Genomic DNA, 288358 nt, shown 5'->3' on the forward strand with positions numbered 1-288358 from the left:
AAAAATAAAGGGCGTATTTGCGCGCAATGCCGCATTAAAATCTAAGGCAAATTCAAAGATAAGTCCGTCTTTAACAATATCATTACTGTTAGATATAAAGTGTTCTTCGTAAATTGTAATATTTTGCATGAAGAAATTTATAAAGACGCCTTTTAGCTCCAGTATAAGAAATGTAGAGTCTCTTACCTTACCGACCCAATTTACTACCCAATGGGATCTAAAGGGTAGGTAGTAGTGTCGTAACTAGTTGTCTATGAGCCCAGTGCGAACTTCTATAACTGCGCCCATCCATGACCTAAAACTTGGTTTTGGTCTGGACATAATTGCGCTTCTCCAGGGTCTATGCCCTACGTATAGGTTACGATGGCATCGCCTTAGTTACGCCGCTGTCGGGCAGTGGATTCTCATATTGACTGACTCGAAATTGTTGACCTGTGCTGAAATTAAAACTGTGGCTTTACAAGGGTGGTGGTAGGATATATTTTATATCCGCCGGATAGCGACCACCGTACACCAGGTGTTAAAACCCGCCGTAGTGGCCCGCGTAAGTGTGTCGCGTTACGGGATCAGTCTGTGTATACTCGGTTCCAACAGGCCGACATAATTGTCGTGACTGCTAAGAGGTAAACATCACTCGTCAGTCGACATTATATTAGACTCCAATCCATTTACCATCAGCTGCAATGGGGTCCCTTTGCAGATAAAAAAGTAGTGTTATAAGAAATTCATACTTCGAATTAAATATTTACTTGATAAGAATAGTCAATTTAAATCATACGTCCAAAAATAGCATCATGCTAAGCTCCTCCGCGTTAAGTCTTAACGCATAAAGATAACAGGGCAAACAACCCCCATCCCCACGGACGGTGCTATTAATTAATATCAAAAACGAGTACTCGCCGACACTCGCAACTCTTAATTGTAGTTCATAAGCAACATTTATATTCTCGCTTTGTTCATTTACTTATAAATGTGTCTCGGGAGGTTCGCGTTTTTGTTTTTGGAGTGGAGGTTAGTTCTCTATAAGCATTTTTTTCATATGTTAAGAATAATATGAATATTGGCTGAATAGAATAATTAAGCTGCATGAGACCACATGTGGTTGGTTACTAATGAGAACAGACGAATGTCTTATACGTAAATAAGCGTAAGAAAAAAATTTTCGACTGCTCAACTGGATAGTCCAATACACCATTATGTAGAGTTTTCGAGAACCCACCCAATTACATTTGATTTTCATTATATTAACTGACAACGTGATACAATGTATATTTTATATTTGAAAATCTCCAAAAATCAACAAACATACATCAGGCTTTTATACTTGAAGGGGTAGACAGAGGTGCAACAAGGGCACTTATTTTCGCCGTGTGTATTCCGTTCCATGATGCGATTGGCAACGAAAACAAATTCCCGACTCCAGGCTGATACTGAGAAAAAGATCCTATATCTGCTCATTACGAAATTCGAACCCTTGACCTTGGACGGGTAGTAAAAAACGGCATTAAAAATAGTTCTAAAGAATTACTTTGCCAAGTTAGTTCTACGATAGCAGATCAACATAACTGTGACGAAAGTCGAGTGACTTAACATCTTCACAGTTGATTTCAAGTCAATGCATTGATATTTGCAATGGTAAAATAGAAAGAAATATTTATAAGGGATTGTGTTTAAAATTGAATTATTCTTTCTTCTTACAATAATTTTTCTCCTCATAACATTGAATTACCGGTATAGCTTCTAATAAGAATGAGTTATTTCAATCACAATGTTAGCAGCTCTATTCCAACTTACCCGTTATGTTTGACCCACTTAGCGAAGTCTTTGGTCGTCGTTACAGTGATTTAGGACTGTTTTCCTAAATGGATATGTTCATGATTTGTTGCTCTAACAAAGCGCCCTTAGAAAAACACGTCACTGTGACTAAGGTCAACAATGTTTTTAGTAAGAGGTCAAGTGTCGTTTCTGTTCTTTTATCGATTTTTCTAGCTATGTTGAGTAGCTATTAGATTGGCTTACGAGAGCCCAATCATTTCTTTATACATTTGATATTATAAAACAAAGTCCCCCCCCGCTTCTGTCTGTCTTAACGCAATAAACTCAAAAACCACTGAACGGATTTTGATGAAAATTGGCATGGAGAATGTTTATCCCGGAAGAACTTGACGCATATGAAGCTGCGAGCAAAAGCTAGTTTATAACATAATCAATACAATAATACACTTATGGTTCATATTCCTGCAAACAAACATTTCATACTTGCTTCATCGGCCTAAAACATTGCCAGAATCTTGGAACATCTAAAACAATTCGACTTTAAAACCAATTAGATTTTTTTTCCTGGCAAATAAATCTAGCTTTCGCTGATCTCCGAGGCGAATCTTAAGATGGATGTTGAAAAAATAAATGCACGGATATATTGGCTCCGAGGCAAGGGCGAGTTTGGAATTGAAACAAAATTCCGTATAGTTATTTTTTATTTTTTGTAGAGTCAGCTTATAAAGGCTTTCTTAACAAACATTTTAATCCATGACTGCTTTATCATAATTAATGATTTTATCTCTCAAATATTCTGATTTGATTATGATAAGGTTGCGTGATGCGGTATGACATTAGGAAGTAAAAACCAAATTAGTGATTAATTATCACTTGTATTGATAACATCTATGTATTGGGAAAGAAATTATTATTAAAGTATTTAGTAGTAAATATAACACATTAAATTATAGCGATTACTGAATAACAAACACTGGTTTTAGAAAGAGATAATTAGTTCATTTGGATTTTGTGGAACGTCATCTCTCACTTACACTTGTCAGTATTATTTATTATTCTCATCTGCTTTTGACTGCCACAGTGGTGTAGTTGTACTTGCGCGGTACGGCAGCGTTCTGAGGTCCTGGTTTCAAATCCCGGGTCAGGCAAAGTGATATTTGGGTTTTTCTGCTCAGCATCAGCCCCGGGTCTGGAATTTGTGCCCGATACGGCGACAGGCTCGGCCTTTACCACATCAGGGGACGGAACACATTTGGTGAAAAGTGAGTGCTCTGGTTGCGCCTCTGTACACTCCTTCAGGGAGAAATACGACATGTGTATTTGATTTTTGTTTTGATTATTACCACATGTATTTGGAAGAGATGGTTTTCAAAAGAAATACACATTGTCAACCTTAACTTTAGTCAGTTAAGATTTCTATTGTTTTATTTCCAATAATCGTTCTAACTGTATTTGTATCAACACAGTGATTATTACCAGTAACTGTTGTCAGTTTATCGATATATTTCCCAACACAAAACCTTTTAAACATTCTTGGCTACCACAAGGTTTCGAGATACTTTACCAACGAAAGTTTCTGTAAAATGTAACTCTCAAGCTGGTGGGAACTTCGCGAAACACTTTTGCCACTTTATTATTTATTACTAGCTTTCACCCGCGACTTTATTCGCTGCGATGACAAATATTGTTCAAGTGGTTCCCACTCTGGCGCGAAGTGTTCTGTTATAAATGTGAATTCTTGAAGCTCGAACCTTTCCTGTTTTGTAGTGATTTTATGTATAATTAATGCTAGATTTGTATAAATTATACAATGTTATTGTTACATTTTACAACATACAGCGATATTTCAATAGAAATATTTAAGTACATTCTATATTGGTATTATATGTAGCCGCTCAAAATACCTTTAATAGCACATTAATTCACAATTATATTTTTAAAATTGCATGTATATGCGCAACACGCTAGGTCCACTTTCCTCTACCTGGTAGACCATTAAGACAATCCAAGACAGAATAGGTTGGCGCAGACATATTAGGAACTGACTGCATATAAAGTGGGAATGAGCAAAGAAAAAGAAGAAGAATGCATATGTACAACTAGTGCAACTATTACTACTACTGTCTGTAGTAATGAAGTCCAAATGAAGCTAGAAGTAGACCAATTTTAAACATAATTCTATGTCATGCTTTGTAAACTGAACAAGCACAAGCAGATAAAACAAAGGACCCCTAAAATAATATGCAATTCGACGTTCCGTGATGTTGCAATCCCACAATAATAAGATCCCTTTTAATCTTCGGGCCGCGGCCATAGCTCCGCGCTCGCCGGCCGGAGCGAGAGCTGACGCCGGCGTCTTCGATGGGACGAAGGGATGTGCCTTTTTCGGAGTTTATCGTTAAGGTAATTATTTTACGTAAGTTTCTGATTGCAAAAAAAATGCGGTTAATGGAATTTGTTCTCGGTATGCTCGATTGGATTAGAAAGAAAGATCATTCGGTGCTATAAGACGGATATAAGCCTAGCGAAATGTTACATTAATTACGTTTCTGTCTAATCTATTATTGATAAAGGTAATTATTATTCTTGCAAGACTTAAATGATCAATAAATTATTGCATACTGATAAATAGGCTTACCAAAATACAATTGATTTATTTTTCTAAACAAGGATTTACGAAGTCTTGAAAGTAGGAAGAAACTTTTCGAATTTTCTTAAAACTTATTTTATATAATGCTTTTATGATAAGGTCAGGAGTTATAATTCATCATATGAATCGACACTCTTGTGTTATAAAATCCCTTCAGAACCGCACGTCACACTGAAGTTTAACTTTCAAGCCATGACCTAGGGCAAAGAACGTAAATAATTTTCATATGAAGCCAAGTTGACCAGCCCCACCGGCCCCCACACTTTGTATTCAACGCAATGTTTAAAGTTTGAATCAGAAGTAATGAACGTACGACTTCGGCACGTAAAAATGTACTTAAGCCGTAAATATCAATATATGCTAACAGTATTTAAATTGAAATGCAAAGTGAGTGTACTAAACAAACATAAATTGGTGTAAATCGTGTATATGGGTAATTTCTTCCTTGTACAACAGTGGTGGGGAATTAAAAACATTGAAATGGTAGCATTTTTGCTACATAGAAGTTAATTAGCTTGATATTTATCTTTTCGATTGTCCATTTATAAATAAACATTGTTAATCAGTGTTTTAATCATTCACTTTAATTCCCAATGATTAGATAAACAAGACAATCGCTTGATCTTTAGCGTGAAGACCGTCCATATATTGGTGCAATGTTATCCGAACTTTGCATTATAAACCACTGAATGGATATTGAGCTCAGTACCTAAAGATATTTTGTATAGTCTCATAATGCCCAGTAAGTATATTGGCTGTAATATCTTAGAGGTTGATAATGCTGCTTGCCGGCAGAAATAGATATTATGGTAATATTTACCCAATCGAATCCTCGCATACAAAAGACCAATGAATTAATAAATTAGATAATAATCTATCGATAAGTTTATCGACGTTGCTCATCACTAGCGGGTAACCGAGATCGATGATGGAACACCTGTTAAAGGCCCATTTTGGCGGATTCTTATTGACTTATTTGCAGCGGGAGCAAACGTCGGAACCCGTTTAAAAGTTCGCCGTGTCGTGTGAGCTTTCCAAGTTCGTAGTGTTGGAAATTTATCGCATGGGGTTTATTACTATCTATGGATGAGTTAGTGATTGTTATGAAAAGAAATAGAGCGATTAACAGAAATGAATTGACGTAATAAGTTATGATAACAAAAGCGAGTAAATGGTGTAATTAGTTTACAACTATCTTTATTTGCATCACAATGTAGGTGTGAATCGTGATATGTTGGATTCGATACTTTTATTGGCAAAATAAATTTTAATATGATTTTATTTTTTTAAATTGATAGGGATCAAAGTGAATGGGGATGGCTTACATTATTTTTAAAACTTAGCTGAATATAATAGTTAGTATACAATATAATATTGATAATAATATTTTCGCCCAGTCATGACTTAAGGGACTTGCACTTTTAATTTCAAAAAAAATAAACAAGCGATAAAAAATTAAATCTTTAATATCGACATAAAAACACAGAAAGACAAAAAGGAAAGAAAAAGAAGAGTATTTTAACACTCCATGTCTATAAAATTAAACATTCAATAATTCAAAAAGAGAGAAAAAGTTACATGACATAAACAATGTTACAATATGGTAATTCAGAAACAAAATTCAGTTTCCTGAGTCTTAACAAGGCTCTTTATAGACATTACACTAGTTTGAGTCTCCGTTAGGTTGATGATAATTTAAAACATCAACAAGGATGCGGCGGCAAAGTTTCTCCGATCCGTTTCAAGTAACAACTAAATAGTTTGCTGGAACTTTGTCAAACTGTGGTTCAAGTTAATTTCAGTGCTCCTAGAAAATAGTGCATAGTTTGGATTATGAGTAATAAAGGGTATGAAACTTAGATTGGATAATATAGACGAAAACAAAATGAACGAAGAATAATGGAATTCATAATGTTGGAGGCTTTGAGAAGAAATAGTTTGATGTGACTTTCATTATGTACATGACATTTATTTATTATAGCCAGTATAACTCCTGGATATAATACGAATTAATATTTCATATCTCAGGATAGCGAGCGCAGTAGAATACTAAACAATACTTTGTTATTTAAGGTGTTGGATGGTGTTTCTTCTGTTTATGGGCGGTCGTATCACTTATCATCAGGCGAATGGGAAGCTCGTGTTGTCATTCAAAACAATAAAAAAATGTTTAAAACGATTAAACACAGTAGGCCACGTAAGTGTAATGCGGTCTAGTATCAGCCTGTGTTCCGGTTTTGATCAGGCCAGCATAATTGTGGCAACTGTCGAGAGAAAAGCACTTCCCATCAATCAGTACTCACTCTATTAAGAAAAACATTCGAAGGAACTAATTTTGTATCGCAACGGATAGAATAGCAAGAATTATTCATAGCAGCTTGTTCAGACGAGGTCTTAGATCTACCGGTGCGACTTATCAGTGTCATAGAAAGTCGTTCGGTGACGTTTACAAGAGATAATATCATATTTTTGCGATTAATGGGAAATAAAAAATTCCATAAATAACGGCGATAGCCTAGTTGGTTGTGGAACGGACTGCCGAGACAAATGACAGACAAAGTCCGCAGGTTCAAATCCCAAGGGCAAACACCTCTGACTTTTCTAAAAAAAATAATATGTTTGTATTCCTTTAACGGTGAAGGAAAACATCGTGAGGATACCTGCATACCTGAGAAATTCACTATTAGATATTTTCGAGGGTGTGTGAAGTCTACCAACCCGCACTGTGCCAGCGTGGACTAAGCCTAGTCCCTCTCATTAGTAGAGGAGGCCCGTGCTCAACAGTGGGACAGTATATAATACAGGGCTGATATTATTATTTATTATAAGAAAATCCACGCCGGAGACGCGAAGAGCGATTGAGCCCCGCGACGATAATATGTGGTAGTCCTCATGTGGTCCTTCGAGCCGGATAAGTATAGCCGGTCCATAACCTAGATAAGTTTTTTTTAACAGTGAATGATGACAAGTGCCTGCCGATCGTCTCATGGACAGCGATACGACCGCCCATATACAGTAACAACATAACACAGAACTATGAATTACATACTGCGTGGCACTCCACTGCGCTCGTCACTTAGACATAAGATGTTAAGTCTCATAATGTCCAGTAATTACGCTACAATGTCCTTCAAACCGAAACACAACAGTCCATGCACACTGGTGCTTGACCGCTAATGAACATTGCGGTAATAAAATCCGTGTAGGTAAAATTCCAAAATTTGTGTACCAATCAACTGTTCAGGACCAACAGGTTTTATTCCACACTAATATCTACTTAAACATAAAGCTTTTATCTCAGTGCGGGGTAACGCCAAACCCCTCAGTAGTTAATGGCATTCCCTCCCGGATAAATTGGGTTAAAAAACACCAGTGTCAGAGAGTGTATAAGTCGTAAGAGTGTAGAGAATGTATCACAAAAACAGCTAGGGGTTTAGTAACATAAACAAATCTTTGTTTCATAATATTGAACGAGATAAGATTTTGTTTCGCGACAAAGAAAATGCGCATGTTTTTAATTTAAAATTTGTAATGTGTAGTCTAAGAGCGTTTGTTTGCTGAACTCTCCCCTTTATAATAAACATGGAGCTAACTTTATATGTTGATAGTTGGCATCTAAAAGTTTGCTACTTGAAGACTTTTCGCTACATACATTTATACGCTCGCGTGCTTTTATTTTTAACATACCGAAGTCTTGGTTTAGTTTGGCTGTATATATTGTGAATGGAATGGTTGCTTTTATAGAGTGTGTTGTACGTTTGTCGTGAGAGTGGTTCGTGTCTGAGTGATGGTGGGTGGTGAGTGTTGTGAGATGTGATGACAGTAATTTGTGGGTGTGGTGATTAGCTCCACAGGTGCGGAGGCGGTGCGAGCGGCGCCTCGCCGTCTGCCCGGACAAAGGTTTGTTTCCCAACTCGACTCCTGGACAATTTCGGCCCAGTGACCGAGTGTGCGATCGACCGGCGCATGCGCGCGACGCCCGCCGCCGCCGCCAGTCGTCGCCTCCGCCGCGGCCGAACCGCGCGCCTCCGTTCCACTCGGCGACCGCCCGCGCCTGCCACACCAACGCCGCGTGCAATACATATATAACACCACTAATGCAATTTGTTTACAACATTACACGTGCTGTAATGGCGGATGGTAGGGTCACGTGATTCAGTAACATCGAACCAACATCGACGTGTTCTCGGTACGTACTGTTTTTGTATTTTGTACACGCGTCGTGTGACGTGAGCGTAGCAATAGTTCACCAAATATAAGGATGACAGGGATGTGGCGGTGTGCCTGCCATGCCTTGCTTCACGTGTCCAATGTTGTTCTCGACGTTATGTTGACGATCCATCACTTAATGTGATTTGCAAATTCGCTAACTTAGTGAGAATATTTAATTTCTCTATAACGATTTTCAGGTCTGTAATACCTACCTAGTTAGACGACAGTTTGATTTATTTAACTTAGCTATGCTATTTGACTCAAAACGGTTTACGTACACTCGTATTTTTATAAATTGTACACCTAATTCTATGTAAGAGATTTCTAATCTGCCTGAAAAATAACAGGCACTCATTTCGTGTGTGAGCTAATATCATTTAAATATCGAACGGGCCTTAAGCCAAAGGGCACATTATGTGAAAGTTCTTTATTTAAAATTATTTACTTTTTTTAATATTTTTCTTTTTATATGTCAATTAATTTAAATTTCGAATATTCTAAAATTCAGTCAGTGTCTTTTTTGAACACCAAATAACATATGGCGTATTTTGAATGAAAAACATATATTGTAGTCACATGTTCTTAAGTATTATAAAAACCACCGTCCGAAGTATAAGTAGACATCGACATGCGGGATCGGTGGCGTCTGCGATCCGCTTTTCCGTCCGACTTGATGAATGTCTGGCAAAACGTTGGAGGTTTTATTCCTTTTCTTTCCCCCAATTACTTTTAAACTCGAATAAATGTTATTAATGGTACAAGTTTTGAATGTATGTGTATTTGTCACTTTATATCTCTTTTTTATGAGTTTAACATGGATATGAGATTAATACAATGTTTATCATCCAAACTTGGAGGTATTAATTTACGTGTAACTTGCAACACTGTAATTATAAAAAACGGGTACAAAATTCTCGCTTTAATTCATATTTAATTAATACTTATTAGGATACAAACGAAAATTATGTTTAAATTGTTAGAACTAGATTTTTTATATTAACTCATAGGTTCGTAATACTTTTAATATAAGAAGTGATAATGATTCTATAGTTAACATTAGACAAGACATTTAATACCTAAGTTTTGTAAATACAGTATTTTAAACTGTAAAATTTTAAATTAAATATTATCACACTAAGAAAATTTTCAGGAAATAATTATGGAAGCATTTGAGGAAATAAAATCTGGCGTCCGACCGTCAGATTATACTATCAAAGCTAATTAACTAAAGTCTAAAACAATTACATGTGTTTTCCCAGAAGTTATCTAAATAGATAATTTTTATCATCGATGAATATAATTCTTTATACATTAAATTGGCACAAGGCTTTAATATCAAAGCCTTACGTGCTAGTCAACAAAATAATTAATTAATCCTAAGTTATATGGGAATTAACAAACAAATAGATAACATCATATGTCGCCTATCCAATTTGTTTTTAAGTTAATTTAAGTTATCGAAAAGTCCATTACAGAAGGTATTATTTAAAAAGGTTTTATTTTGAGTCGAATATGTTCTAAAACTAAATTATAACGAACATAAAATATTACCTCAGTCTCTCATGTTCATGTTGTAGATAAAATTGTCTAGTCAAACTGTTTGCAAAATATCCTTTGCTAGATGTAGTGCGCCTGTGTGAAAACCTTTTCCGATATTAAAGTATCTCACTAATGTTTCAGGATAAAAAAATAAACTATATATGATCTAAGTTTTGTTCAATATCTTCAGCGGTTCCTAAATTTCAGGCGAAAGGGGCCGTATTTCGTCTTTTTACAATAACGGACGTTCTAACCGAAGGATAACTTTGGTTGCCCGATAGGTTAAAAAAAGGGTATTTTCCTCTTTCCTAAAGTATTTTTTGACTCTATTACCTATACGACTATCAAAGTTGTCTTTTGATTAGTAAGCCCATAATTGCAAAAATACGGATATCCGTAGTCGGATTAAGGCCCTAATAAACAACCAAACATCATCATAAACTCACAATTATATCAGCAAGACATAAAAGTAATATTGTTCATACGACCACGTTAAAAAATAGTTGCCGATATAGAATCCGTCCCCAAGCTAATGTCAATTGAATCCGTGGCACTCCTTTAGTATAAATGTGACCAAACCATTTCAATCGACAGTTCTGTGGACTTTTTATTAACATTTAAATTTCAACAATGTTTTTCAAAACGCTACTTTATAAACATATGTTGAATATAGGTAGGAAAATGTTGATTGCTATTTTTTAGAGTTTTTAGTAGCTTTGTACAATATTAGCCTTAACTATTACGTCTAATACCTTTAGGCTTTTAATACTGTGATCAAAAAGGAATATCTCTACTGATCTACAAAGTGTCTGGTTTGAAGCTTCGCTGATAATTTTATCCTTAAATTTTGTTGTACAAACTTAATAATTTGAAGTTAACAGAATTATAACAAAGGATTATAAATCCATGGCAACGGCGTTTTTACGAAAAAAACTTATTTAAAGATAAATTTTTGAAGTTAAAATAGAACCTTGGTGATCTACGGACGTTCGGAACTTTTTTAATTTTATCAAAAAGTCAAGAATAAATTGTCTGTGAAGGCCGTTGGTAATTTGTTTTCGTAACAAGACAATAAAAACGGCTCGATGGCGTTTGACATATAAAATAAATAGTGCCTTCTCTAGTTCCTTTGCAGTTTTTAGATTATTTTGTAATCTTTGTGCTTAATGCTTTATTTACCGCTCAAGAGTCATATACAATATTATATCTATAAAAAAATTACCGTAACTTTTACTACTTTTAACTTTGACATCAAAATCATCGCCTGTCAACGAAAGAGCCACAATCTAAAAATTGAATTAAATTAGTTTTACTGTAAAAGAAAAATAAAGCATAGGTTTTTAAAATAATATTAGAAACACAATAGTTCGAATTAAAATACTTATGTACAATATAAATTTAGCAAACATACATGTTTATAATTACATAGGTGTCGGAGAAGGAACCCTTTCAAAAGAGGCGTGAAATAGGATTATTTTCTTATTTTATTCACAACGTGTCGGTTTTCATCGCTAAATAACATTATACTACAGTTAGCACATTGCATTCCAGAGATAATATCAATCGACAGATTTTTAATGTTATAATCATAATTATTTTAATATTGGCTCATGTGAGAGCACAATACGTGTCATCTGTCTTCTAGTAGCGCCAGCGTATCGAAAGTTGTTAAATGAGCCCTAAATATGTTGGTGGTAGGATATTTTACACGGGTTGTGACCACTGTACAGAAGGTGTAAAACTCAAAACCAAATATTTTTTTATTTTTTTTAGCTAATAAGTTCTGTAAAATTAATCCTTGAATTATTAGTACGAAGATGGTACGTATTGTAAAATACAAGCTCTCAAACAACTTGCATGTTTTGTTTCTCGAATCGAAAAATTTGCAAAATCTGCCTTTTCCTTGAGACCAATGAAGTAGGTACTTTATATTTATGTTTAAAAAGTATGCTAATTTTATAAAAATTAACACAAAATAACATCTGAAATGGCACGTCAAAAAGCGAAGTTTTAAGTGGCCCACGTATGTGTGTAGCATTTTAAAATCAGACGGTCTAAATCCAACACAGGAATTCGATTCGTAAAATGAGTTGCCCTGGTTTAGTATATTTGACCGTATAGTGACAGACTTGTTTGACCACCCAGGGGAATTAACCCCGGCAATATATAGCAAGCCAGTTTCGTTTTGTAATTTTGATGTTCAATTGTGCTATAAAGTTCAGTTGAGTCTATTAAAAAGTCGTGAAAAGGTATATTTTTTCCTTTCTCTTTCCCAAATGCATAATAATAAATTTCTGATTGTAATATAAAATATTGTGGATAATTCACTGATGATTTTCATAAGCGGCAGTCAAAGCCACCAGGTGGCTCACTTGCCTATGTGTTAAAAAACGTAAATTTTCAAACAAATGTAAAATAAACGTACACAATATTTGTTATCAAATCATGCCATAATCTGCGTTATCTATATTTACGCGCAGTATCTGATAAGGAGTTTTTTAATTTGTTGCGTTTGCGTCAATACACCTCAGCTGTTGTACCATCTTATTAACACGATAAGTGGACTGAGGCGTGCCATTATAGTATTTTTTTGATTGAATGTGATACCAAGCTGAACGATATTTATATCTGCCAGGATAGCGACTAGTACGCAAGCTGTAAAACATGCCATAGTGGCCCACGTTCCGGGATCAGCCTGTGTATTTTCGGTTCCAAATAACCGGTATAATTGTATCGACCGGTATAGTTGTATTGCATGTCCGGTACAATAGCGCTCTGAGGTCCTGGGTTCAAATCCCGGGTCGGGCAAAGTGATATTTGGGTTTTTCTGCTCAGTATCAGCCCGGAGTCTGGAATTTGTGCCCAACATGGCGATAGGCTCGCCCCCTATCACATCATGGGACGGAACATACTTGGCGAAAAGTGAGTGCCCTAGTTGCGCCTCTGCATTCGGGGATAAAATGCGTGATGTTATGTATGTATCGACTGGCGAGGGTAATCATCTTATGTCAGTCGACATTTTGTTTGGTATTCCACTGCGCTCGCCATCCTGATACATGAGATGTTAAGTCTTATTATGTCCAGTAGTTACACTGGCTACAATGTCCAAATCGGAACTTGTGTACCGGTTTGGAAAACATTGTTAAGAGCACTGTTGTCAGTGATTACACACTGCTGCTTGTCGGCAGAAATAGACATTCCAGTGGTACCTACCCAGGCGGACTCTCACACATGAGAGACCTACCACTAGTAGTGCCGAAGCGTTCATACAACTCGATTCCTACCGGCTTCCCTTTTAGGTTTATTTACGTTTGTCTTAGTTTTTATTTTCTGTTAAATTGGCCGCCATATGTTATCTAAGGCATTTTTGCCTCGGGTTACCTTTTGAAAATTTCACCCTCCGCCACTGACCACTAGTAAATATTTTTCAACATAATACGGTGATATCTTTCCTTATCAGGTAAAAACATCTAACAATCTGAATCAATAAACGTCCTGGATGATGGTCCGTTAACCTGACCGCTCCCCTCGAGAATCGAACCTACGTCACAAATACATTTCGCGTGTCGCATGTTTGTGTTGCGGGAGAATTGTTTACTTAACTAAAAGATTTCGGCTCTGTTTGTAGTTGTCTAGGAAGGTTGAGGGATTTCCGATAGACAATGCCTTTATGATTTCTGGTTTTTACATTCAGTGTTATGAAGGCCGCCATTATAAAACAACTATTTATAAAACATTGTTAGTGATTTGACTAATCAGTCTTACTGGATAAACACTGTTTTTTTTTATAAGATTCTCAGCAGTTTTAAATCAAATTAAATCAAGTTTTTATTGTGTGGCATTATTTACAGTAGTTGGTAATTATATATATTTAGTAGTATTAAAGTATTATTCTTTAGTACCACAAAAATCGACACTACACGGGCGTACACTATTTTATATGGTAACATGTTATAAAAAACATTGTTAGCTAATATGTATCTGTTATAAATTATTGAAATTATAGCCATTATAATAAAGAAATTTTAATGTCACAACACAATATATTCGTTGTGATGATAATTATTATATTTTGTAAAATTGTCAGCAAGAAATACGATAATTATGTACTATTAATAAATAAACTATGCAATTGTTTTAATTGTATTAAGTTTAGTTTTGTAAAGTCATATGGTAACATTTTTATATATTTTTGCAGCCATACAAAGGACGATATTATGCAGTAGGGCGGTTTAAAGTTTTTGAATCTATCTATCCTAATTAGGTGTGAATACGCAGAGTTTCTAGTTAGTTTTATAATTCCTAATAACAATATTGCACGCTGTATATCATAAATAGACAGAGCAATACCATGACCAGATTATTTAAATTGAGAGCACCTAATTTATTATATCAGTAGCTAATACCACTTGTTTAATTATATACTGTTCCATAGCTGGATACGGGGCCTTGTACTAACTGATTTAGGCTTCGGTTAGCAATTGCCAGTACATAGGTTCCTAATGATGTTTCTCTTTACCATTAGAGCAAATTATATTGAAGAATTAATGGTACAATTAGTAATTATTTTAAATTAATTACTTACAAGAGACTACTTAAATTAATATCACCAATAATTTAATTAACATATTTATGAATTCTCGTTGAGAAGAGCTATAAAAGTTGTCCGTGGATATTTTGTGCCTAATGTACGCACAAGGCCGTCTTTATTTCGTGTAATCTATTGTTTACTTCGACATCAAACGAGATGCTGAGATCTTGTAAATGTTTGTACACAAACGCATGTGTTCATACACTAATGATTTGGATGTTGCTAGAAGTTGCTATGGAGCTAAGATTTCCATTCGTTTGTGAAATCATGTTAAAGCATCGGTATATATGTACTACGTACCAGATTTGGCGTTCCGAACATTCACTGTGTTCAACTGAATTGAAATGCAATCCATTCAAACTGACTTTAGTATGGTCAATATTGACAGTTTGTGTTTATGTACGGAGTGGCGCTCATGATAAGAAGTCGATTCTAAGTGTAAACCTGGATTTGAATAAAAAATATTAGTCAAATAAGTAAAATTATTTGTTGTTCAAGTGAATAAAGGTTTTAACAATGACGTTTTGGCTGCCATTTTAGTTCAGATTTTGAACAAATAGTTTATATGGACGTCCGTGTCTATATACGTCAATGTGTTAAGGTGATATTGGGAGAGCTCTATTTATAAGGTTATTAAGGGCCTTTGTCGTCTATTTTGACTTAACAGACTGTCTTTTGGACAGTAATACGTAGCGTGCTCATTTTTTTTTCAGCGTATACGATAATAGTATTATGTTAGATCTCTCTTTGTTTATATAATCTTATCTTATCATACTTCCTACTAATATAATATTAATATTGTAAACGAGAGTGTTTGATTGTTTAGATATTTGCTATATGCAAACGCAGAAACTGCCAAACAGATTTGGATGAAATTTGGCACTCTCATAGACCTTGTCCTATTTTACACTTAATACATAGGCTACCTTTATTCCGGTAACTTAATCATATAGGAAATAATTGTTTTATGGCGCCGGCGTCAAATAAAGTGATTTAAAAACTTTTGTACAGACGTTTAACTCGGGCGACGCCGCGAATAACATCTAGTAATATTGGTAAAATAGGTAAGAGTACAGAACTCTTGATATGTGAGTCGGGCTCACACTTACTAACTTTTTTACCATTTTCAAAAAAAGGAAAGCACCTCGAAAGGAATGCAGCCCCAAATAAAGTTTGTAAACAGTATTTCGTTGTAAAGTAGTTGTATCTCATGAGAAATGATTTATTAAAATGTGTAGGCAATAGTTGTTGTTATAATTAATCTCTTATTCACCCTAAACAGAAAATATTTCTATAATATTTAAATGAATATAAATTAAAAAAAATATTTTTAATACTTCAAATCTCAGTTTGTATTTCATGTTTAATATATAGGTAGTAAACATAATAAGTGATTCATGTTTTATGAAACGCACCCTTATTTTCAAAGTAATAGAAAAGTGGGTCTCATTTCAACATGGTTTATCATATTACTTTATAAATTAACGGTTCAAGCTTCAAGCTGTGTTATGAGAAAAAAAAGGCGCACTCCACGTTTAATATTACCTAATATAAAGGTTAAACTCATAAAGCATCTAGTGATACTATCTACTCTTTCGCAGTAGAGAGTAAAAAAATACAAGTAGTTTTTAAATTTTAAGGCGATACCTCAAGGTCCATTTTCATACATTTTGTTTCACCTTTAATCTGGGTAACTAAACAAGTATTGGCAAGTAAAGAATTTAAATTCACGTCTAGTTAGTGATTAGTTCTCGCAGTTGAAAGAAAAACGTAAAAATAATTAATAATCATGGATATTTCGGCCTTTAAAATTTAATATGACGAAATTTTAAAGGCCGAAATATCCATGATTATTAATTATTTTTACGTTTTTCTTTCAACTACGAGAACTAATCACTAACTAGACGTGAATTTAAATTCTTTACTTGCCAATACTTGTTTAGTTACCCAGATTAAAGGTGAAACAAAATGTATGAAAATGGACCTTGAGGTATCGCCTTAATGAATACCGAAAATTATTTTGGACAACTAATACAGAATTGTAAAATAAAACGCAAAATTGTTGATTGTTTTATTATAGTTTTATTTATTATTAAAAGCTTCTCTCGTAACCTTTTTTAGAAACGCAGACGACTTTTCTCTAGTATTATAGGTATTTGACCTCGTCATAAAGTCTTTATTCCTTTACTAGGCTTCTTGAACAAAAAAAATAAATAATAAAAATTTAATGAAAGCCACGCGTAGCCTGCGTAGACGTATACAATGCTACGTGGATTCACAGTGCTACGCAGCACGAACTACGTCGTAGCGAGAGCTACTACGCGCTTTTCTCAATTAACGTAATTTGTCTATTTTATAAACTAAGGTAGGTTCGTGACTGCGTTCATGCGAACTGTTAATGTATAGTCATTTAGTTTCCAAAGGACTTAATGGGTTCATTCTGAAGGTTTTACGTGATTCCAGTTGCACATGTGTTGGTTATATTTAACTTTTCTTTTGATTATTCTGTTGTGAGACTTTTCTGTAATTTAGGTCAATTTATTTAAGGCAAATGAATAAATAAAATAAAATACTGTGTTAGTATTGTTGAGCAAGTTGATAGATAGAAGCAGGATGAAAATTAAAATCTTTATTCCACTTTTTAGTGCTATGAGGCTGAAATTAACAAAAAAAAGTAATTATATAATTATAATTTTAATTTATATATTTCTGATTGAATTATATAATAAAAACATTTTGTTACGCCCACGTTCTCTTATAACCAAATATTCATAACGAGAAGCACTATCATGTCAAAATAACATATTTAATTATTGAAACGTCATCACGTTAAAAAAAGAGAAAACAGATAAAAAATACTTGTACGTTTGCAGCGCTGATGGGCCCATTGCGTGCTTTGGAGCATTCGCACATGCCGTTCTAGGAAGCCAACAATACCTTGATTTGTTCTGGAAAATGATAAAAGTGCTAAATTCGCTAGATGTACTTCTTTGTGGGTATGTGCGCCCTATCGACGAATATCCCGGTAATAACAGGTTTTCGACTTTGGTTTGTGCTGTTTGTAATTTGGTTTTCAATTTTTTTATGACGCACCAGTAGCGAAGGGTGAAATTTATCGAAAGGGAACTCAACTTATACGTACTAATAATATGCATAAATGAGGTTTGCAAACTTTTCTAATTATAAATAGATTTTACATCGATTACAAAAGAGAAGCCGGTAGGAATCGGGTTGTATGAACCCTTCGATTGCGCCGCACAATGTTTTACAAATTTTAGGCTGTATATCAAAGGGGGATAACTTCCTCCCATAGGTACATTGCATCATATGAAAGGAGAAAAAATATCCCTACTTCACCTTACCCGAACTCTATTTCTATGTAACAGATTAGAAATTAAAAAAAATAATATACACAGGACCTCACTAGCTAAGTGACCTAAACAGCCAAATGTCTAGTATTTAAATTCCCCAGTAACCCCTTACATTACATTGACCTTCATATTTATATTAGGGGACCTTTGCAAAAACTGTCCCATTTTAGGTTATTGTGCGGGCGAAATGGAACAGAACAGTTTGGGTATATGATTGCACCGGGAAGCGGAAACGTGTATTCGCCCCCGACGGGCTGGCCACCGTTTACTGGCAGTTAAGGCTTAGTTTAAATGTTTTAACATTCGTGACATCATTAAAATAATTTAGGTTGAAGAAGAGAAATTGTTTGTGGCATGGTAGTTATGCTTACAAAGTAAGTTTTTAACGTGTAAGTGCAGTGTAGTTTATGTAAATATTATATTATTAGTGGCCCACGTAAGTGTGTCGCGTTCCGGGATCAGCCTGTGTATATCCGGTTCAGGCCGGCATAATTGCGTCAACTGTCGAGGGGTAATCATCTCTCGTCAGTAGACATTCGATTGATTACCATCTAATTACTATCAGGGGCAGTGGAGCCATATTGATGTGCCCGTATAAAAAAACATAATATAGTACAATAAGATTTTAGACATTGATGTTAAGAATTACACCGTCCTGATTACTAGTCGTATATCGGTTGGCATAAAATACGATGATTCGGAACTAGTTTTTTTATACACATTGTGTGTTTTTACACAGTGACAAAAGGTGAGATTTTTCAAAAGGGAACCCGAACTAACACATAGATACAAATATGCATATAGTTCTAATGATAATTAGATTCTAAATAAAGAGAAGCCGATAGGAATCGGGTTATGTGGACCCTTAGCAGCTAAAAATAACCCTGGAGAAATAGGTATCGAATATATCTGACTTGTACTTAACTATATACACTCCACTCGAAGTAAGGTACTCCACCGACGATCCATAAACACAACTATAATTACGTCAATCCATTAAAATATTTTCCACGATTATTGAAACACCCTATATAGGTCATCGATATTAGTTTTTCGAACATCGATTTATCTATATTAATGAATACAATCCATCATATTCTAGAGTTAAATGGAACGCGGGAAGTAGGTGATCCGCTTCGAGCATCAGTCTGTCGTGAAAGCTCTAAAGAACCCGTCGCGAAGCTTTCGAGTGCGCTTTTCCGAGCTTTTTTATCTTTATTAGTCTTGGACTTCATTTTACAGATTCGGATTTTCTGTTACGGAGTTTCGCCGTATACAGGGTGTGTTATATAGGGGTGAAATAGAAACTTGAAAGATGCATATTACAATGTTAATACTGGCTTTCGAAATAATAATATAATTGTCTTCTAAATGCCTGATTTATATATTTATCAGATATAGAATTAATGTCAAATAATAAGTGTAGTTAACTAATTCGGGTGTATTCGTTACATATAATTATTTGCTCATAGTTTAAATGAGGCCTGAAACCATATTTGAAATAAGAATTGTATATACTGTTATTTAAGAGAATATCAAATAAACATTGTGAATATTAAAAACAATGCCATCGCCGAAAACGCAATCGTGCGGTTAATAAAACTCAATTTCCTTTATTTCAAATGAAAAATAAACGGTGTGCGCACTTGAAACAACGCCAGCGTAACATGAGCCGTGAGGGTGTTGTGTTATCAAATGAATAAGGGGCAAGTGAAAGTGGTGTGTTGGCCTCGTCCGAAATAGGTATTTTGCGTGTTAAATTTTATAGTTAAGTACGGTTAGTTTTAAACGTAAGTTATAACAAGTTTTCACGTGGCTTGCGGTTTGGTGTGTTTGGTTCGCACTGGAAGGATCTTAATTTGAATCCCGAAGTGATAATGATAACGGAAAGTGTTTCAGATCGTGAGGTATTTTAGCTCACTTGGTAATAAGAACGCATGAGGTTAATGATAGGTTTTTGAATCTATCATGGAAATTCTTTTTCGTGATTAATATTGTAACTTGTTCATCGCCTTTAAGGCCTTAAAAATGGAGGATATTAAAATTACCTATAGGTATATTTTCTATATCTTATAATCATTGATCAAATATGGTCCACATAGCCCGATTCCTGTCGGCTTCCCTTTCTAGTTCATGTGAAATCTAATTATCATGAGAACGATTTGCAAACCGCGTTTGTGCGTATTTCGTATCTGATTCCCTTTCAGAAAATTTCACCCTTCGCCACTGGACTCTACGATTTTCATCACTATACTATACTATTCAGATAATGACTACCGACCCCGCGGTCTCATACCTCGCGTGTTACTAAGCTACCAGCGCCTAATAACTCAACTAATATACGAATGATACATTCCTCGAAGTATTTACGTTGATAATTAAACGATTGAAATCGCAATTACCTTTTTAATATTGATACATTTAATAGTAGCTTGCGCCTGCAACTCCACATGCGGATTTTCTTGGATGTAATTATATCAAAATTATATATACCTTATGCGTGATAGTTGGCTTTCGTTTGTGAATAAAAAAGAAAGTTTAGTATTTTTTTATACGTGCACAGCAACGTTTATTTATTTATTTATTATTTATTATTTATTATTTATTATTTATTATTTATTATTTATTATTTATTATTTATTATTTATTATTTATTATTTATTATTTATTATTTATTATTTATTATTTATTATTTATTATTTATTATTTATTATTTATTATTTATTATTTATTATTTATTATTTATTATTTATTATTTATTATTTATTATTTATTATTTATTATTTATTATTTATTTATTATTTATTATACACAGGAACATCAACAGTTTACACATACAATTAATATTAGTTCAGTTTTCTTAGTATAGTATTGTTCCTATGTGCTTACCAAATAAAGATGTACCAACATTCTCAAATACACTTATTACGAACAGACATAATAGTATGACACTGAAAAATTTCTGCTTATGTAATCAAGGTAATATAGTTAACTAATTTAAAAATTAATATAATCTATAAAAGAAACAACATATATAAGCAACATATATAAGCAATTAAACGTTACCGAGAGATGATTATCCCTCGACAGTCGACACAATTATGCCGGTCTGTTGGAATCGAATATATACGGGCTGATCCCAGAACGCGACACACTTACGTGGGCCACTACGGTGGGTTTTAACACCTTGTGTACGGTGGTCGTTATCCGGGCGGATATAAAATATATCCTACCACTAACAATTTAATTCTAGAGATTATTTCTTACACATAAATGTTAAGTATATCCTTCTCGTTAAAATTTAATAAATACGTAACACATTTTATACAAATTATTTTTCTCCATTCCTTGTCTATATGAAATTTTATGCCAAATCTCACACTTTAGTGCGCAATGTGCTAAAAAGGGCTACAAAGCATTACGTTGGTATTAATATAAGAATTATTATTTACCAAATATGTCGTAAAAATCTTTAAGAAAGAAAGAAAGAAAGAAACAATTATTCGCACAATATATTGGGACGTAAACATTAATATCAAGGTACAAAAAAAATAAAAAACAAAAATATTTTTTTAAGAAACTTTGTTATCCTTATCTCTTTACAACGCAAGATATTTACTATCAGCTCCAGTGACTGCCATAAAACCCATTGCTCTCAACCATGATACCGTCTCACAATCAGCATCACTTGTAATAATTAACATGTAACAAATTTAGGTATACATCCAGTGGCCGACCACCTATTCACTAAGCCTCACATTTCGCATAATGCAACAGCCACACTAATGTAATTGGTAGCTTTTTACCTTACCCCTTTTAAAACGAGAGGAACTATTGAGGTTGTGAGTGGAGAACGCTCAAAGAATATTTTTTTCGTTGAATGCAATTCTATATGAATGCTAAAATGTGTTTCATTATGCTATTTACATGTTCGTGACTTTAAAATTGGTTTTGTTGTATGTGGTCCCTAATGGGTTGTGATTGTGTTAATTTAATTTGGGATTGTTTCTTTGGTCTCCTGACAGTGACAGTGACAGTGGTGACGGGTTCATACCCAATTCCTGTCCGCTTTCCTTTCAGATTTTTGTAAAATCTAATTATCAAAGGAACGATTTCATGTTATTAGTACTTATATATTGTGTCGGGTTCCCTTTTGGAAAATATCACCCTTCGCCGCTGGTGTATGGCTTGAATGTCTAACACTGGTCAGTCTAAGGTTCAAATAAATTGCACGGTGAAAATTAGTATTTTTTGATAGAAGATTCGACAGGTCCTTTTGGAAATGTTTAGGGAAGCCTAAGTTGAGCAGTTCATGTGGTTGAATGATGATTGAAATATTGGTCCGGGTTATTTAGACTGGCTATGTTGCCCGATCTACAATAATGAAGAAATGTAGTAGGTAATATTGATTTTAAAGAGCTGAATCTGAAAAAGTCTGGAATGTTGTGGGCGAAATTATTCTTCCAAAGTTTGTTTTTGTCCGTCCCTATTTCGGACACGTGAATTCTTTGGATTTAAGTGATCCACACCAAAATTACAAATAATCATGAAACTGGCAGCTATTAAAAAAAAAGTTGGATTATTGTGTCTATTATCATATTCTTGCAATACCGCCATTCATCTTAAGAAATCGGAAGGTACATTCTTACAATCCAATCCTACATTTCGTAAGGTTTTGATCTGTAAATACCTCACGAACAAGAGTGCTTGAGTATCGAACGTTGAAATTACCTGACCTACAATGCCTCGTACAATGTTGTGTAACGATCCCTTAACTTGTTGCAAATGTTTCACAACGGTGAAAATATTTTCTGTAACTACATTTTGGTAACATTCTTGTTTGAAGTTTTTAGGATATATAAGTGGCATACGACTACATAATTTCGCCGGCATAAGGTAGTTTTTTGAATAAATTGTAACGTCGATTGTTGTTTCGAAGATTGATAATATGCAAACAAATTGGCACATAAAATATTACGAACAACTTTTATTCTGAGGTATAGGCATAATTATGAGATATAGATCAGATTATTTTATTGTATGCGAATATGATTTTAAATTTTCGATATAATAAATGCTCTAGTACATTATGTAATATTGCATAATTATCATTAAATAAGTTGTAATTTTGGCAGTATAATTTTACCAATAGTTGTGCGGCTGTGCATTTATATTCAAGAAAAGAAAGAAACACGCCTGTCGGAAGCATTCCGTGTACAAATTTAAAACATACTTTGTGTTTAATTTTTTCATACGTAATTTATTTAAAACATTTTTGCAGAAATAGTCTTTAGAAGCGTTTTAAATTACCGGACAGGAAAATTATATTGAACTAAATTTTAATTCTGTGCCATTAGTAAACACCATAATGAACATATTGCAGCGTGATGTAATAACAATATCAGCCCTGAATTATATACTGTCACACCGTATGGATCTCCTCTACTTCTGAGAGGGATTAGGCCTTAGTTCATCACGCTAGCCTAGTGCAGTTAGGTGGACTTCACACACCCACAAAATTCCTGTAGAGAACTTCTCAGATATGTAGGTTTCTTCACGATATTTCCTTCATCGTTAAAGTAAGCGATAATTCACGAAGAATACACACATAATTTTAGAAAAGTCAAGGGTCTGCCCTTGAGTTTTGAACTAAGCTATCGTCGCTCTTAAGCGGCGATAGCCTAGTTGGGTGTGGAACGGACTGCCGAGACGAATGTCTGCAGGTTCAAATCCCAAGGGCACACACCTCTGACTTTTCTAAAAAAAAAATTATGTGTGTATTCTTTGTGAATTTATCGTTCGCTTTAACGGTGAAGGAAAACATCGTGAGGAAACCTGCACATCTGAGAAGTTCTCTATAGGAATTTTAAAGGTGTGTGAAGTCTACCAATCCGCACTAGGCCAGCGTGGTGGACTAAGGCCTAATCCCTCTCAGTAGTAGAGGAGGCCCGAGCTCAGCAGTGAGCAAGTATATAATACAGGGCTGATATTATTATTATATTATCGTCGCTCTTAAATTTAAGGTCGCGAGGTCATGTATATAAGTCAAATCCCGCTTATTGGATTCCGTTAACAGCCAGTGACAATGATCAAGAATACTCGTCTCATCATTGAGTTAATAAAAAGTAGCCGTTTCCCGAATTCGTATGTACAACACTTCTTCTGTAACTTAATTGTGAAGGCTCGTGTCTAAGGTCCTTGGGAGCGGCAGATTCGGCACGTTTCCGAGCTGCAATAATTGGGGCGTCCTTAAGGCATTATTCGGTCGAAATCGTTGCTAGGCAACGCTTGTACCTAAATAAATCTGATTTGTTCCTGCGAGGAATAGTGATTAATGTATGTGATGTTTATATAACTAGAGGACTAGATAACGTCGGTTTATTGCAAGAACTCATTAACTGATAAATACACAAGTATGAATTAAGCTAGTTTTCGTTTTAGATATAACTATGTTAAAAAAAGTAAAACACTATAAATTATTTACACTATTCATATTCTTGAATATATTTATTCTTAAAATCAAGTGAGTATGTTAAATATTATATTATGTTCAGGGCATTATAAACTATACTTGATGATTTTTTGCCATTAATGAGTTCTTGTAGTAAACCGATGATGAGTGCGTTAATCTGGTCATTCACTTGCTTCTTTTATACAAATTGAAACGGTAATGACAATAATATTGATATATTTAAGTAGTCTTTTTTTGTTAGGGCTGTATTGATAAAATAATTTACTCATTTCAGCCCGGAGTCTGAAATTTGTGCCCGATATGGCGATAGGCTTACCCGCTATCATGTGATGGGATACAGACAGCTAAATATGGGTGCACTAGCACCTCTGCATACCCCTTTGGGGATAAAAGGCGTGTATGTGAATATTGATATATCAGTTCAACAAGCTTGTAGTACCAGTACTACGTAACAATACTTGTTATTTAGTAATCATGATTGTTGTTAGGTTTAATGACTTATAACCATAGGCGGCGGTGTAAGAATTTATTGATTAGCAATTTTTTTATACCGTTGACTATCGCGTCATATTAAATTCAATGCTGACGATGTAATGTCGTCACAGTTATGCCGGCCTGCTTAATTGCTAAACATACAATATACATTTTATATAATTCTTGTTAGTTCTCTTTCAAATAAATACCTAGTATATCACTATGTTATATACACGAGTTTTTGTCTAAAAAAGTTTTAGTTTTTCAGTATCATCGGGTGGCCGGAGTGTTTTTACGTGCCGGGGTAAAATTAAGCATTAAATGCACGTGTTTTATGGCTTTCTCCCGGTCTCCCGGGGAAAATTTAAGCAGAATTATTTTAAAACATGCATTTACAGGTTGAATACTAATTTTATTGCTTGTTGCCATTTTGAACACGGGACGGTCACTGTTTTGGATGTGAAGGATATTTGTTAAAGATTTTATTTAATGAATATCAATGCGCCTCATGGGTAGGCAGGAATCGAACTGATGTGTATTGTGTCCGTTAAGTTTATCGGTATATTGGATATTAATTCATTTCGTGCAATATTTTCCCAGTAAAGTAGTAGGTGAAAGAATATGTGGGTCTGATGGTAAATGACATTGTGAGCACTAGTGACGAAAGATGGGATTTTCTGAAAGGAATCCGACACGATTTATAGGTATTGTAATATGCATAAATAGCGTCTAGAAATCGTTCTAATCATAATTAGAAAAAGTGCTAGAAAGTGCCTAGAACATCGTTCTTAGTTGTAGTAAACTTAAAACCTAAAAAAATAAGTTTGAATTATTTCACTTATTAGTCTTATAGATTACATTGTAATTTGCAAGAACCTGATTCTTACAGCAAAGGAGAAAAACAAATAGATTTAACATAAATTACAAAAGGAAAGTCGACAGGAATCTGTATATATGGACCCTTTACCATTGGTGAATATGGACAGACCAAAGGGAATCAGGTGATCACCATATATGACCAATTTACCCCCCACAAAAACCAAACGAACAAACTACTTCCGTATGATAACTTGACCATGTTTTTCCATCAACAGAAACGTTAACCATACTTGTAACGCGTATCGTGCGGCAGATTGTTACTAACTTAGATTGCTTACGCATAACTTAGAGGCTTCTAATATAATGGATGTGCTCGCCCGGCCCCGACCTCAAGCCGCCATAACAAAGTTACGTGTAGAATGTCGGATCCGATCGGGTTTGTGATGTGAGGTTTTTTAAACAAGATAAAAAAATTGCTTTTATTGATCAAGCGATGTTTATGAAGAAGTGAAATTAGGTAATTTATTTATTAAACACAAAACAGATTATACAGGTACACATTGTAAACAGAACTGCTTAAAGTTTTTTAATATAATTGTAACCATAATTTGTGTTCTGGAATTAATATTAAGAATTAATATTAAGTATTAAAAAACAAGGGTAAAATTATCTAATCGTAACTATTAAAGCTAACTTCAATAGGTGGTACCATTATTATATTATTGTTAGTCCGTTATAATTATCTAACAATTATTTAGCATATACTGCCTTGGTGGCGTAGTTGTACTGCATGCGCGGTACGGCAGCGCTCTGATGTCCTGGGTTCGAATCCCGGGTCGGGCTAATTGGGATATTTGGGTTTTTCTGCTCAATATCAACCCGGAGTCTGGAATTTGTGCCCGATATGGCGATAGGTTCGCCCCCTATCACATCCTGGGACGAAACACACTTGGCGAAAAGTGGGTGCCCTGGTTGCACCTCTGCATACCCCTTCGGGGATAAATGCGTGATGGTCTGTGTGTATTTAGAATATAATTAAATACATTTCAGTATCCGCATCCGAAATTTGAAAATCTGACATTGCTACTGTTCGTCAACAGTCGTGTTACCTAAAAACATATGAATGTCTCCCTTTTCTAGCTATTTAACTGTAGCGAAGGATCCATATAACATTATTTTTGGCGGTTTCCCTTTCTTACTTTATGTAAAGTATAATTATCATTAGAACGATTTGCAAACTGCATTAATGTATATTTGTGATTATACGTTGCGTTGGGTTTCCTTTCTGAAAATTTCACCTTTCGCTACTACTATTTAGGTACATAAATCATTGTTTTAAACAATTTCACTATCACAAAAAATAATCTTTACAATCTCGTAATATTCTCACGTTTGACTGATGTCCTGACGCTCTGCTCGCGTTAGCTTGTGCTCCCACGAAAGTATCGGAACATTAGCAACGTTTTGATAAATGGCGGTCGGATATCGGAGGAAATAAGATATACGCCCACATGCATGCCAATGAGCCTCGACGGGCGTATTTTGTCACAGCGCTGCCTGCATTACTTGCACAAATACTAACGGCCACCATCTTTCAGTGAACGTTTTATTTCTTCTAGGTACCTATATTATAAAGCGCGCGATTGCTTCGGTGGTGCAGTTGTAATTGTACATAGTTCGAGTACGACAACCGCACTGAGTTCCTGGGTTCGAATCTCGTATCGAGACAAAATAATTGTGACTGGGTTTGTCTATCTTAAAAATTACGTAATCACAGCTCGGAGTCAGGAAGATAGCGGTGTGATTCTGTGCCTCGGAAAGCACGTAAATCCGTTGGTTTTGCGCCTGATCTCGCTCCGGCATGTCGGATTGCCGTCTCTCCTGATCATAAGAGTAAAGGAACAGAGAGTGCACCTGTGTATTGCACATACTTGTGCACTATAATGCCTTCTACGGACTTGGCTCAGCTCCGTTGAGACTGGCTGCCGTAGCCAAAATACGGTTAGGAAGGAATCATTATATAGCAATGGGACTATTCTGTTCTTGAAGCTACCTCATATGACTACAACGCGGTCAGATATCGAGCCTAAGAGTTGGTGCATTTCTCGCCTCGATTATGCTGGTCTTACTGGAAGTACATCAGCTGATTCAACTTGGCTTACCACAATAGCGTACTAAGGCGTACCCTGCTTGCCCTTTCGAGCATAAAACGCGTGCCTGTGTGTGTGTGTAAGTGACTCTTCGCCACGGTTATCTACCTTCTGATATATACATGTCAAATTAAGAACAATGTCCGTATTTTCGAAGTCAATAGAAGAAATCCTAACAAACTACCACATTCATTTTCTAGACAATCGGAAAGTACATTATATATAGAGCTAGACTAGTTTTAGGTCATTAGCAAGGGCTAATTCATTAGAACGGATTCCTTTGATAAGATAGCGCTAGTGGGCGGCATCGTACCACTGATAGTGGATGGTGAGTGGTGACGTATACGGTTGATTCGTTTCTTTACTATCTCTTTTTAGCGTACCCAGTCGTGAATTCCTGGATTCGATTCTTGGCTCGGCCACTTATTTGGCCAAGGTTTTGATTAATGCAGAATAAAACTTATTCAACCCAGTTTAGAATTTATATTCATCTAGTTTTTGCTCGCAGCTTCACTTGTGTGAAAGAGTTTTCGGAATAGAATGTAACCAAATTTTATTGAAATCTGTTCCTATTGGTCATACCGTGACGTTATATAGGATATAGCATTCTTTGATAAATGGGCTATATAACACTTAAATAAGTTTTTAATTCCAACCAGTAGCAATTCCTGAGATTAGCATGTTCAAACAAACAAACTCTTCAGCTTTATATAGTAGTATAGCTTTTACGAAGATTCTCTAAAATAAAGGACCTTAATCTTAAATTAATAGATGTACATATGTAAAAAGGGAAATGAGACGAATTGAGAACCTCTTGCTTAGGTCAGAATTAATACGCTACTTAACTAGTTGCGCATTTGCCCACCCTTTTAGCATCAACGTGATCATATCAAATTTAACAACTGAAATTTCGATCCAAGATTTAAATCCCCAAAGCCATAGTTTCGTTAAACAAATACAAGTTGCAAAATAGAGAAATTTAACTGAAAACTTATTTGGTACCAAGACAGCTTCCCGATTTATATACTTGGAAAGTGTTTGCCTTTGTAAAAGTTCGCCCGTAGATTGCATCTCGAGCCAAATTGATCTCCGGTGCCCGCTCGCCTCTTATTCATCATGTACGGAGGTGTACGAAACTTTTTAATAGTCTGTTTAATAGAATTGAGTATATGCTAAGTAATGGTTGTTTATTGATATTAGAAGACATATGCATCAGTTGCAGGACATGACCTATTCTAAGTTAGTTTAGATTAGCTGGCATAGCTGAGATATTTTTTATACTCGTATGTAGACTACAAACTATAAACTATATTTATAACTATGTGTAATTTTATGCTGAAGTAAACTGACTTACTGTAGTCCATGATTTGCTAGTGGCGTTATTGTGTTTTCTTACTTTTAAAATGAAACTGTTTTTCGGATTTTATCACGGTTTCTTATATTATAATTTTCTCCCGTTGTTTCGAAGGCTGCAGACTTTATGGTCACAGGGCGGCTTCAAGTGTTGGTCGTCCGAAAAGCCAAAGTAACAATATCTACCTACATTTTACGATTATACAATATTTTTTTTTTGTTGACGGTTTTTCTAACTTTATTATTTTGAATTCGTGTTAGATGTTAGTGTAGTGGAAGAATAAGATCTGTGATTTTTACATGTATTTTGTTCTACAGATCAACCACTACATATTCTATAGGTTTTTCTGTCCAGTGAATTTTGTACAGTGGAATTGCACTCTAGGCATTGGAATGCCATTCCAGTCCAATTCCAGGTGGACCTATAGTATTACTGTCTCGCGCCAAATCGCTAATTTACTCGCCGTATCACAATGTAGTCTTTATGATGTTGAAGTTAATCGACTCAGATATAGGTCAAGTTAAGAATATAGAAGTGTTGCCAAAAATTGTGGAAATAACAATTAAATATTATTATCTACGCGAGTTTATAACCCGTTGGAAGATTATAACTTCATTTACAGACGTCATAAGTTCAGACTTTTATACCTAAAAGTAAAATAAACCTTATTTCTCGATGTGATGAATGAATCAGTCCCCCCTGTGACCACGAAGGCTACAAAGTCTTCGAAACGCCGGAGGAAAATTAAAATATAAGAACCGCGATAAAATCCGAAAAATAGTTTAATTTTAATGTCTGACATTCGCGTAAACATAAGAAATCATTAAATGAGTCTGTTTCACAATATTCAAGTAAATGTTAACCACCTAGTAAAGTGTAAGACAGTTAATGCTGAAGATACTCTTGTTATTTATTTGGGAGCTCGACATTTTTAATTAGGTGGGTATTATATTCGACGATTAGCGTTCACTCAACATTGTAAAATAGGCCCTAAAAAAGACAAATATATTCGCATTTTACGTGTGTTTTTTTAAGTGGAATATTTATGTTTGTTAACCTGTTTCACAGGCTATTTACGCTGTGTGTATGTAAGACGGATATAAACTTTTTTATAATGATTCGGCGAAATGGCCCCACTACATCTGACGGTAAGTGGAGTTCAATAGGATGTCGACTGACGAAAGATAATTACGTCACGACAGTCGACACAATTATACCGGCCGTTGGAACCGGATATACACAGGCTGATCCCGGAACGCGACACACTTACGTGGGCCACTATGGCGGGGTTACACCTTGTGCACAGTGGTCGCCATCGGGGCGGATATAAAATATATCCTACCACCACAAAAATCATCATCAATCATTCTTACATTAATTGTTTTTTAGAGGCATTGTCTTCCGTCTTCCTTTTAATTTCCTTTATTGTCTTAACCATTCCAGTTTGGTGACATAAGCAGATTTTACTGAGAATTTACTGTATTTAAAGTATTGAGAGTATCAAGCCGTTCACGCTTTCGGCATCCCGCGTCGAAATGTCACTATATATCAATATACCGCCCTAGTATCTCGGGAGTAGACAGTACATAGTATTGAGTGTATTACAATGTCGAAGAAATGTGAATTACTTTTAAATAAATAGACTGCAAAACGTTATTGTTCGGCTTTTATTTCCAGTTGAAAGTATGTTTTAGATAATTGATAATTTGATTTTTTCGAATTGCTGGTGGTAGGATATTTTATCCTGAATGGCGAGCACTATAGTACATAAGGTGTAAAACCCGCCATAGTGGCTCAGGTTGCATTCCGGGATCAGCCTACATATATTCATTTTCAAACAGGCCTACATGATTGTGTCGATTGGCGAAGGAGGAAAACTTACCATCAGGTGCTGGGTCACTTTGCTGAGGCCGTATAAAAGAAAAGACTAGATGAACAAGTCGCTCACTTACATCAGTCAACTGCTATCAAATAGTTGTAACATCAGTTAGAACATAGAATTATGGATCTCTATATTGAATTGAAGTCGTCACCTATAGCCATTACAAAGTATTATCAATACCTTAATCACCTACATATGTAGTATTATTTTGCGAAATCTGTGAGCCTTACCATATTAGGTTCAATTTAGGCGATTTAGGGAAACTCGGATGCACCAGTTGCGTCTTTACCTACGTTTTTGGCTACGTCAGCTTATATTTACTTTATGTGTATTCCTAAACTTAACGTCGGTTTACGTTTCACGCTTAATTTTTACGAGTATTTCTCGTAAAATCGAAGTGTTTCGCTTTATTAACGTTTTATGGAGGTTTTATTTAACTTTTGTTTTATTGATTGGGTTGTATTCAGTCGTAACGTAGGATAGGAGTTGGGCAAGTGGAAGAAGAATCTTTGAAGCTCAATTCAGTATAAATTTTATTACTTAAGACCTTTAATTCAATGAGTTAAAAATGGGACATTTTCGACTAGCATTAAAAAAATATTTTTAAATTCACGATCGAATTAATTTACATACATTGTAACATGACCGAATTTCATTTATAAAGGTGAAAATATGCTGTTCCTTCAACCAATGCCACCCCCTTTTACGAGCAGTCGTAAACCGGGCTCGTCGGCGGGCTTCTATTTTTGAACGTTATATAACCGTACGCCACGCATCGGGACTCCTTTGTTAGAAGTCTAGACATTGTCCAAAAATGGGTCCAAAATGTCTAGTACCTCATGTTTAGGAGTGTATTGTAGCTGACTGGATAAGACTGTATTAAAAATCTCCCATTTCTTCTTTATACGACTCCCCGGCCATGTCGGATTGCGATCTCACCAGACTATGAGAGTGAAAGAACAGAGAGTGTGCCTATGTATTGTGCACTTCTCTGCGTACCTGGCTGATCGCCGAGGCCGAAATTTGGCTAGGAGACATTCATTCATTCATACGTGGGCAACCTTTGTTTGAAGACGTACTTCGAGGATAACCAAAGACGATAGGCATAATTCTGGCAATAAGCCACGCAACGTCTCATTAGTTGATAATATCTATACTACATTGTGTTTAACATCAGTTATTCTTTACATAGGCTAGCTAACGAACAAGTGCAATGGATGTGTGGAGGGGTGAAAGAGGAGTTGGATCCCCGGGAATCTGTTTCGTGCGAGATAAAAAAAATACCACCAAAACTTCTATAATGTATCATAGATCTAGAATGTAGACCTCGGCCATTACCTGTTGTTCAAAGACAACACCTGTCAAATTGATTCAAGTCATGTTTGCACAATAAATTATGATTAAAAGGTTTTTTTGTGAGGCTTCGTGCGCTATCTGCGGAGTGCTTTCTGGTGTAAGCAGGAAGCGACGATAATGCGCTGTTACCTTACAAAGGATAATTCAATGGATGTTTCATAATAATGATAAATTGAAACGGTTTAGTTGAGTATTTTTTCAAAATTTTTAGGCGATTACTTGAGATATTCTGGGTAATATGGTTTTCGTGATGTGTAGCTATTATTGGGGGAATATTATCGATTTGACCAGCAATTTAACTAATGCTGGTGGTGGGATATATTTCATATCCGCTCGGATAGCGATCACCGTATATAAGGTTTTAAAACCGGTATAGTGGTCTACATAAATGTGACGCGTTCCGGGATAGCTGATTTCAACGGGCCGGCATAATTGTGTCGACTACCGCGGGGTAATCATCTCTAGTCAGTCGACGTACTATTGGACCCCACTCTACTTAGCATCAGGTAAATGGGGATCAATTTCCCGGGTCAGTGTTAAAATTATTGGTCGGTATTTTATTATTGTTCCAACGATATTTATTATAATGACAAATGATATTAAACTCACCAGATAGCAACTTAGGAAACATAGCTTAGTGTTCGGAGCATGAAAGATGCAAATAGATTTTAAATTACAATTTCATGGGTTGGAGTATTCTCAAGTTAAATGCGTCTAAACACTAAAACAGTGCGGGAAGTATCAATTTACTAAATCGCGGTGTCCCGATGAAAAACTTGGTGCCGCTCATTGATGCGAGCGGCGCGGTTACCGATCATATTTGACCCACAAAGCATCCAGGTCGCGCCCGTGATCTTTATCGAGCTTTAAATCTCTGTTTACTTTCAATATTCCATAATTGTTTCGGTGGCGTACTTCAATAAGTACAATATTCCATGCACATTCCATAACTGTCTGATCTGTCTGGTTGTGTAGTTGTATTATTACCATACGACTGCAGTGCTGAGGTCTCGGGTACGATCCGCGAGTCGAGAAAAGTAATTTTGGGTTTTTCTAATCAGTATCAGCCTGGAGTTTAGAATTTGTGTCCGATATGGCGATAGGCTCGCCCGCTGTCACATCATGGGACGGAATACGCACGACGAAAAGTGAGTGTACTAGTTCCGCCTTTACCTATCTCTTCGGGGATGAAATGGCGTAAATGTGTGTGTGTATTCCATGACGTTGAGTAGGTCACTTTAACCGGGCCCACAATAAAAAAAGTTTGATATATGTACCTAGGTAGACTATATAATATAAAAAAATATTAATATCAGTCCTGCATTATATACTGTCCCACTGGTAGGCACGGGCGTCCTCTACTACTGAAGGTTTAGGCTTTAGTCCAGGTAGACTATATAGTCTCAATAAATAAAAATAGGTCTTTAACGCGTATATATATATTTTTTATTATTTCGTGCTCGCTTCAGGGAACATTCATACCCCAATTATAAGTTAGAGTTCTTCATACATATTCAAGTCTATTATCTCGCATTGGACAAACCATAACTTACCCCTAGAATAAATAAATACAAAGCTCATTTTAAATAAAGACCTTTAAGAATTTGTTTTTATGATCGACAGCAGAAATATACAAAACGTTTTGCAGACTTGCGTATTGACCATTAGTCACTCAAACAAATGACTTAAAACCACACACCGGCACTGGCAACGTGTTCCTTAAGAGCACTTCATGAGATTAAATAGATATGATAAATCCACCTTTTTAGGTAATCAAGCTGGATTCGTTCGAGAGCATAAATTTTTCATATTTTTAGTGCTTGTTTGTAGCGTAGAATAAATGAGATTTTGAAATGGTATTTACATATTTTTGTATTATAGCTTTTGCTCCCGGTTTTTTTTGGTCGGATGGGTAATCTTACGCAGATCATACTGAACTCACGTTAAGGAGATACGAAGCGACTCAATCAACAATTTTGAAAAGTCAGAGATGAGTGCTTTGAGGCCTGCAAAGTCGGCACTAGGGTATTCCCTTTTTAGTTATTTGATACAGTAGAGCTACGGCCATGGCTTTTTGTATATTCTTTATTCATTCTCCCGACAAGGCTGTTGCCTATTAACACATTCTTGTCCATTAAATATTTATAAAATATTATAATGAGATACAGAGTCCGCCATCTTGTTAAATCACGCAGAAAATTCCATTCGTCAGAACATTTCGAGTTGATTAAACTAGTGTTTGCATCAAATTTGTCTTGGTAGAAGAATACTTTTTGCTGTAGAAGTGTTATGAATTTTAAATATATTTTTTTCTTGCTTTTATATAACACGGTTATTAGAATTTACAAATATAATTAATTTACCAGACGTAGATTATATGCTGAAGAAGAATTCAAAGTTAGAAGTTAGAATCAATCTTAATATTGTATTTCCTTTGGCGTAATTCAAATCCTCCAATGCTTGAAAAAGTATATATCTCCGATGACAAATAAGAATAGAATAGGCGTGGCAAGACGTAGAAATAATGTCTAGTAATTACATTTGCTTTCGTGTCCTTCAAACTGCTCTTATATAAAGTTCAAACGCCTGATCAAAAGTCTCTCTCTAGCTACTAACACGTGCCCAGCTGTCCTCACTTCAAACTAAACGATTCTAAATTATGTACAACACGTTCTTTACTCAATACCGGCTCGTAAACGCACTTTGATCTTTCACGTAACGCTTTCAAATGAAACGGGATCTTGTAAAAGGATTTTATTAAAATTGGATGAAAGGTAAACCTATGAGGGGATTTGATGGGATTTCTTTTAGGTAATGACTAGTAATGAGAATTGGAGAGAGAAAGTTTGGGTAGAATAGAACACAAACAGTGTTCGAGAAACGTTTTGAAGGGTACTGTAGCCCGTGTATTACTGGGCATTGCCTCGGTCGCGTGAGTTATATTGCGAGCGCGGTACGTCCTGCTCTGAGGTTCCGGGTTCGTATCCTGATTTGGCGAAAGTGATATTGGGTGTTTGATCAGAGGCAGTTAGAAATCTGGATTTTTTTCTCGACATGGCGATAGGTTCATTGAATCGAACGATCATGGCTAAAAACTGGGCTTGGTTGCACCTTTACACCCTCTCGAACACAAAGACGTGATGCAAACTGGCAATCCATTGTCTCTGCCTACCTTCATGGGACAGAGGCGTGATACTAAGTATGTAAAACACAAAATATTCCTGTGATTGTGAAGGTAGTCTTGACAGTGAATGAATATATTCTAAAAACAAAGGAAATATGCACAAAAATACCGAACATAAACCATGATCCGGGTTTAAAATATATCCCGATTCCCACCGACCGGATTCCCGATATCAGTCCCAGACAAGTGAAAAACGATAAAATCGCTTACTCAAGCCACGAATCTAAGGAAAGTCGGTCGTGATGCTAATCCAGCGACTTTTTGCCGGACTCCTTTGTTTGGATTTATTAACGCAGGACGGGCGGTGTCATAGGCGAAATTAATTATCCCTTCCGACGCCATTACGAATATTTTGTGTTAAAATGGAGTTTCATTTTAGGTGCGAATTTAGGTTGTAATATTTGGTAGGTTTAATGTTTTATTGTGCAGCATAGAATGAAAAATAAACCATAAAATGACTGTTATCGAAAGCAGAAGCTGTCTCGCTTGCACGCACACATTATAATACGGTGACGTCATTAAAGTTCGAAAGCATTTCCTTACGTTTAAATTACTTTTTCCGCCACATTTGGAGTTCTAACATGTATTTTCAACGCAATTTTTTTTTTAATTTATTGCTCAAAACTTAAAATACCAAATGCTGACATTATTTTAAAGGCAATTTTTTTATCGAATTTTTGCATTGCCACAAAACAAAAAACGATCGACAACAGATAAACATCTTCAGACGATCGGCACAGTTATGCCGGCCTGTCTAATTGATATTTATGCAATATCATTTGAAATCCCTTTTTTAAAAGTTAGTATATTATAAATGCTTCTACGAATTCAAAAGGCGTGCAAACACTATGGCCGCCCACAAAACTTACTCAATTCGCGTTAGTTTAACTTCTAAATTTGACGTCAAAAGTGGTAAACTAAATAAATTGCAAAGTGCTCTCTCGTGGTGTTATTGTTAATATCTGGGTCGTTAAATACAGTAATATTTGAGTAATTTTGGGTAACTGAACTCTCTACTTAAAGATCAGCTTTGCTGTTAAGTTTATCAAATATTTTGTGAGTTATTTTTACTTTTCTATAGTATTCTAGATATAATATGTTATTAATTAAAATAATAATATCAATAATAATATCAATTTATACAGCATAACATCGCGTCTTTAACTCCAAAAAGGTAAATAAGTGTGGCCTGTGCTATAATGTGATAGGGGGAGTCTATCTCCATATCTGGAATAAATTCCGGACTCCAAGCTAGAAGAAGGAGAAAAACCCAATATCACTTTGGACAATTATAATTTGGATAATTTTAACCCAATATCACAGGACCTACCGCTGTTGTACCGCGCACGCGATACAATTACGTCAACGAGACAGTCATTTTATGACTTAAATAATTCATTTTATTCATCGACATATAAATAATTTCACTTATATTATTAGTGTTACTTTGGAAGTGTTATTTGTCTCTATATATACATACTGTATATCAGTGGTGAAAGGTGAAATTTTCCGAAAGAGAACCCGATACAACATATAGGTTTTAATGTGCATGAATGCGGTTTGCAAATCGTTCTCTCTCTCTTCAATCAGCCTCTCATTACTGAGGATCGTGAACCCGTCTAAGGTCATTCAATAATCTTCTCCACAAGCCGCGTCTTTCTGCTTGGTGCACCGCTACGCTCATTGGCATATTTAGGGAGTTGGCGACCTGGTCCCACCAGCGCTTCTAATCATACTCATATTTTACACAAAGGGAAGTAGGTAAGAATCGGGTTATATGTCACTGCTATTGTATACTCCACCTATAAAAAAATGTTTTCTAACAATTTCAACCATCTTTACAACTTCACAATGCGATTATGTTGTGAATCACAACTATCTGACTCTATAAAACACCTAATATTTAAATAAAAAAGGTATTGTCCACGTCCTACGGATATTTCGTGAATATAATTCGGTTTGGACTCCGGTCCGGAGGTCACACGTAAGTTCATACATTGTAATGGCCATCGGCAGCTGTGCTTGTTTACCTAAATATCCTGAGATCGGGGTTTTTATCGCTTCTCAAGTAGTATTCCTTTTAGGTATTTGTCGGTTAGGGTTTGATTTTAGTAATATTAGTTACGATAGGAAATTTTATCTTTATTTTTGGATAGGATTAGGTAAGCGATAGCCTCGTTGGTCGTGGAATGGACTGCTGAGACAAATGTCCTCAGGTTCAAAACCCAAGAGCACACACTTTTGACATTGCTAAAATTATGTGTGTATTCTTTGAGAATTATCGCTTGCTTTAATAGTGAAGGAAAACATTGCGAGGCAATCTGCATACCTGAGAAATGCTTTATAGGAATTTTTAAGGTGTGTGAAGTCAACAATCCGCACTAGATTATCGTGGTGGACTAAGTCCTAATCCCTCTCAGTAGTAGAGGCCTTGTCCATCACTGGGACAATATATTATACAGGAATATTATACGGAGAGCAAATACCACATCTAGTAGTAATTTTGACTAATAGTTACTAGTAATACTATCAGTATTAAGAACTGCGCGGAAATGAAAGCGCTCGTCACCAAGAGATATTGTATATACGGAACCAATTAATATATTACTGTTCTCTATATGCTCATACTTTTTGCCTGCTAGAGCAAACATATAAACCTCAACAGCCATGAAAAATTATCTAACGATCGCAAAAGTACGTTTTTTGTTGTTATAAAGTTAAAATCGTCCCACCCGCCGCCTGTAATCTGTTGAGACATCCCAAGTAAATAATGCCGGTATGCAAATTAAATTCGCAATAAATTATTCGTTTGTTAAAAAACCTCGCAAACGTCGGGGCTTCACGGCCATTTGTAGCCGACCCAACAAATAGATGGGACCTCCTTTGTTAAGATTACTAATTTTCGTCTAATTCAGGTTTGTGCCGGTTTTTTTCACCGTATTTACATTATGTAAACCCGAATGTGTTGGATAAACTCGGATCCCTTATTTAGTGTTGGGATTTTGTTGCGAATAATTGTTTGGCTTCACGAATTAAATGAGAATAAATTACGGTTTCGTTTTGCAATTTTTGCGAATTTTTATATTGTTATGTTTGTCAATGTAGACTTTTAATCTGCATTAAAAATCCTTTTTCATTTAAAACAAAATTTTTAATAAGTTGTGTGACAAAATTAGTTACTTCATTAACCTCAATGGGGACATATAAATTAAATAAAATAGTTATTATTTATTAAATAGCAATAATTCCGACGCTAATTCGAATTCTTCACCACTTACCAGTATAATTGAAAGAATAAAATTAAAAAATACCGTCAACCCTAACAACCGTATCACAAGCGAAGCCCGTAAGCTAGGGTTGGCAGAGAAAACATTTATTTAGCTAAGACAAGCCGTGATTAATACGGCACACCTGCGGGTTATCGCGGCATCGCTAACGGCCCACTTTGAACGGTTATCGCGATTTCCCGAGGGATTCCGGCCCAGATTGGGCTTTCGTGAACGGGTTAGGTTGGCATTTTTTCGGGGTGTTGAGTGTGTGAGTTTAAAAGTGTTGTCATGATTTATGTGTTGTATGAGTTATGGTGGATTTTGTAAACAGATATGATACGCGAGTAAGTGATTTAATTTTGATAGTGTATTTTATAAATTGTGGTTGTTGTTCATTACATAAAATGTGCCTTTTCATGTCGGATATTAGTTGTATTTGTATATTTTTTTAGAGGCACTATTTGTTTAATATACATAGACATGAATATCGGACATTTTATCCATAAAAGTACATTGATTTTCAAATCCAAACTCCCTCTCCAGCAAAATATGAAAAAATAGAAAGTGTAAAGCCGAGATAAGACATTCTTTAAAGCAAAAATATGTTTTTATAGCCTAACATTCCCGAAAGTGCAGCACATCTCCACTCACTAGATCATCTCAGTCACGGAATTCTGTTATAAAATAAATTTAAAATAAACGACGCAGCACGGGGGGTGCAGGCGCCCACAAACAGGGTTGGCACCTGTTAATTTTTGCTATTGGTTAAATGTTTTTTTAAGTACTATTTCAAAGCATTAATTAGGAGAGATAGGGTTAGGTTTCCGGTGACTTGAATTCCCATGGAGATCTAGTTTGTAAATCAAAGAAGTCATTATTTATTCTTGATAACAATTATTAATAAAACTGGCTGAAAGTAGGGCAAACTGAAAAAGATAATAAAAGAATATAATATATATTCTAACGCTTAGAATTTAAAGAGTATACTCTCCGGAATATTTTTCGCGGTGGTGGCAACCCTGCGGGACGTGACATGCGCCGGCGTTATCGAGATGTAGCACGGAAAGTGCCAAGACATTTGTGATTCGGACAACAAAAACATTTTGTGTTGTAAAAACAAAATAAAAGTATAAAGTGCAGTTTTTGGCAGTGCCGCTGTGATTGTGATCTTTGAAGGGACTGTTTACTACGTGCTTGAGATATTTTTAAACTCTAAACTTGAGCGTTATTCGACTTTCTCATAGGTTTCTTTTACCCGACTAGAGCGAGGAAGGGTTAGGAATTTAACATCCTATGTACTCATTTTATGTTTCACTTTAGAGCTGCTCCTAGTGAACCGACTTTGACAAATGAAGTGTCTATTGAGTATTTGTTAAATAATATCAAGTCTTCTGCCTTGTGTGTCATTTTTATATGTAAATTGATGAGCAAAAAAGAACAATATTGTATTTTTTATTTTTTTATATTTGCTTTTTTCATGACCTTGCGTCGATGAGCCTTTGCTGACTTTTTAAAGAGTGAAAATAGATTTGAATGTGGTGTGGGAGTGCTTAATTTGTTGTGTTTCATTGCCCGCAAATTAAATACGAAAGTTGAAAATGTTTGGATGTCTCTTAGAAGCAAACTCAAAAGCAGCTGAACGAAGGTAGACGAAGTTTGCCACTTTTAATGTCGGTAAATTTTTTCCATAAGATTTTAATAAATGGCGCTGCATCGCATACGTGTCGTTATGGATCGATACTATTATTTAGGCATTTTAGTAGAAAGGTTTTAACACAAGCGAAGTTGCGAGTAACATCTAGTCACTCAATAAACCTATCATCACACGCTAGTGGTCCACTCGGGTCCCAATCCTTCCAACCATACCTGTACCACAATTCCAGGATCATATTATCCAACTTCTCACAATGGAATAATTAAAACAATGCAATTGTATTTTGAATGGCGAAATAAAACAATACAGTTTTGTCCTTTTATTCTAAAGTCGAGTGACGGCTGGCTGTTATGGCGGATTCCTTGGCTCGCCATGGAAGGGGAGAAGGGCTTCCTAATTGTTATTCTAATTTAGTACACTAGATATAAGTTGGAGTGCGATTGGTATTTCGCGATTGAGAATAATTAACTTGCTTGAATTAATTATATGGATAGACGACGAAAATCTGGAGAGACTTGTCATCATTGGCAATACCGAAAGCAAACGTTCCCGAGGCCGAGCACCAACCCGATGGACAGACCAGATCAAAGACTCGTCTAGACTCGACCAGATCAAAGTTCCATGAACTAGTTGAAGATGCATTGAACAGAAAGTGATGGAGACACATAATCCGCTCTAAATGCGATACAACCAGTGATGACCACGATCCTCAGTCATGAGGGACCGGCTACAGAGAGAGAGAGAGAGAGAGAGAGAGAGAGAATTAATTAGTCTAATATTGGTTGATTCATGAATTTAAACTTTATAAGTTAAATTAGTGAGGGTACTAATTACTTGGGATTTAACATAGCCCACAAGTCTCCTCTACTTACTTTTAAAAAATTCTGGTCAGAGAAACAAATTTTCACACCCAGCCTTATATACTCAATGGAGGAAGAATTGCTTTTCTATTATTGGCTATGATAGGCAATATTCGTTAGTTATCTTGAGGTGGCCCGCTTGACCATTTTCCGCTGCCTTAAAAGTAATTTTTAATTACACACACACATCACGCCGTTATCCTCCAAGAGGTGTAGTGCATCCAGGGCACCTACTTGCCGCCAATTGTGTTCCGTCCCGTGATGTTATAGGGGGTGTCTACCGCCACACCGGGCACAAATCCCTGACTCCGGACTGATAGTGAGCCGAAAACCTAAACATTATTATTGCCGATTCAAACCCAAGACTTCACAGCATCGTAGCTTGTACGTAATACAACTACGCCACCAAAACAGTCTTTATTAGATTTTTAATCATTCAATTAGATTTTTTAAAATAAGAATATAAGTTCCGTTTATACGTAAGTATCTATGGTATATCGGTTAGTGCATTTCCATGCCAGGCGTTTAGAAAAAAATATATCTAGTTTACTATAAATGAACACGCGCACCATCAGGCGACCTACTCTCATCATTAAGCGTAAAAAGTTGTAACTCTACCTTTTGTCATCAAACTTCAGTCCAGTAAAGTTCCTGCACAAGTGGTCCGGCCAGTATCCGCCATCGAGTTGGGAGTTTGAACGCTTCCGCTTCCTGCCCTCTCCAGCTTTTCATTTTCATGTGTTGTTTCTGATTTTTAGTTGTCGTTTTACTTTACAAGCATGTGTAAAATAAAGTATTTACTACGTCTATTAATTATGTAGGCGAGTTCTATATTGTTTTGAGCAACTGATGAGCTCGATTAGGCTTGATTCCGCCTACCAACTCTTTATTAGGGCTGGGAAATATCACGTATTTATCTTAAATAGATATATAATATTTATCTTATATGATAGCACATAGCTTGCAGATTTGATGGCCGTTGGGGCGGAAAAGTTCTGGAGTGGCGACCACGTACCGGGAGACGCATCATAGGCCCACACGAGATGGACCGACGATCTGGTGAGGGTCGCCGGAGTCCGATGGATGAGGGCGGCCCAGAACCGGTTCTGTGGCGCTCAATGGGGGAGGCTTATGTCCAGCAGTGGACGATTCCCTGCTAAAATGATGATGATGATGAAGATCTTAAATATTTATATCAAATACTTAATAAATAATAAAGATTAAAATCGAAAGATAAATAATAAAGATTATACACTTAACTTTGAAAAAGAGTTATGAACCCGAAATCGTCTTGGCAGTCCGTTTTATCCGAACTAGGCTTCATTTGTAGTATATTACAATTTATTTATTAATCTCCACAAACGAGCTGATGGCTGCCATATATTCAGCATTATCGCAGCACATTTTACGACGCGTTATAACCCATAAATATGTCTGCGGACCTTAGTTTATAATTTATGCGAGGTCCCGGCCCCAAGGGATGGTGTAAGGCTCGGTTTGTAATTAAAGCACCTTGCTTGTTAGCCTTTACTGGTTAGTTTTCGATTGGTGTCCTGTTTGGTGGGTAATTTTCCTACTTTTGATTTTGATTTATTTTGTTCACGCCTTAGTCTCAAGTAGTTAGAGGTAACTAGGGCACTCAGCTTATTCCGCAATTATATCGGTTTGAAACGATTCCGACTAAATCTGGTTTTACGCGAAATATACCGATATATCGGTTATAATTTTGATTCTAGTCGACTCTAGTAGGTTTTGAAGAAAAGCTTTAATTTAAATTTTTTGTTAGTATCGAATTTCGCAATTAGTTTCCATTCTTATGTATACATTTAGAGATAATTTTTCATGTTTTTTTGTCTGTATAACTATTGTTAAATATTCTGTGGTACGAAGTTAATAACAGACGTCGTCCATTACTCAATAATCATGGTATCATACTGACTGACTCTAGAATGCAACTATATACTATCGCTTCCACACAGCTTATTATCCAATATCAGCATAATCATGTACACTGAACCCACTTTAGCATCTAAAAGCCCTGTAGAGACGTATTATTCACGCGTTCTGAATGCTGTCAATATTGTGGTAAAGTATCACCGAGAGCCGCTTGGGAAATTCCACTTCGTACACGCTTTTCGCCTGCTAACGTACTGGTACTCTACGTCGTTTTATTGTTTCCAAAATACTATACGAGAGGTTGAGACACTGAGGTGTGACGCTGTTAACTTGTTGCCGGGAAACACTAGTGTGGCCTTGCACTACGTACCTATATCCGATGTTAAGTAATCCCTTGTAATATATTAGTAGGGTCCTTTAAAGGTGAGCATGATAGTGTTTGCGCTATGCTCTTTTTCGGCAGATATTAAAATTTCTGGTATCTACTGAGCTACTCAGATGAATCCTCTCATACGAGATGCCATCTTAGGCATTGAATCTATGACTGGTACATTCTACCCGTTATCTCAGAAGTAAACTGATAAGAAAACATGTTTTAAATAATTTCAAATTTATCTCAAACATGCAGTTAAAATTTACAACAGTTTAAATATCACAAAGTTAAGTTAAAAACGCGACCACCGAAATCCGAGAGCGGCCATACGTTCAGCTACACGCATCGACCACACGTTCCCGGGAATCCGGGACACCGTGAAAGTCCGGAAGTTTGAGGAATCCCAACAATTTCGGCTGTAGACGAGGCATCCGCGGGCCCGCGCTCGGTTTTATTGCTTTTCTCCGAGCATTTGTCGCACAAAGGGAACCTTTTCTTTGCTCGCTTTCTTTTAAAAGTAAATTCGATGGATTCGACGTTTAATATGTACTGATGTGCGCATTCTTACGTCAGTCTTCGATGTGATTTCGTTTAAATTCCGACTTAGGTTTAAGGTTTTGTTTGTAATAGGTATGCGATATGTAACAACAAGAGAACGAATTAGCGTGTCATTTTTCGATCATGACCATTTACAATGTCAGAAAAATGTTATTGTGCTGACACAATAACATGATTATGTTAGGTATGTCATGAGTTTTTAGCTATTATTTTGGTCAAATTCAATTCCATACACTTATAAAAATTTTAAACAATTCGGCTATGGAATCCCGTCCTTACAAACTGTGAAAAATATCTAAAAACTAACCAACCTTCTCAAAGCTATCTAGAAATAATAATCACTAACAACTTATTCACACTCTTACAAAAAACAAAACGCATTATAAAGACAACAGCACGCCGTAATTAATTCCCATATCGGGCTGAAACCCGGTCGGGCGCTTGTTGGCACCGCCCGGCTCATTCAAACTGTATATATGCGTTATTATTTTCACAACTTCGAGTCCATACTACTTTTGCGATATTTAAAATATCCTGTTTGCTTAGAATATGGCAAAGTACAAGACACGACTCCGTGTCTATTGTGATTGGTTGAGAGACTAACACGTGACTCACGCATCGGGCTCTCGACCAATCACAAACACCAAAATTAAACATCAACTTACGAGTCGTATTTTTGACGTGTAAGAAGGTTGGTTCTTTAGAGGCAATGTTTAAGGTAAATAAATTAATAATAATAATAATAAAGGGTGCAAATATGATCACAGTTGTTGTGAAAAGGGAAATAATAAGTTTTGTAAGGTTAAATAATAATGAAGCCTTGGCCTGACATCTATTTACTGAATTAATTGAGATAAAGCGAAGGTGTGGCCTGGATTACCGACATATCGCGATAATTTAACAATTAAATCTACTTAATTAAATTATAAGACTGATAGTCAACGCACAGGTTTATAAGATACCTAGATATCTGCAATTTTTTACAAAACTTATTTAAAAAGATGACCACCAACAATTGTTGTGCGAATTAATTATCTAAGCAGGCTTATTACATTGTAAATTAAAATACACATTTCTAACAGCTGTATAGTTCTTTGAACTTTACCAAAGGCTACAACTTCGCAAAATAACTGATCTGCCAATCTGTCCGATAGATTTGTTTACTGTATCTAACTCTGACGGCCGGCCGCAGGTCACGTACTTCGCTCTGGCAAAAATTTATACACAGCACACAATTTAATTTCACATCCAATCCGCTAAAATATTATTCATTTCTCATCCCACTTATCTTTATTGAGTTATCTTGTAAATGGAACAGTTTTAGATTTTGTTCAGTTTAAAAGAATGTGATGGATTTCGTAACTTGCTGAACTTGGATACTTATTATAGGTATCTTATAAATGCATTAAACATTTATATGGGGGACATTTAAACATTCCTTTACTAAGTTTTTAGTTTGAATGCAATTCGGGACAGGTCCTTAATAAAATATATTTGTAACTGGTGGTAAGTCTCTAATATGTGATATTGCGCCTGGGTAGGTATCACCGCAATGTCTATTTTTGCTGCTATGCAGCAGTGTGTAGTCACCATAGTGTTCCGGTTTGAAAGAAATTGTAGTCAGTGTAACTACTGGATGTAATAAGACTTAACATCCCATGTCTCGGGAGAGCGAGCGCAGTGGAATATCAAACTTGATAATATACTTTGATATTCAAGGTGTTGGATGGTGTTTCTACTGTTTATGGGCGATCGCTAACCATCAGGTGAAGCTTGTGCTCGTCTCGTCATTCAGATCCATATTTTTATGTCGCATATAAAAAATAAGCTACCTTTCATACCAAATGTGGTAGGCAAGTCTGCGTCTAGAAGGAACACACTTCGCCGATGTAACGTTTGTATTACGATGTGATAAGAAGCAGCGCATCTGTATACAAGACACAAATCCTAATCCCAGTCAATTTCCTCGCATTTTTTAATCTTTATCAGTTGGAGTTATTTTGGCTGCATATTTGTTTTTTTTTTTAAATGTATGTTGTCAATGTAATTGTAACTTTTGGACTATCAAAACCACAGTCTGGCCGTAAGAATTAAGATTGAATATGAATAGTCTTCACCGTTAAGGAAACCTGCATACCTGAGAAATTCTCTATTAGGAATTTTCGTGGGCGTGTGAAGTCTACCAATCCACACTAGGCCAGCGCGGTGGACTAAGGCCTAATCCCTCTCAGTAGTAGAAGAGGCCCGTGCTCAGCAGTGGGACAGTATATAATACAGGGCTGATATTATATTATTATTATTATTATCTTTTTTTATTTAAACATTCTCGAAGTATTGAGGATACTTCGGTGGTACGATACAACCCACGGGCCTAGGCCAAGTGTGCTGTATGTTCTGGTATTGTTTGGGTGGCGGAATCTTCTTGTAAGAATTTCCTAACTATACGACATGTATTTAATATTGCGGCTTTCTGCATTGTGCATTGCATTGATTTATTATGATTGATTTATTACGTTAAGAGAGTGTAACAAGTATTTTGGTATGACGCCTGTGCTAGAGAGCACCAACGGCACGATGTAAACTCTATCCATTTTCCAGATTCTATGAACTTCTTCTTTCAGCTCTGTATATTTGTGTATTTTTTCTGTTATAGTCTTTTGTATGTTAAGAGTATTTGGTACTGCTATGTCTATTATATATATTTCTTTCTTAACTTTATCTATGAGTGTGATGTCAGGTCTGTTATTATGTATAAGTTTTGTCTGTCAATATAGCGCGATCAAAGTACATCCTGTAGTTGGTATTCTCCAGCACTGGTTTTGGTGTGTATTGATAGTATGGCATAAGTTTATTAGGTATTAGTTTGTGTTTTATTGCAAGTTTTTGGTGTATAATGTGAACTACTTGGTTGTGTCGGTGGGTATAATCAGTTTGTGTTAGGGTCGGACAAGCACCAGTAATGTGTTGAATCGTTTCAGGGTGACGGTGACACTTCCTACATTTATCATTATGGATGTTTGGGTCTTTCATGATATATTTTTTATAGTTTTTGGTATTAATTACTTGGTCTTGAATCGCAATAATGAAACCTTCCGTTTCTGGGAATAAAGACCCTAACTTCAACCACTTATTTGAGGCATCCATGTCATTATAAGTCTGTTCCAGGTCGTGCAAGTGTCTACCATGTAACTCCTTCCTACGCCAAGTATTTAATTTTTCCGATTCTGGATTGATTGGTAAGCTATTTTGTATGTCCCTATTATTTAAGTTCAATGGTGTGAAATTTTTATCCGATTCTATTTTAGCTAAGTGAATATTACTATTTTCAGATTTATTGTAAAAAAACTGTCGGAGGTTATTTACCTGACTTTCCCATAATACTATCAGATCTATGAGTCCCCTCCCGCCTTTTGGCCTTTTTACTGTCATCCTCTCAATTGCAGACTTTGGGTGTAAATTATTATATTTTGTGAGTGTTGTTCTAGTTTTAATTTCTAACTGATTAATGTCTGTTCGGGACCATTTGATTACTCCAAAAGAGTATGTTAGGATCGGTATAGCATAAGTGTTTATCGCTTTAAATAGGTTTTTGGAAAATAGAGGTCTTTTACAAATTAAATTAAGTCTACGTTTATATTCATCTGTTAGTTTCTTTTTTATTAAGGTGTGATTTATAGTACTAGATTGGTGAATGCCTAAATATTTATATGTTTCGTCCGCTTCCATAAGGGTAAAATTAGTTTCTTCAATATTTATTATTATTATTATTATTATTATTATGAATAGTCTTCGAAACATGGGACTGCAGATTAGAAATCGCAACAAAATCAACGAATTAAGTTTTACTCGAATGTAACATTCGCGTTAAGAATTATTTCGTTAATTTGTTTGTAAGTTTTATTAAAATGAAATACAGGTCGTACACACAGTACATTCCAGTTTTTAATGTATATCGTACAGTCTAATGAATTACTAAAACTGAAATTTCTATTTACATATTCATAGCGTTAATAAAAAGGAACGACTTCATAATTGACCGGCACAAATTTTTATATGGTGAGGGGAATGCCAAGTCTTGTGTCGCTAACAAAGTTTATTTTGTAGCATTATATCTGGGATTAGGGATGAAATTAAAAAAATCCTTAAATATTGTGTTAGTTAAGTTTGTAGGCTCTTATCACACTGGGGGATTGGGAGCGAAATGTTAGCGAGGCTAAGGCACTGCGAGCTCGCCCCGAACTGACGAACGGAGTGCAATACTGTTTTATATTTAAGGGTGATTTTGTTACTGTAAATGACAGAGAAATTTTCAAAAAGGGAACCCAATACATTCTTTATCAATCTATATATCAGATTGATAAATTAATCCCTATTTCCCTTGGTCACGCCATCACGCGTGAACGGCTGGACCTATTTTACTATTTTTTTGTTGTGTTTGTTATTGTCAGGAGAAGGTCTTATGAAGGAAAAAAATCAAAAAATTGCGTGGAAAACTAGAAAATTTAAGAAAAGTTATCGACAATATTAATTTTACATAACTGTCAGTGGTTTGAAATAACTGTCAGCGATCGAGAGAATTCGCGCGTGCATACACAGTTAAGACGGGACATCTGTCGGATCAGCTAGTGTACTTATAAAATAAATAATAGGCATATATGCGGTCTGCAAATCATTCTAATGATAATTAGATTCTACGTAAATTGTATATAAAGGGAAGCGGACAGGAATCGGGTTGTACTACGCTCAGGACTTTTAGTATCCTACGCTTAAATGGTCTCTGGCATATCCAGTTACACACATTGCTACGAAACTTGTTTGTTACTTGTTTTCGGCCCCTGGGGCCTTATTCTCTATCCCGCACGTTATTTTAACAGTGTGTAACAAGCACGGAACACAACGTATCATGTTTAGGACTATAGAAATTTGGCTTACAGAATACCATTCCACGCACATTTCTCGAAGATAACATGACACGGCCGCGTTACGGGTTTACACTATCATACAGAATAAGGGCCCAGTGCCATATTTGATGTAAGGAAAATTTCTTTATAATACAAAACTACCCTCTCTGTTAATATGCCCGGTTTAACGACAATAATTCAGTTTAGTTTAGTATAAGTTAAACATAATTTCTGATGTAAGTGAATACAATTATTTTTGAGATATAAATAACTTTAACTATAATATACGCAAAAATGATCCAGCCCACAAAATGACACTTTTGAAATAATTAAGTTGAAATCGTATTTTTGCTCATTGTTATTTGACTTTATATTTTGTTAATAAAAAGTTCAAATTAACATATTTTGACTAAGATGTTTTTACTAATGGAAAATAGACCTTATAGACTAGAACTAATTTGGCATACTCGGCTCATTTTCGACCATGCTGTGGGTTGGAGCCATATGATGTCGGGTTGTATTTTCAAAAAAATCACCCGCAGCTCCACACCGTCACGTGACGCCTCTGCTTACATTTATGAACAATATAAATATCTCATACATCTGTACTAGTTTGTTATCAGTGAATTCCCTTATCTTATCATATGAGTCACGGTTAATGATACAATTACACTAGTTTAATCAGTATTTGGTAGTTTTCCTAACTGTATGTAATATGTGTTTAATTTCTTTTAAATTTGAATATAAGTGGTTATTCTAAAGGCAATTGTAAGCTGGTAGATCTATACTTATATTATAAAGTTGAAGAGTTTGTGCGTTTTAACGCGCTAATCTTAGTATACAAAACCACTTTTGTTTTTTTTTCACTAATAGGAAGCTGCACTCCTGCTATGGGATATTATCTCCGGAAATACATTTTACGCGGGTGGAACCGCAGGCAAAAGCTAGTGATATTATAATGCTAGTAGAAGCATATTTATATCCGCTCAGATAGCGACCACCGCACACAAGGTGTTAAGCCCATCATATTGGCCTATTTATGTGTCGTGTTCCCCGGAGCGAACTCCGATAAAATCTGTATAATAATTTTATTACAATGTCAAATATTCGCGTAAACACAAAAAAATATTATAAAAGGAACATTAGTTAAAACCAATTCATTTATTCATTATAATTAATGATTATAATATATTTTAATTCCGCACAACTGCGCAATTCCAAAAATCATGAAATAATTTAATGATTTTTTTTTTCTATATACTATTCATTAATTGTTCTTAGATATAGTCAGCGAAATTAACAGATCAATAAAATAAATAACAGAACATAAAACAATAGCACTACAAACAAAATCTTTGAAACACAATGAACATGCAAAGGATTTTTTACACTCTTGGCATTTATATACAAGAGACCAGTTCGTAATTTAAGTCGAAGTTACATAAAGAGAGTATTTCGCATGCGAGCGGCAGGTTCTTGCTATGCAATAATCTATTGTCTAGTTAGATAAATGGTGCGACTGTCGCTCCCCAAAGCAAGTATCGCTCCATAAACTCTCCTTGACAACTGTGTGCGTAAAAAATCTTACGTTGCAGATCTGCCGACCCCTTCGAAGATAGAGGCGTGATGTGTGTATATTTTTTATATGGAATCTCGTTATATAACAAAAAATGCTGTTGCATTAATTACACAACCCATCCCCCCTGTAATAGCGCAAATACATTAAAAAGATAAATGACTTGTCAGATATTACTTGATAATCAATAGATTGAGTTGTTGTTCTTTAATAATCACACATTAAATCTGTCATAATGAGACAAAATTATTGTTATCTTTACAGTTCTTAATAAGGTCTTGATTTCTGCGGAAACCACACGTCTTATCAGTGCAAGGTGAATGATAAGACAAAGAATTTCAAAATAAATCGTATTATAAATGGCGCCATGTTTGTGTATGTGTGTGTGTGCGCGTTTGTGTTTCCTATTATTAACGTAATATTTCGTATTATAAGATGATAGGCATACGTAGTGGAATGAGAGACGAGGGTCGCAGGTTCAAATCCATCCAAGGTCCAGTGAGCACACCACTGACTTTTCTTAGTTACGCGTATATGTCAATTATTAGATCGTTTTAACGTAATAGGATAATAATCTGAGGGAATATATATATGTTAAAATTCTCCATAAGGATTACGAAGGTATGTGAAGTCTGCCAACCCGCACTAGGCCAGTGTAGTGGACTAATTCCTCTCAGTAGTATAGAACGTCCGTACGCAATAGATCAGTATTCAATACAAGGCTTGTATTATTAATATAACAGCAAAGTAGAGACCTCGCTTATATCGGCCGAACAAAAAGAAATATAGGGACCCCAGTAAAAGAACATATAGCTGACGTAAAACACTGACGCTCTACGAAGTCTGAATTTACTGAACACTCGAAAGTAGGCTCCAATCATTATCTTATCAATAATTATCTGCGACTAGACGAGCCCTAAATTCTTGTTAAAGAACACCGAATCCTACCTAGAATGATTCGCGAGACTATTTAAATTAAAATATTCAAATTTCATATTAATGTTAATTCAGGCCAAGTTTTATCCGTGTGCTAAATTTCATAAAAATCCATACGGTTGTTTCTGCGTTTACTTCTAATAAACATCCAAATATTTTTAGAAACTTTCGTCTTTGTAGTATGCGTAATAATGTTTAAGAATGACTTAATGCAGAGGTATTCTCTAACCTTTGAATGACAATTTTTAATACATTGTAAAGTTTCAGTACCTATACGTGACTATCCCGTCCTCACACCCACTACTACACCTCCTGTTAGCCAAGATCAGCCGGTGGTATTTTATGACACTGAGCGGTGAAGCTTGCCTAGTCTCTGACAAGACTAATCAGTTTAACCCGCAACTAAATTAATCAAATACAAGGATTAGGAGTTGGAAATATATTTTCTACTTCTCCACTGTAAACTTATTTGTCGATAATAGTCACACCATTTACAAAAAATGTGTATTTATTTTTAAGTAATTTTTTTACTCAACTTAAGCATTTTTCTTAAATTTAATAAGCAGTTCTTATAATGTAGAATGTATGTAGTGGTTTTTTTTTGATAATTTTTATTGTTTCGTTTTGTTTTATTTTGTCTATTTGTTTTTTTCACTCAAGCGTCTTGGAGCATTTCCACTGTAACCTTTTGTGATACTTAATTTATTAAAAAACTGGGAGACAAAATTATGAACTACAAAAAATATTTTAGTAACGTACAGCCTTGCTACTTAACTTTCTCCATTGCGTGTGTACAAGTGATGTTTATATATAAACTGTTTTTTATGCAAATAGTAGTCTTCTGACGTGTGACGCTTATCGTCGCGTTATCGAAATTAATATGCGCTACGAAATATTTCATTAACATATTTAGCCAGCATCTGAATATTTAAAATACGGGTGTATTTTTACGAGAGTATGAAAGGCCAACGTAAATCTTCTTGGTCATGGTCAAAAGTCTTCAAAACGGGAGAAAATAATAATATGACAACCACTATGAAATCCATAAAAATTAAAATAAAACTATTATTTTAATTTTCTAACGTTGGCGTAAACATAGGAAATCATTATGTAAATCTTCTTGATTGATAATCTATGTTTTATAAATCAACTACTACTAATTACTATAAAAAAAATAAAAGTAACTAATTGATCGAATTTATATTGGACCTCTACTTTATTTTGATGCAATGTAAAATAAACATTATAATCAGAGTATTATAATTCCTTTTATTCAGACACAACTTCACGAACTTCCAAACCTGCTGAATAGATTTTGATACTTATAAACAGTTAAAGGACTTCTTAGTAAATAACTTTGAGTTCAATTTACACGAACAGGACTTCAACAGGGTTGGATCCAAAAATTAAAAGATAATACGAGAGACTTCAACCTCCAAAATATTGAAATTTGGACTTTAGCATTAATTATTGTTTTGAAGAACCAACTCCTTGTCCTGTCACAGCGCCAAACATCAGCCATCGGTGTTGCTATTACGCAAATTGAATTCTACAGTGCCATTCAATACGTTATAATTAAATGGTAAACGATCGATTTAACCGCTGATATGTTTACTAGCGATTAGCAGATTAATTCCGTTGTGTTCGACAGTTTATGCAAATTATATGGTTGGATTAGAATTTTGATTATTATGCTATAATGTGTTTTATGTGTGTCATGATTTGGTTGTTAATTTAATTGATGGGAAGAAATATTTAGGTAATTTATTGCAATTTATGAAATTATTAATATAATTAAATAACATTTCTCATCTATTTCTCCTTATCAATGTTGTGTAGCAACTTCTCCCATTGTAGAATATATGGCAACGTATCATAGGATACCATTATGGGAATATAAGGCCATTATTAATTGCCATTGCATCCACAATTCTTTTTATTATATACTCAGATGGTGCTGACGATTCGCTATCAGGTGATCATCGTAATCGTTTACATGGGTACTAATTGTTATGAAAACATTACTGCTATCGAGGATGAGGTAAAAAAGTCTCACTACACTTGATCGTAATTGAAGAGATACCCAAAAACATGTCGACCGGGATGAGATAAAAATGTCCGGAAAATCGGTACAGTTATGTCGGTCTGCTTAATTGCTTCTTCACGTTTGACGGACCACAAGTTGTAGCAAGGAGGCAATACGTATGTTGACAAATTGTTCTACAGCTTAGTTATTACAAATAACTCTTTCCTTACAAATATTTCCGACGTAAACCCACACCTGGTTCCGTCTGCAAACATAAATTAAACGGAGTCCATCAAAAGAACCTAAAAGGGCCCAATATGTACCACAATCACCGGTTGGTCATAAATACAGCCGGTAATATGGAATGTGCGTTCCAATCACGTACAGCCAACAAAACAGTTGTTTAATATGCATTTTATTATACGGCCCGCCGCTATGAAATCTTACCACGCGTGCTGAGAAAATTTCAAAGTACGGACAGAAAAAAATTGAGATGTTTTCGTTTTGAAAATTATTGGATGGAAGCAGTGTCCTTGTGAAATATTGTTAATTACTTACTGTTTAATTTCTTTTAGTAAATTACAAACTGATAGCTTAAATGTTGAATAGTTTTGTACATTGGTACCCTTTACTTACATTTTTAAATTAGAAATGTTATAGTTGTTTATAATTAAAAAAAAACATAATTGTTCTTACCTCGTAATTTTGTAATAAAATTAGAAGATACGAAAATGTTTTTTTTTTCAGGTTAGTTAAACAAATTTTAGAACAACATATTAGAGTTAACAAAATTATGAAACAAATAATCTCTTCGAGGAAACATTTTCTTAAACCATAATTTGCGGACGGTACAGAGACAACGTAGCCCGTAGGCCACAAGTCGCGAGGCCTACGGGCTACGGCGCTACGGTGCTACGGGCACGGCGTGCAATTTTTATGAGAGCGGAGCGCGCGAGCCCCCACGCGGGTTATTTGTTCTTTCTACTCGCCGCCTTTGTCGTTAGCGCCGCCGCTTGTTCCACACCCCGACATACAGACGGCTATTTTGGGAAGAAAAGAATTTTCGGGTGACTAATTTGGGCCAGTTTCTTCGCTAAGTGACTGGGGCTAAGTTGTGTATATTTTTATCGGATTTTTATAAGTAAACAAAAAATATATTTTTACATGGAATATAAAAAAGCATGTTCATATTTTGGAATCGGTTTGGCGTTGACAAGTTTATGTATTTCTTCAAAGATTTTGAACTACGATATAATTTTTAGAATTATGCTATATATAGTAACATATTTTTGTCTGTCTGTGAAGACTGAATAAAGGCCACCAACCACATACCTAGTCGTTAGTTCATATTGACTCTACCGTCTTCCAATCAACACACGTGCTAATAAAATGTTTCATTGTTCCAGAGTCATCATCATTGAGTCGGTTGGGGAAGTGAGAGGATGCGGGGGCGTTGGTAGGAGGGCCCGTCGACAGACAGCCAGGGTGGCGGGGTACGCGAGGCACGCCGTGTACGCGGGCGGCGCGAGCGCATACCACGCGCGCACGCCCGCAGTACCGCTCAACGCAAGTAAGTCATCTATTATATTTATATATTTTTTATAGTAGATTAAGGTGTTGTATATTGGAAATCCGCCAGTCAATTTTCCATGTTATTTCAGGTTTAAAAACGATTTTATTCTTTTTTAAGTTTGTAAGAAATAAAACAAATGTTATTATACACACAATAACATATCACATATGTGATAAATAGAATAATACAGATGCAAAAAAAAGCAATAAAATTCACTAAAGATATAAGACGACAGATAAAAAAAATATCTATTGGTAAAAATCTTTCATTATAATGTAAAGATTATGTTATTAGCCATTATAGAAAGCATTTGTTTGGTTAAGTCAAATATAAAACTATATTTTAATGGTAGTCAATTTTGTGCCCTTGCATTCCATACGTGACCACTATCTAAAACGACACATAGCAGCATAACAGAATTATGCTGTCGTATTGCCAACTTTGATAGAGAACGTGTTATCAATTAATTCGCTACTATTCCAACCGAAATGGCTCCATCTGGCTTAACTTAGATGACTATGGGGCGTGGGCGCGTGCAAACAACTGGAAACAGAATGTGTGCAAGAGCGCATACGGATATTGTGATAGAATTATTTTATATAACGAAATAACGAGAATGTGTCCTTAAAATATGTACCCTTATTTACTGGTGGTAGGTCTCTAATATGTGAGAGTCCGCCTGGGTACGTACCACCGTAATGTCTATTTCTGTGCGTGTATGGTTACTGGACATAATAAAACTTAACATCTAATGTCTTAGGATGGCGAGCGCAGTGGAATACTAAACAATACTTTGTAATTCTTAGTATTGGATGGTGTTTCTACTGTTTATGGGCGGTCGTATGACCTACCATCAGTCGAACGGCATGCTCGTCTCTTCATACAAAGAAATAAAAATAAACCCTAACATGGCTGGTGAAGTATGGGTGTTGAATACCTCTGCTTACACTCCGAGAGGCTGTGTTCTTCTAGGAAGAGCTTGTGCTTTTGGAAGCAGATGGGCAGGTAGTATTTTATTTGGAACATCACGCACAACTGCCCGATTTTCGGGCTAGGCACAGTAGAAGGAGCCTCTCAACAGACATAATAAATACCTCTACTTACCTCTGGAATTAAAATACATGATTCTTTGCTATGTGAGAGCGTGCCAAGAGATATTTTATATCCGCCTGTATAATAACCACCATATACAAGGTGTTAAAACCCGAAACAGTGGCGCACGCAAGTGTGACGCGTTCTGGGTGTATATTAGATTGCAATAGGCCGGCATAATTATATCGACTGTTGAGGGATAATCATCTCTCACAATCGACATTCTAATGAATCCCACTCCACTTACCATCAGGTGCAGTGGGATCAATATTCCGTGCCCGTAATAAAAAAACATTTCAACAAACAAACTCTTCTACCGATTCAGTGTAATTAACGTGGCCCACTGAGCGTCTAGATTTGTGGGTCACATTTTAAACTGCGAAAGGTATGAGCAAATATTAAAGTAATAACTTAAAAAGCTTTGGGATGGGCGGGGTCATGTGATGGACATTACTGAAGTGGGTGTGGGAACGTAAACGGGTGTGGGTTCATATCCGAGTCTCATCATTCTTCTGAACGGCCTGGTTCTTAAATCCAGACAATTAAGACAGGCGGTGCAGTGAGTTTTTTTTAAGTATCAGTTTGATATCATTTTTATTACAGAATTGCTAGCGAATGCTATCAAAAGCTAGAACATAATAGAATATTTAGAACCGATTTTTCAACCGAATGTTATATAAAAATATTCATAGGCTAAAATATGTTATAAAGAGATGGAGAAAGACACCCGCATGAATAAAACAGGGTAATTGTTGGACATGTTTTATATTCATTTAGTTCTAATTGATGTTTACTTATACTGCCGTTATAAAGAAAAAAGAACATTCTAGATGAAATTGTATGTAAGATTCATATTTTTAACTGATTACTAATATGTATTTAACTCAATATTGAAAAACAAATTGGATACCTGCGCCTTTACCATACTGACGAGAGTATATTTGAGGATTGAAAATTCATCCCTTATGTTCGTAACTTTGTCACGGAGAATGAAAGTATTTCCAATATTTCTATACATCGAATGCGTTCATTTTACAACAGGTGGGTTATTTCGAAGTTATGCTTAAAATAATTCGATAGTTTATTTGCGTTAAATATATATTACAGCTGTTAATATAATTTTATTTGTAGGTAAAATGATTCATTAATTTAATTAATTAATTTATCTACTATTTCATTTTTGAACTATCATTACACAACCAATTCGTTTAATGGTTTTTATATTCGCTTTTTACCAGATTATTTTCTTAACAAGACAAAATTACAGAGAAAGTATAATAAATAATATTAATATCAGCCGTGTATTGTATACTGTCCCTCTGGTGGGCACGGGCCTACTGTACTACTGAGAGGGATTAGGTCTTTCCTACACTAACAAAACAAGCGATAGTTCACAATACACACATTACACATAACTTTAGAAAAGTCAGAGGTGCGTGCCTTTTCGTTTTCAACCTGTGGACATTCGTCTTGGCAGTTCTTTGCACTCCAAACTAGGCTACCGCCGCTATAAACAGGGAAACTATAGCCTGGACTAATATCGGTAAACGAGAGATGTAGAGTCCTTAAATGGTCGCCAGGGTTATGCCGGCCACCTCTTTGACACGTGAAAGTATGGCCTTTATCTAGTCAGGTGCGAAATATATCCTGTATCTTCCCACCAAGCTATCTAACTGGCGATTTAGTATAAAGGTTTAACAGAAGTGATTCTCGTTACGCGCGTTCTGCTCGCGAATAACACGCTGATTTAATATATCAAATTCTTAACGTAATTACAGGTAAACAAAACCTGTTTACTTATTCCGTTAATTTGAATTCGATAGAGTTTCAAATGATATGGCATGATTGTGATCTCTCTTGAAAAATACTTAATCTTTAATTTCGGTTAATTAGCTTTTTCCAGGCGGATTTTTAGGATTGTTTTATATTTATTTATTTTACAACATTTCTTTATTGATCTATTTCGATACAAATCAGTTAGGATTCGCACTAAGGTTGAAAATTGTGACGCGCACCTTATAAGTGAACGCAGCAAAAAACAATCAATTAACAGACTCTGGTTTAAAATGTAATGAAAAAACATAAATTTTAAGCATAATTAAATATTCTACTTATTTTTTCAATGCTTACAAAAGTATCACAACGGATGTTCGATATTGGTTCCATTTCACATGAAACTAGTCAGAGTTATTAGGTCTTACGTATAACATGTTGGTGCACTTTCTTAATTAAGCGATTCAGTGTTTTCCTTCGTCAAACGGTTTGACAATTACAAATGACGTAACCTGGAATCCTACATATGCTTTGAAGGCGAGATCGAACCTCTCAGTGTACTGTCAGGCTATCCCCAATAGAACAATGTTAGTAAAATATCTAATTCCACACGAGAGGGGCTCGCAATAAAGCACATTCCCCAATACAATGAGCGGAGTGCTCTAAACGCTGTCACATAAGATATGTAGCCGGTTGTTACGGGCCTCTGTTTGTTTTAGACTATTTGGCTAGTTCCCGACTCTAGTATATGGCTATATTGTGAGGTCTGGATAGAGGCGACTTACATTATATCTTCGCATAGTTGGTATTTTTCGGTATTATGTCCCATGGTGTGCTATCGCCATTACATTGATTTCGAGACTTTTTTTTTTTGTAAAATAACAGAAATGCGTGCCAGTATTCTTTTTGTATTTTGAACTAGGATCTCACTGGGTTTACAGTCAATTAAACGATGTTAAATATATTTTAAACTAGCTTCCGCTCGCAGCTTCGCCCGCGTGAATTTCGGACTTCAAAAATGGAGCCGGTCGCGAACGTTCGAGAATGTTCGTTTTACGAAGCTACTCGCTAGGTGATTCGCTAGCCTCTAGGTGCCAAGCAAGCCGCCTGCCTGTGCGTTCGCGACCTTATATATATACAAAAATAATCCTTATAGCATGATTCAGTATTCACGCATGATGGCTTATTATTAGCGTATTTCATGTATAACTTTGGTGTTTCTATACCGATTTCTATGATTCTTTTTATGGAATATTTAATAATGTTAACTTTTTTAATTAGGGATGACTGAGAGTGTTATAAACGTAAGAGTAGACAAATATAATGAGAAAGCTTCGAACTGCTAAGCTATCGGGAGTTACACGTGTTATTGTGAGTCAACCATAAAAGATAGACATATGCTGTCGTGGGATATTTTTTACATAATTTTAAGGAAAACATTTCCGTCATACATGATTTCTGTGTAGCTTTAACCATTAAGGTTGCACACGCGACGGAAGCTTAAAAAATGGAGTAACTTCTCCCGTTTTCCCAACATTTCCCTTCACTGCTCTGCTCCTATTAATTGTAGCGTGATGAAAAGTATACTATAACCAGCACAGGAGTATGACAAATAATTGTACCAAGTTTCGTTAAAATCCGTCGAGTAGTTTTTGTTTCTATAACGGTTATACAGACAGACAGACAGACAGACAGACAAAAATTTTACTAATTGCATTTTTGGCATCAGTATCGATCCCTAATCACCCCCTGATAGTTATTTTGGAAATATATTTCATGTACAGAATTGACCTCTCTACAGATTTATTATAAGTATAGATATAGATATATAGATATAGATAAAACGATGTTAAAGGTATTCTAAGTTAATTTAATGCTCTACATTTAGAATTATCTACGCGAAAACATAACATGTATTTTGTATCCGATGAGGAAGAGATCGTATGCACGGTATAGGCCTGAGTTTTACCAAGAGTCTCGTGACTTTCAATAAGGTTTGTCGTTGCTCGCTGTTGTATCACATTGTATTTCCTACTAGTGGCGAAAGGTGAAATTTTCCCAAAGGGAACCAGACTTAACATATAAGTACTAATATGCATAAATGCGGTTTGCAAATCGATCTAATGATAATTAGATTCTACATAAATTATACATAAAGAGAAGTCGATAGGAATCGGGTTATATGAACTTCGTTACTTCTTCCACCCTTGCAATATTCCTACTCTCTGCTATTTAATTATTTTAATTACGGGTTTAATATACTATGCAGAAACCCGTCAAGCTTCAGGGTTCGATTTTATAAAACGTTCCGTCTAACAGGAGTTGCAGTTAGCAGGATAATCTATACTTCGCTACGTCTAACGACAACCGAGTAATAAAAACACTACACAAAACAGTGCAACTGATTAATATTCCGCCATTCTTATTCTTAGCGTAATTTCTGGGTGTTTGCAACTGTCTTCATATTTTTAGTTGCACAGTCGTAGCATTGTTCCCTCCGTTAGTAATTAGGTCACGAGTTTTGGACCACATTCACATTGTGATCCGATGACGTTTGTATCAGCATTAGTTTGCTTTCTCTCTGCTACATTTTAGGTTTATCGAGGACGATAACGTTTAGCGTTGTAAATTGTAATGGTATTTGCGTTTGCCTCTCTATCTACAAGTTTATTGAGTATTTAGTATGTTTGTTAAGTATAGTTGAAATGTTAGGTTGATGAAATGTTGATTAGTTTGTAATTAGTTCAAGAGCAATAGAAATGAAAATTTGGAAAATATAGAAATTTAAAATCGCTGTATTTTTTTTAATTATGGTGATTGGAATTTTTTGTAGGGTGCTGGCTATAGGGGCGAGCTATTTAGATGTAGGTAATATAACCTCCCAAATCTTATTTAATATACCTTCAAAAATTCTTATAAACAGATTTAATAAAGAGGAAATAAACTTACACACTTCTCAAAATTATTCGTTTCTAATAAAATTACGGTGAAGTACCTCCACACCCAATAATATTTTTCAAGCATACTTGTATTATAGAAAACAAAAATAATCCTTAAAAACCTAAATAAAAGGCAAAAACTATTTTTAGATTTTTTTATAAATTGATTTATGTAGGAACGTCTCAGATAGTAAAAAGGCAACACGTTGCGTAAGTAAAGTTTTTAGGTGGGTGGTTATGATCGATGTACGTGGCGATTAGGGGCGGTTTATTAAGGGCAGTGATGTTGAAGAAATCGGCTCTGTATCGGCTTAATGTGTTTTGATATACTGACGCTTTTATACCGAAAGTAGTTTAGGACAGTTTGGATTATGATTAACGTCACGTAACTTCTATAACATTGACGCATATTCTATAGACATGAACGTCCATGTATTTGTTCAAAATCTGAACTAAAATGGCAACCAAAACGTCCTGTTATAACCTATTTATTCACTTGAACAACAAATAATTTTATCTATTTGACCAAGATGTGAATATTTTTTTATTCACATTCAGATTTACACTTAGACTCGAGTTTCTTATGTTATGAGCGCCGTACACAACCACAAGCTGTCTATATTGATCATACTAAAGTCAGTTTGAATGGATTGCAGTTCAATTCAGTTGAACACAGTTTATATTCGGACCGCCAAATCTAGTACGTAGTACATATATATCTATGTATATAGATTAATTTAGGTTTACTAAACACGGTTTAGGAAAAGGTTGTACAAGTTTTGTTTGTATAACGCTATGTAGCGGTAAATAAAGGCTGAGGTATAAAAAATGAGACTTTACTGTCTGAAAAAGGATGCCTTGGCAATAAGTCCGCCGATATCCATTTGTATATAGAGTGCAAAATAAATAAAAAAGGAGAAGGCCTAGTGTGTAACGATCAGTGGTGGCATATAACCTTTGATGTTTTGATGTTTAGGTTCTAGGCAGCGTCTAGGCGGGCCCTGTGCTTAGGGGCACGGTGAACTGCTTCGACTCGCCCTGAGGTAGCAACGCCCCAGTAAATATAATAAGAAATTTGTCTAATGATTTATGTTTACGCGAATGTTAGACATTAAAATAAAACTATTTTGCGGACTTTACCGCGGTTTTTATATTAAAGTTTTCTCTCAACATTTCGAAGACTTTGCACCCTTCGTGGTCCGCCCCGTGAACGCGTTAAATCCGCAAAATAGTTTTATTTTAATTGATTACTTTATTTCGGAACAGGAATTGCGGTTTGAACCACGATCAAAACCGAGTAAACTTTTCAAACAATATATTTTAATAACCTCTAAACGTTTGCACCTAGTTATTATGTAACGTTAAGTTGCAGCGAGGGACATAATAACAGCCTATTACCTCGCCAAACAAAGAAATATAAATTTGATTATCGCCTACTGCTCATGCACTTACAATGAATAACTAAAATGGACTGTTTGGCTAAAATTAAGAGTTTGGGGTTTCTGAATTTCATAACGTAAAACCGTAATTTTGATCTTTGACTGATCGTATTGTTGAAGGAGTTTCCGTTTCTTTTTCACAGCGATAATACGTTTCGAAGCAATGATAGATATATAACGATTCAAAGGAGTTTGTTAAACAATATTTGAATAAAGAAAATTTTGAGTTCGATTTTGGTAACTTTTTTATTGTGTTCCATATTCAAAATGCAAGCGATTTTTTTTATCGGAAGATGACTATATTGATCGTGAAGTATGCAATCAAAGAGAAAAGTTTGCTAGAATTATGCAGTGCCAGGCAGTAAAAGTTCTTAATGGTTTTGCTGTTACCCAGGACAATCGAAGCGCTCACAATTCAGAGTATTTAATTTGTGAATCGTGAGGTTCTGGACTCGGTTGTCGAATCAAATTATTTATTCGTAGGTGTTGAAACATATTTTATAATAGATGACATAACTAAGCTTATTTCTCTACATTTACGTATATAAATCTAGTTTTTTATATCAAGAGATTATCAAACCAATTTATAATGTAAAATAATTTCTATTATTATATATTTAAGGCTCCAAAAATACACTAATAAAGTAAACGCATTTATAAATTAGGATTTTTAGTTCTATTCTCTGGATAGTCAATCAAAACATACAAACTTAAAAAAAGAAGCGGCGATAGCCTAGTTGGGTGTGGAACGGACTGCCAAGACGAATGTCCGCAGGTTCAAATACCAAGGGCACATACCTCTGACTTTTCTAAAAAAAAACATGTGTGTATTCTTTGTGAATTTATTGTTTTTCTTTAACGGTCAAGGAAAACATCGTGAGGAAACCTGCACATCTGAGAAGTTTTCTATTAGAAATTTTCGAGGATGTGTGAAGTCTACCAAACCGCACTAGACTAGCGTGGTGGACTAAGGCCTAATCCCTCTTAGTAGTAGAGGAGGCCCGTGCTTAGCAGTGGGCAAGTATATAATACAGGGCTGATATTATTAAACATAAAAAAGCAGGACTCCACCTATGGACACGCTAGTAAATACTTTTCCATTAGAGTAAACACCTTCCTGGCCCTTCACAAGGAGTAGAGTTCATATTCATTAATATGATACACGCTTTGCTTAGAGGGAAGTAGAAAATTAATATTTGATGCGAGCTAAGACAGATTAGTGTAGTCAAAAGTTTTTCTAGCTTCTGTTGATCCTAGCTTGCTGGAGTTTCAGAAGTGTTGCGAGTGCGAGACGGTTTCTACTCTATAGAGAGTGGATATGCTTCCTAGTTTGTCCTAGTCATGGTTGGGACATGGAATATATTTTAAGCCCTTTGTTTTTTTATATGATTCTTGATTCCTTCCTAACCGAATTTAGGAAACGGCGGCCAATCTCAATGGAGATCAGGCAAATACGCACGAGATTTTATATTGCACAAGTGTGTGTGCAATACACAGGTGCACTCTCTGTTCCTTCACACTGTTAGTCCGGTAAGACGGCAATCCGACATCATCGTAGAGAGATCAGGAACAGTTCCAATGGCTTTACGTGCTATCCGAGGCACACCGCCAGCTCCTTGACTCCGAGCTGTGACTGAATAATTTTTAAGAAAAAAAAAGCCCAATCAATTATTTTGGCTCGACCCGGTATTCGAACCTAGTACCGCAGCGTGGTAGTCGCACTCGTACCGTGTACAATTACGAGGCAGTCGTAAAATGCATTACATCTTACATCGTTGTTTATATCACGTGTACCGCCACAGTAAATCATTCCTCGTTTATACAGGGTAGTCTCTACCCCTAACAGAATAAAGGCTCTCAAAGCTAATTCCTCTAAAAATATCCTCAACAGAAATTCAGGTGCCTAATCCGACTCTTCCACATTTGGTTCACGTTCGACGGCACTCGTTAAATCGTCCGCCGTCGCCGTAAGGTTGTTAGTGCAGGCGTCGGTCCGGAATAATTCAATTACCATGCTACAGCTCAAATGTTATGCAATGATGCAACTGGGCTAACTTTAAAAAACGGAATTCGAAGATGTGCGGTTAAAACGGGTGGTATGGCGATTTTTTATGGCGTAGGACCGGTTTAAAGAATGCAACTTATTTGCGCTCTCAAGTATAGCTAAGACGCTGTCAAACCTAGGCATAAGATAGTAGTTAATAAATAAACCAATTTTAATATTCACTAGCTTTTGCCCGCGGCTCCGCCCGCGTTATAAAGTTTTTCAGGCTAAAGTTTTCCGTTATAAAAGTAGTAGTTTCCCGGGAGCCTATGTTCTTCCCAGGGTCTCAAACTGTCTCCATACCAAATTTCATCTTAATACGTTGGGTAGTTTTTGAGTTTAACACGTTCAGACAGATGCAGCGGAGGACTTTGTTTTATAATATATTTTTTAGAACTTTTTAAGAGGAACAATCCCGTCATACATCATTGTTGCATAACTTTAACCGTTTACGCAGCGCACGCAACGGAAGCTCTCAAAACTAGTAATTTTTCCTCGATTTGCAACATGTTTCATTACTGTTCCGCTCCTATTGGTCATAGCGTGATGATATATAGCCTATAGCACTCCAGGAACAAAGGGCTATCCAACACAAAAAGATTTTTTCAGTTCAAACCAGTAGTTCCTGAGATTAGCCATTACTGCTTCGCTCCTATTGATCATAGCGTGATGATATATAGCCTATAGCGCTCCACAAATAAAGGGCTATCCAACACAAAACGAATTTTTCAGTTGAAACCGGTAGTTCCTGAGATGAGACATTACTGCTCCGCTCCTATTGGCCATAGCGTGATGATATATAACTTTGAGCACTCCACAAACAAAGGACTATTCAACACAAAAAGAATTTTTCAGTTTGAATCGGTAGTTTCTGAGATTAGCCATTACTGCTCCGCTCCCTATTGGGTATAGCGTGATGATATATAGCCTATAGCACTCCACGAACAAAAGGCTATCCAACGCAAAAATAATTTTTCTGTTGGGACCGGTAGTTCCTGAGTTTAGCCATTACTGCTCCGCTCCTATTGGGTATAGCGTGATGATATATAGCCTATAGCACTCCACAAACAAAGGGCTATCCAACACAAAAAGAATTTTTCACTTCGAACCGGTAGTTCCTGAGATAAGACAATACTGCTCCGCTCCTATTAGGTATAGCGTGATGATATATAGCCTATGGCACTCCACGAACAAAGGGCTATCCAACACAAAAAGAATTTTTCAGTTCGAACCGGTAGTTCCTGAGATAAGACATTACTGCTCCGCTCCTATTGGGTATAGCGTGATGATATATAGCCTATGGCACTCCACGAACAAAGGGCTATCCAACACAAAAAGAATTTTTCAGTTCGAACCGGTAGTTTCTGAGATAAGACATTACTGCTCCGCTCCTATTGGGTATAGCGTGATGATATATAGCCTATAGCACTCCACGAACAAAGGGCTATCCAACGCAAAAAGAATTTTTCAGTTTGGACCGGCAGTTCCTGAGATTAGCGCGTTCAAACAAACAATCAAAAAAAAAAAAAAAAACTCTTCAGCTTTATATAATAGTATAGATTTAATTTGTAACGGATTTTGTTTATGTGGCAGCGTCAACTCATTTGGGAATAAGTTCTTTTGACAGCTTGAGCTTGATTTATTTAATAGTTAAATACCTTATAATCTACTTAGTCCATTGAAAAGTTACATTTGGGGTTGCGTTTTTTAGAGGACGCAATTTTATTTTTTTGAAGTGTAGGGGGGGTCATTGTAAAGCTAAAACCAAGTTTATGGGGTCGCCACCCTTGTCCCACGGCCGCCATCTTGAAAATAGGGGTTGAAATGGTTTTAACGATGTATCTCTTAAACTATTTATCTGACAAAAAATATGTATCAACATTTTTTGTCGCAAATTAAATTCTCTACAACTTTGGTCCAGTAACTTTTTGTCGTAGAACTATAAATAAAAAAGTTATAAGCGAAAATGTTAAGAAATTCAATGTTAAGCAATGTCCATTGCAACGTCATCAGAACGTGTGTTTATAAGGTTCATAATACTTTTTTTGTACTCTCATTAATACCCAAATACCCAAGGGACCATTAGGGAACAAAAGAACATCTGCCTGCTATTACCCCCCCTACACTTCAAAAAAATAAAATTGCGTCCTCTAAAAAACGCAAGGTAAGGCCTAAAAAATGTAACATTTCAATGGACTAACTTCTAATTTCACGGTTTATTATTTCGGCCCAAGTCTAGTAAAGTCATATTGACAGGTAAAACTGAAGGTGTATATAAGATTCATTATAGTATAACTTCCTTTTGATGATCTACAAAACATATTCCGTTAATCTAGCTCCTTTACTTGTTATACTCTTTTTTTAAGCAATGTTGAATCACCGTACCTGAGTATAGCAGTTATTACAATCCAAACCCTTTCATTAAAACGGATTGGTCCCTGCCCAACAGTGGGCATGATAGAGATATTTAACTTTGATACATATATTTAGATTTTCTGATTTGTAACACGACATGAAATTACGAAGGGTTTAATATGCATGGTTTTCTTGATAAAATCGTCATATCGTTTGAATCGACACATTCATATTTCAAAACTAATTATAATCGCATCATGGAAATCAAATCAACAGGTTTTTTTAATCGATCATGCATTAATAGCGCACTCGACCAAACAGCTAGCTTTGATTCACCGAATGAAACGCAAAAACGTTTTTGTAAAAGATAAAATCATAAAATATCATAAGGAAACCATAAAAAGTTATAAAAACATTATTCTCCCGAAATTTATTCAATGACTCCTTTGTTTTTGCCATTTCTCCCCTCGTCTCGGCTTGGGAATTCAAACGGCGCTCAGATCTTGTCTATATCTAACTTATCGGTTTTATGGTAATGAAATCGTATAAATCTTTTTTATCACCTCTTGAGGTCCGGAGATAGACCACGAACTGCTTACGTACACGACATTATAAAACCCTAACTAGAAATGTCGAAGTATTAATTTATGACCTTCTTCTGATATTATATTAACATAATAACCGCTGTAATTAAAATTATTGATTGCATTCATAAAGAAAACCCTCGCTTTGCTCTTTCAACTGTAATAATTTACAGAAGCTTAATGAAATAAACCTTCGTAATGAATACCTCTTCGGTCATAATTAATAATAGCGCCATCTATTTTTAAAGAGCGCCGCAACACGGAACCGAACTGTTTTGCCTGCACGGCGGGTCTGCGCATGCGTACATGCATTCGAGGCCACGGTCACAACTACAATCGTATTTGATTACGCACACACTAGCGCCGCAGTTGTCAACCGGGCTAAACGTGTGTTTGTGGTTCGTGTAAATAATGCGATAATTATCGTGTATTAGAGTGTTTTACGCGGATTGTGCCAAATATAAGGTGAGTATTATTTCTTTCCTATTTATTTACACACATTTGAAAGTATGAAGCTGTTGGTTTCGACTGAGAATCTTATAACCTTTCCGAATTGATTAGTTTGCGCATGTCTGAATTTATTGCAGACTTTTATCGTTTTTATTGTCAATAAATTCACTAAACTTTGTTCTTTATCCAGTCATGTAACACATGATAAAATAATATTTAAACTATTAGTATTTCATAATATTAAACAGCATGACAAGATGCATAATTTGGCATAATATAACAACATCCGATATGGTCTAGTGGCTAGGATACCTGGCTCTCACCCAGGAGGCTCGGGTTCGATTCCCGGTATCGGAATCTCTTTTTTATTTTTTTTAAACGATTCCTTTTTCTTTTCAGATAGAAAAATGAATATCAAAGCGGCGCTGGGTATTACGATGGTCTTCGTTGGATGTTGTTCCAACGTAGTGTTTTTAGAATTAGTAGTGAAGGAAGACCCGGGCGCGGGAAATTTGGCGACGTTCCTGCAATTCTTATTCATAGCAACGATTGGCTTCTGTACGGTCGGTAAATTCGGTACCGCCAAGCGAAACATACCTTTCAAACAATATCTTCTACTAGTCGGGTTTTTCTGGACAAGCAGCGTGGCCAACAATTATGCCTTCGACTTCAATATCTCCATGCCTTTACACATGATCTTCAGAGCCGGTTCATTGATGGCGAACATGGCTATGGGTGTCTGGATCCTTAAGAAATCCTACCCACCCTTGAAATACTTGGCTGTGTTCATGATATCAGCCGGCATTGCTATTTGCACTATTCAATCGAGCGGTGACGTCAAGGCTCCGAGAGAGACTCACGAAGATGCTGCAGAGGAAGAAAGGCTTAAGTTCATCGATTGGCTGTGGTGGTGTCTTGGCATTGCTATCCTCACCTTCGCCCTCTTCGTGTCGGCCAGGATGGGGATATTCCAAGAGTCATTGTATTCGAAGCATGGGAAGCATCCTTGGGAAGCTCTGTACTACACCCACTTAATGCCTTTGATATTTTGGCTGCCGACGACTACAAACTTGGTTGGCCATGTAAAGTTGGCAACGGAGACGCCATTGGTGGAGTTTTTGGGCTTTGCTATCCCAAAACAAGTCCTATTTCTGACTCTCTATGTCCTAACCCAGGGTCTGTGCATCAGCGCTGTTTACGTCTTGACTACGGAATGCGCCTCCCTCACAGTTACTCTTACTGTTACTCTGAGGAAGTTCGTCTCCTTACTATTCTCGATTATGTATTTTAGGAATCCGTTTACCCTCGGCCATTGGATCGGGACCCTGCTGGTCTTTGTAGGGACCCTGATATTCACAGAGCTACTGCAGAAGTCTGTAGCATTGTTCATTCCCAAGAAGGATAAGAAAAAGGTGCAATAATAGGATTGTTAGGGTTTTACAGTGCAAATGGATTGTATAGTGCTGATGTATTTCAAGTTTCTGTGACGACTTTCCTAGTGCTTGAATCAGATATTAAGTCATATTTCATGAGAATAATATGAAATCCGTTAAGAAAATAAAACTGTTACCACGGCAAATGTGTAACGTATGCATATAATTGGTCAAGTTGATGACCTGAGGTTTGAAGTCCAGAACCAGGTCGTGACTGCAAGAAATTTAGTAATATGCTATGTTATATAACTTAACATGTCAATAAACTTTATAGAATATACGTAAACACAAGATGAATAATTTAACAATTTAAAAATACTAATAGAAACTGCTTCGAACACTATGAAGGTCATATTGGGAGGAAAGTGCGATGTGAACGTCAATATAGAAATTGTATTCCTAAAAGCTCAACCTTATTTATTACCTTTTATTGGAATATTTTAGACATATCTTCACATAAAAAACTCAATATTATTTACCTTATCAATTGTGTTTCAAAAACTACTACAAGACTACCATACAACTATATTTAGAAAACAATTAAAAATGTCCAAATATACTAGCATAATAGTTGCCATAAGTTGGTACGTAAAAATGTAAACCATGGAAGAATTTTTTTATATGTTTAGCGAATAAGAGTATAAACAATTTAGGAAAAAAATGTACGAGGCCATCTTGATTGAAGGTTGAAAGGTTTTTTACTGGTAGAGGAAGACTTAAGCCCATGCCATTTGTAAAGGCAGGCAAAGTCTTTTATAGTGAATTCAGAATTGGAATGCAGACTTTTTTTAATTTACACCTTTACTTGCATCCAATACAATTTAATGTAAATCAATTTTTTTTATTCCTCGACATGTCGACCTGATTCTGCGAAGAGGTTATAAAATGTCGTTAATGACAAGTGTGCAAGTATACCCATATATTTATAATGGTCTTAGTAATATTGTATTTTGTGATATAAATTGTTTTGCGTGCTAATTTTGCCTATTCATGATGATGAAGTGTTTAGTTATCTAACTGATATTGCCAATTGCTCGCGTGAACGACGTATCTCCATTCAAAGTAATACATGATTGTCTTGTTATAATTTGCTAGATTTAGCTCGTAAGTATCTCAATGATATGATTCCTCATGAAATTTTGATAGGTTCGGCAAAGATTATATTATCGATTCTAGATTGTATAACATTACAAATTATTTACAATTAATGACTAAGAGTGTGCTATTGGTTTATGGTACTATTTTTTATTTATGTTTGTGTTATATTTATACTTATATTACCTAGTAGGATAATAATAAATTAAAATGATTTAAATATTGTAATTAATTTTATTGTTGTAGCTGATGTTATTAGCTATTTATAATTGAAGACCTTTTTAATATGTTTATAGCGAAATCTTTCGCTAGCATGAGATTAGCTAATTTATTAATATTTATGATACGTGTGCTTGTCCTAATTTTGAGTACAAATTCAATTTGAGTCTCTATCGGTCATGTCAGGAAACTGGGTGATTTCCATCAAGATTCAGCTGTTTTCTTTATAACTTTCGAGTTATGAAGGATGTTGCTGTTTTAATATTTATGCTCTTTCCCAGTATCTGATGTAGAGTGTTGCCAAAACGCTAGTTGGCGGTGTGTGGCATATAACTTGTGCTAACGTCGTGTACCGACGTCAGGTCGACGTGGAGCGGCGTTTTTGACGTGCGTGATAGTGATTTGTTCTTCTTTATTATTTATTTTAGAAACCAATATCTTCATGTAGAAGAACAGTAACTGTGACAGCTCTTATGGCTTTTGTTTTTTCCTTCTTCAGCGTTTATAAGACTTCTGATATGGCTAACTTTTGTACTTTAGCTGTTTTTTTAGGTTTCTTGAATAAACTGTCGGTCAGTGGTTGATTTGGATTTTCTTAAATAAATTCTATGGATTGTTTTTTTCAATTCACGGTCTTGTTACGCGATAAATTTTATCAAATATGTTAAGAGCGCGCAGAAAAGTTAATGCCAAACCATTGCTGATTAACTCGTTAACGTCAGTAAGGATCATTCACTAAAATCATTATCACTATTCGTCGCTTATCTTTTGCCTATCATCCTTCCGTAATGTTCGTTTAGTTGAAGTTTTTTGTGATGTTCATTGCATAGACGATTGAGTACATGTAACAATGTAATCTTATGTCTAGTACACACAAGTATGCAAATCAACTGCTTGTGTGTGTGAAGTCAATGATGTCAATTTACAGTTATTTTTCATACATCTAACGGTCTTTAATGTGAATTGTTTTATGACTAATAGTAATGCTTTCATCGATATATATGTATTACTTACTAGATTTGGCGTTCCGAACATTCACTGTTTTTAACTGAATTGAACTGCAATCCATTCAAACTGACTTTAGTATGATCAATATTGACAGCTTGTGGTTGTGTACGGTGTGGCGCTCATGATATAAAAACTCGAGTTTAAGTGTAAACCTGGATTTGAAAAAAAATATAAGTCAAAAAAGGGAAATTATTTGTTGTTCAAGTCAATAAATAGGTTATAACAGTGACGTTTTGGTTGCCATTTTAGTTCAGATTTTGAACAAATAGTTTATATGGACATACGTGTTATAGAATATACGTAAATGAATGCTTCGATTTCTTTCAAATTATAATGCAAATTTTGATAAATCTGTAACATATTTAAAATAATGTGATATCTTATTTGCTAGATACTTTGATAATCAGTTTTAATTTTGCATTGTAAGCTGTACTAATGGACCGACATTAGGTTTAATATCCATATTAATGGTTGATTAGTCTGAATTAATTTATATATGTGCTATGTCATAATCTGGCGCATTAGTATGATCATATTATGGTATTAATTTCGTTCTATTTGAATACCGTTTGTTAATTATCTGATTTGGGTTTTAAAATATAATTTATACTAAAATCAATGGTGTATTAAATTGACTCGTTGGATTCCATTCTTCGACCAAGGAATTATACTATTTGTTTCTCGGATATAAAGGCTTGGTAAATTTGACTTGCTGTTCATATTATTGTAGTTTCTTAGGTTTTTCTTATTCATCACGAAGTTTTCCTTCACCTTCAATGCAAATGATATTAATATAATAAACTTACTATGAAAAACCACACATTTCCTGTATCGAACATTGATATTTTGGTATCGGCAAGTCTGTTTAATTATTGCTAGTGGGTCATAAATTTCCTCTGGTTTTCTTTGAATGCAATTTAATCATTCTGTTGCTTTGAAGTACATATGGATAAATTTAAGAATAGGTAACAATAATATTATCACTAATTATTGTCATATACGAAACATTATCAAATGATATCAATGTACGGAAGTTATAAAACATCGAGATCATTTGTATGTAACAAAGATTTTATGTAAATGATCAGCTGTTATAAATTATTGTTGTCAAGCAGTAATATGCAATTGGCCTTTTCGAAACATAGAATCTTTAGTTTGCATTAAGAACGCATGACAATGCTATAAAGATATTTGTAATTTAAACTTCTGAATATTATTGTGTATGGGAAGTCCTTGGAGGTTATATTTGCATAAGCACCTAATTTTTGATAAACTTTAAATAATATTTAACAAATAACTAATAGAAGTCGTTAGCCGCTAATATGTATGTGCTATTAATAAGAACATGTCGCTTTCGGCCTCAGCTGTTTTTGTGCGTTAGCCAATAAGAATTGTCAAAGTGACATTTGGTATTCCGAATTTGAATGTCTTAAAATATGATTGACAGTTTTTTTTTAATTCTCGAATTATCGAGTTAATGGAAGTAAGCACATAGGTTTTACACATGTGATTGTTTTAATTTTCAATTAATAAATAATGTGATAGAGTTGTGTATTATGTCAGAAACGCCGTGTCATATTTTGTCGTATATTTTGTTGCGGTGGCTTGTTCAATGCATTTTTACTTTATATAGTTTTAAGTACAAAATGATTGTTGTGGAATAAAATAACGTCCTTTTCCTTATAACTTGTTTTTTTTACCCTTACATGACTGTCATAAATAATGAAATTTTACATTCGGAAATATATCCATATGTTTATAATAATAAATTTCTGTAAAGAGTGTCAACTACTGGAGACTACATTTTACACCGAACCATTAAGCAAATATAGTATGTAAATTAAAAAAAAAAATCGATCAGGAATTAGACCCGCGACTTTAACGGCTCATTACCATCTACAATCATGACTAATTTACTAAAATGAACGAAATAAATATGGACACCTTATTACCATTAAAATATAATACATTGCGCAAGTATTCAACCTACATACATCTTTAACGCCTATGAAGGTCAGCCACCCGACCTACTGGCTAACCTAAATACTAGTTATAATTAACTGAGTTGTAGGGTTAAACACTGCCCAAAAAAGTGCTTTTATTGCTTCGTGCATATCCCGGTTTGGGTACGCTATGGCTAAGTAGGTAATGAGCGGTTGGTTATTGATGTTATGTAAGCAATGTTATTGTTTAACACCCAAAATGCTAGAGATATAGTGCTTGCCGATTTTAAAGGGATAGGAATTGGTCAAGCACTGAGGAGTTTTTAGTTTTGTTAGTAGGATATAATTTATATTCGCTCCGATAGTGACCGCCGTATACAAGATGTTAAAACCCGCCATAGTGACCCACGTGAGTGTCGCGTTCCGTAATCAGCCTGTGATGCGGTTTCAACAGGTCGGTATAACTGTGTCGACTGCCGAGGGGTAATCATATCTCGTCTGTCATTCTAATGGACCCCACTCTACTTACCATTACGTGCAGTAGGGTCACTTTGTATGAAACAAAAGTAAAATTACGGAGTTAATAAAATTGAACAGCAAAACTGTCACTACGCCGGTTTTCGGTTTGACGAATCGGTCCGGTCAAGCAACTAGAATAATAGTCGCCAAGTTGTACATGACAAAGCCCTTTAAATAAGGTTTAAAAAAGCAAATCTAAAATGACAATATCAGCCCTGTACCTACTGTATATTTTTACCGTAAATACTATAAGGGCATTTATATAGAATTAAAACTCTAACACAAATTGCCTTCAAAAACTACTAAAAAACAAAAAATAACAACATTACCTAAGTATAATATATTGGTTAGCAAGTTTTGAGTCGGTGCAGGAACAAGACAGCAATATTCGCAATTTAGTTTACTTAGTGACACAATTATTCTGGTTATGTAAACTTAATCATCAAATTACTGACCCAAAATGAAACATATCTATGGGACAAATTTGGAAGTTCATTCTTAAAAGAAAAATCCAAACCGCTTAATAAATGAAACCTTTGGCGTAAATTGAGAACCCCCCTTTTTATAAGCAGTTTAAAAACGCATGTTGCGAGCTGCTTTATCAAACAACCACCCATCTCTATCATTAGTAATCGACTTTAAAGTTGAATTCAGAATACAAATTAATAAAAATAATTAATCAATAGCGAAGAAGTAATAAAATAAGCCGACAAATTGTAGCGGCTATCGATTACTTTAGAGTCGTGCAATATTTAGTATTATAAAATATATTTGTTTTAATGACGGGTATGAAGTCGACGATTAAATTTATTTTAACTCTTTATCGAACACTGACTTGCAGAAAAAAAATATAGCTAGTTACTGAGTCATTGTGGATGTTCTAAGTGGCAGCGTCATGCAAACAAGTAGATTAGATCATATGGTAGACCGGCTTAGGGCGTGTTTCATTACCATCTCATTAGAGTCATTATGGGTGCGTTGTTTCAGATTTTGATCTATATTGTTGAAAAATCGTAGTTTTGTAAAAGATTATTGGTTTGTTGTTTTGTAATTTGTAATAGACTATGTGATAATTTTTAAAATTAATTACATTTTATATATTTTTTTGTAGAATTTGTGACCGTTACGTAAAATATTGTTAAAATGCGGATATGAATAAGCTCGGCGAAGTATGAGTGCACTAGTTACATCTCTGCCTACACCGATAATAAAAAGCGTGAGGTTAGTTTATGTAATGTTAAATTGCTCGTGCAATTATTGAAGGAACTTTTCGGTTGGGTTAGTTGTAGACACAAACGTACCGCCATAAAAAATAAAATATATACTTTTTTAGAAATTCATATTTCCAATTCTAATTCTCAAATTACTGTACTCTGGCGTTAACTCTATAGGATTTAATTAAAGTCCGAGACGTAAAAAAATACTAAGTGCAAGAAAAAATACGTCTAGTGCATATTACATCAGATTTGCTCGACAAATAAAAATAAAAATAGTCTGCTTTTAGACAGCCTCATCATAAATTCGTAAAGGGCAACGTTTTTGCATTAAATCCAAGCCAATGTCAACACGATGCACCATTCCTAACATAAAGCAAAAAGCGCTCCAAAAACTCAAGATAGCCTTAAAAATGTGTCGTGTTATTCGCTAACCGCCGTGCGGGCCGAAATTAGCGTCCGCTCGGCCGAAAGCTTGGCTTGCGAATTTCCTCCCTCGTGTGCGGGCTGCCTTAAAAACACTTCAACTTAAATACAAGTTCAGCTAAACTCAACCTTATCCCCTTCAGATAAGGTTCATATTAGTTTTACAAATGCTATTGTAAAAATTTCCAGTGGCCATAACGTACGGCGACGGAATTTCAAAAAGCCGCTTCATTGCGTCCAAATGCATCATGAGTTTACCTTTTAATGTTACTTACTGTTGTATAAATAAGGTTCATTGCTGCACATTTCGCGGCAGGTGTAAAGTTGTAATGCAGTTGGCTGATGACTGCCGAAATTGTATGGAATTCTCGACTCGACAGTACACTGCTTATGATTTCGTAAGCTATTGTCCGCGACTGTACTCGGGTCGCTCGAGAAGCTTTTGGGACAAAGCTTGGCTGAAAAGTTTCAGAATTGAATGTAAATTGAAGCGTGTGGGCGGGGCGTGGTACTTACTATTTAAAGCAGAACAGAATCTTGTAACCTTTACCTTGCTTTTATTACGGCATAATATATCGCACTAATAAAATCTATGACTTTTTTGCATTGTTGGGTTAGTAAATATTTTAACTCTGAAAACAGCACGGCTTGTGAGCCTTTATTGCCATGACACAATCACGCTATAGTTATGATGAAATTTAGTCTATAGAAAAATAAATGTGTTTGTATGTTTCCTATGACTTCGAAATAGTTGGAGCGATTTTAGGTTTAATTATACGGGTGCGATAAAGTGAAGTGGAGTGGGGTTCAACAAAATGTCGACTGACGAGAGACGATTACCCCTCGACAGTCGACACAATTATGCCGGCCTGATGGAACGAGATACACGGGCTGATCCCGACGACACTTACATGGGCCACTATGTTTTTCTTTGTACGGTGGTCGCTATCCGGGCGGATATAAAATATATCCTATCACCAGCAAAGTTAATCTTCATATTAATCCAGCGCGTGATCCTGTGGAGTTTTGTGTCGATCGGACCATCTGAAGTAACCTGGCTATAGATTGCGGATTATAAACATTAGACCTGTTGCGTTTTGTATCACGCAGATGTTACAGTTTGCATCATAAAAGTTATTTTATCTCGCTGCAGAAACTATAAAATAACTACACTAGACTTAATGTTGAATTCAGTGTAGTCTAAATTCAAAAGTCCAGTGATGGTAAGCGATACGCCCATAAACAGTAGACAACATACAGAATTTGAACGTGTCTAACGAGAAATAATTGCTTCTCTGAATAGTCGCTAAAATTACGCCGGCCTATCGTATTGGATATAAAGGAAATGAATCAAGAATTAACTATTCATACTATAGAACTCATTTAGATATAATCTCAGTATTTCTAACCTGTCAACGAACCAACACTAACTTATTTAAGAGGTATTTTATAATTAGCTGAAACAATTTCCTCACATACCCTCCTCGGGAGGGAGTGATTGTCCCTCCGTTAGATTTAAGCGTCGGTAAATTCGCGCCGAGCGTCGTGAAATTTACTATCGCTATACATTCCGCACCTCTGTGGCGTAGGGCTGAAATCTTGTCACAGGTATTCAACAATTTTTTTAGGTTATAAAATTTATGTGTTATTTTGGTTTTAGAAGTTTGTTAGTGAAGGGTTTACTAGTATTTTGATGTTAATTAATAATCGAACATTAGTCTCGTTTTAAATATTTTGGCAAAAGTTTAATAGATTTTTTTTCAGAGACTGTTTTTTATGTAAATATTTCTGAGTTTATGAAATGTTTTAGGAATTAATTTACTCTGGATGTGAATTTTCATATCTGAAATACAAAAACTGTCTAATCATTAAAGTTAAGTGACGTCTCTGCATGCGGTTGTAAGCGTTATAAAATGTTTGCTCCTGTTTTTTAGGTTATAATTTTTGTTATTTTGATGTCATTGTTTTAGAAGTTTTTTAGTGAAAGGTTCAGTTTTGATGGAATGCCTACTTTAAAATTTATGTATGAACCTATATATTTAATCTTGTAATATCTAGGTGGTAGTTATGGGGCATACCAGAGATTAACCATTTGACTCAGTACTTAGACTGTGTTTTGACATTGAATTATACTATCGCTTATGGAGTAGACAATTATCTACCTTTTGCATAATAACCTATGGTACAATAGAGTGCGTACATATTGCCATCAGACACGAATTCAATCCCCGAATTTTTAAACCTTAAAGTCTAACCCAGATCCCAGGTTCACAGCTACTAGCCACTAGACCAGCGCGGCAATAACACACTACTTATTGATAATTTATCAACATTTGAAGGCGCAGGCACTACTAGTTCGTGTCATTTGGCAAAGGAATTCAATAAAGCTACGTGCTCGCGTCGTAAAAGATTTAACCAAATGTCCATTAATACCCTTAATGGCGGTCTATTAAACTAACTGGTGCGTTACGGAAGAAAAATGCGAATAGAGTTGACATGTTTTCCTCAATGTGAAGCTGTAGAGGACCTTAGGTATTTCCTCATTAGGTAAATATTTGGTAGAGATTTTATGATTAATAAAGACTAAAATCCTTTGACTGATATTGAATTTATTATTTAATTTCTTCTCTAAAACAGTTTTAAAAGTCTATAAAATATTATGACGTAAATATTTTTTTGGAGTTAAAAATTCTACTATCTCAATCAGTTTCGATGGTGATTTATTTATAAATCGAATGTTGTTTCGTTTTTTTTAATTTGCAAACCGAACAATAAATATAAAAAAAATTAGAGAGATAAGCCAAATTGTACATTAAATAATTCCTATAATTCGTTGTGATAACCCTACGTTCGACTCCCGCGGGAGCGGAATGGGAGCGACGTCAGCTCGGTTATCGGAAATCATTCGCTCGCAGTATCCATACATCGTTTATAACAACTACTTGAATACAAATTGAAGAGGCAGAATAACTGCACGCCTTTGTCATGATTTACAAATTTATGTCTTCTTATTGAAAACTATTATAGAGATATAGGTTCTGGATTTGATTGTTAAACTCTTTCAGCACACTTCTGAGATGTAGGGTTTATGTCCTAGGGCGCTTCCTTGAACCATCAAACTCTGACTTCTCAAAATTAGCTCTATAATACTTTATATGAATATACAAGGGTATTTTAACATTACATTACTAAATAAAACCACAAATTCGTCTTTAATTCTGCTAACATTATGCCAAAAATCATCCATGATTGACAAATACTTATGCCAAATATTTCGGTTTTAATGTTCTGACTTTATGATCATTTTGTTGTTAAGTACTAATGAGGTGTGTGTAAGTATGATGTTGCCGCTTCGACAAATTACATTCGTGTGGTAGTAGTGGCCTTGAGGGAAGTAAAATTAAAATTACTTCTTATTAATTTTGTTCGAAACAAACTTTTTTATTTTATCTCTACGGATGTAATAAATAATGCCAACGATTTGTTTTTAAGAAAACAAGAATATAATATTATCAATGCAATGTCAAAAGGACTCAGTTTATATATAAATAGGATTCTTTTTCCTATTCAGAGATAGGCAGAGGTGTTATACCCTCATCCGCTATTTAAGTTACGTGTGAAGGTCTGTGTCCAAAATTGGGGCAATTTATTACAGGGTTTAAAATGTTGTTAATTATTAAAAACCTGAAAGACTAGAACGTGTGACCGCGGATGCAATTTCCGCACCAAGACCCATGTTTGTGAGATCCGTTAATATTTGTTTCAAGTTCGTTGTGTTGAGAGTTTCTCGTAGATCCCGATATTTTTCTAATTAATTTTCTCCAGATTCTCCAGTCTAGCACTACCGGAAGATCCGATTTTCCTCCTTGAATAGTATTCCTTTCTATTCTACCGGTTACTGTACAAACACAAATAGCTGAATCAAATTTAAAACTTCAAATCCTGTATTTTGCCCCATTTTTCTAAAACAATGTAAACGATTTTTAATTTATTTCGAAAAAATAAGGATACATTACAAGCAATTTGATTATTAATGTATTTTCTTCAACAGAATGCAATAGTATAACGTATTCTTTTTGTTCTAGATGGGGAACCAATCAAATTACCGGAAAATCTGGAGAGCCTGCCGCGCGCCGAGCACTTCGCAGCGCAACGCCACCGATGGAACACCAACGAGGTACGCTTGCTTTGTTTGTTAAATAATGTGTATCGATGACTCGTAATTTGGAAGTTTTATGATCAGAATTATGCAAGATTATTCCTGTTATTTTAGTTGGCAGATCTTTTTAATAGTGTACTATTACGTAACAAATAATATGTAAAAAGCAGTTGGTTTAAAATGAGGCTGAAATTATTTTGGATGTATTTTGGGAGAGAGTATAGTAATAGACTATATTATAAATACACAAATGCATTCATGTGATAAAGAGTTATAATACTTATGATTATGACTTGAGAGCACAATATTGAGTACAATGATACTAAACATGTACTCTAAACGAGGATTCATGTCGCCGCATGTACTAATAATTAACTTAGTTTGTAAATTAAACCTAATGACACGACAATAGGATCTGGTTAACAAGTTAGGTGAAACCAAGTGTATTTTATGAATTATAATTACATAAAACAATTAATATAGCAAAGGAACTCTAGTGCTAGGGACTAAATGTTATACAAAGAGAATAGGTAAGTCAACAACATGTCCAATAGGTGTGATAAACTTCGGAGTCGAAGGTAACCGACTGTCTTTCTTTAAAATCACATGACACTTAATGCCAAATATTGTATCACTTTTATATTTCTGTAGATCAGTGGTGAAAGGTTAAATGTTTCTAAAGGTAATTCAAAGTAAAAAAATGCATTAATTTACATTCTCGCGATCAATTTAACAAAAAACAAAAACGGAAATAAACCTACAAAGAAGGTAGGAATCGGGCTGTATAGACGCTTCGCCATGCTGTAGATTAATATAAAAAAGATTTATAAAAATTCTATGGGACCAATGTGGAGAGATATTCTTTCGAATAAAAAAAGAATTTTTCAAATCGGTTCATAAACGAGCGAGTTCTGAGGTAACATACAAAAAAAAAACATTCACGTCGAATTGATAACCTCCACCTTTTTTTGAAGTCGGTTAAAAATATGCACCAAAATGCATTTCTTATTCAACCTGTTTCACATAAAACATTTATAACCTTATATTGATATTTTATACTAGGAAACGAGAGTGTTTTTGTACCAACGGCCTCGCCCCATGATGAATTCTCTTTGCTTAGCTCAACGTTTACTTACCTCGACACTTAACACGACATCGTTTGTAACGTTAAATATGTGTTTAATTTTGATAATTTCAAGTTTTTGTTCGTATTAAATGTACTTTTCCATCGATTTGTTTGTTTAAGCAAATTAGGTTTCAGATTGAGAATGGTTTGCGCTATATCATAGATGACGTTTGCAATGTTTTAAGTCGACTTTGGTGGTTTTACTAATATTTATTCGAGGTATATTTTGTTTTGTTTCTGGTGGTTTGAGTGTAAATTAGTGAAGCCAGTATTATTATTTGTTTTTTTTTTTTTTATATGGTTATACATTCCAGGCATTATGAATTTTTAAATAGCAACGTTAGTCCTATAATAATGGATCTTATAACTTGCACAACAAAGATTGAATTACAACGACTATTACAACTTGTATATTTACCGAAACAACTTGATGGAATTTTTAAAAGATATCTTTCTCACTAATATGTTTTCCTTTATTAATAAAGGGAACTATATACATTTTGGTTTGGTAACCTTATCAGACCCTACGTTGACATCCTGTGACCTTTAATATTGGGAACACACGCTAAACAAACACGTTTTACATGCGGATAAGAATTAAACTAAAATGAATGAATAATTATCTTTGACCTTGGAGTAACAGAAACATAATAATCACGAGTATATACTCTTATAAAATTTCAGTTTTTGGTCATTAAGTTATAGAGTAGTATAATTGAGGAACTCTAAGAACATCTACTTCTTTATATCACCGCAATGTTTTTTTCTGCCACCAAGCAGCAGTGTGTAGTCACTGTTGTGTTCCGGTTTGAAGGACATTGTAGCCAGTGTAACTACTGGAGATAATTGGAGTTAACATCTCATGTCTCAGGATGGCGAGCGCAGTGGAATACCAAACAATATATTAATTACAAAAAACGTAATAATTTGATAATTAGCAAATAGCGTAAGAATTACAGCTTAGATAGCCTCAAACACGAGATACTAGCCACCTAATACGTCTTTATAAACTCTAGGCACTAAAAATCCAGGTACTAACAGCCTAGGTTTTATCATGACCATTTCGGACATAGTCCCCTACGCGAGGACAATGTATTAGCGTTAATTAATAAGGCGGCCGACGGTCTACCGGCGAATAAATCCCCAAGCTAATTCATGTATAATGCAAACATTAGGCGAACGTCTCATATCTTGGTGTTATTTAGCCTACTTACTGGCGTGGACTAACTACCATATACTTATACATATATTTATTACACACATGTAATACGCTCATACATAATTATTGTGTTAATCATTATGATTATTACTGCTCGCGGCTCTGCGTCAAATACTTTTCCTAGAAATCCTGTGGTGAGATTTTTTAGGTTGAGAGTAGTCACACCTATGACTTTTACTCCCGAAGAGGTAGGCAGAGGTGCAACTGCGCACTTTTTGCCGTGGGTTTTCTGTCCCATGATATGATAGGGGGCGAGATTATTGCCATATCGGGTACGAAGTCCATACTCCGGGCTGATACTGAGTAAAAAAACCCGGTATAACTTTGCCGGACCCAGCGATCCAACTCGGATCCTTAGTGATGCAGTTGTACCGCAAAAAAATAGTCTATTTTAATTAGAAACTTATTTCTATCTATACCTATTCAAATTTGGTCCAAAAATCTAAATAGCAGATTCATTTTTATTCCAACAAACATTAAAATATCGTCAAAGTAAATCATTAGTAAAAATAACATATTTTATTTTATCGATGACAAGACGAGCAAGCAGCTCTCCTGGTAAATGGAGTATCTAAATAGTAGCTCAACTAGCAAACACATTAAATTACAAAGCATGGGACATGTAAGGCTGACTGGTAGAGAATGCATCTGGCATTAAGTCCGCCTTTACATGTTTTGTATTAAGTGCAATAAATAAATAAATAAGGCACTTGTAATTTAACAAAGACATTAAACAGTATAGTTAGCTATAGACCGGACATCAGTTCCAAATTTGTTCCAAAAGTTATTAGCAATTGGTAGTAAGTCGGTCTTCTATTTGAAATGTTCGGATGACTACATAATGAAACATATTTACGAAAAGTATTCTAATATACGTATTAAAAAAGTGCAAATCACGACATGGAAATAACATGAAGTATTTTACATTATGTTTTGCTATTTCACGGTAGATTAGTAACCATCACATATGCGCAAATTTTTTCTATGGTAATTTTTGCAATGTCCACTCTATTCTACTAGAACTTGATGTAATTTCTGAGTTGTATGTATGTACATACATATTACATAAGCATGTTAAAGTTACGGATATTTCATTTTATACATTCTTAATATTTTATAAGTTATGGTGTAACTTTTATTATTTTTATAGCACTAAGAATAACTATTTACATTCTTTTGTGTGTGAAGCGTAAAATTATTAATCCACATGATACATTTTACAGTTTAAAATGAATTATTAGATGAACTGACAGCAATGGCGTGGAATAATAGAAGGCTGTGAAACAACGGCCTTTAAGTTAAAATTTTATGCAGTTTTGACATGTACATGACTCAAATTAATGTCGTTTTTATGTGACAAAAGTAAGTTTATTCTGTAGACCGTACTTAAACTATAAAAAATACGTAAGACTTGCATAGATTTTTATAGAAATGTTTTTGTAGACTTTATTTAATCTTTAGTATAGTGTTAGGATATTTATATTCGCTCGGATAGCGATCAGCGTTTATAAGATTTAAAACCCGCCATAGTGGCCCACGTAAGTGTGTCGCGTTACGGGATTCCCGTGTATATTTGGATTATAACAGGCCGGCATAATTGTGTCGACTGGTGAGGGATAATCCCTTGTCAGGTGACACTTTATCTGGAGCACACTCCGCTTACGAGGTGCAGTAGTGTAATATTGTCATAAAAAAAACTCTCATGTGCCAAACCTGGGCCGGATTAGACAAGGGCCCACAGTGATGTCCGACTTGGAATTCGAATCTAGGACGTATCACATATATACTGTCAATGAAATCATCACGCCTGATATAAATAAGTTGTAGTCCAAATATAGTGTTTTGAAGCATGTGTAAATGTGTACTTTATGCCATTTAACTTAAGAGCGTTTAACACATGTACTGGAGCGATACAGTGCGACAATATTTAACAGTATTCATTGTGTTTTAATAACATATCTGATAACCTTGACATAATTTTTTGAATTGTAATATTAATAGCCATGGTTATACGATTTGAATATAATATTTCGTACAAAATTTTTACTTACATTGATTTTTTTATTTACTTAGGTATTGCATAATAATTTGATTTTTGACATAAGAATAGTGATGTCACTGTATACTATTTTCTCGAAAATTCTTTGCCTTCGATAATTATCATAAATTTTTTGATTGGCAAAGGATTAATTGTAGTTGTTAGAATATATTTCACTATTTATTATTGTCAGTTGAAGTCTAATGGACAATAAAGGTAGCCGGTAAAAGATGTACTGGCGGTATTTTATATTCGCCCGGATATCATACACAAGGTGTTAAAACCCGACATAGTGGTTTACGTAAGTGTGTCGCGCTCGGGGATCAGTCGAGCAGGCCGGCATAATTGTGTCTGGCGAGGGATAATCTTGTCGGACGACAATATCTGAATCTCATCTCCACTCACCACTAGGTTCAAAGGCGTATTTTTTCCGCGCACATAAAAAAAACATAGGGATAATACCAACGTCGCATAAGTAAAAGTCACAACCTTGCTTGATGTTAATTTTAGACAAAACTAACTAGGGACGCATAGAGCTACGAATAACTGACACTATTAAAAAGAAAAAAATTGTAACTTTGTTTTTATCTGTTTCTTTTTTCTTTTTATTGTCTGATTTGTGTTCATTATTATTTATTTATTTATACTTCCAGTTTGCAAACCAAACGGACATCCATGCCATACTTGGGCTTCTCATTGAAAACCAGCGTTGTATTGCAGTAGCATTAAGTTTAATGAGTAGCCCATTGTTGGTACATTAGTTTAATTGTATGTATAAAAAATACGTTATTACTTATAAATAAAATAAAATCTTTTATTTATCACGTAGGCGAACATAGTAACACTTATGGTAACTCAAGGTACATGAGAATATTTAATTATTACTCAAATTAACTCGCTTATATAATTGCCTTTTGTGACAATAATAAAACTCTTTCTTTTCTATCTAACTATTACTGTCGAAAGATTGGACATTAGGGCAGGTCAACCACCAGTTTATGACGTCATGAATGAATGAGATCTGTTTAACGTTGAGTGTTACCGCACCACTAGATTACCTAGGCTAATGAAACGCGCGCTGTAAATTAGACCGCGGGTGTGTTGCCATTCTTTATTAATTCGGGGATTTGAAATACTAGATTTAGACAATATCATTTAGAATTCATAAGAATGTGTAAAATCTGCAGAGATTTTACACATTCTTATGAATTCTATTAATAGACCAAGCTAATCACAAGATTAGCTTGATCTATTAATTGAAAAAATCTATGGAATTATATCGTTAATAATAATGTCATCCCTGTAATATGTATATACTGTCCCACTGCGGAGCACGGGTTTCGTCTACTAATGAAAGGGGCAAAAGTGTAACCCTTAGCCCACCAATCCAGCCTAATACTGATTTGCAGACTTCACATACTTTCGGAATATTTATAGATAACTTTTCAGGTTTGCTGGTTTTCTCACCATGCAATATAATAGCATTATAGATATCATCATTCCATCACACCCAGAATGTTCTCAAAGAACGGGAGATTCCGTCAAATTTTAGGCCTGGCAACACTAGCAGTGAACCAGCGTGTTATTATGTTAATGAGAACATGAACACGAGCGTCCTGTATTTACGACTACTGACTTCAGCTTCCAGTGTGCGAATTAGCGCTAAATAACTTGTGTGGTTCTGTAGGTGATTTACACCGTGTTTAGCTTCGATTTGGTGCATTTAAGAGTTATGTAGGATTCTTGTGTGTTTGTACGATTTGTCTGTTTATAAAAAGGGAGTAACTTCTACAGCTAACCTGGAAGGGTCACCAAGTAAAGAATGAATTCATGAGACGAGCTGATAGGATAGAGGTTCGTGTTAAACTCTTCATTGATGAATTGTATTATAGCTTACAGTTGTTTATATAGCACAGTAATGTTTTACTGAATCCAAATTATACTGTGGGATTTTTACCTGCATCTATCTGAGTCTCCCAGTTTGCTATGGAGGGAAGTGGACAATTAGTATTTCCAACCTCTTCCTATCTTTCTATTTGTCTGATTTCGTTGTGGGACAAAGATTGATTAGTGTTCCATAAGACTCGCAAGCTTCACCGCTATGTCATATAATGCGTGTCATTGCTGGTCCAGGCTTACAGGAGTTATAGTGGAGGGTGTGAAGGCGGGAAGCCTTTGCAGTTATCCCACTCTAATGTTCAGTTGAGGCAATTCTATCTTTCACGTATATTACTACAGTTTTGAATTAGTATTTATAACCGGTCACTTACCTAACCTGAATCTTCTCCAGGTGATCCAATCTTCAATCATTGCCAGATCTGAGAACCCAGAACCTCTGGGACCACAGCTTATAACCACTAAACAATACCCTGTCGTATCCCTTTACCACGTTCTGTTATACAAAGATTCAATACGTCTATAAACTGCGTAACACGAAGTCGAATACGCAGCGATCATCACGCGACGTTGTAATCACTTCTTTTATGGGTTTTATTGGTTCCCATGAGTTTCGAATTTGTGTAGTTTTGTCAGGAATGTGTTTATTATGTTGGCATTATGGAGTTCGCATGTATGTATTATAAGCGATGGTTATTTTTGGTTTTAAATATTGAGGGGTGTGTAGGTTATTGTTTTTATACGTGCTCAGGAAACTGCCCAATATATCTGATTGTAAGTAGAGTAGGGTCCAATAGAATCTCGAGTAACGAGAGGTGATTACCCCTCGGCAGTCGACACAATTATGCCGTCCTAATGGAACCGGATATACACAGGCTGATCCCGGAACACGACACACTAACGTGGGCCACTATGGCGGGTTTTAACACCTTGTTTGTGGTGGTCGCTAACCGGGCGGATATATAATATATCCTACCACTTTGAATGAATTTCATACATAAATTTATTATGATATCAAACAATCAGTGGCGTGACTATTTTCAAAAGTAATTGCATGTCTTTCTATTATTACATATTATCGAAGCTGTAAAAAAACATGAATGTTATATATATTTTTATATGTTTAGTAACAAAAGTAAATCTATCCTATATACAACGCTGAAGAGTTTGTTTGATTACGTTAATTTTTATTAATATCATCATTTCACAAATAGGAAGCTGCATTATTCCTGAGTGCTATAGGCTCCTTTTTATCTCGGAAAAATATAAAGGAACTTTTATCCCGGAAAACTTAACACGCGGGCGGAACTGGGAGCAAAAGCTAGTATGATATGATACTATGCAATTGTCGTTTTACAAAACTAGTTTGAATGAAACTTCCCTGCAGTCAACTACGTGTAATTCCTTCATTCCTTTTACTTAACTCCACAACAAAAGGTAATATAACCTACAAGATTCCAGAAAACTATGTAATAAAAGAAATTCTTCCCAAGAAATAGACACTTAATTATATCTCCGTCAGATGTGGCCATTTCGTATGGGAAAAATGATTTTCTTGTAATAAGGAAAATAAAGAATACACATGTACGGTTCATTAACGTTGGGATTGAACTATGAACAAGGTTAAACAAAATGTTTTGTTCTTTTTGGGAAGTACCTTGGGGCATTGAGAATACTTTGACTTGTGTGATATAACTCTGTGTTTTAGCATTGTTTTTTGCCTTTGTGATGTGATTAGACTGGAATAAAATCCACTGTACTGTTGCGAGGGACTTTCCGGGTCGATGAAATCTTTCGATAAATTTTGATTCTCGTGATGTAAAAAGTTTGATTGAGTTCCATGTAAAGTTCCATGAATTTATATTATAATATTCCGCATTTTGTCACCAATAATTTAATAATAATTTAAAGTATTGGTCGAGAAACACTTGACGGTTAGTTTTATAACATATTTTGTGATTAATTTATTTCCTGCATTATTTTGTTCTTACATTTAAACTCTAAATTATTCCAAGACTACAGTAAATAATTTAAAAACGTTGGAATATTTTCACCAAATCAAATTAGAAATCAATGATTACTCTGAATTTTTAGGGGAAAATCAAGTTTCAAGGTTGAGGAGAGTAAATGTCCTCGGTAAATATTTTTATTAAATGACCTTCATTAAGACCTTGAATGATTTTTCAATACAAATTGTACTGGGATATCATTTTATTCTCAACATATTTTCTAACCAAGCGACAGGGTAAATATGGAAAATGGCGGTCTTGATTAATGCGAGGCTCTTAGTGGTTGATCTTTGACATTTTTATGTTGGCATTTTTATGCAATTGGCGTAGGAAACTAGTTTTTCCTTTGTACTCCTTGCTAGCGCCAGGACCTGTCCGTTTACTATTCGTTACCGCATAAGGCTTTGGGTGGACATAGTATTTGCCACTAAATTAATGAAATTAATGAACGATTTTACTCAATATTTCTGGGTAAAATTACCCTGAGATATTCTTTACTTTGATAAGTTAAATTTGAGGTTAATTATAGCGATTGTTTCTTTATGTCTTTATAATTAGGGTCTGTTTCTTCATAGAAAATACTATTCGTCACATTACTGTATAAGCCGAATAAATACAAAAGTCACACTCCAATCTATACTGCCAAATAAATAAGTACTATCTAAATTAGCTGTTTAATACGATAAATGTCAAATAAAATTATTTGAAACTTGTGAAATAGTTCCTTCGTCTATTATAGTAACTTTACCGTCCATAAGAATAATATACCAAAATAATATAAATAACGTTATAATGTAACAGTTACGCAACAACACGCTATTCCCATAACGTTATTGGATAACGCTTGACGTATAGCGTGCTATGTATCAATTAATCGTTATTCGGCGCGCGCCAAAACAAATCCTACATGTTTGGGTATTAATGGCGGCTGTCACACGGCCGATCTCGGCGGATTGATGTGAAGCTGTCATCGGTGGGTTGGCGGATTCTATCGTGAGTGAAATATTTTTATTAAAAACATTCCGGAACGTGTAAATCTGGTTTAGTTTAAAATTATGTATTACGAGCTTTTATTTTATTTAGCAAGCCATCAGTATAAATTACAGTAATGTTTTCTTACAAACTCACAAATAAAAAGGTACAATGTAATCATACAAACCAAAGGCATGCATGACACTTATAAATAATATTATTACAATATAATTGCTACATTTAAACGAGGGTCGGATACAGCATAAAAATCATCAATCAGCTAAAAGCACAAAAATCTATCATAGTATTTAGTATAAGATTAAATTTCGTTCTTTGAAATTAAGTAAGGAGGAACCAATTGTATGGTAAAAGATGGCTGCAAAGTTGTCAGTTGTTATTTGTGGCATCGCCCATTTAAGCCTTTCCCGCTCAAAAGTAGAAACAATTTACGATGCCAGCGTCATCTATTAAAAGTTGATTAAAATAATCCATTTGTTAATTTGTAAACAAATTACCAGTATAAGAGTAGTCTGTGTGCTAATCCAGGACATGGTTATGCGTACGTGAAACTAGGCACAGTTGAGCGCCACATGCTACGATATTGACGCGCCTCTTTCCCTTCTTCCACATTCATTAATCTCTTCACAAATTTTTTATTAATTATTTCATGCAGTGACCAAGCTCGCTTGATAGTCAGCGATAGTTCATAAATAGTAGCAATATTACTCGAAGTTTGCTAGTTAGTGTAGCGGTGCTCAAGTACGTGGCTCAGTAGTGCGCTAAACGATTATAGATAGTAGCCATAAAGCCTAATTATATTGGAGACAACCATGGGCGCCGAAAAGGGGGTGCAAGTAGGTGCACATGCACCCCCCTGCCTAGAAATAAATCCTAAAAATATGTCTCTGAATAAATCTGCAACAATGGGAACTATGGAATAGAAAGGTTTTTTTATGATAAAAATTTCAAAAACCCGCATGATTTGAATGCTATTATGTAGCGTGGTGCGAAGGTGCAGATTCACCTCCCTACAACTGACCTTGGCGCCTGACATGGATACAACATATATAAAAGTGAAATTTGATAACAGTGCTTGCATCATATTTATTAATGGGAGATATGCAGGTCATTTTGATGTTGCGTTAATACTTGTCTTTTTGAAAACGATAATAGCACAAGTTATACTAACCGGAGATGTAACATAACAAGTGTAAGTTACAAACAAAATAAGTATTAATAAAGTCATTTTAATTTTACATGCCCTAAGGGTACTGCTACACGAAGAAAATTTGTCGGAGCGGCAACGTTATAGTTTAGGTCATATATACACTCACATACGCCATATTTGCACTAAAGTACTAAATTATAGAAAAACACGAAAACAAAACCAACATTAGGTGATTTTTTTTTGCCAAATGATAGCAGAAGTCAAGACGAATATGTGGTTTTATTTAGCAACGCAATATAAAAATAACCCTGTAGGCGAAGCCTGACAAATTCCCGCATCCTGGACATTTATCAGCTAGTCCAAAGTATGCTTTAGATAAAAATCTGCGGACTACAATATACCTTCTCCTATTTATACTTTCTATGCTAATACAATATTTTAGAATAAATGTTTCCAAGATTCGGTACATTTTCAATCTGAATACATTCAAGATGTATATGTATATACAATCGATACTCGGGTTTGCTTAACACAGATTGCTCTCAGCAATATTCTTGTGTTTTCCTTATTCATTACATTTGCCATTCCGTTTCGTACTAAGTAATGAAATTTAATTTATGAAATAATAACAATATAACACGTTTTCCGCATTTTAAACTTCGGTTTATTTATGCGAGTTAATGAATTGATAGATTTGTTTATTTGTAAAAAAAAATGTATATGTAAGCTCACTTTTATATTCTAATGGGACAGGTAGAGATACCCAGCGTGGTACTTCTTAGACTAAGGCCTAATCGCTCTCAGTAGTAGAGGAGGCCCGTGCCCAGCAGTGGGACATTATATTATAATACAGGGCTGATATTAAAGTGAGAGCCACTTTTGCGTTTTAAGGTCTTTATGATTTCCTCATGCAGTGGTTTAGTTTTTCTGTGTATCGAAGACTATTTTACAATTTTATATCATGTACGGAGTTAGAGATTTTCTCTAGAGGGGGCAGCACTAGTGGGAAAAAACCTGGTCAAATTTCAATGAAACGCTCGTACGCGAGGCCTTTTTGACTGCGAGGTTTTTTCTAGGCTGGGCAAAGACATTTCAAGGGTATACGCGGCCCACTCTGCCCCCCCTGCTCTCACTAGTTGTCTTCATATACACAATTATTATCATTAAAGTTCTTTCTACGTAGCATACCTCGCGGAGCGGCGAGCATAACAAATAATTCATAACAGAGTTCCATACAGTAATGAGTGTTTAGCTCATTATTAGGCGCTCATTACTCACGTGATCCTCGCTGGTGTTTAACGAAGCTCTTCGCTATTGTAAGCTGGTGACCTATAAACGTGCAGAACAACAGTAACATTGTGACAGCTTGTATCTAACATTTTGTAAAGATATACCTGTAGTTTTTTTTATGCGGCAAAGTGACCCCACTGATAGTAAGTGGAGTGGGGTCCAATGGAATGTCGACTGTCGAAAGATGATTAACCTTCGATAGTCGATACAATTATGCCGGCCCGTTGGAATCGGATATACGCAGGCTGATCCCGGAACGCGACATACTTACGTGGGCCACTATGGCGGGTTTTAACACCTTGTGTGTGGTGGTCGCTATCCGGGCGGATATAAAATGTATCCTACCATCAGCGTACCTGAAGTGGTGTCTAGAATTTTTTTTTCGTTGTTGTTAAAAAAAATTGAGGGTAAAAAAAAGACTACCTTTTATAATTGTGGAGCATCGGAGTAGAATAGCTGTCACTTTCTTACTTCTTACTAAGATTATAAATGCGAAAGTTTGTGAAATTATTTGTATTTTGTGACTCATCCTATATCGTTAGTATAAATAAAATTTAAACTATAAATATTATTATTATACTAATTCAAAAACTATTGTTAGAAAAGAAAACATCAGTTTTATTTGAAATTACTTTTTTTAATTTTGTATTATTCTCGTCGTTTTTAAAAGGAGGAGGTATGCAGCCATACAGCCTAGTCCGCCGTTTCTTAACCACGTCCAAAAACTTTATTAAAATTCAAAGAGCGAAGCCATGTCTGTAATTTTTTAAATTACTTAAAAAATATTTGTCAATCGGTCATTTCACTTCCTGGCATCTAGTCTTTTAAGCCATTCAATTGCACACATGGAACATCTAGTAATGGTCTCCGGACGTCTCCAATTTATTTGTACCTTATGTCTGAGGTCGATTCTCAGTTCAACGCTCTTGACTGATTTAAAACTTTATTGCATAAGTTTTGATTGTGAATGAAGTTTTATTATATTTTTCCGTCTGTGTGAGTGTAAGTTGACCACTTAAGTTGAACTCAGTGTTTAAGGAGAATATTTTGCTGCTATATCTACACTTAATCAAATGAATTTTATAACCTGACCAGGAAAATATAATATCTGCTCTAGGGTCGTCACTACTGCTTTTCCGTTTAAAAATTAAAGTTGTCAGTATAGGCAATTAGTATATCTGTATTTTAACAGAATATGGCAAGGTTTACTTTTCTGTTTAGGTTATACATATTTAATTTAATGAAAAAAGAACAAAACAAATGAATGACGATATGTGTTTTTTTATATGCTATCAAGTGACTGTCATAAGATATCGAGTTATTAAGAACACTCAGGACATAAAGTATATGTGATTGAATTGGATGCATCACTACGAAACACTAGATGTGAACTATCACAAATTGTACAGAAACCACTTTTCTCCAAACTGCGATACAACATTGCAAAAATAGTGGCCCACGTAAGTGTGTCGCGGTCCGGGATCAGCCTGTGCATATATGGTTAAAAATGCCGGCATAATTGTGTCGACTGCCGCGGGGTAATCATCTCTCGTCAGTCGACATTCTATTGGACTCCACCTACCATAAAAAACAACTATCAGGTACAGTGAGGTCATTTTGTCTAGACCGTATAAAAATAGGTGAAATTCTTGTATTTATTCAAACCATTTGTGCCGAGATAGAAAGTAGAATAACCAAAAGTTATTTTAACAGAAAATTAATAATAATAATATAATAATAATATCAGCCCTGTATTATATACTTGCCCACTGCTGAGCACGGGCCTCCTCTACTACTGAGAGGGAATAGGCCTTAGTCCACCACGTTGGCTTAGTGCGGATTGGTAGACTTCACACACCTTCGGAATTCCTATAGAGAACTTCTCAGATGTGCAGGTTTCCCCACGATGTTTTCCTTCACCGTTAAAGCGAACGATAAATTCACAAAGAATACATACATGATTTTTTAGAAAAGTCAGAGGTGTGTGCCCTTTGGATTTGAACCTCCGCACATTCTTCTTGGCAGTCCGTTCCACACCCAACTAGGCTATCGCCGCTTATAATAATTCAAAATTAATTTTCGCAGCTGTTACAGAACTAATTGTCCGTGTTAACTAACTGCCCTTTGAAATCTGTGACACTAGGATTACACTGACAGAACAAGATTTTCAAATAGGTACGCAGCAGTCCCAACATAACATTGGCATAATGTACAATTGCCTTAATAAAAAAAGGTACTTTGAGCTTGAATGTGGGCAGTATAAATAGTTTTTTGTCGGTTCCTGTATCGGAAGAGGGGCTTTATTAAAAAAATATTTTGAAATCATCAAAAGTTAGAAGGCACGGGTAAAAGTGAACGTACGGAGCGACATAGTCGTGAAATAACGACCAGGCGCCTTAAATAAAGATAAAAAAAAAGGTTCGCAGGGTAGTTTATATGTATGATAATTATTATTATGTAATTACCAATGATTACTACTTATGTTAAGAACACACTCACGCCTTTTATACCCGGAGGGGTAACAGAGGTGCAAATGGTGCACTCACTTTCTATCGTGTGCATTACTATGATGGGAGGCGAGCCTATCGCCATATCGAGCACAAATTCTAGACTTTGGGCTGATACTGAGTAGAAAACCAATATTACTTTGCTCGATGGAAACCACAACGCAAGCAGTATTGGAGGCAATAATTGAAGTTATTCATGTTAGGTAGTGATTAAATACGTGTTATATTTTATTTGGAACATAAATTAATAAATATTTTATAAATATATGCTATTTGTTTAACCATCTACTAATATAAACTAAGTTTAAAAAATCTATAATTAATTTTATATGTTTGGAATATTTTTATATTTTAACACGAATTTCAACCTTTTTTGGAGATTTGATAATAAGCTGAAATAGGGTCCAATCCTTACCAATGCCTTCATTTCTCGATCTGCTGTGGCAAATACAAGTTACAAAAAACTGAATAAGATCTGTAAAAGTTTACCTCAGATCTCGAAACTATGTAATTGTCGTCTCTATATAATTTTATCGGTATTCCATTTAATTCGTTCCCGAGTTCAAAAAGTACGACCTTCTCAATTTTAATGTTTCTATTTTTGTAACAGTAAATAGCCAACGCATGATGGCCGAAATCACGTGACAATGCGGTGGTTTAACGGTCGACATCTAACCGAGCGCACCGCACATTCGTAACAATAAAATATTGTGAACAACATCGTTAGGTTAAATTACTGTTTGCACTGTTGTCTGCGGGCGGTTTTATTTGGAGGTTGGTTGAGAGTATTTAGATTGGTGTTTATTATTTTATTTTACACAAAATAGGTTACAATAATAATACATACTTAATGCTACAAATGAGTTTTTTTAACATAATTACTACCCAAAACTTTGTTTTACAATAAACTTATACAATTCCGAGTGGTAAAACTAAGTACTAATGATGAAGAAAAAAAAATTGACAATTATATATTTTCGGTGACGGTTGGCTACTTATGTTTTTATATTGTTGAATGAATACCAATAAACATATAATTTCGTATGTAAAAATATTTTAATTGACACATTTAGGGCTGATTGTAATCAGATAACATTTAATGATGAATTAATTTATAATCCGGTAAATTATAAAAAGAGGTTGAACAATTTTATTTATACAACTGTCTTTTTAATTTGTTCGTATTGTACTATAGCATATGAATCAGCTTATCCGATATTAAAAGAATTCCAACCTTAAAAAACTAGAAGGAAACCAAGGTAAGAAGTATTTATGTGTCAATTTAGCAAGCAGCTATATTGAGTACATGCACATAGAGCTCTTAGAAGTTAATAATATTATGTTTTAAATAAAATTTGTCTTAAATACAACACTGACATAGTCTCAAGTCACTCAAAATTGCTTAAATAAAAAAAAAAGATGTTCCAGTAACCCGAGGTATTCACCTAAACTCCCTTGTAAATAGTAATAACACAAAACAACGACTATTATACCGTCCACTCTACGAAAACATTTAAAAACGTAACAATATGAAAACGGAACGACAAATTGTATTTCTCCATATTTCCAGCGAGTGTCCAACGTAACTCGGCTAATATTGAGCCGACCTTTCGCTGGGAGTCGGCGACGCTCTGGGGGGGAAATAAACCATTGTTATTGGGGTTCCGTGGCGGTTGGACCATTTGCAAAGTCGGAATGGTAACGAAAGTAATTTGGTACGAAAATTCTGATTTTTTTATGACTATGGTGTAATATATTGTGAGGAAAGGACTACTTTGATCATCATCTTCAGCCATTGGTAGTCTACTGCTGAATAAAGGTCTCCCTTAAAAATTCTAATCATTATTATTATTTTATTGTATTACAGTTTATTATACTCCAGAGACATAAATCATGGAACAAGAATACAGAAAAAAGTACAAATGGCGTTTTTATCGCACGAGGCAATTTCTTACAAAAAACTATGGGAATCATCATCATCATTCTAACGGAGGAGATGTGATATTGTAGATCTTAAAGAAAAATAGTGGGGGTTAGGGACAGTACGGTGTTTGTCGTCCAATAATCTCACTCGTCATTATAAATACATGTTCACAACCTTGTATAACCATGATTATAAAACTTTGTAAACTATTCATAGAAGCATTAGTAAGACTTTCAAAAATAGTATGAAATATGTGTGAATAGTATCGCCATTCTACGGAACCCCACACTCATCCCAAGATTCGTGCAAGTCTCAATTTTTCTGACTTTTTTCATTCATGGCTCATTAGACACGATGCTTTCGATGCTCGAGAGCTTTCCGTCAAAAGGCATCGTTTGTCGCGCCAAAACAGGCTTTATTGTGAGAACGGTACGGTTGATAATATATACCTACGATATAGTACAGTCGATAGCAAAAATTGGGACACATTTTCATCCGGCATATAGAGCGTAATGTTTTTATTTTTTGGTACAGTTACGTACGAAAATATTCCGCTTTCACTTCGTGGGTTGATGAATAAATGAAGGTAACATTTACATTCGAATGTTTTTGTAATAAATCGTGGTAATAAATACTTGTTGTTGCACGTGGGTTCGTTTACGTGGAACGGTGTTCAGGGACTTACACTTTACAGGCGCTTCTCTTGCGTTGGCTCTATACTTAGGTTGCTGGTTGTTTTGCATATTTATTTACTTCTAGCTAGAGAATACTTTTTATGATATAAACCTTCTTTATTCGGACTTTAATGGTGGCAACTTAGGCACGTGTTTATATCTGATAGTATAACAAAACTTCTACTAATACTAGAAGTAATATTACTCTCAGATCTTTTCATAGAAAAAAACATTATCGATTAATAAAAAGTCGGTATAAATACAACCCAACCATGCGAGTTAAAGAGGTTTAGTGTCAAAAAAGCCGCCATTCTAACACGGCTTAACATTGACTGCCGTTTGGCAACTCACGAGAACACGTCAGAGGCATTGAGCGGCTAATTTGGCGTGTTATCGAGGTCACGGATCCAGTATGAATGGGCCAACTAGACCGGGGTAACCACTGTCTTATAAAAACAATAACTTATAGCTTTTTTCGGTTCACGTGGTCGTTCTGGTTTATGAGTGGGATATGACAGGTCACTTTTGGCAGATCTGTCTGGAATTTTTTTAGGGGAGACCTATGATCAGCAGTGGACGTCATGTGATATGGGTGGCACAATTTGTTTAGATATTCTTCTAGTTCAATTACCGGATATTATATCTGATAAAAAGTGTCTATTACACCAAGCTCGTAAACGATATATGATTGTTAATTGACGAATTACTAAAATGTTTCAAGGAGAGTAGTATAGTGGCGCCATCTAATTCTTAGCTGAGAGCAGTTTTTGGGCAGTAATAGTGTCCGAGACAGTTCCACGCAACTATCTTAGTGCAACAAAGTACCCTGGGCCGTCCCGCAGCCACCGCGGGTTTTAGTTGGTATTCCGGTGTAGCGTGTACAATGTACCATAGGGTTAGGGACTCGGTTCAATGCTCGCTCAGATGATGTTATACTCCAGAGTGTCGACATTTAGCAGTAAAACTGGTGAAACCAATATAACCGTTCCAATTCCTCAGTGGTGGTAGCAGTAAGGGTGTTTTTTATCCGAGAAAAAAAGTAGTACAGTGTATCTACAGGCAATCAACTTATCGTTAAATGTAATAAAATATTCATATAATAAATATTACCAAGCCACCATACAAATTAAGTCGTTGGAGAAAATATGTCGAAAGCAGAAACTTTTGTAACGTCAAGGCGATTTCTTAGGGTTTAAAGTTAAAGATAACAACGAAGATAACGCTAATAACTGTTCCAGGAACAAAACGAAACGACCGGCGCGCTGAACTTTAACTTCACAGGTCGGGGTTAATAAAACTGTAAAATTGGGCCTTTACAAAAACTAACATGAATTTAATTTGTCTTACTTATTGTATGTTCAATATTAAGTCTGTTTTGATGTTTGTTAAATATATTTTTTTTGAGTTTGCACTGGCACATAGATAAACTGTATTAATCCTGTATTAATGTACGCGAATGTTAGACATTGCAATAAGGTAACCGGTAAGCAACGGCTTGGTAGGTAATGGCTTAGCTGTACTTTTGGCATTGCAATGCATGAGCGGCAGATGCTTACCATCAGGCGGACTGTTCACTTCTAAGCCTACCAAGACAATAAAAAATCGGTTTATATCTATTCTATTTGTATTACAATACACCTGTAATACCTACCTAGTAATTAGTATGCAATAAATGACGCAAAATATAAGTAATGTGAGAATGGAATAACATATTATGCACAAAAGATCTAAGATATCTACTTCGTGAAAAACATGTTTGTTTCACAAGTAGATTAATCTAATCTACGTGGGATCTGATTCCCATTTATTTTCCCAGAATAGAATCGAATATCTATGAAAACGTATCACGCGTTCACTTCTGTAGGCGAGTGCAACTACTATAGGGTCGGATTGGGTTAGTATAGATTTGTAAAATGTAGGTAGATATTGTAACTCTGACTTTGCGGATGAACAACACCTCAATCCCCCCGTGACCATGAAGGCTGCAAAATCTTCGAAACGTCGGGAAGAAAGTAAAATATTAAAACCACGATAAAATTCGTAAAATAGTTTAATTTAAACATAGTGTCCAATTAAACTATTTGCTGAGATGCTTTGGTTAGTTGAGACATAGAGTCATAACCTAAAAAAACATTGGTTAGGCTCCAAAGGATCCTCTGATCTCAAAAGTCACGCTTCTGTACACTCGCCAGGGGAACTCAAAGCAGTCCTTAATAATGGTCTAATACTAGATTAAACTCCTTTATTCTTATTCCTTGTCTTTAAGGTGGGCAGGTATGGTCACTTAACAAGGGTACTACCTCGTTACTGCTGCCAAAGTTATAAAATAAATTCGCGAAAGGCAAATATGCATATATTACGCAGATAGCAAGCTACCAAAAAAACAATCAAAGAGACAATCACAAAATACTACAGAAGTTACGTACAGTTTCCACATAGACTCGAATATAGAGTATGATAATCACAAAATATTTAAGAAGTTTCCGCATTCGCTAGAGAACAGAATAGGCTCCAAAGCCGTCCAATTACGTCTAGTATTCAGGCCATCTGATAACAGTTTCGGCAATGGTTTAATGTGCTTTGTGCAGGCGATCCACTTGTTATGGTGCCGCGAGAACTATTTGTCATTTGAAGTGAAGGCGGTTATGGTGTCTTATTGAATAGTGCTGTTATGTTAGGACTAGAGATATCGTGTCTTCCTTCCTGGGTTTAAGGCCTATGGAGATAATACTGATGTTTGGATTGTATATGTCTTATTTATTGGTCTATTATTCAGTGTAATTACTTTGAAAACATTTTAAAATGAAATCCGATATGTATACGCTTATACATAATATATAAATAGACTATAACATCCGTAGTAGAAGAGATCCATACCCAGTAGCGGTACTCAATACAAAGCTGATTTTATTATAATAACATTATATTGTATTGCAAAAAAGCGGCGATAGCCTAGTTGGGTGTGGAACGGACTGCCAAGACGAATGTCCGCTGATATTATATTTTATAAATGTATTTTAAAATATATAAAAAGATTAAAAGCGCAAGTGAGGAAATTAAATAATTCGTGCTACCAGGGGCATGATTCTCTACGACAATGTCGAACTTGTAACACGGCGTGTTTCGTTAACTTCGTGTTATGACTGTGTAAGAGTATTCTGGATGCTAATTTGACATTTCATGAACATGATGAGGTGTGACACATCCGCCTTACGGGCATGTTACGAATTGTCAAAATAACGTGCGGCAATCCAGCGCGTCTATGCGCGTTTAGACAAATTAATTATTTAGATACAACGACTGTATAATTTCTATTGACGATAGTATCCTCTTTACATCGTGAAAACTCAAATATAATATTCTACCTTATCAGAAACAAAAACAAACATAAATCCTAAATGATCGAATTAATATTCAAACCTATGTTTTTGTATCTTGATAGTCAAATTTGTGTTATGGGCTCAGCGGTGAAAAATAAGCTACTTTACTACTGGCAACCCGACTTTTGACAACAATTGAGGTCAATCAAGTTTATTTTTATTACTTCGATGTAATATTTCTATTAGTAAATAGATAGGCCAAACAAATATAAAACACTAATGAAGGTATCTTTTTAAACAATGTTTTCTTAATTATGTACATTACAATTAATACTATGTAGTTTCTTTGTGGTGAAAGTTTTGTACCTATAAAGCTTGATAACAATAAAGATTATTGAAGAAATTTTTACTAGTTATACATTATTGTTGTTATAAGTAATTGGTAGAGGTCTTAATCGAGGGCTTAGCCAGCTTTAAATTAAATATCAAAATCTTCAAAATGTGAATATCGATCCAGGGAAACAAAGCAAAAATTTCATGTAGGTAATCCCAATCATTTTATACAATTATATACAAAAGTATGTAATCATGTTGAATCTAAAATTGTTTGTACAAACACTTTCTTTTTTATTTTAGGAGACCAAAGGCATCTTACATTGAATACTAATGTTAACAAAACTGATAATATCAAATGTAATAATTAAATAATTTCTTTTACAGGATAGTGAATGTAATGCAAGATATTCCAAATAAATAATAGTAAAATATACTCAGTTTTAACAACACATTATTTTTGTGTTATTTTTTATTTGTTGTTCAGTCTTAGATAACATAATATAAGTAAAATTTCTATACATGAGTTTGAATGTTTGTTAATTAATCAGTTTTACCTTAATAACTAAACGAATGTGTATGAAATATGGTACTCAGACAGTGAGCTGTGGATTGAATAGAGTACTTTTTATTCCAAAAAGATTAATGCCGGTTGAGCGGCAAATAGAAGTTACTAGGTAATAGAGCTATAAATTTTTAAAAACAACGTTTAATAGGCAATATACACTTATTTTAATTATTGGTGGTAAGTCTGTTATATGTGAGTGTCTGTCTTGATAGTTATAAGGTGTCTACGGCAATGTCTATTTCTATAGCCAAGTTAAACTGTGTCCATGCACTGATGTGTACCAGTTTAGAGGAAATTGTAACTAGCGTAATTACTTTATAAGACCTAAAATCTTTGTCTCATTCTGAAAACCTACTGTAGAACGTCACATAGTGCTTTACAATTCAAAGTTCCGGATGGCATTGTAACTGTTTATGGGCGGTCATATCGCTTATCATCAGGTAAACGGCATCCTCGTCACATTATTTAACTAAATAAAAAAAAAGAATTTGAGTTAATGCCTTGTCGATTTTGCAACAAATTTTATAATGGAAGGTCCGTAGAATTCCTATTAATATACGTTGTTAGCGCTAATTTAACATAAACTGCATAAGCACAACAGCAATTACTATTATTCATATAACAGCATTCGTGTAAAATCTTCAGTAGCATTCAATATATCAATTCAATTCAATTTTTAAAATGTGGCTTTAGTAAACAAATCAAGTAAATAAGTCTATGACATTGACATTTGACAATAATTTTGAAGTTATATTTTTTCGTTTGAAAACAATCACAATCTACAGAAATTTCTTTAAATTATTTTTATATTCCTTTCATGTTTCTTACATTTAAGTATATACAAAAATGGTATTAAATAAAGTTTGGCAGTGATTTATTCGAGTTACATCATTTAATATCACGAATACAAACAAAAAAAAGCCTTTTCAAAAAAACCGATACTTGCCGATTCGAGGGGATGAAAGATTTCTGAACGCATTAACACATCGTAATATAAAAAATATTAAGCATAGACAATCTATCGTATGGCATACACAATACCTATTTATCAATTACACATCGTGGCGCGTGTATGAAACGCGTTTGTGTTTAGAGCTTGTTTTGACAACACGCGTTTACGGTGTGTTATCGCGAGTAGCATAGGGAATCAACCTACAGGAAGTGTTCAGGTAACACGCATTACGCTCCAAAATCAAAGTGATCTTAATGCTTAACATGCCTTTATCTTCAACCTATTCGCAAGACACCAATGCAATTACGAATATAAAACCTTCCTTATCACAATTTCTACAGCTTACACACGCAACATCAAACCGTGTAGATGCAAATCCTGGCAATAACTTTACTTTTTCATTACACAGCCTACACCCTAAGATCAAAGCGTGATGCTTACAACTTCTATATTGGAACTGCCACGTGCCCTATACCTTCTTTAATGTTACAAGAAGTCGTTAGCAGACCAATTTGAGCAATCTGTGTTTCCAATAGGTATCGCTTTAGGTCCCGATTCTTACAGAATTAGATTGTTTTAGTATTATTTGGAAGTTTGTTGTTGTTTGCGTTAGTGGTGTTTTTGTGTTTGTTTTATTTAAAAGGCAGGTTAGCAAGTGACGATGGTAAGTGATAGCCTTAATGAAGAATTGGGATTTAGAAAATGGGGATTTTGGTTTAGGGAAAGTCTAATGATTTTTTACGTTTACGCGAATATTAGGCATAAATAAAGCTAGTTTTCTGTTTTTGTTGCGGTTTATATGTTTTGATTTTCTACCGACGTTTCGAAGACTTTGCAGCCTTCATGGTCATGGGACGGACTGAGGTGTTGGTCGTTCGAAAAGTTAGTCACATTATCTGCCTACATTTTATAATTTTACAAAATATTTAACACCGTTCATTTGCCTGGCCCATAAGGAAACTGGACGAAATATGAGGCATTTCTAATTTCAAATGTCACTAACATGTTCTCAGAGCACGAATGGCCGCGTTATCACGTTATCTCTCTTGTACGCATGCATTGAAAGGCCAGTGACGTCATTGAGTATTCTATTATTTGAAATATTTTCCCCCTAACAGACTTGAAACGCTGTAAAAAAATCTGCATCAGAATTTGCGCAGTTTTTTTAATATAAATATTGGGTAACTCTGTTTATACACTCCTTTAATAAAAATATGCTTATCATGAGGGAAATGCTTACCATAGAAATATACGCACACGTTATGGTAACCATAAAAATCCCCGTAACAGAAACAATATCGTCCCATTACAAAAATATAAAGCCCCAAACTGAGTTTGATGTTGCCCTACCGCTTCCGTATTACAGCGGGATAAATAAACAAACGAAAGGGTCTTGCGACCCCGCGCGGGGTCACAATGTTTGGGACACCTATTAAGGTCAAGAGTAGGGTTGTCAGGTGAGAGGGTTGTAAGATATGAGCTTTATGTTCTATTGTTGAGTTTGGCGTGAATTTTTCCTACGTAGCGTGTAGCAAAGTGTATGGGAATTTGAAATGTTGATTTTTAGACCTTTGGAAATTGTTTATAGAGTACGTCGATGTCTATACAGATTACAGACCCAATAATATTGATAATAGTAATTTATCCCGAGTAATTAATATTAAAAATGCTGTCTTGGTGGCGTAGTTGTGTTACGATTGCATTGCTTAGGTCTCGGTTTCCTGGTCGGACAAAGTGATAATGGGTTTTTCTACTCAGTATCAGGTCGGAGTCTGGAATTTGTACCCGATATAGCGATAGCCTTAAGCACATCATAGGACGGAATATACATGGCGGAAAGTGAGTGCGCCATTTGTGCCTTTGCCTCCTTCTTGAGGATAAAAGGCGTGAGTATAAGAGTGCGTGTAAAAAGCTAAAAAATATTTTTGGATAAACTTTCCACAATTTCTATTTAGGAAATTCACATTTCCTATAGGAATTTCGAAGGTGTGTGAAGTCTACCAATCCGCACTAGGCCAGCGTGGTGGACTAAGGCCTAATCCCTCTCAGTTGTAGAGGAGGCCCGTGCTCAGCAGTGGGCAAGTATATAATACAGGGCTGATATTATTATTTCCACAATTGAAGATTTTTCCATTTGTCGTATACTACTTTATTTTACTTTTGTTACTTTGCCTGTTGCTTAAAAATGTATGTAACTAAACAATAGTGCCAACCCTAGCCAAGGTGCTGAGGTCCGTTGCTGACTGTATATATGAGCCTAAAGTCATTTGATTTGGAGGTTAATTTATGTATTGTCAGGGATCGTCGTTTTATCGCCTGTAAACGAGGTGTTTTGATAAATATGTATGTGGGATTGGTGATTTGGTTGTTTTTGTTGTATTACGTGGGATTTATGGGTCATTATGTATTGGGGTTATTTTATGTCTCACTATCTTGAAAGTAAGCCGTTATTTTTTGTATGTACGGGCGGTATAATAGCCCAGCGGGTGAGCAAGCTAAATGTCAGTGGACAGGGCACATAGTTCGCAGAACTGACGGCAGATAGGGCAAAAATGTTCTCGAGTGAAAACTACGTATCAGCAAGCGCAGCGTTGGACGTTCACCTTGTAAGATGGAAAGATCACTTGATAACGGTCGCAGGAACATGTTGGATGCAGGCCGCTTTCCACAGGGCCGTCTGGAAATCTTTAGGGGAGGTCTATGTTCAGTAGTGGATTTTATGTGGCTGATGATGATGACAATGACGGGCGGTATATTATAAAATTTATTTAATACGGTAGGCAATACACAACCTTATTTCTTAATTACTCTCCACACTCCTCATCGGATTACATACCTTTCATTATTGCTGATTTTTTCAAAATATTCTATAATTTCTAAACATCTATTACTTTTAATACGGTAGGCAATACACAACTTTATTTCTTAATTACTCTCCACACTCCTCATCGGATTATATACCTTTCATTAATGATGAATTCTTTAATATATTCAATAATTCCTGTCATCTAATACTGCCGTATAAGAGTCAGCCTTACAATAAAATTACTTATAGAAAATGTACAAATGGTAGGTCTGTTTCTACAAATTGAGTTCTTTCTTTCTCCTGTGCAGGAATATACCCTATCAACTATAGCTCTGGTCACAAAGTTTTCTTCTGTCTTCAAGCGCGGCATATTTGACATTCCAATAAAAATATTTCAACGTTTTCCCCAGTGCGGAATTTAGTTTATATTTTTAATTGCACATACTTTTAAATTAGCTTGTAAGTGTCATGAATATAATAACATCTAATTTATTGGAGTTGGTTATCTGATACTTGAGCTATACACGCGAGTGGTAATAATGAAAATATCCAAATCTAGACTAAAACGCCAGCCTAAATGAGTTAAATGTAGTGTTTTCGAGGAATAAATTTTGGCGTGACTGCATTTATTTTTCAGTAGAAGTCTAGGAATCAAGTCTTGCTAAATTAAGTTGTGAGGTTTCTAGTATGAGTGAGTCCATCTGGATATATACTGCATTGTCTATTTTTCTCGTTTAGCATTCGTGTCCAAGCATTGTTGTGCACAACTTTGAAGAATATCATAGCCATAATTTCTAGGCAATAAGATACAAATTACATCTTCTATCTCACGTTTACGAGGAAAGTGTGGTGCAACTCAGTGCATATGAAAGTAACTTAATAATAAATGCGAATGTTTGTGAAATTGTTTGGATGTTTGTTAGAAGTAAACGCAGAAACAGCCGAACGAATTTGGAAGAAATTTGGCGTACGGGCCGACGTATGTCTAGATTGATATACAGGCTAATTTTATCCCGGTAATTTGCTTCCATGGGGAATAATAGAGTTTTTCACTTGATTTCTGGAATTCACCAATAGATGGCGCTGACGCCATTAAAATTTTTAGGGACTTTTATAGCGGGAAAAACTATTTTACCCAGCTGAAACCGCTTGGAACACCTCGTCATAAATACAAAAGTTTGGAAGGATGTTTGTCATTTAATCACGACAACGGTTGAACGGATCTGGATGTAGTTTGAAACAGAGATTGATTATAATTTGGAATATCATCATTTAACATTCAGGTCCTATGTCCACTAGACAGGGCACGGTATCCAAATTGACACTAAATCCCACACGGTCTTGAGATGTCTGATTTAGCTCCAAGTGGAATATGTATGATACTTTTTATCTCAGGAAAATATATAGAACTTTTATCTCAGAAAATCTTTGCCACGCAGGCAGATCCGCGAGCATAAGCTAGTAATTATAAGTACCTACTCAGAATACACCGTCTTCGAGTAAGTGACGTAAACAACCAAATTCACGATCAAATACATTTACAATAGGTTCGTGGGCGCCACCTGCGTGACCCTTTCCGTAAGCCTTTTTTCATCGAGCACCTGCAACACGTAAATATATGAGACTACGTTTCGTTTCGAAAGAATTTTGTTTGTTTTTTTTTATTGTTTATAATAATAATAATAATAATAATATCAGCCCTGTATTATATACTTGCCCACTGCTGAGCACGGGCCTCCTCTACTACTGAGAGGGATTAGGCCTTAGTCCACCACGCTGGCCTAGTGCGGATTGGTAGACTTCACACACCTTCGAAATTCCTATAGAGAACTTCTCAGATGTGCAGGTTTCCTCACGATGTTTTCCTTCACCGTTAAAGCAAGCGATAATTCACAAAGAATTGTTTATGCTAACGTCTAATGGCGTTGATTTTTGTATCAATCGATGGGGACTTAGCCATGAACGTCATAAATATAGCGATATTTAGGACGTTCTTCATATAACTGGTGTTACTGTGTTTTTGCGGTCGTTTCGCTTACCATTAGATGAATGGCAAGCTTGTCATTCAAAGCCATAAAAATATATAAGACGTTCGAAGATGATATTATATAGCTATTCTAGTCTTGGAAATCCTAGTGGAGTTTTTTATTACGTATAACTTGACCAAGAAAATAAAAAAACCTAACCATATAATTAAATATGGCACTAATTTCTTATACTGACTACCAGAAGTTTAAAAAGAAAAAGCAAAATCAGGTTTTAATTTTAATTTTTTTTATTGCCTATAGCATTTATGACAATATTTCTACGCCTTGTCTATTCTAATAATGGACATTACATTGTTACAAGTGAGGCCTCCAATATCACTAATAAAAAATAATCAGCATGAGGTAGAACTAAAGAATGTTTTGTTACCTTATGACGTCAAATGATTTTTGTTTTGATCTGATAATAGGGTGGATTATTGATTAAAAATTTTAGGCTTATGTATTTATAATTTTTTTAAATTAACAGGCCGATGTTTCTGCGTTATACATATTGATGAAAAACGAATATGGCAGTGTTTATTCAAGCCACAGATGTCAAAACAACAGTTTTAAATATTTTTTTCTGTCTGTCTACCTGTCTGTAAGTTTTTATTTATTTATTATTATATGCATGCATTATTACATACATTACCTACGCACAAAACTACTGTATGGAATTGAATGCAGTTTTCACGGATTTTATTAGAACAATAGAAGCAATAACATCATTTTTTGAATTTTTGTGTATCTGTCCATATGTTTGTACATGTATCAATTAAAAACTATATCATGCAATTTAATACAGTTTTCATTGATGTATTGCTAGAGATCTTACTCAAAGAATAGGTTTCATTTTACCAAATATAAAACGGGACTTTTGCCAAAGCCAGTGATATATATTTTACAAACTTAAAGTGCAAAATGAGTAACCTTTTTATTCTCTACTAGAGAGTAATTTTCCGTTTATATTGTAACATTGTAACATACATAGACTTTATCTAAATTAAAAAATCCAACAGCACACCAATTATTTTCAAGAGAAGTCACGAAAACAATATTTTGAATTTTATATTTCACCTATCCACGTCAACAATTCGTTGGATTTATAATATTTAAAATCGCATGTCCGAAGCGAGCCGCCGCGAAATGCGAATTTTCAAATAACTGTACTTAAACGGTTATTATTATAACGAGGTTTTAGGAATGGCCCGCATTTGGGTGATTTATGCGGGGCCCCAGCCCGTTCGGGCGTTTTGTTTGTTATGCCGATGTGCCCGGAAATGGTTTGAAAAGTATATTTGCGAGTACATTTGATTTATATTTCGTTTTTGCTATTTGGTTTGATAATGTATGCTTTGTTCGCATGATAAAACTAAGCGTTATCGGTTATGGTGTAATTCAAGTAAGAAATCGGTCTAAATTCAGAATAATAAATTTACGGAATTTCTTCTTTATAAAATTTTCTATATTTATTACTAACTATGATAGGCAATATTTGCTTTTTTTAAGTTAATAAAGAAATAAAAACATTTTTTAGTATCATTAGGGGAGATTAATAAACGAACGTAACTTAATTCTGTATTCATGAAATTACCTTAAGCTCCTTTTTTCTACGTTTTCTCAATTTAATAACTAGCAAGTTTTCATAATCATAAATAAGTACCTCCACATTCAGCCGAGTACGCCCCCGCCTAGACCTAAGAAAGGCGGTTACATCGGCGTTTTATTTACCAGACCAACTCATTATTAATATACAGAAATTTGCATAAAATGGGGGTAGTCAAAATGTGCCAGCCGGCTTGTTTACGAGTTAGAATACCACAAAACGTTACGTTCTAATTGTGTTTTATTTCGCGTTTTATTGCCAGCTGGGTTCGCTAGCACCGCCTTGTGTTGGTTCGGGGCGAGGGATGGAACGCGTTGCGAAATTTACTTCAATTGAGAGAGATATTTTGAGAGGTTATGTTTGATGATTAGGTTATTGTCACGTGGTTTATAAAGTACGAAGCCAGTACTGCTTATTATGAGACTTGATATTATTAGATGATCGTCTTGCTGTACCCTGGTGTATTCTTTGACGTTGGATTACGTTTCTACAGTTTTAGGACCGTGATGTTTAGTATTAGATGTGCGAGTCGCTTGTCTTGTTTTCTTTGTACGGAAAATTGACGCTATTGAACTTGACAAGCTGAGTGTGGTACAGGGTGTCGACTAACCAGAGATGATTATCCTTCGCCTGTGTAATGTGTATATCCGGTTCCAACAGGCCGGAAAAATTATGTCGATTGTCGCGGGGTAATCATCTCTCGTCCATCGACATTCTATTGGAGTCCACTCCACTTAATAATGTGTAGTGAGGTTATTTGCTGGACCCATAACAAAAAAAAAATAAAAAAATTCGCCTATGCTTCTTCCGTGACACTTTCCTAGTTCTTTCTACATACTCTTAATGTTTTAATGTGTATTTTTTGTCGAGTGTACGTTAATTGCTTGCTTAATTACCCAAGTGTCCTGTTTCGCAGCACCCTGTATATCTTTCTTATTATCATTAATGATGTAATTAATGTGAAATGAGTGTTTAGTTAATGTGTTTTAGTGACTTTGCAGAGTATTTTAACACCAGAAAATGGTATAAGAAGTAATGGCAGCAAAAAAAATTATACGTGTCTAAAAATTATAGGTTAGGGTCAGGTTTTAAATTAATTTCTTTTGATGATAAGGTAAAGAATATAATTTGTGCCGATTATATTATTGTAGTAATAAAAGTCACAGGAGATCACTGCATGCGGACCGCATCCAATAGGTCGATCTGGAAACCTATGGGGGAGGTCCTAGTTCAGCAGTGGACATCCTGCGGCTAATGATGATATTCTAATAGTAATATACATTGTGAAACTTCATAACCACGGCTTATTCTAATGAGCCGCTTTCCACGGTAATTAGTGTATATCAAAATCGGCCGGCACAATCTCGTCTACCGTCGAGAGATGCAAGGCCTGTTCGTCATTATACCATGTTATTATTGCAATTTCATGATGTATTTAACATGCCGCTCGCTTGATTGTAAACTAAATGTACAATTGATGAACAATAGCAAAACCATACAGAACTTTGAATTACAAACTGCGTGCCACTCCACTGCACTCGTCACTGAGACATAAGATGTTAATTCTCATAATGGCCAGTAATTACGCGTATATCATTCCAACTGGAATACACTGTATGTACTTGGCTGCTTGGTCCAGTATTGCCTATCCTGGAACATGATAGTGTATGCATACTGCTGCTTGGTCATTGTCTTCTCAGGATAAAAACGCGATAAAATTCCACCCAGTTTCGGCAAACACGCTCACCAGATGATCGTGGCGATCTCGTTGTCCGCGCGTGTTTAAGTGTTAGTTAGAAACTCGAGAGCCTTAACTACGAGGTGTTTGGCTCGGACCTTGATGACGCTTGGCGGCTAGCTAAGGCTTTTCGGTGGCGGCGGCCTTTGAGCCATTCAAACACTTGGTTTGGAGTACGTGTTACTGAATAGACCGGAAACTCGACGGACAAAAGTGAACTAGGCGGGTGATACAGCGAGGAGGTTAGATATTGTTACATACTGTGGCAAATATGAAGCGGTGATAGCCTAGTTGTGGAACGGACTGCCGAGATGAATGTTGGCAAATTTAAATCCCAAGGGCGCACCACTCTGACTTATTTTTAATTATGTGTGTCGCTTGCTTTAACGACGAAGGAAAATATCACAAGGAAACCCGCAAACCTGAGTGTTTGAATTCTACCAATCTGCACTAGGCCAGCGTGGTGGACCAAAGCCTAATCCCTTTCAGTAGTAGAGGAGGCCGTGTCCAACAGTAGGACAGTATATATAATATAGGATAGATATTATTATTATAGGAGAATGATGCTACTGGAACTCATTCGATTTATAGCAAGAAGATTGGTCAATTGGTCACTTGACGGCGAGTGACTTCCAAGGTCTATAAATATACAGTATAAACTGGTTATAATAATATCGGTTAAAATGACTAAATAGTAAAGTCTCAGCAAATACTTACATGTATATAAAAAGAGTAGTTTATAACGACTGTCCGATAGAGCGTCCAGTTTAGCTACCTGATTGTGACATCGCAGGCGCGTAAAGCGGTCCTAATTAAAGAGATTTTCTTTTATATTATAATCCCATACTTAATACCTATATATTGTATGCACCAAATGTTGACAATAATCCTTTTTTTCCTTAGCTTAGGTGCTTCCATGGATATCATTATAACTGGTTTTACTTTATTATTTTTTACGAACACAATACGGTTAGAAATGTCAATGTAACTACGATTGAAACAGATTCATAAATCTTGCGTCTCTACAGAAAAAAGCTACAAAATATAGATTGACGTCATACAAGCTACGCTCGTAGCAGTCTACGGTATTGGCTACGATCGGCGTAGCATGATCTCTGTAGATAGGAACTGATTGCCCATACTTCTTTACTTTGTTTATGTCTACAGACTTTTTTTCCAAAGAAGTAAACAGTACTGAATATAATTTTCGCGTAATTATAAGTTATATTTAGCAAGTTGCGTGTTAGAGCGTTGTGTCTATAAATAGTGATCAGTAGATATAAAGTGATCCATTTGCTTCTGCTATAATCATGTTATTTAAAAGCGAAAGAAATCTACCAGAATTGGGCTAAGTGCAATCTATAGTCTTTGTCCACCCCTACGGGAAATAATATGCATGTAGAAACAAAAGTAACTTGCTTAGTTGCCATTTCTTTGTTAACAAAACACTAACTTTTCTCACAAACTCAAGAAGATTAAAAGTTGCAAAGGTCAATAGTTACTCCGACAGATATAAAAACAAGTTTACGTGGATGTTGTGACGTCATAACATATCATTTAAGCCTTGACTAGACAGCCTTCTTCATTAAGTATCAGTTTTGTATGGAACTAAATTGTAACCATTGACCTATATTCTATAGCCACGAACATCCATGTAAACTATTTGATTAAAATCTGAACTAAAATGGCAACCAAAACGTCACTGTGATAACCTATTTATTCACTTGAACAACAAATAATTTTATTTATTTGACTAATATTTTTTATTCAAATCCATGTTTACACTTAGACTTAAGTTCTTATATCATGAGCTCCACTCCGTACACAACCACAAGCTGTCAATATTGGCCATACTAAAGTCAATTTGAATGGATTGCAGTTAAATTTCAGTTGAACAAAGTGAATGTTCGGAACACCAAATCTAGTACGTAGTACATATATATTGTTGAATGTAACTGTAAATTTAAATTAACTTTATTGACGCTAACAATAGAGCAATTGAGTTTTTTTTGTTTAAACTGTTACTATAAGGGTTAGAGCTTTCATTTCCTAAGTTGTTTTAAAGCGAGCTGGTGTATATGTTATCGAAATTTTATGGAAAACTTGAACCGTGATTTTTTATACAATTGTTTTAGACAATTCTCATTAAAAATATTGTCCTATTGCATGTCTTGCCGTCCGTCCGTTTTTTATGTTTTGTTGCAATATGTATAGAACTCAGATATAGTTATATTACCTGATTCATTCTATATTCCGAAATATTAAATCTCCCGTATGTAATTTAAGAAAAATTATGTAAAAAATAATACTTCTATTAGCAACAGGACTCCATCTTCCAAATTTCAGCATATGTCCGTTATTTCTAACACTGCAAGAAACCAACTCTGAAAGGTGAACCCAACTTATAAAAACAACTTAAGCAGATAACAATGTCATCGCGCGTGTTACAGAAGTTGTGACGTCACAGTCTCTCGGCAAAGTTGGAGATAGCGTCTGTATAGATTTTATTATCTTGTTAACTTTGTAGGTTGTTGATTTATGTTAACTACTTGCTTGACGTTTGATTATGTGGTTTATTTATAGATAGAGTCTTGGTGTGGGTAGTTTTTTTACACGGGCAGTCATTCCACTGCACCTGATGGTAAATGGACTGGTGTCCAATATAATGTCGACTGACGAGAGATGATGATATTTTTTATAAATTACATCAAAATAAATTTTACTGAATGCATATGCATATCAGCCAATTGTCAACACGCAATGTTTTTTTAGATTTAAGGATATGTATGCTGTTAGTCCACCTTATTAAATAAATACTGACATAAATAAAGTTCGAAATAAAGTGTTCAAGTGCGACCGTCGATATATCATCCTTAACATATCATTTTTTTTATTATTATTTGTAATTTGAAGTACGTAAATTGTGTTTGTTTATGTTGCGACTGTGACTCATAAATAATGTTTCTTTCTTCTTTCTTTCTTACTTAATAGTTCAAAGGACCGTTAGTCCATTCAAGATGTTTTGTTTAAGAACCAGAGTCACTTTTTACGACGTCCCAATAGATCCCGTTCTACGGATAACTGATAAATGAGATCCTGAATAGCGCCGGGGGAATTGTCGATAGAAATTTGTTTCGCCAATTTATAGTTGCTTTTCGTCTAAAAAGAAACTCGCAAATATATTTTTGCTCATGTTTATTGCAGAGCGAGGCAAAGGTTTCTGTTACCTTTGAGAAAAATAGTCGAATTTAAATATTATTTATTGGAGATAGGCTTGCCTTTTAAGTCAAGAGGTGAATTAGTTTCTGTTGGTGATAGGATATATTTTATATCCGCCCGGATAGCGACCACTGCACACAAGGTATTAAAACCCGACATAATGACTCACATAAGTGTCCCGTTTCGGGATCAGCCTGTGTATATCCGGTTCCAACAGGCCGGCATAATTGTGTCGACTGCCGAGGGATAATCATCTCGTCAGTCGACATTATTGGAGCCCACTTACCATCAGGTGCAGTGGAGTCACTACCTACCTCGTTTTGCATAAATACGTCAATTTATCTCACAATATATTTTATAAACGCATCAAATCAATGAGCTTCATACGAAGTAAGATATGTACAGAGTTTGGGTCATGCAACAGCTATCTACGAACTAACTCAAAGGAAGTTAAGTGCGACGCTGAACTGGAAAGATGCACGAGAAGATACATTGTCTCAAGCCGAGTTGTACTTCAGTTGCATTGTACTCAGCGTTTGTGGAACATTGTACTATAAAGTAACATTTTTTTTTTATTTTTCTCGAAACTACCTCACTCACACCCGGAGTGACGACTGTCGTGTAATGCTACAAATTTAAATCGGAATTCTGGTGGTGTTGCTAATGTGATGGCATTCCGAGGGATCACAAGGCCAGCAACTTGATGGTCACCTCATATCAATACGTAGTATAAAACAAAGTCGCTTTCTCTGTCCCTATGTCCCTTTGTATGCTTAAATCTTTAAAACTGCGCAACTGATTTTGATGCGTTTTTTTAATAGATAGAGTGATTCAAGACGAAGGTTTATATGTATAACAACATCCATTAAATAGTGGAGAAATACTGTTATTTTGTTATGTTATACCCGTGCGAAGCCAGAGCGGGCCGCTATATTTTTATATACAACGTTCACAGTTTTTCTGTAGTGTATTTAGTATCAGCATTGCACCCGTGCGAAGCCGGGGCGGCTCGCTAGTTTTTGTATAAACTCAAATTAAAAATCTAGCGATAGTATAGTTGTATTATAGTACGACTGTAGTGCTGAGGTCTCAGGTTCGACTACCGGGTCGGGCATTGGTTTTGGGTTTTTAGACCAGTATCAACGCGGAGTCTTGAATGTGTGCTCGATATGGCGATAGCCTCGGCCTCCATAATGTCATGGGATAGAATACAGATGCCGGAAAGTGGGTGCACCGGACGCGCATCCACCTACTCCTTCAGGGATATTGGGATAAAAGATGCGAGAGAGTGTGTGTGTATATAAAAAACTCACAAAATAATATTGGGTTTCGAGGAGGTCAACGTACGATGGACTATTGTCCAGTGGCGAAGGGTGAAAATTTTCAAAAGGGAACCCGAGGATATATTTTTGCCTACAATTGACATATAATCCGTTGTTCACAATAAATTAAAATCATTAAAATATTATACTTAATATTTTCCTTAACATAAACATTAAGTATAAGTCTAGTCTCTAAATTTCCAAAATAATCACATATTTTGAACATAGGTACCTAAAAGAGTCCAACAAGAATTAATAACGCACACTATACACAAACAGTAATTATACATTCTAAATTGACGTATTGATTAAATTGAATAAGTATAAGACGACTTGTTTGAATATTCTATTATTATTCTAGTTATATTATTATGTTTTTCTTATTATTTTTGACTAATTTGCAAAAGGTAACCCGGTAGGAATCGGCTTGTATGGACGCTTCGCCACTGCTATTGTCAATGAGGCGATTTTCGGTGATGGAACACATTACAAATTTCCACTTATATCTCAAGTAAAGTCTTTGAGTGGTTTCACAAATTTCCAATTCGTGGTTTTCTATTATAGTTTGTTTTTGTAAGGGGTAGTTCATATGAAGATCTAGTTCGGCGCTATATTTTTGTCGGACAGCCTAAATTACTTGTCATCTTATCTCTTAGGATGGAAAACATAGTTAAACGCTATGTAGTCAAATCTATATAGTGTGCTATTTATAAAGTATTCGCAGTTACCATCAGGTTAGTGGGTTAGTTTCATCATTATTTAAATGTATAAAAATAATAATAAACTATAAATACAATATACAGCCTTTATCATCACTTGACTGTCTCCTAACGACTACCGGCAGCACTTTGATAGCGAATTAAATAGAGATAAAAAAAGTCCGTTTTTGTAAAGCATATTTTGTTAGTCCGGACAATCCATGTTTCGCAGCATTCTTATATTTGTCGCGTGCGATTTTACAACGCAGTGTGCACTCACCCTAATAGTTCATGCGGTCTGACGTCTGGAACATTTTGCATCTGAACGTTTAAATAAACCGTATAAAATAAATTGAAGTATGTAACGGACCGTGTAAGTAATGTCAGTTTTTTCGTCAGTTCGTGTTGGATGGGTTTTTTAGCCACCGTCTGAGATTGAACTTGAATTTGAGATTTAAATGAATGTTATTCTTTAAATGTTTTGTACTTTACTGGTCAGCTTGAATATATTATTGTCTTCTCTTCTTCTGGTCCTAAGTCCCCATGGCGGGGCAGAGGGTAGACACAAAGTTACGCCTTTCTTGTCGGTCTTGCGCCTTCCGCTTAACTTCACTTCAGGTGAAACCGATGCTCTTGGCTTCTGCCACAATCGAGCGCCGCCAGGTTTGCTTAGGCCGGCCACGCTTTCGAGGGCCTTGGGGATTCCAATCCAAGGCTTGCCTTGGTATGTGATCTGAATCCCTACGCAAAGTATGACCGATCCAGCTCCACTTGCGACGTCGGATACATTAATTAATTAATTAATTAATACCAGCCCTGTATTATATACTTGCCCACTGCTGAGCACGGGCCTCCTCTACTACTGAGAGGGATTAGGATTAGTTGGGTGTGGAACGGACTGCCAAGACGAATGTCCGCAGGTTAAAATTCCAAGGGCACACACCTCTGACTTTTCCAAAATCATGTGTGTATTCTTTGTGAATATATCGTTCGCTTTAACGGTGAAGGAAAACATCGTGAGGAAACCTGCGCAGCTGAAAAGTTCTCTATGGGAATTACGAATGTGTGTGAAGTCTACCAATCCGCACTAGGCCAGCGTCGTGGACTAAGGGCTAATCCTTCTCATTAGTAGAGGAGGCCCGTGTCCAGCAGTGGGACAGTACATAATACAGGGCTGATATTATTATTATTATTATTATAGACATTAAAATTAAACTATTTTTCAGATTTTATCGCGGTTTAATTATAGCCCGAAAAAAGACCGACTATTAGACCTCAAGACACTGTGAGCTCATTCTGCGCAGATCGGAGCACCAACAGCTAAAAATTCAAAAAGTTATATAATTGTAAAATGTAGGTAGATATTGTAACTTTGACTTTACGGATGACCAACACCTCAGTCCCCCCGGGACTACGAAGGCTGCAAAGTCTTAGAAACGTCGGGAGAAAATTTAAATATTTAAACCGTGATAAAATCAGAAAAATAGTTCAATTTTAAAGATTTTAGTAAGTACATAAATCCTAAGAAATAAAACGAAGAACTTCGAATAATGATACAACAATAATTAACAAAGCAACCTGTATCGATAATTGTATAAATATTAACAGGTAAAGTGGGGATGTAGAAATAATCTTTGAAACTACTCAAATCATTCAGTAATAGAAAACTACATTGACCCTGAGCGCCATAGTTTTTTTTTACCTGATAACGGAGCATAACACAGACAAAGTCACGAGCAAAACCTAAATTACAATGATTCAACAAAAACACACAGCAATTCAACAGTAAACAAAGTTACAAGCTGTGTCGACGCACATCGATACATTATTTATCGATAAAGGACATCACTCGTCGTCCAATTCCCGTAATGCGCTCGTCGCAGCCTCTTTACAGTCGAAGCGACAGCCTATGTTTTACTACTTCTAACTTAATCTTGCGTTGAAATTGATTAAATTATTACATATTTATGCTCTCGTGGTGAGTAATTGTGCTTTTATTTGTCAGTTTCCGGAGATTGCCGAAGTTTTCCGAAGGTTTTCTCGAGGGGGTAGTTTGGTTGTTGATAGTATTCTCAGAATGTAGGGCATTTTGTTGACGTGTTCCAAATTCGAATAAAGTATAGAATAAAAGAGGTTTTATTCAGAACTAGTCTTTACCTAGGAGTCTATCACTTAAAAACTTTCGACTTGTTCAAACACTTATCTATTTTATTAGTATACGTATGAAAACATCTGTTATACAATGCTTTGTCTTGCTTCCTTTGCATTAATTAATGAAAAGATAAAACACTATATATATAAATACAACGATTCATTTCTAAGCCTTGGAGTCCATATAAAAAATGGTTGTATATTGGTTGGATATAGGTCATCAAATCGCAAATTCACTGGCAAATCCTTTTGATATAAAGCCGTCATACATTATTCATTTAGTTTAGTTTCATATTTGACATTTCAAAATCAACAAATCCACAATAAATTTAAATTGATACACTGACCGCTGGCAGCTGATATGTTTATTCATGTAATACAAACAAACTGACACATATTTATTATGTTAAGAATACTGAGGATTTATGAGTTTCGCGACAATATGTTATCTGTACAAAAAGATTCGGAGTGAAACGTTTTATTGAGTGGATTCCGTACGTTTGACATTGCATTTGTTGATTTCATTTATTGAACCAAAAATATGCATTTAATAAAATAAGATAACAAAGCGGCGATAGCCTAGTTGGGAATAGAATGGACTACCGAGACGAATGTCTGCAGGCTCAAATCCCACACACGTCTGACTTTTCTAAAGTTTCACTTGTTTTAACCGTGAATAAAGGCCTTAGGACACCTGCATACCTGAGAAGTTCGCTATAGGAATTTGAAGGTGTGTGAAGTCTACCAATCCGCACTAGGCCAGCGTGGTGTACTAAGGCCTAATCCTTCTCAGTAGTAGAGAAGGTCCGTGCCCAGCAGTGGGACAGTATAGGTATAATACAGGGCTGATATTATTATTATATAAAAATCTTAGTGACATATTTGCGTATTTAACTATGCATAGTTTATAACTGTTATATATTATGTAGCTTTAATTATTTTTTTGAGTATTTGTAATCTTTGTATTTCTAACAAATCTACGGTTGATATAGTAGCAATACCTACACATAAATTACAATAAATTGTATGACACTATAAATAGGTTTGTCACCTTTTAAATAAATAAAATTTGGCTCATACGGACTATGATTATTTTAATAAACAATTAAAATAGTAGTTATACAGGAACATTTTGACATTTAATTTCTAGTCGTCGAGATTCTATTAGGTTCTTTTGCGGAACTCTAAAAACTCGCGGCGGCCAGTCCGTCGCATGTGTCGGGCGACGTAGTTTTTATTAATGTTTACAAGCTATTTATTATGCTGTCCGTACATTCGAGGAGTGCGTAGCTTCATATAGCTTACGTAACTATAAGTAGTTTGAATATTAGGTGATTTGTTTTGCTTACCGTTTTCCTGTCATAATCGTTTCCGATTAAAAAAAAATATTACTGCTATTTAGTTAGGATTGTCTATTTGAGAGCCAAATTTCATTTAAATCTATTCAGCAATTTCTTTATATCCTTTTAGAGGTACATAACATCTAAGTTACTTCTCAAACTTTCAACTCTATAATGTTAGTAACTTTTGTAATTTTAACATTAGTAAGATTACAACCATTCAAGAGTCCGCCATCGAGGCAATTCTTATGCATCTCAACACCGAATGCACGCCCATGCACGGGGAGACATTTGTCGTGGCCCTAGACACACAGTTAAGTGTGTATACCTCATGGTTGCCAATTCACATTGAGGCCTATGAGGGTTCGCAAACATTTCCTGGCCTTCTTTTCTTCTTCGGCAGTAGGTCTTTCGTATGTGATGGACTTTATAGATGTATTATTGATTTATTTCTGCTGCCAAGCTGCATCCTGTAAGGACTATTGTGTACCGGTTTAAAGGACATGGTAGCCAGTGTTATAAATGGCCTTAATACTGGACTTAATCCAGTCCATCCAGCAGTGGCGAAGGGTGAAATTTTTCAAAAGGTAACCCGGTGTGAAAAAATTTGCGTCACTTAAGATATCGGGAGCAATTTATGGGAAAACAAAAACTAAGACAACGAATTAGTCTTGATTCGAAATCGACTAACGTTGACATACCTACTAAATTACCTATTATGCGTAAATAATTGAAACATTTATAAAATCGAACAATAAATGTAGATAATTCTCCTTCCATTAATCACAATATAAGTACTTACCTATTAATTTGTTATAACAGCAACATAAATAAGTATTAAAATTATAACCACACTACCTCCAAATAAGTATCTGTATTTTTTTTTTCAAAATAAAACTTTAAATGTAATTACCCCATATAGAAATAGGTATCACGATCGCCAAACAGACCAACAGTTTAAAGGTACTTACATGATAAACGTATATAATTATCAATTTAAATAATCAAGAAAGGTTAATTTGTTAACTTTTGCTTGTATCGTTTTAAATTCAGTAAAATATAATAAGTAAGTATTTATTTTCTTCTAACACACATTTTGTGTCTAAAATCAAAAAATTTTAGATCTACTTTTAATATTTAACCATCTAAATACTAATATGTGAAATTACAGACTAATAATATACTTACGTAAAGGTAGACATTAAACTGATCACATGTAGTTAATTCCATTATAATACACATTTACTTGTAGTTTCTAAATAAACAAAGCGCTGGTAACTAAATATCACAAAACTATCAAAAAATAAAATGAATATGACAATTTACAAACACCGCAACTTGGTAGCATAATAAATTATGACGTTTAATGGACGTAAAAGTGACAACTATACAAAGTCGGTTAACGTGAAGCCGAAAATGCTCGGGTTCCCTTTGCCCATATCTTCCGCGCGATTCCGACAAACACTGGCATAGAAATTCATACAAAGTGCTGCCATCTATATTAAAAACATACTACGACATTAAGCCGCTTGACAGCGGGTTACCTTAGGCCAGTGGCGTCACAATTTCACTTTGGTAACGGAATTTCTGGGGAACTAAATACAAGGTGCGCCATCTAACGTTATTTAAAATAGGTAATCGATTTCGATTAAATTAACAAACAACGGGCTATTCGTCGATAGATGTCATTATTAAGTGATCATTAATTAATAAGTTGAGCTATTATAATTATTGTTCACTGTCTGGTATGTTGTAAATTTATATTTGCCTATTAAATATTTTTTTAGTATCACCGAAAACCTAAAAGGGAAGCCGGTGGGAATCGGCTTGTATGGACGCTTCGCCACTGCCATCCAGTCAAGTTCTATGAGCGTAGTACAGCAATACTAAGTCGAGTCTTTGCTGGTGGTAGGATATATTTTATATCCGCATGGATAGCGACTACCGCACACAAGGTGTCAAAACCCGCCATAGTAGCCCATGGTTATGGTTATGGTTATGGGCTCCTTTTCCCGCACTTAGCCCGTAAAAAAGTCGGGCCATTGTGCGTGACATAGTAGCCCATGTAAGTGTGTCGCGTTCCGGGATCAGCCTGTTATATCCGGTTCCAACAGTCCAGCTTCATTGTGTCGACTGTCGATAGGTATTCATTCCTCGTCAGTCAACATTTTATTGGACCCCACTGCATATACTATCAGGTGCAGTGGGGACTAAAAAACCTGTGCCTACCATGGTAATAGACTCGTCACTACATGGCACATAAACTAGACGAACTATCCATTAGTGTCTCTGCTTACCCTCCTCCGTATAAAGCTATGTTCAAAAACATTATTCACAAACTTACATAAGTCTGTGTGTCACATAAGAATATTTATAAGTGTTGAGTTAATGCATCTCGCAGTGTTGAGAGAGTCAAATAAATCTCTCAGCACAAAGCGGTGCGAAGTGTAATCCTTAACAACGCCCGTGCGAGCGAGGTAATTGTATTTTGTTGTAATTTGGTGTTTAAATAATTAGCTTCTAGACTTCGCTGCTGTAAGACTTTATTTTGTTTGAACTACAATATATTATTTATATAAATTTATCAAAATTAAATTTGCTAAGAAAAAGAAATTAAATTCCTTATGTCATCCCGTATTATATGATAAACTATTAACTTCATAATTATTAGGAATGGTTTTTTATAGAGTTTAAACCCTATCCGTCTTATTACAAAAAGCGAAATAAACCTTAGCTTAAACCTGTACTAACAAAACCAGGCTTATCTGAGAAACCATGGTTTAAATTTGTCCGTATTACAAAACTCATAAAAACCGTAGACTTCTTAGTACTGCCATCTGAACTATGGCCTATATATAAACCACAGACAAATACAAACAACATTCGTTCAATACGATATCATTCAATCGCAACGTTCCATATACACAAAAATGAAAACGTTTTCAAACAATGTTAATGATTAAATAATGTTTAGGAGTATTAAAAATATTAAGACGTGGTTATTTTGCTCCAAGATAAATAATAGTTGTAACTTCGATTGCACTTTTTTTTAGGTTTCAAGTTTTGACTAATGTTGTATTAGCTGGTAATACATCTAAATGCGTGTTACGAAACGTAAGCTTCTCGCGCGTTATATGAAACCATAACAATAAACAAAACTATTGCGGTAACTTTTGCAAATAGCTTTAGAATTTATTATCAGTGTATTATTATATAGAATAATTGACTATTTGTACTATTGTGATGGATAACCGAAAGAAAAAAAGATCTGAAAATTGGAGTACTGAGGAAAAAGTAAGTAAACAAAAAATCCGTCATATAGTTTTTAATTTGTTAAATATAATAGATGGATTTCAAGCTAAACGACATTTAAAATGTTATAGGATGTACTTCGCGAATTAATTGCACAATCACGCCATATTATAGAGAACAAAAATACAAAAGCTTCTTCCAACAAGAAAAAGACTGAAGAATGGAAAAACATAGCACAGAGGTATTTCGTTTTTTTTATAATTATAATATTATTATAATCAGTTATTACCAAGCAAATTAACAAAGTTTGTTAAATATTTTCAGGATCAATGTACTCATGGGAAAGAATAGGTCTGATGGTGATGTTAAATTAGCGTGGAAAAGAATGAAGCTTGCTGCTAAAGCTAATTCGTCCACCCATAGAAATCACCAAATGCAGACAGGGGGTGGTGAAAAGCCTAAGTCACCTTCGCAAGAAGATCTAGCGATTATGGCTATTGCTCCACATGATTTTATTATGGAATTCAATAACTATGACAGTGATGCTAACAAAACAGCTGTTAGCACAATTGATTTTTATTTATTATTGTAAAATACTGCTTAAATTAATATAAAAATAATAATTTAACAATATAATGAATATTTTTAGGTTCAATTACAACCCCTAGAAGTTAAGGAAGTAATAGCTGGATCTAGTAGTGCTTTTACTCCCTCAAACATGCCCCTTGAATACAATGATGTGGTAGAAGTGATAATGGACCAAGGTAAAAATTATATTTAATTAAAATCTTCTTTAATATATTATATATTGTAACCTGTAATCATATTACGAATATATAAAGGAAAATAAAAGTACGCATATAAAACATGAAAATGAGACTTTATTTTAGTCTATATTAATACAACTAAAATACTTTCAGATGCCCCAAATGAAAATGTGACGACTGCCGTTACTACTGACGAAAAAAAAAACAACATTCATAATAAAAGGGCCCTCAAAATATGTAAGCAAGATTACCTTAAGTTTATATTAATCTTATTATTTACTAAGAACAAATTAGGAATAAAGGATAAATATTTGATTTTTCAGAAAAGTAGCAACACAAGAAAAAATATTAGAGAGTAACACTCAATTTAAAAAAAAACAACTGGAAATGCTAGCAGAAGAACATGAATACAACATTAAAATTGCAAAATTAAAAATAAAAAAACTAGAGCTAGAAATAGAATTATTAGAAAATACGAAGAAATCTAGTACAGAGTAATATTAAATGGTAAATGTAACATATGAATAATAATATACCACTATTATATAAGTTTTCAATGCTATGATTATATAAGTGTCACAGTAATACACATATTAGTTATGTCTAATATCATTTTTCTTTTTCAGGTATAAAAAATATAATTTCAAGCTTATTACAAAAATATATTATTTTAATTAAAAGTGTCTTTCAATAAATTGCCTTCTTCTAATATTTCCGCGAACATTATTTTCTGCGGCCAAAATAACTGCGTGAGATTGCCTGTTAACTTCGTCTTCGAGACCACTAGAAAACACATCTTCCTTCATATCAATTGCGATGTTGTGCAAAACAGCACATGCTACAATAGTTTTTCTTGCAGTTTCAATGTCACAGTAAAGGCCTCTTAATAAACAACGGAACCACTGCTTCCACAACCCAAAACATCTCTCCACTGCATTTCTGGTGTTAATGTGAGCACTATTGTACCGTTCTTCTTGGGGTGTTGACGTATTCAGTAAGGGAGTAAACAAATACGGTGTACATGCATACCCACTGTCTCCAAGCAAAATGCCTGATAAGGCACCAGCCTCAAATCTCTGCTTTAGTCGACTTTCTCTAAAAATTCGAGAGTCATGGACACTGCCATGCCACCTAGCAACAATATCTATTATTTTTAAATTTGCATCGCAGACTACCTGGAACAATAGTTGATTATTTTAGTATCTAACACATACATATGAATTGACTATACATATTATCATTTCATATTATAGAGCATAGTCACATTTAAATTATAGTTTTCCACTGTATCCCTGCAAAGCATAAATAATAACAATCTGACCTAGAATTTTTATTATTTATTGTATAATAGTCACACTAAACAAAGACATTCTATCCCTAGTATAAGGTTGTAAAGTCAAATGTACTTTAGGGATGGGTCTGCATACAAGTTATTGTTTATTTTAGAAGAAAAATATGAATATAAAATCAGAATACCTGGACATTAATAGATGAAAATCCTTTGCGATTGATATATATTTGACCACCATCTTCACATAATTTTTTTACCCTTATGTAAGTACAGTCAATTGCACCAATTACTGAAGGAAAATTTGCAATTCTATGGAATTTTCGCATTGCTTCCTCTTGTTCTGCCAATGTAGCAGGCATTTTTATAAATCAATGCGATATTCCGGCTATGGCTCCTGCTATTTTTTTGCATATTTTACTTATAAAGGGCTGTGAGACTCCATGCAAATCGGCTGTATCATCTTGGATCTATATTAAAAAAAATACAAAATATTGATTTGGAACTTGGGTATAATTTTTTATAAACGATTATGAGTGTGTTGTTAAATGCAAATATAAGCTTTGTTCATGACTTACCTCATGTCGAGCCCAGCTTCGCAATGCGCAAACCACTTGGATTTCGGGAGACACCGGGCATTCACGGGTGTCTCGAGTTTGGGTCCTTTAATAAATCTACTATTTTCATTGCAAAAGATTTAGTAAATCTATATTTTTGCCTGAAATCTTCATCAGATAAATCAATGAAGGGATTGACTCGAACACGATTTCTATTAGGTCGGCGTGGCGTTTCCAGTAGCTCAACGGCTTCAATATCCTCAATATCGACTGAATCTACCATGTTCATATCCATTTTCGTGTAAAAAAATAACACAAGACAACGAAACAGACGCTAATTTAAGAGATAATCTGACACAATCTGACAAATGATTTGAAATTTGATTTGACATTTACGATTTAGACCATCATCAAACCAGGGGCGCCGAGGTTTAGCATTAGACCATCAAATAGTCCATGGTTTATCGTTAAACCACTTTTTGTAATACCATTTTTATATAAACCGTACTTTGTATAGGTTTAAACCAAAGTTTTTAGTTAAACCTCGTTCTGTAATAAGACGGTATGAGTTTGGAATAACCCAAAAGAAAAATATATTACATATAGTGCTATTAACTATGGTCCAAATTGGCGATATGACATCACAGAGTATAATAATATATAATATAAGCTACTTCCTAACATAATCATTAATGTTCATCTATTTCTTGAAAATCTACATGTAGCGCCTTGCTATTTTGATTTTGCTCGTTAAGTAAAATATACCTAATTCGAATCTGTCTTGATTTATGAACATAATGAAATAACACTAATTTGGTTACTGAATACGTGACTGCGTGCCTACAGTCTGGTATCCATGCTGTGTTATTATGTTATTTGACCGACTTTGCTAATCTAAAGGCAATTTCGTAAATGTTATTTCTGAAGGAATATGTTCCACTGTTTTACGTAGCTTCAGAATGAATTAAATAACAGGCTACGTGTGCCAGATTTTATCATAATGATAATTTTCTATAGAAAGACGTGTAACTATTTTTATCCTATTGTAAATATATAATTGACAAATTTTGTTTAAAGTGAATATTGTATTTTTATGTTTTGTCCTTAATGCCAATAGATTAAGTTAAATGTCAACTTATATTATCACAATAAATGGCTAAAAATAGAATAAAATCTGAAATGCTGCTGTGAAATGAAAGCGCTATGTCGCGTCTACCCACACGTAGTCTCTATTAATTTATTAAATACATTATCTACGTCCTAAGCGGTAATAGTCTAGTTGGGAGCAGAATTGCAGTGACGATAGTCTGCAGGTTCAAAACCCAAGGGCACATACCTCTGACTTTTTTAAAGTTATGTGTGTATTCTTTGTGAATTATCGCTTGTTTTAACGGTGAAGAAAAACATCGTGAGGAAACCCGCATACCTGAGAAGATTTCTATAATAATTTTGAGGCATGTGAAGACTGCAAATCCGCATTAGTCCAGCGTGTTGTAAAAAGGTGTAATCCCTCTCAGTAGTAGAGGAGGGCTGTGCCCAGTAGTGAGCAGTATATTTACAAGGCTTATATTATTATTATATTATAGAACGTTAGTGCGGTTCCAGTATAAAACAGATTAAGAAGAATCTTTTCAAAATATTTAACTTCAACAACAAATTTATTGATTGAAAACAATCTACGAGCGAGTCTTGAAAACAATAAGTCCTACTGATACGAGTAAAATGAAATAAACTATCACAACTTCTTAGCTTCGTCAGATCTTTACGATCCTTTGAGGGTAGTTTGACCCTCAAGTACACAAAAACATTACCCTTCTTCCGCAGTCGGGTAAAGCACGCGTCATCGCCGCGTCGCCCTAAACTTCACAATAAAGATTACTTACATCAAAAATCCCATCAGCCCGAGTGGATGTTAAACCGCGTATAAACAATGTGCCATTAAAATTACATTAATCACAACTTCTGGGACGTTAAGTGTGGCAAGTTTCTAAGGCCTCGAGGATCCGTTAGGCTTTATTGTTGGCTTTTGATTTTAGTTTAGGATCTGTTAAGGCATTGTGGCTGTTGAAGTCATCTGTTTTGTTGCTATTTTGGGCGGGTGTATTACTGACTGGGTTTTGCTCGTGGCTCCGTGGCACGTGAAAAAGATATTTCCGGATAATATTATTATTTTCACGAGATGAAATGAAGTCTATATTTTAAGATAGACTTTTAGCCATACATCAGTGGAAACAGCACACAATTCCGTGCAGTAGTTTTTGCGTGATGTGTGTACAAACATAGAGACAGACAAAAAATCTTAAAACTGTTTCGGTAGCTATTGCTCTAATAAAGACCCGTCATAATAATATTTGTTGAATGAATATATTGTATAGACATCGGTCTTTTAATATTTTATTATATGTAAAGTTGCCGTGTTTTGTATATTTTGTATGGACCATGGTACTTTAGTTTTATTGGGTTATATGTGATGTTTACGACATAGGCTTGCATAGAGTTAGTAGTTAATTTATTTTAAATAATCTCTAACGGCTATAAACACTCACAATATCAGAAGATTAGGGATGCGTTTGTCGTCTTTGAAGGAAAGGAATAAGAGCGAAGGAAGGAAGCAAGGGAATTATTTGGATCTCAGGAATCTTCGCAATTTACCATACGTAATGTTTGTTTATGTTGTTTTTCTGTGATATTGTACTACTCTGGCTGATTCTGCTTTAGTAGCAGCTGAGTATTGTGAAATTGTCTGCATTTAAAATACTGCAAGTTCAGGCATTTCTAAAAGGCGTATCCAGTTTCCAAGGTACATACCGATCGAAGTCGGAATATCTTTATCAGTCCAAACTTCGTGCGATTGATATTCTCAGCAAACAATTCCAATTTCAAATATTTGAGGGGATCTTAGAAACTAAGTTCGTCTTAGCGGTTCAAGTGTAGTGTATTTATATCTATTGTAAAAATGTTTCAGAACAATTTTGGTTACAAATTTATTGAGAGATTTTTTTTGTTATTTATATTAATTTTATTGTTTTTATTGGATAACTAGTCGACCCGACAGACGTTGTCCCGTCTTAACTATGAATTTGCAGCGCGCATTCCGTCAATCGCTGACAGTTATTTCAAACAAATGACAGTTATATAAAATTAATATTTTCGTTAAGTTTTCTTAAATTTTAAATTTTTCCGCGCATTTCTTGAAATTTTTTCTTTCATAAGAACCTTCTCCTGACAATAACAAACACAAAAAAAAAGAGAAATCGGTCGAACCGTTCACGCGTGATGGCGTGACCAAGGGAAATAGGGATTCATCTTTATATATAAGTATAGATATTATAATTATTGGGAATTTTGTCTAATAATTTCACTTCCTTTAGGTGGAAACTATTTACAACATAATAAATAGGATCTGCCTAAATATTTTATTTACATAACAATATATATAGGTGGATATATTTATACCACATTAATTATAAATTGAACACAAATATCAAACCACGATCTTTAATCTCTACGAACGCCATATCGCCTGAATGCGTACGAACAAACCAATAAATCCGACTCAAAATTATCGCACAAGATTGATTCGTACGTTTGATAAAACGTAAACACGCGGTCGTATCACGGCGGGTGTTGATTGATTGTGCAGATTTACTGGAGGGGGGCGGGGAGGGGTTAGTAGGGGCGCAACTCTAAGGCGTATTTCAGAGGTTCTTTGACTTAGAAAATTTTGATGGAGTGCGATTTTAAATGTTTAAGTTTGTGGTGGATATATCCGTATTTTATTGTCTGTTTAAGCTATGTGTAGCTTGCGACTTTTTTGCATATAATTAAATTTTGCATATTAAAACGAGCCTTTAGCATTAAGGGTTGTTAATTCTTAAATTATTATATACTAAGATCGCTCGTGGTTCCACTCGCAAATACGTTTCTCGGAATAAAAGTCTAAATTTTCGTGATAAAAACTAACCTATTGCGGCGGTTGTGGACCTGCCCATTGACATGTGACAATGACAATTCATTGCAACGATGATGCTCATTGGTAGTTCTAATTGCGAGGGCGTTAATCATTCACATTATAACCACAGACTATTTAGAAAGACAATAGTAACGTTGACAGAGTATATATATTAGTATAATTGGTAACGTTACACTATACAGGACGTGGTCTATTTATGTGCAAAATCTATCAGGCAATCGGGCAAAGTGACATTTGGGTTTTTCTGCTTATCATCAGCCTGAAGTCTGGAATTTGTGTCCGATATGGCGATAGGCTCGCTCCCTATCACATCATGAGACGAAACACACTTAGCGAAAAGTGGGTGCTCTGGTTACGCCTCTGCATACCCCTTTGGAGATAAATGTGTGATGTGTGTGTGTATAGTGGAAGGTGAAATTTTCCGAAAGGGAAACCGACGTACGTAGTACTATTATGCGTATATATAGTCTGCAAATCGTTTTAATAATGAGATTCTACATATAGGAAAGCCGGTGGGAATCGAGTTATATGGACCTTTCGCCACTGCTAGGATATATATATTTTTATTGCTATGAATGACGAGACGAGCTTGCCGTTCGCCTGATAGTAAGCGGTACAACCGCCCATGAACAGAAGAAACACCATCCAACACCTTTAATTACAAATTATTGACACATGAGGTGTAAGGTCTTATTATGTCCAGTAGTTACAGCAGCTTGGCGACAGAAATAGAATATGTCATTGCCATACATATTTTTGTTTCCTATTAGCATTACAGAATTTAGAAAGGCGTCTTGGCAAAAGCCCGTAATGGCTCAGTTAAAGTGCGTACATATCAACCCATCGCGTAAACAATTCCCAACATTCAAAAGCTCCGCGATCCGGCGAGCTTTCGGCCGCATTAATCAACTGCACAGCCTCCGAGCAAGTTCAACTGCCTCGAGTAATGTGAATTTATTTGGCGCAATATGTTTCAATCTGTGTATTTCTACATATTGGGAGTGTTGGTATGGTTTTGATGATCTAATTTTGAGGATTGTATATTATTAATATATAGGTATAAGACTATCCTTCTAATTAATATAAGTCGAATATTTAAATAAAAGTTAACAAAAATGTTTGTACGTGTTTTTGTTGGAACGTTTTATCATCAGCCATAGGATGTCTACTGCTGTTAATGTGATGTAAATAAAAGATTTTTTGTATGTGATCAATTTTTTCAAAATCTATTGAACAATTCTTATGATATTTGATATGGAGATAGAGATCTGGGAAGGTTATAGGCTACTTTTTATCCCGAGAAATATATAGCAGAACTTTTATCCCGGAAAACTTCTTCATGCAAACGAAGCTGCGAGCAAAAGCTAGTTTAACATAATAGAGAGAAAACATACCAAGGCAGATTAAAATAAACATAAACTATGATTCTTTACAATTCCACGCACGGAACACTTCAAACGAACAAGAAAATAAAACACAAAAATTATGTCGACATTTCACCAATTCACAAAAAAATACTTTAGCAAATCGCAATGACAATTTGTAATGTAAAAAAAACTGCTACAAAACAATGTCGGCATGCGGCCGAGGGTTAATTTCCGCCGCGTTGCCATGACAACGGCTCCAATGGCGCCGCTTCCTTTTTTGCTCATTCGCATTTAATTGCATTTGCTATCTGAGTATTAGTTTTTGTTATAATGCCGTTTCTATTGTGATTTGTCGTGCATTAAATTGTAGTGCAATAAATTTCCACCTTAGAATTGTTTAAGCGATTTTGGGCCCAATTCCCATGTCAGTAACAATTTGTAAGGGTTTGTTTTAGGAATTGCCCGGATTAATTCCCCAGTGTTGACGTAGAGAAGGCGACCGGTACCTAGTAAAACTGCAAAATCTAGCGACTATGGCATTTTTAGCTGGAATAATTTTTTAGCACCCTTTTTTGCGATATTCTTTGCTATGTTTTTCTTCTGAGGAACAACTTCTTCGCTCCATTCTACGTTTAAGTAGGATGTATATTTATCCAGCTTTTCTCTGTGGTTTTGCCCGCGTGATATAGGTTTTCTGGGATAAATATTATCTGGTGTTAAAGTAGCATATAGCACTTAAGATTAACATAGCTTTAATCTTCATATTAGTAAAAGAATTTTAAAATCAGTTCAGTAGTTACAGAGATTAGCTCGTACAATCTTTTCCTATTTCTAATTAGTTTAGTAACTATTATCAATATTAATATAATAGTATATAATATTCGCATTATTTCGGAGCTATCCTAACTACAAACGCATTTAACACACTTTTAATATGTAAACATTGTCATTTATTTACCTCACCATCACCACACATACCAAATAGTGGCGAAGGGTTCACAGAACACGATTTCTAGATTCCCTGTATGTAGAGTTTATGTAGAATCTAATTATTACTAAAACAATTTGCACATCGCTTTCATGCATTAGTACCTATATGTCGTGTCGGACTCTCTTTCGGCAAATTTCGCCTTTCACCAACAACTAAGCCCAGTTTTATGAAGTTGTTTAACACAAGGAGGTAGTAACGCGCCGCCCTTCGCTGCCGCCTTCATAATTAATCTATTTATTAATCGATACAGTTAATGCACTTTTTTACCTGCTTTTTGATTGAGTGGTTTTCAAAAAACGTGGGGGCTATGTTTAGCTTGAAGTCACGCGTAAGGAGTTTCGCTGGTTAACATTTCGAGGAGCAATTTACTTTGTTATACTTTATAAATGGTGAGTTGGTGAGATTTTAGGTGGAAACGAATCGAAAATGTACGTGCAAGTTATTAAAATTGAAAGTATGATTGTTTGAATTCCTAACCGCATTTCGGTCACGGCGGCCAATCTCAACACAGATCAGCCAAATACGAACTACATAAAGTGCACAACTATATGCAATATATAGGTGCACTCTCTGTTCCTTCACTCTCATAGTCCGGTGAGACGGCAATCAGACATGACCGGAGAAAGATCAGGCGATGGATGGCAATGGCTTTACGGATTACACAACATTGTTATATTGAATAAAATGTTGCGTGTCAAATGTTTCCGTAAAAATACCATGTTCTAATCATTTAAGAAGAAAATTCGTAATGTTTAATAAAAATAAACGTTGCAAACATCCCGTTTATAACAATAAAAGTAAAGATATTAAGGAAAAATCTTTTCTTTTAAAATAAAAGCGTGACATTAATTCTGCTTGTTAGACTTTTAAAAGATTAAATCAATGGAATTAGCAGGACGGGGATGCTGTTAAGGAAAATTCTTTTCTAAAGAGCTCCCGGCAGCGATTAAAGTGGCCAGGGACGGATGCAGGATTAAATTATGTGGGGAATTTTATTTAATATAATTATAATGGCATTAATAGAGTGGGTGTACATGTCTTTATTTTGTGTTGACGGCGTTATTATAAACAATTATGTATGTGATGTATTTGTTGAATTGATTACGGATTGAATTGAGGATATAAAAATACTTAGTAATTGAAAAAAAAAATATATAATTAATAGACAAATAATATTGAATTGTATGTTTTGCCCGTGGCTTTGGCCGTCTTTTTATAGGTCAATGTTACTAATTAATGTCTAAGCATAGCGCCAAACTTATAAAAGAGTCATATCATGGAAATTAGGGACAACATACCCGAAAAAAGCATAAAAAAATCAAATTAGCCTGCGATCTCTAGCTTCAAGTACGCACTACTCGATAAAAATTAGCAACATGTAACAAAAACCGCCACATAGGAATACATTTTATCAGCAAACAATCATGGGGGTCGACCCCCCGGCCCTGTAAAATCGATAGCTTGTAATCGTGTACCGCTTCGTATTCCGTAATATCCGATTTGCCGCCGGCTCGCGTGCTTGCAACGGCGATCATATTACTGAACTGGTCAATGTTTGCTTTTAAAAGTTGTTAAGAAAGTAATCGTTTAGAAGGTAGGTTAGTTGTTAGAGTCTGCCTAGCAACGAAAGGTAAATACATTCATTTTAACCAAATTACCAATAGACTGTCTCGGTGGCGTACTTGTAGTGCGCAGTACGACAGCGGTCTGAGGTCGTGGGTTCGAATTCCGGGTTGGGCAATGTGATAATTGGGTTTTTCTGTCCAGTATCAACCCGGAGTTTGGAAATTTGTGCCCGATATGGCGATAGGTTCGCTTATTACGTCACGGGACGAACACACTTGGTGAAAAGTGGGTGCCCTGGTTGCGTTTCTGCATTCCCCCTCGGGAATTAATACGTGATGTGTGTGTCTACTAATGTAACTCATTCAATTCCTTAAAGATTCATAACTCTTACACCTCGCATATTGTTCACTTGTAGAACCTGTATTCCAGTCTACAGCGCTATTCCCTTGGAAATATAATTATCTTATAGTGTTTTATTTAATATTTTATTCCAATAAAAACTCAGCTGTGTACCTTTGTTTGTGAATTGTTAATGTATTGGTCAGAGGATGTGTAAAAATGTATTTAACTATAAAGCTCTTGATGATTATTGTTTATGGTCAGTTACATCGTATACCTTCTACCAGTCACCTGTTTATTTATTTAATAACGTTAAGACGCCAAACAGATTATGATCAAAATTAAAGTTAATTATAAAATATACAAGCATAAAAAAGAGATTGTATTCCTAAACATTGCGCCCTTATACTAGTTAATTACTTAAAGTGCGGACTAAAATAAATTAAGACTATTGAGTTTATCATATTAGTACAAACGTAACCTTTTGGAACTAAACGTACTCGGCGGTGTAGGCGATTCTTTTCTGTATTTTAGACTCTTAAACGAGGTCAGCTTTCTAAACCTTTCGTCTCCGTTTAAAAACCTCTAGCGGTTTCATGTACAAATATTCTTTTATAGTTAATTACAGAGCTTTTATAACACTAAAATACATTGGTGAAATTAACAATAGTTTGTAACGAGTCCGGGATGGCATTTAGTGCTCCTATGTTGTACTATATTTTTAGGGTTCAGTACTCGGAGGGTGTCAGAAGTGAAAAACTAGATTAACGTCAACTCTCTGATGTTAATGGATTATTTTAAATGTTATAACGTAAAATTTTTTTATTAATTTACTAGGTATTGCTTGCGACACTACCCGAGTTAATGATCTTAGAATAAAAACGATATTGATAATTATGATCTAGATATGTGGCACATTTCACCTCTCCAGCGGTATTTGCGTTCTTATATCGACCTTTCATTTTTCATTCATTCATAACTAAAAAAGTAAACTATTTTTCGGATATTATCGCGGTTTTTATATTTAAATTGCTTGTAAACATCTAAAAAAAAATTTAAAAGTTGTGTAATTGTGAAATGTAGGTAGATATTATAACTTTGAGGATGAACAACACCTCAGTTCACCCAATGACCACGAAGGCTGCAGTCTCCGAAACATCGGGAGCAATTCAAAATGTAAAAATCGCGTTAAAATAGGAAAAATAGTTTAATTTTAACATCTAAAATTCGCGCAAACATAAGAAATAATTGACTAAAAGTCTTTAAAGTAATAATAATTTACATAAACATTGCTGCAGAACCCTCGCCGCGTCTATGTAACTTGTCAGTTTTTTTGTGTCGACTTGTAGCGCGTGCCAAATGCTCACCATGTGTATGCTCTCAATCAATCCGTCATCTATCGACTGGACGTGTCAATGTTGGGGAAATGGGTCAGCAGATATGGACACGCGGATATTACAAAGCATCACGCTTTACTCCCTTTACAGGGGTAGGCAGAGGTAATAATCCGCATTCCGTTTGCTACCTTAAGTGATGTTACTAGAGGTATGACATATCCACTATGTCAATCAGCTATATCAGTTCTTTGAAAGGATGGGGTTATTGCTATTAACCGCGTACAATTATAGATTCTGATGTTGAGCAGAATAATCAAATATCAGTTTGCTCGAGTCGGGAATCGAAGTCGAGACTTATTATTATTAGCGAATTTAACTAAGTGGATGTAGTCATGAAATATATCTTAATATAAATAAACTAATCCTCTCATGATTTATTTAAGTTTCTAGGTGATAGAGTTAATATTGACGGAATGTAAATAATAAATAACAAGTTCAAATAATGATTTAATTTAATTTCAATTTAAAGATACCATAAAAATAAATATAGTAGTGCAATATGAATAATACTCTTAGATCGATAACATTATGTAAAACAATTTATAATTTACAATTTTTTGTCCAACTTTAACTCAAACCGATTTAACTAAGTTACTTAACCTCTTACGGCGTCTGTAAAAGCCCCCTTAACCGGAAAACTTTCAAGATACCTGCCTGAACTAAGATAACGAGCAAACTAAATTCCCTCTCTAATTAGTGGGGATTCCATTATTCAGGGATAATTGTGAGTGTGGTGGTTTGTTCTCATGGAAAAGTATAAATACGAGTTATGGCTACATTTAGATAAAGTGTCAATTATTTTATTCAGACTGTAGATGTAGGTATTTATCGCGATAATTTCATTATTGAGTTTGGCATTTGATATTTGATTTTAATTCAATATTTTACTAATATTTATTTCTATAAAGTTAAGGAAGCCTTTTATTTCTTGCACATTTTAAAAAATACATTTGTCAAATTCTTATACCTAAATTACAAGTACATTTTGATTTATTAATAAAGTTTTAAATTTAAAATTTATATTTATTCATTTCTACAATGTTTGTTAACACCTGTCTTACATAACTTTTCAAATTATAAGATATTAAATAAAAAATGGTTGATAGATGTTATTCGCGGCACCGCCAGTGTGGTACAACGTTTTGCAATTAAAAAAAAACATACGATTCACAGGCAACGGTAGTAACAAACATCCAGCCTTAAATGTATGAATGTATTCAATTGTATGGGATTTAAAAAAAATGTTACAATAGTATAATTTTGCTAATATAAGGCATTATTCGAAACGTGACTATGTAGAACAAAATTTAATATTAACTCTTGGTCTCTCGTGGCTCGCCGGCGAGCCAAGACAGCTACATGACATTTGCGTGTGTCACGGGATTATAACCTTATATACTACATAATAAGGTTATTTTTCCGTCACACGCGTAGCTGTTTGACAAGTCATGACGGGTTAACAGAGCAAAATTAGTAGATAGTATGAATTCGAACCCCGTCTCTAGTAATAATAAGCTATGAAACATAACGTTATTTTATACTCGCATAAAACCGGCGTCTCGATCGATACGTTGTAAAATATAACGACTAAATATTTTCATGCCTCGTATTTTTTTATTTTACTTGTTTAGTTAATATCAACATTTTGGATTATGTGTATTTTGAGAGGTAATTACTTGTTTTCTAAGGTTATAGAAAGGTAAATGCCATTTCCAACAGGTTAGTCTGGAAATTTTAAGGGGATATCTGTGTTCAGCAGTGAAATAAAATAAACACATCGCGCATTTCGGGATAAAATGCGTGAGTATATGTGTGTATACATCACGCCTTAATCCCCCTAGGACTTTTTTTTAGTATCATTAGGAAACCTGCGAACGGGATACAGGTTACCCCCGGCTTAACGAGTGCAGGGCCCTGGAGAAAAATTGGGAGGAGATAGTTGAGAAGGAAGTGTGGGGGAAGGAGAAGGAACCCTCTCAAGAAGAGAGGAGGGATGATGAGGAAATGTTCGCGAGCCGTATATAGGATGAGTGTGAATTAGCAACCATGAGGTATACACACATAACTGCGCCTAGGGCTGCGACAAATGCCTTACCTTGTATGGGCGTGCATTTGGTCTAACGACCGAGCGTACACGAATTACCCCGGGAGGCAGAGGTGTAATCATAGCACCCGCTTTATGCCATTAATATCCCTATGTATGGGCTATGCTATTATCAGATCGGATACAAAGTAAACTCCAGGCCGAGGCTGTCATATTCAGCTCACATCTTGTAGTTAATGATATTATGACTAGAACTATTGCAAATCACGTTCCCCACCTCATTATCATCAACAAACCTCCATCAGGAACTCCACGAAAATTATCCCCTAAAAATACATTCAGTGAGTACGCAAATGTTTACAATTAAGCCAAGTTACGGCGGGCTGTGACGTCACTCGTCGAGTCTTTATGACGTCATTAGTGTTACATCTGATGGGGCTTTTAAAGTTATAGCAGTAAAGGGCGGAATGAACTCCTTGGCCCTGGCGTCTGTAGCGTTCCAGTGATGAGGTTATGGTGATAAGCGATAGCGGAAATTTAAAGACTTTTTAAAATAATATATTTTAGTGCAGAAATGTGAAATTGATTGAAATCTCTGGATTGACCGCGAAGTGGTCCAATTAGGCTGAAATTTGAACACAACGCTCATTTAATTGATTTATTTCTGAGAGCGATTTGATTATAATTGTGTTGTGTCGCTGTTTGTTATAATTTTTATGCTGTACTTTTTTAATATGAAAACAAGGTATAAAATTGTATTGAGGGATATTGTTTAACTATTTATTATATTTATAGTTGTTGCTTTTATGGAGAGTTGAAGACTTATTATACTAAGTACATTCTTAATTATTTTTTATGTTTACGTGAATATAAGATATTGAAATAAAATTATTTTTCCGATTTTATCACGGTTTTTTACATTATTATTTTCTCCCGTGACTATGAAGTTTGCGAAGTCTACGAAATGTCAGTGGAAAATTATGATATAAAAATAGTTATATTTCAATACATTATTATTTTTTTTAATAAACTCAATAATAAAACCGCCTTCTTGGTTAACAAGTGTTCACTCCAAGCGGTTATTACTGAGGGAAAGTGAATCCCTCCGGGCGAGAATTCTAATGACTGCCGCCTAATTTTCATTTATTAAAATTTACGACAAAAAATTTGTTTTTATATCATTCCGCTTGATGCCCGCCATTGCTTTGTGACTGTCGCTTTGATATTATAATTTCTGTTTTTGTTTTTTGGATTCGTGAATAATTAATTGGGCTTGTTAATAATATTTATGTCGCTTTGATGTTTTTGTTAGACGGTTAACACAGTTAAAAGTTTAATTTTGAACTCTATATTCACGTTTAGATTTATGTGGGACTTGTAGAGAGATTTCTTGGCCGGCGAAAATGTATGAGGAGAACTATGCATGCGGAATGGGTAAGATCGTATGTGGCGCTTGATAGTCTCTGCTTATCTCTGTAGGATAAGGGCGTGAGTGTAGGGATTTGTTGTCATAAATGGATAACGTCGGTGAGCTGGTCGCAAAAAGTAAGTTTTTGCTTGATTTATAGACCGATAGCTTTTCTGTCGTCTCTTTCGGGGATCTAGTCACGGGAAAATAGGCAGAAAATCGCATTATGTATTGATCGACCTGGGATTCGAATCGAGAACTTCCCGGTCAATAAACGAAGTCGTAAATCATTAAAAAAAAGAATAATCACATTATAAAATAATACCAACTCTCTATTTTGTACTGACCACTGCTTATCATTTGTCTCTTCTGATATTGAGAGGTTTTAGGCCTTAGTCCACCTAGCCTAATGTGAGTTGGCAGACTTAACATACTTTTGATATTCTTATGGAGAATTTTCAGCTATGTACATTTTTATATACAAATATGACAAGGTGCTTTTCTGGTTTTAAGTAGCCCTTGTGTTAACCAAGTTTATCATCATACCTATTATAATTCACGTCCATACATTTTGTGTTAACTTAAATGTTTAAACCTTCACACGGATTGTCCATGAAAATATGAAACTTACTTTGGACGCGCCATTTTTGCTTCTTTGTTTTAACGTGAGTACAAAAAATAAGTTCCATATTTAAAATATGGTGAAGTTTTTAATATTCTTGGTAAAACTATTAAGTAGAACTGGAAAATAAGATTGTCCCAAAATTTTGTCAGTAGAGCACCGTCCCACTGTCTGCGATTTGTAAGATATTTTTTACAAACTTTTTTCACAGTCACTATAATATTAATAGTATAATAAAATATACATAGTATTCGAACACCCCCAATTTAGGGCGAAACAGACGTTTTCCACACGTAAACGGCACTTCCTTAACTAATTCAAGCTACTTTCGTATGCCATGCCGGGTTGGGATTATGTGGTCCGCAATAAATCTATGGATAAGGGTCGGGACCATTGCGAGCGATCGATTCATAAAGTTCATTGGTTTATTTAGTTGGAAATCTGACTTGATTTTTGTTTTGGATTTATTTTAATATTTTTTTAAAGTCTTTTTTTAATAGTGATGAGACTTATTTTGTCAATTTTTGTTTTTAATTGGTTGCTGATTTATCGCTTTATGGTAAGTACCTCACACCCTTCGCGTTCCTTAGATTTCCATTTCGCCCCTTTAAAACTGGCACCCACGATTAATTTAGCAATATTTGTACTTACAGTGATATTTCTTAACATAAGTAACTTAATAGGTAATTTAACTATTTTGTTTTATAAATAGTTTCTCAGTTGTATCGGTGGCCCAACGTCACGTAAGTTTAATAACTTATTATAAATCCTAGAGCCGTAGTTTTAGCCTTTCTACAATTATTAATGCGAATAGAAAACAAAAAAATATAGCAATGACGTATCCAAAAGATAAGTTGGTCGCTAGGATATATCATTGCCATACATATTTCTGTTTTTTTTTAGCGTAAGTGATTGTAAAAAGGCGTCTTGGTTACTTCCCCTGTGCTATAAAACGCAACGTAGCTCGCTTACAATAGAACAGTACTCTAACGTAGTAATGTTTATAAAAACGTTTGTGTACGTGAACTTCGGTGTGCCGTCATTAAATAAGGCCAGATGTACACTAGCGCTATTGATTTCATGTTTAGGCTCCGTTCACACTACACATTAAATCTATTTTAACAGGTAAAGTTAAACATTAGGCACTTCCCCAAAATCGACGCTGGAATCTTGTGTGGTAGTCGCTGGTGGAAGGATACTGTACCCGCACGGAGAGGAACCACTGTACACATAGTGTAAACCTGCTATAGTGTCTGAGCTATATATATGGTCCCTATTCTATTTATCGTCAGCAGTGGTATTACTTTTCGAGGCCAGTAAAAAAATGAAACATATTTATTTCACACTAGTTGACCCGACAGACGTTGTCCCGTCTTAACTATGTATGCACGCGCGCATTCTGTCGATCGCTGACAATTATTTCAAACAAATGACAGTTATATAAAATTAATATTTTCGTTAAGTTTTCTTAAATTTTCTAATTTTCTGCGCTTTTTTTTGAATTTTTTCTTTCATAAGAACCTTTTCTTGACAATAACAAACACAACAAAAAAAATTGTGAAATCGGTCCAGCCGTTCACGCGTGATGGCGTGACCAAGGGAAATAGGGATTCATTTTTATATATATAGATTAAATAATAAATAGGACTGGTAGAATAAAAATCTGCAGTGTGAACGATGCCTTATTTTGATTTCGGCTGTACATCGGAATATTTTATCCGTTAATACGGGCTTTGTCCTTTAAGCATATGGAGGGGATAATTCTTTTTTTATGTTGAAACGGGATTGCGGGTCGACTTGTTTTTTTTAATAATATAAGGACGTCGTTTTTTGGAATTCGTAATTGAGTTTAGTTATATTTTAGTATTGTTACAACTTTTGCTTTTTGTTGTGAATTGGTTTGGGATAAACAAATTAGTCGGTGTAACTACTGGACATAAAACTTAACACATCATGTCTCAGGATGGTGAGCGCAGTGAAATACCAAACAATACTTTGTAATTCAAGTTGTTGGATGGTGTTTCTACCGTTTATCGACCTATTGGTCGTATCGGTTGCCATCAGGCGAACGGAAAGCTCGTCTAGTCATTCAAAGAATTAAAAAAAAATCGAATTCAAAGTTTATTGCATCCTAAAATGATTTTATACAAAAATATTGCATTTTAATACATATAGCACAAACGTGGACCCCATCGGGTACGGCAAAATAAAAAAAAGGTAGAAACTATATAATTACTGCTTATGATAATTATAATTGTCAGGCTTAAAAACCTTTACAAGAATTAAATATTTAATGTATTTAAATTTCAATAATTTTATTAGTGTTCAACGTCCCCAAAATATTCAGCAATGTATTAAAATAAAACTTACATATCGGTGAGAAAGACATTTATTTCTTTGAATTTGAAATCTTATGTATATTGGTAAGCGAATCTTGACATCGCCATTCAATTATTTATAGTTTTTATACAACACCATCTATTGGCATATCTATGACAATATTTATTTATAATTTAAATTAATACAGCATTGAACATACCGCCCACCATGGACATATCATAATATGTCCATAAATAACAAGATTTTACATTAATTATAATCGCCCACCATCGCAATGCAGTGAATCAAATATTAATTATCTGATTCCAAAAAGAGAAAGAACAAAAACATAGTATAACAAATTTCTCTGAAAGTTAACAGGATATTATAACATCAAATAATATTTACTTAATAACTTACTACTATAAAGTAATTATACAGGTCTATAATGACGACACCGACAATATAATTAATTTAGCTACAGGTCCTTTAATTTTATTATTGTTACATCTTAAAACGTTTTTCTAATGATACAAGTCGCTTATAAGCCTCTTTATATGAATAACAATTTGTGTATTTACCGATCTGATCTAAAAGGCAAGCGAACAATATAGCGACCAAACTCATCACGTTTAGTTGATGATATGAACAAATCTTCACATTTTTGTTCTTCGGGAGTGAGCTGCTTGTATTCACAATTATAGTTAGGTTCAGCTTCAATCTCCCAGAATTTTTAATTAGTTCGTTATCACTTACTTGTGTTGTATGTAAGTTGACTATTACATTATGACATGCTTGATTTGATTCGCTATGGTTGACATTAATGAGCTGACCAGATAAGACACAATCAAGCTTGATATTTTGCGCGATAAGAGAGCTTGATTGGTCTTGACAATTCCTTCCAACAATATCTGGCTATATACTTCTGCTCCCAAAGGAAGATCTATCTTATTTGGAATATCAAATGACGAATCTCCTAAAACCATAGACGAATTATTCAATAAAACTTGAGCCTTTACCTTGCAATCTGGTAAAAGTGAGCTTAGTTTCTTAAGTACATAAGCTTTGACAGTTAAGACAAAACTAGGGTCTACACGTGATTGAATATTATAAACAAAAACCATCGATCTGCAAGTGATCGAGGCACTGGGATCACCGCCTAGACCTGAAATTCAATTTTCACTTTGCTCCTTCCTCAAACTTAATAATTGGACTGCGGACTCGGTTATAAACGACGCTTGAGAACCTTGATCTAATAAAGGTTTTAAAACCATGGCAGTCCTATTTCTTGAATCCACTGAAACTAAAGTAGTAGGTAATAACACTTGATTCTGATTGTTTGAGAAACAACTTACAACATTTGTGGACTTTCTCACTGATGATGTTGTGTAGGAACCGGTGTTACATTTTCTAGAATATTTTTATCATCATGACTACCTTTGCTGAATTGGGAACATTCTTAAAATGAAGAAGTGTGTGATGCTTCCTTATTGAACCTGAAAACTTCACTTTCTCTTTCTAGACCACGTCAGTGAGGACTAGAAAGATGTTCGGCACAGGTGATGGAGGACTGCGGCTTGTACTCCACGTTACGTAAGAGCTGCCGCGTCCTGTCTTCTCGCTGAAGATGTTCTTATTCACCCGGCTGCAGACTGCACCCTTAGTTGAAGACTTTTATTCTTCCCTTGTGTGCAGTCCGTGGCTTCCGCTTTTCAGTATCTTTTTTTTCATTTAATTGAACCTGAAAAACTTCACTTTCTCTTCCTAGACCACGTTAGTGAGGACTAGATAGATGATCGGCACAGGTGATGGAGGACTTCGGCTAGTACTCCACGCGTTACGACGTATGAGCTGCCGCGTCCTGTCTTCTCGCTGAAGATGTTCTTATTCACCCGGCTGCAGACTGCACCCTTAGTTGAAGACTTTATTCTTCCCTTGTGTGCAGTCCGTGGCTTCCGCTTTTCAGGCTCTGGACGTATCCCGATCCGGCTCGAAGGACCATTTTGTTCAACGTCCCCAAAATATTCAGCAATGTATTAAAATAAAACTTACATATCGGTGAGAAAGACATTTATTTCTTTGAATTTGAAATCTTATGTATATTGGTAAGCGAATCTTGACATCGCCATTCAATTATTTATAGTTTTTATACAACACCATCTATTGGCATATCTATGACAATATTTATTTATAATTTAAATTAATACAGCATTGAACAATTAGAAATAAATATCAAAAAATGAATGTTTCAATGAGGTTACTAATTAAGTATTTAGTATCTTACAATTGTTTACTTTTATTATTTACCTTTAATCATTAAGCTCGAATTTCACTTATACACAATGTATGAAGTGAAGAGCAATAAAACAATATAAAATAATAATATCAGCCCTGTATTATATACTGTCCCGTTGCTGGGCGCGAGTCTCCTCTACTACTGAGACGGATACGGCCTTAGTCTACCACACTGGCCTGGCACGGGTAGGCAGACTTCACACACCTTCAAAGTTCCTCAAAAAAAACCTATTGTTAGGTATTGAAGTGATTTTGATTAAACTAAAAAGAACTATCACTGACTACGGAAATACCTTCACTAATATTTCACCAACCAACCGACTTATAAGACTTGTCAATTAACTGCCTCGGTCTGTCAGACGCTCAGTGTTTTTACAGCAAATAATATCACAAATACCCTCACAATTTTTATTTATCCCAACAATATATACTGTCATATTTGTTATACAAATGTTAGTTTCTATACATACTATTGGCCTCAATATTCCGCTATTTATAAAGCCTACGAACGATACAGCGTGTTTAACTTATATAATGTGCTGTGTAACCGCATTTTGACGTGATAACGTCTCACTTTGAAGGTCTGTTTGGAAAAGTTATTGATATTGTCCCGTTTCCACGTTTCAGTCAATTTATAAATTCTATATCGCTAGTTTTGTAAAACAATTGGTTGTGGGAATTGTTTTTGTGCGTGTTCTAACAAATAGAAAGTTGTTGCGATTGTTTTTGTATATTCACACAATGGTTATAGTTTTTTATTTTTAAATGCTAATACATTTATATTATATTGAAAAATATAGTTTTACTGCATTTTTCGACATGTTGTGTAGTTAGTAAAGTCAATAAATTTATAACGAATCTAAGTAAGTTTTTTCGGAGGCTGGTATTTTAATGAAAGCTGGTGGTAGGTTATTTGTATGCGTCGGGATACCGACCATCGTGCACAAGGTAATAAAACCCGCCATAGTGGCCCACGTAAGTGTGTCGTGTTCCGGGATCAGCCTGCGTATATTTGGTTTTGAACAGGCCGGCATTATTATTTCGACTGGCGAGGCATAATCATTCTCGTCAATCGATCCTTTATCTGGACGTCGTTCCACTCTACCAAGTGCAGTTGATTTACTTTGACGTGCCAATATATAAAAAACAGTGTTATATTCTGATGAAAAGATTTAATGACGAGACGAGCTAGTAGCTCGCTTGATAGCAAGTGGGTAGCATACTTAACCTACAGTAATACAGAAGTTTCAATTACAAAGTTCTGTTTAGTACAGTACTACACTCGTTACCTCAAGACATTATAAAGTGTTATAATGCCTAAAAATTACACCCGCTACAACCTTCACACTAAAAGACAACAGTAATTAAATACTGCTTAATGTTACAAATAGACAAAGTAATCTTACCCAGACTTATTTTGTAAAGTTAGTTTTTGCAATCCGATCTGTTGGTGAATATATTTTATATTCGCCGGATAGCGACTACCATACATAAGGTGTTAAAATCCGCCATAGTGGCACACGTAAGTATGTCGCGTTCCGGGATTAGTCTGTGTATATCCGGTTCCAACAGGCCGGCATAATTGTGTCGACTGAGGGGTAACCATCTCTCATCAGTTGACGTTCTATTGGACCCTATACCTCTTATCATCAGAGCCAGTGGGGTCACTTTGACGTACACGCATGAAAATGCAATAAAAGCATAAGCAAAGCTATATTAAACTAAAACACGTTCTAAATCCACTTACCGTGACGTCATCACGAGCGAAGCCGCGCGCTGAAACTAGTTTATTTAATGAAAGCCCACAGCCAGGTCAAAGACGTAATGACTTTAGTTTTCACTTTTCGAATTAATTTATTCGCAAGCAGATTAACTCCACTCTGTTGCGTTTAAAAACACGTTTTGCGATTTTGTTAAACGCAAATTTAATCTATCTTATGATGGACGAGGGTTACTAGGGTTTATGGTTTTAGTATAGTGTCTAGAAGATTATGAATATCATATTTTATATTTGAAACACAATGTATTGAAATGAAATGATTTATTTGAACCTGAAAATTGTAACACATTATTCAAATTCCGTCAATATTAACTCTACCACCAGTTCGGAAAGCACTTCTCACTAGAGAACGGGCACTAAACTGTGGTGTAGCTCTTTTCATGATCAGTTTAAGGTATAAACTACAGTACATGACATAGAGAAGAAAAAAAAAATAGATTTGGTGTGTTTTATTGTTGTTTAGAAAAGTTAATTTTTTAAACGTGAGTAAAACCGTGTTGTTTTCGACTAATTCATTTATATGCTCGCAAAATAGATACTAAATTAATTTTAAATTTCCATACGCGTGTAAAATCCTCTTAGGGTATTGGCAAAGCTATAACGTCTTGAGGGCCTGTATCACAAGTTGTGAGTAATTACTACTAGTCACATAATGATTTCAAATCAAATGTTCGGAAACTACTTCTTTATAGTTCGGCATAATCTCTATAATTTTAGTGAATATCATATATGTATAATATTATTTATGTATGTATATGTATGTAATATCTATATTACGTAGTTTCTATATTTATAAATTATATAAGTCTTTTTTTGTTAATGTTTTGTCCACCACCTTCTCTTGTTGTGTACTTTTCTTTCGATTGGTAGAAAATGCCTTCGTAATTAAGTCTGCCTTTATACTCTTTATATAAAGTCTAAAGAAATTTATAAGATGACCAAGTACAAAAGTCGTACTCTTCCATATGCTTCCAAATACATGGTAACACAATAACTACTATTCAAATTAGCTGTTTAATACAGAACTGTTAAAAAATGTACTTAAAACTTGCGAAACAGGGTCTTAGAATTTCAGATTTACCGGTTTATCTTAATATAACGGTTTAACAGGTAATAACCCACCAGACTGACAAAAAAACGTAGTGGAGTGCCGGCTCTGTGCGTTTGCTTCGGACAGATTACCGGGGGCTTTGTAGATCCCCTCTCAAACCCCATTCTCTACGTACTAGTCTAAGAGCTGACAGACATTTTCAGGAAGGTATTTGATGCAATGTTTAACATTGTTAAAAGCTTTTTCTAGTTACACCTGAATACGATAATGCAGACTTTTTTTAATGAGTTGAATATGAAAACTCCAATCAAACGGGACCGAAACCTTTGCCAGTTGTCAGAAAAGTTATATTTTCAAATAAAACATTTTAACAAAAAACTATGGAGCCTTTAAAAACCACTAAAAACAAGAAATAATTTAACATTACCTATATATCGGTTAACAATTTTGGTGTTGGTGCCTAATAAAAATTAAACATTGTTTTCGTACATTTATTCATGTATTTATCTAGTTTAACTAGCAACTTTAAGTCAGCAATTAGTCTAAACTATCATTGGATTTAAACGCATTGCCTCAAACACCTTCCCGAAAATGTCTATGATCTGTTAAACTATAAATGTAAGTACATCCTGTCATGACATCACATGATGTAGTAAATGCGTGACTATGTATTATAAATTGTACTTTTGCCTATTGATATTTTCTATTAATAGCAGTGTAATGTTGTAGGCATGGAGTTTCATTCCGTAAGCAACTAAAAATGTGTTTCTTCTTTAGAAATAACAATTATGTTTACCGGGACTAGAATTTATGCCTTATGTTGCTATACGCTTGACTCTATCAGATTATAGATTGAAAAAGTTTGGCAACAATTGCCTAGGATTATTCCCTACTATAATAATAAAAGGCGTTAAAATACGTATCCAATATCGCGATAGGCTCGCCCTCTATCACATCATGGGACGGAACACGCGCAAAATATGCGCCGGAAGCAACTCTGCCTACCCCTCAGGTACAAACGTGTGAGTTTGAACATACGTAATTCAAAAGTCTTGTATTGGTACAACACCTTATTAAAATCACCCCAGATATTGGTATTCAAACAGCGCGGCAAACTTGCATGATTTATAGAAGCCAGTAATGAGATTGGGGATGTATTATTTTCAACATTTAAATTTCCTTTGTGGTTACATTATTCATAAAGTATTTGTTTTGTAATAAACAGTGTTTTATTTGCAACATTGTTAAGTTGCCTTAGGGAACTTTACTTTGCCTTGGTAACAAGACTAGGATGATGTAAGTCTAGACTTAAGTAATTCTAACAAATTATAAAACAAACTCTTCTTTTTGTTTATCTAATAATAATATTATAATAATATCAGCCCTGTATTATATACTGTCCCACTGTTGGGCACGGGCCTCCTCTACTACTTAGAGGGATTAAGCCTTAGTCCACCACGCTGGCCTACTGTGGATTGGTAGACATCACACACCTTCGAAATCCCTCTCAGGTGTGCAGGTTTCCTCACGATGTTTCCTTCACCGTTAAAGCAAGCGACAATTCATAACGAATACACACACAATTTTAGAAAAGTCAGCGGTTTTTGCCCTTGCTTTTGAACCTGCGGATATTCGTCTCGGCAGTCCGTTCCACAACCAACTAGGCTGTCGCTTTTTTTTGTACGGCGGTTTGTCTGTATGTTATGAATTTTCTCAAAATATACTGAACGGATTTTTATGAAATTTGGTATGGAAATAGTTCAAGACCCGGAAAAAGTTATAGGCTACTTTCTATCTCGGGAAAATATAGAGTGGGACTTTTATTCTGGGAAATTCCTTCACGCGGGCGGAGCCGCGAGCAAAAGCTAATAATAATATAATATGTAAGTGCTACAAGTCTGGCTAAGTCGCGAGGCTATCTAGTTAAATATATGTGCTCAGGGTCGTTCCATAAAATCGCCTATTTCCATTTAACTAAAGATGATTTTTGTTTGTTCCAGGAAATCGCCGCTATCCTGATAAGTTTCGATAAACATAGCGAATGGCAGTCCAAGGAAGTAAAAATACGGTGAGTACATTGAAATTATCCTCGTATTTTTTAAAGCAAAGTTAATGAAAAATATTTATTTATTTATTTACATCAACACACAGCCATTACAGGTTACACCCAATTCGACTGGCGGAGCTATAATAACATAATAACTTACAACTTTATTCTATAACTAAGTATTTATAAAAATAAATAATCTAACAAAAAAAAAAAAATTAAAGTTAAGAATAACAAATTACATGCAACAAAATATGTGTGAGCTCACTCCAATTACATATTAAGGCATTTATATATTAAGGCCTTCACTAGTTCTGAGTAAATGCTACTCCTCACATAAATGTATAAGCTGACCAAAGACAAAAGTCATACCCTAAGCTATGCTCACAAATAAATGGTAATAAAATGATTACTATCTACATTTATATTTATTTAGCAAACTGTCAAATAAAATTTACTTTAAACTTGTGAAATAGGACCCCACAATTTCAGATTTCATAATTGTTTTGTATTTTACTTATATAGCTTTTTGACGCAACTATAATATACTGCTTACATTAAATTGTAATTATATATTTTTTTTATTCTGGCACGTTAAATTGATCCTATTGCACCTCATGGTGAGTGGAATGGGGTCTAATAGAATGTCAACTGACGAGAGGTGATTACCCCTCGACAGTCGATACAATTATGCCGGCCTGTTGGAACCGGATATACACAGGCTGATTCCGGAACGCGACATATTTAAGTGGGCTATTATGGTGGATTTTAAGACTTTGTGTACGGTATCCGGGCGAATATAAAATATATCACACCACTAGCAAAAAAGTAAATTAAATACGGTTCTTTTTCCAATACAAATCGACACAAAATAAAAATTATACCTTTAATAAACTTCAGAATACAATTTCGAGTTTTATTCTAAGCCAAACTAAATACATTTAAGATCAAAGCCACATTGGTTCGTGTAAGTGAATAAATTTCACTTAGTCGACTGAAACTACGGAATCTACATACATTACAACTATAAATTGAACAGTTCTGTCCGCAAACGTAATTGTGCCGTTTTTCTTCGCAAAGGATTCTTTGTATCTTTTTTAAATTAAATTACAGAGTACATGCAAAATCGTAGAGAAAAAAATTGTCCTCTACGAAACGAATTAAGCTATCAGTTGGGGGAAATTTCCCGACATCTATGCTTTGGTCTGGTGCAGGACCGCATTTCGGCACGGGTCTTGGGCACCGTGGATATTGGATATTGTGCTCATTGTTTATTTGTTTCATATTAGAGATGAAATTTTAATTAAAGGGTTTGAATTTTTTATTTAAAAATAACGTTTTTTTTTTATTAAGTGTTAATAGTTTTAATAAAATTTAATATTCCATTTTTAAAAATCGAAGATAATGGAATTGATTTAAAAAAATATACTAGACTAATCAAATACTGATCAAACAATATTTCAAACTAACCGTCACGGCTTTCTTTTATTAAGACAAAGACATCAATGCAGTCCGTTAAACACCCGAATCCGGCCACGTCACGAGTGTACCTAATTTGGCCCCCACCGAGGGACCCGTTCCAACTTGTAACAAGCTAAGCAAATTAAAACTTCGCTCCGTGACTACTGCTCTCTTTGTGTGTTCCCGTTGAAATATTAACTCTTTATGGGCGCGCAGTGTACTTTAAAACTTGCGGTGTTCCCGTGCCGTGTCGTTACATAAAAATTTAATATCTTACTTGATACTGTTTTGTACGTGATCAAGTTAGTGATTTAGAGTCGCGTTGAGATTTTCCGCGTTTGCGTATTCTTAATGCTGGGTTTGCGTTTTCGGTTTGCGTTAACTTGTTGTTTTGAAGTTTGGCGTGAGATGAATTGTAGTGTCAAGCTTTTCGGAACTGTAAAACACGTGGGGAAGTAAATTTAAATATACTTATATATAAAAAATATCATTATTGTATAATATTTTTGTATAACATTGCCTCGATAGTGTAGTTGTATTACGTACGACTGTAGTGCTGAGGTTTCGGGTTTGTTTTTTGTGTCGGGAAAAGTAATATTGTGTTTTTCTACACAGTATCAGGAATTTAAATTGAAAGTTAAAATTGAGGAGTCTGGGATTTGTGCTCGATATGGTGATAGGCTCGCTCGATCACATCATGGGACGGAATACACATGGCGGAAACGTTGCACCAGTTACGCCTCTACCAACCCTTTTCAGGCTAAAAGGCGTGTGTAAGTGTATATTCGAATTTCCAAAATAAGCCGATTAAGAATCTCACCTAATGAACATTACAGACGATGTACATATACTACGTAGCTACAGACACCCGATCAGTAGATTAGTGCGTCCATTACGAGTCAATAGTGACGCAGTAAATTCAGTAACGTCATGTTAAATTATCCGTACCGGCTCGGCGTGGCGATGAAATTAAACCATTTGTCTAGCGCCACCGCAGTCTAAATTGTAATTAACTGACCCACTGTGTCGACCACGAATTAGTGGGAATATTCGTGGAGTTTGTACGAGATTTATTGGTTGTGAATTTCGATCAAGTGCGCGATATTTACAATATTTATCTGCAAGTGATCGCCTATGACGCGTTCTTCAAGTGGAGCGTAAAGGAACAGTTAGCTGGTTGGTGTGATTGTGTTGAGCGTCACGGGATACTTTTGTCTCTTGCTCGTTGAGATTTTCCTTGTTATATAATTCACTTAACACCAGTTGTAGTAGTCACTTTGTCACTAAAAATGTATAGTGCATCTTGCCTATCTGAACAGTAAATATTTTTAGCATAGACTGATAAATAGAGGAACGACCAGAGATAGAATCGTCATTGAAGGCTTCAGATGTAAACGTACTGTACAAATACTGTTGAGAAATTATGTTTCGATATTTCCGGAATATATTATATTTATTTATTTTCTGTCTGTTTTAAAATATTTGATATAAGACATTGTTGAGGATGGTTTAATAATTTTGATATAACTCTAAAAATTATTTGAACATAATCTTGTTAGCAACCAATTACATGCTATAATTCGTCTTAAAATATAATTTTAACACCGATAGTATAATAAATTGTGGATTTAAGGCAAAACAACAACTTTTTATTTCATTTTAAACTTAAATGTAATGATAATGTTTATGAAGTACCTAATTTACAACTGTATTACAAGGTACCACAAAGTAACAGTTTCTGTTTTAAATAAAAGAATAGATTATTGTCCAGTCCCGCGTCCTAGAAGCGCCTTTGCTAAAAGACAATACTTCTTTTTAGCACCAACACTATATAATAAATTAAATATAAAGAGTAAGATAAAACAATACAAAATACAACAACTAAAATGCAAAATTCATGAGTGGTTATTAGATGTAAATTATGATGATGTAGAGGCCATAATAAAATAGCACACACGCACATAAACACCCTCATCCACATACACCCATGCGCACACAAACACACATACACACACACTTTCACGCAGATAATGCTGTAATGTGTTATTAGTACCTATATTTTTAGATTTCTTTCTATTGTCATTAAACTTAAGTAAATTCAACCACATAATGGGAAGTAACTGACTCCTGATATACAGCTACGCTAGTTTGGAAGTCAGGGACTATTTCAAATTTGTACCACTATTTTTAATGTTCAATAATAAAACTATCAGAATTAAACTATCAGAATTTTATATTGGAACCGGTTACGTGTCTTTGCGAGTTTCACAGATTTCGTGTGCCAATTATATAGACGATATAGTTGAACACATGTATTTGTATTTTCTACTATAATTCAAGAAATTTAAGCTAAAGCATAAAAAAACTCAATAAAAACATCTGTAAATATCACTACATTAACTCAATAAAAAAGAATAAAATGTTAAAATACGATTATTTCAATATTTGTTGGAAACTTAATAAATAAAATGAAGCGAGCCGCGGACCATTTCGAAGCGCGTATTAATTATTCTTAATAATTATTGCGCCTTATTTACCGTAATCTGAACTGGACAAAGCTGGATTTAAATTATCGCGAAATGCGCGGATGATTTCGCTCGAAATGAAAAGTGCGAAGATTCAAAAATTACATTCAACTATCATTGTAAATATTTTGGCGCAATATGACTTCTTTGTTGTGTATTCTATTTTTTATTTGATTTTCAGTGTTTAGTGTTTTCACAGTAATGTTATTTAATATTCATGATTTACAAGATATAACGCCAAATAGCCTTAAAAATGACCCAAACAGATCGTCAAATAAGTAATAAAATTCTCTCGTCTGTTATCTGTATAATAAGTATATGGAAAGGTTTAATGCCTCTTGAAATATGTAACCCTAGTCTCGCAATTGCAAACTTTTTTATGCCTAGTATTGTTACAAACTTGTGTGAGGGTTCAATACTCCTATTTCTTCCGCTCATCTACACAATCTTCGTCAGTAACATTATCAGCTCCCTAATCCTTCTGTAGGACGTTAAACTAGCGACTATCATGGAAATAAAACTTATTTTCGATTTTTGTCGCTTTATTATTCGCATCTCCCATGACCATGGACGCTGCAAAGTCTGCAAAACGTTGGTAGAAAATTATAATTGCAAATCGCAATAAATTCCAAAAACTAGTTTAATTTTAATCTAACATTCGCGTAAACATAAAAAATCATTAGCGAATTTTAATCCGCGGGCATTGGCATCTTCCGACAGGTCTTTGTAACCAACTACGAATAACAATACTCATGCAAAACTTATTCCATAATCATCAATCAATCATCAATTGATATCTTAACCCAATAATTCAAACTATGCCCGATATATTCACACGTAAAAAAACTAAGAAAACAAAATAAAGAAACCACTTGATCCGTCCTCGTTACGCGGACGCACAGCCCAATCCCACAGCTTTTTAATCCCACTGGGGCAGACAAATAGCGTACTATTAAGGGGCTCAAAACCGCAAGCGATTTGTCAAGTGTACGGACTCAACTCTGATTCCCGATATAATTTTTCGTTAAGCAAGCGACGGGTTAAACTTCTGCACACATTTCTCTTTGGCCGGTTGTTGATAAAGGTTTAAGTTGGATGGATTGGGGATTTATTTTCGTTTGGATGTGTGTGAGGTATTTTTTATGTCTATGTTTGTGTAAGATTGGCAACGATAGATACATAACTAAAATCCAAATAAAAAACATTAACTCGCACACCATGATATAAACAAAATAAGGAAAATATAAAAAAAGAAAAATCATACTAACACCAGTACATACTCGTATAAAAGAAATAACAATGAAATAAAATCCAATAACTAACTATAGTAATATGCGATGTATTTCAAATTCTATATATTTACCTTGAGTGTAAGTATGAATAGCATATTTTTTTCTTTTAACACCGCGTTACTGTAAGGAAACGTTGTCAAAAGTTAGATCATAATTTCAATCATATACAATATTTTAAATAACAAAGTAAAAAAATCTTAAGTTAACTCATAGATAATACGTAGCCTTAAATCTCATCGTGCCATAAAAATAACAAACATCAATTCCGAAAACACTTAACCCGCATTTAAGAAAAATAAAAACTTTTTTTCGTTTTGTCAAGTAATAAACACCGGATTTATGGTATTTGTTTTGTCAAAAACAGCAATTATTCCGGGCGGGTCGTGCAATTTTTTTTCGTAAAAACTCATAACGGCAAAGACTAATGAGGCCATCAAAAAGTCCGCGTAACATGCAATACCAATCTGCATATTGGCACAATCGTACGGTAACTACTCGGTAAATCATCGGCTACCGAATAATGCCGCCGGGACGGACTCAGGCAAGTTACGGGGGACGGGACCCCCATGTTTACATTGTTATATTATAGATGGTTTTGAAGGTATTTGATTTTAACTGTCTCAATTTGTATATTATATTTACATTGCATTGCGATTTTTTTTAAACATGTTCTTAATAATTATACTGTTAAACTTGAAAAGAATACATTCTTAAAAAAATTTATACTTATAATTTTAATGTAGCTTTGACAAAAGATCGTTTTTGGTAATATAAAAAGTTGTTAATGTTTTTTTTTTATAATTATATAATTTATGATAATCTTATACACGAATACATATTGTTCAATACATGATGAGGGATATATCAAGTTCCAATAATGTCAGGAGGGTCACAACACAATCAAAACTCCAAATCCGGCCCACAACTTTATCAACATTTTTAACCAGTATTTATGAGTTAAAAACGTTGAAATTACTACCGCAATAAACGCTAAACAGTGGCGTTTAAATATGTGAAATAGTTAATAAATAACTGCTTTCAAAGTAGAACTTATATTCGCGGCTCACGAAACTTTTTTCGCCCTTTGAAACTTATTATTAATTGTGTGCCATCGAATCTGGGTTAGTGCCTGGCGCCGGTTAGAGCGAATTAGGCGAAGTTAGATCTCATGGCTTCAGGGTTAGTTATGGACATAAGACAGGCAACTCGCGAAACATTTTGCACGTGGACTTGTAATTAGGTCGTGTAGCTTTCTTGAGTAAATTGTTTTTTTTATACACGGAGGGAAAATTGAGATATTTATACTTTACTGGTGGTAGGTCTATCATATGTGAGAGTCCGCCTGGGAAGGTACCACCGCAATGTCTATTTGTAGCAGTGTGTAGTCACTGTTGTGTTCCGGTTTGAAAGACATTATAGCCAATGTAAGTAACAATTGGATGTAGTGAGACTTAACATCTCATGTCTCAGGATGGCGAGCGCAGTGAAATACCAAACAATACTTTGTTATTCAAGGTGTTGGATGGTGTTACTGCTGTTTATGGGCGTTCGTATCGCTTACCATCAAGCGAATGCCGGGCATGTCTCAGTATTTAAAGCAATACAGATTAATTTTTTTTTTGCTTTTTACATGGTTACTAAGTGACTGTTGCACCTGGTCGTAAGTAGAACGGAGTTTAGATAGTGTTGACATACGAGAGTTAATTATCTCGTAAACCGATACTATTATGCTGGTTTATTATTCAGTCCATATAGCTTTACATTTGTCTCTACCACCATGCAACGAAATCAAACTTCATGAACTATGTGTACTAGTGCTTTCTTCATATTCGAAAATACATGAGCTTATAAAAGCAGTTATATCTAAGGATACAAACTATTTATCGATCTAGAACTTTTTGATTACAACATAAAAGTAATAACATAATTCTTAAGTTTTCGCTACAGTTGTAGCAAAAGTTATTTGTGGTCGTCCGGCACTAAGCTAAGTTGATGGGAAGTTTCTCTATATCTGAGCTTTGGAAAATTGAATGTAGAGTCGCATATCTAATATCACTTACACATTGATATGGTAAAGGTGGAGTGGTTTTATTGATAAGTATTGAACATCATAGCGATTTTTGTAGTAAGGTACTCTTTATAGTAGTGTATTTACTTACAGGAAAAGTGATCTTATGACCGTTTCATCCGTTTCTTTTATCTCGCAACCGCGAGCAACTTTTCACTTAACTAAAGAAGTTGCGAAATTTTTAAGTTGAAGCTACGTTTAAAATTAACGTTTAAATACTGTATAGTTATTATATTCTTTTAATATCTTACAAGGTACTTGGAGCGAAGCATCTTTTATAATACTAACAGTAGAGCAAATAAGGTATACTTTCCACGTACTTTCCAATATCCTGGTTAAACAGTATACTATAACGAGTTAGCCACACCACCTCATAAAAAATAAAGTAAATGAATAGAAAAACTGATGTTTCAGCAATTCCACAGAAGCTTAAACAAAACGAAAGTAAACCGACACCGAAGCACGAAATGATAGCAATTACAAACGAAAACATGCGATGTGGCCGACACAGCGGAACGTATCACGGGAAACCGTGGAAAACGCGGAAAAACTCCTGAATAATAATCGATGTGAAAAGTTCATTAGAGCAAAAAAAAGTCTTTGGTTAAAAAAGCGCTCGATTATGAAAGTTTTGTGCCGGTTGTGTTTTTGTTCACTTTATTTTACTTTGCTCGTTATTACTTTGAAACAGTGGTTACAGGAGACTTGCTTTTTCATGTAATCTCTTTATCATTGTTCGGAAGACAATGTAGAGCCTTGTTAAATTATTAAGCACGTTTATGATGTAGAGCCCTTTAAAAAAGATTTTTAATGGAAATTCTATTACATTTTGATACAATATAACATACATTTATTATTATGAGCACTATTATGTATTTGGTTCGTTGTTAGAGCCAGAAACAAACGTCAGAGCGCCTCTACAACATACTTTGTTTCATAAAACAAAAACTATGAAAGAAACACAAAACCCATTCATAAACACATTTAAAAGCGAACCAGCTAACTTGAAACCCGTGTACTGTTCATAAATTGCAAAGATACATATTTAAATAAACGTATATCAAAAATAGCAGCCCTTATATTATAAGCCGCGGTAAAGTGACAACTTACTCGGCTAGCACGATAAACATGCTAACAAGCCATTACTTAGCGAAACCCACGCTGCTTAGTATTAATTAATATGTCAGATCTGTCTTAATATGTTCTGGCACTTTGCAATTTACTTAAAATGTAATAGGCTTCAAAGTCAAAAAATCTATGAGTCGTAGCTACTACGAAGTATCTATAGCGCTTATTATCATTGTAGCAAAATATTAATTTGCTATGGCGTAGCACGAGCTACGGTGCTACGCCGTAGCTGGTTGACGTAGCATACTAAAATGTATTCTGTCAAGTAGATTATATAATATTAGTCATTAAATATTACTAGTCCCATATAAGCGGTTAACTAACTATTGGTAAGTGTTCGCTGTCGCCACTAGACTTAACACCTGTGCGCTAAATAGATTATTCCGTTCTACCACGAGGTGCTGACGGCGTATCAATAGTTATTAATAGAATGTAGCGAAAGATAAAAATTCACATTATTCTAAAAGATAATATTTTATGACAACTAGTTTATCCAATATTAGCTTTTTAGTTGTGCCAGATTAAGCTACTCTATAAATATATCAAACGAGCTTTTTTAAGTTAATTTCGCGAAGTTCGTGCCATCAATCATTCTTATTTTACGTCATGATATTGAAGACTCTATAATTATTTATATACATCTATCATATATCTATGAAATAATAAACCAAAAACCATTTTTAATACTAAGCCCTTTTTACGGACAATGGCTGGATCGAGTAATCTATCATGGCCGCTTGTGTTTTAATAATTCTACTGCTGGCTATTAGGGTTATCAGATGCTGGTCTTTTTGGGTCATTTTTAAGATCATTAATAACATATTTTGATGAATTGTTACATTAAATGAGGGTACATTGTTAACGACGTAATAATTATAAGTTGCTACAAGTTATTTTGATAGAGCTATGTTAAGAAATAAAATTTTTTTTTTAATGTTTTATTTGTATATTTTTTTATATAACACTTTTACTTAACTGTTTCTGATGACATTCGCGAGAAGTTAATAAAGCTCGTCATTTTTGGTTTTAAACTAGTAACTATTGAGAAGGTTTAATGTGCTTTCTACCGCATGCAAAACAAAAGCATTATTAATTGTTATTCTGTGATTTTCAACACACGATAAAAATAGTATAATTATGTATTTTATTTAATTCACTAAAAAAAATATTTGTCTTAAATAATTGGTATGTTTCAAAAATATATAAAAAGTAAATTTTCAAAAGTTTATCACTATATAATCACCTTTAATATTTAAATTGCTGATACCGACTTTTTTGCACAAATAAAATCTAAATGCATAATAATAATATAATAATATCAGCCTTGTATTATATACTGTCCCACTGTTGGGCACGGGCCTCCTCTACTACTGAGAGGGAATAAGGCCTTAGTCCACCACGCTGGCCTAGTGCGGGTTGGTAGACTCACACACCTCCGAAAATTCCTAATGCATAAGAATATATTTTATAAATCCCCGGACCAGACGATCAGTTCCCGGACTCAAATGCAATTTCTAATTACACCTGAGTTAAAATAAATTTATCAAAGGAAAGTCATTTGTTATGAAACATTTTTCAACATATAATTAGCGGACGAGGAGGCCCGATTCAGATTTAATTGTGACTAATGTCAGTTTAACCCTCCGTTCCCACTTGAACTGTGAATGATTGGAGTTTACGGGGAGGTAATTAAAAAGAAAGTAGAGTTGCCAATGTGTTCTTACTCTACACTAATATTACAGGTGAGTTTGCTGAACTGTAAATGTTTGAGAGTTCATATTCGTTCTCGTTAAGTGTATTGGGGAATATATATGTTTTTTTTTTCACCTGTATGGCTTATAATAGCTGTGGAGATAAGAGATTCTAATTTCGATGCTAGAAGATTAAATTTCTATGTAATTTTTTTGTACAGTCTATGCACAATTAATTTGAAAAACTGAATCAAATTCATTGAAAAAGATGCGTAATATATGTGTTCATTGACTCTTAATTAGAGTAGCGAAAGAAAGGGCGATAAAAAGATAAAATATTTAAACCGGTTAAATAAACTTTAAAGTCCTATTTATCACGGATTAAGGTCTAGAATTGAGCCGCAAATTAACTACGATCGGAGTTGAACAGTCGCGGATAACTTTTGAAAGCTGATCGCTTCTTGCGGCGGTCAACAGTTTGGTGTTTAGTTTCTAGATTAACACTTAAGATGTTATTATTGTTTAAATCTAAGAATTAGAGTTTGCAAATGAGTAAATTAAGAATTTGAAATTATGATTCAGACATTTTTTAGCTGATACAAATAGACGTAGTGTTTGAAAGCATTATAAAAGTAAATAAAAAAATAATATTAAATCTCTTCCTTCTCAGCATAATCATTATGTTTTAAAGATCTTTATAAAATATTAAATATATTAAAAATAAAGTAGATATTAAATTAATTCCAACTAAGTGTAAAATATATTTTCATCAGCAAAAAACAATCTGTTTCGTGTTATTTGTTATAAATATTTTAAACAAAAAACAGTATTTAAACAATGCGCATGGCTACAGAATTAAACACAGTAGAAGCACTTGCCCAGACTAACGCAAACGAGACCTACCTGCTTGATTATTTTATTATAATATCAGCCCAGTATTATACTGTATACTATATACTATTCCACAGCTGGGCACGTGCCTTCTCTACTACTGAAAGGGATTATTTTATTAATTAAGATATATAATCGATCCTCGATGAAAACCTACATGTAATTAACAAGTATATTAACTAATGTAATGTACATAATAGTCTCCCGGTACATAAGCATGGCTCAATAATTGAAAATATCTTTTCCAATTAAAATTCCAGCCGGTCGTTACCAATTTGGCCGATATCAATTAGAGAGGTTAAACGTAGAGCGGCCGCGGCTCAGCACTTGTGTTATGCATACAAATGTTTCGCGATCGATTCTTCAAAGTTTACGTTTTGGCTCTGTTATTGTAGAGTTTGGGATTCTCTCTTCGATAGACTCTTTAGTTTAAAAATACTTTTGCTTAGTTGTTTTATTGGGATATATTGGGTTTGTTTTATCCTTTTGAAGGTATTTAATAATACTTTTGGTTATATGTCTATAATATATAATCTATTTGTAATGTATTTGTTGTACGAATTGTGACTTGATATTTAAGTAAATGTTAGGATGTTGGAAAATGTAGGTTAATTATAGCTTAGTATCGGGCAGGAACATAAAAAATGGCGCGCATATTTGAGCTTAAGTTAATGAACAGTAAATAGTTTTATTAATGTGAAGTAATTTGGATAATGAACAGTAAATAGTTTTACACATGTGCTAAGTAATTTGGAGAGTTAAAGTAGACTATTGAGATCCACTTGGCTAGTAACAAATAAGATAAAAATGCATTTTTATGTGTTGACTTGTCCTCCAAAATTAAAAAAGATAATATTCTGATAATTTCGTATGCACATCTGCCATGATAACGAATTGCTTACATCTTCTAACTATCCTCATCCATCAACACCCTTTCAGCATCTTTACTATAACAACTCACTTCCACATAAAAAATATAATATATACCTAAAAAAACATTAAAAAAATAAACAGAACAAGTTAAATCCAATAACCGATCCACCACTTAATCTCGATTATATAATGATTACAAAAACTACATTCGTTTCGCCGCAGTCGGCCAAAAATCTGGTATGCCACAACGCGCGAAATCAATTATGGCGGAGTTGTGCCGCGGGCGCATTTAATTGCATCTCGCTAAGTGTTCAACGGGGCGTGCATTTTAATGCTTTTGGTCTTCAAAAAGTTTCTACAACTTACAGAAATAACAGGTGGAGAGCTTGTACAATGTAGAGTCGTTGTAAAAGCTCTGAATGGAACTTGGAGAAATACATTGTATTGCAATGTTACTAATTTATTGTTTTTTTTGTTAGCAATTCTGCTTATGTTTATTTGGTTTTAGGTTATCAGCTGATGAAACAATGTCAATTATGGTTATTAAAGAATCAATGTCGGGTATATTGCAAAACCATGTAAATGGTGTTGGTAAATACCGAGTGAAGACAACATAAAAGTTTAGGATTATCAATCATAAGTTTAGTATAGTAAGCATCAATTTCAACTGTCGCGGGTTCGTCACTTACGCGGATTTACCAGTACTTGTTATGTGGCAACTATCCCCGACATGAATGTAAAATTATGTTTGTATTATAAACGCATAAACTATATTTTAAAGTTATAACGAGTAATCTCTAAGAATACTGTTTTGATTTATTAATACTTTAATTATTAAGAAATAACGTTATTCTCGAGTGCTATTATCATGGAATATATTTTAAACTTGGAATAGAGAGTAACAAGTTATATACTCTTTGAAATGACTTTATTCTTATTTCTACCTTAAAGTTGTGTGTAACAGAGTAGATGTTAGATTAACAAACTTGTTTAATATCGGTAGTGTGACGCAATAGCTTGCCAACTTAAGTGCCGGATAAGTTTAGTATCAGAACAAGATTGTGTCACAATTGTTGCTTGGAACAGAGGTATTTACAAAGTTTTTGTAACTTTACAAGTATTGAGTGTATATCATTTTTAATTAATTGTAAGGAATTTAAAAGACATTAGAGACTATAAAAATAAATTATTTAAATTTCTGCATGACAAATGTTACTACTGTTTGAACGATTATCTTGATGATGTTAATCTATAGAATGTATTCTGTCTTCTCTAGAATGTTAAATTGTTGTATGCTATTATAGCGGGTCATAGCTGTACTGTAATACAAATGTATAACACCTTAATCCTACCTGTGTACCACAATAAATAAAATTTGAATTTGATTATTTTTTCGATTTCTGCACTGTTAAACAATTCTTTACCAGAGTCGGTATTTCCCGATAATTATAACTTGGGCATCTTCTAGTCACAAGTGAATAGGTATCTTCTAGGCAAGATTGCTCCACCGTAGACCACATTAACTTACTATCAGGCGAGATAGTGGTCAAACGCAAGCCTTTTATGCAAAAAAAAAACAATTACTGACGACTAGTAATCTTTCTTGTCAGGGCCCTTATTCTGTATGATAGTGTAAACGCGTAACGCTGCCGTGTCATGTTATCTTCGAGAAATGTGCGTGGAATGGTATTCTGTAAGCCAAATTTCTATAGTCCTAAACATGATGCGTTGTGTTACGTGCTTGTTACGCACTGTCAAAATAACGTGCGGGATAGAGAATAAGGCCCCTGGCAACATTCTATTAAATGGACTTTACTCACTTACCATTAGCTACGGTGCGGTCCTTTTGCTCTACCCGTATAGAAATATAATATAATAATCAAAAGATGAAAGGAAAGTAATTTTATATTAAGTTTGGCTTCTATTCGCTCGAGTGAATGACTAAGTTCCATAAGTTTTTTTTTTTAACGGAAGCATTTATAAAAGTATCATAGTAGATCGTGCGTTGTTCGGAATAAAAAGATATGTTTTTTTTTTTCTGTAACTCCAAGGGTTTCTTAAATAGCTTTTAGTTGCTAAAAATCCAAGTTATTTAACCTGTCAGTCAGTGGAAAAGTTCTCAAATACGATAAGCCGTATCGGAAATTTTGTATTATGGTAGCTCTTATAAATTTGTGAATATCCGTTTTTTATTATTTATTTTTTTCTGTTGGTTAATGTTTGGTATTCTTCAATCTTTCCCGTGACCATGAAGGCTGCAAAGTCTTTGAAACGTCGGGAGAAAAAAAATAATTTAAAACCCGCGATAAAATCCGAAAAATTGTTTTATTTCAATGTTTAACATTCGCGAAATCAAAACTAATCAATTTGCGTTAATACTATTAATATTATTTATTAAGTAACGTACATTAACACAAAAATATAACAATTATAATGAACTGTCTAACATTCGCGTAAATATAAAAAACATACTATAACAATGTTAATAGCAGTCTTAAGCTAAATGCAGTTAAAATATAATTGCGTGAAATTGATTCCAATGATACATAGTGCAAACCAATTCTATACGTACAAACGGATTTGCATGGTGAATAGGATTTTCCGCTGACACAGCTCAGATATCGAGAATAGATTGGAAGTGTGTCAAAATTATAAAAGCAAATGGCAGTGGGAGTGCGGATCGATTTACTCACTCGAAATGCTGACTGGCCGATATTACTCGGGGGCGGTTCACAAAAATCGGCATAAATCTGTACGACCCATTTTAACGATGAGATGGAAGGGTTGCTTCGTCTGTTAGTAGAGTGTATTTCCAGGTGTTACACCAGCTTTGTGTAGATCATGCTGGAATTAAAGTTTTAGTTTGTTAGTTTGATATTGCGTTAATAAATGAGAGCGACTCGACTTTACTTCTGCTAACATTGTGCCAAAATGATCTATGAATACTGAATATTTTCATATTTCTGATTAAAAGTGCGATATTGCCGTTGCGGTAAATTTCCTTTTACTATAAGTAGTGGTCGATCTGGACATCTTTGGGGGAGGACAATGTTTAATAGTGGAAATTCTGCGCTGATGATGATGATGATAATAAATAGAGGCATGAGGCTATGTAAAATGAAAATAACGTTTTATTGATATTTATTTTGTACAAAACTTACACATTTTTATTTGACACCTATGGTTCGAGTAACCTATTTAAAGGTGTTATTTTCAAGAAGATAAGTATGTGGATTTATTAGATATCACAAAGGGCAGGATCTATCGTCACATAAGCGACTTCAATTGAAAAATCAATAAGGTCTTTGAATTCAAAATATCCTTCTAAAAACACAGTACTTCTCCTCTAAAGTACTGTTACTAGGCAAACGAGAATCATATCAAACCAGTCAACCTATTAATATGTATTAATAAGCCTACGTCACCGTTCTTACAAAAATATAATACAGACAATATCATTGTTCATAGCCGCACTCAAATAAGCTTTTGCAAATAACCAAATACATTATTCTAGCTAAGTACCTATTAATCATATTATGGTTGTTATCATGATTGTTTATGATAGAAGATGAATATAAACATCACATAGTGGCCCTTTGATTACTTTTGTTTAAGGGTATAAGATTCTATTATAGTTCTTAAGCAGTCAAACGGGTAAGTGCGTCATCTGTAATATAATTTCCATGGCCTAAGCACAGTTTTAGAAATATGGATAAGCAGTGGCGAGAGGATTATATAACTCGTTGTCTGCTGGTTACCCTTTCTGTAGAATTTCTGTAGAATCTAATTATCATTAGAACGATTTCCACCGCATTTATGTATTTTAGTAACTAAATTATGTTATTTTATTTTTATTTTATTCAAAAGGAACAGAAAACAGTGACACTTTAAATAGGTAAAGGGTAAAATTACACATGTACTGCATTAATAAACATGTAACCAATAACTCTGTTCACAGTTTCACAGAAAACTTTACAAAGAATCAACAAACGTCTATAGGACATAAGTATGAGAAAATCTCAAGCCTGCGATTTTCAGTTTATAATACATTAGTAGAAAGTAAGTCATAAATTGATTTTTTAAATGTTTTGCTTTGTGTGTTGTGTCGGATTCTCTTACGGAAAATTTTACCATTCGGCACTGTGAGGTAGACGTTAAGGAAAAGGTTATATAAGAAGGGATGAGGAATGTTTATTCCTTTAGATTTTTAAAAGCAAGCTGACATACCAAGATACTTGAAAATTCATATAGACCTGATCCGAAAGATTTGCGGGTCAAAAATAATTTGTCTCCACGTTATAAAATCTAAAAGGATAGCCTTCAAAACTCCAGGGCATGAACTTTTAACTTTTCTAGAGTTATGTGTGTATACCTTGTGCATTATCGCTTTAACGGTGAAGGAAAACATCATGAGGAAGCCTGCATACCTGAGAAGTGCTTTGTAGGAATTTTAAGGGTATGGGAAGTCTGCCAGTCCGCAATAGCCCAGTGGGATAGACTAAGGCCTAATCCCTCCCAGTAGTACATGAGGCCCTTTGTATAATACAGGGCGGATATTATTATATATTGACTGCCTCGGTGGCGTAGTTGTACTGCATGCGCGGTACGACAGCGCTCTGAGGTCCTGGGTTCGAATCCTGGGTCGGGCAAAGTGATATTTGAGTTTTTCAGCTCAGTATCAGCCCGGAGTCTGGAATTTGTGCCGGATATGGCGATAGGCTCGCCCCCTATCACATCATGGGACGGAACACACTTGGCGAAAAGTGGGTGCCATGGTTGCGCCTCTGCATACCCCTTCGGGGATAAATGCGTGATGTTGGGTGTGGATATTATTATAATTGAATCTGCGACCTCTCATTTCTCACGCTCATTATTCACTGCGCAAAACCGTCAGTAATCATATAATCTTCCAAATAGCATATTGAACAAAGCAACAGAACTTTATCACCTTATTCACAAATCCCGGACTCATCAACGCAACAAGGGCGGACTAATCGATCCATTACGGGATCCCGGGGTCCGGGATTGCGACACTATCCGGTATAATTTGTTGGCGGTGCTGTTCGCAAACATCGTGGAGATTCGGTCGTTGGAGCCGTTTATTTATTTAACGTCTGTTCGTGTTACTGACATTGATTTTAGGAATTTATTGTATTTTAGAAATTGTTTAATGATTTATTATTTAAGTAAATGTTAGATATTGAAATAACACAATTTATGAGGCTTTACTGCCTTCATGGTCATGAGAGAGGTCGGGGGGGGGGGGGGGGCATGAGTCAATCAATCAATCGTGAAGACTGTAAACTCCTTGAATCGTTGGGAGAAAATAATAAAATAAAAATCTCGCAAAATTTCGGAAAAATAGTATTATTTTAATAAGAAATTGTTACCAATAATATACAATAATAATATACAATACAGTCACGCTTTTTATCTCCGAAGGGGCAGGCAGACGCAACTGGTATACCCATTTTTCGCCGTTCGTATTCCGTCTCATGATGTGATAGGGGACGAGCCTATCGCCGTACCTATTACAAATTCCAGCCTCCGGGCTGATACTGAGTAGAAAAACCACTTTAATTATCACTTTGTCCTAGCCGAGGATCGAACCAGAGGCATTGGCATTGCAGTCGTACCGTAGGTAAACTAATTACACCACCGAGGCATTTAATAATTAAGATGTTTGAAACATAGAAAACTACATATATCGAAGACAATACAATTTAAACCCTATAATCTATAAAATAAGTCCCAAATTCTAAAAATCCAACCAACCAATCACCGAACGCAACGCACGCAGTTACGTTCAGTCAACGCGAAACAAATGACACATATTAACGTACGGAGCGAGCGCTTCGCACGTCAGCGACTAGCTCGGTAACGTTCGTTATCCATCAGGGCTAATTCTAGATCTCCAGTGTTAAGTAAGGGTATTATATTGGTCGGATTTGAAGTAGGGGCCTGCTTCAAGTAAATGGCATGAGGGACCGTAGCTAAAATGCTTTTCTACAATCGTTAACGTTAAAGTTAACGTTAAGTTGGAATGACATATCTTGCCGACGGTGTTATCGTTTGGATGTTATTTCCATACATTTTCTTTGTTTTCGATTCTAGGAAGGCGTCTTTGATACTCTTTTAATATAGTTTATGCAAGTACAATTTGGGACTAAGGGCTAAGTAAATAAGGTATAATTTTGAAGGTTTGTAACGTTTGCAACTCGCACCAGGTCAGCGTGAACTGAGGCCTAATTCCTCTTAGTAGTAGGTGAGGTCCGCAACAATTTAAGTCCTTATCTGTAATTTTGATCATTGTTAAAGAAAATTCACAAAACCCTCATCAGATATAATTAATATAGCTAATTACTTCCAGGATTTACGAGTTATTTTATATTTATGATTTTTTTTATGAGTTTCAAAGCAAAAAAACTTCGAGTGAGGCGTAATTATAATTTTACATCTACTTAAAATAATACATAAAGTTTATACTTCGCGAAATTAGTCCAGTCACTTGATACGATCATATTGATACGGTTTTTTTGATAATTTTAATTTCTACGGTTATACTTTTTAGCATTGTAGGAAGTTAGACGATTTCATGTACTTTTCTTTAACTTAGAGGTATTTGATTGATTCCTTCTTAGTTGAATTTCGGCCACAGTGGCCAATCTCAACGGAGATCAGCCAAGTACGCAGGACATATTATAATGCACAAGTGTGCGCGCTATGTACAGGAGCACTCTCTGTTCCTTCACTCTCATAGTCCGGTGAGACGGCAATCCGCTATGACCGAAGACAGTTCAGGTGCAGGATCAACGGCTTTGCTTTCCGAGATACCTGCCTGAGAATACTGCAAAATGAATGACCAATGTAGGTGAAGTCTACCAAGGTGCAATAGGCGTGGTGGATTACGGCCTAAACTCAGAAGTAGAGGAGGCCCGTGCCTAGCAGTGAACAGTACCTATCAGTGGCGAAAGGCGATTTTTTCCGAAATGGAACCCGACACAGCATGTAGGCAGTAATATATAGTTCTAATGATAATTAGATTCTATATAATAAAACTAGCGACCCGCCCCGGCTTCGCACGGGTGCAATATTTCTCCACTATTTAATGGATGTTATTATACATATAAACCTTCCTCTTGAATCACTCTATCTATTAAAAAATACCGCATCAATATCCGTTGCGTAGTTTTAAAGATTTAAGTATACAAAGGGACATAGGGACAGAGAAAGCGACTTTGTTTTATACTAGTTAGTGATGGCACAATACTTTATAACTATAGTATATAGACTGGCACGCGTCTATGAATTCTTCTGTCGCCAAAACAGTATCGTCAGGGAGTCACTGTGCTTGCAATATTATATTTAAGAAACATCTGCGTAGGGCTGAATCACGCGACCGCTCGCGGCCCGTGCGCCGGCCGTATGTCGTTTTTTAAGTTTCCTAGTTGACGTTCGAACGTCAGTTAAGCTGGCCACTGAAAATCAGCGCTGTGCTGTGACTCGCGCCGCAGTGCAGCATTATGCTGAGTGACCACCTTCCCTTCACGACCACGGCATGCAGCATCACATTGTATATTACCTACTTTATATATATAAAATAAGTTAGTATATCATGTATATAATTTTAATGTGTTTTTTATTTATTTAATACTTCTGTACGTGTGTTGTGTTCGTGACAAATAAAATATTTTTCTTTCTTTCTTCTTGTATAAGAAAAGACAGGAATCGGATTATATGGACTCTTTGGCCATAGTACCTATATAATACAGGGCTGGTATTATTATAACACTTTTTGGCCATCAGTTATCACACCACGTCAAACTAATTCAATCTCGGTAACACAGAGCGCACGGACTCAAACTACATGCATCTTCCATCTCTGTCGCACTAATTGCCACGATAAATAAGTGTGACGAAGACAGACGTACGCCAATTAGCACGGGCTCGCAATCGCAGCAATTCCCAGTTCATTTGATTTATTGTGAACCGATCCGTCTGTACCATTTACACTTGCTCTTTAATTTTGCGCTGGATTTTTCTGGTGTTCGAACGGATGTACGATTTTTAATCGATTTTTGGTGCAGTTAAAAAGTATGGAAATGAAAAAAAAATTTATAAAGGCGTTTATTTGTCTAATAATTTCATTTTTGAAACAATATTCAAGATAACGGCGAATGAAAACATCGAGGAATCCTGCATACCTGAGAAATTCTGTATAGGAATTTTGAGGTTTTGTGAAGTCTACCAATTCTCTCAGTAGTAAAGCAGGCCCGTGCCCAACAGTGGGACAGTATATAATACAGGGCTGATATTATTGATATTTGTATTGAAGACTACTTTAAATATCAAGTCTATTTCTTAAGAGACAGATTATTTAAAGAATAAAATTTTAATTCAATATTGACTTTATTTAATTGTGATAAGGTACATTTTTACGTCCTTAATACAGTAAAAAATCAGTAAAAAGCGACATTACTAACTTTAAACATATAACTCAAACCGACATTTTCTAACAAAAACTTCATTCGAATATCTGGACTATTAGGAAGATTTATCTATCCATCGCTTGGGGAGTTTTTGTTCTGAATGTAAAAGAGTTTGGACAACTCGCCGTGGTCGGTTGTAAATCGTTTAATAAAATTACATTTTTATGCCATTATTTCTTGAGGAAATGTTACAAAAGGCAGGTAAGTTTGATTTCATATAAAAGTATGTAGAGAAGGATTTTAATAATTTGTAGCAAATTAATATTGTTCATTGAGCTAGCTAATGTTACCATCAACAAGATAGAAATATTTTCAGTTTTTAAAATTACATATGAATCAATGGTGAAGAGTGAAATTTTTTGAAAGGAAAGCCTGCCAATCTTATGATAATTAGATATTATATGAATTATGAAAGGGAAGTCGGCAACAATCGGGTTATATGGACTCCTCGTTACTGATGTAAATACCTATGAAATAATTTTAATTAGCTCGAGCATATAAAATAATTTCCGTTTTGCAATAATACTACTTATTCCAAAAACATAAGAGCTATTACAAACTTGAACAATTGAAGTTGAAACTTATTTAAGCGACTGGAAGAGGTCTATAAATTATTCACTTAATATTCATAAAACTAGCAGTAAATTATTAATTCCCAAATAAAAACTATTAACGGTCACGATACTTGTATCTTTTATAGTCTCGGAGCTAGCAATGTTCGGAGACATTTCATTTTAATAAAATTTAAGTGTGCATTACTTTGTATTTATTTTGTTATAAAATTTTGCAAATGTGCCGTTTTGCTGGCTGAACGATGTCGATATCCCATGTTAATGGTAGATAAGGAGAAGCGAAACTATTTTTGATGATATTTATAATATAGTTGGGTAACAGGCTGGTAACAACGGATCACATTAAGATTTCTCCAATACGGTTTCGAATATTTGTCGAGTATAGAAATGCGCAATAAATTTCTGTGCTGAATGCCGGTTGTAACAATGCTGGCTGAAATATTCTATTTTGAGCATGTTTTCTATATGAACGCATACACTTCTGTCATCAAAGAATCAGTGTTAGCGAATTAAAGAATTAGAAATTAGTAACGGATTTTTACTTTTTTTAGTTAAGGGAATAGATTACTCATAAAATATTTTATTATAGATAAAACATGAAATAAAAATCAAATGCATTTATTCATTGAATGCATAATTAATAATATAGACTTAAAATCATTCCGACAAAGCTGGTAATATCACGTAGTCTTAACATACTGATCAATTAAATAAAAATCAATGATCAAAGTATCTCTCAAGATAAGATGCCATATTGGCTATAACTTTACATGCTAGCGGAAAGGGACTCACGGGAATGAATCACTGTCACAAATGTTTCATGGTTTATGAGGAAAATGTAGTGTAAGCTGAACTGATGGTCACTCGAAATCTCCACCAACGGGATAACATGGACGAGTATAATTCACGAGATTTACTCAAGAAAAGGACTGCCTTTCATATCCCTAAAATTCAATACAGATTAAAGTTAGAGTGTCTTTTTTTATCTTTTTGGCGACATCCATGTTAACCACTCACCCGATAGGTGACGATGATTAAAGAAAGTCTTTTTTAATTCTTTCTTGCCTACATCCTTGTTAACCACTCAAGTTGCAACATTACGACATATTTTTAGACATATGTAAACAAACAAGCCAGTGTCTCAATTTCTCAACTGATAGGTGACGATAACAAACTTACAAACATCATATGCCTTTATTTTTTTTTAACTATGTAAACACGTGATGCGTCACAGTGGAACATGTCCGGCTCTTTGACTATTAAAACTTTATTAGCGTCGTAACGCAAGGATTTACGGCAATACTTTGGCTTTCGCGGTGCACCCGCATAACTCCGGCTAAATAGCACATTGTTCTATTGAAAACAACTAACTACAATGGGACGCATTTTGATGGCCCATTTTAGTTTTTTATTAACTCGTTATAGTTTTTTAGAGTACGTATGATTAGCCAATAACTTTATAAAGACGAGCTAATGTACTGGCGTGCTAAGCTCAAAAAAAATCAGTATCTTGATTTTTATGTCGTCAGATAGCTTAAAGAAATACCCATCCAATGAACTTAACTAAATAACAGTATCCTGTCTAGATTGTTAAAAAAAACTTAAAAGAGTTTCTCTATCTCAGTTTCACATACAAAACTATATTTACAAGACTTCGATTATCTTGAAATAAGGTTTCTTTGACATACCGCTTTTGCGCTTAGCACGGCAGTCTAGGTCGCAGGAATACATTAGATGCAGGCCGCTTTCGACAGGTCCGTCTGGAAATCTTCAGGGGAGGCCTATGTTCGGGACTGGACTTTATATGGCTGATGATGATGATTAGTCAATATTTGTTACTGGCTTGAAGTTAGTCATTTAGTCCGAATTATGTTCCTATGTCACTCTTCGATAAAAAAAATACGCGGAATTGAGTTGCCTTCTTTTAAATCCGGTTAAAATTATTGTTGTCACAAACATACATGTCTCGAATGAGTTATGACTGAAGGGAACCTTGTTGAGCTTTCGTATCGCAGCCGCTGAATAGTGTAAAACAACCAACCGCTTCAAATCCTACATAAAAATTGTTACGTCAAAATTTGGTATTTGTTTCGTCTCGGGGGACAAGAAGATTCCTGACATGTGTGTTGTCCGAAACAAACTATCGAATATTTATTTGTTTACAAAAAAACCTATTGCAAAATACACACACACACCATCACGCATTTATCCCCGAAGGGGTACGCAGAGGTGCAACCACGGCACCCACTTTTCGCCGAGTGTATTCCGTCCCAGGATGTGATAGGGGGCGAGTCTATCGCCATATCGGGCACAAATTCCAGACTCCTGGCTGATACTGAGCAAAAAAACCCAAATATCACTTTGCCCGACCCGGGATTCGAACCCAGGATCTCAGAGCGCTGCCGTACCGCGCATGCAGTACAACTACGCCACCGAGGCAGTCATTACAAAATAGCGATAAAAAATCCCACAACACATAACCGTTGATTTGACGCGCCGTTTTTAAACTAACGTACAAGGATGCGCGCGATTTATACGAACGATTACGATTTATAGTACGTTCGGCCCATGAATCTGACGCGGCGCGTGTCGCGATATGCGCCGTGCCAGTGACATAGCGCGAAATATTGCGCTGGTCGCCGAACGAGCCGTTTTATTGCCGGAATAAATAAAAACGCATCAATGGCCGTTTTTGTCCGTCATGCGCTGTGACGGGTTGGTCAATGTGACTGTAGCTGTGTGCATCGATGTAGGGTATATTAGGTTATGGTTAATTTTTTAAACATTTCTACATATTAAGTTATACATTTATAACTACACATCGAAAGTTATTTGTTGTATCTATTAATGGTTATAAAATTTAAGATTTTTCGGAATATTCGTGTGGAACCGCAAACAATTTATGTATTATACATAGAGAAGCATACAAATGATACTGGGGCCTTATTCTTTATAACACTGATTAATTTGACAGTGCGTAACAAGCACGTAACGCAGCGTGTCGCGTTTAAGACAAAAGCAGGGGCCTTATTCTCTATTCCGCACGTTATTTAAACAGTGCGTAACAAGCACGTAACACAACGCATCATGTTTAGGACTATAGACATTTGGCTTACAGAATACCATTCCACGCACATTTCTCGAAGATAACATGACACGGCCGCGTTACGCGCTTACACTATCATACAGAATAAGGGCCTAGTTATCAAACAGAATTCCACGCTAATTTCACGAAGATAACGTAACACGGCCATGTTAAGATTTTATTCTATCGTGAAGAAGAATAAGGCTCGAAAACACGTCTAATTCATGAAAATCTAAGTTGGTTACACTGATTATCCTCACAACGTAGGTGAAGACAAAATATGTATTTAGATATTCCTCCTATAATGTATCGTTTTATTAATTATATAATATCTACATACGAAATTATTTTTCTATATGATTAAGGTAAAGTAGCTCCACTTCACCTGACGGTAAGTGAAGTGAGGTTCAATAGAACGTCGACTGACGAGATGTTTATGCTAGCTTGTTGAATGGTTCTATAATACTTAAAATTAAACTATTTATCGGATTTTTTTGCGGTTTTTATATTATTATTTTCTCCCGATTTCGAAGCCTTTGCGGCATTCTGGTCTTTTAGAGTATAACCCCTAGCCATGAAGGCTGCAAAGTGTTCGAAACGTCGGGAAAAATTTAATATAAAACCGCGATAACATTTGTAAAATAGATTTACTTTAATGTCTAACATTCGCGTAAACATAAGAAACCATTATATATAATACTAGTCAAGATATAATCCCGAAATGATTTGAAGCAGTAACTTTAACTGCGACAGATGACAGTCTGCAGTCGTCAGATACCGGTCCTTCGCGTAATAAATTCTATATTTTTATACTACCCTCTCTAAATTCGGTGTTACTACATACGAAATTTGTGGATTTGAATCTACTTTGTTCGAATTATGAGTGTAAGTTTTATGAAGATCCTTTCGTATAAAATGAGGCGCAAGTTGATGAAGGTGAGTAACAATGGACAATAAGTGTGGACTTCCAATCTCAAGTTGGATAGTTTCAATCAAATCGGAATTTATTGTTAGTTGCTATGCTTATTATAGTTATTGTGTTTTATTAAAAACAAGAAATAAATTATGGCTTGAGTTCTAAAACATGAAGCAAAATGTTCTTACGAGAAATCTATTCAAATGTTTATATCCAGTGTTAGCCGTGGTTGGGAAACACAATTTTATTTTCCTTACCTTAAGACTTGCAATTTGCACCTTTAATTAGATCCTATTCCGCAAAAAAAAGAAACACACAAATCTCAGAGATTGTTTGTAGATACATAAACAAACTTTAACTCACCATTTAAGAACCTCCGGTTTCTGGAAGATTAAAATATCAATTCCCACCAATATATTACAGTAAATATGGTCAGCCCATCACCGGACTGGGGAATTATTATCTATGACAATGAAAACTCCATAACGCGGTCGTATTTTATTCGTGATATCGGCGTGGAATAGTATTCTGTATCATTTAAATGGTGATTAACGCCATCGCGTTTCGTATTTGTTATGAATTGTCAAAATAACGTATAAAGAATCTGCAGCCTTATTCTCTATACCACTCTTTATGTTGACCTTATACATAGAAAATAATCGCCCGGAGCTCTGTCCAACAATTCTCGAGAACCTTACATAGTTACTAGCTCATGTGATGCTTTCTTGTGTAGATAATACTGTCATAAACCGGGAGTAGCTCGGTTCCAACGCCAGCCGCCGGTATACAGCCGTGTAACTAAACCTTTGTATAATTCCAATGATTTTCGCCGTAGCAGCCCCGTTCGAATCCAGGTCGGGACTCGGAATTTGATTGTTGAGTTTTAAAAATAAATTCCTTGTTTAAATGAGATATTGTGTTACATTAATTTAAACCAGAAATTTATTGCAGCAATATACTGCGCAAGTATTTCGAGATACAATTACATGAGCAACAATAATTTTTCCACACGCGACTTGACAAGAACCGCAATCTTCAAGATTTGCAGACTAGACTTGTTGTGTATGTTGACACGGGAATAATTGCTTGCAAAAGTCAATATTTTTATTATTACAGTATTAGCCTGGAGTCTAGAATTAGTGTCTGATATGGCGATAGGGTTGCTTCCTTCATGGGAGCGTGAGAGCTGAACATGAGAGCAATATACAGGGCGAAAAATAAATGTATTATTTGCGCCTCTGCCAAACCTTTTATGCATAAAAGGCATATGAGTGAGCAATTTTTTCAACAAGTTTAACTAAATCCGCTCCCTTATAACGGATCTAGTAAAATTATCCCATTCGATTTGGCATAGCTCATGTTGGTCATAATGAAAACTGCGATTCATTCCTCGAAGATAAAGTAGGCAAACAATTGTAATATACGAATTCTTTTAGTTGTATTTTTGATAGGGTTTTTATGCTTCTACGGTTTTCGATCTTATGATTTACGTTTATTTCTAGAATATTAATCGGCAGAGAAGCGCCGATAACTGTTGAGGTTGCATAGGCAAATACAAAGCCTCTGTGTGTTATGTGAACTAGCAGCATAATATTATTTGAATTATAGATATTAGAATGATTAACAATGTCCTGTTGTTACTAAGTCCTATACGCTTTCTTATTATAGTTGAGTTTTGACGTGCAATGTATTACAAACATATAAGTTGTAATATGTTAATTTATGAGTACTGTTGGAGAACCTTAAATAAATAAAAAAAATATACAGATTAATTATTTCTAGACAAAAATATGCAAACTATTTAGCTTTTATACAGAAGATTAGTAAAATATCCACTGAACCCAGCCATCGCGTAGACTCCGCCCCGACCCGACATAACGGCGGATCAAGTAACATCATCAATATGCATGAGTGTTGGCTAACTAAGCTTCTAATCTCATACTTTGATCTAAATATTACTAATAATGGGATGTTATTTTCGTCTTGTTTGTAAACCTTGTTTTTGTTCGTGGCTTGGCTTGAAATACTTTCCTCATTAAAGTGGTTAAGTGAAAATGTAATATAGTATAAGTTCTCAGCAGCCTTAACTTTCTACTAATAATATCAGCCCTGTATTATATACTGTTCCACTGCTGGGCATGGGCCTCCTTAATTACTGAGAAGGATTAGGTCTTAGTCCACCACGCTGGCCTAGTGTCAATTGGTAGACTTCACTTACCCTCAAAATTCCTATATAGAACGTATACAGGTTTCCACACGATGTTTTCCTTCATCGTTAAAGCAAGCGATAATTCATAAAGAATACACACATCATTTTAGAAGAGTCAGAGGTGTATGTCCTTGTGATTTGAACCTGCGGACATTCGTTTCGGCAGTCCGTTCTACACCCGGTTAGGCTATCGCCGCTTTCCATAACTGAAATATATTTTAGGTTTAAGTTTTAAGGGTAAAGTATATGAAAAATATTACCTCTAACTTATAAGCTATACTCTAATATTATATGTTACGTAGTTAGTTATAGATATTCGTCGAGAATACTTTTCAACAACCACATATCTTTTCAATTGTATGCTTTAAGTTATGTTATAATCAGCTATTTCTTTGCCCACAGGCCAAAAAGCGGCTCGATGCTGCTGTACAGCCGGAAGAAGGTCAGATACCGACGCGACGGCTACTGTTGGAAGAAGAGGAAAGACGGGAAGACCACCCGCGAAGACCACATGAAGCTCAAGGTCCAGGGGACTGAGGTAGGTCATCAGATTATTTAGTAGGTAGTAGGTCTTTGTTCGCGTTGTCATGAGTTAATCTGGGTATGAAGGTATGAATGGGTATCGTAAAGCCTTTTCTGACAAATAAAGGTCCAGAAGATTGAGATAAGTCTAACAGATTTTATACCAGGTCTCTCGTATGGGAGAGTTCATCTGGATAGGAACTAAATCAAAGTTTTCTTATGGCACTTAATGTCCAAGGTGCTGAGATGAGGCTTATCATTTTGTTTATAAGGTGGTATATTATTTGTGTTCAAGAATTTGTTGGGTAGGTACCATAGCAAAGTTTTCTTATAGCACTTAAGATCTAGGAGACAGATATGAGCCTGTTTTACTTGTTACTCCTAAGCGCAAGTTCTTTTGGGTAGCTATTATCACAGCATTTACTTCTTGCGGCAAGTATCAGATTGTAAGTACTTTTATAATCATGGATGCGATACCGCCCTTAAAGGAAAGGAAGGAAACGTGGATGGAATATGTATAAGGAAAGAATTTGATTTCAGTAATCTTACTATACAAAACGCAATAATAGCATAGCAAGCTACTTCTATGAGACATTGGTATTACCTCGGTAGAGCCGACCCATTCATGCTCAAAGTATCTACCAATTTAATTAGACGAAGAATCAAAAGTACTACAAAAGGAAAACAGACTCCAAAAACTACTACAATCCAAAAAAAAAATTTACACACACCGGCAATATTATAATTTTCTTTCCAATTTTAAATAAACTGATATGTTGAAGCTATACCGAACCCAACAAAAAAATTATTCATCAAAATCTTATTTGATTTTCAGGAGTACCCTTCTGCGTCTTTTAAGTTCAAGGTCCTATACCAATAGTATTAAAATAGGACCATTTCGAAGCTGTACAAAAACGAACTCAAAAATTATAATCATTTAAATCTGATGATGGGACAAAAACTTATCAATATACATAAAAAATACGCCAAAAACCTTCCTTTTTCTAGTCAGTTTAAAAATATAAGCAACTTGATAGTCTATTCCAGTCCCTTAGGGTAAAATATACCAAAAACTGAGAGGTAATAATTGAATTATGTCGTGTATGAAGAAAATTATCCATCTTTCACAACATCAAAGAAAGACTTACATTGAATTCTTGGCTGTATTCAAGTATTATAAGGCTGATTAAAACGTCTGAAACAAGATCTTATTTAAGCTTAGACAGGTTAAACACTTCACAAAATCTTAACTTAAGATATTTGTATGGTTGTTAATAGTGATGTAAAACTACTATACTACATGAATTTTAATTAAATTTCGAACTCAAATATAACAAAATATCATAGCAGCATTGTATTATATTCTACCTACTGCTGAGCATGTGCCTCTACTACTGAAAGGGTTGGCAGACTTAACATACCCTCAAAATTCTTTTGGTAAATTCTCAGATATCTTGATTTCTTGCTTTACTTTGAACGGACTGCGGAGAAGAATGTCCTCAGGTTCAAAGCCCAAGGGCTCATACCTCTGACTTTTCTACAATTGCTTGCTTTTACGGTGAAGGAAAACATCGCGAGGAAACCCACGTACCTAAAAAGTTCTCTCTCTCTCTCTTCACTAGGCCACGGTGGTGGACTAAGGCCTAATGACTTCCAGTAGTAAAGGAGACTCGTGCCCAGCAGTGCTGGTTTCCTCGTGATGTTTTCTACATTGAAAACGTGTACAATAATTCATTGATGAACAATACACATAACAATGCAAGCGATTTTATGTGCCAGATTTTTTTTCGGGAATAATCCACGCAGGTCGAGCCGTGTACAAAGCTAGTATAACACACAAGCTCAATAACACTAAGTTATACATTTCGCATAGGTTTTGAATTACGTAATTGAGTTTTTTTCGACCGGTTTCCCGTAACCTTGGCACGTGAAAAATGATCGTTCTTTTGTTGCCAGATTGATGGACCTACGTTTGGTGTGGGGCGAAAAAAATTAAGTTTGTCCTGAATATCGGGCTGTTTCTGTTTTTCGTGATACATATAATAGGTGTTCAAGATGTTGTTATCCTAGGTTTACATACATAACATAACATCACGCATTTATCCCCGAAGGGGTATGCAGAGGCGCAACTAGGGCACCCACTTTTCGCCAAGTATGTTCCGTCCCATGATGTGATAGGGGGCGAGCCTATCGCCATATCGGGCACAAATTCCAGACTCCGGGCTGATACTGAGCAGAAAAACCCAAATATCACTTTGCCCGACCCGGGATTCGAACCCAGGACCTCATAGCGCTATTGTACCGGGCATGCAATACAACTACGCCACCGAGGCAGTCAAACATCCTAGGTTTTTAATGTGTAAAACAAAGTGACTCCACTGCTCCTAATGGTAAGTTGAGTCTTAATAGAAAATCGCTTGACAAGGATATATCCTCAGTATTGCACTCGTATTTATTTTGTATGGGGTATTTGTTAATGATATCTTGCAGGCCTGACGCAAAATATATGAATTTATACCCCTAAATTAAAGAAATATTTTGGTGAGAATTTTTCGTGAAGTACCATACAAAAAGAATATAGTATTTATTCTGAACACCACCTTTATCTTAAAATTTTGTTAAAACTTAGGTATCTATACATATTATGCAACAAAGTCCTCTTTGTTGTCTGTCTGTATGTTATCGATTTTTTCAAAATTTACTGAACGGATTTTCATTAAATTTGGTATGAAGACAGTTTAGGACCCTGGGAAGGTTATAGGCTACTTTCTATCCCGGGAAATATATAGCAGGACTTTTATCCTTGAAACATCGTACACGCGGGTGAAACCGTGAGCAAAAGCTAGTTCACATAAAACCTATAACAATCAAATCAATGTGAACATAAAAAAAATCAAATAAATACTTTGTTGATATTTGATACAACTTGTATAGAAATAGATATTACTTGGACAGAATATATTCCATTTTCTGTAAAAGTGTTCTACAACATCGTATCACCTTTAGGTACAATAATCTCTTACTGAGATCCTTTTGATATTGAGAATTCTTCGAATCAATTCTTATTGATAACGACTAACTTGATACTTTTGGAAACTCCTTAACAACATCTTCAAAGGCAGTCTCTGTTTTCATACTAGAAGGTGAGAAGATCGATATTTCTATTTATTTCAATGTACAGTCAGAAGACGAACAGATGGAACTTAGCTTATAAAAATAACAATGAAATATTATTATCTCAGTAATTTGTTGACTGTAGAATATTTGTATTCAACCGGATAGGTATACCGTATATAAGATGTAAAATTTGCTATAGTTGTCCACGTAAGTGTGCGTTCCGAGATCGGTATATCTAGTTTGAAACAGGGCGGCATAATAGTGGTTTCGTAATCGGTATACAAACAGGCCGGCATAATGTTGACGACTGGCAATGATTAATTATCTCCCGTTGATGCTCTGGATCCTACTCTACTTACCATCAGAAGCAGTGGGGTCAGTTTGCCGTGCCCTCGAAAAAAAAACCTATAATTATTTTATTTACCATGTTGCTTATATGAATATATAATAATAATAATATCAGCCCTGTATTATATACTTGCCCACTGCGGAGCACGGGCCTCCTCTACTACTGAGAGGAATTAGGCCTTAGTCCACCACGCTGGCCTAGTGCGGATTGGTAGACTTCACACACCTTCGAAATTCCTACAGAGGAACTTCTCAGATGTACAGGTTTCCTCACGATGTTTTCCTTCACCGTTAAAGCGAACGATAAATTCACAAAGAATACACACATGATTTTTTAGAAAAGTCAGAGGTGTGTGCCCTTGGGATTTGAACCTGCGGACATTCGTCTCGGCAGACCGTTCCACACCCAACTAGGCTATCGTCGCTTATACTATGAATAGTGTAGTCTAATAAAGTCCAGCAACAAAAAACGTCTCCGCTTATAATACCAGTTTGGCGGAGTAAGGTACTCTTTCAGTAGAGGAGGCCTGTGTCCAGCAGTGGGATAGTATATAATGATGCTCGTATTATTATTACATAGCCTGACCAGGAAAAAAATCTGCTTTCGAGACGCCATTTTTGCTAAATGTTTTTTTTAACCAAAACCTTACCGCTCTGACACAGAGGCTGAAAACACACTATTAAATTCTTCCATACTTTTAGTTAAAATATGCGAAATTAACGCGGTCAGTAAAGAAATTATTTCCATAATGTATTACATGGCAAGATTTTTTATTGTCCTGGATAGGATTATAACTAGACATAGTCTAGGACTTTGATGGTTATCAAAACTATGCCCTATTATAAGATAGACACGCGTTAAACACAAAACAAATCTATTGAGATATTCTTCCTATAATGTATCGTTATTATAATCCTACTAATATTATACATGTGAAAGTTTGTGAGAATGGATGTATGGATGTATGTATGTTTGTTCGTCTTTGACGAAAAAATTGCAGAACGGATTTGGATGAAACTAACAGTAATATTGTTTATATATCAAAATAGCACATAGGCTACAATTTGTAATAATTTTGTGTAATTTGGTTATAATATACATATCAAGTGAGTCGGAAAAAAAATATTCGCGAAAACTCCTTCACACGGGCGAAGCCGCGATCAAAAGCTGGTATTTAGTATATCCGAAACTCCACCAGAAAAGACTATGAATCGACAAAATTATACTTCAACTATTGTATTAATTGAACCTTTACACCTTTATAAATCACTGGTCACCTTGAACGCATTATTATATTATAAGGTGGAATTAACTTTATTGACATTAGTAATTGAGGTTATATCCATTTGCATTAACATTAATAAATAAGAGTATTATAAATTCGAGTTTGTTTTTTGAAAATCCATTAATAACCAACCAAGCGTGACATTCGTAGTCTCTTAAAAGTTAAAACATTGTTAATGTTATTATTTGTACAATAAGGAACAGAATTGCATAGCGTGAAGATATTATGATGGTGAGCTGTAGCTGACATATGTTTTATTTATTTATTTATTTACTATAATAGGAACATCAACAGTACATATATTCAACAGTCTAATACACTTTACAAAGGCTTAATAACTAATACATGCACCAATTTTGTTTTAATTTTCATTAAATTTATTTCTCTAATTTTCTTAAATAATAGTGATAACATACTTGTTTAGGATATGACAATGATGTGTATTTTTTTATAGCGTGTGATTGTGACATAAATGCTTAGAAAAAATCTTATATTACACTTTTGAAGAAATTGTAATTTTGCATACCATCTTTTGGTAAAATATGGTTGCTCTGAAGAATCTTATGTCATCGTTATTTAACCATATTTGCAGAATGAATACATCTTTGTCTTTATTTTGTAAATGGCGAGGGCGAGCCTATCGCCATATTAGATGCAAATTTTAACGAACAAAGTTATGCTTTTACGAATTAAAAAACTACACAAGGTGTTTAAAATCCGCCAATAGCCCACGTGTGTCGCGTTTCGGGATCAGCCTGTATATCCGGCTCCAACAGGCCGGCATAATTTTATCGACTGTCAGAGAGTACGACATTCTATTGCACCCCAAATCAGTTACCATCAGTTGTAGTGGGGTTACTTTACCGTCCCCATCTAAAAAAAACCTGAAATTCTTATGTAGCGACAGCGTCGCACATAGTATCACGTAGATGCTTAGATGATTGTTAACTCACGTACATCACGAACCACATTAGTATATAAGCACCATTTGTACATAGAATAAACCAGACCAAATACCAGCTCGTGTGTCATTACATCTTGCCATAAAATAATGGCAAACTTATCCTAGTAATCGAACTCCAAGTCTCACCATTCTCAATCTAAGTAGACCAACGATACCAGAAACAGTACACAATTTATTACAACACCTGATCTGTCGCCATATCAATCAATTCTTTAAAGTGGTGACTGGGAAGGCACGTGGGCCGGCAACGAATTTGAAACGGTTCCAATTAAACAGACTACGGCCTTCGCTAATTGGCGCACGGTTTTACAATATTTTTGTTTTTGCAGATCTCTTCACTCTGCATACTTATGTGTTCCTGGTAACTGCTTCTAAATTTAACAATGAATTTATATAATATAAATAATATCAGCCCTTTATTATATACTGTCCCACTGTTGGGCACGGGCCTCCTCTACTACTGAGGGGACATTTATTTAGATTATATTTTATAAAAAATGTAAATTTATTTAATTTACTGATAGCGTACTTGGGCTGTGAATTGTGTGTTTCTGAGCTTAATTACCAAGCTAACTAAAATTGGTGAACTTTTTTAACTTCTAAAACTCACCTAAAGTTAACAGAATTTGTATATTTTGTGCCCGATATGGCGATACACTCATCTCCCTATCAATTACGGGACGGGTGGGGGATAGTAGAATGAATATGAGTACTTTTTTTATGGGTAAACGTAGAACTTAGAAACGCAGAGACTTGCTCATCTCATTTTTAACCGACTTCAAAAAAGGGAGGAGGAGGTTCTCAATTCGCCTGTATTTTTTTTGCAAAAAATATATCTATAAGCACTATTTTCAACCTTTATTATTAAAATATTGGAAAAATTGAGACAATTGTTACCAAAATAAATGTAAATACGGGACCCGCTGTCGCTCATGCCGTACACCAGCCCATAAACACCTGGCGGTAAGCGTCGTCGAAGCCGACTCAGTACGCCGTTTGCATGTTTGATCTCTTATTTCAGTTTGTGAAAATTTATTTCCATGCCCCAAATTCGAAGTAATAAGAGTGAAATTTAGGTAATATATTCAGTATTTCTTTGTAGAACTTTAAATGTATTTCGGCGTCTCAATTTTGAAGTGTGGTATGTGTGGATTTCAATTGTTTTCCGGTAGGGTTTAATATTTTATACCTTTTTATTGCTATTGTAAATAATTGCTTTTCACAAACAAACCTCTACAATTATGTATTATATAAATTTTCTCTAATAAGGCAGCCGAAATACAGTGGAATCAATATTTTGCATAGTTGAGTTAATTTTAATAAATATATATTTATAAGATGTAATCGAATGTTTAAATATCACCTGCTAACCCTACTTAGACATTGACACAAAATCATTGAAGTTAGGTAATTAAAGCCAGATTTCACAACACAGCTCCAAAAAAGGTGAAACTTATTTCACTCCAGACAATTGAAAAGACCATTTGTTACTTAACTACATAAATATAAAACAAAAAATACCTCACAAAAAGGAATCAAAAAACTACAAGAATGGCGTAATATATAAAATTTCCGTTTTTGGGCTGACATTTGACGCGTTTTAAATCCAATAAACACACTAATTCACGCTTAAACAGAGTTATTGTTGGTGATATCGTGGGGCACGGCATCGGCCCGCTATCCGCTTGGAAATGTGCCAGACGTGGCGCAAGTAATTAACGGCGAGCGGCCTTGTCATGTTTTAAAAGTTAAAGTTATTGCGCGGTTGGGTTGAGAGGTCGCGTGATAGTTAAGTGATGTTATCGGTTGATTTTGTATCTGTTTTAATTTGGTAGGTTATAAATTTAAACAAACTTGTCTAAATTGGAGTTGAATAATTTTATAAACTTGATAAAATTGCACATATTAATTTCTTTTTTTTAAATCACATATATTAATTACTAAAAACTAAAAAGTTCTCCCATTTAATTTAAATTTTAATAAAAAACTATGCGGTAAAGGTACCTATTTCTAAACCTGCATTTAATACAAAGATATTTACTATAGCTTTTTAAATTATTTTAATGTAATGATCTTATGTTTAAGCGAATGTTTAATATTGAAATATAGCTACTATAGGCATATTTTCGTGATAAATTCATGCCTACTCCACCACAAACTGAAGGCTGCAAAGTCTTCGAAACATCGGGAATAAAAATTAAACAATATTGTGAAAAAATCTAAATTTGCGGATATTTTCGAGATAAATTCGTGCCCAGTTCCCACGTGAACATGAAGGCTCCTAAGTATTCGAAACGTTGGGAGTAATATTAAACAAAAATGCGAAAAAATCGTAAAGCTGTTTTATTCCAATAATTTGAATATAGCAAAAGCAAAATTTATTTATTCAGTACTTCATGTACAAATTGTATAAAGGCGGACTTAATTCCGTAGCCATTCTCTACCAGTTAACCTTAGGGTGGAACAGATGCAATAAAAAAATTATAAATTCCTAAATCCAAACAAAACAAAAATAATCATCTACCTTACCGCTGCATTCCCCAACTTGCGCCAGTAGATCGCAAGGCACGCAACTCTGTCACTTGTTTATGGGCAAAAAGCGGCCAAGTAAAGTGCAAACCAGCAGGTTTAGTCTTCGCAGATTATGCTGGGCCGCATAACTCAAGGTACACGACACAACTATAACTCTCGTTGCCCTGATTTACTTTACATGGATTAAGACGTTCGCTGTTTATAAAGTTTTCGGTTGATTAAGATCTCGGTTGAGAATTTATTTGTTTAAATGTTAATAGCTTGTCCAGTAAAATAAAACACCGGCTTTGATGGGGACGCTTTTGATTTTTTATTTCAAATTTTAATATGAGTACAAGATGTAAGTTCCATATTTTATCCCAATATGGCGAGGTTATTTATTTTCTGGTCGGTCTATAATATCTTTTGTAGTTGTATTCATGCTCTCAAATTTGTGTATTGCTGGATGGAATCTCAAGATAAGATTATTGAGATGTATATGAGTTTGAGTTTAAAAAAAAAATCAGATTTGTCTCATCACATCCTTCCACAACAATTGTATTATAATAAAAAATAAGTTAAAAAAATAGTGTATAATATTTTAAATAAGTTCAGAAAATAAATAGTTAAATTATACCACTAAATATTTTTCTATAGTAGAGCTGTAAGTTATTTGAATTAAAAAAGTGCAAGTTTCACCATTCGCGAGCAGGTTTATGAAAACAAAAGTTTTTGCATCTGTTTCTGAGTAAAATATTACTACTTTGAACATAAGTTTCAGTTTGCTTATTATCCATTGTTATATAAAAAGTTTGTGTCCGTAAATGGCCGTAATTTGTATATTTGTTGCTAAACGGTAGTGTGTTCTAAATAGTCGATATCTCATATTCTCTTAGTGACTATCCTGAACTGAAATATGCCTCAACAATACAATATGATGCAAACTGTGCCAAATGTTGGAGCCAATCTACCAGAAAGGACTGTTCAAATGACAAACCTTTGCCAAATGCCAAATCAAATAGTTCCTAATAGACAAATGGCGCCAAATATTGGAGTAAGTATGCCAAACCAACAGCAGCCGATAAACGAAGTACAAAGAACTTTTATGAACGTTCGACCTCAGATACACCAGTACCTTAGTAACGCGAGGCCTCAAGTCATGCAGAATCCGAATGTCATGACCCAAAACGTAGGTCAAACATTTGCGACATTACCACCGCGACCAGTACAAATTAGTAGCCAAAATATATCAAACATCCAACGGATGGTCACAACCAGTTTGCCAAACAATCCGTCACGAGTGAATGTGGCGACATACGCTGCCTCCAACCCTGTACAAATGGCACCGAAAGTAGAAACAGCAACAAATACAAACATCGTTTCCTAAACACAGTATAGCCAATACTGTTCCAAAATACAACAAACGTACAAAATTATACTTTCAAAGCTGTTCAACCTAGGCCACAATATAGGCATAATGTGCCAAATATAGGTAAGCTTATACAGCCTACTCCGCACGTTAACGCAACTACTTACAAAGATAGAGTTAACGCCAATAATCCAGCGAATGTCGAGAACACACAATTTAATAGGAAAAGGAAAAGTGAATCTCCCGACGAAGTCTATAAGAAGATGATGATTAATCCGGCTAGTCGAGTGAGCAACACACAAACAAATGACACAAAGGAAGCAGTTCATAGCGTCCTTAAAAAGATGTTAAACGAAAATACAATTCTGCAAAGAAATAACAATGGAGCTCATCTTGTGAAACTTGATGAACCAGTCACCACAACAAGTACAACATCAATTGCAAGTCAGACTGAAAAAGAGAAACTACTAAGGAACACAGTATTCACACAGGCAAAAGGCAGAGTTCTCAGTGATAAAGAAATTGTACCAAAGGAGATTATCAAAACAGATACTAAAATCGCTAAAGAAACTGAAGTCAAAATGAACATAGTATAACAATCATAAAGATTGAATATCCGGACGAAAAATTATCTAAAAGTAGAACAGGATATTAAAAAGGAAATTGTGAAAGAAGAGATTCCAGAAAAGAAGGAGCCAGAAAAGAAAGTTCTAGCTGAAGTTAAGGAACCGAAAATAGAATTTAGAGACAAACTGTTGAATGGCCATCAGATCCTCACTCATGTGTTAGATGGATACGTCATTCAAGAATCTAATGTAGCTTTCCCTATTCGAAAACCGTTGAAAGAAAAAATCACTTCAAACAACGGTAAAGAAATAAAAGAAGAAGGAGTTGATACAAAGGATTCTGCGATAGAGAGAGTCCCGATTGACTTGCCGCTGTTACCCTTTCACTTCTTGCAATTAGACAACGAAGAAGAGAAACAAGAGAGTAGCACTAAAGAAGAAATAGAAGAAAAACCTTTCACAAAAGTGCAGAAAAATATTGTGAAGTCATGGACGGTGGAACAACTAGCAGACTACATGACGAAACACAGCTGGAACGAACCAGCATCCCTATTCAGAGACCATGAAATTGATGGAGAGTCCTTATTCCTGGTCTCCAAAGCACAACTCTTACACATAGGCATTAGTGAAGAACACGCTGATATAATCTGCGAATTTGTTAAAAATTAATCACGGGGCAGATTTAGGCCGATTGTATATTGCAATATTAGTTATTTAAATTTTATATTTGTGAAGTCTATTCTGAAGTGATTACTTTTAAAAATGGTCTCTTGCTTGCCAAATCACGCCGTTCTAATGCAGGTACCTGGTCTTTGCTACCAATTTACCTATTATACTTGCTTACTAATTTTTTTATCAGAAATAATCTGAAACCAGTAAAATCAGACTGCACATTTTTTTTATCGAAACTAATGTGACACTAGTGGCGTAGGGGCGTGACGACCCCCACCGCCCACTAGTGGTGCTCACTACCACTAGTGCAAGTAGTCCACCGACTAATGGCGGTAAAACCATTCCAACACGGCGGAAGGAAGTGACAAGACACAAGACGGGCAGCAGCGTCTTGTGATGAGACTTCCGCCACTGCGATCGCCAACCCGCCTGCCAAGCGTGGCGATTACGGCAAAACCCCCTATGGTAAGGCCACATAAAAACCGGCCCCTAGTCCCCGGCGGCCCCGCTATTCCTGGCTACGGTAGCGGTCATGGTAACGGCGGGGCAAGGGGTGCTAAGAATCCCCGGCAGAGACCAGGCTACCACAACCGACGAAAACTGGCCCTGGCAACATATAACACGCGCACACTGCGGACCGACGAGAAGTTAGTCGAACTGGAGGAAGAAGTGAGCAGGTTACGGTGGGACGTTATAGGATTATCTGAAGTCCGAAGGCAGGGGGAGGACTCGATAATCCTCAAGTCAGGTAACCTGTTCTATTTCCGGGAGGGCGACCAGCAGTCCCAAGGTGGTGTCGGGTTTATCATCCACAAGTCCCTCGTAAACAACGTCGTGAAGATCGAGAGTGTGTCGGCAAGGGTGGCGTACCTGATACTCAGAATCACCAAACGGTATTCGCTGAAGGTTATTCAGGTCTACGCCCCGACCTCGGCACACTCCGATGATGAGGTGGAGGCTATGTACGAGGATATATCTCGGGCTATACATAGCTCCCAGACCTACTTCGCCGTTGTTATGGGGGACTTCAACGCGAAACTGGGCACACGTAGCGGCAACGAGCTGAAAATGGGGAAATTTGGGTATGGGCAACGGAACGCGCGGGGTCAGCTGCTGGCCGACTACATGGAGAGGGAGGGACTCTTTATGATGAACTCCTTCTTCAAAAAAGCGTAGTCAGCGCAAGTGGACCTGGCTGAGTCCCAAGGGTGCTACCAGAAATGAGATTGACTTCATCATGTCGACCAAACGGCGTATATTCAATGATGTCTCTGTGATCAATGCGGTGAAAACCGGGAGTGATCACCGAATGGTAAGAGGCACATTGAATCTTAACGTATCGCTTGAGAGGTCTCGACTGATGAAGTCCATGCTCCGACCAGCATCTGCCCATATCAAAAACCCCGAGAGATTTCAGCTCGAACTCCGGAACCGCTTCGAGTGCTTAGGTGAGTGCGTAGATGTGGATGAGTATAGCAACAGGCTCGTGAAAACTGTCCAGACGACTGGGTCTAAGTTCTTTAAGACCCAGCGTCCAAAAAGAACTCAAAAGATCTCAGATCCCACCCTACAGCTCATGGTAGAAAGACGCAAGATGGTCCTGCAGTCTTCTGGTGACGTGACAGTCTGCCGGAGGCTCAATCGACAGATCTGTAAGTCCCTGAAACGTGATATACGCCAATTCAACACTAAATGTGTTGAAGAGGCTATTGAGCGGAACAGGGGCTCTAAGGTGTTCGCCAGGAATCTGTCCATTGGGCAAAGCCTGCTGACCAAACTGAAGACCGAGGACGGCAGGATTATATCTTCCCGACCGGAGCTCATGGGTGAGGTAGAGAAGTTCTACGGACAGTTATACACGTCAACACGACGACCTGTTTGCAGTGCGACCACAGATCCAAGAGCCCCACTAATCCGACACTATACCGAAGACATCCCGGACATCGACCTGTGCGAGATTAGTATGGCTCTCGGGCAGCTGAAAAACAACAAGGCTCCGGGTGATGACGGAATAACAGCAGAGCTTCTAAAAGCGGGCGGACAGCCAATATTAGAGGCTCTCCAAAAACTATTCAATTCCGTCATTCACGAGGGTACCACGCCCCAGGCATGGCACAGGAGCGTGGTGGTGCTCTTCTTTAAAAAGGGCGATAAAACCCTTTTAAAGAATTACAGACCCATCTCGCTCCTGAGTCACGTCTACAAGCTGTTCTCGAGAGTCATCACGAATCGTCTTGCTAACAGTCTCGATGACTTCCAGCCTCACGAACAAGCCGGATTCCGAAAAGGCTATAGTACCATAGACCATATACACACGCTGCGGCAGGTTATACAGAAGTCCGAGGAGTATAACCGGCCCCTCTGTCTAGCGTTTGTGGACTATGAGAAAGCCTTCGATTCGATCGAGACCTGGGCAGTGCTTCAGTCTCTCCAGAGGTGCCAAATTGACTATCGGTATATTGAAGTGTTGAAGTGCCTATACGAAAACGCCACCATGTCAGTCCGCCTCCAGGATCAGTACTCGAAACCTATCCAGCTACAGCGTGGCGTGAGACAGGGAGATATAATATCTCCGAAACTGTTCACCGCTGCACTGGAAGACGTCTTCAAGCTTCTGGACTGGAGAGGACTCGGCATCAACATCAACGGCGAGTATTTGACTCACCTTCGATTTGCCGACGATATCGTAGTCATGGCTGAGACCCTAGAAGACCTTAGCGCAATGCTCGATGACCTCAATAGCGTTTCCCAACAAGTGGGTCTCAGAATGAACATGGATAAGACAAAAGTCATGTCTAACCACCATGTCAGACCCACCCCTGTCAAGATAGGAGACGCTACACTTGAAGTTGTCGACGAGTACGTCTACCTGGGACAAACAGTCCAATTAGGTAGGTCCAACTTCGAGAAAGAGGTCACTCGTCGAATCCAACTCGGCTGGGCAGCGTTCGGGAGGCTCCGACACATCTTCTCGTCCCGAATACCGCAGTGTCTCAAGACGAAAGTCTTTGACCAGTGTGTGTTGCCAGTGATGACATATGGAAGTGAGACGTGGTCGCTCACTATGGGCCTTGTCAGAAGGTTGAAAGTCACTCAGAGGGCAATGGAGAGGGCTATGCTCGGAGTTTCCTTGCGGGATCGAATCACAAACGAGGTGATCCGCAGGAAAACCAAAGTAACCGAAATAGCCCTTAGAGTTGCGAAACTCAAGTGGCAGTGGGCAGGGCACATAGCTCGTAGAACTGATGGCCGTTGGGGCAGAAAAGTTCTGGAGTGGCGACCACGAACCGGGAGACGCAGCGTAGGCAGGCCCCCACGAGATGGACCGACGATCTGGTCAGGGTCGCCGGAGTCCAATGGATGAGGGCGGCCCAGAACCGGTCCCTGTGGCGCTCAATGGGGGAGGCCTATGTCCAGCAGTGGACGACTCAAGGGCTGAAAATGATGATCCTGAACTAGGTTCGTAACCCAATAATGAATTGGTCTCAGCATGGTCACTTAATTTTCAAGGGTTGAAAGAGCCTAATTTGCTCACCTGAAAGTCCGGTGTGTTAGTATTAGCGGAACCTTGTCAGGCGAATAGACGTATTCCATGCTAAAAAAAAGGTCATGTGTAAGGCACTTAACATTAGAAGAAAGAGCATCAGTAAGTTGAAAAAAATCACTGTTTATTATATTATTACGGCACTGTATTATATATTAAACTAGCAATGAACAATTATATTCATTATAGATTTTCACATTATAGGGTCATTTTGTCATTACGTTAATAATGAAACCACATTATCGTCTTTACCTCTCCCAACTTTGTGCCTAAAATAATCCATGAATAAGGAATATTTAAAAAAAAAAACAGTTTTACTTTACTGGTTTATTGATCAGTCTATAATTTAGTGCGAATATGGCGTGTATGTGAATGTATTTCCTATTGAAAATATGATGTTACCACTGCGACTAATTCTCTTAGAGAAGTACTCATTAGTACTTTAAGGCTACTGCATTAGAGTCGTAAATTAAAGTAACTTTATATGGATATTTTTTATTTTACGTCTACGGTTCAAGTAACTTATTGTAAAGTGTTAATTTAAAGAAGATAGGTATGTGGTTTCACTTAGTAACGCAAGATCAAAATTACTCTGAATAGACTGATGTAATATGTATAACATTTTTTTATCGAATTATAGGACGTTTCACCGTAACAAAACGTCAAATATAAATAAATATATTGCATAAATTCATACTTCGGCTAAAAATTTACTTAGGAATATTATTCCGTAAAATTCACGATTACCCTGAAACTTATTAAGGAAACCTTCATAATTCCAAGAGAAATGCTATAAAAACACCGTACTATGTGAATACAGCGAAAAGTAAGGAAATTTGGGTCAACATGCCTCTTGTACAAAAAGCGATCGTGCCTCTCACATGCTCCGTCTTTGTTTAATTGCGAAGGTGAAACGCAAAAACGGTTCTATCTGCGAGTAATTAGTTTTGTGACACAAACTAACGGTGTGTTTTGTGGGATATTTCACTAGGCGTTGGACGTAGCTTCGCCCGAGATGTGTCCAGGCTTAAAAGACCTACCGTTTGGGAACTGAGATCAAAAAAAGCTCAGCATAACCCATGATATATTCTGTGTAGTTTCTTATGTTTACGCGAATGTTAGACATTAAAATAAAACCATTTTGCGGATTTCATCGCGGTTTTTATATTACTTTAGTCTATGTGAGTCAATTTTGATCGAAACTCCACCAGTAGTATGCGTTTAATTCTAAAAAGTTTAGAAATATATTTGTTATATATATTTTATTTTGCTATCCGAAACGTTTAAACTGACATCGAAATATTTTTTTTAGATTTTATTGCGGTTTTTTTACGTTATAATTTTTTTTGACGTTTCGAAGGCTTTGCAGCCTTCATGGTCACGGGGCGGACTGAGCTGTTGGTCGGTACAGTATTTACTGTATCTTACAATTATACGTTTTTTAAATTTTAGTTGTTAACGGTCCGATCTACGCAGAATGAGCTCACAGTGTCTTAAAATCCGATAAAAAGATAAGTATATTACGGTATCTAACAATCGCGTAAATACAAAAAATATTACGTTTAAACAGAAATTCAAGAATCCCAAACAATAAAAAATCAATTTTAATTAGACTTATAAAACAGACAATTAAACACCTAAATAATCATAAAAAATTGTACTCACAAAACCGCCCAGCGATAAATAACCCAGCAGTCTAGTGAAACGCGTTTTACAGTAATAAAATAAATCTATGCAGCATTGCATTTCACCGGACACATACACGGTTCGTTTGTCCAGATGTATTGTGTGTAATTTACCAATTAACAATAAAATACGTGGAGTTTTTAACGCGCCAATTGATTTTAAATTTTTATTTGTGTAGATTAGTTGTGATTGCGTATGGATAGATAATCATTTTTTATATTTTTACGGCGAAGTGACCCCATTGATCTGATGGTATAGATTGGCCAATAGAATGTCGACTGCCTCGGTGGCGTAGTTGTATTGCACATCCGGTACAATAGCGCTCTGAGGTCCTGGGTTCGAATCTCGGGTCGGGCATAGTGATATTTGGGTTTTTCTGCTCAGTATCAGCCCGGAGTCTGGAATTTGTGCCCGATATGGCGATAGGCTCGCCCCCTATCACATCATGGGACGGAACATACTTGGCGAAAAGTGGGTGCCCTAGTTGCGCCTCTGCATACCCCTTCGGGGATAAATGCGTGATGTTATGTATGTATGTATGTCGACTAATGAGAGATGATTACCCTTCTGCAAGCGACACGATTATAACGGTCTATTGAAATCTGATCAATGTATCGATTACTTTAAAAGTGACGGAAAACTTCGTGAGGAAACATATATACCTAAGAATTCTATATTAGAATTTCAAAAGTATGTGAAGTCTGTATAACTTGATTCCTGTCGGCTTCCTTTTCGTAATTTATGTAAAATCGAATTATCATTAGAATGATTTGCAGATCGTCTTTATGCTTATATGTTGTGTCGGGTTACTTTTCGGAAAACTTCACCATTCGCCACTGCTATGTACAGGTATACAGAGATAATAACAAAGCTAATAGGGAGGTGTTGAAATGTCGATATATAGCCATCCAATTCCAGACACATCATGTCTTTCAAATCGAAAAGTCATACAAAGAATTGCCCGATTTGGAATTCAGGGCGAGCCTACCGTCATATCAGGCTAAATCCAATCTCTGTTTCATGTTTTTGAATCGAGAACTGGCACAAAATATTGATTAATTTTGAATTTGGAATATCGTCGTTGTCTGTGGCTATTTTATTATTTAGGAACGTAGATTCGTATTTATGAAGAAGTGAGTAGAGATTATTTGATGATACTTCGTATGTCGTTACTTCAGGCAAAAATGTTAAGGTGATAATTCAAACCCCATTTTCAATTAGAAAGATTAATCAACCGGGAAGCTGTATCAATAACCTTAACGTTCAACTTCAAATATATACCAGCGCTGGATCAAAAATTATCGAAAGGATTAAATTCGCATAGATTATCATTGTTACTTAAGCGCATAGCCTTCTATCATTTTCTATTCTCGCCCTAAAGTAGTATTCAAAATGAATAAAAAATTATCAATAATGATTTAAAATAATCTATATATTCCCTAATCTTATTAGTCAAATAAGAAATACAAAAGGATTAACACATTCATGGCTGTTTACGGCGAGACAGTCTGCTCGAGACGTCTTATGCAATAAAGTAAATTTTGGTGCGAATATTATCTCATAATGAATCAAGTATGATTTTATTTGATCGAAATTTAGAGCGTTGAATAAGTTTGAGAATGAATAAAAGTGTATGACTTGCCCCTTATTGTTTTTGATTTTTATAAAACGTTAATAAATGTAAAATTCTTGATAGTTTTTAAATGTCATACAATGAATATACAGAATATCTTTTCAGTAATTTAATTCGTAATTGTTGTGGTAGGAAGAAAGTAAATTGCGGTGATTTTTTTTATTTGTTAGGACACGGTAATCTCAGAATTAGGTGTTTCTAGTGCCATTCTAAAAAAAATAATATTTACCTACCTGAACCTCTCTTTCAACTCAACCCGTATTTATCCACTTCTGCGTATGGGCCCTCTCTGCCACGCCCGTCTTTTTGATCCTGTGCAAGCCTCATTGCTCACCGGCATACTTCATGATGTCACCTGACCATCGGTCTGGCTGTCCGCCTTTAATTCTTTGCCTTTTATTAGGGTACCATTCGGCGATGCATTGGTCCCCCTCTTTCGAGCCAAATGTCCCGCGCACCTCCCTTTCAGTTTGGCTATGCATACCTACCTCTTTGAATTTGATATTATTTTTGAATAAGTACTTTTTATTCTAAGAAGGGATATACAGAGCTGCGAGCAATAACTACTACCCAACATTTTGTAAAACGTTCGTATGTACGTAAAGAAACGTAATTGTAACAATGCGGAAAAATTTTACGTCGCCATCTTTCAAAGTAAGAGGTTTAATTGTATTTGTGCTGTTTAGAAGAGTAAGTGCTGCGCCATTCATTGTTTGTAAGCTTGAAATAGGTCGAGAAATTAAATCTCCTTTGTTTCTGTGATATGATTTTTATAGAGGGTTTTAGGAACTAGAAAAATGTACAAAAAGCGGTTGTTTTTAAAGCCGTATATGTACAAACGTCTTATAAAAAATATGTTTATTTTCAAGGAGCTTTAATAATATATATTGTTCAATAATTTTGCAACGAGAAATAAAGAATATAGAGCTAATAATTTCTTTATTGATTTATACTAAACTAACTCTTAGTGGCGTTGCCCGCGTGAAGGAGTTTTCCGGGATTAAAGTCCCGCTATATATTTTCCTGGGAAAGAATGTAGCCTATAAACCTTACCAGGGTCTTAAACTATCTCCGTACCAAATTTCATAAAATCCGCTGAGTAGATTTTGAGAAAATCGATAACATACAGACAGACAGACAATGAGACATTGTTTTATAATATTATGTATATACTATATCATTGTTAAGTAATTATAGTTATTTTTAATATTAAATCCAGCTAATTACCCCGCATCTATTTTTGAACACTGTTGCCATTTTCTCAGAATTTTCAAAAAGGCATACCTCAAACGGCTAGACGTTTGTTTTGGTCACAATAACAGCCAGTCTTGGCCCCAAGCCAGACCAGGCAATTGTGAACCGGAGCGCCTGCTAAAAATTTGATCACCCCTTTATTAGACATAAATGGCCTGACTGAGGTTAAACGAATCATTTATGGAACGTTGTCTTTTGAAACGCTCGTGTGGGTTTAAAGTTGTGGTTTTGGATCATTTAGAGAGGAAAAGTAAACAAGTATCTAGCTATTTTTTTCTTTTTTGTATTTAGATCTATGAAGATATCATAACATTATATGCATTTTATTAGTATGGTTTTATGCGTGTAGTTTTATATTTCGGAATATAAGCATTTCTGAGGGTAATTAACTGATCATTTATAGGAGGAAAGAATAGCTTAAATCAATTATGCTGTATTCAATACAGCCTAGTAAGTTATATGGCCTTTATATTTAAAATGGTAAGCATTAATTGTGAGGGCCATTGAGGCTATTTTAGCGTCACAATAATATTTTCACATAAACTGTGGAAGTAATTATTGTCATTCGTATTTTTGAAATTGAATTTTTGAACATAAGTAATACACAAATAATGGCCAAGTACTGCCCAGTTGAGCGCACATATAATTGATTGGTCGCGAATAAAAAATTGCCAAGTACGAGCATTCGCCCGTCAAAACGGTTTTCGGCCGGCCCTTTAGAAGGAATGTGAGCGGAAGATTTGAGTTCACGTCCCGATTTATATTTCAATGTGATTTTAAATTGGAGTAAAAATTTGTGTATATTTTTATATTATGTTTTACGCACCGAAAAATAGTGGAGAGTTTCACAATACCTACAAGTGAGAATTGATCAAAAATATGCGAGCAAAGCTCAAAGTCTAAGGTATAGGTTATTAGTATTCAAATGAAACAAAATTTATTAATACAATTTTGATAACAATATTGACATATGTAATTATGTATAGGCGTTGTGGTGAAACGAAAGATGAGCGAGATGTAAACGAACGAGAATTCTCGTCTCGTACGTGAGTTCGTTTTCTGTAACGTCATTAATATAGTTTATAGTCCAGTCAAATTAACATTTAAGCTAGGAAAAATTGGCATAGAGCTGAAAATTGGTGTAGACGTTAAATATGTCATTACCAATAAAATATCAAAAGTCCCCTTTGATTCTATGGGTGCAAAATTTTTTATTCAAGGTCAAAGGTAGGTCAGAGGTAAAAAAATCCGGTTTGTCCCATTTTTGTCTGAACCGGAGGTATTATCGTAAAAGTAGGTGAAACAAAAGTTTTAGATCATACAATTCCCTACACCAATTGTTTTTTTTTCGTACGAATCACCGGTCGCGAGATATCGCGATTTTAAAAGTCGATAATCTTATATTTCAATCATAATCAACCAAATTTTAATAAATCACAAATGTTTACTGCATTACAAATCATCGCAATCACTTTCCTATCCTCTATACATTAATTTCCTACTTACTTTTCATCTTAAGTACATCCAGCAGGTTACTTCAGGTCGTCGACGTCATTACTGCGTTACGGTGGATACAGCTACAGTCGTAAAAGTCTAATTCACTCAGAAGCCGATTTTCGTACGGATATTGCCGTGTGCCGCAAGTGATGGCCTGTAGCGGCTTATAAGTCGCTTAGCCGCCTTCAAGCCTTGGGTAGACCATAAAAAATATCTAGATTAAAATTTTAAGCGCAGTTGAGATGCTTACGAGGCTAGTTAGGTCATCATTGTTTATAAATCTTATTCAGAATGAAGTTTGCTGTGTTTTGGCGTCTAGATTCACTATTCTATAGACTTAGTTTTTGGTATGAAGTAGTAGAGAAGCTTAACATACAAGTAGTGTTATAAGAATTATTTAAAACTGAAAGAAAAGCAATTTATTAAAAATATTCCTTATGTAACGTTACAAACATCAATTCAAACAAACATTAAAATCCAAACCATTTGCTAGCAACTTGAGCCACCGGCTCCAGCGGGCCGGATATCCCCCGAAAAACCCACTACAGAGCCGGTTATTGGCTCGAACGGTCTAGCAAAAATACGATTTGGCAATATGGCCACCCGATTTAGATTTGAACGGGCAATCGTCCGGCCCGGCCTGTGTCACGGTTATTTGATTGGGGATAATTTGGCCGGACGAGGTATGCTGATGGAATTACAAATAGGCCTAACCCACATTTGTCTTGTTGCAATTTGTGCGACTAATTGTATGTGGGATGTTTGTAAGTGTTTGTGGCTAGTGGCTAGTTCAAGTTCGAAGCACCGGGTACAATTTTTAATTTCTCTGGTAAACATTTATCTTTGGCATACTAAAATAATACTCTGTAAACCTTTAGTGTAAATTATGTCCGATGTAATATTTTATGTTAATTATGGTTGTCTGTAAATGGGTAGTTTGATTTGAGTGTTTGCTTCCTTTCTTCTTGCTTTCTACTCTTCTTACTGGCGATCCAATAAAATAAATAAAGTGTATTTTTTTAGGAAACTAATCAGCGTCACATCTTGTTATTACTGTTCATCTGTGCTACTGATCATGATTATATTTAGGGCAAATGTGTTTAAATTTATACGAATAGTTAATTGTAGAATGTTTCTCTAATTTCATAGTTTTTTTTTTTACTATAATTCGGCAAATAATCATGGCCATTACCGTCATCAACAATGCTTACAAGTAAGTTTAGATTTCGCATTTTTTCGAGACGATAAGAAGCTTGTAAGGCTGTCCTTAGGGCTAGATGTATCAAAATTCACGGAGCGACTCTGAAATTTTTCCTTTACAACTGGTACGAAAATGTCAAAGCCGCCATTATTACGAAGATTCCAATATTGAAAGTGCGAAGTGTTGTCGCTTGTATATTGTTAGAATAGCAAATTTACTTTGTGTAAGGAATGTTTGTAATAATTTCACAAAGGAAAGATTGAGTCAAATATTTAAGTTTGATCAAATTATGTTTATTGGTAGTGTAGATGTATTACACTTAGCTTAAAGAAATAATTAAGATGTAGTCCTGGGGGATATGAGAGAATGGCTGTTTTCTGAATACGAAGTCATGAATAGAGTTAAGTAGAGAAGTAAAAGGAGGAAGGCTGGCCCCATCATTTGTGAAATCAATAACTTGGAAGAGGAAGTGAAAATCACCTAATTTAGATAGTTGTTAATAATTATATAATAAAATTGTACCGTCTTGAAGGATCGACGGTAAATAGGCCCGTATTTAATAAAAAAAATATGCGAAATGTTGTTTCAAAATAAAAAAAATTGTTTGTTTTTAAGGAAAGGCTGGTCATTATTATCTAACTGTTTTTTTTTTAATAATGGCAATCTACATACTTTTTGACATGGTACACTATATTTATGGTAACGGATTTTGAAGTGAGTGATCTCGGGAATAGTTATAAATATAGATATATCGAGGTCAGAATCCTATCTTTACATTACTTACAAATATACTGGCGACGGATATAGTTGGTATAGAATACATAGTCACATATATTTTATAGCCAGTAAAAGCAGAGACAGTACGTGAAATCATACCAAAGGCAACTGATCGCAAAGACGGGCATGCAGTGTGACTCGCCACGTAGTGGGGGTTCTGAATAATACATGTCGCGCAACTGCGACCGCTGAGTACGGACTTTGGGGGGCTAAGTTGGAGGAGGGAGCGGAAACGGTAGCGGAAGCGATAGGACTTAGTTTTGTGTAAGGTTTTAATTTTTTTATGGTTTTTTATTGATAAGTTATGCGACGTATTTTTATTGTGATTCATCAAAGAATAATTTAGATTTTATTTAAACAATAGTTTTGTTATATGTCCGACTGACAAGAAGTTAGTTAAAATATAAGGGTAATTAATGTATTTGAAATAATATTCGTAATTTTATTATTAAAAAAAAAAATCACACGATTTGTTCCACGGAGAGTGGGATTACTGGTAACTTTATAAAGCTATTAAAAGCCCAAACATAACCTACTACACTTTTAATTTGCATTGCCTTTTGGTCCCAAATACGAATTAATTATATCATTTGTAAAAAAAATATAAAAAAATATGTTTAAACACCTTTTAATTAGTAACCGTTACCCGCTATCCGCTTATGACTTGGCAGGTAATATGTACAGAGAGGCTTTCCTGGTAAATGAAGTTAGTGCAGGTGCCAATTCGAAGCTAGGCTTGGTTAGCCTTGTTTCACGATGTTTCATGTTGTTTTTAGGATTCAGCGCAAGCAAGGAAAAATGTGACGTCAGCTATGTGCTTAGAGTTGTGTTTGCTCTGTTTATAGAGAGGTCAAACGTTTTTATTAAAAAGAAAACTTTATTGGCATATATTGGTTGATAATACTGTTCAGCAAAGTTTAGGTACAATGTTAGGTAATTTTAAACTCTAAAAAACTTAGATGGTACATCGCAGTAGACAGCATCTTGGCTGTTGTATTGACTTCAAGGTCATCCCTGAGTAACGTTGACTTATTTTGTCATATCACAGATGGCAGCATGGTTTCTGTCATTGGAAAAAAAAAACGTATTTCGAAACCACGCGTGTATTTATTAAATTGTACCTTGATATAGTACGATTATTGAGAGCTGTAACATTATTTTAATTTTACCAAGATAGTAGGCGATTTATTGACATTATTTACCGATATTTAGAAAATTACTTGAAATAGTGACAATAACACTATTACTAAAAGAGCGGCAAAAAATACTCTTGAAGTTTTTACGTAAAATCTGGGATATGTTGATATCTTAACGATGTTTTCCTTTGCTAAAGGGAGTTATGTTTAACAAGGTATATGTATGCTAATTTAATTTATTTCTTTTGCAGTGTATTTACGGATGCTACGTTCACTCCGCAATCTTGCCTACCTTCCATCGAAGATGTTACTGGCTGTTGCAGGTGAGTGAAGATCACAGAATACATTTTTCTTAAAGTTTAGGACTCAAAAGAAAAAATCAGACTGAAAAATCAGACTGAAAAATTTAATAAAAACAATTTGTTGTTATTTTAATAATTTAGGTATAAATAAAATAAATATCATAATATAATACGTTAGCAAAAACTAAGATATCTTGTAAAATAACCAATCGGAACATCGCTCCAACTAATAAATCATCCAAACTTTAAACTTACACATTTTGAAATTGGAATAACATTCATTAATATTAGTAAAAATCCCATTCCTTCCAGAATTTTTAATCTGTCATATGTACAAACGAAAACCCGATGCAATCCGTGCTGAAACTGAAATATGAAAACTGAACGTCTTTGATACCGTCTCTTACTGATAAAACCACGGCGAGGTTCGGCTTTCAATTTTTCCTGAAATATTTTCAGTTCGACCGCGATGTAATATTAATGGGATTTCTTCAGGGCTGAAAGATTCCGACATGTTTGGCTGTTTCGGTAATTTCACTTTGCTTTCAGTTTGGGGAATTTAAAAGTGGATGTTAGATTAGTTTTCCTTTTGGAACGTGAAAGTAAAATTAAATCACGAGTTTTGTATGATGTGGTTTATAAGTATAGAAGTTTTGTGAAGTCAAATCATACGATATTATTCTTAGTAAACATTGTAAGCTATATTTATATTAGAACATAAATTACTGAGAGAAAATAAGAGTTAATAATGTCGCTAAATATTATAGAATTTTTAATCATAAAATAAAATATAATAGTATATAATATTAGCCCTGTATTATATACTGTTCCACTGCTGGACACGGGCCTCCTCTACTACTGAGAGGGATAAGGCCTTAGTCTACCGCGCTGGCCTAGAGCGGATTAGTAGACTTCACACACCCCCAAAAATCTTATAGAGAACTTCTCAGGTATGCAGGTTTCGTCACAACGTTTACCGTTAAAGCAAGCGATAAAACACAAAGTATATTTACACTGAAACATCGACAGTATCCAGAAACATGGATGGCGGATCTTGTTAGGAACCACACTTTCTTCGGTCACACTACCTTACTTAATAAGACATTCAAACCGAATTAATTATTCCACAACACTTCACATCTGCACTTAACAAGTAGGTTTAATATTTAACGAATTGAATCGTTCTCTTTCATAGATTACTCGCGGATTTTCAATTCAATTAATTTCTCTATAGTTATACATAAATCGATTTTACTATTTGGCCAGACCGATTGCGCCGGGCTTGTTTCAATATTCATCCTTGCAGATCTTTACAGTTTCATTGAGGTTCAAGTTACGGTATTGTTGGAGTTCATTGAACTTCTTGTTTGAACTTTTTTCATGAATCCATTTACGTATTAAATTTGTTTTACACTATTCTTTAAAAGGTTCAATATAATTATTTCCTACAATGTATAGATGTAGAAATCCTTGTTAATTCTCATGTTATCGAATGATATCGATGAATGATTTCGGCAATATTGCTCATCCATTTAACTCTACAATAGGATTGTTGACTACTTTTAATATATTTAAAATATATATATCATCCAAAATCTAACAGAAAAAGAATATCCAAAATCAATGCAATCATAAATAAGTTATAAAGATTTGAAGTTTGTTGCAAGGTGCAGCTGTGAAATAACAGTAATAGCAAACCGTGACGTACCAAGTGTCAACAGCTATAACTCTGCATGCGAGAGAAAGAGATAGCGCGATATCTCCATCACGCTCTCGATTGCTCTCACAAGAATATTTAAAATATTAATGACTGCTTTATTTTTAAATCAATCAGACGAATTTGTTTTCCTACTACCTTCTATTATATAAAACTTAATGTTAGAAATCAAAATGGGAAACTACCCTATTGGTTTTATAAAGAATACTTGATAACCGCCATTACACGTGGTAACATTCCCATTTGGCGCCGTAGCCTTTATTACTTGTTTTCTATTAACAAAGAATAATAATTCAGATGCGATGGCTCATTTGTGGCTTTGTTCGCTTTGTGGAAGAATGGCAGAAAATTTGGAAATAATTTCGGTAATATGTAATAAAGTAATGAACCAAAGATAGATTCTGTTGGTAATATTTATTGATTATTCATCTATACAATAATGTATGTATTCATTTCTGTTTCATGAATCATTTAATTTCCGTTAGAGTTTTGTACGCCTTCTTTGATTTATGCTAATTATGGTATGTCTGATACTATGAAGTAATGATAAAGTTCGCCCGGTCCCTGGCGACATCGTCAACCATGTCAGCATATATCATACTTAAATAATAAAACTTCTAATTATTTGGTCTCAATTTTTTTAAAACGAATATTTTTATAGTTTTTATTTTTTTATTTCAGATGGTATCAATAATTTTAATTTTTTATAAAGTTGTAGTACGATTATACTACGTTCAAAGCATACCTAATATATGTTTTATTTAACTGAGTCTTTTCAAATATAATTTCTATTTTCAACAACCTACGATAAATCTGAAAAATAGGCATAAATATACGGTCAGTCGCGTTTACACACAGTCAGTCTGTAATGTCAATAAAATTGACACCTGTTACACATACAAACATCGTCGGCCAATCACGAATTCAATTAATGTCGACATTTCCATCGACGCCGCGCCGCCGCTGCCCGCTTAATGCCATTTACCAAATGTCATTCTATAATGATCGTGTTATCGAACTGTAAGTTTGTATTGGTTTTAGCTTTGAAGGAATTTCTTTAGTAAGGGTTCGTTTTAATTAAACGTTGAAAATGTTAGGGTTGTTTACTTTCCTGTAATGTGATAAAAGTTGTTTGCATTGTATGTCTAGTCTGTGCATTTATATTTCAAAGGGATTTTAAGGGAAATAAATAAGTTATAATTATTATTGTTTTATCTTCGTCCAATATGTCACTACGTGTTATACCTATGTTGATTTGGGCCATATTTGGAATTATTTTGCAATATGATATATTTTTTTATAATGATACGGCAAATGACCCCACTGCAGCTAATGGTAAATGGATTGAGGTCCAATAGAATGTCGACTGACGAGAGGTGATTACCCTTCGACAGTCGACATAATTATGCCGGCCTGTAGGAACTAGATATACATAGGCTGATCTCGGAACGCGACTTTTACATCGGCCACTATGGCGAGTTTTAACATAAACAACTTCAAAGTTTTACTTATTGATAGAAAAAATATAATTACCATAAACGTTCCCTGTCATTTGTGACAATTATCATAGTATGTGAAAGTTATTCTTGATAAAATTTTGAAAAATCTACAATAATAGAAATAACGAGACTTTGTCAGCCTATAGCTACAGTTCCTCAAACAGCGTTCCTGAGACACGACATGGCCGGCACAATTAGACACTGTTAATATTTAACTAAGTAATTAACGTGATGTGCTGAAACTCTCGCGGGATCTAGTTGACTTAATGGAGAATGTTGCTATAGTTACTAGGCAGATGTCTATTTTATGTGTGAATACTTTTTAAGTCTATTATGCTTTGAGGGTATTGTGTTCGATTTTCGAATTAACAAAGTTTGTTTTTAAAAATTATTAAAGTATTTATTGATAAAGATTGCGCAAAAGGCGGAGCAGGCTATGTAAATGAAAAAAAAAAGGGATGATGGGGTGCAAAAGATGATATTCCAACAATCCTGGTGGTAGGTCTCTCATATGTGAGAGTCCGCCTGAGTAGGCACCACCGCAATGTTTATTTCTGCCGCCAAGCAGCAGTGTGTAGTCACTGGTGTGTTCCGGTTTGAAGGACATTATAGCCAGTGTAACTACTGGATATAATAAGACATAATAAGTTTTTACTGTTTATGGGCGATCGTATCGCTTACCATCAGGCGCACGGCAAGTTCGTCTCGTCATTAAAAACAATAAAAAAAATCTTACTGACCCTATAACACTTTTTAATAGTGGTACCATCGCAACACATGTAAAATTCGACAAATTATGCTTTAGTTAATTGACCACACATAATCTACAAATATGATTAAAACAAAGAATATTTCCATAAAAACTCGCACACGAGTTGAGAAATTTTGTTCGCGGCTAAACCGATAGTAACTTTTCATTTTGTACTAAGGATATAAACGGAGGAATAAAAACTCCTTTTAACCTGAATTCCGCGTATCGGAATCAAGGCTTATAGGATTTTTGCGACACTTAACAGTTCGGCAAAATATGTTCTAGTGGTAAAGTATGAAGTTCGTAAAATTTTGCGAATTAATACTTCACTGAAATTTGATTTCAAAATTCAGGTTCCGATTTGAAATTATGCTAGGTGTTCCTCGTTCTCCCCGCGTAAAAGACCTTTACTAGAAGAAAATTCGTGTGAAATTTGGAATAAAAGGAGCCCATGCTATCATACCACCATAGTTTGGAACAATTCCATCATGGTTTGGAACAATTCAGCAGTTTAAAGTCTCTCAAGTTAAAGTGAGCATCTTAAGATCGTCGCTATATAATAAGCATGTATTAACAACGTTACTTGAAAGCCTCTGGCTGCAGTCAATTTATTTTGAGAGCTGAGTTTCATCTATTAAATAGCGCCAAATTAGCTTACAACAGATTTTAAATACTTAAGTTTTATTTATTAAATAGTCCAGTAACTCATATGTTTACTTAAGATCCTACTCTAATTTGAGATTGGTTTTTATTACAGTCCTTAAGTTTTGATTATTTTTTTGGTATGAGTAGACATATATGTTTTCTTTAACATTTCGCAAATAGCATTTTGCAAGTAAAAAACAAATATTCACAAAAACAAGCTAATCCATTTTATAAGCAATTCAAAAAACAATTCTCAATTCCATGTGACAATTTTAGAAATACATTTCAGTTTCAAAAGTTAAAGCAGTTTGGGTGATCTGGCCGAGTTAAGTTTAATATTATTCCGGTATATAATGTCGCCATATGATCGTTACACCGCTCTATCGCGACTAACTTTGGAACATTGAAAAACGCTAGGGTTGCCAGTGGAGCTAAAATTTGGGAAACTAATAAATAATTTGTATGTGTTTGTACGTTGCATTAACTCGTATCGGAAGACGTCAAGCGATGTAATATTGGTCTATTTTTATGCTTTGGTGGTAGATTTTACACATTATTTGAATTATTCTATGATTCGTAAGTAAAGAGTTAAAAATATTTATGGATAGAAATATCTAAAATATAATTAAAACTGTAGTATTATTTTTTTTATTGATATTTGACGAAGCTCTAGCGGCCAATTTATCTATATTAGTCTTACTGGGTAAGCTGCAGCCAAATTCTACTAAACCTCAAAAAGTAGTAAATCTCTGCCCAACAGTGGGACATTTATGAGCTTATGAACACCACTCCAGTTAAAACAGACTGAAAAACAACCACGTAAAATATGCATTACGCTGTTACAACAAAATTAAACCGTAACTCGGCCACTCGATGTAAAAACAACATAACAACGTTTTCACATTTTAACAACGTGATAATGAAAAACCACAATAACTATAATAAACAGCACGTGTCGAGTGGCAACCCCGGACGGCGGCCATTACATAAATAACGGCGCCATGTTTATTGCCGCCATTTTGAAGACAAATGGTTAGTTATTACGGCCCGCTCAGTTTTACATTCTATACTCGGTTTCGAAAATTAAAATATTGCTTATGATTTGTGGAGTGCGCCGGAGTTGATTGTTGAACCGTTTGATTTGCCTTCGTGCGATAGATTTAAGATAGGAGTGGATATACATATGAGAATGAATTATGTAGGATTTTTTGGGTGCGAGAATACATTTATAATTATCAAGAGTAGGTAATTTTCTTTAACTTGCAACAACTATTTATAGAATTCGAAATAAGAAGTATTGTCAGTTCTGTCATGTTTTAAATTATAAGGTGTAATTTTAATAAAAAAATATACTGAAAGGCTAATACACTGAAAGTTCTATAAATTACAAAACTAGTCGGGTAAGACTATTAAAATAATCTAAATAATTACCATAATAATGAAGTAGCACGTAATCATTAAATGCTCCGAATATGATTCAGTATTACTTACCCTTTTTAGCGGCTTTTCGTATCCAGAATGAACTACTTCTTTATGGCGGAAAAGTAAATAAATAACTACCATAACCTATTAAAAATGAAGTGAGGATGCTCAGTACGGCTTGAACTGAACGCATGTATCTCCCAATATCTTTTTTTACCATTTATATGTTGGCGAGGAGGCCGTTAGCTCGGATCCAGCTAACAAATGGCTTTCGCCCGTTTATTTTTAAACATCATTTAACATTGTTTGTTAATGGGGTGAACTTTACGAGTTTTTATATAGTAGCTTAAATTTAAGTGGAAACGATGTACTTGGAGTTCCGAAGATTTTTTGTACAAGGGCTATAAAATTAGATTTTGGGAGCTTCTGGGAATAGTTTAATGATTCTGTGAATAAAGAAGTAAATGTAAATTTTATTTAAAGCGGCAGGGTATGCGGTTTGTGGGACAAAAGGTGAGATAGGTGTAATCTCTAAGAAACTGCAGTCATTATTATGTTTTTAGGTATTCTTCATTTTTACCTTCCCTTCCTTCCCCACTAATTACTAAAAGACTTAATGATATCGTCAGTCGAGGGCAAGTGATGCAAAATAATCCTGGTCTCAAGTAAAAGAAATCCTAACTAATCAATTCACGATAGATAGCAATTTATCGTGACTTGAAAAAGATGTGTTCAGAATCCATGATATTTGCTCAAGCTTTCGATATCTATTTCACAATCTACTAGTGTATATCGATCAAATGACCATGAAAAACCTGATGGATCTCTTACCAAAATTCGTTTGTCCCAAAATGCAATTCCATCAAATCAGTCTTCCATGTCAAGCATGCTCTCAAATTCATTTGAAACAAATGTACCGTATCCTTCATTGCAGAACCCCGACATCGTGTTGGTGCATTATCTGAACGTCCCGTACCCTGATGACAACAAGCTGGCGACAGTCGCGCCGAGCCTCGCGCTCTGGGCTGACAAGAAGGAATGGACAAAAGATGAGCTCGTCAGCCAGCTGAAGCCTATGTGTGAGTTGATTATTGGTTTTTATACGGACACAACAAAGTTACCCCATTGCATTTGATGGTAAGCGGAGTGGGGTTCAGATACAGTATGATTTAAGAAGATGGGGGACAGGAAAAGGCGATTGATTTTGTGAAAAAAAAATTTGCACTTTCTATTGCACCGTTGCTAAAATTCACAGCCGATGATGTTACTATAAGGATTAATGAGGTTTTAAGTACTTCTATCCAAAAAACAAAAATGAATTCTATTAATGTTCGTTTTGTCTGATAGAATAAAGTTTAGTAAAGTTTTTTTTTTTAAATTGCATTTAAATGCTTATATTTTATCAGATAATGCTCGCAGTGGAATCAAATAATTAACACCAAGAAATTCACCAAAGCAAATTTTTTTACACATCAGATTTTGCTTATTTCTACACACAATGTCAACAGCCTTGTTATCATCAACGTCAGCATAAATAAAACCAAAAATATTCTAGCCGTCTGTTTACGTAGCATTCGCTCTTGCAAAGTTGCCCGCCCACTGTAATCAAACTAGACATGTCATGAATAAAATTATAAGGTTCAGTAATGAGAAAAAGGCAGCACCTTCATCTCACCACGGCATCTTAATAAATTTGAATATTACCAACGGATAGGTGTTTAACCTCATCGACATTCATGTAATGCAAAAAAAATTACTAAGAAGCGAAATTTATAAGCATTATTGAACGTTAATTGTGGTTCGATTTTTGAATTTGAAGAGATGATATTATAGTGAGGTTATATAGTGAAATTTGGGTTGACGGGTTGTTGAATAATCTTTAGGGATTGTTTGGTAATGCCACGCAAAATTAGTACTTATATGTTGACAGCATAGCTATAATTGATGGAAAAAGCTGTTAACAAGAATATCGAACTCGATTACTTGATGATTGGGAGTTTCCGACGCGATGGCACGTGGCAACACGTTAACATATCAGTTGGTGACAAACCTACGCGAAGCAATGCCCCTATAAAGCTATTGATCGCTATAATTTCTTACAAAACGTTATAGATTTAACTCAACAGTTAACATTGGTCTATTATAGTGATTATATGCGACTACCATTTTATTTAAATCGAGCATAGCAAAGTGACGTCATTGGATCTGATGGTAACTGATGAGACATGTAATCATCTTTCCCTTGTCAGTCGACACAATTGTGGTAGTTATTTTGTATCCTTTTATATGAATACTGAGAAAGCACCTTTTTGTTCTGATGTAATAAAAACAACAACTATAATAAAAGCGAATATTTACTTTCAACTGTAGTTATAAATTGCAATTAGCTTGCAGATAAACTTATCTGGCAGAGTATCAATGATTATTGATATTGAAATTAATTTCTGTTACCGATTTTATTAATACGATTTCGTACTTATATGAAAATAATATTTTAATTTAATTATTTTACAAAATTGATATTTCGAATGTCATATATCATTTGAAATGGGTTAATATCAATTGTGACCTATTTTAAGCACTTTTGTTTTACATTAATTGTTTATTGCATAATGCTTGATTCTTTAACCTGTATTATGGTTGCAAGCTATACAAATTAATTGATAGTAAAAGGTTACGGGCGTCTATATTTATGCTTTCAATACTGTTGCCTAAATCCTCTATTATTTTTAGACAACATAAATATGGAAGTTAATAGTTTCCTAACTGTCAAAGTAGCAACAAACTATAAGAGCATTTTTCTTTATTTTTAACCCCTTTACATCGGGTCTCGTATAAAGTTATAGACTTTTTGTAACGAATGTGTTCACCAATGGTTTTAACATTAACGCAAGCACCATGACATGAAAAAAATCCTTACTCAACGGACCTTGGTTGCACTAGTTGCATTTGTGCCTATGAAGTTGTATATTAAAACAATGAAAACTAATTGTCCTTTATTTTAATTTCAGTCTTCAGCGAAGACGAACCGGATATCAACAGCGATTTGGAGATATCGGTAATTTATACTTAAATATGTTTCTTGTACTTCTCTTGGCTTCTGAAATTTACAATCGGATTTTACTTATCATGAGTTATGAATTTGCAGGGCAAAATGTTTCAGACGGCAGAAACAGTGGAGGCGATTGTAGGCCAGCTTATGGAGAAACAGCGAGCCGCCAGGGCCGCAGCGTTGGCAAGACAGTTGGAATGTGGATGCCCTGACTCTACCTGCCAGGACTCCAGGACTTGCGCGCATCCTCTGCGACGCAACCAGGCAGTGAAACCCCCGGCCTCGGATCATCATGTATCATCTACGACGGGACCGTCTCCAAGACCAGTATCCCATCCCCCTCGGCAGTACACCAGAGATCACAGACCTACTCCTCAACCAGCATCTCCGTTACTTCTATCCCTGGGTCAGATCCAGGGAGGCGGTGGCCTTTTAATCCTGAATGGGACGAGTAACACTACTCAACAACACTCTTCCTTAGTTTCTCCCTTATCTGTCACGTCTTTCGTCTGCGAAGAGCCAAGAGATAGGTACAGACAGCAATATAAACCGACTTTTGTGCTAAAAAGAGAAGTGCCGGACCAACCAACGTCCTGCATTCGGAATACCGAATCTTTCGAAATAGAACCACCAGATGATAAATCAGAATTGATATTCGATAGGAAGATAAAACTGGAGCCAAGGAGTCGAACCCAGGTGGTAGCTAGTGCCCCATCGACCCCCTCCAGATATCCAGATTTAATTGACCGAGTAGAAAATAAGGTTTTAACAGACAACTGTGATGATACTTTAGTGTTGCTAGGAACTGATAGTAATTTAGGTTCCAGCGGCTTTTTCGATGAAACTCTGGAGTTATCGCATGAGGATATCCAGAAAACATTATCAGCTAATATGCCAACGTGTGATTTAGATAGAAATGGCGTGCGATCTACGGATACTGCGAATGTGATGGTATCGGGTATAGATACGATGGACTTTATAGAGAGTTGTGAAGCTGTAGCGTCTCCAACTCAAGTTGTGGATGATAATGTATTTGTTAATTTAGACGCCTTTGATATGTTGGGTGATTTTCCGGAACTAGAAGTTTTGGATCCTAGTACAATATCTACCAATCCTGTGGTGAGTTGTAGTTTATTGTTAATTATTATAAAACACGTGTTCTTTTCAACAAACTTATTATAAATAAACATAAATGCCTAAATTTATCGAAGGGTTCTTCAATTGGAGTTCGTACTTAGACCCATACATGGATTATTTAAGCAATCTTATGCAACTCACATCATCATGATCAGCCACATGAAATCCACGGCTAAACATAGGCTTATTCTAAATATCTAACGTTACTAAGACGAAATTATTACTTAACCTGTTACATTGCCTTAAATCATACATATTTCTGTATTTTAACCCAGGTTTACGTTTCAATTCCAGGGATTATGCGGCAAATCTTCACCAGCCGAAGAAGGAAGCGAGAAGATGCAAATGGACTGTGGAAGCGAGGGTGCTCTGAATATCACCGACTATTCTCCAGAATGGGCCTACCCTGAAGGTGGTGCAAAGGTCTTGGTGGCTGGACCTTGGGCGGAGACCTCTGATCAATACACAGTGCTATTCGATAACTTCCCCGTCCCATCGGTGCTGGTGCAGAACGGGCTTTTGAGGTGTTATTGCCCTGGTAAGATATTTGGTAAAGTAATTTATTATTTCCTCAATTTAATTGAAAGGTATTGATTATTATAATTTTATCGAGAGTATTAAGTACTTTATAATGTTTTTCCGAATGATTTATATTATCAAAAGTAAAAATGTTTACAAATTTAACTCAATGAACTAATATTTGACTAATCGGAGTGCAATGCTAAATAAAAGCATTTAGATTACATTATCAAATTGTTTGCTTTTGCAATAAACTTGTTCCAATGAAAAAATATTTATCGGCTCTTTCACGACATAAATATTATTTTCTCCGCATTCTTATTTTTACATTTTATGTTTTTTATTCCAGCCCACGAAGCTGGTCTGGCTGCATTACAAGTTGCTCGAGGTGGTCGCGTGGTCTCAGACACTGTGGTGTTCGAGTATAAAGCTGGTCCCACACCAACGCCCACGTCTCCCGCATCAGCGCCACTACCGTCGCTGGACTTCATCAGATTCTCGCTGTTGCAACGGTTGCAGCGGTTACATGGTAGATTACAACTAAAGAATGAACCGATGGAAGAAAATAATCAGGTATACATATGGATTATTGTTTGTTTGACCCAAGGTTCGTTTAAAGTCTAATTGTATGTGGAAACCATTAATTTATTGCATTAGTTTCATCCACGGCTTGTATAATAGTTTATGTTTAATATACTTAGTCTACTTATTTATTTACCACCAAGAAATTCTTTACTTAGAAGTGGACGGCGTGAAAGATTAAAAAGCTTTTTATTCAGTTTTGATTATGATAGGTTTTTGTTTACGAATCACTTGTTTGGATCTTCAAACATTATTAGTCAGCAATTAAACGCCTTCAAATTATGTTCTTTTGCAGATTGAAGACGTCCAACTGTACTCCAATGCGAAATTCGAAGAGCGCCTAGTCTCATTTTGCAAAACCCTCAGCAACCGTTCATCAGGAACTTCCGAGGGTTTCACCACAGAGCCTGGGGAAGACAACTCCACTATCCTTCACTTGGCTGCCGCGTTAGGATATACCAAGCTCACAACAGTGTTATTGAGATGGAGGCAGGATGACAACAGTCTTGCGCTGGAGAAGGAAGTCAACCTGGTGGCGAGAGATGGTGATAATTGCACGCCTTTGGTGAGTTTGGTCTATTATCTGAGCCAAAAATAGAATTATAGGAAGCATGATAAATTGTACGACGCTCGTTTAAATATTTTTTTAGTTAAAAATGATCACAGTTAAACTGGAATGTAGCAGTGTGGTTTTTTATGGTAGCTACGATGTTTTAAATTTTGATAGGTGAATATCATGTTTCTCGATCACGTATATCCCTGAAGGTATACACAGAGGTGCGACCAGGGCACTCACTTTTTACCACATGTCTTCTGTTTTACGATGTGATCGGTTGCGAGCTTAATGCAATATCAGGTAAAAATTTTAGATTCCGGGCTGATTTTGAATAGAAAAAATGGGTGTAACAGTTGGTGATTTTTTGCTTAATTATGAGCTGGTTATAATTGAGTTTAACTTTAATTGTAGATGGTGGCGAGTGCAGCGGGCCACACAGAGACTGCAGTGGCCCTGGCGCGGTGGGGCGCCGGCACGGGCGCGGAGGCGGGCGCGCGCCGGGCTGCGTCGTGCGCGCGCCGCGCTGGACACGGCCGACTCGCCGCCGCGCTCGACCGCATCCACCCGCCGCGCCATAGTAACTCGGGGGATGGTGTGTTCCTGAGACCGCATAGGTGGGTTTGTTGGATTTATTTCTTGTAACAATATACGTAAACCTCGAAATAAGAATACCCCTTTTTAAAGTCGATTCAAATGGGTTATAAATTATTAATTATATTTTAGTAAGTTGTTATATCTTAAAAGTATGACACATTTTGATTTCTGAAATGGGTTTCATTTATTTTGTTATCTTCATCTTGATTTATTCTTTCTTCTCTTTGCCTTTAACTCCCTCCAATCCAAGGTAATATCTACATACTTTCACATAGCAAAAAAGATTTGTACTGTATAAAAACAACACTTTTGTACTTACCACATCTTTTAAGTCTTCTGCAAACTTCATTTCCCTTCTTTCAGCTTATCACAAAAAGGCCGCGCCGGCAGCCTGGAGAGCAACCTGGTGAAGAGACCATCCATAGATAGCGGAATCAACATGGCCGATGCTTTCAGGTCCAGCCCCGCCATGGACAAAAACGACAGCAACTCTTCGGCCAGGTGAATTTTATATTCTGAGGGTTATTTGAAATACATAACGTTTTAAACCACGACAAACAACACAACAACGACAACCACGACGAACGTGTAACGACACAGGGGGTGTGAATGATAGACAAGGTTTTGAACATTTTGAATAGGAAAGAACTTATTAACTAAAAAAAAAAATACATATGATTTTTTCAAAGCAATTCAATGATAATATTTGACTATAATTATTACGCTTAAGACGGACACAAGCGTTGGAAGGAAAAAACATGGTCATCTAGTGCAGGTCACTAATCCAAAGATGGTAATACGATGGTTGTTAACTCTTACAATTGATTACAGATGGGAAAGAAGTATGTCATTGCCCTTAGATTCGGACACGTCGGAAGACAGTCTTGGAGATTCGAAAACCGGCCGACGCATGGACCTAGCTCTTTGTAAGTCCTTTGCATTACCCATCCTTCATTCCATAGTTAATTCGATTTTCATTTGCTGAAGATTATTTATTTATATCGGCACGGCGGCTGATGGAATCGAAGGGTTAAAAGTATTTTGGTTTTGCTGCGTTTATATTTTGACAACGGTATTGGCGACGTCGTCGGCGGTGATTTAGTCATTAGAGTTGAGTTCCTTGGGAATGAAGATACTAAAGTTGCAGAAGTTAGTGAAGATACTTATGAATAATGCGTTCAGAGCTTGTCGTAGTGAAAGAAGTTAAACTATTATGCAAAAAATTAAAAGAAAACAAAGACGATATGTTGTGAAAATTAAACATAATAAACAAAGATGGGGTCTTTCTGAATTTGAAAATTATAATTTCATTTAAAGTAACAATCAATCTGAACGCAAATGTATTTAGAAATACTAGCTACAAAACCAACAAAGGAACTCAACTCGTGGTGGGTGCAAGCGTATAGCGTATAGCGGGGTGGTTGACAGGCGAGACGGCGCCGCGGCGCGCGTCCAGCCCGCTGATAGACGTGGAGGCCCTCTCGGACGACACGCCGCCCGCCTCGCCGCCGCGCGCGACTCCGCCAGGTCAGTCGCACCGACAACCGGTATAGACCCGGACGGGAACGTAAACAATACTTGAGAAATTCGACCTTTGTGAATACAAACATCGAACTGTGATGAAAAAAATTGCATGTCTAAGGATAAAGAGGTTACCTTAATTCCGGTTGACCTTGAATAACAATATATTCTAGAGAGACTAAAGTTTTAACTGCTCCTAGCATAAATACGTTTATTGATTGATGAGTCATTATAAATTATAATAAATTCATGGTTTAATAATATTCTTAGTAAAAGCTTAAATCTCGTCCCCCTATCACATCATGGGACGAAACACATACGTCAAAAAGTGGGTGCCTTGGTAGCAACCTCTGCTTACCCATTCGAGGATGAAGGTGTGTGTACAGAAGTTTAAATAAAAAATAGAGATAAATAAAAAAATTACGAACAATCTGAAACAGTATGTCTTTCATGATCGTCACTCCAAAAAAGTTTAATTTCTTGACAAAAATTTCCAAACATCATGCAAAAGTCATTTTCTCAAGTTGATGAAAGAATAATTCAAAATTATCAAACAAACTGAAAACGTAAACGAAATTCGTAGCTCTATACCCGTTCGAGTTGCAGCATCTTCCTTCGTCAGTTCTATCGATGTTGTGTACGTAGTAGTGCATCGCCACTCTGGCCGCTCGATTCTCTTCTTCTAACCAACGTTTATAATATATCTCTGTCCCTCTCTGTCGCCAGTCTGTAGCTCTTGAACGTGAACACGGTAGACCACTTGTAGTTTCTTCTTTATTTCGTATCCTTCTCAAGATGTTTTAATTGTTGGTGTTTGTAGTTCCTTTACAAACTTTGCCGACTTTCTGTAAAGGATTCTGATGAGTAAATCTGGCTTATTTGCAAATAAGGGTTTTTTTTTTAATGATTATTTACTTAGTTAAGAACCATCTATGAGTTGATTCATACTAAATCTAAATGATATACACTTACTTTAGTTTTAGCCAGATATCAACAGGCTCCTCAATACAAAACAATTTAAACTCTATAATCTGTAACAGAAACTTCGGTACAGTTTGGTCGATGTTGTCCTTCGATGTTGCTTCTGGTTCGTATTGGTCTATCTACACAGTCCTACACTATTCGATTGGCCTCACTTCAGTACACTGACTACGTCGTTTACACCGATGACTGAACAGTGAACACTGCATGGTGGCTAAATCGCTTGCATGGTTGGTATCCGTTTAAAAGCTTTTTATGTGTAGAATTTTATAGCATTTAAATTGGAGGTAAGTGCTTTCGGCTATCGAGCACCAAAAACTTGATCATTTCGAGCACTTCATTCATTGTCACTTTACTCATATCACATGAACACAATAAATTAAGAAATTGTTTAAAATTTCGAGAATATTGATGTATTCAACAGATTATCTAAAACGAACTAATTGGAATTCTATTTCTTTACATGATTAGTATCAATGCTAGTAAATGTTCCAGTTGCGTCGGAAATCAATGTCTGGCTTTTGTAAGTTATCCGGCATCAAAATACGTCATAAGTAAATATATATAAAAAAATAGTACCCGTAAGCCAGCGTAAATAGAGAACAATTTACAAGAAGTTTCAATATCTTTCATTCGTCTGTAGGCACTAATACCCTTAAAAACTCTTAAGTACTTAAATAAAAATAAGGACAAACCGAGAATTCATCCTAAATTTATTTAGAATTCTCCATTACACCTACCTACAGTTTTAATAGATAAAGCAAGCAACCAAGACATTGATTTTAATGCTTCACAACCCAGCTACGATAGTTGCATCGATGTGTGCTATTGCATCAGTGTTGGAGGAAACGAGACCCTGTAACCACAAGACGTTGTTTTAGTTCGTGTCTAATGAATGTTAGTTGATGTTATGTTCGAAATGAGATTCCACTATACAACAATGTTTCAGGGGAGCAGGATGACAGGGTGTTCACGCTGGCCGAACAAATCATAGCGGCCATGCCAGAAAGAATAAAGGTGAGAAAGAGGATTATGTTATTTTTATACGAAGTGATTAAAATACGAGGAATAATATTCCTTAACAGGTTCACTGGGTATGAGAGACGAAAATGATATGTTCATGATGAATAATTTTTGTCTATTTGCTTTAATTATCTGTGAACATATTATTAGTTCGATGATCAGCTTGGGCAACTATATAGTTACCCAAAAACTCAAAAACCTTATACGTATAGTTGAACATGATAGTTTTGGGATTTAAAAATTACGTGTTATAGAAAATCTTGATTTGAGCCTTGGTTGTTTAGCATAATCAAACAATAAATCACGGATGAGACACGGTTGGACATCTTTCTGAGGTTAACCTGTAAGCTACTTAAGGACTTGGTGACATTAGCTCAGAGATGGATGTGGAATTTTAATTACAATTTAATCAATGATTTCTTATGTCTACACGAATCTTAGACTTCAAATTAATCTTAGTCTTTGGATTTTATCATGTTCTTTAAATTTTTATTTTGATAACTTTGCAGCCTATACGGTCACAGGGTGCACTGAAGTGTGGGTCGTCGAAAAGTCAAAGTTACAATAACTACCTACTTTTTACAATGTAAACAAAATAAACCATCAGTGGCGAAGGGTCCAACTATACCAATTCCTGCCGGTTTCCCTTTATTTAGAATTTATTAGGTATCTAATTATCATTACAGCGATTTGCAGATCGCATTCATGCATATTAGTACCTATATGTTATGTCGGGCTACCTTTACGAAAATCTCACCCTTCGCCACTGTAAACCATTGTACTCGTTTTCACTATAAAATATACTATTTGTTTCTTTTTGTTGTCACAGAACGAGAGTTCCTCCTTGCTGTCTGGTTGCGGCTTAGACGGCGGCGGCAGTGGGGGGGAAGATACCCTTATGGTCCCTTTGCTTGACGATGCCACCACTTTCAACACCGAGTTCAGTTTTGAGTTTTGTGATAATACCTACAGGTACAGTAGTCAAATTATCTATTTCGCCATAATATTTCGGTATCAAAAATTGATATTAATAGCATTAGATGGTCAGGCAATATGGAGCTTTTTAAAATGTGGGGTTAATAATATTTTACCAAACATTTAATTATTAAAGACAGACCGGTCCCTGTGGCGCTTAATGGGGAGGCCTATGACTAGCAGTGGACGATTCCCGGCTGAAATGATGATGATGATGATGAGACATATAATTTATCTATAAAAGATGGGAGGCCAGAATCTTGTTAATATACTTCGAAATAAATGGTCTTTGCATTATTTCTACTTGAGGGTTAGAGGTCGCCTGTGGCCTCTACAAAATTATACACGCCATTTAATTAGTGGAGCGTGAAGAAGTAATTAAACAGGTCGGCATAATTGTGACAACCTTTCGGGATGACTATTTCTTGCCGGTCCATATGTATTTGTGCTTCTCTTTACCTACTATCAAGTGTTTTGAGGCAGGTTACGTTGCCGTATATAAAAAGAAATATTAGAATTAGTGACGAATAAATCATAGACTTGTAGTACTTAATTTCAGAGCAATAAAGTGCATTTTATTACTAAAAATAAACTGAGAAGCGCAATAATATTTTCTGTAACTTTAGTTTTAATTAATTCTTTATTAAATGCTCTAACAATTTTACTGCTCTGTACAGAACATTTTACCATTACGAGTGTTTCAAACTATTCATCTACACGCAGATACTGCGGCGGTTCCACGCCTTGTTCTTCAGGCTCGGTGTCGCCCGGGTCTGCGTTGTCTCCACCTCCTCCGTCACCGCACGCCGCTCTTGCCAACCCGGCCCACTGCACCACCCCCTCAGCGACGCTGCAAGAGTTTCTCCATACCACTACACATTTTTCTAATTTGACTTTGAACGGTAAGCTAAGTTTAGATAATGGTACGTAGATTTATTAATAATAATTTGCAATTAATCAAATTTAATTATGTATTGCTGTGAATTTCGTTCTATTTTAAAGGTTCGAAATAAAATAAAACATTATTTGTTTCTCATTTTAAATATTATAATATTACAGTACATATTTATAAATAAGAGCTTGTTGATGATCCATAAATCTTCCATTCTAATTCTAATACAAAAAAAATTAAGTTGAATATCGATATTGAAGACCACTGTTGGTATATTTGAAACTATATTAAGGCAAGTTGATATACCGACCAATCCAAAGGTCGTTCTACTTGTATTATCAAATTATTAATGTCTGTCTTCTCCTCACGAAATAAAAAAAAGAAAACCTGTTATAACGACATCAAACGGATCACCAAATCTGGACGCTATATCGGATAGTCGTTATAAACTATACACGTTTATATGCATTTATTTAAAGATACCTTAATATTCAGTCATTATAACCGATGCGTATCCATAACCGGTTTCTACTGTGTTTTTAACTGACTTCAAAAAAGGAGGAGATTCTCAATTCGTCTATATGTTTTTTTTTTTAATGTTTTTTATTAAATTTATCAATGTACTTTGTAACAGATCGCGAACAGCGCGAGTTGTACTCGGCGGCGATAACAATTCAGAAGGCTTACCGTCAGTATCGCGGCCGACAGCTGCAGCGACGGGCTGCGGCCGCCGCCATTACCATACAGAACTGCTACAGGCGATACAAGCAGGTAATATCTTAAAGGTTGTTGGGGTGAAAGGTAGAAAGGCAGATTAAGAGAAACGGTGAACAAACAGCAACATTAAAACCAGTCGTGTGAAGGAATGAAATCTAGATGAGTGAAGTATATTAAAAAGTATACAACGTTATCTCTGTTTGAAGAATGTAAAGAGAAGTGATTGGTAAATAGGAAACTGATGATTATGTTCAGAATTCTTTGTAAGTTGGATAGGAAAATTAAATGAGTTTAAGAGGCACGAGAAGTAATTTTAAAATTAAATAATATGTTTTATTATCTCAAATACAATTTTAGTTATGAACACATTTTTTTAGGTGTTAAAGGTATTCCAATGAACTTGTAGTTTGGAACGTCTAAAAGTATGATGGTACTACGCCAATGTTTATTTTAGTTATTACCGTACTATTTGGTAGAAAAAAAGTGTATGAGATCAAAAAAGAAATATATTGAACTAATTCATTTATACCAGTAAAATTTTATACATTTTTATATTCCGTCAATATTAATTCTACAATCAGTTTGGAAAGCATCATTATTATTATTAAATTTTTTTATTGCTTTAATTGACGAGACGAGCTTGTCGTTTGCCTGATGGTAAACGATACGATCGCCCATACACAGTAGAAATCCAACATCTTGAATTAGAAAGTATTGTTTGGTATTCCACTACGCTCGCTCTGAGACATGAGATGTTGTACTATGTCCAGTAGTTATACTCCCTAATGCCAGTTCGAAATCGTACTACCACAGACTAGAATGAACAACCTTAACCATTTTTATTATTTTAGACAAAATTAGCAGAATTCTTCTAAATAATAATATCATATACTATATAATTATTATATATTGTCCCACTGTTGGGCACAGGCCTCCTGTACTACTAAGAGGGATTCTTCTATGTAATATATAATTCCTTTTCGTGCAGTTCGCGTACCTGAAGCAGATGCACGCGGCGGCGACCGTGATCCAACGCGGGTACCGCTCCATGCGAGCGCGCAGGATGGCCGCCACCACCGTCAAGTGAGTATGCTTAAAAACCTAATTATTTCGGCTTCAGACCCACTTGGCCTCTATGTTAATAGTCTATTTTACCGCCAAGAGCAGTTAATGCTTCTAATTAATTATTAAATGGTCCGTGCAACTAAATTTATTCACTTTCGGAGTACTTTTGCGACTTATTGTTTATCTTGATTCGCGAAATAATGCTAAACGCTATTTGCTGACGTAGATGATCAAATACAAAAATCACATTGTAAACTGTGTTTCCAAATTAATACTGTAATATAATGAGAAAATATAATTGTAAATGTGGGTATATATTTTCTTCTCTTACTACCGAGCCCGTGCTGGTTACTTAATTGTATTATTCTTTGCTTTTTAATTTACCTCTAAATGTTTGTAGGTCTTAATATTATAATACAAGTAACTTAACTACAATTAAAATTATCGTGTATCTAGACTTGTAATAAGTTAATCGTAGTTATATAAGTAAATGTTATAATTATTATAATCAATTATTGTTGACTCATATCTTAACCTGTAATAAATGCATCTATGTTTGCCTACGTTGCTTACAGTGGCGACGGGTGAAAATTTTCAAAAGGGAACCCGACGAAATATTTTTTCTACAGTTAACATAATATAATACGCTGTTCACAATAAATTAAAATCATATAATATCATAATACTTAATAATTTCCTTCTAACATATTATGTCTAGTCTCTAAATTTAAGTCAAAAATAATCATATATTTTGAACATGGGTACCATGTGTAAAAGAGTCCAACAAGAATTAATAACGCACAAACATTAATTATTTAAAATATTTCGCGCCAATAGCTCAACATGAAGCCGCAAATTCTCGGGTTACCCTGAAGTACACAGACACGCACGCACACATGTATTCTTATGTCACTTCCAAAGGATTAGGCAGACACCGCGCTACGTGTGAAAGAGACAACAATAGCGCGAGGGAAGCTATGCGCGGCCGGGTTCACTTCGAACACTATAAGGCGCGAGCACTGCGCGCGAGTTACGATTTACCGAATTGATACGAACGACAGATATCATTGAAGAATTGATTTAATTTAATAAATATAAGATGACTTGTTTGAATATACTATTTTTATTCTAGTTATATTGTTATGTTTTTCTTTTATTATTTTAATAAATTTACAAAAGGTAACCCGGTAGGAATCGGCTTGTATGGACGCTTCGCCACTGGTTGCTTATATATTATTTTATTTTGTTTTTGACAACGTGAAGCAGAATATTAACTTCTGTTGCGTGTTGTTATAAATACAATATTTCCTCAACAGGAGGACTTACTCCCAAAGGCGACAGAATCAAGCAGCGAGGAAAATACAACAGTTTATGAGGCAGTCGAAGATCAAGTAAGTATATTATAATTTGAATACTACATTGTACTAAACGCCAGTACTAGTAAGATATTCAGTTGGTTATTTTACGAGGGCCATACCAAATAAGTCTGAAATTATCTAACGTTAGCTTTTATTCGCAACCCCTCCCGTATAATAAAGTTTTTCCGGAATAATTATTTTTCCAGGATACAAAGTAGTCTATAATTAATTAGCACTGAGGAGTAAAGAAGCTTCTTATTAGTAAAATAAAATCAAAGTCGGTTTACCTGAGATTAGCGCGTTCAAACTCTTCAGCCTAATATATAAGTATAGATTATTAAAATAGATAAAGCATAAATATACCATCGAAAATGAGCTAAATGGAATAGCTACACTAGGTATATATAATGACAGCAAAACCGCGGGTAATATTCGTTCAAAAGATTTACATGCTGTTTGCGATTGTGGTTTAAAATTTACCAATTCCTCTAAAACAGCAGACATCAAATTCTCTCGACATCCTAAACCCTTAACCCCTTATTCATAGAAGTTATTTATCTCAGGACTGAGCATTGCTGTGATAAGTCTGTTTCTCATCTTTGTTTATCTGACAGCCAACTAGATTCAAGTTGTATCTCAATATTAGCCAATCACAACGGCTCTATGCCTACGTATTGCGAAGGCTGCCATGCCGTCAGCACTGAGAAACAGACTTGTTATGACAGCAATGCTCCGTCCTTAGATGAATAACGTCTATGAATAAGGGTATTATTTTTTAACATTTGAACGGCGAGACATGCAGGTCTATTATTAAATAGTTAAATATGTGTGTTGATAAACAATATCTAGCAACACTACTCAAAAACCATGAACTACAAAGTACTAAATGGAATTATACTGCGTTTGTCTTCCTGAGATATTCGACGTTGAAAATCCATGTTCTATATATCCTCCCTACAACGGTGTATCCCGAGCGCTATGACCTGTCATTCTTAAAACGGGGCTTAAGAAGACTGCGCACCAGAGGCGGCCTTTGTGAGAGGCGAACCGGGCAACCGCCTGGGGCCTCGCGCTTACAGAGACCTCGCGAGATGCCTCGCAGGACCTTTTTTTTACGTTCTTACCGACCAAACAGTTAAAACAGAGGAAAGTTTTTTTACTCTGCCCGGGGCCTCGCGTCTGTTTCTTTTTGCTTTCGCCTGGGGCCTCGCGTCGTTTAGGATCGCCACTGCTGCTCACCTCATGGCATGCAGCGGCTTGCTGTGCCTCTAGTATTGCTTTAGTCCAAGGGTGGCGCATGTTGCTTACCACCAAGAGGACAGCTTGCTCGTTTGCCTACTTCGGCAATATAAAATATTAGCTACAATGAAGTGTTTTTAGGATCAATGGGGCTGTAAAATGTTTGTATCTATACGTACATGGCAATGTGTACCCGTACCTACTGCACCTGATGGTAAGTGGAATGTAGACTGACGAGAGATTACCCTTCGGTAGTCTATACAATTATGCTGGCCTGTTGGGGTCGGATATACATAGGCTGATCACGGAACGGGACACATTTATGTGTGCCACTATGGCGGGTTTCAACGCCTTGTGCACGGTGGTCGCTATCCTGGCGGATATAAAATATATTTATGCCAAGATCAGCTGTTGTCGGTCATAATAATCGTCGCTGCGCTTATGATTCTGAGACAGTAGAATGCTCAAAATGCTAAATAACTAAATAACTGCTACTTATCAAAACAGATACAGCCAAACTTGTCAACCCGCACTAGGCCAGCGTGAGGAAGTAAATCCAAAACCTCAGCATTGGAGAACCCTGCATATAAACTAAAGTGAAACTGAAAATAATACAGGGTTGATGTTGTATTTCTTTTTTCCTTGACTGATATTTATTTAGTTATATCTCATTAGTAATTCTGATGTTTAATCCAGCAGGAACGACAGGATTTAATAATACATTCATCTCAATATAGACATTGGTTAAAATATTAAACAACTTAAAAGTGCAATACAGAGACGCCATTAATATAGAAAGGATAGAAAATTGAGAGCTTTGCGCGGGTCGTTTTGTTGAAATATTCATAAAGCAGATGCATTGAGTTTTAGTTGCTTTGATGGAATTTGAATAATTTGTTAGTCTTATACGTGAATGTTTGCTATTAAAGGAGTATATTGAGATGGAAGAAATAAAAAAAAAACATTCACGTCGAATTGGTAACCTCCTTTTTTGAAGTCGGTTAAAGGTATGGAAAAGATTCAAAAATATGGAACTTAAAACAGACACACAATATAACATGTCACGTGGGTAAAAATAAATCTATCTACAATCTATATTTCAATTTTGAAGATGGTAGGACATATTTTATATCCGCCCAGACTTCGACCACCGTACCCATGGTGTCAAACCCGTCCTAGTGGCTCACGTAAGTGTGTCGCGTTCCGGGATCAGGCTGTGTATCCGGTTCCAACATGCTGGCATAATTGTGTCGGCTACCAAGGGGTAATCATTTCTCGTCAGTTGATATTTTATTGGACTCCACTCTACTTAGAATTAGGTGCAGGGAGGCCACCGTGCCTATATAAAAAAACCTGCATCTCTGTACCCATAAAAATTCATTTCAAATATCTTTTGAAACATTATAATAGTTTTTATGTAGGATCTTTTCCTCAAAGTCCGATAAGTCACTGAAGCGTGTACGATATGTAATAAATCATACAAACAATATCGAAGTAATATTTATACCAAAATGGAAATGGACAACAATTTCAATAGTAATTGCGAAATATCGTTCTTGCGTAAAACTGCCTACTATCGCAAATATGAAAGATTGTGGGCGAGGGGCCCCGAATTCGCCTGATTACGCCCCTGTTGTGCGTAGTTTGGAAAATTAGGTACGGTAGAGATAAAGTTCATTCTAATTGTGTTTCGGATATGTTTTTTATGTTTCCTTTACCGTTGTAGTTGTTTATATGAAGCATAAAATTAAGGGTTATTGGAATTTTGCGATTGGACAACTTTTATTTGGTATCTTATTTAGTATTATGGAAAATGTTTTGATTTTATAGGTTATGAAAGGTTATTCTGGCTCGTGATAAGGCTTTCGGTTTTACTAATTAGTAAATTACTTGGTGATTTATTATGTTTATGCTCATTCTGAGTAGATCAGACCGTAATCAAGTAATTTAAAAAATGTAATTGTAAAATGTAGGTAGATATTGTAACGTTGACTTTTGGATCTAACACTCAGTCCGTCCCATGATGACGAATGCAATATCGAAACTTTGGGAGAAAATTATAATATAAAAACCGGGCTAAAATCCGTAAACAAATTTTATTTCGAAGCAAATCACTTTCCTGTAAGATACTACTGTCTAAAGCGGTTTATTCCAATTACATGAAACTATACCACAGACCTACCATAAAAATGCCGCTATAGTTGTAAATCCACCAAAATCTTTAACCCTTAAAAATTTATCAACAAAATCTGTCCGACCGGTCGAAAGTTCTGTGGTAAAAACATTAAAAAAAAAAACAAATTGAGAACCTCCATCTTTTTTAAAGTAACATAAAGAAAGTTATAGATTTTTGGGTATTAGAAATAAACACAAACACTAGTGCACATTGCACAAATTATAGCATAAGTAAAGACAATGTCCTATATAATACCAGCTGATTTTAATCATGGAAAGTGCAATTTGTAAGGTTTAATTTTAGGCAAAATCCAGTTATTTATTTAAAAAAGCAGACCAACGAAAACATTCCCGAAATCCCTTTGTCTACTCTTGTTAAAAGTAACCATTGAAATTTCAAAAGTTATAAAATTGTCCGTTTCCTTACCTTTCTTCAGATTCGTTGGGTCGGGATGGCTGTCCTCAGAGATAACCCTTAACGTAATTTCATTGGGATAAAGTTCCTGGAACACGATATTGTTGGGTCTAAAATGTGATGTTGGGATCCGTAATTATATTTCAGGGTTGAAAGTTGATGGAATTTGAAATTCATTAGGTGAGACATTATATCATATGGAAGGGAATGATAAAATGTAAAAAAATGATCTTTTTAAAGATATGATTTGTTTAGATTTTTATTTTTGGTTTCGTTGATATAATTATGCCAGCCATTTTGAAATCAGATGCACACACATTGATCCCGGGACGCGACACACTTACGTGGGACACTATGGCGGGCTTTACAGCTTGTGTATGGTGGTTATTATCCGGATACAAATATCTTACTACTGATATCTATCGTTTATTCGGTGTAGCGATGATCAACAATTCATGTCAAAAAACAATGGAAACAGTTGTTTAAGCAGTGCTAAGAGATGTTAATGATGATGGTTTTGGAGTAATATAACATACTGGACGTAATAAGAATTAACATCTCATGTCTCCGGATGTCTAGCGCAGTGGAATACCAAACAGTACTTTGTAATTCGAGGTGTTGGATGGTGTTTCTACTGTTTATGGGCGGTCGTATCGCTTACCATCAGGCGAACGGCAAGCTCGTCTCGTCATGCAAAGCAATAAAAAAACTATGAAATTTATTAAAAACCAAAATGGCGTATTACTAAAATGTTCGAATACTTCACGCCGCAAAGTACGTGGGAGGAGTTTACCACCAACGTAAGTTCTGGACCAAATTTTAAAGTCGTATTTCAAAGATTTTAATCTTAGCCGAGATATCAACTTTGAAATTTAAAGAGTTTTCCAAATTTTTGATACAAACTTTGCTAGTCCGCAATAAGATTAAGATTATTTAAATTCTAGATATGTAAATGGGGTTAATATTTTATATTGAATTATAAATTAAATTATTTATAAAACTACGGGGCGATTAGAAGTTAACAATGGTAAACTTTAAATGGTTTTATCTTTATTTATTGGCTTGAGTTTTGAAGATAAGAAACATAAAACCTTTGAAAACGACAAATTACACTTTCAAAGTAGAAATTTGGTTAAAATTGTAATTTTAGTGACATTAGTAATAGGTAAGCAAGCTGTGACAAACAACGAAACGTTCCAAGTATTTGAACATACAATTGAAGGAGAAAACAAATATAAATGTAACGTTCAAGATTTATTGTTACGGTTCTTTTATAAAATTTGTGATATCTCATTATAAGCCCTATACCTATCAGCAATATAAATAATTTTCATGGCAATCTTGTTAACTTTATAGTCGTATTCACAGGTTACAGAACGCACGAGCAGAAAGCGGGAGGGCGGTCCGGCTGTCCCAGGATGTCCGCCGAAACTCGTTGCAGCGCATCACCAATACGCCGCCCACGGCCAATAGGTCCGTATAAGTATATTATTCATTCATTAATGGCTTGCTTCACAATATTCATAAGTATATCCACTCATTTATGGCCTGTTTCACAATACATTTTTTTTTTATTGCTTTAAATGACGAAATGAGCTTGCCGTTTGTCTAATGGTAAGCGATACGACCGCCCATAAACAGTAGAAACACCATCCAACACCTTTAATTAGAAAATTTGGTGTTCCACTACGCTCGCTATCCTACGACATGAGATGTTAAGTCTTATTATGCCCAGTATTTACATTGGCTACAATAAGTAACTTATCTGCCAGTTAACGTATAAAACAGTTAATGAAATGTTCTCTTTTGTTTTCTATTTATTTAGGAGTTTGACTTTTGGTCGCCCTAATAAGAATAAAACTTCGAAAACGATTTGCCTTAAATATCATTACTATTTGTTGTTAATTAAGAAGATAGAATTACTCAGCTATACCGTCAATTTTATATCTGGAATTTAGTTAAAATTCCACTGCATCGTCTTAACACTATTTTGTAGAAACTATATTTATTAATCTCTTGTTCTAGGATCGTTGATTACTTAGCACCAGAATCGCCAATGAACGCCGATGAAGATCTGCTACTTGAGCTTTTGTTTAAAATGTGATCGGCTGTGCTTGCGGTCACACCTGGGTATATTTCTTTTAGACATTAGTTAAGTTACGTTTAATTGATTCCATCATTAGTTTAAGTAGTCATTGTTTGAGGAGTGCATTTATGAGATTAAATTGAATTTTGGGGCGGGCGTTCATGTTTCTTTATTAACAGGCAGAGCATCAAGCGTATCTACGTCTACTGCCTCCGCATTATCATACAAACATATATCTGATCGTACATTTAAATATGCAGGTTTCTTCTAAGAGTTGTGAAATAACACAGGCCTTGTCTATTGAAAAATTTTAAATCACTTTCTTTTGATGAATACGTATTTGTATTAGATTTTGTAAGTTTTGACTTTCATGATGTAATTTAGTATTTCGTTTTGGAATTTTGTCCTTAGAAATGACTTGTTCAGAGTTTCGATTGGAGCGTTTGGTTTGTTTAAAACTCTTCAGGTCATAGACAGGGTTATATTTAGTATAAATTTTATCGTATTTTATATTTTCATAACGTATTTTTGAGACGTTTGTTTAGGACATTTATTGGAATCATATTTTTGAAAAAATCTCTAAATTGGATGTAAAGTAATTTACTCAGTGTCATCATGTATCGGCTGAACATTATTCTGTGAGCATTGAACATGTCGGTGGACGTTTCATCAGTTCGGCTATAGGCGTCGCGTGGATCGCGAGTGAGTACGTTTTCAATTTTCTTTCCCTTTAGTGATGTTAAATATTTTGCTTTACCATTCGAGATGAAGTCAAAACTTGAATTCTATATTCTATGAATGATTTCAGTGACGGAGTTTAATATATGTAGGTTAAGTACAAATTCAAATTATTGAAATGCCACTGTTCTTATAATGTAGATGCACCTAGCGTATAACAATAAACCCGACGAGCTGTGAGTATTTTGAGATTTTATCGTGTTTAAGAATTACAAACAAATGAATAATTGTCACACATGCCGTTATTTTGACTATTCAGTCGAAAATATTGAGTAGGTTTCGTTTCAGCCTAATTAAAGGTTAATTGTTTTAGTCTACGCAGTTAATGCAGAGCCTTAGAGATCATCGAAAATAATTCGAGTTTTAGTAATACGTTTGTTGTTTGAAAGACCTCGATCCATTCCTTTATTTTTAAAGTTATTTGGAAGTTTCGTTTGTGTGTTTGCGATTACTGATTAGTGAGGTTTTAAGTATCCCCAGTTCCTACTCAAACCGATACATTCGTACTTAACGTATGCCCATCGAATACCTTAATTAGTTGTTTAGGTAGACCTTGATTTAGATCCTCGATAAAGCTGAATACCATACTTTATTAGCGTTCATGAAAAAAAAAGGTTGTGCACCATTTATAATATAGAAGTATAAAAAAATACCTAAATATTCCCCTTTTTCTGAATTCTCTGATATTTTAACGTAGTGAAAAAAATAGTTAATAGTTTAAGATAGATTAATTAATAGCTTAACCATAAGACGACGAGCTGCCGTCGGAAATATTTTCGATTCGTATTTTTATAAAGCAAAGTTACGAATGATTATGAATGCTTTGCTTGTGCAGGGCCTTCGATCAAATGTCTTCGGGAGTTTACTTTCAAACTGTAGTCGTTTATATTCCCTTATCGAATCAAACTTTCCATGAATTCAGTTCGATTCGGAATTTGTTTGAAGAGTTGAGAATTCTTTTCTATATGTATTATGATTTAGGTTTTCATTGTTACATTCCAAATTTTAATTAGAACTTCGAGAGGCCCGGTGTTGAAGTTAGTCGATGGAATCGATCTGTTTGCAACAGGGTTATCAGTATTCTGGGCGTTGTTGTGAGCCGATCCGATGCGAGGGATATGAAATGACACGCGACGAGGATTGAGTGTAACCGTCCAATTGAGGCGGCTTTTGCACCCTCCGGTGGTGGGAGTGCCACAAGCGATTCAACTACCCTCCGACGAGAGAGGCTCGCTTGTAGCACGGCGCACCTAAGGGCGCGTAATACATGTATAATTGATATTTTTGGATCGCTAATTTTAAGATGTTATATTTATATATGTATATGTAGTCATGGCGGACGCGGCAACATTATTTCGTGAACGTGTCCCGCCAAAAGTTTTGATGTATTCATTTTCACATAAACGTTATCGTATGATTTTGTTTCATTTCACATTATCTGTATTGTTTTGAGTAATGGATATAAAATAGTTGGTTTAGCTAGTGGTCATGCATTATCGGATAGCGTGCACGTCCAGCTTCCGAAAGGGTCCGCGAGGCGGCGCGAGTGGTAATGAAAAATTAATATTTTACAGTAACGCGTAACCAATGAAAGCAATAATATTTTTGTGGTGAAACTCGGTTAATAAAGAATGTATTTTACTACCCGCTCGGATGTCACAAACAGTTAATATAAGGATGCTTATTAGTGCCGCCGTCGGTTGTGCTGCTTTCACAAGCTTTCACGTAATGGATATAGAGTTCAATTTGTTTTGTATAGGCTTCCTGGTTTAATGGAAAGGTTTTATTGATCTTTGCATGAAGGAATCGATAGGTTGAAAGCGAACTGGCTTACTGATTATGGGTATTGTGCAAATAAAATAACAGTAATAAAAATAAATAGAATTTTTTCCCCTAAATAGAAAATAGTTAAGTGCTGTGATAAATACGTAATGAATTTGCATTTCTCTTGTTTAAGCGATCAATAATTTTATTACTAATAAATCGATATGATTTAAATTAAGTGTAAATGACACTTTTATTCATTGTGAGAGGATTTGTTCAATTTGGCCCTAGGCTAATGGGGATAGTCGTTTTATTTTTAAATGTAGTTTGAAGTAGTTTTACGCCACTCGTAGATATTTAAATAAATACATAATAATTGCCAACGTTATAAATAATACCGTTAAAATCAAGTAGCTTCTTGCTATTAATAATATATTTTCGAAACGTTCCATTTTTTAAATCTTGATAGATTCGATCATATTCAACTTGTTACTGAAATAGCGTTTGAATTAATAGCAATTATAGCGTTTCCAAATATATTTTCGTGAGTTACTAATGCGTGCTAGATTAAAATTGTAGTTTAATCGACGATGAATAATATATTTTTATGACCGTAACAGCAATAGCTTTTTTCCAAAGAAGGACATGATAGTGAGACGGAATAGACAAGTTTTTTTTTCTATTGAAAGCAGCGCAGCCACGTCGAGGCTTAGTAACTGACCACAGCTAAAAGGTAGTGCACTAGAAGTAGGTATATAGTTAGATAAATTACAATTATTATATTATGAAAAATAAATTAACAAAAAAAAATCTTGAAATCTATACATAGAATTTAAAACTATAAAGTCTACTAATACTTTTTATTAATTATATTGTAAGAAGCTTGTTCACACATTTTAACTTCATATTTAGTAAGTATTTGTAAGACTAAAACGATAGACAAAATGTTGTTAAATCGGTAAAGGAAGCGAATTAGTGAGAAACTAGACGGGGTTATTTTATTTTTTCGGGTGGGCTGAGCGCGTTCTGTGAAATATGCCAAAGGCAAATTCTTTTTAAACAATGTGATAAAAATATGGCAAAAGCGTTGGTTTTAAGCATTTTTAATGATTTTTAGGATAGTATACGATTCGTTGTTTAAATTTGCTATAGCTTGCTTGTAACAAAATGTAGCTGTTTATCGTTAGTTTTAACCCCACGCGCTTGTGATGCGTTATTCAACGCGTTATTATCAACAACCGTTATTTCGCGGCTAGGGGCGAACTAATTTTAAACGACTATAGGACGACAAATGAAGTTATTTTTTAACAAATGAGCCTGCCTAAAGTATATTGCATATCACTTAGACTACTATAAACATACTTATTGAAGTTTTTAGACACTTGCGTCATGATATTAATTCTTTATCATTTCTTATGAATGCTAGACAATTAGACATTGATTTTCATATTTTTGTAGCAGCTAAACACAATTTTCTATAGAGATGTAACGGTTAGCTAAAATGTAACGGTTGTTAAAACGTTATTAACCGTAAAGCGGTATTTAAAGTCGTTATTTCTTAAAATACGATATCGTTGCAACTCTATACGTTTTTCATTACTAGCTATTAGCGATATTAGTATTATTGCTTTAAATTAAAAAAAATATTTTAGCGTAAAATTTGATAGCGAATTTTATCAAATTGTTTTTTTTTTTATAACGGTTTGTCGGAAGCGGTGAATAGCGGTTATTGATTTATTTTTAAATAACTTAAGTATTGTTATTAACTGCCAGATTGAAGGTTTCTAAAACACCAAATAAGGATAAGGTGTGATTATATGTCCAGTGCATCGAATCTCTTCTGTTGAGAGTTATTTTGGACGTCAACTGTTTGCAATAATACGTGCAATATTATAATAAGCTGTTTTATTTAATCAATGTAAATTAAGTTTAAGCTCGTGCGAATTAGAATCTATAATTGATTGGGAACAGTTCCCGTCATTGGTTCTAGATTCAGAGCTTCTCTTGACTTTATGCTTGTGTATTGCGGATTTCAGTGTCGATGTAACTTTTAGATATATTTTATAGAAATTTACTTTTTGTAATAATATTATGTTAGTAAATTATTTTAATGTAAGTGGGTGTTGACATTGTTTGTATATTCGTTTTTAGGTTGTACCGATTTATTTAAACAGTGTAAATAAAATGATGTTCCTAACAATTTTAATATATATGCACCTTTAATTTTGTTATATATCAGAAAGTTACCAAATATGTACCTCTTATGGGAGATATTATTTTCATTTGTTTTATGATATATGTAAATTATGCAAGGACATGTGAGCGTGTCAAATGACGAGTTTACTGGTTAAGTGTACTTTGGACAAAAAATCTTCCTTTGTAATTATTAATCTATGGACACTACAAAATTGTGATTCAAAGCAATTTAAAATATTACTGCTGATTATAAATTTGAAGTTTTATTTTGTTCCTTCATCTTCCAATTATTTCCTTGGATTTTTTTTAGTATTACATTAACAAGGCCACGACACATTGAATATAATGCTATGCCTTCTTTGTATCAAAAGGCGATATTCTAAAAATAAATTATAGTATTGCCTGATGGTTGAAGTACACACATCACATACAATAATAGGTTGATATCATGAGAAAAGTGAATATCATCAACAAAATAACCTCTAATTGATGGTCAATAAACTCTTTAATGGTTAGGTTAGGTTTTTTTGTATCGGCCCTGTAGTTTACATCCGGGGGGAACTTGTGAATGGGTAAATGAAATCCTCCAGCTTAGCAACTGCAGGGGCCTAGAGGAAACTTGAGAGGGGATATCTGAGGAAGGAGAAGGTACCCTCATAGGATGAGGAGGAGCGGAGAAGGCCAGGAAATGTTGGCATGCCTTTAAGGCCTTAATTTGAATTAGCAACCATGAGGTATACACACTTAACTGTGAGTCTAGGGCTGCGGCAAATATCCCCCGTGCATGAGCTTGTATTCAGTGTGGAGACCGAGAGCATGGTTTGGTTAGGTTAGTTACTTAGGAAATGAAATTAAAATTAAGGTTAATAATGTTCCAAGAGCTAGAAGAAACATCGTTAGTCCTAATTTGAAGTGAGCATTTAATTTTTAATTGTAGATAACAAAAAATATTTGTAAGCTTGAGACAATGCTTGAACACAAATTATATAAATTAAATGGACAAAGGTTACCATTCATCATGGTAGAATGAGTTAGGTTGTAGCCAACCTTTTCACATTTAAGGCTGACCTGCTACTTATGAGAAAGCACTGAACGCAATCATAAGAGCAAACGGTTTTAAAGAATGAGATGAGATTGGGCTACTGATGTTATACGTACTTCGTGAACATCATTACAAAAATACAAAATAAAATTTTAATTGGATTGATATTGGATTTTAAACGGTCTCTCCAGCCTTCTACTTCGTAAAGAATTGTTTTAAAAATGGCCTCTTATTAAAAATATCCTTTAGTAATAAAATCGTACATAGACCCGAAATAATTAATTAGCGGTGAGATTCGCAGCTGTTGGCATTTAATTACACTTCGGTACGTTTCAACTATGCCTTGAATACAGAATATTGCCAATAAATTATATGAAAGTCATAAAGTTTTCCGAGTTTCGGATATAATTACAAAAGTTCGGCTCGTTGTAGTTTTTACTGTATATTTTCATATTGAAATCCAAATTTTAGATTGTAATTTTACGTCTTCATGATTGGAGTTCTATCAACTAACGAACCTTATGCCCAGCTTGTGCGTTATTTGTATGAGACTTTAAGAGACCGACCCAAACTTCAACTTAATAATAAAGATTTTGAACCTTTTTTCAATTTGATATTTTGTTCAGTTAACAATGCCTCGGACGAGGCCCTTTTTCTAGCTTACATAAATAGTTTATAGATATGGCGATAGGCTCTCTTATCATATCATGGGACGGATCAAACAGATGAAAAGTGAGTGCTTTCCTCCTCTGCAACCCCCTCAGGTTAAAGGCGAAGTGTGTGTGTAATATTTAATGCTCATAACAAAGGTTTTAAGTACGATTGCGCCACTAGTCACTATAATACTTCTTGGACCCTTGAATTTAATATGTAAGGAGGTGTAGTCCTATTGGAATTTGCTCATGGTCTCATATATCCTGTTTCAAGGCCAGCATAACTGTGTTGACTAAAGAGGGGTAATCATTTATCGATAGTCGATACTATCTGGACCATACTCCATTTACCATTAGCTGCAGTAGACTTTTTGGCGTGCTGGTTTAAAAAATAGCGTCAGCCCTTTTCACATCCAGGTGGTATACTGGCGTAACCACGAACAGTCGCCAACCAAGGTATGCAGATATCAGAAAAAAATATTGATTTTTATACTACCAACATTTGAGTTGATACCTACATAATAAAAAACTGCAGACTCTCAGTTTACAATTAGTGCAAACTGCTCCATGGCTGCTGTCACTGTCTCTTTATTATGTTGGCATTACACTCGACGGACCAAATATTTGCCCTAACCAAAATTAACTTTGCACGTGCACACAAAGTCAATTTTACATTGACCAATACACAGCAAATATGCTGAGTAAAGTATTATCTTATAAATGAATTATCAGCCAATTTTGAACCTTCCATCCGCTGTAATTAGACCTTTCGTATTCCCAATAGACCTACTATTAGACATTGACAAATGTAGAAGTATATCTGTCTTAAGTCCCATTAAGAAGGCATTAGCAGCAATAGTTCTCTCGGGTAACATTTGCACGACACTATGAGTTTTGTTCCTTGGCTCTCGGCCAAATAAGTTAGGACGAATAGCTATTGAGAGTCGGTCGGAGTTGTTTCCTGTCATTACAGTGAGATCTGTTTGACTGAGTGGCATTTTTGTATAACTTAAGTGCGATTTTTCAATGGCCGAATCTATCGGCTGGATTTCTCTGTAGAGAATTATCTAATCTATCTATATATCTAATCTAATATTAAAAATCGACGAAAATATCCGTCCGATTGAAAAGTTAGGACTAAATGATGATGTAATATAAAATCAATCAATCGATCTGGAAATCTTTGGGGGAGGCCCATGTTCAGCAGTAGAGATCCTGCGGGTGATGATGATGATGATTATGAAATCATCTATGATATACTTGAATGGAATGGCACAGAACTTACTGGGCTTAGATTCTTTGATATGGCTCAAAATGTCGCAAAACCAATTAGTTTAATACGAATATTGAAGATATTGATATTAGGTTCAGGTTTGATGGATCAAAACCATCGATTTAATATGTGCTACGTACTAGATTATGCGTTCCGAACATTCACTGTGTTCAACTGATATCCATTCAAACTGACTTTAGTATGGTCAATATTGACAGCTTGTGGTTGAGTATGGAGTGGCGATTATGATATAAGAACTCGAGTCTGTGTAAAACTGGATTTGAATAAAAAATATTAGTCAAATAAGTACAATTATTTGTTGTTCAAGTGAATAAATAGGTTATCACAGTGACGTTTTGGTTTCCATTTTAGTTTTGGTTAACAAATAGTCTATATGAACGTTCGTGTCTATAGAACATACGTCAATGATCAAAACAAAATAATTTCACCAAACTTAAGCTTCAAGAAATAATACATCATTACGATCTATAAACTCACCCTCGAATATAAGCGACCCGCTACCTAAAATCAAAACAATAGCTCGCCTTTGACATTCAAGTAGAAATATTATTGATGGGTTTTATTTATAAAACCGTTAACGGATCTAAAGATACGCCCACACAATCTAAATCGAGATCTTACGTATAAAAATAATTTGACGAAATGTCTTATGACAAGACGGATGTTACTCGTGACAGAAATGAGGATAGAGCGTTTTTGATCATCATAATATACTTTAACGAGTGTATCGTTTGCATGAAAATTAAGGACAAGACGGGCAAGTACCTCGCCCTATAGTAAAATAAGACCGCTCATATGCGAGCACAGCATTTATTTCTGCCACCTAGCAGCAGTGTGGAGTCACTGTTGTGTTCTGGTTGCTTAGGACTGCCTTAGTGGCGTAGATGTACTGCATGCGCGATACGGTAGTGCTCCGAGGTCCTGGGTTCGAATCCTGGGTCGGGCAAAGTGACATTATGCTAAGTAGCAGCCCGGAGTTTGGAATTTGTGATATGGTGATAGGCTCGCCCCCTATCACATCATGGGACGGAACACATTTGGCGAAATGTGAGTGCCCAGGCTGTACCTCTGCACACCCGTTAGGGGCTAAATGTGTGTGTGTGTGTGAGTGTGTGTGTTTCGGTTGGAAGAAAATTGTAGTCAGTGTAACTACTGGACATAATAAGACTTAACAACTTATGTTTCAGGATGGCGAGCGCAGTGGAATACCAAACAATACTTTGTAATTCAAGGTGTTGGATGGTGTTTCTACTGTTTATGGGCGGTCGTATTGCTTACTATCAGGCGAACGGCAAGCTCGTTCTGTCATTCAAAGAAAAATAGGCATTGCAATTATTCTCGTGAGTCATAGAATGTAGAGAACAAAAAAAAGGCCTCACTAGTGAAACTGGCCAAAATGTCCTTCAAACCGGAACAGAATGTACTTTGCGACAGAAGTAGACAATGGTACCTACCAAGAAAGAGGAATGGAATGAAACCAAACTCCTTCTGGCTTACATGTATCATTTATCTCATTTCTGGACCGTATGGCGTTGGTCAGGCCTCCGTGACAGGAAGAATTAATGTACGCCTTAATCTAAAATGTCATGATTTTGGCCGTGGTCCAATCTTTTGTAAATTTCATAGTTTTGGTGTTATATGCATATGGTATTTTGTAAAAATATTTTTAAAAAGATTGTTACATTTTTAAAACTCAAATTGGATTTGGTATGAAAATATTTAAATTTCTTAGCCTATATGTTAGCCACAACGAATGGATTTTAAATTGTAACTGGCAAGACATTGATGTGAAAGCTGTTTAAAAAAAAATACGATGAAAAGGATATTTAAAATAAGTATAACATAGGTACCCAAAATATTTCTCCACTTACTGGCAGACCCATTAAAGGATGACAACATGTCGTAAAGGTGTTGCTGCTTATACAAAATTCTAGTTACTGCTTATCGCAGGTTCGCTTATGGCTTCCTCAAATTCTTTTCTCTGAAAAATAAAAATTGTAAAGATTATATTTTTTAATTTGAGTACAAAATACACGTATGGGACACCGTATGGTTAAAATTGTTTCCAGATGGGTGAACGTGCTTCGAAATTGTAGCATACGCGTACTGCAACTGCTACTGTAAAGGTGCGGCCAAACTGGACACCCAGGACGCCGCGTTCAGCGTTCTACGAATTGATAGTTTACACACAAATATACAAATGTTTGACCCATAAATACAAAATGTTGTTAGCTTATTAGTACATTGTATTGTGAACATTGTTGATTATAGGGTTCAAGGTTTAGTTAAACGTAGTTTTGCTCTATACAAGATGTATTAACAACTAGCACTTGCCACTTAGTAAGTCGAGTCGTACTCCATTCTAAGGGCTTATTCTTTATGCCACGCTTTATTTTCATAGCGCTTAACAAGCAAATACTGCAACGCGTCACGTTTAGGACAATAGAAATTGGCATACAGAATACCATTTTTACACTTTTATAAAGAATAAAGCCGCTGAATTACATCGTTTAGATACTAAATGCGCATGAGAGCGAAAATTTCAGAGTTTCTTACGCTTATTGGTAATTATCACAGGATAACATAACGGTATAGCAAATTGACGCGCGCAAAATCAGATCCAGTGTGACCGAATCTTTACTATCCATATTACGTCATCAATGCAATTAAAATTAAAGGTCAAAATACAGGCAAATTAACTATCTAAAACACGACGTTTTAACTAAACACGATCGCAGATTTAAAGTTAAATCCAAAATTCAACACACTAATCCACAAACGGCTACAAAGTGTCTGGAAAGCTCGTTTTATAGATTAGCCGGGTAATTCAGATATTTAAGGAGAACATTAAATTTTAATAGCTCCCATATTTTATTGGCTACGTTGCTGGGGACTTTGATTAAAAACGTTCGGGGGGTTTCCAATCGTTAAGGCGCGATTAGCCTCGTGATATTGAAGTTTCGACTTTGTTTTGAAGAATAATCGGCTCGCCTGCGGGTTTTGGGTGACCAAGATCAGTGGAGATTAGGTTAGGGTAACCGTTAGGGTCTAATGGTGTATTTTAGAGGCATTATGAGCCTAGATTATTATCGGGTTACGTAAATATCTATGTATACTTGGTTTATATTCATTCCGTGGCTTAAAATTTGTAGCACTCATTAAAAATGATTAATATTTTCAGAATCAAATGAGTATTTTCAAAGATTATAATTGTAAGTATAGGTAAATATTATTTAATTCTAAAGGTCATAAAGCCTTAAAAGTTTTGTATATTAAAAACATACACACTTACACACAACATTACGCATGTATCCCCGAAGTGGTACGCAGAGGCGCAACCAGGGCACCCAATTTTCGCCAAGTATGTTCCGTCCCATGATGTGATAGGGGGCGAGCCTATCACCATATCGGGCATTAATTCCAGACTCCGCGCTAATATTGAGCAGAAAATCCCAAATATCACTTTGTCCGACCCAGAATTCGAACCCAGGACCTCAGAGCGCTGTCGTACCGCGCATGCAGTACAATTACGCCACCGAGGCAATATATTAAAAATGTTGGTGAAGATAACAATTATATTACATAAATGCAGATAACTGTTTGCAGATGATGAAGAATGATTTTGAGGACTTCCTCTTCGCTGTTGAATATCCAAGGCCGGCAATTATAATAAGCGAAATGGGCAGACTGACGGTAGTAGGTCTCTCCTATGTGAGAGTCCGCCTGGGTAGGTACCAACGCAATGTCTGTTTCTGCCATCAAACAGCAGTGTTGTGTTCGGGTTTGTAGCCAGTGTGACAACTGGACATGATAAGACTTTACATTTCATGTTTCAGGATGGCGAGCGCAGTGGAATGCCAAACAATACTTTGTAATTGTGTTTATTTGTTCTACAGTTTATAAGCGGTTCTATCACTTACTATGAGGCGAAAGGCAAGCTCGTCTCGTCATTTAAACCAATCAAAAAAAATAAAAATAACATATTATAATAATTTCTCCCTAAGTTTAACATCGCCGGACAAAATTTTCCCCCGAAACATAAACATTCATTTAAAATATTACTCAAAGAAAAAAGGATCCTACACCCGATGACCTAAATGAGAGAAATTCATGGCCCAATATATTTCGGTTACATACATTTTCGCTTCACACTTCAGTAAAAAACTTTAGTCGGATTTCGTGCCATTTTACACGGGTTTTATTCGCGCGGAATTAAAACCTTTCTTATGTCGCTCGTGTCCACGTTCAAAGAAGTTTCTTGCTCGATTTTATTAAGAAAACGAATGGCCGGCCCTTTCGTTTATACGTCGTATTAACAACCTACATCTTTATCCTTTTGTGTGTGGTCGTTTTGTTTTATGCGATTATGAACTTGATATATTTCGCCAGTAAAAAAAAATCATGTTCAAAGAATTCATTAAATGTGTAATAGTACGTTATTTATACATAATAATAATGATATTAGCCTTGTATTATTCTGTCCTATTGCTGGTCACGGGTCTCTTCTGTTACTCAGAGGGATTAGGCCTTAGTCCACGCTGGACTAGTGCGTGTTAGTAGACTTTACATACCCTCAAAATGCTTATAGAGAACTTCTCAGGTATGCATTCTTCACGATATTTTCCTTCACCGTTAAAGCAAGCGATAATTCATTATAGAAAAGTCAGAGGTGTGTGTCCTTGGGTTTTGAACGTGCAGACATTGGTTTCGGAAGTACGTTCCACACCCAACTACACTATCGCCACCTGCTTTTGTATATTATCTCGGCTAAATCGATTTAAAAATAAATGTAAAAATAATATAGACATTTTTAACTTCCTTTATTAGTTCTGTTTAATGTAGTTTTCCCTACGTTACATACGACTGTTAATATAATCATAATATTTAAAAAACAAATACAATAATAAAAGACTTATCAACTTGAAAGATACGCCACTAAAACGTTCTCATAGTAGGTTCTAATCTGTCTGGTCAGTAAATGCTTTTAGAAAATCCGCACACCATTTGCTTGATCCGAAAATCGGAAACAAAATAAGGACAATCAGTCACGTGAATCATTCAATTTGTTCGGACCGAGAACAGCCCAGAGGTGTCGGCAGGGAGTTTTGTGGGGCCCATAGCCCAATAACCAAATGTTATTTATACGGTCATTTTGGTTATAATGCTCTTTAATCCAATATACAATAATAATTCAGTTTGCTGCTAGACAGCTGGCTACAGAAACATTAAACATAATTACTTTATAAGTTTACACAAATAATATAACTATACTAATATGTAAAGCTGAAGAGTTTGTTTTTTTGCTTAAAAGCGCTTACCTTCAGAACTACTAAATCGTTTTTTTTTCACTAATTGGAAGCTACATTACTCCTGAGTACACAATGCTACTTTAATCTCGTGAAAATATTTATGCTATATGCTATGAGACGCAGGCAAAAGGTAGTGATTTGCTTTTATGTTCTAAACTGAAATTCGTTCTATACAATTTGATTTAAGGAAGTAAAAGGATTTAGAGATTTTACGACTAAAATTTTTTTTTGGAACCGCCCCAAGCAGATATCAGATAGCTTTAGGTACCACAGAATAGGAAATCGAAGTTTTTTATTTGGAAAAGTCTACGTCTCTGAGTTTTACTCAAGCCTGAAGTTCCTTAATACATCTCTGTAAAGTCTCAGAGCAAGCTTGGGATTTTGGACCCCAGTTAATCAATTAAGAGAAAGGTACATGCATTCTAAATCAATTATTACAGACTCGACTGTTACTGAAGTTTGGTTATCAAAAATTCAACTACGTGTATACATATACTATTATTTATTAAGCGCTTAGTTATATTGTACTATTAAAATTTTACTTATGAAATATTTATTGAACGAAAATTCCTTTACTGTCAAATTTGAGAGCAATGTTTTTTTTTTATTTTTACTATTCTCACAAATGGAATGTGTTTTAGTATTCATTACAGGTGCATGTAAATTAAAGAAAAATCGTACTGACTTTGGAAAAAAATAGGAACTTCAAACCTAGCACACGAACGGGAAAGGAATGGGACTACGTCGCACTGGTCAGATGTTAAGTTTCATAGTGTCTTATGCTCTTGACTTTAAAGTCAAGAGCATAAGACATAATATGGTATTAATACCATTTATGCTATGATTTGAGGAGTAGAATTGTTTAGGAGTAGACTTCCAAGGGCTAAAGATGTTGACGTATACTTGGACTCTACTACTTAGCAGAGATAAGCAATGATATATGAAAGCGTTTTGTGTTATGTATTTCAGGAGAGCTATTTTCAACAGTGGTCTTTCAAAGGCTTGCAAAGGATGATATTTATTTTTGCCGGCATAATTTTGGACTTTGCTACTATAGGAAATGATGTATGACGTATTTCGAAAGTAAATAATAAAAATTACAATTATTTTACGTCTTTTATTTTTCATTGATTTATTCATATTTACAATAAGTTTGACAGCATCTTGCGTTATGTATTTCAGGAGAGCTATGTTCAATAGTGGTCTTCCAAAGGCTAAAGATGATATATTTGGCCTTCGCTACTATAGGAAATGATGTATGACGTATTTCGAAAGTAAATAATAAAAATACAAATACTTTATATCCTTTATTTTTCACTGATTTAGTCATATTTACAAGAACTTAACTACACTTATCGCTAAAAAACAAAGTTTTATACATTATAGAATTTGACAATTCATATTTTATTCTACTATGCCATTGAAGTATATATATATATATATATATACATACATACATTGAAGTATATAAAGACACGAACGTCCATATAAACTATTTGATCAAAATCTGAACTAAAATGGCAATCAAAACGTCACTGTTGTAACCGATTTATTCACTTGAACAACAAATAATATTACTTATTTGACTAATATTTTTTATTCAAATCCAGGTTTACACTTAGATTCGAGTTCTTATATCATGAGCGCCACTCCTTACACTACCACAAGCCATCAGTATTGACCATATAAAAGTCAGTTTGAATGGATTACAGTTCAATTCAGTTGAACACAGTGAATGTTCCGTACGCCAAATTTAGTACTTAGTACTTATCGATGTATTATGCATTATTTTTACGTCATATTTGTCACGTAGGCGTTAAACGTCGAGATGAATCAGAAATTACGTTTAGTTATATTTCTGATTGGAGATATTCTGTAAGGCACTTCGATTTGGGGTAATTCGAATTTCTTCAATAGCATCTTCACTTGGCCGTTGTGGTGGGTTGTGGCGGTCTTGTTGTATTGTTCTTGGGTGAGTTTGGGCCGAGGTGGCACTGCCGGTGGTAAGTTCGTTGTGAAGTACTTTTCGTGAGCGTCGATCCAGCGCTGCACCTGAAATTAAAAAAGATTTTAAAACAGATATAAATAGAAACTTTTTTAAAGACGGTTAGAAAAATTTTAAACATGCCGGCATAATTTTGTCGACTGGTGACGGTGATCATCTCTCGTTAATCGACACTCTATCTGGACTTAAGACGGTTAACAATAATTTCAATCATGCCGGCATAATTTTGTCGACTGGCGAGGGTAATCATATCTCGTCAGTCGACACTCTATCTGGACTTTACTCTACTTCAGTCGCGAAGGGTCCATAAAACCCGATGCATATGCATATCAGTATCTAAGTATAATATGTTGAGCATGTTACCTTTCGAAATAATTTACTCTTTGCCACTGCTCTTTACCATCAGATGCAATGGCATCAATTTATCATGCCCGTAAAAATTTATGACCAGAATTATGAGCTTATTAACTTGATATTTGGGTAATTATTTTTAGTAACTTATAATTGTTGCACGGGGTAAAAGTTACGGTTAAATGGGTTTGGATATTTTTTTTAAAAAGGTTTTCCCGTCTTGATCTTACGCTAGACCCGAAGTTGTTTGGATATTTTAACCACCCATAACATTGGATATACGAATTTAAGACAATGATTTTAAAAATAATGATTTTAGTTTATATTATGCTTAATAACACACTTACGTAATCACATTTGCACTTTAAAGCTTCGTTATTAGAATCCATTTTTGTAAAAATCTTCGTGTAACGTTCTTTCGATTTTTTCGCTTATTTTACACCGACAGATGATTGTGGAATGACGTATATTTTTAAGATCCCATTAATTTATACTTCGTAGTAAATAAATTAACTAATCACCCAAGTTAATTAGCGGTAATCCTTTTTGTTAAGTGTTAGTCATTAATGAGATGAACTTACCATGTCGTTAGCAATACCGCTATATTTAAAACAAACAATAATATTTTAAGTATATTCTTTTGTAAAGTAAATTATGAATAAGATATAAAGAAAATAATTAGTGTTTATTTTTTAGCAATTGTACATTATGCCAATTCTAAGATGAGGAAAATATATTTCGAGATAAAAATGATGACAGGTCTGCATAAATTTGAATTCCGAATTAGTCCATTGAAAAGTTACATTTGGGGTTGCGTTTTTTAGAGGACGCAATTTTATTTTTTAGAAGTGTAGGGGGGGTCAGTGTAAAGCTAAAACCAAGTTTGTGGGGTCGCCACCCTTGTCCCACGGCCGCCATCTTGGGTTGAAATGGTTTTACGATGTATCTCTTAAACTATTTATCTGACAAAAAATTATATACATTTTTGTTGCAAATTAAATTCTCTACAACTTTGGTCTAGTAACTTTTGTCGTAGAACTATAAATAAAAAGTTATAAGCAAAAATGTTAAGCAATTGCTTCATCTGTCCCAAAGCGATTCAGGATCCAGTAATTCGCGTACAAGCCGACAACCGCGGGTTTGTGTTGTACGTATTATGAACCTTATAAACACACGTTCTGATGACGTTGCAATGGACATTGCTTAACATTGAATTTCTTAACATTTTCGCTTATAACTTTTTTATTTATAGTTCTACGACAAAAGTTACTAGACCAAAGTTGCAGAGAATTTAATTTGCAACAAAAAAAGGTATATAATTTTTTTTTGTCAGATAAATAGTTTAAGAGATACATCGTAAAAACCATTTCAACCCAAGATGGCGGCCGTGGGACAAGGGTGGCGACCCCACAAACTTGGTTTTAGCTTTACACTGACCCCCCCTACACTTCTAAAAAATAAAATTGCGTCCTCTAAAAAACGCAAGGTAAGGCCTAAAAAATGTAACATTTCAATGGACTAAATTTGAATTGAAACATGCAATTAATATTAATTGTCCAACCATTTTTGCTCTGAGACGATCACTGGTTTATGGGCCTTTTTCAAGGAGCAAATACTATTCGTCATATAAATGTAAGAACCGACTAAATATAAAAGACACTCTAGTAATGAAATGAGTACTATCCACATAAGCTATCAAATAAAATTAACTTGAAACTTAAGAAACTATAGACAGTTGGCACTAGTCTACTCTTTTTGTACAAAATATATACAGTAATTTTTTTTATAGATATAGTGCATACATTTTAGCTATATTAGTCTCCAAGTAATAAGGGTGGACTGATTGCCCTTACTTTTTGCATACCCTATACATCGCTCACACGTTTAATGATTATTAAGGAAACGTAACATAACGAAGAATTCTTTATTCTTTTATTGCCTATGTAAACAAACGAGCAACTTGTCCGCCTTATGGTAAACAACATCCGCCGCCTATGAACTAAAAGAGCAAAAGAGGCACGGCCAAGCCATTGTCTACTGATAAAAATACTCATTGTATGTAAAATTGGCCAAAACAGCGTGGTGCACTAAGCCCTCAGCTCTTGCAGTAAAAGAGATCCGTTGGCAACAGTGGATCAGTGTTAAATACAAGGCTATTATTATAATACGTATTATTCTATTTCTCAAAGTTTTCAAACATGTCTTTTATGATTCAGTGATATTTTCTTAGGCGTCGGTCCTTTGAAGGAAAATATGCGTAGAGTTGAGAGCGAAAGTGCCCTTCCTTGTGCTTGCTTAAGGAAAATAGAAATGTGATGGATTGCAAGAGGCAAGGAAAACAGATGCTATATCTCTTTATATATAGTGTAGTGGTTTGTGAGCCGGCTTTGAATTGAGAGACCGTGGGTTCGATGCCTGTTTTTTTCGGCTCCAAATGTAAGTGACTGGTAAATTTTAGTGGGCAATAGCTGCCTTAACTTAACGGAAGGAAGTTCCCGGGTAAAAGCAAAACAACAACTAACGTTCGGCCGATGCAAAAACCCTGACGCGAGGACCCGGGTAAAGTAAAAAGGCTCCCTGATTTTAACAAGACGTTAAATAAGCTCCTCCATGGTTACGCGCAATGCTCCGACAGGTGGTCTGGATCACCTTCTCTAAGTGCCACTGCTAGTGTGATATGAAATGAAATAATTAATTTGAACCTGTAAAATGTAATACATTATTTAGATTCCGTCATTATTAACTCTACCACCAGTTCGGAAAGCAGTTCTCACTTGAGAATAAAGGCCAAGAAACTCGGGTGTTGCTGTTTTTGAAATCAGTTTGAGGTACACTATAGTACATCATGCAGAAAAATAAAAAATATACAATTGGATTTTTATTGTTGGTTAGAGCAGTTCATTTATATGCAAAATAGGTAATAAATAAATTTTTCATTTCCATACTATTGTAAAACCCTCTCAGGAATCATTAAATATTGAGTGTGTCGAAATCGATATTACATGTTTCTTAATGCAAAACTATGAGTGACCGGTATGAAAAAATAATTGTGGCCTCCTAAATCCGAGAGTGTTTGTGTACTGATCGGTATCCTTTCATGATCCTAATGTCCATTTGTGCCGTTGTAGGCACTTTAGTTTCAATATTAACTGCAGTGGTTGTAAATATTCAGTAATTACAAGCTAAAATTAATCCTACAAGATCTACAATATCAATAGTTTTATGAAAATTATTTTTTATTTAATCTTCGTCTTTTAGATTGCTGCCAAGAGAACTTTGTAATAGATAAAGCCAGTTTTCCTTCACATCAGGCCGGGCTGGTCAACAGTTCGTGAAAATCTAAAACCGTGTTGGAAAGTCATGGAGGCAACTCACCCTCGAGTGCCATGTGTTGACTTTACATTGGTATAATGTATAAAAGATGGTGATTTAGAATTTTGCATTGTAAATGAATAGGTTTTTGAAGAACTGATCGATAGACATGTCAAATAGATAAGTTACTGATTAAATATTTAGTAAAGTTTTAGCCAATAAGAAACTTCAAGCTTTGGCTATAGGTATGTACACATTATTTATCATATCTTAGATTTTAAAATCTTTATCCAACTCACTTACAGCTGATATAAATTTGGAAATAAAATTATGTATTAAAACTATACTAACACATATAAATATTATTGTAATGTTACATCTTAAAATCGTTAAGTTTTTGTTGTTCACTAACACTTTTATAGCAAACAATATATCAAAAACTATGTGTGTATTCTTTGTGAATTATCCCTTATTTTAACGGTGAAGGAAAACATTGTGAGAAAACCTGCACACCTGTGAGAAGTTCTCTATAGAAATTTCGAAGGTGTGTGAAGTATACCAATCCGCACCAGGCCAGCGTGGTGAACTAAGGCCTAATACCTTTCAGTAGGAGAGGAGGCCCGTGTCCAACAGTAGGACAGTATGTAATACAGGGCTGATATTATTTTTATTATTATATAAAATATCAAAGTTCAAACCTAAAAATTAACAATTAAGATAGGAATCCAAATTAACAAAAACAAAACTCCTCTAACGCTCACAACTTGCACCACTCACGAAAATCTATCGAGCGAAAAATTCTACAGGACCCTTTTGCTTGAAATCTCCTATTAAAACATGGAGTTTATGCATATGGGGCCCGCTGTCCGGACCTACCGGGGGTCAAAAGAAAAATAAACTTCGAATTAGAACGTTGAAAGGTCAACGTAAACAACGATGATTCGGTGCTGACTTTTGACTGTCAATATTGACGTTTGCATATTTTTTTTTCAGAAGTGAAGAAACTTCTTTTGCTTTTTTTTGGTTTCGCGAAGATAGTGCCTTGTGACTACCACTCAGCCTTTATGGAGGGCGATTGGACGGTATGTTGAGGTCACCGTTCCTTACGAAAACCTTAACCTGGGATTCGGTAAATTTCAAGTTATAAGACATTATGAATGCTTATAAACCTATTAATCCCTTATTCATAGACGTTATTTATCTAAAAGACGGAGTATTGCTGTGATAACAAGTCTGTTTCTCAGCTTTGTGTATCTGACGGTTTGCTGTTTGTTCAGCTTTGTTAATCTGACAACTAACTAGATTCAAGTTGTATTTCAATATTAGCCAACCACAACGGCCTGATGTCTACGCACTGCGAAGGCTGCCATGCCGTCAGCACTGAGAAACAGACTTGTTATCACAGCAATGCTCCGTCCTTGTTAAATAACGTTTATGAATAAAGGGGTTAGAGTTTAATATGTTGCCAAAATTTTATTGAGGAAAAGAGATCTAGTATTTTGAGAATAAACTGTCTGTTGCACTCCATTAGACAAGTTGCAAGTACTTGCTTGATACCACAAATACAAACTTTCTGGGTGGTAATATAAATAACAAAAATTGACAATACTGTAAGGTATTACAATTGATTTGCCATTTTGAATGTTTATGTATAATATAATGTGTAAATAGACTTACTTATTGATTTGCCTACAATCTATCTTGTAAAATATATCGATATTGTAACTATAAACAATAACGAGTAGAAGAATAGTTCAGATGTAGCAATAGGGCTTTGGAGCGACAAGATATTGTCCAACCTTCGGCCTTGAATCGATGAAGGTAATATCAATAAGTATCGAACAATGTTGAGTAGTTAAACACACTTCAGTATGACTGATATCGGTATTGTATTCGTTCTTTTTGTTTTTTGTTCCATCTTACGTATAAAAAATGTTTCTTTCTATTGTGAATTTAATTTTGGGTACTAAAACCCTTATAAATATCCTTTTACATAGTTTTATCACTGTTGTAATGCGAAAACAAATTAAACCAAAGATATCAGTTTTAAATAAATATATTATTTCATTATTACCCGTAAAATTATTATTAAAAATGTGAGTAACATGTGGCAATATATTTTGTCGTTATTTAAAATTAAAATAAAAAAGTAATTACCGAAATTGAAAAATTAACTGACATTATATGCTATTTAATCGGTTTTCCATAGGGGTCTAAAATTTTACTCCCAATGTCAAATAAATTTTTAAATATTATATGACTGAAAGGACGCTACACCATCCATATATAAGTATTACGGCATTCAACCAATTTATGTTTATTTTTTTAAAGTACTTTTTTTTGCCAAAAAGGAATAGACGTTACCATACCAAATTCTTCGCATTTAAGCAAACATTTTATTGACGGTTTCCAATATTTTTATTATTATTTACCACAAAAGTTTAATTTTTTAAATTATGTAAATTCTACAGTCATGGCTATTAAAATGATAATAGTTTTGCATTTTGCCGCATTATATTTCATTTATAAAATTTCCTCTGACAAACGTTTAATCGAATAATGGCGCAGATGGAGACACTGGCCTAACTCGCCGTTCCTTACTCAAATTTGAATAAATACCTCAAATTATGTAAATTAAATACGCCGTTTGACTGTAAAGAGGTCTTAAATAGCCGCTAATTAAGGGCGCTTAACTTAAATATGGAACCCATTAGGTAGGGGCTTATGGGCGATTACCTTTCAATGGCTTTTGGGAAGAATTACTTAATGAGCTGTTAAAAAAATTGTCTTTATTGTTTAAGTGATAGGGAGTTTTATTTTGTAATATAATGTAACGTAAATCCTATTTGTTATATATTTTGTTTATTGATTACTGAAAAAATATTGCATTTATTTTTGTTACTATTATGATATTTAGTAGCATAATATTTTGGTCTGCGTATCGTGAGATGATTTTATTTCTTTGGCGAGTAGAAATGTAATCAAAGTCTTACATCGTTCATAATAATTATTAAAGGAGGTTGTTGTTTGTATTTAATTACTTCTGTGATAATATAGTTATTTAATTTTAAAAAATCTTAATATTTGTGTTATACGTTTATAAAAACAACATTTTATTTTATCGTATATACCGACGTGATGTAACTAAAAGTAAAAACCAAATCACCAATTTTCTCCAAAAGTGCCGTTCGATGTAAATACAAAAAGATCTGCGTGAAAACGAGTTGAGTGGATTCAAAACAGTTTCACAGAGAAAGAAATACGTATCACAAAATAAAAATACACTTTGCTTTGTTTTTATCTATAAAAACACTATCTCAAATAAGTTTCAGAACGTCGCCTTACTATCAAATCGTCCGCACATCACAGCCAGGCGGAATAGAGCCGACCTTTACCTACTTTCAGAAAAAAAAACAAAATCCCGCGCCATTCCGCCAAAACCATTTCAAAATTGGAACAGGCGCGCCTTTTAAGCGGATTTTTACGCCAGCCAACTTATGTGTGCTGTTAGTAGAAATTGTTTCGCTTTGACTTAAGGTTGGAAATAGCGTGGTTCTGATATAAAAGAATTTTGTACTCTCTGAACTCGTGCATAGAGAACACAAATTCGAAATAAGGAACCTCGCGGCTCATCCTATTGGGTGTCAGGTTCGTACTATTGGAACTCGATTGCCTATCAAATGGTATTCGTTTTGGAGTCTATAGTTTTATACTTGTTATGGCCATGCGTTGTCTATGAATATTTTGTGATAAATTGTAAAAGTATAGCAATAGACCATAAATGACATTTATTATAACTAGGCCAGTATCCTTCGTTTTCTTTAATTTTAATATTCATTTAGTATTATATACATTATTTATATTGTCTATAACTATTATTTCTAGCATCTCCAATTTAGCCATACAAAGCCCCAGTGAAAAATGCTGAAATAAAAAACGCAAGTGCGCAGATTTTTTATTAACGCGTCCGAACACATCCGTCATGTCGGATGCTGTCAGGCAGTTTCATAAAGAATTACGCGATGCTGTTACTGCCAAAAACTATATGCGTGTTATCAGTTTTAGTCCAGTGTCTCAGTTTATCTCATGACTTTAGTCCACCAATGAGTAGGCTCAGGTAAGCCACCAATAGATAATAAGGTCCCTCAATTATCGCTATTTTACCGAAAAAAAATAATTTATGGCAATTCAGATATTTTAGAAATCGATAATTAACAAGTGTTTTTGACTGCAATGAAACGGGCCTCACAGTAGCCCATTAAATGACAACAATTGAACTTTATCGTAAAAAGGCTTCACCAAATCACCGTTACATAGAACAGAAATAGATTTGCGCGAAAACAAAAGTATTGTTACCTCATAAAAAGATTACCAAGTGTACAACAAGGGATTCCGCGCCTACAAAAATGATCCGCGGATTGATTCATACCCATTCATAGGAATAAGGAAAAGCCGTGCCCTGAAGCCACGTATTGTTATCATAAAACAAACCTTTGTGTCGTTTGGCGAGTCTGTGTTTGTATTGGAAGGAATAAGAAAGTCATTTGAGATGTCTATGAATATTTTTCATCTCTGCTAAATCTCGTGCTTTGGCTATCAGTGGTGAAACGTCCATAGAACCCGATTCCTACCAGTTTCCCTTGTAGGTTTATTCACGTTTGCCTTAGTTATTGTTTTCTGGACGTGTTAACTCAGGCATTTTTCTGCTTCGGGTTAGCTTTTGGAAAATTTTACACCTTGCCACTATTAGTTATGTATTGTGAGTTCTAGATTCAATAAATAATAGTATAATAATATCAGCCTTGTATAATATACTGTCCCACTGCTGAGCACGGGCCTCCTCTACTACTGAGAGGGATTAGACCTTAGTCCACCACGCTGGCCTAGTGCGGATTGGTAGACTTTATACAAACTTCGAAATTCCTATAGAAAACTTCTCAGATGGGCAAGTTTCCTCACGATTTTTCCTTCACCGTTAAAGCGAATGATAAATTCACAAAGAATACATACATGATTTTTAGAAAAGTCAGAGGTGTGTGCTCTTGGGATTTGAACCTGCTGACATTCGTCTTGGCAGTCCGTTTCACACCCAACTAGGCTATGGCCGCTATTATGGGTTCAATATTCAAATCTAATGATATTAAGTGGTAAATTCTAACATGGATTGTCATCTAGAGAGAGTCAAATTCATATCGGCTATTGAACCCTTGTACGTATACGATCTTGTCTTGTTCAATATTATTCGAAATGTTTAATTGATAATGTGTTACATGATTCAAAATTAACGAACTTATTACAGACTCGATGACAACTCGCATTCGGGTTTACGTCGTAAACCAATGGTAATAAACATTTGGAAGTCTTTAGCCCTCTGAGATGTATCTTCAGTAAATAACATATTGGATTTTCGGATTTGCGACCCAAACCAACCAGTGATGCATTTAAATTTAAAATTATATGCAATGTATACGTGTAATAAAATAGAAATGTATTAATTTGTCTGCACGTCACGTAAAAACGACTGAATGTATTTCGATGCAATTTCTATAGGGTATTTGACTATATTTGATTATGCATTTTGTTACATTTAATAACAATAAGAACAAAAAAGGAATACTTCTGTGAAAACAGTATTAAAATTCGATAAAAAATGAGGCAGTAATTCAAACTTCAAATATTGCTACGTGTAGGAGTGGGCGTGGAGTGGGAATATCGCTCCATCTCTTTCTTTCGCACGTATAGTAATGCCTGCTGACGTCACATGCAAGTATTTCGTCTCTTTTCTGTTTTGACACTCAACCTTACTACCAAATTTTAATGACTTATAACTTGTGGATTTTTCATCAGACCAATGATTTCTTCTGGTTTACAATTTATACGACGTACTTACATATTTTATTAAAGTTATAAAAAACAATAAGTCAAGTACCCTATTTATACGATAGAATATCTCTGTTATAACTAGAGTTATGACGTTTTGAAAGAGCTTTGAATAAGTCTAAATAAAAAATGTTTTAATTTAGAATTTGTTTATTGGTTCACGAATTACTTCAATAATTACTTAGGGTTCAATGTTCTAAACAGAATACAATAGACGAACATCTTAGCGCCAGAAAAACACAGTATTAGTACTCAAACACACATCATAATAGAAAACATAATTAAATTCTACCTTAAAAACAATAATAAATATAAGAAAGTTTAGTACGACAGCACAAAAGAAAACATAATTTATTGGTTGAGCGTACGGTGTGCAAAAACAACTGTATCTCACGTGCCATTAATAAGAGGATTAATGATTGTGCCTTTTTTGTTGACGCACTATAATATTAGTTGGTAACAGATTACCGTAAAGCTATGGTTGGAATTATTTGTGTTAGAAAATAGTCTTATGACGCAGTGGGTGGTAAGCCGTGTGCGAAATAGGGAGCTAAAGGCATGAATCTCGAAACGAATGCTCGTGACAAAATAGTTATCATTTAAAAAATTGTAACTTACGAAAAAGGAAGAAGTGTTCATAACTAGTTATTGCTCGCAGCTCCGGCCGTGTAGAACGAATAAAAAAGGTAGTCTATAATTTTACGGTAATCCAGAAATTTATATATTTTTTCGTCATTTCATCTAAATCCATTAACCTTTAAAAAATTTACCTAAAATTATGCAGGTACACGTGACATAGTTTACTTTGTTTTTATGTCAATAATTTATATGCTAAGTTACTTTTGGGACGATATGGATTATTACTACTCTATGCCGTAAGAGGTGACGAATTTAATTGGAATCACGTAGATCAAATTATTATACCATGTAATTAATAAACGTGATTAGTTTATATTGACATTTAATATAGTAGTGCAATTTTGTAAAATGATAACATGAAGTGAGATGACTTCGACATCTCGGGTTAGATTATACGATATCTCTTCTATGACAATCGAAATCTTTGTTTACGGAACACTGATTAGCGATACATGCCTAAGATTTTAGTTGTAAGTGAGAGCTCGTTTTACTGATATTCTCATCTGATGACGATAGTGTAGATTTCACTGCAGATTAAGAAGTCAACTCGATAGCAAAATTATACAGAATAACATAACTGCTACGTCTCTTCTGAATCTCAAATTAAATTTGAAATTCGAATGGGCAGTGCATAACGTTTAGTAAAAATATGATTTCATAATCTATGACTTCATCAAAGCGGATGTTGGTCAAATACTCTTTGAGGTGCTTTTCGGCGAATTGCTTTAACTTTTTAAAACTGAATTCCACGAATGATTTTAATTAAAAGCTGACAACTGGCCGTCAACCCTATCGTAGTTTTTTTCTTTCGTTCACAAACTCTGTGACGATGTTTGAATTTGGAATTTGAGTGGTTTTAAAATGAATTCGTAATTTAAATTCGACGGTTTACCGAACTACGATTTTAAACGCGACGGTTTGGATGGTTTTGATTTCAAAAGGTTTTTTTTTTATTATATTTGTAGCGAAGTAACACTTTATTCTGGGTTCACAACTATAAACTTCAAAATGATTCTACATTTTCAATTCAATCGAAATATTATTTTTTATTGAAAATAAAGTCAACCTTTTAAAGCTTATTTTACTAAAGAAAAACAAATGTTGATAAGAACACAAGTTTCGAGACGAATTGAAATTTTGCATTCGTTCAGATACTTTTGTGACTGACTGTACACAACAGAAGACTCTATTATTAATATATGTGTAGACAATCATAAAAAGACTGTTTTTACGAAAGACATGTTTCTATAAGTGTTTACATTTCTAATTTTTTCATAAATGTATAATATTATGTGTCAAAAAGATATAATAAAAGTCCTCTCAATAAACAAAACGAAACGATACTCAATAATACAGAAAATCAAGAAATACGACAGAATTAACGTTATTAATGTCAAAATGTAATAGAAACAAACAATAGATAAAACCAAATAGGCAATTTGCTCAGAAAATATCCAATAAGCATAATGTAATACATTCATGGCGAATGTAAAGACTGGAGCATATATGGCGGAGCGTAGCGCAGAGAATTTTTTACTGTTATACTATAATCAACATTGTTTTCATTGAAATAATATTCAAAATCAATTAACAACAAAGTAATTTAATTAATTGTTGTGTTAATGGATTTTGAATATTATTTTAATAAACACAATGTCGGTAATAGTTTGACACTAAAATTCTCTACGCTGCGCTCCGCCATGTAAGTGCCAATCCTAATGCTTGTCGATATAGAATGAGCGAGAAATATTGGTAATGTTTATATTTGGACTGTGACAGGAACGTCAAAAATATTCACATCAAAATGTGAGTCATATAGTATGAGTAGCCCATTTTGTTTTTTTTTTATTGCTTTGAATGACGAGATGAGCTAGCCGTTCGCCTGATGATAAGCCATACGACCGTCCATAAATAGTAGAAACATCATCCAACACCTTGAATTACAAAGAATTGTTTGGTATTCCACTGCACTTGCCATCATGTTAAGTCTTATTCCAATAGTTACACTGTCTATAATTTTCTCAAACCGGGACACTATACACTGGTGCTTGGCGGCAAAAATAGACATTGCGGTGGTACCTACCCAGGTGAACTCACATATGAGAGACTTACCACCAGTATTTCATCTGACAGCCGACAATATGGTGCTCCGCTCAATCTCGTAATCTCGCGAGATCTCGTAAAAAAAGTGTACGAGACACAGTCTCGTAAAATATGGCCGAGATCTCGCAAGATCTCGATCTCGCGAACGAGATTGCATTCCCTAGTAGGAGATAATCCGAAAAAATAAAACGGAAACAATACATACGAAACGTAATTGATTTAATTGAAAAGTGGCTAAACGAACCTTAATCGCGTAGTAGACTTTGACGCGACCAGAAACATAGCCAAGCTATTGCCTACCAGGAAGTGAGCACTCTTTTTAAGCTTCGTTCAAAGGACAAGTTAAGAATATTTCATATACCTGACTGTATTTTCTAACCTTTAGTCAGAAGTCTGTTGTATACCACACACGTACAAATTTGACCTCCTTTACTATATATTTCTAAGAAAAGACCAAACTCAGATATTAGCATCTTAAAACACACCGTAGAAACATAAACAGCAGGTTTAATTCCAAGCGAGATTGGCTAACACTTTGAGCGTCCCGTTTTAATTAGTAGCCGACTCTACATCTTGCAAATGTGAATGTAAATTAAAAAAAAAAAGGTCTAAGACGTAGAAACGACTCGAAGAAATTCCGTGTACTCGTTCAAACTAGTGTACAATTCTTTATTTTTAGCTGGCCTAATGCGGGTTTTTACAATTTACATACATTGAAATTAAACTAATTTTCGGATTCTATCGCGGTGTTCGTATTTTATTTTCTCCCGACGTTTCGAAGACTTTGCAGCCTTCATGGTCACGGGGGGGACTCACACAGTCCAGCAAAGTCTTCGAAACGTCGGGAGAAAATAAAATACGAACACCGCGATAGAATCCGAAAATTAGTTTAATTTCAATGTCTAACATTCGCGTAAACATAAGAAATCATTATAATTTACATACATTTAAAATTTCTTTGGAGATCTCTAGTGTTAAGGTGCGTACATATGGCGAAAGTGCTTTTTGACAAAAGATTATTTTATATCCACCCGGATAGCGACAACTGTACACAAGGTGTTAAAATCCGCCATAATGGTCGACCTAAGTATGGCGCGTTCTGGGATCAAACTGGTTCCAACAAGCCGGCATAATTGTGTCGACTGTCGAGGATAATCATCTCTCGTCAGTGATTTTATATACGCTATGAAAGGGAAGCCGGCAAGAATCAGGTTATATAATGGACCCCTCGGCACTGTGTACAATACTGAAAATATTATTATGAAAATGATTAATAACTCTTTTTTCTTTTTTATAAAATCCAAATCCACCATTGAAAGTACTTATATTCGATGATCCGATAGCTAAAGTTCTAAAGGTCTTACCTTTGCCACTAACGATCTCAATCGCTTTATTCGATCTATCTCAAAAATGGATCAATCAGAACGCTTACAAATGAGTTATTTTGATTGGTTCATTCTCCGAATCGGATTGAAGATTGAGATTGGGATCATTTATTGAAAATGTCTATTAGTTTATAGAAACACAGGTAATCACCAAATAAGCATTTCAACTGCTTATAATCTGTCAGTGAGATATTGAGTCCGTTTGTAACTCAGTAAGAATATGTATTTATTATTTGAACATTTTAAATTTTCAACCTTTCTTTCATGCGCCTACCATGATTATCTCTTCACCACCCTAAGGTTGGCTGGTAGAGAATACCTATGGTATTAAGTCCGCCTGTATATATTTGTATATGAAGTGCTAAAAAATTATAAATCAAATAATAGTTAACAATATCGTTACATCACTTCGAATTATATCAAATGCAAAAGCCAATACCAAATCATTTTTTCAATTTTCACTGATTCGTTCCACTAAATCGCTATAGAAAACATTCTAAAAACAAAAAAGTAAAACTTTATTTCAGTATTCATGCACGTTCCCTGTCTTTATCATCGAGTTACCGCAAGCCGCAAGCCAAATGCTAACTGGGAACCATGTGCCAAAGAAAATAATCGTAAATACCCGCACGGAGTGTATATTTTCTTGGACTAGTATCGCTGGCAACCGCGTTATGGTAAGTTTTCTCGTATAGAGAAGGCAAAGGAATCTTAGTTCATACAGCAATGAACTAGATATTATGCTGATTAAAAAAAAAAAAAAATATATATTAGAATATTCCATATTTAAAAATTTGTATTTTTAATTATTTCAGCCTTATTTTTTGTGACATTAAAACCTCTGTAATTTTACGAGTTAAAGTGCGTGCGAGTGAAATGTTCATTTTAATTAACCTCGTACTTTTTACTGTAAATTGAAATTTTTTAACACCTCCGTTCGGGTGGGTGCCATTCCGTTGAGGAAATTAAACGCTATGAGATATTATTCGTGTTAAGTATTGAGTTTCGTTTTTAATTTGAATTGAAATTATGTTTTAATAATTATTTAAGAACATATACATAATTCTGGCGACTAGCGTAGGAAGCTACTTTTGTAGGTATATAATGTTGGTTGATTATGTTGTTTAACGGTAAATGGCCTTCTTGGTTTAATAGTAATGTATCCGAACTGTAAGGCGGAAAATCTTAAGTTCGATTTCCAGGACGGCAAAACTGTGTGGACTGACACGGCTTGTGCAGAACGGCAATCACAGTGGACTGACTTTAAGTATATTTGCGGTCGCAAAACTAAGCCGAAAACAATTCCGCAATACCTATGCATGAAAATTGTTTTATACCAACCTCGTCCTAAAAGTTAGGTCTGGTAGAAGTAGCTATACTTCCCATCGTACGTTATAAACTAACTTTACCATGCCAGTGCAAAATATTTTATTAAACAAATACACCGCTAACTACCTTACTCAAATACTACGAATGGAGTCTACTACGCAAGTATTTAAAGAAAACTTCAGTGGATAGCGCGGGCAAAAACCTAATTTAATCAAAGTCCGTAGCACACAGATTTTAAATTAGAGTCGAGTATACTAATGTTAGATATTGTATACTTAGTTCCCAGAACTGACGATAGATGGGGTAAAAAAGTTCTCTAGGAGACAGTGGCGAAAGGTAAAATTTTTCGAAAGGGTACCCGACACAACATATATGTACTAATATGCATAAATACTGTCTGCAAATCGTTCTGAAGATTAGGTTCTACAGAAGTTCTACATAAAGGGCAGCCGGCAGGAATAGGGTTATATGGACCCTTCGCCACTGTAAGGAGACCACGTACCGTTGAGCGAAGTGTTGGACGATAACCTGCAAGGCGGATAAACCGCTTTTGACAGGCACGTTTGGAAGTCTTCAAGGCCTGTGTTCAGTTTGGACTTCATTTGGCAGATGATGAGTATTAAAGGTGCAGTGACCTTCAAAATTCTGTCCTGCAGTAGACGACTCTCGAAGAGGATGAGAATGTGACTGTGAATATTTATTATAAAAATAACAATAGGGGTTTTGCAGCAATGAACTGGACACTAACAACCGCTCAGTGGATAATTGGACAGTGTTGGTGACAGTTGAATTTTGAATTTCTCGTATGATGTCCAACATAAAACACCAGATATGGATAATCTGCCTTTCGACATTTGACCACAGAATTGTTGTTGATCTTGAACTTCCGATTTTCCATCTCCAAATTTTGATACTATACATTAGACATACGATATCTCTTATTAAGTTTAATTTATACTTACCTAATCTTCTTTTGTATATAGTTGTAATAATTGTAGTTGACTAATAGAGATGTCTTCCATATTAAAGGTATTTAGGGTTATAAAAATAAAATGTGGGGCCAATACGTCACTTGGAAAAAAATGCAAATTTCTTTCATAAATGCTAAACGAAATCATTACATGAGCCAAGATCTCATAATAACTTGATTATTTCAATTGTTTTAGTTCCTTGCCAGGAAAGTTACATACCTTGCATACCGCAGTAGAATAAAAAGTTACTTTAACATTTTCGAAAATAAAAACGAAAAACATTGGATTCAATCCAGAAAATCTTCGCCAAATCTAAATTATCAGTATTGTCAACTGCACACGGCAAATAAGGAGTGCCATTCACAATCGGTATTGGCGACTTTTTTGCCGCAATGCTTGAGCATACACGCAATATAGAGGTAGGCAGAGAGTATGTATTGTCACTATTCGGATACTATTTTCGCTTCATTTTGTATTTTGTTATCCTGTTTTTATACAGCCATGGCCTAGTGTCTCCACTACACCTAATGATAATTGGAGTAGGGTTGATATAGTGTCTACCGACGTGACGTGGTGCCTGTTTGAAAAAAATAATAATTAGCTCTTACGATTTTAAATTATAAAAATATCAGTGTAAAATAAATATAACATAAATTCAAGTCATTATTACATTTTTGAATATAATGTCACAGGACGTTGATATATTTCATTGTAGCTTACCGAAATTAACTGAAGCAACGTATAAGTGTGTAGAAAAAAACTAAAGTGATTGTAAATTATAACAATTAAGGACTTAATATTAATATTATATTCGTTATAGCAACGTATTAGTGTTAACTGTGATTGATGTTATAATCTCGTTTATTAATAAATAAAATAAAATAAAAATTTCCGCCACGTACACCGATAAAGAGCACTCAATATTTTTGAAAGTATTCAAATAAACATAGTTCTGCTTGAATGCACCGCCGCAGTCCATTTAGCAGTAAAACCCCGTGGCATCTGCAACGGACTTGCCGATTTTAATAAAAGATAACACCAGTCACAACTGGTGTTAGTACTGAAGTACGTCTCGTATGGTTTGCGCAAATATCGAGATATATTATCTATCGTACTAGGGATACTATATAAGATGATAGCAGATAAGCAGATAAGCAGAAATGTGCAAGTGTAAGCTACATTATATTCTTGGGATAAAAAGATTTTAGTGAGAGTATCTGTGACTCTTTTTGCTATAAACACTGAGAGTTTGATAGACCGAGTCAAGATGAAAGTCGTACTGGTCGGTTCGTTGGTGAAATATATCTGAAAGTATTTCTGTAGTCTGTGATAGTTTTTATTTTATCAATTTGATTCAGTATCTTAACAATATAATAATAATATCAGCCCTGTATCATATACTGTCTCACTGCTGCACGGGCCTCCTCTACTACTGAGAATCTGATCCGGAATCAGACTGCGTACATTGGTTTCTTACAAGCCGGCATAATTGTGTCGCGTGCTAAAGGGGTGATCATCTCTCGTCAGTTGAAATTCTATTGTACCTCACTCCATCTATCATCAAATGCAGTGGGTTTACTTTAATAATATCAGCCCTGTATTATATACTTGCCACCTGCTGAGCATGGGCCTCCTCTAATATTGAGAGGGATTAGGCCTTAGTCCACCACGCTGGCCTAGTGCGGATTGGTAGACTTCACACACCTTCGAAATTCCTAAGAGAATTTCTCAAATGTGCAGGTTTCCTCACGATATTTTCCTTCACCGTTAAAGCGAACGATAAATTCACAAAGAATACACACATGATTTTTTAGAAAAGTCAGAGGTGTATGCCTTTGGGATTTGAACCTGCGGACATTCGTCTTGGCAGTCCGTTCCACACTCAACTAGGCTATCACCGCTTACTTTACCGTTCCAGTATAGAAACAAATATCTACTTAAAAATGGTTATAAGTAATTAATTTATAAGATAATAACAATTTAAAGTTATCCGCTCTGTAAAGTTATTTATATGTTTTGCTTCGGAAACAAAATACCTCCACAAACTTCCCGAAACAAACATTCGTATCTGAAACCGCCGCATTGCAAAATTGAGCGCAATATTTCGGTAATTGTAGCTAATTTCCAGCTATCAGTGCCATAACTTCTATTATCAAAGCTTGGAATGCTTTTAATAGTGTTATATTAGGAAAATGAGTTCGTTTAGCTTTGATTCTGAACTATAAAACAGAATGATAATGAAATGTTGAGCAAAGTCAATATAAAAGTAGATGAGCATTTCAATTTCTAATGATAAATACTTCTTTTAAAAATACGATGCTATTTGATCACCTATTAATTACAAAGATATGGCCATGGTATATAATATGGCGATAGGCTCGCCTCTATCACATCACGGGACGGAATACACACGGCGGAAAATGGGTGCAATAGTTACGCCTCTGTCTACCCCTTCGTGGATTAAAAGTGGTGTGTGTCAATTACATAGAATTTATAATCCCTAACTAAATTCAGTGAATAAAGAGGTATTTAGAACTGCGGTTTCGGACTATTAGTTCTTGATCAAATCTGATTTAATAGAAAAATATAGAATTTCATTAATTTTATTAGATATAAAAGATAATCTTTTACTACAATTTTTTATGTTATAGGGGTCAAACGACCATACGGTTCACCTTACTAGAGTGATATTACTATTCACAAATGTTACATTTATATATAAACAATTGAAAAATACTTTATCGACGCAGACTCGTGCAAAATATTATATATTCGTTACTATTAATTTTTGCTAAAAGCGTCTTTTTGAATGACTCGACCGCAGCGGTTTGACGCGGCGTCCATTTTTATCACACGCTTGCCATACCAGCAGATTTATGCTTCAATTTCCTAACGCATATAAAATGTGCCACCGCCAAGATACATTGGTGCGTCTGGAAGAAAAAATGTCGTGGATAAATCCACTGCTTATTCCAGTAATGTATGTCGAAGAACTTTGGTGACGGAGTTTATTTTTAGCATCTAATGGTGGGAGAGAAGGTTCATTATCGAAGGTTAAATATTATTCAGTATTTTAATATTCTTTTGTACCCGATTCTTCGTACTTTCCATTGCTTTTATTGCGAAATATATTTTATGACATGTGGAGGCAAAGTGAGTTAGTGATTAGTTTTTTTTTGAATGCGGGTATGGTAACGTGTCCCCATTGCCCCCATGGTAAGTGGAATGGGGTCCAATAGAATGTCGACGGACCAGAGATGTTAGCCCCTCGGCAGTCGACACAATTATGCCGGCCTGTTGGTACCGGATATATACAGGCTGATCCCGTAACGCAACACACTTGCGTGGGCTACTACGGCGGGATTTAGCACCGTGTGTTCGGTGATTGCTATCCTGGTGGATATGAAATGTATCCTACCACCAGCAGTATTTAGGTATTTCTAGTGTGGCTACGGTTATGCGTAATTACTAAAGATATTATTACTGCAGCGGTTTAAAAAAGAACACCTATCAATTTATGATTGTGTTATATTATAATACCTAATAACGTGAGCACACTACCGTGGGTTAAGGTTTTTTATTTCTTTGGAATTATCAATGTAAAATCATCGGCCGATATTCAAACAGAGTTCAATGGACCAACGATCTCTAAGTCATATTAGTAAGGATTAAAATATATTCTGGAATAAATGTCAACAAAAAATATTTTACTCAATTAACTTAGTCAGCCCCAGACTACGTAATTTACTAGATATGAATAAATCCTAAAAGTTATTAATCACACTGAAGGCCGAAGTTAATTACACTCTCAAAGTTATAATGCATTTGAAAATATATTTCATGTTCACACATTAATTCGCAAATGTTCGTAATTCAAACCCCATAGTTTTAAAAAAAATAAGTAGAAACATTGAGTTGCTAGGAAAACTGTACTCAAAAATTCATTATAAGAATTTCGAAGTTAAAATAAAGAAAGGCTTATCTGACTGATTTTAAGGTGCCTTTACTTCAGTCAGTGGACTTTCCTGAAGCATCAGTAGATTTTTATAATTAATTGTACTGGATTAGGAGTGGAGTAGACTTATAAAATTGAAATTACAAGTTCGATTTTGAAATTAATATTTCTCTTTCCGAAAATAATATGTGTTCATTACTGTTTGTTCTAAAGTGTTTTTTTTTTGTTGAATAATTATTTAATAAGAATACATAATTAAAATAAACATTATTCGTTTTATATACAAAACTCTTTGACCTTACGAACTCAGCAGCAAATTTGTAAACCAGTTTTGTATTAGAAAACCAAGCCGATCTCTAACACAAATAAAATCTTCCCCCTAGCTCTCACACTACAAACCCTCCATTTTTCAAAAACCCTACACGTTACACTAAAGGAACGCTAGAAAAATCTCATATTTTTCCTAAAACAGCCCAACCTACGTTACAGGTTGTCAATATGGTGAAATTGGCCCAGTGTACATAAATACATGCCTTCAACACAGCGGAGGGTTAAATAGCCCTCAGGGTAGATTTATGGCAACCCTTCCGACGTGGGGTGCCCCGAATTACGGCCATCTCCAAATTATATTAACTTCTGAAAAATATATCAGTGCTGTATTTGGTTTTCAATGTCTCTTTAATGTGATTTAGTATTGGAGCCATTTTTTTATTGAATTATGATTGCTTCTCTTTATTGATAATATTCATGCCCATATATAATAATATAGTACGTATAATAATATTAGCCCTGTATTATATACCGTCCCATTGCTGGGTACGGGCCTTCTTTACTATCGAGAGGGATTAGGCCTTTAGCATACTACGCTGCCCTAGTGCGGATTGGCAGACTTCACATACCCTCAAAACTCTTAGAGAATTTATCAGGTATGCAGGTTTCCTCACGATGTGTTCCCTCACCGTTAAAGCTAGCGATAATTCCCAAAGAATACACACATAACTTTACAAAAGCCAGAGGTGCGTGTTCTTGGGTTTTGAACCTGCGGACATTCGTCTCGGCAGTCAATTCCACTTCGAAACTGGGCTATCGCCACTTTTATATATGTATTATGTACAATGAATGAATGAATATTTTGATAGACTATTTTTTAATAATATAATGTTAGTAAAAGTAAGTAAATATTTGAAATGTACCTTATGTTTTTTTTTGTTTTTCTACAACTCGGTGAGATAATGAAAAACGTCATGAAAATAATAAAGTTAGTTTATAAAATACACTCGAGAGCTTGTAAAAATATTTCATTAATAATATTCCCGAGGGTGCTGTTACAACTATTTCTATTGAGCTTTTTATTTTGCTTTACAGATTTATATTTCTAAACTCTTTTCTTATTTTACTGGTGAAATTAAATTACCATGTAAAATGCAAAAAAATTATAACAATATGTCCGCATTTAAGTTTTATTTTATCGATGACAATAGCATGCATTAATTCTTCGATGAATTGAAATATCCAAAGACGTTAAACAGTATAGTTATAAATCGGACATGATAATCAAATTTGTGCTCCAAAGTTATTAGCAATAGGTAAAAAGTCGGTGTTTTATTTGAAATATCTGTGTGACAAGATTCCACAGCGTCCTTAGATAGTAATAAAATAACACGATATGGAAGAAATATGAACTATTTTACATTAGTGTTTTGGTATGTCACGGATGATTGAGTAAACATCGCATGAGCGCAAAACGTTTGTATGACAATCTTGCCAATATCCGCTCTATACCTATAATCTTAGAACTTTTTGATTGATACCAATTATTACTTACGCAACATTATTGCAATAGCTTTATTCTAAAAATATCGCTATTTTTGTAGATACTTATATTCTAGAGACCTTATTTGCAACTATAAATTCAACTTATTAATAAAATAAACTCACAGCCAGAAAAAAATAGTCAAGCAATTCTAACTACTTTCAACATAAAGTATGCATTAATGAGCCTGTTCAGAAGCAGCCTTACGTGGGGTTAAAGAACCCTTGTGATAGATTTATGGGCTACCCTTAATGATAGGGGTGCAGTATACGCCTGAAACTGTTATGAGAGTAATTCATGATCATGTTTTGGTTCAATTGAAAGTTTTACTTATGTACCTTATGTCAAATGGTTAGTTTAAATAAATAAAAGTTAATGGAAGTGGCAACGGTTTGGCTGTGCTTCTGACATTGCTTTAGTCCGGCGAACGATTGCTCGTTTGCCTACTTATGTAATAAAAAAAAAATGATATGGTATATACATAAAAAAAAGGATTACTTTGTTTATTGACAGTGAACTTTATGTACCGTGAGATTGTCGATTCAATTCCCAAGTAGCCAGATGAAATATTTGTTAGTTTGTATTCAAAATAATTCTCCCGTATTGAAATTATTATCGATTATGGTTGTAGAGTTGCCATAGAAGTACGTCTTACCATCTCCTGCCTCTTAAAAAGAATATGCATATTCACATATTTTTTTTCATTTTGGCCTCAGTTTGTTAGCCTGGCAAGGCTAAGCTTGTACAAACAAACCAGACTTTCGGGTGAGTACTTTAGGCGCTCGGAACCCTTTGAAATTAAGTGACCATGCTGAGGGCACCTCACTAAGAAGATACGAACCTCGTCTCAGAACGGCCACTGGGAGAGGATGAGACATCAGCGATTATGGGATGAGCGTACTAACAACTATCAGTTAACGTTACTTATCGGCATGCGAGGCAGAACTATTAGAAGAGTCGGGGGAACGGGGAACGCGACTGCAGTCTTGTAGATTGGAGAGTTTGAAGAACTTAAGGGTTAGTGGTGATGGCATTAGGTAAAATTAAAATTACTTTTTATTGATATTTATTTTGTTAGAAACTTACACTTTTTTATTTCACATCTACGGTTTGAATAACTTATTGCAAAGTGTTATTTTCAAGAAGATAAGTGTGTGGTTTCATTTAGTGACGCGATGTCAAAATGACCCTGTATATCGAAATATGTCTTACTAACGTGTTCGGAAGATGACGGATCAAAATACAATTGTTCTAACAACTGTCAAGATTATCTATAGCGAAATATTGCACGTACAGCGTAATAATAGCCGTCTGTCCACGGGACGGCTTAAGTGTAAGCCTGGGAACGGGTCGGTGAGATTATCCGGATCGATTCAATTTAAATTGGCCGAGCAACTAATAATTGAATTCACGGCGATTGCCGACTATCCGCTTTGTATTCGTACTCGGTTGGAGTTTTCTGGAAGCGTTTATTAAATTTTAATTACGGGCGGAATTAAAAATTATCCTGGTACGGCAGTAATGAAAGGTGAAATTTTCCAAAAGGGTACCCGACATAATATAATAATAATATCAGCCCTGTATTATATGCTTGCCCACTGCTGGGCACGGGCCTCCTCTACCACTGAGAGGGATTAGGCCTTAGTCCACCACGCTGGCCTAGTGCGGATTGGTAAACTTCACACACCCTCGAAAATTCCTATAGGGAATTTCTCAGGTATGCAGGTTTCCTCACGATGTTTTCCTTCACCGTTAAAGCGAACGATAAATTCACAAAGAATACACACATGATTTTAGAAAAGTCAGAGCTGTGTGCCCTTGGGATTTGAACCTGCGGACATTCGTCTCGGCAGTCCGTTCCACAACCAACTAGGCTATCGCCGCTGCTGACGTAATATAAAGGTACTGATATGCATAAATGCGGTTTACAAATCGTTCTAATGATAAATTAGATTCTACATAAATTCTATATAAAGGGAAGCCGATAGGAATCGTGTTTTATGGACCCTTTGTCAATGTGGCACGGCGAGGTATGCACTGCGCCCTGATTGTGATAAAACCAGCTTTCTCTCAGTTGTATTACGCTTATTAGCGTTAAAATTATTTTTTAAAACCACACGGATAAAATATAGCTATTCGGACGAGTCAGTCTATTAAATTTTTACTCTTATAATCAAGCAAAATTCTATAGTTATGAATTCTATAGTATTATGAAAGTATACTTGAAAAAAGTTTGAGTTTGATATCCAAACATGCAACCGGTGTTTTCTATCTTTGTCTCAACGCCATAATTATTGTAGGTTCCCTTATAAAAAATCGTTTATTGTTTATAAAAATTAATCGCTCTTCGGAAAGTTCTATAAAAAATAGTGTTCATAACAATTCAAAGAAGATAACGTATGCGAAGCATCACGATAATGTAAAGAGTGCCAATTGCCACGGTCTAGTGCCAGATACAACAAAACTTACATCATAAATATAAAAACATCCTGCTGAATTTCTAGATGCTTTTATTATCAGAAGCCATAGCTTCCGTTTCCTAAAAGTTATACTACAATATTTTCTCTCGCGCAGTTAATGTTTACCCGCGTAGTGTGCTTACAGCTTATTTATGCCACAGTAGCTTGCCAACGGATAAATTCTAACGCGTAGCTAATATGTAGCCGATAATCGCGCCGTAGCAATATATTATGGTGTTAAACTACGTACGATGCTACGAATAAACTGTTTATTATCTAAAATCCTACCTAGTCTACGGATAATCTACGTTAAAAGCGTAGCCGATGCGCATAATATTATATAGACGTAGCCGATGCGCAAAATACGTAGACGTTGTAGCCGATGATTTCGTAGCAGTTAAGCTACGCGTAAGTCGTTGTTAGAAGCGTCTTGGGGTTGGCCACTGCGGTTAAGCTTCGGCTTCGGAATTTGGCCGGTTGACTGAGCTTGTTGCTAATATAGAGACACTATTATGTGTTTAGTGTACATCGGATTGTTAATTAAATTAGGTCAATAATTACTATAAAAAGAAAAAAGCATGTTTTTAATATCAAGTGGTGAAAATATCGAAGGTTTCTTTGGAATTTTAACATAAATCAAGCTATACATTTCCCCAGAAACAGATTCAAGAAACATTCAATCTGTGATGAATCTATAAATACTTAGTTTATCTAAAAATGAATATTTACTATAACATAAACCGTTCATTGGTTTTCCTTTTGTTGCCTAAATCAAGGCGCGATAATTATATTCCACTTTGGGCATGAATTGCCGAATCTTATCGATTCACCTTCTAAGGAATGTGGGGATGAGCAAACAAAAAAGTTCTCGCGCTACCAGTCTCTCCTTTGAAGTGAAAATATTGTGATGGAAATTAATAGAGCGTTATATCGTTTGTAAGGTAAGAATCTATTGAGAAGTGTATAAGGTATATATAGTAGTGGGGCTGACACGATTTCTACCGGCTTCCCTTTTGAGTTTATTTAACTTTGGCTTATTTTTTCTGTTAAATAGACCGTGATATAAAGTAAAGTATTATTTTGCCTCGGGTTACCTTTTGAAAAACTTCACTCTTCGCCACTAATATAGTTATAGGCAATGACTGCCTTGGTGGCGTAGTTGTAATGCGTACGCGGTTCGACTACGACTACGGGGCTAAGGCTCTAGATATTTCCATTGTGAAAAAATTACTCAGTCGCAACTCGGAATCAGGAAGTTGCCTGTTGTTAAGCAACAGTGTAAAATTCCAGGATTCCTTAATTACGAAATAGGCGTCAGTGTTATATTTATTAATAATATAGCCTTAATTTAATACATATAAGAATCCTTAAAAACTAGCATTAATACTGAACTATTTCTAATACACTGCTGTATAAAGAAATAAAAATTAGGTAAACAAGGATGTGCCTTAAGAAATCTCATTAACCTTACTAATTGCAAAACCAAGTCACTTCCTATCGACTTCCTGCGAGACAGCAGTCCTTTTTGAACCGTCCCATTCATGCTAGAAGTAATAAAGAAAATAACTACAATGTTTTATTTGTATCAACAAAGTAATTTGTAAAAAACATAGTCTTATTAAACTATATATAACCTTGGAGCAATTTATATTTAAAATTAAAAAAACCATTTCTGACTTCAGAAATACTTCCTCAAATAATTCACCAACCAACCTACCGGTACGACTGTCAATGAACAACTTTTTCTTCTTTGCTCCTTCTTTCAGACTCGGTCTTACAGACGCGCAGTGTTTTTACAAAAAAGGGTCACAAATACCCTCACAAAAATATTTTTTATCTCAACAGTATTATACCTCATTTTACACGATAGTGACATGTCGTTAAAATTCATGTTCCCGCGTCATTATGAAAATATTTTGTGACATTGCAAACCGCTCATCCGATACAGTATAAATTAATTAATGCACGAATGATTAAAACGATGCTTTTATTTACAAATATTTAAATAAATGTGAGGCATTAAATGTAACAATCCGGAAAATAATTCTCAGTTGAGTTTACGACTTATTGATTTTAATTAACAATAGTCGATGAAGAATGATGCAAATATCGTTTTTATTAGAGACTAGATTAGTTTAGCTCATGCTTACTTGAGTCTTTTTTAAAACCAAAACGCTCGCTAGTCTTCTCCCTACGACTTCAAGGCCACAATTAGGGCTACCATTACCTAAGTCCCGAATGTCGGCAATGGGCCGCAAGACAGGTGAAACCAACGTAACCTTTCACTCACTCCTCAGTTATGGTAGCAATAAGGCGTATTTGCCTGTGAAAAAAATACCTTAATTGTTGCTCTTTTTTTCAGCTTTGCACTAGTCAATAAATTTTCCTCCTTCGATAAATTTAAGCAAGCGAACGACAACTATAAACATGGCGATACGTTTCGATGTAATTGTACGGCTCACGTCGTGCATCGTAGTGAATGCCTCGTGAGTTGTTAGTGCCAGTTGATAGTTCCCCAGGGACCCACTCAATTTTCCCGATCTTACTCGTTTACATCGGTTTTATCCATTTACTTTTTAGCGTGGCTTTGCTTGCGATTCTTTATTCGGAAAATACTTTATCACAGTGGCGAAGGGAGAATTTTTTTTAAAAACAACCCGACATAACTTATAAGTACTAATAAATAAATGCGGTCTGCATAGTCGTAATGATAATTAGATTTTATATAAATAAAGAAAGGGAAGCCGGCAGGAATCGGGTTATATGGACCCTTTGCCAGGGCTATGTTAGTACATACATAACATCACGCATTTTATCCCCGAAGGGGTATGCAGAGGCGCAACTAGGGCACCCACTTTTCGCCAAGTATGTTCCGTCCCATGATGTGATAGGGGGCGAGCCTATCGCCATATCGGGCACAAATTCCAGACTCCGGGCTGATACTGAGCAGAAAAACTCAAATATCACTTTGCCCGACCCGGGATTCGAACCCAGGACCTCAGAGCGCTATTGTACCGGACGTGCAATACAACTACGCCACCGAGGCAGTCAATGTGTCATGGCTATGTTAGTAATTTAGATTTTATTTGTACGTCAGTATGAAAAAAATTATGAAATTAATGTTATAAACTAAAAATTCTGTGGTACTTAGGGACAGTGTTTTTTTTTATAGTATAGAGGTAGTTTTAATTGTAAGAGAATTTTTAGGCTCGGTCAGGCAGCTGGCTCAATGCAAAAATAAACAATAATCATTTTAGTTTAGCGTCAAGCCTACGTGAGAGGAAAATGAACACAGCATTTTTTATTGAATCATTTAGTCAATTTTTTCATATTATTATTATCCAAAAGATTATTTCATTATTATAAAAAAAAAAAACTTAAAAAATTACTTATTGTTTTAATCCTCCATTTTTCGTCGCAAAGTTTAAGTTGGTCCGGCGAACTTACCTACATCGAAGCTGATAACTTAGTTGAGAATATCTACTCAAAGGTTAATGGTGACAGACAGGCTTTTAAGCAGCCGCGCTTTTAGCTATATGAGGCTCTCTACAAGCTTTTGTCACTCGTCCGATCAGGGACAGTACCACCGAGCTTTTAGATACAAACATATCTTTGTATCTAAAGCAGGGTTTTAGTTCCTGGTCATGCTTTGGAGGCGCCATTTTCGGTTCTACTTGTAAAGTTAACGTGATCAGTAAAATAAATTAGTTACGTTACTATAAATTATAAGTATCGGAGATATTTCATTTCCCACCAAATTTTTCGCTCAATTTCCCTAAATTGGATCAAACAGAGAATCACTCACGAGACTTAACATAGTATAATTTTGAGGGGACAAGTACACTTTAAAACTATTAAACACTGTTAGTGCTTAGTATTTTAAGTGTAGTTGTGTGTGTTATTTTAAAGTTTTAAACGATGTTCACTCTTATTAATGATATCGCTAAACATATATTTTTATATATGCAATGAAACACAGACTATCGTGAACTGATCGTTTATTAACGGGCCCATAATACAGTATACTTATGTGGGTACTTTTTTTTCTTTTTCTTTGTAAATTATTCGACTAAGGGTTTCACTATTGTGTGTCAAACGAGTTGTTGGGGTGGGAGAGCTACGCTATTTGATACGTCTGCTTCCCACTCCCTTATATGGGTACTTATAAATTTATATTTATGTTCCGCATATACTTATCACATATGACGAGCGGCTTCCTCGTCCCGTCACCCTGACGAGACTGTACGTCCGTGTGTGAACAGACCTTAAGCATCGAACCGTATCGGACCCTGTTTGTTCTTTATTACGACCTTCGTGGGGTGAATTGGAAAAGTATTAAATTGTGAAAGTCTGATATTACTTGTAATTTATTTTGATAAGTTACTTCTGCTTTAATCTTGTTCAACAATTGATAGATTAGGCATAACGGTATACGAACCAGAGGCTCAGAGAATTGCGAATTTGATCACCACAGCAAATGATCCTTCGTTATAACAGAAGACACAGTAGTGTAGCCGACTTTTAAGAAAAATACTTTGGAGTTCTTTCTTTCCACTCTTTCGTGTGGAAGCAATTTTATAGCATGCAAGTATTTGTGATGAAAATTTTCCAGCAATTTTTAAGATAGTAGAAGCTCCAGCTGAATCTGACCTATTCATTTATACCAGGCACATAAAATTGCAACAATGCGTTATAAATTATTTTTTTCATCCACTCTTGCCTTTTATCCTTGAAGGGATAGGCAGAGATGCAACTGGTACACCTACTTTCCGTATCTATTCGGACGCATGAAGTGACAGGAGACGACCCGATCGCCATATCTAGTACAATTTTCAAACTCCAGGCTGATACTGATGAGAAAATTCCAATACCACTTTGCCCGACCCGGAGATCAAACCCGAGATTTCAGCACTGCAGTTGTAACAACTACGACACCGCATTTTCATGCAATTACCGTAATATTTATAATGGCATTACCTGAATTTATGAAGTTAGATCACAACCTAATTTAACCATCAAACTCTGTTTTTGAGTATTACACCAATCCTTGCCCTAAATGTAAATCACTCCGGCTCAGAGTGCATGACACGTCTCTGTCTCACGTCTCGAGTATTCGGCGACATGTTATCACTCCGTCATTCGGTTCGCACGTGACTTGAAATTTATGTACTCTCTAGAGTTTGGTGTCGGAATGTCTTAGTGTTTCCTTGGCTCTGTTTGGTATTCTTTTACTTTGCTGATCTGGGACCTAATTTCACTTTGCCTTGAGTATAGTTGTAATAGCGGTACGAGTACGACTACTGCGGTGAGGTTCTGGGTTCGAATACTGAGTTGGGTCAAAAAATTGTGACTGGGTGTTTCCATTTTTTAAATGAGTTAGTCACAGCTTGGAATTAGGAAGCGGTATGATAGCCGTTGGTCCTGCACCTGATCTCTCTTCGGTAATATTTTACCCTGGTATTTTGGTACTATGGGAAATAATGGATGTTTTATTTTGTTTTTTTTTTAATAGATGGCGCCGACGTCGTAGTCTTTTAGCGGCTTTTGTAGTAGGAAAGGCTTTTCATGCGGACAAAGTCGAGGGTCACAACTAGCGCTTAGTAATCCTTATTTAAATACGAATTTTATTCACCCCTTACATTTATTCAATCAATTTTTGTAGTACCTACATGTAAGTCGATAAAATATTTTTTGCATAATTCACTGGCACGCCTTTATTATCTTTGACAGCGACTTCAAAAACAATTAAAGAACATTGTCAATCCGCGGCTATTAATCTAATTCCACTCAAAACGCTAGACAAATTCAATAAAAAAGCAATTTATTTTTTAATTTACTAGAACATTATGCAGACTTTATCTCTGGTAAAGTTCTAAAAAGTGACACAATACGAAAAAACACGGTCGTCTTTTATGTTTATAATTGCCTACACTGTAGTGTAGTACAGGTTGAGACTAACCTGTGTTGCACAAGAGGAGCGGGTAGCGGATAATGCGATTTTAAAGAGTTAAGTAATATGCACTGCTTTGGTGGTGTAGTGTACTGTATACGTGGTATAGCAGTGCTTTGAGGTTGTGGGTTCGAATCCCGGGTTGAGCAAAGTGATATTTGGGTTTTTCTGCTCAGTATCAGCCCGGAGTCTGGAATTTGTGCCCGATATGGTGATAGGCTCACCCCCTATCACATAATGGGACGGAACACACTTGGCGAAAAGTAGGTACCCTGGTTGCGCCTCTGTATCCCCTTCGGGGATAAATGCATGATGTATGTAAGTAATATGTAAGTTTTTTTAGGAAAGCAAGATTTGTTTTTATTAAGTAAATGATGGAGTAGACGGTATCCTATGACATCTATAGATTGTTAAAAATATGTCTTTAATTTAAACCAACAACTCTATAGGTGATCCAATTATCCGCATTTAAACTTTGATAGTCAAAAGCAAATCTTTTAGTGGTTGTGGGGAATATACCTAATATGTTTCCAGTCCGACAACGAAACGCATTCTGCGGTCAATATCATAAACTTAGGCAGACCGGCATAATAAAAACGATAGTCAAAAACGCACCATCTTCAAATATTCCTAGCATGTGATTGAATACAGGCACATAATGTTATTCCGTTGAAAAAACTTTGTATAATTCGATAGACCATTAAACTCCTAAAAGATTGGCGTCCCTTCCATTACTAAACATTATTCGGATCCCGTACAAAACCGGGGCCAAATCAAGGACCAAGGTGACTTCTTAAATTAATTAGATACAAACACGCCTTTGGAATTTTTACACGCGTTTTAACTGAAGGTAGACGAGTGAGGGTTTCAACTGAGAATTAAGAGAGTACATCTTCCTTAAACACCCTTATGTCCAGGGTAATAATTGTGGTTGGTCAATTAGCAACCGTTAACAATTAAATCCCATAGGATTCATTAGTAATCTTATGCTAACTGAATGAAAACTGGTTACGTTGGCTGATTCGTGCGGTAAAAAATATCACTTTCATTGGAGCTTTTTTCGCTACGTTAATATGACATGCGCGAGTTAATATTTACATCTTTATATTTAGTAAGTTTTTCCGGGATAAATGTTCTCTTTATATATTACCGGGGTAAAATGAATCCCCAATTTAAATTAGACCTATAGGAATACAGAGGAGAGAACTGCATTCAATTACATGCAGTAGTTTTTGCGTGATGCGTGTACAAATATACAAATAGATTTTAATTCTAAAGACTTGTTTTGACTACTGATACTCTAATCATTTTAAGATTATTATTTTTTTTGCTTTGTATTCCATTGCGCTCGCCATCCTGGGACATGAGGTGTTAAGTCTTAATATGTTGTAGTGAGACTGGCTACATACAATGTCATTCAAAAAACACAACAGTGACTACACACTGCTGCTTGGCTTCTAGATCCTTCATCACTATGCCGCGAGATCAATATACGGTGCTATTATAAAAACATAATAGCTATCTCTTCACTAACATAACCTCTACCAATCCCATGAGAAAGAACAAAACATGTATTAATTCTAAATATTCAATTATTACGTTCATTCAATTTACAAAGTAAATTGGTTTTTAATTCGCTAGGGATTTTTGGTATAAGTTTTTATGGCTTGGCTAGTTGAATGACCTCGATCAACTTACTAATAATACCAGCAATAGTGGCAGAAACGGGTTTATTTATTTATTTATTTATTTAAGGACCTCCAACAAAGGACACACGGCGTATAATAAATACAATGTCGTAATATTGGTACAATTAACAATGTGACGTGCCTCTTCAATTATAGGAGACCACAGCATGGAAATTTATATATTAGTACAGCGGCAAAAATAATAATATTTGTTACTAATATTATTTAGGTATATAAGTAGAAACTTAAAGCAGACAAAAGGGATAAAACATTATAAGAAATGACAAAACATAACAACATCTTATGTTATAGCATGTGGTGGTGAATGTGAATAATTATAATTATTAATTGTGAGTACGTAATAATTGTAGGACTTGTTTCCTGTACTTAGTAATGTCCGTGATATCAAGGTCATGCGTTTTTGCAAGAGCATTATACTGCCTACAGAGCCTTGGCACAGCAGCGAAGTGACCCAAGTTAGTTTTAGGTGAGGGGATACTTAAAAGATTATATTCTTCGTGGAATACGAGCTGAGCCCTTATTCTGTATGATAGTGTAAACGCGTAACGCGGCCGTGTCATGTTATCTTCGAGAAATGTGTGTGGAATGGTATTCTGTAAGCCAAATTTCTATAGTACTAAACATGATGGGTTGTGTTACGTGCTTGTTACGCACTGTCAAAATAACGTGCGGGATAGAGAATAAGGCCCCTGCTGTGAGTTTGTTTGACATTGCGAAGATAGATATTTTAAGGCAAGAGGAGGAGTGAACTGTACATACGATGGTACCCGCCTTGCTTGTGCTTATACTAAAGAAAATCTACCTAACACGCTGTGTACTTTTGGAAAAGAAAAAGAAGCGATGATAGGTATCAATGTATTTGTTTTTAAGAGCATGGAAAAATGGCCCGACCGAACCTGATGGTAAGTAAAGTGGGCTCCAATAGAATGTCGACGGGCGAGAGATAATTACTCCTCGGCAGTCGGCATAATTATGCCGGCCTGTTTGAGATACACACAGCCTGATTCCGGAGCGCGATATATTTACGTGAGCCACAATGGTGGGTTTTAACACCTTAGGTACGGTGGTCACTATCCAGGCGGATATAAAATATATCCTATCACTATCATTGGTACAAATATAAAATAGCTTATATCGGAGCTCTTAAAATTGGGTCGTTTATTTTAATAGCTCGAAACAAAATTGCAATGAAAGAGTATTCATTTTGAATGGGAATCAATCGCGTTATAAAAAGATATTAATTTCGTTTGAATGGTAATGTAACTGTAATTACTTTGTGTTTAATTATTGCTTTATTTATTTATTGTTTATTGTTTTTTTCATAATATAGTAAGTACAATCAGCCACAAAGGTAGCTGACCAAATTTAAGATTTCAAATCGCCTATACAAGTGAATTTTAATTGAAACTTTTTTTTTTCTTGGTATAATGTAATATAAATCCTCATTATGTTATTCTTGTAAAAAATAATGAAGGTAGTGTATATGTGATTTTATTTTGTTAATTTGTTCAATAACTTAAATAAGTAATATGAAATAAATATGTGATTAAGAAACTATACTCCAAAAACATTTTTCATTAATTGTAGCAAATATCAGCTGTAATGATGATTCAACGACGTACTAAATAAGGTTTTTTTTTTATTTTATTCTTTTATTATACTGAATTAATATTTAGCGCCCAACTTCCTGTACGTCCCTAGATATATAGATATTTACAAATTTAATCGTTGCCTAGGGGATTAATAAATAATAAATAATAATATCAGCCCTGTATTATATATTTGCCCACTGCTGAGCACGGGCCTCCTCTACTAGTGAGAGGGATTAGGCCTTAGTCCACCACGCTGGCCTAGTGCGGATTGGTAGACTTCACACACCTTCGAAATTCCTATAGAGAACTCCCCAGATGTACAGGTTTCCTCACGATGTTTTCCTTCACCGTTAAAGCGAACGATAAATTCACAAAGAATACACACATGATTTTAGAAAAGTCAGAGGTGTGTGCCCTTGGGATTTGAACCTGCGGATATTCGTCTCGGCAGTCCGTTCCACACCAAACAAGGCTATCGCCGCTAATGAGGTGATTAATAAAGATTTAAAACTTTTTTTATAACGCATTATTCTTATAACCTTATTGATATGAGTATTATGGGTGATAGCACGGAAGGTCTCTGTCTCATAAATTTTTGACTAACCAATGTGTATGCACACGGGTTCGAACCTGTCACCGTCTACTAGTTGATGATAGAATATTTGTATCCGCGTGGATAGCGACCACCGTACACAAGGTGCAAAACCTGTCATAGTGGCCCACGTAAGTGTGTCGCGTTTCGGAATCAGCCTGTGTATATTCGGTCACAAACAGGCCGGCATAATTGCGTCTGTAGCATGGTTGAGTCTGTGGTCCTGCAATTGTCAGGTATAAGTGTCAGCTGTCAAGTATGACAGCTGACGTTTTAAAAGAGGCAGCCCTCCTCTCCCCTGTGCTCCTTGAGGCCCCTTTTTAGATTGTAACATTGGAGTCCGTGGTCGATGTTATTAAATATAAACGTAAAACATAATAAGAGTGTTATTTATCAAAATAACCGTGATAGTACAGCGTCGACTAGCGAGGGTAAACAATAAACATCTCTAGTCAATGGACACACTATCTAGACCCTATCCTACTTACCATCAGCTGCATTGGTGGCAATTTCCCGTAGCAGTATGTAAAATAAAGGATATTGACATAGTAGCCCTATCAATAACACCGGTCAACACGATTTTTAAGTCTGGCTCCTGAATGTGAAATTTTGGTTTCTCCTATGCTACAAATAAATAAAAAAATAACTGTTCCGATCAAAGTTTGCTTTTGTAGAAACTAGAGCAATTTTACTAAGTTTCAAAAAATACATACAAATTTTTATACTTCCTCTGTAATTTTATTTAAAATTACGATAAAAAAAGTTTTTATTGAACATCAAAGTCTTTTTTTATACAAGAATTATGGCTAATAATAGCAAACAAATAGAAAATAACAAAAAATCATGTTCAAAAATGTTTTTTTTTTAATGGATCTTTTATGTTCGTGTGCGTATTAATCCCCAAATGTAATCTCCCATCATACTCTCGTTGTACTGCTCTTGGTAATATCGTTCAAAAGTCCATTACATCTTGGTAAAAACGTTCTCCCTGCTCCTCTGAATAGGCACCCATATTATCTTTAAATTTTTCCAGGTGAGCATGTAGCATATGGAGTTTATGGGACATTCTGCATCCCATCAATTTAAAACTTTCAAGCATAGTTTCAATGAACTTTTCATAATTGTCGACTCTGTGATTTCCAAAAAAACAATTGACTACTGCTTTCAGACGCTTCCAGGATTATTTTTCGTGAGCAATAAGGAATTTTGTGAAATCATCGCTGCTCATTATTTATTTTATTTGTGGTCCAACGAAAATACCAGTTTTAACTTTAGCTTCAGATAATTTGGGAAAAAGTCTCTTTAAATATTCAATAGCTTCAGAATTATGATCTAGAGCTTACAGAAATTGCTTCATTAGCCCTAACTTGATATGTAACGGTAGCATCAATATTTATTTAGGCTCTACTATTGGTTTCACTTTCACATTATATTTTCCAATTTGATATTAACACAAGCACCGTGAGGCACCCATTTCTTATCTTGATTCCGTATTTTGAGGTTATAATAAGCGTCATAGGCTTCGCAATGCTTCAAAATCGTTCCCGAAGCAAATTTCTTACTTCTTACTTTAATAAATTCACCGCCAATAAAACAGAATTAATCAACATTCTGTTTACACTTTCTTGGTGCCATTTTCTAACCAAGTACCACATAAAAGTCGGTTGTTACAATTCAAATATACTTTTTTTAAATAGTACTAGACTAGTAAACACTCACTACTGCCGTTCAGACATAATTCACAATTTGCAATTAAAATGATCAAAATGCTACCGCCTATTCCTCATAAGAATCATTTAAAATCTTCAAAACGTACTTATCAACATAAATCAGACAAAAGCAAACTTTAAGGGTTAAAAATGGATATCCGAGTGTTTTTCGATGTTTGGAATCAGAATTCAAGCATTAGAACAGAAACACAAAAAAAAATTTTTTTTTTGTCGACTTGTGTAATGATTGGAAAATACAATTCCAGGAACGTAATGAATCCTGTTTTAATGGAAATAATTAAATTATTATTCTGATGCAGTAATGGACATTATATTTGCCCTCTGCAGGTGGTGTGGATGGCAATTGGGATGGAGCTTAATTGCATACATATAATTTATATTATCTACGTGAATTAATTTTGTATAAACCATTATACCGCAATCGTGTAAAGTTTAGTGCAGTATTTGGGATGAGAACTGAAAGGATGTAGATTCGATTCTTAATTTTCATTTCACAAGAAATAACTTTATTGCTTTGGGTTGATATTTTTTTTATACTCCACGACAAAGTGCCCCCTGCACTTGATAGTCAGGGGTGTGGGGTCCGATAGAATGTCGACTGACGACAGATGATTACCCTCGCCAGTCGTCATAATTATGCCGGCATGTTGGAATCGGATATACACAGGCGGATCCTGGAACACGACACACTTACGTGAGCTCTATGGCGGGTTTTAACACCTTGTGTACGGTGGTCGCTATTTTCAACATGGCCAACGGCTTTGCACTCTATTACATATTGTGACAAAAATTATAATCACTTTGTGATTAGCAAGTCCTATAACTGGTTTATAATATATAATAATAATAATATCAGCCCTGTATTATATACTTGCCCACTGCTGAGCACGGGCCTCCTCTACTACTGAGAGGGATTAGGCCTTAGTCCACCACGCAGGCCTAGTGCGGATTGGTAGACTTCACACACCTTCGAAATTCCTACAGAGAACTTCTCAGATGTGCAGATTTCGTCACGATGTTTTCCATCACCGTTAAAGCGAACGATAAATTCACAAAGAATCACACATGATTTTAGAAAAGTCAGAGGTGTGTACCCTTGGGATTTGAACCTGCGGACATTCGTCTTGGCAGTCCGTTCCACGCCCAACTAGGCTATCGCCGCTTATAGCTGGTTTGATATATTCATAAACATAATAATTATTAAACTCTATGTTTTATCGCGTAAGGAAGAAGCTGTGTCAAACATTTAAGATTTTTACTTCAGGCAAAACACGCATTTTTTCATAATGAAGTGATCAACACAAAATTCGAGAAATTTCGTCCCTTAAACATCTCCGCTCCTTCATTCCACGTTGATTTTTATTTTTTAAATAAATCTGAGACTCAGTGACAATCTTATTATTCCTACTGTTATACAGATTCTATTTGGGACAAGTGTCTCCCATTTCTCGGTCCATCTTGGGAGAATTGACAACTTACATCTGCTTCGCACATTTTACTTGAAAATCAACCTTATCTCTGTACAGTAAAGCATAATTTTATCAGTTCCTTTTCTGATTAAAGTGTCAGCGAAGTTTTTGAAGGAATTTAAGCTGTATGTGCTGTCATTAAGGTAAAATTTTGAATGGAGGACGTCCTTTGATGTAACTATGACGTGTATTAGGTATTCTGTATTCTATGGAGGGGGTTTCAACGGAATCCATTTCCGGTCGCCGCCGAGGGCCGCCGGCCTATAGTCCTGCAAGACGTCTGTTTGAATACAATTTTTTTGCCGTTTTGTATGACAATGGGCGAAATACTCAGTATCAGAAATGCAAGAATTTCACAACAGGGATTTGATTGGAGAACATTTTCTTTACAATATAAAAATGTGTTTGTAAAAGTTTTAAATATGACGTAGAAACATCACAGTTTTATCCATTTTCTGAAGCAGGCAGAGTAGCTATGTAATTGTGGTAGCTATACTTTATCAAATCTGAGTTCTCTTGACTGGTGGTAGGTCTCTCATGTGAGAGTCCGCCCGTAATCCGCCGTAAATACCTGTGCTATATCTATTTCTGCCGCCAAGCAGCAGCGTGTAGTCATTGTTGTGTTCTGGTTTGAAGGACATTGTAGCCAGTGTAACTCCTGGACATAATAAGACATCTCATGTCTCAGGATGGCGAGCGCAGTAGAATATCAAATAATACTTTGTAATTCAAGGTGTTGGTGTTTCTACTGTTTACGGGCGGTCGTATCACTTACCATAAGCAGAACGGCAAGCTCGTCTCGTGATTCAAAGTGAAAAAAAAATATTTCTTTCTCTATCGGTTTAATATTTAACATTACAATTACAGAAAGACGGTCTACGCCAGTAAGTTTAGAAAACTTTCAACATTTCTTTATATTTAAAAACGCTTGTTGACCTTTACTACAAGGTCAACGTAACGACATATTTAACTATATTCAAACCGGGTCCAGATAACAATGGACGAAATTCGACGATCTAGACATAGACGTTTTCAATCCGTACTTACTTGGGATTAGACCCTCCGGCGTAGGATGGCCATGTGTCCGGGTTTTCATAGACTTGTTCTAGTTAATGAGGTATCCCAAGAGAAAGTACCTAAGAAAACACATGCCTAAATTCTGATATTTGTATCTACTGGACGTAATAAGACTTAACTTTTCATGTCTCAGGATGGCGGGTGCAGTGAAATACCAAACAATACTTCGTAATTTAACGTGTTGGACGGTGTTGTTACTGTTTATAAAAAAAATCAGACAATTCTGAATGGAAATTATGTTTACGAAAAATGTATAATATTTTAATTCTAAAATTTCGCTCTTGTATCTTAATTCACTGTTTCATATTTGACTGAGGGCCGTATTAATAATAAAAAGAGCAATCTCAATTTTGAGTAGCAACTCAAGTAGACATTTAATGTATTGAACGATTTTATAAATAAAATTTACGTTGTCATTTAACATCTTTTTCTCAGCTGAGTCGGTGTTATTTATTAAACAAAATTTAGTTATCAAAATTCACCAAATGCTGTGACTTAAGATATTATTTGAGATGTTGATGTATGTTTATTAACTAGTGACGATCTTAAGATGCTGACTTTAATTTGACAGCGTCTCATGACATCGCATTTCAGTGTGAAGCTGAGTGGCAACTGTTAATGCGGCCTTTAGACTATATTTCTTAGTTACTTACGATATTTTTGCATGGATATTTACAGACCTGACAGCCTTTAGTAGCGTACTCAGCCTCGGGCAAACATTGTTAGAAAAATTCACATCGTGTTATCCAACCTAAGTTTCTGAAACTCACCGCCTTTATATAAAATAATGGTTACCCTACCCAAATATCTATAAATAGAAATAAATAGACAACATTCGACCTGAGGGACGGATAACGCGAATTTTGTTTTGTCAACGTTTTCGGGGATTATCCCGTTTAATCTTTATTATTTCAGTTGCTGAACGTTCTTTAGTTAATTTAATGGAAACTGTATTGTTTTGGAATGATATAGATATCCAGTCATGTGCATCGGAGCTTTAAGTCTCTAAACATTTATGTTAATGATTGTACGGACTACTAGGAGACTCATACATTCTGCTTGTTATGGTTGAGAGAAATGGTGGTTACTAATATTGCAAAAAGTGCTTAATAATTATATATGATAGAGTTGATAATGTAATTAATGACCACGACCTTAAGCAGTCGTGTTGATTTGCGAAGTGACTGTTGATGTAAAAAGCTGACTCCGTGAAGTATTTGTTATGGTTATACGAATAAGCTCATATAATCATTTTTTGACATGGTCAAATATATTGAATCTAATGTGGAGAGGCGTTTAGGTAGCGACTGACCAAAGATGATTATCCCTCGTCAGTCGCTACAATCGTGCCGGCCTGTTTGCAATCAGATACATAGGCTAAATTCGGCACATTACACACTTATATTACTACTACACTCCATAGTGGCCCAAGTAAGCGTGTCGCGTTCCGGGACCAGCATGCATATATCTGCTTCCAATAGGCCGGCATAATTGTGTCGACTGCCGAGGGGCAATCTTCTTTCTATTGGACCTCACTTCATTTACCATCAAGTGCCAGGTCACCCATCCCTACTAGTATAAAAACAAAGTCATTAGTGGCCTGATGTCCTCTCTGAATCACACACATAAGGGGCTATTTACCGCGCTTTACACCGCTTCTTTGTTCATTTCATATTTGTTTGAGGAGTCGCTGGCTCGGTGGTCAGCGGATATTGAACCATGCGGCTCGGTGAGCACCCGCTCTAAGCTAAATTCTTACTGCGATCTACTAAATATGGAGGTGGCAAATACGACCTCCTTGAATAAGTTATAAGTCGTGTATAATTATGGTCATTATTCGACATTATGAGATTTAAAATCTTATGTCTAGTTGACGTGCGCAATATTTTGTAATTCAAAGTTCTGTACGGTGTTGCTACTGTTTAGGGGTCGTCCATTAATCACGTGCTTTAGTCACTTTCTAACTTGGTGGTTTTTTTGGTACAATGTATATTAAAATACTTACAATGATCTTTAAATACAGTTATGATCTGATTTAATTTTGGAAAATTAAGCATCGAGATAGAAATGTCCAGACGGATATTAACATGTAGCTGGTTGTTTTAGGTTATAGCGAAGCGCGGGGAAATCGTTGCTTTGCAACAGTGAGTCGACGAGTCACGCGCCGCTTTTTAGGCTTAGAAATCACGTGATCAACGAAAAATAAATACACGTAATATCTCATTGCTTACGACCCCCCCCCCCCATCCTTTTGACATTTTCGAGCCTCGTGAATAATGTACGACCCATATGGGCGGTCGTATCGCTTACCATTAGGCGAGCGGCATGCTTTCATCATTTAACTGTAATATTTTATTTGCATTTTTGTTCTCATTTAGTTTTTAAATAATCACCTTTCTACAAATGTAATCATCGTGTGTACAAATTATTACTCCACAGAAAAAAGTAAATTATGCAACAAAATGTTGGTTAGGCTCTTACGTGTTCAATTTATTCGCACCCCACAACTGTAAAAGAGAGTTATAATATCAAAGTAATTCCCCTGTAATATATATGTTAATATTTACATATTAGGCGCTAACGTTCACAGAAAATCATGGAACAGCCTCGTGAATGGAATAATTTGTAATACATTATGTTCTTTACGAGCATTTTCGTCTGCATTTGTTTTTTTTTAATTATGTTTATAGGTACGTATGAAAAAAGGTTGGCGTTGGTACTATTGAAGTCAAAACTGTATTGTATTCCGATTAGAATTATTTTATATTAAACTAAAGCACTTTTGAAGGCTCTCTCTCATCTCATTTTTATAAAATCGTTTCATGAAAGAACTTTAAGAACAACCTTTGATTAAATTGCGACATATGTGATAATTTCTTAATTATTACATATAAAATGTAAAAATTAAGAAACGATCGTAAAATGTTTTTGCATTACAACACAAAAATACGGATGGTGGGCCATGTTAGGCACCAGGCCTTATTAGGAAACGTTTGAATTTGCTTTGCCACATTTAGGCAATTTAATATATTTGTTTGTTTGAGCTCACAAATCTATGAAACAAATGCCCTTATTCTTTTTTATTCAGTAATATGAATGATCCTTCAGTAGTACGCCAAGTTATTCATTATGAAAACCGTCTTATAGACAGACAGAGTCGTGAATAAAACCTAGTAGCTTATAAGCCGTGATATCTGACATTAACCAATGAAAACTCAATCTGGCTCTCGATTTTTTAATCATAAACTTTGAGACAAGTCGGAGACAGCGCCGGGAACTTTAATTACTTGCTGGCCGAAGCCGAAAAGTTTTAGTCACGCGAAAAATATAAAGAGCAAAACTTCGTCATAGTTCTAGTACTGTTTATAAAATAGGCTCACGCGTATCATCCCTGAGAGGTAAAAAATTTTTTTTTTTAAAATCAATTTAAATATCTGAGATTAGATTTGTTTTTAATCAACAAGAATGTGTGGGAATGGAATTAGAGTTCAATGGTGAAAGGTTTACGACTGAGTCGAAAAGGAACATTAAGAAACGATGATGCTTCAGTTGTATATTTGCCAAACTATAGAGTAGTATAAAATGCGTTAAATACATGGTTATTTAATTTGGTATGTATTAGTGTTATAATCTAAAGTAGAAGAGCAAAACAATCAAGTTATCTATTCTAATAGAAACCCAGTTAAGTCGCTTCATTGGTAATGAGTTCGAATAAAAATCATACGATTCTAGACCTTCTAACTTATAACTAAGTAATGCCGTGTCCATACTAAAATTATTGTTTATGACGTCAACGCCACGCTCATATGACTACGGTGCCAAGCTTGCATCTAACGGTGAATATCAGCAGCTTTATGTGTGGTGCAATGCATGAGAAATTCACATTGAAAATTATATTCATTGTTGTGAGTGGCGATCGCGTAGTTGGTAGTGGAACGGACTGTCGAAATGTAGATCCGCAGGTTCAAAACCCAAGGCACACTTCTGTCTTTTTGAGATTATGTGTACATTGTTTGTGAATTCGAATGCTATGATGTTGAAGAAAAACCTCGTGAGGAAACTTGCATACTTGAGAAGTTTTTCGTACGAATTTCCAAGGTATGTGAAGTCTGCAAACTCGCTCTAGATCAGCGTGCTAGACCATGGCGTTAATCTTCTCATTAGGAGTGTAGGCCCGTTCCCAACAATGGGACAGTGTATAATACAGGGTTAATCTTATTATATTATTATCAAATACTTGTGTATTTGTGACTAATGTAATCTTTAAGATGAAAGCGTTTGATAAGGTAGATTTATACGCATTACTATTAAGCCTTTGTTCATGAATATTGCAGTGTCAGGATCGTCGGGAGAAATAATAAAACAAATTTTACATCTTAATAGAAAAGCAACTTAATATAATTATTGTCAGATGCCTTCTCTCTTATCGTTCCTAACTTGGGACACAATTATACGCTTACCACGCTAAGCCAAGCTTAGGATCCGATAGTTCAATAGTAGTAAAAGTGTATTAGCGTCACCGGGCGGTGTGGACTCAGCTTTATAATCAAGTGTCGACATGTATCCTTAGAATGTTTGGGTGATATTTAAAACTGCAGACGTGTAAAAATCGCTGGCTAGTCAAGGTTTTATATTATATTTTTGCACAAAATTATAAACTAGCTTTTGCTCGCGGATTCGCTCGCGTGAAGGAGTTTACCGGGATATTTTTTGTTCAAATTTCTTGATATGTATCGTTATATTATGACCAAATTACACAAAATCATTATAAATTGTAATATTGTTGTAAAGTTTCATCCAAATCCGTCCATTATTTTTTTCGTGTAAGAGGAACAAACATACATACGTACATACATCCATATTAACAAACTTGTGCATTTACAGGAGTTGAAGTGTTGGTCGTCCGAAAAGTCAAAGTTACAATATGTACCTACATTTTACAATTATACAACTTTATAATTTTTTAGCTGTTGGTAGTGCGATCTACGCAGAATGAGCTCAGTGTCTTGAAGTCACTGAAGTAAAACCGCGATAAACTCCGAAAAATAGTTTAATTTTAATGTATAACATTCGCGTAAACATAAGAAATCATTAATCATCATGTTTATGTATTTAAATTGTCCTTATCCACTAAATATATACTTCAAATTTCGGGTCCCCAAATGACCAAACTTGTACGCACCGTCCTATAATATATTTCTAAGGTCCTAATGAGTTCCATCCTACAACGTACGGGTCTCTAAGGCAGGACCCGTCCCAGGCCATAATTTGCACATTTTATATGGACATCTGAAGGTCTGAGGTCTTTGTACCTGGGGAACGGGAAATAAATTGGTAAGGAGGCTAAACATGCTGGAATGCTAAATTAAATTCATTCTTGAGAAACATACATTTTCAAATGTTTTTTGTTATCACTTCCACAAGTCTAATCGTCGACCACCATTTCGACCCCTATGGAGTTTAAATTACATTGGTGTAGGTACTGTATAGATCTCAATCAAAAGTAATCCTTTACGTTTGTTCAATAGAAATTATTTTTCATTGTATTACACCATCAATACCCGCATATTCCTTCATACAACCATATTACGCTTGACATAAAGTCTAGTTTATTCACCGTTGACACAAGCGATAGCTTGCAATGAAATGACAGCTTCGCGCTTTGACCGAATCCGATTGGCAATATCTGTAGCTCTTGACGTCTCTGGCCGGTGCGCCAAATATCAGCCTGACGTGATATGACGGGCTGGGAGGACCCGAATAGATTGAAAAGGGATGCATCAGCGATATCGGGATTGGTTTGCAAGATAGGCAGAGAAATAAAGTTTATTAAAAATATATTCGCATCGAGTTTAATGTCTGCTTAAACTCGATGCGAATATATTTTTAATAAAGTTGGCGTAGTTGTACTGCATGGGTGGTACGGCATCGCTCTGAGGTCCTGGGTTCCGATCCCGGGTTGGGCAAAGTAATATTTGAGTTTTTCTGCTTAGTATCAGCTCGGAGTCTGAAATTTGTGCTCTATATGGTGATAGGTACACACCCTTAGTACATAGGTTTTTTTTTAGTGCTTTGAACGACGAGACGAGCTCGCCGTTCGGCAGGTGGTAAGCAATACAACCGTCCATAAACATTAGAAATACCATCCAACACCTTAAATTACAAAGTATTGTTTGGTATTCCACTGCGCTCGCCATCCTGAGACATGAGATGTTAAGTCTTATTATCTCCAGTAGTTACACTGGCTACAATGTCCTTCAAACCGGAACAGAACAGTGACTACACACTGTTGCTTAGCGACAGAATTAGGCATTGCGGTGGTACCTACCCAGACGAACTTTCACATATGAGAGACCTACCACCAGTAGGTGTTTCAAACTACTCATCAGATCTTTGATGCATAAAAACCCTGTGGCGGTACAGTTAGTGCATATACCGCCATCTTGTCAACATCGCCGGAACTGCAAGAGCACCGATGCAGTGACACATTTGAGTGATATCACACAGCAATCACGATAGATGGCGACATCGATCCTGAATTACGCTTGCACAATTTGCGCGACGTGTAGCATATATACCATCTCAGAATAGGAACCGTCGGAGGGGCCGCGGCCGGTCAGGCGCAACATCTGCCTGACTGGAAATCTTTCCCTTCCATAGAGGAACGTAACCATCTGTTCCTCTACAGTGGCGTTAACCTTTCCGCCGCTAAAGTGGTATACTTCAGTGTTCTCCCCATGTGTACTAAGTGGTGACACAAGTCACCCACAACCCCATTGCCCCGCCACCTTGTCATATAACTTAGCTATATTTAAACTAACTCCAACACCGCACTAATGAAATCCTCTAGACCCCATTTTAAATGCAAGAAATAAGGTCCGATAGACAGATGGGCTAAGTTATAAACCAGATCTGCGAAGTTAACTGCAACTTGGGTGAGTTAGATTGTGTAACGCCCGAGATCACTGTAATGTTAACTTGGTTATAAACTAAGTTAATGCTTAATATTTATGAAGGTTTGGCCTTAATATGTTTGAGAATATGGGTCATTTTGGCATTGTGTTCATAAATGAAAATTCATACTCGTCTTCACCTTTGCTGACATTGTGCCAATAATCATTTATGACTAACGAATGTTATCACCAAATATCTTGGTTTTACTTTTTCCTTCTTTTTGTAGTTAAGTGTGAATATGGCGTGTGAAACTGTGATGTTGCTGCTGCGATGAATTCTGTAAGAGTTGTAGTAGTATTAAGGCGTGTAAAATTAAAGTTACTTTTTATTGATATTTATTTTGTTCGAAACTTATACTCTTTTATTTTCCATCTACGGCTCGAGTAACTCATTGCAGTGTTATTTTCAAGACGATAAGTATATAGTCTGATTAAGTAACGCAATATCAAAATTAACCTTTAAAGGCATTATGAGATTTCGCTGATGGAACGATGTATTCTATATTCGACTGGATAGCGACCACCGCACACAAAGTGTTCAAACCCGTTATAGTGGAGAACGTAAGTATGTCGCGATCCGGAATCAGACTTTGTATATCTGGTTCTAACAGACTGGCATAATTGTGTCGCCTATCGAGAGGTAACTATCTCACATCAGTCCACAGTCTCTTGGGTTCTAACAGGTTTGCATAATTGTGTCGCCTATCGAGAGGTAACTATCTCACATCAGTCCACAGTCTCTTGGGTTCTAACAGGTTTGCATAATTGTATCGACTATCGAGAGGTAACTATCTCACATCAGTCCACAGTCTCTTGGGTTCTAACAGGTTTGCATAATTGTATCGACTATCGAGAGGTAACCATCTCACATCAGTCCACAGTCTCTTGGGTTCTAACAGGTTTGCATAATTGTATCGACTGTCGAGAGGTAACATCTCACGTCAGTCCACAGTCTCTTGGGTTCTAACAGGTTTGCATAATTGTATCGACTATCGAGAGGTAATTATCTCACATCAGTCCACAGTCTCTTGGGTTCTAACAGGTTTGCATAATTGTATCGACTATCGAGAGGTAACTATCTCACATCAGTCCACAGTCTCTTGGGTTCTAACAGGTTTGCATAATTGTATCGACTGTCGAGAGGTAACTATCTCACATCAGTCCACAGTCTCTTGGGTTCTAACAGGTTTGCATAATTGTATCGACTGTCGAGAGGTAACCATCTCACGTCAGTCCACAGTCTCTTGGGTTCTAACAGGTTTGCATAATTGTATCGACTGTCGAGAGCTGACGTCAGTCCACAGTCTCTTGGACCTCACTTCACTTACCATCAATTGCCGTAGGGTTTTTTGGCTTGCCTGATTACAAAAAAACATAATATTTGACACAAGGTGAAGAGCGCAATACTGAAAATTGCTTTGCAATAAATGCTTTGACAAAATCATTATTTTTTGGCAGTGCAAGTATACTTT

The 288358-nt window shown here is 35.3% G+C and overlaps 3 protein-coding genes and 1 non-coding gene across 5 annotated transcripts; all 4 read left to right on the forward strand.

Moving 5' to 3' along the window:
* Positions 1-55285: 55285 nt before the first annotated feature.
* On the forward strand, positions 55286-231569 carry LOC115442804 (calmodulin-binding transcription activator 2). The gene is made up of 22 exons (XM_037438504.1): positions 55286-55449; positions 80071-80162; positions 148064-148131; positions 175713-175848; positions 199645-199716; positions 206664-206808; positions 208741-208787; positions 208878-209900; positions 210213-210456; positions 210787-211010; positions 211315-211584; positions 211987-212189; positions 212533-212670; positions 213001-213095; positions 215621-215688; positions 216524-216666; positions 217393-217571; positions 218196-218332; positions 219267-219361; positions 220660-220734; positions 225899-226003; positions 226556-231569. The coding sequence occupies exons 4-22, from the start codon at positions 175729-175731 to the stop codon at positions 226632-226634; spliced, it is 3462 nt and encodes a 1153-aa protein (XP_037294401.1). The 5' UTR covers positions 55286-55449; positions 80071-80162; positions 148064-148131; positions 175713-175728; the 3' UTR covers positions 226635-231569.
* Positions 67990-73566, forward strand: LOC115447478 (UDP-xylose and UDP-N-acetylglucosamine transporter). Its single transcript, XM_030174520.2, has 2 exons — positions 67990-68143; positions 68528-73566. Exon 2 carries the CDS (start codon positions 68536-68538, stop codon positions 69547-69549), a length of 1014 nt encoding a protein of 337 aa, XP_030030380.1. The 5' UTR covers positions 67990-68143; positions 68528-68535; the 3' UTR covers positions 69550-73566.
* Trnae-cuc lies at positions 68414-68485 on the forward strand. Its single transcript has one exon. It is a non-coding gene; the product is annotated as a tRNA-Glu (tRNA).
* LOC119189306 lies at positions 122178-123479 on the forward strand. 2 transcript variants are annotated; one of them, XM_037438506.1, is made up of 6 exons: positions 122178-122341; positions 122431-122540; positions 122624-122858; positions 122949-123063; positions 123220-123303; positions 123390-123479. In XM_037438506.1, coding segments are annotated over exons 1-6 (597 nt in total). In that variant the 5' UTR covers positions 122178-122290; the 3' UTR covers positions 123392-123479. The 2 variants fall into 2 exon arrangements, with proteins under 2 accessions (XP_037294403.1, XP_037294402.1); XM_037438505.1 differs by having other exon boundaries at positions 123220-123479.
* Positions 231570-288358: the final 56789 nt, after the last annotated feature.

The sequence above is a fragment of the Manduca sexta genome, chromosome 14 (genome assembly GCF_014839805.1).
Source record: "Manduca sexta isolate Smith_Timp_Sample1 chromosome 14, JHU_Msex_v1.0, whole genome shotgun sequence".
In the NCBI taxonomy this organism is placed as follows: domain Eukaryota; kingdom Metazoa; phylum Arthropoda; class Insecta; order Lepidoptera; family Sphingidae; genus Manduca; species Manduca sexta.

Excerpts from the sequence above, each read along its gene's own strand:
- LOC115447478 (XM_030174520.2), top strand. The coding sequence starts at position 68,536 with ATGAATATCAAAGCGGCGCTGGGTATTACGATGGTCTTCGTTGGATGT.
- LOC119189306 (XM_037438505.1), top strand. The coding sequence starts at position 122,291 with ATGGATAACCGAAAGAAAAAAAGATCTGAAAATTGGAGTACTGAGGAA. Across the intron at positions 122,541-122,623 it reads TGGAAAAACATAGCACAGAG|GATCAATGTACTCATGGGAA; the intron begins GTATTTCGTTTT and ends AAATATTTTCAG. Across the intron at positions 123,064-123,219 it reads AGAAGTGATAATGGACCAAG|ATGCCCCAAATGAAAATGTG; the intron begins GTAAAAATTATA and ends AAATACTTTCAG.
- LOC115442804 (XM_037438504.1), top strand. The coding sequence starts at position 175,729 with ATGCTGCTGTACAGCCGGAAGAAGGTCAGATACCGACGCGACGGCTAC. Across the intron at positions 211,011-211,314 it reads CGATGGAAGAAAATAATCAG|ATTGAAGACGTCCAACTGTA; the intron begins GTATACATATGG and ends GTTCTTTTGCAG. Across the intron at positions 218,333-219,266 it reads GCTACAGGCGATACAAGCAG|TTCGCGTACCTGAAGCAGAT; the intron begins GTAATATCTTAA and ends CTTTTCGTGCAG.